The sequence below is a fragment of the Phasianus colchicus genome, chromosome 10, assembly GCF_987193195.1.
Source record: "Phasianus colchicus chromosome 10, bPhaCol1.hap1.1, whole genome shotgun sequence".
In the NCBI taxonomy this organism is placed as follows: Eukaryota; Metazoa; Chordata; class Aves; order Galliformes; family Phasianidae; genus Phasianus; species Phasianus colchicus.
Window position 1 is genome coordinate 5,130,668 of NC_143445.1, and position 277,429 is coordinate 5,408,096.

Here is a 277,429-nt window from a genome sequence, read left to right on the forward strand (position 1 = left end):
GGAGTGCTGCTGCAGACCCAGCAGCCTTCACCTTCCCCAACCATCACAACTGGAAACAGGCCCCACCATTCAGCCTGGGGAAGCCTGTGGCAGGTAGACATAGAATTACAGAATTGTTGTGGTTGGAAGAGACTCCTGAGATCCCAAGTCCAACCCCAGCCCACCCCACCATGCCCACTGCCCACGTCCCTCAGTGCCACATCTCCACAGCTCTGGAATGCCTCCAGGCACGGTGACCCCACACATCCCTGTGCAGCTGTGCAGAGCCTCACTGCTCCTTCTGGAAGGCTGGGCCAGTAGGGGAGAGCTCAAAGGAGGTAAAAAATGCTCCAAGAACCACGCTATAGATTGCCCAGGAAAGCTCAATGCCATCAATACAGCACTTCAGGATCAGGAATTTACATGCTGGGAGGGCTGTGACCATTTTTCCCCACCCATGGACTTCTGTGGCAGAAGATATTTCTGCCAGGATGCCCTTATGTGCAGCTGAAGCCACTGGCATATCACAAAGCAATCTCGTGCAACATGGCTCACTCAGTCTGTAAGAGCAGCTGAGGACTCAACAGCTCCAAACCATGCTCAGGAATACCTGGGGATGTACTGAAAGTCTTAAAGCAGGAAAAAAATCCTGCAAAGCAACCCCCGGGAGATGACTGTAATCTGGGCCACTTGTTATCCTATTCCCACTTTGCATGATGCTGCAATATGTAAATCAAACAAAAAATGACCCTGGTTTCCAGGCACTCTTTAAATTTAGCATCTCAGAAGCATTGCATTTAGGCTTAATAAAAGTTATGATTTGTTGATTAAATACCAGCTGAAAGCTGAAAGAGTGCTTCCTAAGCTTTATAGGGCCGCAGGCAATAAATTGTGTTGCCACCTAATTATTCTGTCTGACTGCGATCTCCAAAAGAGAACACGATGCGTATTTGTCACAATGCTGGGGGAGGAGGAATTTAAACTGGGCATTCTGAACTTTATCATCGCTGTGTTTGTGAGGGAGGCAGGGGAAACTGAGCACAATCCCACACATCGGTCTGCAGAGCCTTAGCATACAATCAGCAGAGCCATCTCATCCTGCCTCTGACCTCCCCAGGAGCTTCGTGCAATTCGTGAATTTCTCACCCCACACCAGAAAGCCCCCAGTGGGTCAAACACGAACCCCAAGTGTGATGCAACTCTATGAGGTATCTGTGCCATCCCAGCAGTTTCCTGAAAGTTAACAACAAGCCTTCACTACTGCAAAGCCAAGGACACCCAGAAGCATATTCTCTATTCTCTCTAATCTATATAGATCATTAACTATGCCTGTCACAGTGATTTCACCTTGTCTCTCAGGTCGAAGGAAGAGAAGGTTGGCTTGAACTCAAGGTTGACTTGCTCAGCATGGCCACTTGCCATGGTGGATTCAAGGCAGCTCTCAGCTCCTGCCCAGGGGCCAGCAGTTCCTTCATGGTCAATTACATCTGTGCATCGTGGGTCTCACACTGCAAAGGACATATGGAGCAATTTCTCCCAAAGCCCTGACTAAAGATAGAATCATTAAGATTGGAAAAGACCCCTCAGATCCCCAAGTCCAACCCCAGCCCACCCCACCATGCCCACTGCCCACATCCCTCAGTGCCACATCTCCACAGCTCTCAACACCTCCAGGGATGCTGATTCCCCACCTCCCTGTGCAGCTGTGCCAATGCATCACCACTCCTTCTGGGAAGATTTTCATCATATCCAATCTGACAGAGAAGGGTTAACACCCTCACACACTGCCACCACAACTGTAACTCAACCAGAGGCTCTCATGAAAAAAACAAGCTGTTGTAATAGGAAAAAAACCACCTTATTACTATTCCCATAATCAGTCATGGTTACCAAAACTGTACCCTGAGGTCATCATAGTCCAAACTCATCTACTTCAGAACCTGGTGGGAACACTGCATTAAGAGAGGGATCACACACTCAGCAGGGGAAGAAACACATCTCAAGGAAAATGCTCAAGGAAAATGTCCACTGAGGAACCCATTGCAATTTTGAAATACATTCATGGGGTACATATGTGTTGTTACTGTTCTTCTCCATGCATAAAGCCTCAAGAATAGTGTGGACTCAATCTGTTATTTCTGTCATCTGACAAATAAATAAATAAATAAATAAATTATCCTGGTCATGCAAGATAATAGAAAGAGAGGTTTTTAAAAAGAAAGGATACAAAAGACTGATTCATCCTGAATTAGCCAATCTTTTCTTTATTTTAAGCAGATGTAATCCACTCATTGTTTCAAGTGAGAAATCTGCTGCACAGCAGCAAGTGCCAACCTGAGCTCTCAGAAAGTATCCCAGTTCCCATTCACCCACCCACAGGCAATGCACCCCCAGGCACAGGCATGCAGCCTCACTGCTGGTGGGTGCTGAGCACTCCCATCAGAGCAGAGCTCACAGCACCCTGCTAGGGAAGCCTTCAGGATCAGCCCATGAAGAATGAACCAGAGCAAAGATGCTTGTTTTTCCCATCTTTTTTTTTTTTTTTTTTTTTTTTCTTTTTTTAGAGCAGCAAGAAGGAAGAAAGTCATCAGTTTGGGGTTTTTACCACCCTGCAATAGCTGCCACGTCTCACATGTCGTTTCCTGGTTCAGGTTGGTGGGAGTTTTTAATCCATCAACTGCCAATCCATTCAGTCCCCCCCAAACGCCCAATTAAAACAATGGCACAAAATGCCACCCTACGATCACACAAGAGGCTATCCTGAATTGGCAAGCGCCCTTTAACAAGGGGGTCCCTCAGGTGAAAAGTGTAAAGTGATCCGGAGCTGGGTGTTAAGCTCTCCCACAATAGAACTCAAAATAATTGTGCTGCTTGACAGGTAGTAAAATTCATGGCAGACTATTAAATCAATGGCAATATAATGTGGAACACTGCAGATTAAAAAAAAAGCCAGAGGGTTCACAAAGAGAGGCCATTGGCAGGAGTCCCTCTGGAGCTCCTAATAGGTTTGATTTGTGGCAAGAAAGGCCGACACACACAGGCAGAGAGATAGCAGGGAAGACAAGAAGGGAAGAAAAAAAGGGAAACAAGTGTGAAGGAGACAAGTTGGTGGGGAGTGGGAATGAAAGAAATAGAGAGAAAGCACCAACCAAGTCGTTACTGTATGCACATCTTTGGTCTTCCCATCTTCTGTGCACTGTTGCACCATGTTTGTGATGTCACAGCCAGCAGTCCCTTATGTCCCTTGTAACATCTCCTCCTGGGTAGGTTTTAAGCCCACATAAAGAATCTGGGGTGCTGGTGTTCAGCCTTGGGAACAGCCAGGGATCACAGCCTTTGTGTCATGTACATTTATAACACAACATCTTTCCAGCAGGAAGAAAGGACTCTGACCAATCACCGTCAATGATTCTGCACTAATCAGTGTATTCATGAGATTAATCTGACTGGGTCCAGGGAAGCAGCTCTAAGTGACAAAGGCATTTGAGGAGGACACACTCAGTACCCATTCCAGAGCAGTGTTTGAACCTGAGCAAACCTTGCAGAGAGCCGTTTAGTTGAGAAGAAAGAGGCATACAGCCATGGCAGATTCATGCTCTTCACGAGAGGTTGCTCCAGCAGTTAATTGCTCTCACTGCCAGCATCTTATTTTCCTCTGGAATTTATCATGCTTTAGTCCAATCAAGTGCTCATCTTCTGGGCTCTCTGTTATACGAGTTCAGCAAGAAGTGCTGGGTCTGTTAGAGCAACAATCCCCATAGCACAGGATGCCTGCAGTGACATTGAGATACTGCAGTCAAATCATCCTCCAGAGCTTTCTTTTGGCAGCCTGAACCCACTGAACTCTGCATGGAGGTGTGCATGCTGAACCCTTGGCTTTCACACAACTCATGGCCTCCCTCTTAGAGGGTGGAGACCAAACCAAATGCCCTCTTCCAATAGTGGACTTGCCATTTTCACTTTTGTGGGTAATGCATCCCATGTGCTCCAAAACACATGTTGTTTGACTTATATCCAGCTTACCCTAGCTCAATACAGTAGCCCAAACAATCTGCTTGCTCTGTTACTTGACATACCATCAATCCTGATTGTCTACAATGTCTATTTGATTTTTACCATGCTACGAATTTAAAATACATATATATTTCAATGACCAAGACTCAAACACAATACACTAATACAATACTGAGCTGTGGGTTACAGCACATTGCTACTTACCCAGTTTGGAAATATCACAGAATCACTGAGGTTGGAAAAGTCCAATCCCAACCCATCCCACCATGCCCACAAATGTCCCTCAGTGTCGCATCTCCACCATTCTTCAGTGTTCTTCAAGGCTTTGTTTTTATTTAAAATTCCTACTATTTTAACAAAAGCTTTGAGGTAGGAGTCCTATTAGACCAACAGATATTCTGTTTTCACCTACCAACCTCACTATTGTAAGTATAAAGCCACCATTAGTGTATTACACCTCTATAGCAAGCAGTACGTTTATTTCCACCTCGCAGGCCTTCAGATAAAACTTCTGTCCTTTTAGCTCTGTTCAAGTTCTTCCGAAAGCTGGAAAACGTTTTCAGTGAAATTTTCACAATTTCTAAATTTTACTTTAATTCTGCCTCAGAACCAACTCCACGTTTGTAAATCTTAGACAGAAAAAAAGTTCTAAATGTTTTTCCTTAGGTATTAAAACCGATGTTTCATTTTGCCCTTAAGCCTTGAAACTCTGCTCATGGTTTTCATGCAATTTAATTGAAAAGTGCTAACACAGTCACAATTTTTCCATCACCAGAAATCTCAGTGGTCTTCCTTCTTGAATTAGCTCACAGCTCCAGAGCAGCCCATGCAATCACACCCGCTTGCCAAAGACTCTTCATTTCAAGGGTCATCATGCATTTTAGTCTAGGAGTTCATCTCCTTGACACACAATGGGCCAGCTCACACATTTTCCTCATTCAGAAAGAAAGAATTCAGCAACTCAGGTTATGAAAAGAGCCATTTTCCCAAAAGAATAACCCCCATCCCACATTACATCATGCTCTGTTGTGATCATTTCATCAACCGTAAGATAAAATATTAAAATTCCAAATCCAGGGCTTTCTTGATGTGATAATTCCTGATATTCAGCACGATACTTATACTCACAGTGCCTACAATAAGAAAATGAAAGAAGGCACCACGTGCTGGTCTGAACTCATCGGGCTAAGCACCAGGAGGTGCCCAGTTCCCCATCAATGTCCCAACCTGAACAAGTATTTATATTTGTTCAAAGATTTAGGCAGGCTTGATACTCATTCGTTGCCCTTCCTGGATGCTTGGAGGACCACTGGGCAGTGCTCACCATCCTCCATCAGGCCTGCTGGCAGGATCACCACCACCACTACAGATGGGCACTGGGAAGATGAGGGAAGCTCTTGGGGTCACCCGTGTGGAGGGAGGAAGAACTGGAGAGAGGTGCTTTTGAGATAAAGCTACCTTCTTTTTTGCTACCATTGGGCTGCCATTTACCTCCTACTCAACCCATCACAAGCCAAGATCAAATGCAGCTTCTGGGACATATCTACAGTATAAATATTAAGCAATGATCATAGAATCATAAAACACATTGAGTTGGAGAGGATGTGTAAGGATTGTTGAGTCCATCTCCTGGCTCCACACAGCACCACCCAAAAATCAGACCCCGTGTCTGAAAGCAGTGTCCAGATGTTTCCTGAAAATGATAATAAATCCCACCCAACTTTAATAAATCCTGCCAAAATGCAAATCCTTGCTACCCTCAGAGCTAACGTTATTACCGGGAGGGCTGGCGTTCAGCAACTTTCAGTAGAAATAAATAAAAGCAGCAGGACACTACTGGTCTGCCAGACTTTTCCTTTCTTTTCAATTTCTGCTGAAAGCAGCCGTCATGCTTCTAATTCTTACGACTTTTTTCCTGAATTTTCTGAACCTTAAACCTTTAAAAAAGTCACAAATGGCTTATACTTGGGGATGCTTCCAAGAATATCTCAACTCAGGAGATGCTTTGGTCTTCCACAAACCCCCCACTTCTGCCCAAACGCTATTAGGATTTGGCCTCTCATAACTCTCCTGGAGTTCTCTTCTTCACCTGTCATTTCTTCTCAGTCTGAAGCACAAACCTCAAAGCCCTCCAGCTTAGCTTTCTCATTTTCTAGTCTGCAAGACTATGGGAACAGTTATTCAAGACTTAACGCTACTCCCAATTGGGATGTTCATGGTACAGCTGGAATACTTTATTTCTCAAAAATGTCTGTCTGCTTTGATTTCCTTTTGCCATCATTGAAAACAAACGTGGACTCTCTAACTTGTCCAACAAAGTTTAAAAAACCTTCCAAAAATGTTATTTTCTTTTCAGTCAGTGCAACACAAAGATAATACAGACAGAAAGAAAAATGCTGCCAAATATGTTTAGGATATGCAAACAGAGAATGAGAATTTGCCTTAAAATCGGTGGGATAACGCACCCAAACATGCAGGAAGCACACATGGATCATTGCATTTCAGATACTTAAACAGGAGCCAAACAGCTGTAGGAATTGAGTAATATTGCAAGTGAAGAGTCATTTGGGGATTACGCATTAGGAGCATGTGCTGCTCCTGAACCAAGGCAGGAATGCAGCTATTCAAGGAATGTTGAAGAGACTTGAGAACACTGGATTATAAGCACTTCTACTTCTGTCTTTTTCCTTTTTTTTTTTGTAAATACACTTTCAGGCATGCTTAATTAGATCATGTATAAAAGTCAGCCAAGCCTTGAAGTTACATTCTGCAACAAAGGTCGGGGTTTTGCAAGTGTTTTGCAAATGAGCGTGCACGGTGTTCCTTGGATCCCACCACAAAGGATTACTTTGGCTTTAATACTGTTGTTGTCAACTGAGAATCTGTCATTTGCTGGCCGTGTCCTTTCACCACCTATAGAACACGATGTATACAATAAACCCAGGTATACAGGTGGTCATTAAAATGCAAAAGTAATTAGTACTGACAGCCTCAACAACTCATTTCCAGGAAGGTGGTGATTGAGGATGGAGGAATAAGCACAAAGCTTCCCAAGAAGTGACCCAGGAGCCAGCATTTCCATTGGTAAGGATGAGGAAGGTCTGGAAGATAGATTGACAAGACAGCCATGTAAGATCACTGCACAAAGAGGCTGGAGACAGGCAGCCAGGCTCAGCAGGAGGAAGAAAACGGAAGGATCACTGTTTGCTGTTGGCTTTCACATCGTAAATGTGAGCTGTAAACTTGGAGCAAGGGAGATGATTACAGAATCGTAGAATCATCAAGGTTGGAAAAGACCACTAAGGTCATCATGTCCAACCGCAGCCCACCCCATAATGCCCACTGACCATGTCCCTCAGTGCCACATCTCCACACTTCCTAACACAGTGACTCTACCAGCTCCCTGGGCAGCCTGTTCTTTCAACCAGCTCTTCCCTGTTACAGCCAAAACTCGATGTGAGAGGTGAACTATTCAGTGAGGTTAAGCAGGAGTGAGCCAAATGCCGCTAGCAAAACACACTGCAGTCCCACCTGCTCCTAACAGCCCTTTCTGAAGAGGTTCAAAACAGGTTGGATATGCAATGCTTGGAGGTTGGATCTGCCTGAAGAAGTGACAGCATGCATCCATGCCCAATTTTGCCATTATGGCCCCGTGTCACACCAGTACTCAGTTGTCCCATCAAATAATTTGCCTGCATCTTTTTTGCAAAGCAAACACTGCTGACAAAACCACACTGCCTACAGCTCATGGCTATAAGATGCACCAGCCATGCCTTTGACCCTTGCACTCCAGGTGTTCTCTGTCTGCCCCCTCTAATATTTTGGGAAGGCGCCCAAGCTGCCAACTGCACTTTGAGCAACAGCATCAGCATGGCAGTTCTAGGAGTGGTCTAATTTCTCAGAAGCTTTCCTGGAAGCCTGCCTCTGAGAAAACAAGCTTGTTTTCAGTACATTTCTAGACATGCTTCCTCACTTTTCCCCTCTCTGAGGACACCAGGGCCTTACAGACTCTCATAGCCCATGCTGAAGCCAACTGATTCTTTGCTCTACTTGCTATTACCCTTCTTGATGTAACTCCTTTCCAATTTCTTTCACTGTCTTCTTCTGTATGGAAGGATTTTGGACATGGAGGCCTGCCAAGCTCTGAGCAGGGCAACAGTGTAGAAACGTCCAGAAGATCCTTCAGACATGAATTATAGAATTATAGAGTCGTTTGAGTTGGAAGGGACCTTTAAAGGTCATCTGTTGCAAATCTCACGCAGTGAATGGGGACATCTACAGATGGTCGTTATAAAACATCACTCTCAATTGCACCATCCAGTGAGAAAAAACTGGAGAAGGCCTCTCTGTGAAACCTCTGTTGTCTCTTCCAGATTGTTCCAGCTGCACGCTGGAGCACTGAAGGCACAGGGAAAGCATCCCCTAATGAGAATACACTTGGCAAGGATTCCCCACATCCGAGCTAGCTGCGAGCCAGCACCACGGCTTAGCCCTGTCCAGGGGTTTATGCAGAGCCTTTGTGCTGCAAACAGCCTGCTCTGAGCCTCCAAAGGTCTTCAGAGCAAAGGCTCAGAGCACACCCAGGCTGGGCTGGGCTCTCACTGCACTACCAGCTTTCACCCCCCACGAAAGAGTTAATTGAGATCACCAGGATACAGCATGCATGCAAACACACATGAAAACTCACTGCAAGGATAGTGTGGGATCTTCTCCTTTTTTTTTCTCCCTCCGTTTCTGTTGCCTCCATCTTCCTCCACCTCCAAAACATTCATTTTCTTTTCTCATTGACGGAACAACCAGCTCAAGCAGAGAAAGGGATAAAATAAACTCAAAATAAAAAAATAATAATGAAAGAAAATAAAAATAAATCCATAACAAACCCCTTTCAAATACTCACCCTTCAAAAGGATAAAATGATTTCAATTTTGGTCTGTCTCATTCTCTTCCTTCCCCCCTCCCTTCCTGAGGTGTATATACATATCTGTATATTTGGAGAGTGGGTTTTTTTTTTTTTTAGCATTATTTAGTTAATATGAATTACAGGCCTCAAGCTGCCTCCCCTCTAAACCCAAAATGAAGCAGCTCTCTTTTTTTCTCTTTTTTTTTTTTTTTTTTTTCCCCTCTTCTTTCCCCCTCACCAACACGATTTACATTCTCAATGTAATGTATTAAAAAGTTGACAGGGCCGAAAGGATTCACATGATGTCGGCTAAGAAACCCAATTTCCATGATGAATTGCCCGGAGCCCCTGAATCACAAACCATTTTTTCCGCTGCTCAGAAGTTGATTTTTTTTTTTTTTAAATCTTCTTAAAGCTTCTCTCCTAATCTTCGGCTAGAAGAGATGGGTGAAAGGATTTTTTTTTCTAAACTAAGGAAAGTATTAGCATCTTGGTTGTTGTGCATCAAATTTGAAAATGCAAGGTTAGTAATATTTCAAATCGGCTACGGTCCAAGCCACTTGATAAGTATGCTTGCTGTCTCCCTCTCCCCCCTCTCTCCAAGTTTCTGCTGGCAGGAGCACAGTGCTATTGCAGTGACTGTGTGTGCACACGTGTGCAGGTGGGGTGGTGGGAAGGAACCTTCAGCAGCCCCCACTGCTGCTCTTCCTCCCCTCTTTCCATAGGGTGTGATTTCCAGTGGAGCACACCCAGCCATCCCCATTCATGATGGGAGATGGGCATCATCTTGGATGTCACAGCACATGATGTGAGATTGGGAAAATGAAGCAACAGCCAAATCCAAACAAATGTTTCCCATCTAGGTGCTGGCATAGGAGCCCTGTGCTCTCTAGGTTCAGAGATGTGTACATTAGCTTATAAATGAACTCCTTTCCTCCACAGAGTTCTTGGAAAAAGACATTTTGCCTTCTCTAAGATGACACCCAACCATGACAACAAAGTCTTTCACAAGATTCCCTCCCTGCTGCCCTCTTTTCCCAGTGCATGAAAACCAGAAGGAGCTCTGTGCGTTGAGGAACAGCAGTTGGATTGAGGAAGGGCTGTTTCTTCCCCTCAGAGATGCCACCTCCAAGCTGTCACATTCCCATCTCCATCATGTGTAGATTGCTCCTACCACCTACCCATAAAGGAGGAATATGCTGGCAGCTGTGTGCTAATGAGCTGCCCAAAACACCTGAGGCTTTCATGAAATGCCTTGTGACATGTATGCCAGGTCCAAATACCAGGACAATGAAGGATCACAGATGTGAAGGTCTCAAGTTGGATATTAGGAGACATTTCTTCTCAGAAAGAGCAGTGAGGCACTGCACAGCTGCACAGGGAGGTGGTTGGGTCACCGTGCCTGGAGGTGTTCAGAGCTGTGGAGATGTGGCACTGAGATGTGGGCAGTGGGCATGGTGAGGTGGGCTGGGGTTGGACCTGGGGATCTGAGGGGTCTTTTCCAAGCTGAATGATTCATGATTCCCAACAGCAAGTTCTGCATACAAATAGTAGGCTCTGAGATGGGGTTAGGATAGCAAGGCATTTTCAGGCAATGCACCACATTTTTCCCTCTTTACTCTAAGATAAAAGTTCTAGAGCAGACACGTGGTTAGGCACAGCACCATCAGCCCATGCCATGGCTGTTTATCACTTGGGTTGAATAGGACAAGAGCCTCCAGTGGTGATCACTCACTGAGGAAGGCAAGGAACCCACAATTGCCACAGAGAATGATAGTCCTCAGGGCTGGTAAGAAGTCACCAGGACAGACACAGCAATAGCATATCCAGGACAGTCACCCAGCACTGAAATATACACTGTGCAAAGAAACACATCCCTTTCTCCATTTTAAATATCTCCTTACCGGTGTCATCTCATGTCCCCAGTTCTCATACAGGAGGAGACACACGACTTATGGGAATGCAAAGTTGTAAATCAGTGATGTGTCTCACTCTAGCCAATAACAGATCTCCACGTTTGCCTTCCTTAGTGTTCTCCATCTCTTTCAGCTACTTCCTAGATTCCTAAAGGCACGGCGACAATTGTATTCATCATTCTGCATTCAAATTTCTCCCACTGATGGGGAAAAAAACTCTGCTTTGTAACCAGGAAAAGAAACCAAAGTTGCCACAAAAGCCAGTTTTTCCTTACTGGGAGTGGTTCTGTCATGGGATACTGCCTGAGATGCTGGAAGGAGTGAGTCTCTCATGATCTTGGCAGAGCTCCTGCATGAGTCTCTGCTACCTTCCCACATCCTGACCATTCTTTCTCAGCCTATCTCTGGTTGCCTCCAAGTCAGGCAGCATTTCAACTCTTCTCTCCCATACCCTAAAAAATGGCTTTTTTGGAGGTTTTTTCCTGAAGCATGCTGTCAAACTGTGGCATAACACATCCAAACATCATATCAAAGCCCCGTTTTGTTTGCTAGAGACATGTTTGTTAGCCCCATCTCATGCAAAGCTGTAGGATCTGTCTGACTGTTGTCTCAAACACTTTCCTTAATACTAACATTACTTTCAGTGCAGGGGCAAACCTGATAATTATGGACCAAAGCTAAGCCTGATGGTGTCTTCCAGTACAAGTTTTAATATACAACTGCCCAGGTGATAGATGCATCTTAAATTCAGCACACCTTGAGCAATTCTAGCCCTTGCAGGTTGAGGAAAAACACAGTACTTCAGCTTAGGAGCTGATCAAGCTGAGCTCTGCTCCTGCAGTCACATCACCAGCCTTCCCTTCCCTGGATTTAGCACCAGGAAAGTGTGCATGAAGCAGCAGCAGGAGGGGATGACCCAGTAAGCACTGCTAGGAGCTAATCCATTCTCCTCAGGCTGATGAAGGCCCCCTCCTGTGTCCTGAGCTCTCAATCCCTGCGTGGTGCTGCCTTGCAGAGTGGCTGGGGGAGCCCCAAACATCACACTGCCTTCCTCCTCCTTCCCTGCTGCTGTTGGTCAGGAACAGTGGAGATGTGGCACTGAGGGACATGGTCAGTGGGCATGGTGGGATGGGTTGGGGTTGGACTTGGGGATCTTAGAGGTCTTTTCCAACTTTAATGATTCTATGACTCTACCTGAACACTTTGGAGAAGGCAAGAAATATTGTCTGCAGCTGTTGAAATCTTCTCAGATCCCATCCTGTGAAGACATTTGGATGCAAGACATGGACTTTGTGTAATTTAAGGGATCCCATGTATCCCTAGGGCTTGATCAAATTATAACAGATGGAAGCCCAGGGAACCCAAGTTATAACTCTTGGAGAATTACAGAAGTGCTTTCCTTAGACTTAGCATGCACTGGTATCTTTCAGTGGGATTGTCCCATTCTGGCCCATTCGGAAAAGCATTAGCTCTACAGTCAAATAGAGAAAGGCAAGTTATCAGCACCTTTACAAGCTATATATTCTTCCCATGCTCTTTTGTGTCCCTGTGTCTGAAACAGTTGTTAGCTGGTATTTATGATTTTCTTGCCCTGCAATCACTGCATCCATTGAAACTCTTGAAAACCCACACATCATTCCCTTCTTACTTCTCCAGACAACAGTAGGAAACTCAGATGACTTGCATTTCCCCTGGGTACATTTTTCCAATTACAGTGGAATGACAGCCACCAAGCCTCACTACACCTTTGGTCACTGTCAAACTTTTAGGAAAACACTTTACAGAGCAGTCTGATCTCCCAAACAAAGCAGGTTTAAGACAGGAGGCCAGGGAGGTGCCAACAGAACCATCAACTCTTGCATGATGCATGCACAGAAAGCAGCTGGAGCACAGAAGCATGAATGAACTTATTTCCTTTACTGCAGGGTAACCAGCACTCTCCCTGTTGGACATCAAACTTGGAGCTCACTTCACACCTAAGTTTTAAATCAAGTGTGGTATTCAGAGTATACCTTATCTAGATTACGTTCCTTGCCAAGGAACATCAAAGCAATGAGAAGAACAAGTAGAGGGAGTTGAGGATGAGGGAAGACGGATGTTGGCTCATCACCAAGATCCTCAGCAACTTGTGTTGCTGCAGCCAAGCTGTGTTTAGTACTGCACATCGGGCAGCAAGATGCTTTACAAGGCAGGGTGAGCCAGGAGTCAAGGCAGTGCTTTCACCTGTCAAGGCATGATCCCACAGCTCCTGAACAGAGCACCCACCAGTGCCCACCAAACAGTGGGGACGAACCAAAACCAAAATCCATCTATGAGATCCCATCAGGAAATGGGGTCAGAAATAAGCTACAAAATCCAAAACCCAAGAGAGAGACCAGAAGAAAGACCAAAGACAAGCACGCATATAGCCTGATCCAAGCCTAAGGGCTTAAATGGAGCTCCTGGGCCTATGGGAAACCAGTGCATGAATGGGGGCCCCCAGTGAACCTGCTCTGAGCCTGGTAGTGCTCTGGCTCTGACATCACATCAGGGACGTCTCTAATCCTATGACCAGGAGCTTATTTATGATCTTTGATCCAGAAAGGAGGATGCTTCCTGCCCCATGAGCTGGTGGAAGAAGCCCAAGCAGCCTCCATTGCCCTCATGTCTGCACCAGGCAGAACTCAAGGTAGGTGCTCAGGGCCTGCAGGCAGCTTCCAGTGACTGCAAAGACAGCAGCAGCCTCCAGCGGCCAGCTGGTAAACGACAGCAGTGTAGTTATGCATCTTGTGTCCCATGGTGAACAACGGTGTGGTCACATGCCCAACATCCCATGGTGAAGACTAGCATGGTCTCACAGCCAACATCTCATGGTGAACTCTGATGCAGCCCTGTGTCCAGTGTCCCATGGTGAATACCAACATGGCTTCACATCTAACATGACACAGCAAAGACCAGTCTGGTCTCACATCCAGCATCACACAGTGAAGATCAGTGTGGCCTCATGGCAAACAGGTGTGGACTCAGCTCTGATATCACACAGTGAACACCAGCCTGACTTTATGTCCATGTTCCATACCAAACACAAGTATGACTTTGCACCCAGCATCCTCACATGGCATGGCAGAACCACCTTCTCTATCAGATGGGGTGTCACAGTGGGCCCGTAGTCAGCATGGCTATAGTTAGGGCTCAAGGTGTCCTTGGTGGATGCTTCATCTCGTGCATTTCCTGCATGCCCTCCATGAGCTGTTGTTCCCCAGAGAACACCCTGTGAAGGAGAAGCCCACCCAGGTGCCTGTAGAAGCTGCAAAATAGGAGTGGGCGAGCCTGTTTTCCTGTTGTCTCCTTTTTTTCAGCCCTTTGAAATAATCACAATCATAGCAATTATTGCAAAGATAAAATAGCAAGGATTATGAAATCCTCACAGGCAAAGCTCTCCATCAATTAGCTAAATCAATCCTTGCTTCAAAATATAATCCACAACAAGAAGCCACAGCAAGAGACAATTAAATAAAAAAACAAAAACAAGCACAAGAACAACAAATAAATATCTTTGTGGAAGAGAAGGGTGGGGAGGAGAGAGATTTTTATCAGAAAACAGAATTATTTCAGGCAGTTGCCTGAATATCTCAGCACACTAAGGTCGTACTGCTGAGCGTGGCTGAGGGATTCCAGGGATATCATGATTTGGAGTACACACCAAACAAATGCCTGGGTTGACATTTTGTAAAGCACTACATAAAACTGTGTTCCTATGCCTACATTTAAAGACATGCAACTAGAAGAGCTCTGCGGGACCTCAAAGCCCATCCCTCCCAGCACAGATAGTGCTGGTGTCATCACTCACCTACATCATGCATGCCACCAGTACTCTGGGCAGGGTGCTGGCTCCTTGCTCTGCCATGGGAAGGTGGTCGGTTTCTCTCCTCTCAGCCCAATTTCTTCCTGTTGCAATGTCCCCTACTGAACTGAACTAGATGCCTACTGCTCTGTTTTGAGAGCAGAGCAAGCAGTTTGCTTCTTGGAGCCCTGAGTCTCCTGCAGCAACTGCAGAGGAGGCTGAGTGCTTGATGGATGTATTACTATTTAAATTAAAGTAATACCCAGTGACTCCAGGCTGGGATCAAACCTCACCATCACACGTAGCTTTGGTGATCCCAGTCCCATGCCCTGAGTCCCCACTGTCAAACTCTCCAGCAACACAGAGATCAGGGCTTGAATTCCAGAATTGCCCAGTGAACCCCATGGCACCCCACACAAGGTGGGCAACCTTCTCCCATGGCAGGATTCCCAACAGATGGGAACGATGCCCACGTGAAGACACAGGTCCCACTGGGGCACCCCAAAACCACTGTGCACAGGAACAGCATGGGTCCATAAGCACCACAGAAGGCCATGGAGATGCATCCCCCAGAAGCTGTAGGTCCCCATGACACTCAGTTTTGACACTGTGAGATGGAAGCAACTTGACGGACAACTAGCTGTAGAGCTTTAGCACTGGGCTGGTGCCTTGAATAAGGATCTACGCCCAGTGTTTGACCAAGCAGATTTGCGTTTATGGCCCACATTACCTTTTATTTACCACTTCTCTGCCACATGAGACATGCGTGCTCCCTCTGCATGCCCACATCCAGCACCTGGCACAGAACCCACCGTGCTGAAGGAGCAGGGAGAGCCCTTGGCTTGCAAGGCAGCCAGAGCTGCATCTCCAGCCTCTCCCTCCGGCAGCTTTGTCTTCTCTCTGGAACTCAGAGCTCTTCTGCCGTGACAGAGAGAAACCATAAGGGACAATCAGAGAGGTTAATAAAAAGTTGAACACGTTCTTAAATGACAGCTCGAGCTGGAAATGTGAGTCTTCTGTTTGTGTTTCTTTGTCGCTCGGCTTGAATATCCCTGCTAATTTTTTGAATATTGCTGTAGTGTACAGAAGAATTGCTGATGACACATTTTCCTAACGCGCGCATTACACAAAAGGAGATTATATTTTAGCCTCTTTTAGAGACTATAAAATCAGATTCATCCTAATGAAACAGCAAATAAAAAGGGTTTTCCCTTTTCTTTCTCAATCTCTTGGCATTTTTTCCTCCTGTGGTTTTATTCTTCTCCTCCCTCCTCCTCTTTCTTACATTATCTGTGTTTCCTGCTCATTTCAACTTGATGACATGTTGCTGGGACAACTAAGTCTCGTAACCTTCTTAACTTTGCCATTGTTACTGCCTGGAGTGTATTTAGGAGGAGTGTTTTAATTTCTTTTCCAACGCAGAGCGCCTGCCCCGTAGAAAGATATTAGAAATGGAGGGGGGTGGGGGGAAGAAGGCTTTTCTTCTATAAATGTATGCTATTCAAATCATCTCTTTTTTTATTTCCTTTAAACCCATCATTTGTATGCTGTAGGTCGCTACTTTAAAACCCGGCTCGCTGTCGCTGAAAGGATCACCCGTATAATGATGTCATCCATATTCAGCTGAAATCTCAGCTCCACTGGAGCCCAGCGCTTCCCCCACAACCCCAGCACCATCCTCACCCCTATTCCCATCCCCAGCCCAGACTCAGGCTCTCAAGTGGTCCCTGCTCACCCAAAATCTCCCTCCGGGAGGAGCAGTCAAGGCTGATGGATAAACAGGTGGACAGGCATTAGGATGACAGCATGGGGTTTGTATGGGGAGCATCACTTGCATCGCCAGCCACGCATCAAGATGAGTTTGGAAGAAGGGACTGGCTCCTTCCCATGGGTTTTCCCATGGAGGAGAAGTGATGACTTGCACTGAGCCCCAAGGATTCACCATGCCAGGGTTCACTCTCCAGCTGTCCCAGCACCGTTATAGCATGGGGAGACCTGGGTTCTGCAGAAGGGGTTGTAGGGCTCAGCACAGCATCACCCCAAAGTGCCCCAACAACATCAGATACCCAAGTGTACCCACGCTGTTCACACGATCTCTTCGACACCAGTTAGTTGTCGCCCTGACACACTTATTGTACCTGGATCAATGCTCTTTTAACAACTAATTGATCTTTTATTAGCATATAATAACTTACTTATTAAATCTAAATTAAAGACTTAATTGAGACACTTAATCTAGAGTGGCTCAGTGTATCACTCTCATAAGCATAATGTGTAATTTAATTAATTGACGGTGCTGATAATGGCGTGTCATCTGTCACATATTCCTCCTGACCTGGGAGCCAGAGGGGCGTGCGGCAGCGGCAGGAGCACAACACCGGGCTCAATCCACTGCCAAACCAATTCACCTCCCCACTGAAACACACCGAGATAGGCTGCCTGGGCTCAGAGATCGATACTAACATGTTTTCTGTGCAGAAGGAGAAAGCGGGTGGACGCGTGCCATGAGCTGACAGCAACAGCAAGGGCACCACGCTCTGCCCCAACCTCCCTCCCGCTGGGGATTAGGGTTAGGATTTCAGTTCCAATTCCCACTGTTGCACCCAGAGCAGCAGAGGGGTTTTCCAGCGATGCCTTTTCGTTCTTCACCCCATGCATCTGCTTTGAAAACAGGGCTGGGGTGAGGAAAAACACGGCAGGGGCTGCGGTGTTCCTTCCTTCTGCTGCAGCTCAAATCTGGGTCTGCACATCGTTATCCACTTCTTCCTCCTTCGCCCCACCGCCGTCTCCCCGTGATGGAGAATTTCATTTTTTAAAACTCTATGAGATTTAATTTAAAAAAAAAAAACACACACACACACACAAAATGGCAAAGGGAGGGTTTCTGAAATAAAAAAATAAAGGTAAAGAGATGATGGTTGGAACAAAATGTTCCGGAAGAAAGCTGTTCCCTTGGGGTTTCTTTTCTTTAAGCTTTGCATATTACAATTTGAAATTTTTGTAAAGAGATCCCCATTTTATATTCACACTGGTAGCCTGAATTTAAATATCTCTCTCACCTGAGATTAATACAGGCTTCACCCTGAATTACTTCCCAGCTCTGAAGTACAGCTCTGGAGAGCTCAACTCTCCACAAATTCACTTCTCTTTTAGAGGCATAAAAGCTTAGGAAATATATGAAATATTAAAAGAGCGTGTGTGCCGGGGCAGAGAGGGGGAGAGGGAAGGCTTGGTCATGGGGGGGCTCCTTTGATATGAAAACCCACTTTCCCTCAAATGAAAGCACGGATGTGCTGGCACAGGACTCCAAAGATTTCAGCCCAAAGACGACGCCCCTTTGTTTTATTTTGTGATTGTGAAGCCCTGCACAAGGAGCAGATGCAAGCTGTGTCATGCACAAAAGACATCAGCATTTCCGTCGGCAATAGAAAATATCAAGTTTCTCCAGAGCAAAACAACAAATGAGGTTATAAACAAACTTGAAAGCACAGCTCCCTATAGTGCCAACTCAGTATTAACCAAATGCGTGTGATGGGGGAAAGCACCTTGCACGTGCTCAGGGCCCATTAGCTAATTGCTGTAGAAATCTGACATTTTATATCATGATCTAACCCTCGGGCCCCAGGGCCATTGCTCCATCTGGGCTCTCTGCATTTCCACTGCTATCACATCCATGGTTTCTCCACCCAAAGAGACTGGTGCAAACTGAAACCTTCCGTTCTCCATGTCTACGAAGCAGTGGGATGTAAGGTTTTTCCCTTGGCAGACAATCCCAGAATGGTTGGGGTCAGAAATGACAGCAGGTCCATTTGGTCCATCCAAGGACTACACAGAGCAAGGTGCTATGAGCCATCAGCAGAAGATACAGCAGACAGCCCAGGGAGCTGCAGCCACCAGCACTGCCTCTGGGCGCTCTGAATGCCCAGCTGTGATGGTTCCTCCAAGCACTGCTGGTTCCTAACTCACACCATAGCTCTTGCTGTCCCATCCCTCGTGTCCCAGACTATAATTCCTGCTCCAATGGTCAGGTTTTCATTTCATCCATCTCTCTTTAGATTCTGATTCTACCTGAGCTTTGCTTGTAGGCACTTGAGAGCTCAATGCCATGGGCACAGCATGCACTGTGATGCTTCACAGCCATCATAGAGTTTGGGCTGCACTCATGACCACCACAGCAATCTTCCCTTGAACATATGGTTCTCAAGAGACATCAGTGCTAAGAATAACACCTCCTCTTGCTCCCTGCAGTCTCCAGGGTGTACAGGACCCCGCACCATGATTACCCCAAAAGCCACCAGGTTCACAAGCCAAACTCAAAGACAAAACCAAACCCAAAAGAGTAACCCAATGAACACCAACACCAACCAAGCCCAGCTCCACTTTGGGATGCCCCAACTGGCTGTCCTCAATGCAATTATCACCACCAGCTCTAGAGCCCAATGCCTCACAAGCAGCAGCTTGCCATGGCTCCCAGACCCAAGCTGTGATGTGTCAGTGATGGCACAAGGCTTGGCTGTGTTGCTTTGCCCCCTGAAGCTGCATTCCCTGTGCACGTGGGTGTGCATGCGTGCATGGTTCTGTTCGAGAGGTGCCGGCTGCTGCAGCAGAAGGACTTCTGTGCAGCTCTCCCTTCTGTCAGCTGCAATAAATTTCTTCGCTAGTGCTTCTCCTCTGAATCGAATATAGTTTATTTCATTTTAAAAGTCCTTTTTTTTTTTTTTTTTTTTCATTTCAGGAAAATGAATGTTAGAGCCAGATAAGAAACTATAGTCTGCTTTCAAGAAGGTTACAAGAAAACTGCATCTTGCATTACTAATCCTTTATCTTTCATGTTAACAAAAAGATTACTGACATATTTTTGAATGAAAGAAAATAAAATAGCAAATGCATCTAAAGAACTGTGTAACTTTCATGCAACACACAAATCGGTTGTTAAACGTGGAGAAAAAAAAAGAGGGGAATGAAGGGAAGATTCATAATACATTTCCCTTTGTAAAGTGAGCAAACCAACTTTCTATAATAAGAGAAACTACTGGAGGATTGGATGAGGCTCCTTTCATAGATGGAGAACAACGCTGCTTTTAACTGGAGGCTGGATTTGGGGGGTGGAGGGGGAAACCTCCCCTGCTGGGGTCTCCAGAGGAGGATTGGGAGGTGCTAAGGGATGGGCTGCATGGACCTACATCCCCCAGCCCCATCCACCAGTTTTGGCTTAGAGGCGCCATTGGTATGGCAAAAATCAGGTATGGGATGAGAAATATTAGGTATGGGGTGACAAAAATCAGCTATGGGGTCACACCACATGGAACATCTCTAGATGCCCTAGGGATGTGTGCGGTGGCCCCACAGAAGGAGCTGTGCCCTGATCTCAGCCCTGATCTTCCAAGGGAAAATATCCCTGCCTTGGCACACAACACTTCATTAGGAAACCCATAATTGAATTCCCTGACCATTCAGTTCTGAAAACCTTTTGATTGAGAATTAGTTAATTACATTGGGCCCGGTATATTCCTTGTTAGAAATTTTGCCCGTGTTCCCCAGATATGCAATGGTGGGCTCCGCTTGCACTGTGCCCTTTGAAATGCATTTAGGAGCCTTTGAAGCTCTCCCCTCTTAATGATGCATTGTTCATTAATAAGTGGTCGTAACACTTCCCCATTAGGAAATAACTGTCTGCCACTTGCTTAGGCTGGAACAGGTAATAATCCCAATGTACTGGATCATGTTGCAGAATGAATGGGGATACCTGTGAGATGGGCACATTGGTGTCATTCTAATGAGATTATTTTCTAACCCCAAAAATGCCAGGTCTGGAAACCCAGGCAGGAACACTGCCCTCATTATCTTCTCCTCTCAAAGATCTCCTTCTCCCTCCAAACCTAAAGCAATCGTTTGCATTCAGATAATTGATTTAAGTCCTACCAATGGAGAACCAAGGGACGTGGTTAGTGGGGATGGTGGCAATGGGTTTGTGGTAGAACCTGATCATCTTAGAAGTCTTTTCCAACCTTCTCAATTCTATGATTCTATGAAAATACTCCTCAATTGCTCTGTTTTGCTTTGACTGCTTTCTCAAGCCCCACCTCCCCAAGCATTGTTTTACTTGCACATCTCCTCTTTGCATCCTTCCCCCTGTGCATTGCTCCATTTGCACCTTGCCCTCACTCGTACATTGCTTCCATTGCATTGAAAACTACTGGGGATTAGTGGATGGTTGGAATGGGTGATCCTGTGGGTCTTTTCCAGCCTTGGTGATTCTATGATTCTATAACTTGTTAGCCTCATTTGCACATGGCTCTGTTTGCATAAGCCTGTGCTTGCACCTACCCCTACTTGCACATCATTCCACTTGCACGTGGTTGGGCTTGCACATCACACGGCTTGCACATTATTCTACTTGCACATGGCCCTGCTTGCACATCATCCTGCCTGCATGTCACTGGCTTGCAAACTACTCCTCTTGCACATCACTTGCAAAGTCTTGTCTCTTCCATTTGCTTCTATTGCCCTCTGCTGGGGATTGTCAAAGGGACAGCTGATCCCTCGAGCACTGCCTTTCCGTCTCCATCTCCCTCTGCAATTGTAGGGGAACTCCAAGCTGGGGTGTTTAACACAGGGCATGAAGCAGCTTGGCTCTGCCTCTGAATCTACTTTGCATGGCTTGAAAGCACGCTGTCAGGCCTGCCTAGCTATGGTCCAAGGGCAGTAATGGGGGGGGGGGAGGGGGATACATAGCAGCAGGACAGACAGACAAATAGGACAGAGGAGGGGACAGATGCCCACCCTGCAGCTTCCGCTTTGAGAAGTCCTGGCGTGCCTGCTGGATTAGGGATGATAGAGGAGAGGAGCGCCTTATAGAAATTAATTCCCAAAGTGTAATTAACATCTGGGCCAGCTCGGCGCGCTCCCCAGCTGCTAATGAACCATGGCACCGCTTTAATTCCAACACCACCACACCATCTTCTTATTAAATCCAGGAGCAGGTTCCAGCACATTTCCCTTCGAGGGAAAAAGGAGAAAGAAACGGAGCAGGATTTGTCTCAATGAAATATGATAGATTAGAGTTGGCCGGATAAAGAAAGAGGGGGGGGGGGGAGAAATTTCCCATCTTGTGCACACATATCGCTGTATTCTCTTTCGCAATGACCTCCTTCTGCCCCATCCATCAGCCTGGGGTTGGCTTATTCTAACGAGCGAAGCCTTTTCTCATATGGAACAGGCCCATCAGACTCAATCTGCATGCCAATTACCGGAGCAGACCCCCTGATACTGAAAAATGGAAATTAGCCGTCAAGCGGGCTGGGCTGGATGGCCTGCGCTCCTGCTGTTTGGAGTCACCCGCAACGAGGGAGCCCCCAGTGGAAAAAGTAATCAGGAATAATAATAAAATAAAATAAAACCTACACAACTAGCATATTTTACTGTTGTTCGCCTTGGTTGCCAGCATTCAGGGTACAATGTGGAATTTACCAGAGGGCAGGAAGGTGGGGAGGGGAAGAGATGGGATAATTGCATTTACGTGATGCACAGGAAGGACGCAGGGAGGTAACATGACTGTAGGGGTGAAGCAGAGCCTGGTGCCCCAACGTGGGGGTGCAGCAGGAATTGCAGTGCCCAAACTCACTAACTGCTATCCCACCTGCAGGAATCTGCCATGTAGAAATGGGAAAGGCAACAACGAAACCCAACATTCATGCCATGCTCAAGCTGGTGCCCTTTAGGTCTCCCAGAGAGGATCCCAGAGAGCTTTGCTGGAAGCTGATCAAGGTGCTGGAGGATTGCTTGTGCACCAACCCCAAATGCTAAGAGTTGGGTAATGCTGGAGTGTCTAAGGAGACAGAATTAAACCTCAGAGGAAAGGAGAGACATGACAGAGAGAGCAAAGGGGGGGGACTGGAGGAGGATGCGGACACACATCGCCCTTTGCAGGGAGCTGTGCTCCCAGGGGTTGCAGGTTGACAAACATCACTTTGCCTGCCTCCCTGCTCTGTAATAACCTCATACATCAACCAAGGAGACTAGGGAGCATGGCTGCAAGGGCTCTGCTTCCACTGCCATCATTAGCCCAGGGTCCCTCTGCTCCACATGCAAACAGGCTGGAGTCCCCACAAGGAGTGCCTTGCATCACTGCTTCCTGCATGGGCACAACCAGCCTGACATCTAGTGGCACAGGGCAAAGCAGATGTTCCAAACTGGGATGACTGGGAGCCTGGTGGCCCCTTCTGCTCAGTGCATGTCTCCAGGGCCTGGGAACTGACTCCTTCCTATCCTCTGCTGCTCTTTGGGAACATTCAGCAGCAATCTCAGGGTAATTCTGAGAGATGTTCACTATCTCTGTCCACGTGAAACCTCTTCATCCTATTCTAACTTCCCTATTTTTGGTGGCTACCCCCCTTGTCCCACACCCAGTGGCATCCTAATACAGCCAGGATGCCCAGGAACCCCCATGTTCCAGAGTCTCTGCCCACTGCAGTCCCACTGCCAGAACTGGAGGCACTGGGAGCTGGTGGAGACTGCTCTGCCCAAAGAAAGCACCTGGCCAACGGGTTCACACATGGGGAAAAAGCAGGACAGAGCTTCTGAGTGACTCAAGTGCTTTATTGGGGGCCCAGCTCCCCACCATTCACTCAGCAATGCTGCGGAAGGACTGGACAGCAGGGGTCACTGCCCCCCATTCCACTGGCTGCCGGTACTCGCCCTTGGGCAGCAGGTACTGCCTGCCCCGGTAGTTGGGGTGCTCATAAAACACCCATATGCCCTCCAGCACCCGGCAGGCATGGACCTCACGAAAGTGGCACTCCTCCAGGATGGAAGGACAGTCTTCAGTGGCTTCAAACATCTGCCCACCGAAATCCCCCTTCTCAAACACTTGGATGTGGCCCTGGGCTCCACTTGGCTGGAAGGAAGAAGGGAGAGAATTGCAGGGGGCTTGGGATGCCTCTGGGGTAGAAGCAGAGGCAAGGCATAGCCAAGCTCAGGTCAGACACCAACACCCCAACACAGTGCTGAATAGCTCACATCAGCCCCTAAACACAGTATAGGATAATTCTTGACCAAGCATCACATGCAAAGAGCACTTTCAGCCTAAACCCCCACCACAGCCCGAGTTTCAGATGAGTGTGGAGAGAGATGAGCACGTGCTGGGCTCTATCCCATGCAGGCAGCCTGCTCAAAGCCTGTAGCCACTCAGTGCAAGCATCAGGAGGGATGCACCCCTCTGCTCCCCGCTCCTCTGGGCAATGAGGAGTTTAATGAGCTGCTGACCCCAGCTGGGTTGTATTACAGGCGGACGCAGCACGGGTATTTTCCACTGTGATTTCAAGCGCTGTGTTGCCTGAAGGCACCGTGGTGGTTTTAATCTGTGGCTGTCTGGACACGGACTCCCCCCGCCTCCCCTCCGCCTTTTCTCACTACCAGCCCCAGCCAAACTCTGCAGGGTCTCACAGCTCTGTGTGTCACTGCTCCAGGGGCTCTGAACCAACATCTACGATCAGCCAGTCCCCATGCCACCTCCCCATCTATGGGAGGGGAAGCCAAGCACAGTGGACATGCAGCATCACTTCTGCTTTTCATGCTGGCAGAGAATGCTGTGCTGCTCTTACACCTCCCACGTGCTCCTGCTCCATCCCTTGTAGCAGTTCAGAGCTCTGAAGTGGCTGACAACTATCCCTAGGCTAAAGGGTTTACATACACCTCAAACCCACAACAGACAAAAGCAAAAGCCTCTTGCAGCTTTAAGACCTGCTCCATTCAATGGCAAATCATGGTAGTGCTACCCATGTCAGTGATGCACAGATCATAGAATCATTACGGTTGGAAAAGACCATTAAGATCATCTACTCCAATTATTGACCCATCAACACTGTGCCCACCAGGCATCAGCTATGCTGCTGGTATTGACACCAGGGCAGTAGCACTCAGCTCTAACACCATGCTCCCACTCTGTCAAGTTGGAGCCTGCTTCCCTCCCCCCCCCCTCCCCCCCGAAGTCATTATCCCAGCTGTGGAACTTGGTGCCACCCACCTATTGCTTTCCTCTTCTTAGATACCTCAGGAAGATGGGGACTACTAGCAAGCACCATCCCTAGAGGTGCTCCTAGCCAGGACGGGGGGGGGGCTTTGGGCAACTTAATCTCATGGGAGGAATCCCCACATGTGATGGGGGTCTGAAAGTGGATGGTCTTTGAGATTCCTTCCAATACAAGCCATTCAATGACAGTGAACCAAGCTGAAGTGGCAGGTTGGTGAACTGAGATACCCCTAGGGCAACATCACACTTACAATGTGGACAGCTTTGCAGGATCCAAGGCGGTCATTGAGGCCCATCCAGTGGTGGTAGTCAGGATATTCCCCCCGCCTCAACACATACATGTTCCCCGAATAGTTGGGCCTCTCGTAGGCCACCCAGGTGCCTCCCTCCACCCGGATGGAGTTGCAGCGGTTCAGGTAGGTGTGGAAATCAGGGCAGTCGGCGTCGCACTCGTAACGACGACCCAGGAAATTCTTGTCTTCGTAGAAGGTGACCTGAAAGACCAGCAGGGGAGGGAAGCAGGGGGTTCCTCATCCCTCTAGGAGCAGCATTGGTGTTGCCACTGGAAGGGCATAGCTACAAAGCACACAGCCATAATCTGAGCCCATCTGTAACCCCTGCTGCCTCCAACATGGAGAGAAATAGGAGAAAAAAGGCAAAAAAATGAATTTCCAAACTCAACTGTTCCAGGGAAAGGACAACTGATGTGCAAGTCAGTTGATTTGACACCGTGTAGACTCAGGCAGCATTTGCCTTTTTCAAGCTTCCTTAGAAGGGCATCAGCCCGGTGCATGCTGCCTGGGTTGTTTGGCAACACTGGAAATTGCCTCAGCCAATTCCCACAGCTACTCTGGACAGAATTTTCCCTGTCCCAGTGATTTAAACATCTAACACACAGGACTGTAATCCATTTTTCCATGCACACCAGCCTGACTTCTTCACCCTCTGTCCCCAAAGGAGACTTAGCTAGTGCTAAGGCAAAGGAGAAACACCAGCAGTCTCAGTATCCCCTGGTCATAGCTTTCCTAGTCATAGCAAACATCAACCAGCTGATTCCTTGGTTATTCCATAGGCATTAAGATACACAATCACCTCTTGATCCCAGCCAGCTGTACTTCACCTACAGCATGTTGGCCTCTTGTATTGATTTAATATCGCTGTGAAAAATACAGTCCAAGGCTGCCATCTCAGCCTTGGAACTAGACTCAAATCTGGAACAACCTCACTATTTTTTTTTATACATTCACTTTCTGTAAAAAATAACTTAGCCACAGTTATTGCTGGTCAGTCAGTGTGCCCTACCAGCCTAACCAGGCATCTGAGGGTTCATGTGCCCTATCACAGCAATCTGATTTGCCTATTAAGTTGGTCAAAGTGGCCTTCTGTTTTGTAACAGAGAGCTCATCTGATGTCCCCTTCCCACCCTGAGGAGCACAAGTGACTTTCAATTCAACACTACTCTGTTCCTTGGGGGATATTCTCCCTGCATTTTTAAAGCCACAGAAATCTGGTAGGATGTTATAGTCACTAAGCAGAGAACAACTAGAGGTGTAGTTTGCTGCTTTCTCCCTAGAGCACATACAGAGAGACTAAAGGAGACGGCTCCTGCCCACCTGTGTTGCCCTTCACACACCCTCAGTTCACTCCAGTCCCTCAGACTCAGCGCTTCTCAGCTTCCCTGTGATGCTACAGGCACAGAGGAGGCAGATGGTTTCCACCCACAGGGCAATGACAGGCAAACTGCAGATTTCAATTCCAGATCCGTCAGTTCATTTCAGTCACACATTACTCCGATGCAGATCGCCTCCCGTCAGTAAAGCCATTGAGTTGCTCTGCTCACAGTGATATCCCCTTAACTGCTCACTGTCCAAACTTTTCTTTGGGGCTTACCTGGCAGATAACAGATTTGCCCCAGCAGATCTTCCTTACGTGACTGCTAAACTCATATTGCATCGGCCACCTAACAGCAGTTATCACATTTCTTCCCAACAGCAGCTGTGTTAGAAGGAAACCCATGAGCAGCAACTGTAAGCAATACTTAGCAGTACCCACTGTGTTCTAATAAAGCAGCATAGGGGCAGTGACCCCTCTCTAGGGCAGATCACTTGCTCAGGTTGTGGGAAATACCGTTTCATTGTCTGCTTTGCCTTTTCTTTCCCTCTCTGCAATATGCCACATGAGCGTGGCACAGAGAAAAGATGAGATTTGCGCTCATTCACTGACTTAACTCATCCCAGATGTTTTGCTGCACATAATGAAACAGGCTCGTGTATATATTGTGTATAGGCTGCAAACAAGCTTACCTTTGGTCCAGTCCTGGACATTTTCCGTTCCAGCCAAACTTCCCAGTGCTGGAGGCAAGTCAGGACCTGTTATAAAACAGGCAGGACCGAGGCACCCTTTTTATAATGGGCTTGTTTGAAACCAGACAGTCGCTTTGTCATGAGAATAGGATCCAAAAATTGAGTCAGTGATTCTGAGGCTATAGCCAGTTTCTAGAAAAGCAAACAGGATTATGGAATAAAGGAACGCTTCGCCGTCCTCCTTTTGTTATCATCTGCTGAGTCAGAACACCAAAACTCTGCCAAACGCACTCAAAACACACAGCCCTCTGCCAAGTCCTGGAAGACGGGGTGTAGGGGGCTATTTTGGCTGCTCTCCTCCTTTTAAGTATGTCAAACAAGAATTGTCCCCAGTCAGCTCTAAAGAGGCCTATCCCCATCTGTAAAGAAGAAACTCAAGTACTTATTGAAGAACATTCCCAAATAATGAAGGGTGCAGCCAGGAAAGAGTGGACAAATGCACAGGGTAGAGCACAGGGTTGCAAGGAACAATTCTGCTTAAAGGATCTACTTCAAAAGCCCACAATGGAAACATCTGCGCAGCAGAGACGGTGTATTTTTATAGCATATCCTCAGCTGAGCTGACAAAATTTACCGGTGATAAATTCCACTCAAAAAAATCTTACCCCACTGCTTGCAATTCAAGCAAGGAATCGTTTCTTCTGCCCTCATCTGATCCACTAAGCAGGGAGGGAGAGGAATGCTGGCTTCTGTCCATCCACACCTCTCCCCAAGCCACTGCGTTATAACAAACACCTCTGCAGCTATTCACTGCAGCATCCCAAAAGCTTAGTGAGACAAAGGGGCATGAAGCTGGCACAGCCGTGCCTGAAACACACAGACCTTATTTCTCTGCTGTCCCACACTGCTGCAGCTTTGCTGCACCTTGTAGGAAGTTACACTCACATGTAACTGTCAGTGACAGAGGCAGAGCAGTACCTCATCCTCTTCCCATTTTAGGTGTCCTGATTCATCTAGCACTGCTGCTCACAGCTCTCAGTGCTAGCAAGCAGTGGAGACACCAACCAGAACTGAGTTCCTTCTAAAAGGCAATCCAGCAGGTTCAGCAGGACATCTCCAAGCTCCACTGCACTCTGACTAAATATGAAAAACTCCTCTTGTATTGCCTAATGCCTTAGAATTCAATCTTACAGCTTTACATAGTACTGAAAACAGAGGCGGAACTAGAACTGCCATCACTCCCAAAGAATGAAAGCTGCAGATGAATATAATTTTGCTTTCATTAAGAACTGACCCAGAGCTCAGGTGTCGACAGAAAACAAGGTCTGGTCCTCAAGTGACACTGAGCAGCCAAGATGACAGAGGACAGAGAAGGTCTGGAGGAAGACTCACCCTCAGATACTGAAAAGCTCAGCTTTACAAATGCTTTCCTAAGGCACAACTTCTGAAGATGCCGAATCTTCAGCTGGTAACGATGAGCACGCATTCACCAGACCCCACATCAGTACCCAATCCTAACTCCTCTTCCTGATTCAAATGGACTGTCTCCCTAGGAATCTAGAGAGACCTTCTGAAAAATTCTAGCAGCACGACAGCCATGAGCCCCAGGGCACTGAATTCCATTGCCTCCATCCACCCTCAGTGTGGATAACTCCTAACAAATCACACAGCTGCTGCACTCAGTCATCCATGCGATCAGTGCCTCTGCCTACTCTGCCTAGCTCACTCAGGTGCTCAGCTATGAGCACACCTCCCCAAGAGAGAGTCTATCAACACAAAATGAGAGTGGGAGTCATTCAAGCTGATAGTCCACTAAGAAATAATAAATGTAGGAGATTGTGTTTGTGTCAAAATGTTGCACTAAGACAGCCTGCAAAGACTTCAGCTCCACTGCTATTAAGAAATCAGTGCTTTTCTCTCAGCTGACCAGTACACAGTTCATTGAAGCAGTGAAGATGGTGTGTTCCCCTAACAATAATTGTATAGGTAAAACTCATTCCCTAGAGCTTGTGTCAGGCTTACCTTGAGTTTTATTGACATCTGTCAAACAAGCCAAATATACAAGAAAGGTAATTCCGCCCAAATCACGTTGCTTAAGTGCTATCTTCATATTAAAAAAATCTATAGCATTTCATTCATAAACGATCAAACATTTGTTTTTCACATTTATAAAAACAGTGCAGCTGGCCTGTACAATAAAGACACATGTGACAGCTAAGGCCCTGCATCCAGCTGTACATCAGGAAAGGCTCCTTTGCTGGACACACACACACACACCACAGATGGTAACCATGACACCAGCCTCCTTGCAGCAAGGGGCACATGTACTTCCTCATCATCCTCCAGCAGCACGCACCTTCCTTCTCATTTACCAACAGAACAGTTACAGTACATTCCTGGGAAAGCAGCAGCTATTACAAATCCTAAACCAGAGAGATGTCCAAATCCTAAACCAGAGAGATGTCCAAATCCTAAACCAGAGAGATGTCCAAATCCACACACAGGCTGGGCATCAGATCCACATCGAGCGTGTGCAGTCAGAACAGCCGCAAAGTCTTTATGGGAAATGTTTTCAGGACAACGCTGTCTGTTCCCACAACTCTACAACAAAGCAGAGGTGCAGATTTTATGCCCAACACTTATTAAAGACAAAGAAAAATGGGAAAAATAAAAGGAAATAAAAACATTTCTTAGGGTTTGAAACATGCAGTAGAAGAGAATAATGAGAGCTTGCCTCCAGCTCCTAAACCACTTCTGCTTGGGAAGAGAAAGAGACTGCAGAGTAACAGTTATGTGAAGTCTCACCCAATTCTCTTAAGCAAAAAGTGAGACAGGTAAGCACAGATATTATTACACATCTTTCAAAAGATGTCTGCTCAAGTTTTTACTTCAAGTCACACAGAACATGCCTATCTGCCTCTACAGACACACAAAGGTGTTCCCAACAAACCACCTGCAGAGAACAAAGGAGGTGCTGAGTACACACATAACAGACTCAACTAAAAAGAGGTTCTGACTGCAAAACAAATAAAACCAAACACAAGACTCTTGGGAGAATCTCCACTGAACAGCTCCCAGCCTCTTCCACCTCTACCTAGGCTGTGCACACCAGTATGGGACAATTCCTCTAGGAACAGAAGAATCAAAAGAGATGCCTTCTACTCACCCTTCCTTTCCTTTTGGTGCAGAGGAACATGATGCTATCCTGCAGCCTGCTTGGAGCCCACAGCAGGAGGGACGAGGCTATCCAGCTGCTGACGGTTCCCTGTCTGGATCAGCCATTCATAGAACTTGCTTTCCACCAGCATCTGGAACTGCTTCCTTTGATCCCTGCAACAAAAAGATGATCAGAAAAGAAGCATGCGGAAGTAACACTTTTCTGTGCTTATGAACTTCACTTCCAAAACAAGCCTCTACAAATCCAAGCTAAGAGCTGGGCTTGATTCAAGAACCGTGCCCAGAAAAGTAAGCTTCTACCAAGTGAATACGACTAAAATTAACACCAAAGACAGAACTCAGGCATGCAAGCTTCCCCACTTCACTAGCAGCCACTCTGCTCCATAAGGCCTCCTCTGCTTTACTCTCAGAGCACAGATCAGCAGCGAGTGCTCAAGCACCGAAGACATAAAATTTTGTTCTGACAGCATTTGAAGAGAGGATGGAGATCAGGAAAACAATACGTATATAAACAGCGCTCCTCAAATAATTTCCTTTGAGGGAAACAACTGTTCTGTTTTTGCTAAGAGCAGCAACAACAGGATGCATCACTTAGCTCAGGCGCTCTATCAGCAGTCACATGTCCAAGAGCAACACAGGCTCATGGCAGTATTCCTCCAGAGTAGCATCCCAGCCATCTGAGATCAGCTCAGCTCCTGAATTTCTATTCTTGAATAGCTCCTGACAGATATTCTTTTTTTTTTTTTTCCCCTATGAGCTTACACAATTCATTTCTGAACCTACATAAAACACAAATGTTTCCAATATCCTGTGGAGATTGCATGGTTTTGTTTTGACCCCATTCCTAATTTGTTTTGATGCTCCTATCATGTACTGGGAAAAAGCAGCAAACCATCCCCATACATTTCTGTGTCACTCAGCTTCAGAGGGGCCTGCTATACCCTTTTTTCAAGTTAAAGACTCTTCTTTGCACTGTCACTTCCATTGGAAACGTTCACTGACAGATCCCCCAGAAAGCAGGTTTCTAAGCTGGAAACTAACCTAAATTCCTCCCCAGTGAATATGAACACAAAGGCAGTCACTTCTTTCTTCTCTTAGAGTTTATCTTCTCCAAGTGCTTATTATATACCTCCATCTGCTACAGATCCTTAAAGGCTTTCTCTCTGATGTGCTCAGAAAATGAGCAAGCAGGATTTTACGCTTTTACAAGTTGTTCTTCAAGCTCTCTTTCTGGTCCTGTCTTATGGGGCTTTTACCTTTAGCCTGACAGGATTTACATTCTTTTTTTCCCCCCACTTTCCTCCTTCAGACAGCTTCTTCTTACTCTTTCACCTCCCTGTTCAAACACCAGCAGCTTTTCTTCTTTCTACAAGTCTGACAATCTGCCTGCTCTGGGTTGTCTCTCTGTGCCCTGTGGGCAAAGAGACAGCTAGAAAGACCTTATACTGCCAGCTGCCCAGCTTCTTTCCAGGAAGGTTCTAATTCTGGCATGTTTTTCCCATGAAATAAGCCATTCCAGTACCATGCTGTCACACCCTCTGCTGCAGAGGCTGCATCATCTATACCACCTAATATTTCTTTAATTGTTAGATTTTGGTAGGTAAAACACGTTCATAAAAACAGGGTGAGAAGCAGCAGCCTTGGCTTCTATTGCATATTCCAATGGCTGAAGTAGAAGGAGCACTGTAGATGAGACTGACAGACACAGTGGATGACTCCAGCACAGAAGCTGAAGTTAAAACTTTCTGCTGCTCTTCAAAATGCAAGGCTGAGAGGTTTGAAGGTTTTTACATCTCTGTAGTGGAGTCACCACTACTGGATCACTACTGCTCAGCCATCCTCTGCTTGCAGCAAAATCCTCATTAAGGATACTTTCTCCTTCCTACTCTGGAGCTCTTTCAAATGGCAGGTTCCTCTGCTCTTGGCACAAAGGCAGTTGGTGTTCAGAAAGGGGCAGAGAAAGCTCAGGGAGCTGCTCTGAAAACAACCAAATGGACTACAGCTCTGCAGCTTAGCGTGATGGGAAGTGCTGACTGTTTGACTCAACAAGTTTTCATGTTGTGTGCATCCCACAAACTAAACTTCTCTAAGATCACTGCTTCTCTGCACCCAGTTACATGTCCACTGTAACTCATGGACTGAGCACACAGAACAGAAAGAAAATGTGGAGAGCTCAAATATGGCTTTTTGAAAGATCAAAAGTTGTTTTCACTCTTCAATACTTTAAAACCAAGTATCTGGGTTTCTATCTCCATTCTGTATTTGCAAAGGAAGATCCTCAGATTGCTGCATCAAAATGGTTCACAAAAGATACAGCAGCAAAACTGAAGCTGACAGATTTTTACACCTGACTGCTCAACAAAGCATGCTGACAAAGAAAACAAGGTGGACTCTTTCAGAGCTCAGCAACAGGTGTTGAGAGAGCAAAAAGATGCATATCAACACATGAGACCAGCCAGGAGTGGCCCAGCTAGTACAGTAAAAGCTGGGCAGAGGATTTTAAAGGGAACTTTAAAAGCTACTGTCCATGAGGTGATATATTCTAACAGTCCACATGCACATGCTTAGCTCACCTCAACAACAGGTGGGACAGTAATTTAAAACTTCACTGTAAAGGTTGGGGTTAAGAATGATCACCAATCAGCTGCAGGCCAACAATTGGTGGAGCTGTTGTTCAGGGTACGGGCCCAGATCTCACCCATGTCAGCATGCAGCACTGGAAGCAGAACAGAGACAGCAAGGAGACAATACCCAGCATGAGGGAAGCCATAAACTCATGCCACCAGGACATCTCACCTTGGCCCTCAGCAGCATCTAGGCATGTTTTCCTTAGCTTTGCAGGTTAGGAAAATGCAGTCACAACAAAGCATTTTTTCAGATTTACAGTTGAAAACATGATTCCCTCACTATAATGCCAAAGATCAGGATCTCAAGATTGCCAACTATTAATGCTTTAGAAGTGGCAAGATGTAGCCCACACAAACCAACCCAGTACTAAAGCATTTTTCTGAACCACACTGAATGATGTACAGCTGTGCTGAGCTTCAGCACAGTTCAGATGGCTTTCAGGATACAGCACTCACTTGGTCAGGCACGCCTCCTTCACCATTTTCTGCCAGATCTGTACCTTCTGCTCTCGCTGATTCAGTGCCTTCTGATAGGCATGGGGAAGCCCCCCTGGTGTCTCTGTGGTGTCTCCTTCCATCTCAAAAGGAATCACAAAGGTGTAGAAGTCCACGGGTGGCAGGAGGCGGAAGACACTGGCATCACTGTCCTCCTTGCACAACAGCATGGGGCTGTCCCAGTAGTTGGGCACAGTGGCCAGCCCCACCTGAGCCATGTGGTCCTCCAACATGGGGTAATGGGTGTGGAAAGGGGCAAAGCTGATTGCTTGGTTTCCCGCAAGGATAAGAGGCTGGGTAGGAGTCAGAATGTGAAAAGTACAGCCAGTCGTGGAGGAAAGAGACAAGCAATGGCAAACGGTGATGACTTTGATATTGTCACAGCTGTGGACATGAACAGATGCCTCCACAGGGCCGAGCACAAACGTGCTATTCTGGCACTTCTCAATGGTCACAGAGCTGCAAAACAAAAAAGATACAGTGAGCAAGGAAGATTGCAACCAGAGCTTAACAAGAGCTTAGCACTTGAACAAATGCTGAAAAGACATTTGGCTGTGCCTCAAGAGAACAAAACCTCACCAAAGAGGAGAGAGGAGATAAATGAAGGACTCATTGCAGCGATGAATTCTGACATGAGCACCCACCAAGGTGTCCGAGCTCTTGGCCAGTGTCTGTTTGTAAACCTGGCTCATTATCACCATAGGGGACACCTCAGGCACCACACGAGTGTTACAGGCAATCTTTGCTCTCCTGGTTGTTCCTTCAACTGCAAAATAAAGTTAATCAATACATTCATATTGAAAAAGAAATAAAAAAGAAAAAAAGAAAAAAAGAAAAAAAAAGGACATACACGTCTCCCAGAGAGAAATAGACATGATGGTTCACTGTCCACATCACTCAGCAATCCCTCAAGGAAATAATTAGCCCCAAACTTCAGCAGTACAGTGACACTGTGTCACCACACACAAGTCCTACTATCCATCCTTTTAAGGGGTAGGGTGCCTCTGCTCTTCTGCAATGCCCTTGCAGGTGAAGAGCTGTGATTCAAGGCATGAGAACCTTGATCAGTTCTCAGCTTTGCCACAGACACATCACATTATCTCTTTTCCATGTCTGGCTGTATCTAAACAGTGACCAATGATGGTAGCGATAAATGATCTCACTCAGAGGGGCCTTTGAAAGCAAAGTCATTCATGTTTGCTCACAAATTAACCCGAGGCCCAGAAACTACACACAGGCATCACACAGCACACCCTCTACTCTCCCAGACTCATCCCAAAGCTATCACTTTGGGATCCCCATATTTACTAACAGCAGGAGGAAACAGGCAGTCACAGTGCCACTGTCAGATGCCTGGTCACCAAGAAGAAGCGAGACTGGAAATTTGTTTCTAAGGTAAAACCTGCAGATACCTTGCTGTGCCCACGCAAGCTTCTTCCCAGATCGTAGGCAGGCAGTCATTCCAAAAGGATTTATTATCAGGCAGGAGCGCAGCCAAGTCTCTAGTTTGGGGAAGGAGAAGGTTTTGGAGATCTTAGAGTAGCCGTTCTGCCCATGGCAGGGCTGCCAGAGGGCAAGCTCATGCAGAGGATGGATGGTCCTCGAGTTGTTCACAGTCCCTTCAATGAGGAAGCTGAGGGCACAGACAGCTTCGTAGGATACCACGCTGTTGTGGGTGGCGTGCGAGGAGGCACCGAGCTGTTCTGGCTCCAGCAGCAGCTCCAGCATCTCTGAGAGGTGTGTGAGCACAAAGGCAAGGTGGTCCTGGTCATTCCAGTTCTTAGGGGCAGAAAAATAAGAACAAGGTGAATTGTCACATAGCTGACAAGCTCCACCAACTCTGTACAACGCATTTTTGCTTATAATTGTAAGAGAATGAAAGCAAGTAAAACTCGGTCCTGCTGCTCTACTCTTTCCACACATAGAAAGGAAGCTGGATTCACTATCAAGCACACCAAAAAAAGAAACATGGTGTCATTCTAACTCCAAGTATCAAATATTTCATTTTAGAAAGCAGAAGCAGATTCTTCTACAATCCTTCCCGCACAAATTCAGCTAGCTGCTGCTAGTGTTGAAGGGAGGAAACAAATCAGTAACTGACAGCCAAGGTCTTGCTATGTGTCTGTTGGAAAGATCGCTGCATCTGCTCCAGACCTTCAGCTGTGATTGAGTGCTTCTGATGTGGAGCCAGAGGTAATAAAAAAAGCAGAGGGTCATTCCTTCACAAGCAAGCAGACCAATAAACCAACCAGCCTCTGAAAGAAGCATTAGTTCAAATTTTAAAGGGCTCCACTTGAAGAAAAGTGGGAGATTGGAGCTGTAGCTGGCACCAATAAAGACAAGCTTTGCTGGCCACCAAGGTGCAGAAGTAATACTCAGTTATGATTACACATTGTCTTCACTATGCTGGGTGCAGGAATAACACACCTACAGCAGCACTGTGATAAAGATCCTTTGGAACACAGGAACAGCTCTTGTTCCTGTTCAGAATTACATGCAATAGTTGCACCTGAAGCACAGCTGGAAGAAAACATCAACTTTTCAATTCCATTGGATGCTCCAGTGCTACTTGACCCACCACCATTTATCAGTTTCTCTTATTTTTCTCTTTGTTTTTTAAATCTTTTAGTATAAGATCACCCAGCCCATTTTTAATGGTTTCAGCTTGTTCCATTCCCAGGCCTGTGCAGCTCATAACAGCACAGCCCCAACAGAAATCTGCTGAGGCATGTGGACAATGCATTTATGACAATGCTGTCAATTTCACTGACAAATACAGACCTTCCCACAACCTGCACCCAATACATCCACCTTACTTCGCTTCTTTCAGAATGCTTTACACGAGACATTCACAATTTCATGCTCTTGATCCATAGGTGGCCAGATGTATTCCAGCCCCTCTGAAATAGGACTTTGTGTAGCTTTGCTAGGGAGCACCTTGGAATCCCCTTATTCTACAACAAAGCATAAGGCAGCAGTTTCCAGTGCAGGAAAAGCTTCCTGTTTGGCCATAAGGAAGTGCAAAGGCTGTGGCTTCTTAAAAGGAAAACCACAAAGACTAAGAGAGAAGCTTCACAACAACCAAGCCCACCCCACCATGTCCACATCCCTCAGTGCCACATCTCCACAGCTCTGAGCACCTCCAGGCACGGTGAACCCCACCTCCCTGTGCAGCTGTGCAGTGCCTCACTGCTCTTCCTGAGAAGAAATATCCACATCTAACCCTACCTTGTGAAACTTGAGGCCATCAGCTCTCATCTATCGCTGTTACCTGTGAGACTAAACCTAAAGTTGCTATGCTCTCCTTTCTGTGAGTTACAAAAAGCAACGAGGCCTCTCCCTGAGCCTCTCTCTCAACGAGGCCTCTCCTTCTCCAGGCTACACACGGCTATATAGAAATAACCACTGAAGTTTTATTAGCAACAGTTACAGGGAACGCATCAAATCTGCTATAAAGGGCGGCTCTGCCCAGGAAGGCCCAGCAGGGCAGCCTCCCCTCCCCACAGCTCCATTACCTTGCTGTGCCCCGCGGCCCTGCCCGGCAGCCCGGCAGCCCTGGCCCTGGGGCTGGGCCACTCCTCGCCGATGAGAGACGTCCGCAGGGAGGCCTTGTTCAGCTGCTGCAGGTAGAGGAAGAGCAGGAAGCGCAGCGTGTCCACGGAGAGCTGCCGAGAGGGGAGAGGCCGTTAGGTGTCGCCGGCCGCCCCGCGCCCGCCCCGGCCCCGCGCCCTGCCTTGCCGCGCTCCCGCTCCAGCTCCTCGGCGCTGCCACACGCCGCCTCGGCCTCGGCGCGCTGCAGGCGGCGGGGCGGATCGGGCGGCGGGAGGAGGTCGTGGAAGCGTTCGAAGTAGAGCCAGGCCAGGCCGCGGCCCAGCTGCAGCTTGCCGCAGGCGATGTGCCGCCAGCGCGGCCAGCTCAGCCGCGGGTAACAGCCCTCGGCCGCCCGCGCCCGCGCGTACGCCGCCATCTTGCGCAGGTAGTGGGGGCCCAAGCGAGCGGGCGGCGGCACGGGCAGCGCGCCCAGCAGCATCGGCTCCGTCCGCGGCCACAGCGACACGGCCGCCGCCATGACGGCCGCGCGAACCAACGACAGGACGCTTCCCGCCCACCCTCGGGAGCCGCTCGCCATTGGCTACCGGAGCCGGCGCGGAGGCGGGAAGAAGCGGCACGCCTCGCGATTGGTCGGCGTCCTCTCCTTCCGACTCTCTGCGATGCGATTGGGCCGCGGCCGCGAGGCGGTGGTGAAGTGTGCGCGGGCGATTGGCTGTCAGCTCGAGCCGCGCGGGGCTGGGCCGCTCCCCAATGGCCGGCGGCTACGGTTGGGTCGCTCTCTCATTGGCTGGCGGCCGCGGCCGGGCGCCGGCTTCGTGTGTGAGGGACGGGGTGCGGGCGGCGGCCTCCTCTCGGCCCGGCCATGGCCCCCGGCTGGCTCGGCCGCGTCTGCCTCCTCCTGCTCTGCCTCTGCGGGGAGGCCGCCGCCGGGTGAGTGCTCCCCAGGGGGCTGCCCTTCCCTCGTTCCCTCTCTTCATCCCGTAGGCCCGCGGCTCCCCGGCGCCTGGCCCGCTGACGGGGCCTTCCCGCTCTCTCTCTCTCCCCCCACAGGAGGGATTTCTATAAGATCCTAGGGGTGTCCCGCGGCGCCTCCGTGAAGGACATCAAGAAGGCGTACCGCAAACTGGCGCTGCAGCTGCATCCAGACAGGAACCCCGACGACCCGCGGGCCCAGGAGAAGTTCCAGGACCTGGGAGCCGCCTATGAGGTGGGGGAGGAGGGCTGGGGGTGGCAGTGAGGGCAGCGGGAGGGCACTGTGGTACAGTGCTGTGAGTGAGGCTGGGTCTGTCTGGGAGGCACCCAGCATGTGGTTATAAGGGCAATGCTGAGGTACAGAACGGCTGGGATGAGTTCTAGCAAACAGAAATGATTCTCTATAGGGCACTGCTGTCATCCCTCCTCACCTGTTAAATCTGTATTGAATTTCAGGCATGGCACCTGGTTAACAAAGCAAAGAGAGGCTGCCAGGCTGACCTGGGATATCCGCTTGTTTGAGGGCAATAAAGGGCAGCAGTTCACCTAGCTGGGGGAGCATGGAGCCTGAGCTGTTTGATCTTATTAATAGCTCTTTGAGTGTGAAATGGGCATGCATCAGCTGTGTTGATGACACAGGAACCTGTTTTTGTGTATGTGTAGAGCGTGATGTAAGTTTTGGCTGGTAGGAAATGAAAGGCTGTTGGCTTGCCTTCTAATAAATGTGGTAAGGGGTGAAAAATCATTGCTGGAGTCCCGTATGCGTAAGAAATGAGGTGCTGGATCAGGTTGCCCAGAGAGGTTGTGGATGCCCCATCCCTGGAGGTGTTCGAGGCCAGATTGGATGGGGAACTGGGCAGCCTGGTCTGGTATTAAATGTGGAGGTTGGTGGCCCTGCATGTGGCAGGGGGGTTGGAGATTCATGATCCTTGAGATCTCTTTCAACCCAGGCCATTCTGTGAATTCTGTTATATCTATCTCTATACTCCTATCACATGCTACGTAAATCACACATCAACTATTTTATTACCCAACGCTTAAGTCAAAGTCTGTTTTTTCCTCTGCTTTGCGTGGTGGGCTGTGTTTCTTTCATGTTCTCTGTCCTTTTGCTTCCCATCTCAGAACCAAAGGGGTTAGAAGGGACCTCTGGATGCCATGTAGTCCAACACACCTGCTAAAGCAGGTTCTTTACAGTTGGTTGCATAGGAAAGCATCCAGGTGGATTTTGTACATCTCCAGAGAAGGAGAGAGACCCCACAACCAATCTGAGCAGCTTGTTCCAGTGCTCTGTCACCCTCAACAGTAAAGGGATTATTCCTTGTGATTGTATGGAACTTCCTGTGTTCCAGTCTTTGCTCGATGCCCCTTGTCCTGTCACTGCACACCAATGAAAAGAGCCTGGCCCCTTCTGTTGCTGCTGCTTTCTTCCTTCTCTCCCCATGGAGCAGAGGAAGGCTCCCGAGGAAGAGAGTTTTGACCCAACAGAAATGCATGGGAGCAGCTCCACCGGGACCCTGCCCGGGCTGGCACTTTAGGTAGGAGGTTTGTGCTGGCTTTGAGGAGTCAGGCCACAGGACAATCTGGATCCCAGTGTTATCTTCAGGAGGAAAGGGGGTAACTTCCTGCCCAGGCTGATGCTGTGGCTGAACCTGTGGCTGTAGTAGGGCTCCTGCTGCTGTCCCTGATGCTGCTTCCTTCTTCTGATTTGTAAATATAAAATGAATGAGGAAATGAGGTGAGAAGCAGCTTGAATGTATTCCTCCTTGCTCAGAAGAAAAAACACATTTTCTTGTGTGTTATAGCTAGAACTCTTTTTAGTTCCAACTTCTATTATTTGAAAAGTTGGCTTAGCTCTCACAGCAAAGTTGATGAGTGTAAAGAATTCTTTGGTGGGAGTTCTAGAATTTACCATCTCTGATTTGAAGGCTGATGCATTCTGCATGCTTCAAAGCTGTGGGCTTGGAGTAGTTTATGTGAGCTGGGGTTTTGTCACACTTGACAGTGCTTAATTCATGAGGAGCATTTCTCTGTGTGTCCAGAGTCCCAGTTTATGTCTTAGCCACAGTAGCAGTTGAAAGGGTCTTTCCTACAGAAAAATACTGCTGAAGAAACAGCTGTAAAATCACAAAGCAGTAGAAGACATAGTAGTACAGGCAGCAAAAATTCTTTTGACAGTCTACTTTCCTTTCCTTTACCGAAGTGCTACCAAAATACAGAGCCCAACTTGTTCAGCATAAGATGTGGAGTTGTGTTGCTAGCACAGACAAAACAAATGCAACACACTCTCCCCTAAACTAGTGTTGTTTTTACCATAAAGCATCAGGCTCCATGCTGCTGCTCAAGATTAGTCTTGCTGACTGCCTAGAGAGAAGTCTTTGGGGGGGGGGGGGAAGGAGAGGGAAGTGTGGGGAAAGCAGGTTAATTAAACTACTCAGTGTCCTTCACTTAAATAGCCTGATTTTAACCCCTCAGCTGTGTGGTGCAAGCAGCATAGATGTTTCAGTTTCAGAAGCTCCTTCATATAGCAGCTGTTAGTCTCAGGGTAATTTTTATCTTCCAGGGCTGGAATTCATCTTTGGTTTTCAGTTTATCTGCTGAATTGCATTGCTTCTGAAGCAACCTAACATAAACAAGAACTCTCTTTACAGTATTTGGAGTGCTGTGTTCTTAAACTTCCAGAAGCCTGCTAAGGAAGCAAAGTGAATGGAAAAGCAAATATTCTGTACTCTTTATTCCTTTCTTTCTTGTTTATTCCTTTATTCCTTTCTTCTATTGTACTAACAATAACTAATATTGTTAGTAGTCTACTAATGGATTGTGGAACTTATCCCACTTTTCTCAAATGGGTGTTGTATTGCATATCCCAGGTGACAAAGGGAGAACTGAGCTCTTACATTTAGTCCTGGGAAGGTGAAGCTAGTAGTTAAAGTCACCGTTTTGTTTTTCTTCTACCTTTCTTGCTGCTGCCATTTATCATTACCTATAATTTGAGGCTGGCTTTCATCATTAAGCCAGCTTCTCCAGCTCTTTCCACTCCTTTCTGAAAGCTAATGTAGCATCTTGAGCCTTCCAAAAAATAACCAACAGGCCAGGAAAGGGAAGGAAGGCAAAATCTGACTGGAAATCTGTGAAGTGGTGAACAAAAGCAAAGATAATACCTAGGAATTAAAACTAAAGCTTTACAATCTTGTGTGCTGTCTAGTGGGATGTGTTTCTCTGCCTCAGTACTGAGACTGCTCCTGAATTTTGCTGCCCTTAGGAACTGTGTCAGTGTTGAAGTTGGTGTGGAATTATTGTACTCAGCAGGTTCAGCTTGGGAGGTAAACTTGCTATCATAGCTAATAGTTATGAAGTATTTGTCAGATAAATGTGTTCCACACGCTTCAAGAACAGAGAAACCAGGGCCCTGTTATGTGTTATGTGCTTTTTTATTTTTGTGGAGGAGCAGTTCCTGTTTTGTAAGAAATGATTTTGAGTTATTATTCCCTTCTGAGTCTCTCTCAACTCAGTCAGAGTAAACTCAATATTTTTTATATCCTCTGTGTTACATCCGTTGTTTTAATAAATTAATTCTAACTTTTATGAATTTAACCAATAAATGTTTAACTTCCCAGCACAGCAGGCAAGTTCTAGCCAATGCTTTTGTACTATAAAGCACTGCTACTTGTCCCCCAGCTAAGAGCTCTGGCAAAGCTTCTCTTTGAGTTTCGTGTAAGCATCCAGGTGCCCTGTGGGTGAACACCCTGTTCTTTTGTGTCCCTTTGCCAGGTGCTCTCAGATGAGGAGAAGAGGAAACAGTATGATGCGTATGGTGAGGAGGGGTTGAAGGATGGGCACCAGAGTTCCCATGGAGACATCTTCTCACAGTAAGGAGGTTTTGTCACTTCAAGTTATTCCACAGAGCTTTAATTCTGTGATCCTTGTGCATGTATTTGATGTGCATCAATTCAGTGTTAAAGCCTCTCACCTAGTCAGAAGGCAGTGATGCGAAGTGACAGTTAAGGATATGAAGAAATATGCAGATATTCCACATGTTGTTCTCGTTTGTCTGGTGTTGGTCATTTCTCCAAGAGCAGCAAATGGAAACCAGTGTTGTCTTCCCACACAGACAGTTTGGTTTTCTTAAGCAAAGAAATCTCTTCCAGGCACCCATTGCTCCTGCCTTAGGTGGCTGTCTTTTTGGTCAGAATTCCCTTCCTGAACTAACTGGTGTGCTTCTCTCCAGCTTTTTTGGGGACTTTGGATTCATGTTTGGAGGTAACCCTCGCCAACAGGACAGGAACATCCCTCGGGGCAGCGACATCATTGTGGACCTGGAGGTTACACTGGAGGAGGTGTATTCAGGAAACTTTGTAGAAGTAAGTTTGCTGGCCTGTTGGTCTCTCCAGTGCTACCAAGTTTCAGATGACTGGCCTTGCCTCTGCTTGGTTTGAATCTTCAAAAGAGTAGAACTGGAATAGATGCTTCTTTACATAGTATCTGATAGTAGAGGATGTCATGAAGCCATTTGTTAACTGAAGGAACAATGTGTTTATTTCTGTGCTATCTGGCAACTTGACTTAACAATGCTTCTCATGATAGTAACTTACTGACTGTCAGTGCCTAGCTAAGAAAATTCTGTTTCCTTTAGCTCTTGGTGGTATTTGAGGCCCATTCATGGACTGAAACATAGAGCTTAGTTTTCCTATTTTCAGCCAGTCTTGGCAACACTATGCTGTGCATTTTTCACTGCTGCTTTGTGGCCAAACATGTCAATGAATCTCTGGATTACATGCTCAAACATATGGTGGCGTTTTAATTTTCTTTAAGCAAGCTGTGTTTCTGGTGCTGACAATCTTTGCTATACTATGTATTAGAGTTCATGTTGCATGAGTTTGTGTTACACATGTCTGGATAAATGAGGAACTCAATTTTGGCTAGTATGTATGTAGTACAAAGAAGTTATCATAAAAGTTGTCAGTGCTACCATTCCTAGTTAAAGAGATGTACATGGATAAAGAAAGTGGCAAAAGGGATTTTCTGGTGGTTGGGTGTTTCTTGTGTGATTAGGAAGAGGTGTAAGGTGAAAACAGTGCAGAGTGTGTTTTGTTGTCTTTTTTTCTTTCAAGATCACGTGCACAAAACAACAAATTGCATTCAAATTGAGTTATCAAGAGCTGGGGTGCTGGCCTGTGTACCGGTGTCAGCTTCTTCCTCTTTGCTGCAGGTTGTCAGGAACAAGCCAGTGGCAAGACAGGCACCTGGCAAACGGAAATGCAATTGCCGGCAGGAGATGAGGACCACACAGCTGGGCCCTGGGCGTTTCCAGATGACTCAAGAAGTTGTTTGTGATGAATGTCCCAATGTCAAGTGAGTTGTGCTCTTCGGTGCTATATGCTGTTAATTCAAAAATCTGCCACTAGAGGGAGAAGAGCGTCTGTACAACCGGGAAGATCTGGGGAATTTCAGAGTGCTTAACGCAGGCTTCTCATTTCCAAGGAGACAGTCTTTAATAAATAAAGTAGAAATGGGTAGATCTATTAGATGAGGAACTTACTCAATTTGTAAATGAGTGAGAAAGGCAGCACTTGGCCTCCAGCTCTAGGTGTTAGCAAGGAATGTGTGATTTGTGGGGGTGTTCTCATTCTCCAGTAACAAAGCAGGTGGTACCACCTAATGCTGAGAACTGTGCTTGCATATTCCCCTTTGCAGGCTTGTGAATGAAGAACGAACACTAGAAGTGGAGATAGAGCCAGGTGTGAGGGATGGTATGGAATATCCCTTCATTGGTGAGGGTATGTATATGGGCAGTGCCCAGCTCGTGACTTGCTTCTTTTCTTTAATACAAGGCTGATCTTCATGGCAGTGTTAAAGTGGCTTTGCTCTGCTCTAGGTAAATGATCAGGACATGTTATGTGAAGTTTTTTTTTTTTTTCCAGAGTGTGCTGCTCAAATCCAGTAGCATAGTCTTTGCAAGTCTGGATAACACTCTTGAGATCCTCTCCCTTTCTTGCTATAAAATACACTAAAAAAAGAAAAAAGAAAAAGCCCTAAATCTTGTGTTTCAGATGATAACTTGAAAAAGAACATCTGCTTCAGACTTCAGTATGTGAAAGAATCCCTCCTGTAGAAGGAGATTACGTCCTTTAAAAAATAATGGTTGGTTATCATTGCTGTGTGGGCATGTCTTCAGAACAGCAGAGAGGGGTGAATTTTAGGTAACACCGAAAATCCTAAACTGTTTAGTAGAAGAAATACATGTAAGCAGAGTTTTAGTCACGTGAGAATCAAGTAGTTGTTTTTTCTCCCTGTGACACATGAGCTGCAAATCTCTATTGTGTTTAATATGCTGCTTGGCTTCTTTATCTGTTTCTGACTGGATAAACAGCTCTTCTTCCTCCACAGGGGAACCCCACGTGGATGGGGAGCCAGGTGATTTGCGTTTCCGAATAAAAGTTCTCAAGTAAGTGCCTGGCCTTGTTAGACCACTCTTTCTGGTTACTATCAAGCAAGCTTGCAAACAGTTTTCTGGCTAGTGTTGCTTGGCTTGTGTCTAGCTTTATCCTTCAGTGCTGGTACAGCCAAGGCTCAAGTATTCAAGGCAGTTCAGGATGCTCAACCCTGAGGATGCTCAAGAATTCACTGCTGTTAGACGATGAAAGGATATTCCACTTCTGTTTCCCTTGAATTCTGGCATAGGTTAGCTCCTGCCTGAATCACATGAGAGATCTCCTTTTTCCATAAACATACTATCTCCCTATTGTAAGAAAGTACTGGTAAGAAAAACTGAGTGAGTCACAACTTGACACTCCTTACCACTCACTGCTCTAGAAATAGAAAGGCTATTAGTAGCACTCTTTGCACACAGGAAAACAAAGCTAAATTTCATTCATTCTTGACTTCCTCTCTGATTTCTCCCAACTCTTTTCACAAATGGATGGGAGGAAGCTGAAGGATCTCCTTTTCCATGGGAAAAGGAGGAAAATTACAATCTCTTTATTTCTGCAGGCACCCAGTCTTTGAAAGAAGAGGAGATGACTTGTATACAAACGTGACAATCTCGCTGGTCGAGGCACTTACAGGCTTTGAAATGGATATAACCCACTTGGATGGGCACAAGGTGAGGAAAAGATTTGCTTTCCTTCTCTATGTAAATAAAATTTAACTGCTGGCCTTCTGTGACTGCCTTTGTTAGAAGCCTCCAGACCAATTTATCCAGAGTTAAAACAGGCCTGGCACAAAGAGTGCATGGTGAGGGTCAAGGTTCCAGCCCATCAGGGTAGCTACTGCATGTGTTGTCTTCAGTATCCTGGCAGTAATGCTGCCTGGTTCCCTTGAATATCATTGGCTTGGCAAGGAATCAATATCATTTGAAGCTTTCCAGTGGGCTGCAGAGGACATTCGAGGGACTGGGATGCATGCACAGAACAAAAGCAATGTTCTCAAATTTCTTTTGTCTCTAGGTTCATGTTGCTCGGGATAAAATTACTAAACCTGGGGCCAAACTGTGGAAGAAAGGAGAAGGTCTTCCAAATTTTGATAACAATAATATCAAAGGCTCACTAATAATAACATTTGATGTGGAGTTCCCCAAAGAGCAGTTGACAAGTGAACAGCGAGAAGGTGGGTGTTTTAAAGCTGTGTTATGGTTTGGGGCTGCACAGATATCTCACAGAAGCTGGTAAGAAGTTGATGTAACTGCACCACTGGCCTGTAGTGTTCAGGAAAGACTTTCATTACCGTTTACTCCTTTAACAGCATAAGATGGTTGGCCAAGTGCCCTGTGAATAATTTCCGTTTTCTTTTGAAGCCTGCAAGCTTGGCTGCTGCATTTGTAGGGAACAGGATTAGGTTGGGATATGCCACTACTGGGATGTTGCATTTGACACAACTAGCAGTGCTGTGTTTTGTAGCTGGCCATCTGTCTGAACTGAGGGACTTACTGAGCTTAGCCCCCATCTGGTTGGCCTTTCCTGGAATAAGATCACAAGCTGTTTCCTACTTTCTAGGAGTCAAGATCTGTGAAAATTCTTCTACAGTCAAGGGTGAGCAGTGTTGTACAGCACTGGGTAGGGTTTGTGCATCCCTACATCTCCCTCTACCATAAGTGCTTTGTGCATGTGTAGGAGAGAAGTGTGCAGTGAAGACACATACACCTGTTTGGTAGTAGAGATCAGCATCGTGCCAAAATGGAGGCTCTTGAGAGAAATGTGTAGAACTCCCAACACTGACAGGAGGCTAAATACTATGCTCCTAGCTGGAGATTGATCTCTGCTTTGTCAGCTTTTGCAGTGGGTTCTGCTGCTCTGCTCAAGGCATCAGAGTAGGTGTCAAGGAGGTCCATCCTATGTTGTGGGGCAAAGAAGTTCCTGCACATACCAGTGCAGCTCTCCTGCAGAAAACCCTGCTTCCCAACTCCTTTCTGCTGGTCAGAAGAAGGTACAATCACCCTGAATGTGCTGTTTTAGTTGATTCTGGCAGCTGTCCTGCTAGAGGGAAGCAACCATGTAGTTTTTCTACACTCCTCAAGTGTGTAGAGGACAGCCAAGCCCTGTGTGGTCTTTTCTTAGCATTTCCTGCTGTGTTGACATTGCTGTGTGAGCTACTAATTGGAGATACAGCTCCAGGGTGACCAGTCATCTGCAGCTTATCCTCCTGCAGCCTTTCTACAGCTGTCCAGGCTGGAATGTCTGTGTCTGTATCAGTTCAAGGCCTTTTCCTTCCACACTGTGATTCTCTTCTCAAAGCTGCTTATGGCAGCAGCACCTCTCAAATGAAACTGCGATTTTTCAGTCTGCTGCTCTTAGCAGTTTGAGAAAAGGTTGTGGGCTAGAAGCAATGACAGAATCCTGTGTGATTGTCAGAACTTCCAGCTAGCATGCCCAGGAGGTGGTGGTACAGACATGAGCATGTTCAAGCACAGGGCCTTCGGGTGTTTTTATATTCTGCTGAAGCAATCCCATCCTTCCTAGGGAAAGGTGACTGGGTAAGCAGTCAGACGCATTCTTGTGTGCTAAAATATCTCCAAACATGTAGGGATTTAAGGAGTTTTATGAGGGAATGGGTCTGTTCATGTTGTATGGCAGCAGTTCAGTGCATACACTCAGAGGAAGACTGCAGGCTTTGGCATTCAAAACATCCCTTTCTCTTATTGTTGGCACTGTTCCTAATTTCTTATCTCATAGCCATATGGATGGCTCCTGGTACAGTTGGAAGACACTGAGAACACAACCCTGATGCTCTAGAGTCAGAGAAACAGTAGGTGCTTCTCTGGGTATCAAGGAATTTATTGCTTGTTGATCAGTAGTGACCTTCTCTCATGTCTGTAATCCGTCGCTGCTGGGATTTGTTTTTTCTCCGTGTTCTAGCCTCAGTGCTCAGCAAGCAGGAGCAGGCAGTCAAGTGCCCAAGTTGTATTGTGACCTGTCACCAGCTAGTGATGTCATGAGGGACTTTAAGCTGGCTCCAGTAAATGTCTGAGAGCACATTAGAACCAAATACCAGAATTCCTGGTTGTGAAAACCAAGCCCCCAACACTGGGGATAAATGCTAAAATTTCCTGTGAGCTAATGAGGTTATCCTTCAGGCCAGCATGCAGCTGCTTAAGAGCCAGCCAGCAGGAAACAAGGTACAAAAGTGGTAGATATGCCATGTTTTTTGGGGTTACTGGAGCTCACCTTTCTTCAGTTATGTCCTTCCTTTTGAAAGGCTACATTGCCAAAAGACACATCTACTGACACATCAGCCAGGAAGTGTCTGTGAGCCTCCTACTTCCAATTCTTTCCAGGACTGTTTTCCAGTATTCTGATGGGGCTAAAGGCACAGTAGTTCCTGTAGTGAGAACTGTATAAGAGTAGACAAGCAGGGCAAAGGTTGCAGGGAGACACATCATCTCTTACGCTAGTTTCTGTGAATGTTAGGGGTTTTATTCCATATGAGTAAGTCAGTTGATTTTAATAACTGGTTGTGCTTCTCCCTGCATACGTGCTTTGCTTAAAGCTGATAACCACTGAGGTATTTTTCTAGGCAGCCTAATCTGATCTGTTCTACAAATGTCAGCATCCAGCCCAGGACTTTTCACCAGGACTCTGGCCTCAATCCAGCAGGTTGATCTGAGGCAGGACAAATCCTGTCTTCTGTCATGTTGAGCTGCAAGCCAGCCGCCAGGACTTGTTATTGTGAAGCTGATACTGTTTTGGGGATACCTGCTAGCAGAATTTAGTTGGGTTTAAAGCAACTTAGTAGGGCTCTATTGTTGCTGGGTTTTTTTTGCTGTTCTCTTAATTTGGAAGTTACCCATGATGTGGGGAGTTTAACCTCACAATCTCAGATCCTGCCAGCCCCTGCACAGCATGATCCTTTCTGGTGCTGATCAAAGCAGGGCTGTCCCATGATGAGGGCTGAGAGTCCTGGCTGATGTTGAAGAGGGAGTTCTCTCTGATTTTACCTCTGGAAAAAGTGCATGGCATACATTCTTGGCAACCTGCTTCCTCTGTGCAAACTTGACCCTTAAGTAGCAGTAAAGACCTGCTAGTGTTCCTCTGGCCATGCTAAGCCCAATAGATTAGCTATTGTGGTTACAGTGCTGACTCACCTTCCTGTTCTCTTATCCGGCTCTGGTAAAACTTGAGTGCTGACAGGACATCAGGTCATCATTTCTTTAAAATGTTTTATGAATGGCTTTTTAGGAGTGGGGAGGATGGCACTTTAATAAAGGCTGAATCCAACTAGTGATGCTCCTTCAGAACCCTTTGTAACACAGTGGCTTTCAAACTTGCAAATGCAGGCTTTCAGTAAGGTGCTATCAAGTTTTGTAGATGCAAGTAAGAGAAACAAGCTTACTCTCTAGGGACTACTTCTAGCAGTCAGTAGTATTCCCAGGCACTACTTACAAGTGTGAAAACCTTTCTTCTGTAGTTATTCATGTGAGTTTCTGTAGCTGACAAGTTCAGGAGGAACTAAACGTAGCTTTCCCAAACTCAGTGCTAGAGGACTTTTGTAGGGCTTTAAAGAGAGCTGAGAAGATGAGCTAAGCTACTGGAATTCAACTCTGGAAATGCTCATAAAGCTGTTTTTTGATGCAGTTGTATTTAAGATGACAAATGTGTTCTCAACTTCAATAACAAAGCAGCTCTGGGAGTCAGCTTTAACCATCTGCAGAGCTGTGAGGATCTCGAGGTGGTGTGCTGGTCTTTCAGTTTGTAGTGAAAGAGATTTTCTCCCTTTTTCCCCCTGGAGGAATTGGCTTATTGTTTGGTTCTGTTTGGTCTTATTTCTGCTGGTGGGAATGCTGAAGAAGCAGGAGTAAAGCTGCTGTGCCTCTGAATTTGGGGGAGGTTTTCTTTGTTACTGTTGAAATGATACTTGTGGTGTCAGTGTTTTTCTATTATTCAGAAATGTGTGCTCAAGCTTGAGACTAGTGCCATAGGGACTGGTTTTTTTTGATCTGTAAATGTAATAAACAGCACCAGCAGAGTCCTCCTTCTGTTTGTGTTGTATGGTAATGCTTTTGTTTCTCTTGCAGGTCTCAAACAGCTGTTGAAACAAGGATCTGTGCAGAAGGTGTACAACGGATTGCAGGGATATTGATGTTGTTGGGGGTGAAAAAGGACTTTAATCAAAAGTCAGCTCTGTTTGCAGTTCTTCCTCCTGCCCACTGTAGAATGGAAAACAGGGAGGGTGGGGTGATTAAGGTATATATAATTTTTTTTTTTGTAAATGGTGGAATAGTTCAGATGAGTTGGGGGAGGGGGGAAGACTACTCTTTCAGGACACAATGGGTGCTGCTTATCATGTTTCATGTCCTGGAACAACAAAAATTCCTTGTGCAGACAGAAAGGTGGGAAAAGGAGTTTAAAATTCCACACAGATTGGAATTCCTGGTTTTTAAATATATTTTGATGTGACTTTTCTCGACCATCTCAGCATATTTTCATAGCTTCTCCTCTTTTGTCCTTCATGTTGATCTCTGAGTTGTTTTTGGTTTTTTTTTTTTAGTTTGATTTAAATCCCAGATCTTCTTCCCCTTCCCCTCTGAGTCCTGAGTGTGGTATTGCTTCGGAGTGAGTGCTTCTTGAGGAGGTGTGCAGGTGCTGTTGGGGGTGGGCTGGCAGGAGGGCCTTTGCTGAACGTGTTAGGCCCATATGTGGCTGGGAAAGCAGGGGAAGGAAGTTTCTGAAATCTCCTGTGCGCTCTCCTACCTACAAAGTAAGTCTTTTATCCCAAAAGTCAATGCTCAGTTTTAAATTCAAAGTTGCAGCAGCTTAGCAGAGACTCCTTGGACTTTCAGCATGAAATTTTGGGAAAAATAGTGGGAGTGACTCCTCATACTCTTTGTTCTTCCTAACTCCTGAGTGTAACCAACAGTTTGTCTGCCGAAGTTTATTTCCCTCCTGCACTCTGTCCTCCGTGAGGACAGGGAAGGTAACAGTGCAGAAATAAAAATGTTTGAGTTGGAATGGCAAAAACTCCCTGCTTATGAATTTCAGTAGCTGTTACTCTGGTACAGCTGCAAGTGGTTGGACTCATGAGCATCTTGCTGCAAGCTGCCACAAAGGGTGAAGCTAATGCTGCTAACACCAGCAAAAGCTCTATAGTTGCTTTAGTTGAACCAAGGGCCCAGTAACTCATCAGGAAGGGACCTGTGCTGCTCTGGTGTCTGTTGTGAAGGCGCTGCTCCTTTAAGCATCCTTGTCAGAAATGCTTGTCTCTGCATGTTATTTGCAAGAACTTTGGGAGTGGTAGCTAAGAAAGTTCCCAGAGGTGCCTGCGTCAGTCAGCCTCGTGCTGCTTTGCTGTGACAGGGATGCAGGCAGCAAGAGAGATGAGTCAGTTGGTGTAGGATGCTGCTCTGCATCTTCATCCCGTGCTCCTGAGGGCTGCAAAATGGGATGCCTGCTGCTGCTGCTTGATTCCTCATTCCCTGAGCTGGGAAATAGATGAGATCTGTTTTTGAACAGGGAAATCTTTCTGGGGAGCAGCAGCAGGAAACTGGAAGTCGCATTTTGGCTTTTGTTGTTAAGGATTTTCCTTTGTTTTCAAGTTAAAGCAGCACAGATCTGAGCTGGGAGAGGTGGAGAGCTGAGGCATTGTGCTGCAATGGTCCAGTGTGTCCCACCCAGCAGCAGCAGGAGCTGACGCAGTGAAAGCAGCAGCACTGGGAAGTTTCCTGCTGGATCCTTTGTATATTTGCTTTGGCAGAACAAAGTGGGGGATTAGGGAACCCAGGGTGCAAAACCCTCAGTTTCAACGCTAGTCTTCCTCTAAATCCTCGTTAAAGCTTGATGTGTTAATCCTGGCTGAGAGTGCTTCCTAGAGCATCAGCCTGTTTGACCTGCTGTTTCCAGGTCTCTGTAGGCAGCTTTGTGCCCCGCCTCTCCCCTTGGCTCTGATTAAGAAACCTTAGATTTCAAAGACAGACACACCTGTTAGGGTTGCATTGGTTCTTGTGTCAGTGTGTGCTACAAGGGTCTATTTGCTGACAGCTGCATGGCCTGCCTTTCTTCCTACCCCAGCCAACATGCCCTGTGCTGCTGGTACAGAGATAAAACTGAAAACTATAGCCAGGTCTCAACTTGTGTGTGTGAGATTTTGGCTGTGGTGTAACCCTTCCTACCCCCACCCCCAGCAGCAGGCAGTGCATTTATTCTGAGCGCAGCTACTTCTTCCCGCCACTGCTTTTCCTTTTCATGCTAATTCTTTTCCTTCCTGTAGGATGTTTTTCCCTTACCATTGTGGATCAGTGTTGCTCTGAGAGGCCGGTGCTATGCCGAGCAGCAACAATAGCTGCCAAGCCACAATATTTGCCAATGTGAGAGCAAAGTAAAAGCCAGCAGAGAACAGCTGCGTTGTTTGTGGTGCAGGTAATTCACTGAGATGTGATCCAAGAAGAAAAAGAGAAAAAACCTCAAATCCTACCAGGCTTCCTTCCGCCTTCTTTTCCCTGCTGCATAGTGTACGTGTGCAGTTGTGATTTGCTGCTGTCCCTGCCTTCAGACGAGCTCCCAGGGTTTCCGTGCTGTCTTTCCAGGAAGCAGTGTGCTTTAGTGCTTGCTGGGTTATTGTTCAAATGTTCCGCTTTAGGATTTGTTCTGTTGGCAGCAGGAAAGTCCAGCACCTTCGAGGATCACAGAAGTTATATCTGTCGCCTGTGATCCCCAGGTTCTGTGGCAATTGGTGGCTGTGAGGTACTGTGTCCTCTCTCTCAGTAATGCTTAACCAGTGTGAGTGAGTCATAGCACACGTGGACTGCTTTATCTCACAGCCTTGTGCAAGGCAAGGATTAGCAGTTCAGATGCAGGGATGTTCAATTCTTTTATCAAGACACTTGTCCTCAAAATGTGTTTTTTTAGAGAAGCTCTTGCCACTTTGAGAAGGGTATATTTTAAAAAGCAAATGGTTCTTGCCTGCCAAAAACAGGATCCTGATTTACAAAGTGAACACTTCTGATCACCTCCAAGTTGTGTGTTCTTCCAGGGTCTAACCACAGGCTCCCTCAGCTCTAGTTGAAGATCCCATTGCTACCATCAGTGCTTTGTTACTACCCCCTGGCTGCATCCTGCTGTCTCTGGATAGGCTGAACACTCCACAGCCACGTCAGTCTAAGCTGTCCTGCAGGCTGCATAGGAGGGGGTGATCCAGCAGGGAGGCCAGGAGCGGGTAACTGCAGCTCTTCTTGCCAGGCAAGTGAGTACACTCTTCTGGCTTACTGTTTTTGAAGAGGTAACTGGACAAATAGTCCCTTCAGTTCCTGTGGGAGAAATATGTCTTGTAAAGCATTTGTGTAGGGAGGGAAAGGATTTCTCACTGTAAATAGTTACACAGTGAAGTCTAAGGAAGTACTAAGCAACATGATGGGAATGTATTCTGTTTGGAGATGTGTAACCTCAACTGATCAGAGGTGGATACCTGTTCTTTCTTGTTCAGCCAGCCTAGGTACTACTGCTGGTTATTTGGGCAGCTTCCCTGTCCTGCAGTGCTCATCAAAAGTAGATGATGATGAAATCATGGTATAGGATGGCTTTTCCAGAAAGCATCGTGACAACCTACATGTTCTGAGGAGAGAAACAGCTGCTGACCCAATAGTCTTGCCCAGTTCTCTTGTCTCTCTGAGACAGGTTTGGTGCTTGCAAAGCCTTGCTGCCTACCCTAGACCAGATGCTAGACTTCTGAGACCATACACAGGAACTTTTGTGTTTGGTACGTGGGTCCTTAGCAACCATGTGGCCCCAAAGGGCATTTGTTCCTGATGCTCTTGGCCACCTGAGAGCAGCTGCTGCCTTATTTCTCACTAGAGCCAGTTAAACTGCTTGCAGTGTCCCCTCCTCACCAAGTACAGGCAGGGGTGAAAATGTTCCCAAACAGCAGCTTCTCTTCCATGGAAACTTTTCTGGAAGGGTTGTGTGGGCTGGCTTTTTTTTTTTTTTTTTCCCCCCATAGAGTTTGTTATTCTAAAATACTTATCTGTATCTAAACATATTTATTTTTGAGAGACAGGCAGTGGAGATAGGGGAGAGTTGACTGCTGCCAGGAGGGAACTGCTGTCCTGAAGGCGCCCAGGTTTGCAGTGTTCCCGGAATCCAACTGTTTGAACTTGTCTGGGACCTCTGGTGTGGGGCTGGACAGGAAAGGAAGGTGAAGTCGCAGTTCTTTACTGGTGTTCTTTTAAGTGATTTTTTAGGTGGTGTTTAGATAGCAGCCACTCTGCTCCAATGCCATAGAGCTGAGCTGCTCACTCAGTCTTGCAAGGCTTACTCAGACCGAAGCTTGTCCCACCCAGGGGACAGCCCAGCTGTGACTGGCGGGAGATGCAGTAACTGCCCAACAGCTTCTGTTTGCCCAGCTGCCACATCACTGTGCTTGGTGTTGACTGTGGCCAGAGCCCAGCTTTTGCCTCCTACTTCCTCCAGCTGTGCCAGGCACACTGACCTGGGAGGTGTTAGGAAAAGGAAGAGGGCAGAGATAGGAGCTGGGCATCCTCTCTGTGGGAGGGATGTGTCAGCTCTGCCTCTTCTGCCTAAGTATTTCCAAGGATCTGCCTGCTCACCCCTGGCAGCAGGAGACTGACAGGCAGAGGAGCCTCCTTCTACAGGAGAAAGCAAATGCAGAAGTAAAAGGCATAATTATGGCAGTGTGGTGGATGAAGATCTCAGTGCTTCCAAAGATCCTAAATTCGCTGGGAGTCAAAAACAACCAAAAAATACGTCCCTGTCTCTAGGAGGACTGTGCAGCACTGCCCTGAATGCAGCGTGTGCTCAGCCTGCTGCAGCAGCAGGGTTAAAATGGATGTCTGGAAACTGGAAATTCCACAGATGAAAGCATCTGGGGCTGTCACAACGTGGCGTTTGAGGACAGTTCAGAGAAACAGGGCTTGTTTAGTCCTGAGCAGCACTGATGATAGCAGCATAGGCACTGAGTGCATAGTGTGTGTTTATTATAAGGATAAACTCTTATTCTTGTCCTGGTGATGAGCTCAAATTGCTGCATTTTTTTGCTGAGGGAGGCCTAAATCTGGTGCCAGAAGGATGGAGGAACACCCTGTGTGTGGGGAGCAGGAGTGATGCTGTGGTGTGACCCCCAGAGGTGCTGTACAGCTCTCGCTCCCACCTAGCACCTCCACCTTCAGGGTGAATACTGATACTATGACCCCCAGTTCCTGGGGGATACTATGACCCCCAGTTCCTGGGGCAAATCCTGGTGCCAGGCAGCCCCTTGTCCTGTCTGTCCCCACCCCTTGGACACAGAGCCACCAGCTGGGATGTAGGGCTGATGCCAAAATGCAGTTCCTCCCCAAAGAATGAGTGTGTGTTTGCTAGGCTGTGTGTGCACACCCATGGGATGCATGTGTAGGTGAAGGGGAAACCCAGTCCTAGCCCTTGGGCATCACCTTACTCACTGCAACAACACACAGTGTTAGAGGCTGGGCTTCTTATCTCAGCTGGCAGCAATAGCAGTATGAGTGATGGAAAGTTTGGCATGCAGAGAGAAAAGCCTGGTTTGCTCTTAAGGAGATGCTGCGTGGGGGTTGGTGAAAGCCTCCAGGGGACTGCAGGGTGGATAAAGCCAGGAAGAAAGGGAAAGGGCCCTGTGGTTGATGGGATTCAGCTGAGGATTCGCACTTGTCCTGAGGGGGAACACAGGGCTTGAAGGACTGGCCCTGGCGGTGGCTACCAGCTGCTGGATGATGGTTAACACTTAAGCAACAACTGGGGCCAACCCTTCCCTGTGTGTGAGCAGGGCTGCTGGCTGGGCCCTGCATGTTGCTGCTCGTGGTGACCCTATGATGAAGCAGTTTGAGGGTGGGCAGAAGAATTTGGGGCTGGGAGGGGTGCATATGAGTGCCATAGCCCTTCCCTTTGTGTCATGCGTTGGTTGATATTGGTCACCATCAGGGAAGTGACCCAGGGCTGCTTTGGGTGTGGTGCCCAGGGAAGGCTGTAGGGCCTGGGGACTCGAGGGCACCAGCTGTTGCCCTTTTCTCTGAGCTGGCAGAGCAGGCACATCCTGGAGCACTGCCAGAGCCTACAGACAGGGAAAAAGGCTTTTCTAGAGCTGTTATGAGCAAAGACAGCCCCAGCTGTCTAAAAGCTGATGCATTGCAGAAGAAAAACAAGTCCTCTCCTTCCAGCCCCCTACGGTTTCTCCAGTCCTTGGGCTGCCACCCACCAGAGCCACCAGATCGCTTTCTGATGTCCTGTGAGTTGCAAAACCTCTTGGAACCATGATGCAAAATTTGCCCTGCAACTCTGCGTGCACATGATGGAGACGCAGTGGTGCTGCCCTGTGCCACAAACAAACCCCTCTGCTTTCTCCCCCCTTCTCCCCCCCATACACACAGCACAGCTGGCCTCCCACCCAGCTGAGTGCTGATGTTTGACTCAATTGGTGCTCTGGATCCCAGGACACTTGGCTGCTGTTTCACTCTGCTGGAGCAGCCCCCTGAAGGGTGGGGGGCTGCGTGATGGAGGGCGGCCAGGGCTGCCTGGCAGCTCCAGCAGATGAGCTGTAGTCTCTCGAGAGACCTTTGTCCCCTGTTGTGGACATTGCTATGTCATCTCCCATCCCACTTCTGTTTCTGCTTTCCCCTCCTTGCTGCCAAAGGGTAAGAATATTGTGTTTGTGACCGTGTCTGTGCTTTCAGCAGGTCTGCCTTGCACCAGTGTCAGCACCCACTCTTTTTTCCCATTCCTTCCCCCAGCTTTTGGGGAGCCCATGCCCATATGTGACAGCGATGAGCCCTTTAATCTGCCGAGGAGAAACTGTCTATAGTCAGCCTCAGTGTGCCATAGGGAGGTAAAAGAAAAATAAATGACACCAATTGGCCTCAGGGAGAAAATTGCTGCTGCAGCCAAACTGAGCACAAGCAAAGCAGCATACAGTCGGGGTGAGATCAGGCAGCACAAGCCCTGCAGCCTCTCTCAAGGCCGTGCAAGCTCAGTGCATGCTGTGTAACCTCCCCCCATGCAAGAAAGTGTGACACAAGTCTGGGGGGAGAAGGGCTTTATTGCACCAGGCCCTGGAGCAGGGCTGTTCAGCACGGAGATGGATGGCCACCGACAGGTCCTTTCCCAGATGTGACATCTGTCCTCCAGGCATCCATCCCCTTTCACCCCAGAGTGGCGATGAATCACGGTCTGAATACCAATCTCTTCACCCTTTTTGGCTTTCTTCTGGTTTTCACCCCTCTCTGCATTTCGTGCATCCAGGCCAAGCGTGGTTCCACGCCTCAATGCACTGTGAGCACCATCCCTGGGGCAGGGAAACCATCCCAGCTGGGGTCCCCATGAGATGATGCGGGTTTGGTCCCCTGTGCCCATGGAGTGACCAAGGCCAGCCATGGTTTTGCTAGCAGCTCCCTCCTGTGCACAAGAAGATGCCCACAGCCATACCCACCACTGCGGAGACCCCCAGGATCAGACCCAGCACCAGCGGGGCGTGCGAGCGGCCTCTCTGCTTCCCTGCAAGAAGCGACAATGGTAAGTAACCCCAATTCCCAAGGGATGAGAACCAGGAGCAGGGGAGGCCCCGGCACCCCTCTGTGCCTGACACACACCTGTCTGAGGGTTCTGAGCCCGCAGGATGTCCACGCAGGTGGTGTTGAGGAAGTGCTGTAGGTTATGCGTGGTCTCAGAGTACTTCATCAGCTCTCGCTGGGCAAAAGCGGCCACTGGGTCCCTGCGTGGCCAGCGGAGCTCCCAGGTGGCAGTGGGGACGTGGAAGGTGAGGAAGGCTGTTCCGTTGAGGGATACCTCATAGAAGCTGTGGGCCGTGCCATTGGGGAAGAGGCAGCAGCCCAGGCGGCAGTGCAGGATTTGGGTGTCTGTGGGATGGAGGGCATCAGGTTCCAGCTGTTACAGAGCTATAGTGTATGCACAGCCCCGGCTTGTGGGCTTGCAGCACATGGACCCTTGGTGAGCTCCCTGCAGCTTCTCATTTGGAAATTGCTCTGTGCACAGTGAGCTCCTCGTGGCTTTGACATGGGATATGGTATAGGGCAGGGACATGGGGATGGGGATAGCACTGGAGATCCAGGTCCAGGAATGAATGGGGGCAAAATGGGCTCTAGGAAGGAACACGGGTACAGGGGCTGGAGGGAGAGAGATGTCAAATGACAGCCACAGCAGCATCCCTATGCAGGGATACAGCCTCCTCATCCTCAGCATCCCACTTCCACGCAGTGACCCCAAGGTAAGCCCTCTGCCCAAGGGCTGCCCGCAGCTCCGGGGCTGCGTCCTTGTCCCCTTGCTGAGCTGTCCCCGAGCAGCCATCCCCAGCAGCACAGCACCACGTGCCCCTTCGCCCCAGCAGCACTCACAGTTGAGGGGCCTCTCCTTGCTGAAGACCTGCACTATGCCGCTGAAGTAGCTCAGGTAGTTGGCCACCATGTCCCGCTGCTGTGCCCAGACTGCGGGCGGCTCCAGGGGCAGCACCTGAGTGACGTTGTGATCCTCCAGGATGTGGCTGAGCCGCCCGCCCAGCGTGGCGTTGCCCCAAAAGACGGAGCTGCCCTTGGACACCTGCGTCCACTGCAGCATGATGAAGGTGAGCGGGGCTGCTGGGAGACACCGATGTCGTCCGTTAGCCCCCGACGTCACGCCAAACCTGACCCTCGCCCTCCAGCCCTGTGGTCGCCCAAGCATTTGCCGCCACGCGTGTCCCCGTGCCGCCCCGCGGCCCCGTGCATCCCCGCAGCCCCTTACCATCGCTCCCGGCCCCGCAGCCCAGAGCCCCGCAGAGCAGCAGCAGCCTCAGCATGGCGGGACGGGGACGGACGGGATGCGGTGGCCCCGCGGCCGCAGTTAAGCGGTGCCGGGGAGGTGGGGCCGGGAAGGAGGAGGAGGAGGAGGATGTCGGGAGTCCGGCCAGGTCTCTCCCATTTCCTTCACCCACGACGCCCGCACCCTTTCGCTGCCGGACGTGGCCGTGTCAGAGTAACGGGGACACGGTGGGCCCCGTGGCACGCAGCAGTGTGACAGCCCCGCGGATGGGATAGCGCTGTGCTTCTTTAATTAACTAATATTATTAATTAGACGGAATTATTGTGTGTGAGCATCGCACGCGGGTCCGTCTGTCCGTCCCCGCCAGGCAGAGCGGCGCGGCGCGGCACAGCGCGGGGGGCGGAGCCTCTGCTGGGCGTGGCACCACCTGGTGGGCGTGGCCTCGGGAAGGGGCGTGGTCAGCGGAGCGCGGGGCGGGACGCCGGTGCCGGGCAGCGCAGCGATGGCGGCGGCGGAGCTGGAGCGGCTGCGGATGGCGGGGGCCGGCATGGCCATCGCCGTGCTCACCAGCGGCGGCGACGCGCAAGGTGAGGCCCGTGGAGCGGCAGAAGGCGGCGGGTGTCACCACCCGGTTCTCTTGCCGGGCGGCGAGGTTGCGGCGGGTCCGGAGTCCTCGCTGCCGCGGTGGACTGTGGGACGCGCTGCGGGGACGCGGGGACGTCTGGACGCGGGGCGTAGGGCACGGGGAAATAATGGGAGTGTGGGGACGTGGGGCATCGGGATGGCCGCCCGGGGAGAGCGGTGGGTCCCCTGCTGGTGCAGCGACGTCCCCGCGGTGCCACGTGTCTCCTCCGCAGGCATGAACGCCGCTGTGCGCGCCGTCACCCGCATGGGCATCTACGTGGGAGCCAAGGTCTTCCTCATCTACGAGGTCTGCCCGCCCCGCGCCCCCGCCAGCCGCCCTGCCCCCGCGTATGGCACGCAGGGATGTCACCTCCGTGTCCCCGCAGGGCTACGAGGGGCTGGTGGAAGGCGGTGATAACATCAAGCAGGCCACCTGGCTGAGCGTCTCCAACATCATCCAGCTGGTGAGCATCGCCAGGCTCCGCCGGGGGCGCCCCGCGTGCCAAAGCGCTGTGCCACGTCCCCCCGATTGTCCCCTCTGCAGGGCGGTACGGTCATCGGCAGCGCCCGCTGCAAAGCCTTCACCACGAGGCAGGGCCGCCTGCGCGCCGCCCGCAACCTGGTGGAGCACGGCATCACCAACCTCTGCGTCATCGGCGGCGATGGCAGCCTGACGGGTGCTGATATTTTCCGCGCGGAGTGGGCAGGGCTGCTGGATGAGCTGCTGCGGGACGGTGCGTGATGTGGGATGTGGGATGCGATGGGTAGCAATGAGCCAAACCCGGAGCTCAACCCAAAGCGTTGGGCGTCGGGCGCAGGGCTGATCAGCGAGGAGGTGGCGAAGGCCAACGGGCGGCTCAACGTGGTGGGCTTGGTGGGCTCCATCGACAATGACTTCTGCGGCACCGACATGACCATCGGCACCGACTCGGCGCTGCATCGCATCATGGAGGTGATCGACGCCATCACCACCACAGCGCAGAGGTGAGATTGTTGGCCTCATCATCAGCACAGCTCCCACCCTCTGCCTGCCCACCCTCGCCCTCTTCCTAATCCTCCTCACCTTCATCCCTTGGTTATCATAGAATCATTAAGGTTGGAAGTGGCCTCTAAGTTCATCAAGTCTAACTTCCACCTACCCACCCCACCATGCCCACTCATAGAACCGTTAAGGTTGTAAATGACCTCTAAGATCATCCAACCATTGACCCGTCCCCACCGTGCCCACTCACCATGTCCCCTAAACCGTGTTCTTGCAGCCACCAGAGGACGTTCGTGCTGGAGGTGATGGGCCGCCACTGCGGGTGAGGACACCAGGTGGAGTGGGGGCTTTCTGTGGTATTTCAGGCCCTTGGGGACACCTGGGTGTCACCAACACTCCCTGCAGGTACCTGGCGCTGGTGTCTGGGCTGGCCTCGGGGGCCGACTGGCTCTTCATCCCCGAATCCCCTCCAGAGGATGGCTGGGAGGACCTGATGTGCGAGCGGCTCGGGGAGGTGAGGGACCCATCCCTACCATGGAGACACAAGGAAGATGCTTGTGGCCGGGATGCCCTTAGCTAGCACAAATTTTGGCTAAACCGCTGTGCCCTTTGCTCCCCCAGACCCGTAGCCGAGGGTCACGGCTCAACATCATCATCATTGCGGAGGGGGCCATCGACCGCAACGGCAAGCCCATCTCCTCCAACTACGTCAAAGATGTAAGGCTCACCCCGCTGCCAGCTCCCATGGCCAGGCCCTGCCTGCTCTGACAGCCTCTCTGCCCTACAGCTGGTGGTGCAGCGCCTGGGCTTTGACACGCGTGTCACCGTGCTGGGCCACGTGCAGCGCGGCGGGACGCCCTCTGCCTTCGACCGTGTGCTGGTGGGTGCCCAGGGCTGCGGGATGGGAACAGAAGGTGGGAGAAGGGCTTTGTCATCACCCAAGGGGTGCCTCCGACTCACTACAGAGCAGCAAGATGGGGATGGAGGCCGTGATGGCGCTGCTGGAGGCCACCCCGGACACCCCTGCCTGCGTGGTCAGCCTGTCAGGGAACCAGTCGGTGCGGCTGCCGCTGATGGAGTGCGTCCAGGTGGTGAGTGCATGGTGGCACTGGGGGGTGCAGGTGGTGGCATCTCCGTGGGGCTGGTGGCACCTACATGGGGTTGGTGGCACCTCTGTTGAGTGGGCATTAGGGCATCCCACTGCTGTCACCCCACATACGGGTGTCGCAGTGCTGCATCTCTTCCCCAAGACAAAGGATGTGCAGAAGGCCATGGATGAGAAGAGGTTTGATGAGGCAATCCAGCTCCGTGGAAGGTGAGCGACCGTGGGGGACCAAATGTCACCATGGGGTGACTGGGGAGGCCTGCTGGAACAGAGGTTCTCCACTAGAGCTGCTGCTGTCCTTGCAGGAGCTTTGAGAACAACTGGAACATCTATAAACTGTTGGCACACCAGAAGCCAGCGCAGGAGAAGGTAAGACAGGGTGCCAAGCTGTCCTTTCCATCATCCCCTCAATTCTAAGCAGGACAGTGCTGTTCCCCTCCTGGTGGCTGTGCCACCGTCCCCACCACACTGCTGCTGTCCCCACAGAGCCCCTTCAGCCTGGCCATCCTGAACGTGGGGGCCCCTGCTGCCGGCATGAACGCGGCCGTGCGCTCAGCTGTGCGCATCAGCATCTGCCGTGGCCACACCGTCTATGCGGTGAGCGATGGCTTCGAGGGCTTGGCCAAGGGACAGGTGAGTGTGTGGGCACCAAAAGCCCCACAGGGCTCTGATTGGGGTGGACGGGTTATACCCAGCTCCAAAATTGAGCACTGCTTCTTGCAGATCCGTGAGGTGGGCTGGCACGATGTGGCAGGCTGGCTGGGACGTGGTGGGTCCATGCTAGGCACCAAGCGGTGAGTGGCCCATGGCTGTGCCAAAAGGGACACTGCTGTATACGTGGGCTTCTCAGGGGCCTCAGTGCAGGGTCTTTCTCCCTTCCAGGACTCTGCCCAAGACTTGCATGGAAAAGATCGTGGAGAACGTGCGGAAATTCAACATCCAAGCTCTGCTGGTCATTGGTGGCTTTGAGGTACGGGGAAACACTGAATGTAGAAGCACCCTTTGGCATCACTGGATCTCCTACACCTGATGGGCCCATCCTGGTCCCAGGTGGTGGGGTGGGGTGAGGTGGGACCCTGCTGACGGCCATGCCCACGGCAGGCATACGAGGGGGTGCTGCAGCTGGTGGAAGCCCGTGGGCAGTATGAGGAGCTCTGCATCATCATGTGTGTCATCCCCGCCACCATCAGCAACAACGTGCCCGGCACCGACTTCAGCCTGGGCTCGGACACAGCCGTCAATGCAGCCATGGAGGTGAGGGGCAGCAGTGAGGTGGGAGCACCACGCTGTATGAATGTGGCCCTGTGACCAGCGTTGTCCCTGTACAGAGCTGTGACCGCATCAAGCAGTCGGCGTCAGGCACCAAGCGCCGCGTCTTCATCGTGGAGACCATGGGAGGTTATTGTGGGTATCTGTCCACCGTCACCGGCATCGCCGTGGGTGCCGATGCTGCCTACGTGTATGAAGACCCCTTCACCATCCATGACCTGAAGGTGAGCGGTCCTCAGTATCCCAGCAATACCGTTTTGGTGGAAAAAAAAGGTGGGAAATGGAATTGGGAACAGCTGCGGATGAGATCTTATGGGGGTGGGTGAACATGGGGTGGATGCTGAAGGTAGGGGACATGCTGGGGTTTGTCCTGCAGGCCAACGTGGAGCACCTGACGGACAAAATGAAGACAGACATCCAGAGAGGGCTGGTGCTGCGGTGAGTCCTAAGTCATCATTGAGGTTGGAAAAGACCTCCGAGATCCCCAGGGCCAACCCCAGCCCACCATGACCACTGACCACGTCCTTCAGTGCTGCATCTCTATGGCTCTGGAACACCTCCAGGGACAGTGACCCCCACCTCCCTGTGCAGCTGGGCAGTGCCTCACTGCTCACCCCACAAAGGAGTAACCCCATCCCTTTTCTCTGCTCCCCCAGCAACGAGAAGTGCCACGAGCACTACACCACTGAGTTCCTCTACAACCTCTACTCCTCTGAGGGCAAGGGCATCTTCGACTGCAGGATCAATGTCCTGGGCCACCTCCAGCAGGTACAGGGATGGGAGGGCCACCAGCACCGGGCCTTATCCCACAGGACTTGACCTCAGCTTTTTTCTGTCCCTAGGGGGGAGCCCCAACCCCCTTTGATCGCAACTACGGGACCAAGCTGGGTGTGAAGGCCGTGCTGTGGATGTCAGAGAAGCTGCAGGAGGCATATCGCAAGGGTGAGCCCAGGGCTGGGGGACGCTGGTTGCAGCATGGCCGCTGTGCCTGCTGCCAGCTGATGACAGTGTGTCCTCTACAGGACGTGTGTTTGCCAACTCGGCTGATTCCGCCTGTGTCATCGGGCTGAGGAAGAAGGTGGTGGCCTTCAGCCCTGTGACAGAGCTCAAGAAAGTCACTGATTTTGAGTAAGTGCCCATCTGCTGTCCATGGCTCCCCCAGACTTCCCAAAACTCAGGGGCAAGGGCCGCTGTGCCCAGAGCCATTGGAGAGCCATGTCCCACTTTGCAGGCACCGGTTGCCCCAGGAGCAGTGGTGGCTGAACCTGCGGCTGATGCTGAAGATGCTGGCCAACTACCAGATCAGCCTGACCGAGTACATCTCGGGGAAGATGGAGCACGTCACCCGGCGCACGCTCAGCATCGAGAAGGGCTTCTAGTGGCCATCCCTGATGCATCCTCCCCAGACCCTGCCTGAAATTGCTGCTCCTTGGGGCCAGTCACTGTGCAAATTTGGGAATGGGGGGCTCCCCTGTGCTTGGTTGCGCAGCCCGGCCCCGAAATCATCCTCTTCTAGTTTATTATTTAATGATGGGGTACTCCTGATTCCTTATTTCATGGCTTGATAGCCCAAACCAATTGCTGCTTTTAGCTGACGACCCCGCGCGGGAGGGGAGTGGAGGAGGATGCCGTGCAGTGCCGGAATAGGCACAGGGCACCAGTCCTGGCAATCCCCTGTCCCTGGCCACCCTGCATGACGCTTGGCTGTCACGACCACCACCACGTGGCCCTTGGTGCCACCAGCAGGGCCGTGCCCATCATCTCACTACCGCTCCATGACCCCACCGTGTCTCACCATCGCGGCGTCGCTTGTGTCTTAGAGATAAAACCTGCTGGAGCCAACGCTGCGTCACCAGCGTGGTCATTGCGGTGCCATGAGGAGGAGGACTGGAGGCTGTGTCCCCGTGGGGTGTGCACTGGGGTGGGGGGACCATCTTACGCTGTTCTAGGGAGGGGGTGTGAGAAAGTTGAGCTGCAGACAGCTTGCCAGAGCCCAACTAATGCTGGGACGTTTCCCTGCTCTGTGCACCCCCAAGCTGGGGTCCTGGGAGAAAAGGACCACGGGCAGCCTCCCATGCATGACTCCCTCCAGAATGCACAAAGTCTGCGTCCCTCTGCGAGGAGACCTCTCAACCCTGGAGGAAAACTGCATCTCCCAGGGTTTGGTTCCCACCTTCAAGGGAAGTTCAAAGCGGATGGCTCAGGGTGATGCGCGTGGTTTTCACGCAGTTTCTCAGGGTAGCTGCCAAGCTCCTTGGCCCTGGCTCACAGTTCTGGGACTTGGCTGTGCTCAGCCGATGCCAAACAACTCATTTCCCAGGACTCCTTCCTTCCAGAGCCAGACTGACGAACATCACCATCATGGGGACGTGTCACAGCTGTGGGGTTTGGACAGAGCTGGTTTTTTTTCCATTGAGTTGTCCCCAATGTGGAGGCCCCTTTGATTTTAAGGGCAACAGTGCTATTCCCCTAGCTGGCCGCAGCACTTATTTTAGGCTCTGGACAAAGATAGTGACCACATAATCCCTGCCAGAGCTGAGTGCAGAGAAACAGCAGAGCTTGAAGGAAACATAGCGGCTTTTCCCTGTTAATACCTGCCCTGGGGACCCCAGGCACAGATCACACCACTCCTCCTGGCACTGGGGAGGCGGGAAGTGGGTTCCTCTGCTGCCCCATGCTGATTCTGGGGAGCCCATCTCACTCCTCAACAGGGCCACGGAAACATGGTGACCATCCAGCCCAGCCCCAGATCCACATGGACACCGAGCATCGCACAGGGGAAGGAAGGCCACTGACAAACATGCTGCGAGGTGGCAGAGGGGGCACTTGGCAGCTGCAGCAGCAGCACCAGCCAAGTATGACAAGCACGGCACGTAGGCGGAGAGCTCTGGCTGGGATTAACAGCCTGACTGCTGTGAGCTGAGAAAAAAGGAGCTGCGCCAGAGCAGCCCCAGGCCACGCTCAGCACTCCAGCAGCCACCGCCAGCCTTGTGACAAGCCATGATGCTTGCTCCAGACACTCCCCTCCCAGCAAAATGGGGGGCTCCAGGCCATGGGGTGTCTGCCAACACACTCCAGCAGCTGCTCACATGATCCCCAGTGCAGAAAGGTGCAAATTCTGCCACCAAGCAGCTGTTGAGGCAGCCCGGGAGAAGACTTAACCTCTACACAAGGGCAGGATGCAAACAAGATGCCGGGTAAGTCTCTGGGGCCTTGGCTGTCAGGACAAGACTAGTATATTATAAATCACACTGACCAGTTCTGTGCAGCTGGGCTTAACACAGCAGGCAAGAACTAGGTCATCTGAAGAGTTAAAGGCGTCAGCAATCCTCACTCAGAGGGACACACTGTGCCCCCTCATCCCAAGCCCACATAGTTGTGCTTGTGTGCATGGGACTGTCCACATCCCCAAGGAGCATTCCCATCAGCACAACCCAATGCAGGGGCTTGGATCCCTACACATACACAGGGAGCAGAGCCACAACCACCCCAGGCCCTGCAGAGAATCACACCAAGGGCCATGCCCCCCCTTGCAGGCTTTGCACCTCTGCACCAAGCCTTCCTCACAGTCCCTTTGCTCCCTGCAGCTCAGCTGCAGACTGGCTGCTGCAGAGAGCTGCCCCAGTAGCAAAGTACCTTTGCAAAGCAGGGAGGTGCAGCAGTTCTGATCATGAGCAGCACTGCAGTCAGATGAAGCATTTCACAGTCAGTGAAGCGGGATGGAGCAGGGGCCAACAGCTGCCCTCCGGCTTCACAGGGCTCACAATGGGAGCTGTGACCCAGAAGTAACACAGCAATGCCCAGAGTCAGTTGTTCTCACCATGGTTGCTGAGCCCCAGGCACAACTCATAGGTCCTAGAGGGAAAATGGCTTTTATTTGCAATGTCACAATGTTTCAAGTGGTATTTTAAGAGCTTTGAAAAATTTTTCTAAATTCAGCTTTTTCAGTTAAGCACCACCCTTGATACCTGTGCATTCGAACAGTAATGCTTGGCTCATTTTCTCCCAAAATGCACAGGGATATTTTGCCCCAAGGTTAAATTTCCTTAGGCTGCTCTAATGCCTGCGAGGGCATGCAGGGGCGAAACTACAGCTGAGCATTCAGGAGTTGCTGTTTCACCCAGGCTGCACCAAGGTCTTCTTTGGGCCACCTGACCACCAAGTCAGATGCTGCTTGTACTAACAAGGCCAAAAGAAATCAGGAGTTTAAGATAAATTAAGAATTTGACATTGACCTTCACCATCTGTACCAGAGAGCTCTTGAAAATCCTTTAGGCAGCGTCTTTCCAAGATTCAAACAAACCTTTGTGGGAGAAGCTGCCTTCAGAGTCTGCTCTATGCAGACCCAGAATGACAACTGGCCAAGTGCTCGGCCAACAGGGAGCAGTGGTACTTCTGGCTGCTGTCAGGCTTTGCCAACCCCTTCATTTGTAGAGCACAGCAGCACCTCTGCCCACAGCCCTGCTAGCTTTTTCTTGTTGATCCCGCTGTGGCTCCCATCGAATGACCCCAGTGACATGACATGCACACATTAACAGAGCCTGCCACGCCAGCAGGAAAGCTCCCGAGAGGCAGATCCCACCAACGTGATGCACATAGCCAGGGGCAATGTCAGGAGAACTAAAGGGGCAGTTTCTCTCAGCCAGCATCACCCCATCCACAGGGGAAGTGCAGCGGAACATGCTGAGCCAGGCATGTATGGGCAGAGTGGTGCAGCTGTGCTGGGGCAAGCTCTCTGGCTCATGGAATGCCCCAGGGAGGACACAGCACACACCGTCATTCCTCCTGCAGCTCCCTCTTCCGAAAGGCCTGCAGCCTCCTCCCCACTGTCTGCTGGACGACCTCCAGACCCTCGGCGTCCAGTTCCTTCGTGAGAAGCAGGATGGCATTCAGCACATTGTTCTGTGGGATGAGACAGACACTGCTTTATACAAGCACATTAACACCAGCCCAGAGAAGGGGAGCACTCAGTTTTCGAGTTGCTGCTCCGTCTAGGGACTTCATCACCTGCACCTACAGGGACAAACCAACCCCCCCTAAGGGGCAGAGGCTGCCTTGGAGGAGACTAACTGGAATGCAGGACAAACTCGTCCACCCAGTCCTGCAAAGACTGCCTGCACACCTCTGGCTCCTGCAGGGAAAAGGGCGCTCAACTGAGCAGCTGTCCTTTCTCTAGTGTGACTGCATGAAGGGTGAGAAAGAACCTGCCCCCACTCTGATCTGAGCAACAGCAAGATAATAGCAAAAACAGGAGCTAGACAGAACCTTTGAAGGTCCCCAGCCCAGCCTCCCACCAAAGTAGGATTTCTGCCAACACCAGAACACGGCTCTGTCAAACTATGTCGTGAAAAACTCCAGAGGGAGATTCCACAACCTCACTAGACACCTTTTAGGGGAAATCTTTTTTCCTAATGTCCAACTTGAAGCTCCACAGCTGCAGTCTGTGGCCACATCCCCTTAATTTTTATTTTGCCAGAGAAAAATAAAAAGAGGAAAAAACCCAGGGCCTGCGGTAGTACTCTTGGTACTGTAAAGGAAGCTTAAAGCATGAATGAACAAGAGAATGCAGACAACAAATTTTGGAATCAGGCAGAACACGGTCTAGATCCTCACTCTGGCCTTCCTATGCCAATTGCAGTGATGGCACTGAGCCCAGAATACGGCAGCTCCCAGCTGCACAGCCAAAATCCATGAGGTTCATCTGGGGCTACATCACCGAGGGGGCTGAAGAAGCACCTAAGCACTCAATTCAGCATCCTCCCGCTCACCAGCTGCATTTCAGCTGCTGCCCACCTTTGATGTGCTCTCAGCACAGCCCTAGTGCAGGGACACACGTGCCTGTGGGCAGACAGATGGAGAGCACAAACCTCATCAGGCTTTCTCTGCATGCGGAGGAAAATGAAAACACTGCTCAGCATCTTGAAGATGAAAAGCAACTTGGTCTCGAAAAATACTCACTCTTGTATTTTGGCTACAGTCCGTCTCTTGAGGTGAGAAGGAGGAAAATTTATCCCTTGGAACAGGCTTCATACCAAGCTGCTCTCGGATTTTGCTGAAAAAAGGGAGGAAGAGCAAATGTTACAATAACCAGATGGCAAAACCTTACTCTGCCAGGCCAAACTTCTAGTCACCAGCAGCCACCCAACAATATCTAGCCAAAGGATTCAAAGCGCATCTCCAAGCACACCTCAGCTGCCTACAAAATACAGAAGCCTGAGCAAAACCATAGTAAGAGCCTCACAGCTACAGGATGTAAGCAGGCAATGTACCACGAGGAGGCTGCTCCCAGCCGTGGGACTGGGAACTGATTGCATCACACTGCACTCCAACACGTGCATGGTGCTGATGAGCACCAAAGCATGCTGCAGGGGAGCTAAGGAGGAGCGGGCCAGACCTCACCCACCTCTGTCTGCACATGCAGCTGATAGCAAGCAACCCCCTACAGCAGAGCCTGTTTGGCAGGCAGAGAATCAGACCCACAAGTACTGTTGACCCAGCACAGCTAACTGGAACAACAGAAATCTGCAGCCACTGCAGGGCTGGCCTACGTAGGACGACGCTTGGTTAGCAGGGTCCTATCATGCTACCCATGAGTCCAGCTCAGGAGCCCTAACATCTCACTTGGTCTCCTCCAAACCGAAGCTCAGCAGCTCGCTCTCAGTCTCCATTGTGGATTCGGCAGCACTGGACTCTGTGGATGCAGAGCAGCCATTCTCCATACTCCTCCTGGCTGGTGGGGCCGTGATTTCCTCCCCGTCAACCATGGCCTGGGACAGCTCTTCCTCTGTCACGGCTGTGAAAACAAAAACAACAGCCTGGAGCCATTTGTTTGCAATGAACTCCAGCAGCCCAGAAAGACACTGCCTGTGATCAGGAATGTGCTGCTGCTGCAGAGCTACACTGGCAGAATTTCACCCAACAATCCTGCTTTGTAGAGGCCTTTTGCTTTCATTCTCCTTCACAAGAGAACAGTGGCTGTCTCTTAAAAGGAGAAAGATATCAGGTGGGGATGCAAAGATGTTCTGCAGGCTCAAAAAGCCATCAAATTACTGCTAGCAGGTAGAAAAGCTCTTTCTATAACCGCAGATCCAATTACAGAATCCTTGTTTTGCCAGAGCAAAAGAGAAAGCTCTGAAAAACCACTAATGAATGGTATGATCTCAGCTCTAATGAGCCTCTTTCAGCCCCACTAGCACTAACCCTGGCACTGCAGGACACAAAAGAGAGAAACCAGCTTGGGAGCAATGGTTCTACAGAGAGGAGACTCGACCTCCAACAGATCCTGCCTGCCTGCACACCTGTACCACGTCTCCCATCACAAAGAATCAAGGACACCCAAACAAGAGGGACATCACTAGTTTCCAGTTCACCTTGCCCAGGGCTCGGGGCTGTTCATTTCCCTGACAACACCCACCTTGATTATCGAGCTTCTGCAGGCTGGGGAGGTTGCGGAGCACCGTCATCCTGTAGCGGTGGGGGTCCGACCCACAGCAGGGATTTTCAGACAACCACAGGACCCTCAGCCGGGGCAGGTTTTTGAGGTAGAAGAGCTCATTCAGGCTTGCTATGTTGTTCTTCCTCAAGTAGAGCTCACTCAGATTCTGGCACTGGTTCAGCGGCTCGAGGTCTGAGATGCCATTCAGGCTGCAGAGAGAGCACAGGCTCAGCCCACCCCTCCTCATTGTGCCCTAAGCGGTGAGCAGGGCCCCTGCAGCACTCAGCTTTTCAGCCCCTTTTTCTGCATCAGCTTCACTGAGAAGCCTCACACCGACACAGCGAGGGCGGTGTTCAGGAGCCTACGGCTTTGCACAGAACAAAAAGATGGCATTTCATCTTTGTAAACAGAGGGAGGAATTAAAAAAGCAGGAGCTGCTCTCTGCTGAAAATGACAAACAGCTTTTGCTTCCCCCAACCATCCATCACATTGACGCCCTTTTCTCTAGCAGCTCAAGCTGAAGGAGAACCCACAGAAGATTCCCAAGCTGAAGGAGAACCTACAGAAGATTCTTAAGCTGAAAAGCTCAATTTCAAAGATAGCAGAAGCTCCACATGAGATGGCAGAAATGTGGAGCTTGGAGAGATCCAAGCATTTCAACCAGCCTTCTGCAAACTGGCTTCATGTGGAGGCCCAGAAAATCCCATTTAAATCATGGAATATGACATAAGGAATAAAAATCCTAAGACATTTTAACCCCTCTCAAAACAAATAGCAAAGGGACAGGCGCAGAGGAGCGTGCTGAAGAATAAGCATTTCCACATCTCTGCTGCTTGAGAAAAGAGGCGAGAAGAGGCTGGCAGCTTGCAGACACACTCTAAGAGGCAGCACCAAACCAAACGCCAGGACACAGCTGCATGAAACACGTGATCTCCACTCTTTCCAAGGCCAGCAGCTTGGTATTCACCTGAATGTGATCACCTCAACGTTGGGCAGATCCCGGCATATCGATATCTATGCAGGAAGAAATAGAAACATTAAACTGCAATCCCAGAGAAAAAAAAAAAAAAAAAACACAAAGCAAAACAGAACAACAAAAAACACAGCAGTTTAAGCCACACACAAATAAGATAAAAGCAAGAGCAGGAATCCAGGTTGCCTCAATCTAACCCAAGCTTAGCACCGCCTGAGGGATTTGCTGCCAGAGCCAGCACAGAATCAGCAGAGCTTCCACCCTTTGCACCCTGCCAGCATCTCGCTGCTCTTCCTTCCAGCAGCTCTGCTGTCCTTACGCTGCTTTCCAGGAAGGATCCATCCCTCTCACCCGGGACATCCCTTTCCTGCAGTGCAGATGTGTCTGTGAGCCCAAATCCTGCACTGTCAGGTGAGCACAGGGCCCCAGTACCCTCCCAGTGCCAGTTCTCTCCAGGCAGGGGATCGATGAGATGAGCAGATGGCAGCACGGTACTTACATCGGTGAGGTGGCTGCCCCTGTGGGAGAAAAGGGCTATCACTGCATTGGCTTTGGCGACAACCTCCCATCTGCTGTGCCCTCACCCCAGCAGCAGGCCTGGGCCTATCCCACACACCTCTGCCATGTCCCCACTGTCCCTTCCAGGGCTGCTGTGCACAGGCCTGCCGGGATCTCAAGGCTGCTCAGCACTCACCAGCCCTGCCCGTCCCCAAACCCTAGGCCTGCTTATCCCTTCCCAATGCCCTGCTTATCCCTGTCCCTAGGCCTGTCCCTGCCACTGCAAACCCTAGCTCCGTCCCCAAACCCCAGCCCTCCCTAGCCCTCCCCAGTGCCCTGCCTGTCCCCATCCTTAGGCCTGTCCTTTCCATTGCAAGGCCATGCCCGACCCCTGCCCTAGCACTGCTTATTCCTCCCCAATGCCCTGCCCGTCATCATCCCCAAGCCTGTCCCTTCCATTGCAAGGCCCTACCTGTCCCCAAACCCTAGGTCTGCCTCTCCCTTCCCAGTGCCCTGCCTGTCCCAATCCCTAGCCCTGTTGCCAATGCCCTGCCAGTCCCCAAACCCTAGCCCTCCCCAATGCCCTGCCTGTCCTCATCCCCAAGCCTTTCCCTTCCATTGTAAGGCCCTGCCTGTCCCTTGCCCTAGTCCTGCTTATTCCTCCTCAACTCCCTGCCTGTCCCCATCCATATGCCTGTCCCTTCCACTGCAAGGCCCTGCCTGTCCCCAAACCCTAGCCCTACCCCCAATGCCCTGCCATTCCCCAGCCCCTAGCCCTGCCTACCCCTCCGTAATGCCCTGCCTGTCCCCATCCCTAGGCCTGTCCCTTCCATTGCAAGGCTCAGCCTGTCCCCAAACCTCAGCCCTGTCCCCTGCCCTAGCCCTGCCTACCCCTCCGCAACGCCCTGCCTGCCTGCCTCCAGCCCTATCCACGTCCCACCCACCTCAAGGCCCTGCCTGTTCCCATCCCCCCGTACACCCATCCCACGGCAAGGCCCCGCCTGTCCCTATCCCCACACCCCCATCCCAGGCCCCCACCAGCAGTTCAGCCGCCGGACCCCATCGAGCGCGACGGCCTTGGCCCGGGCCAGCACGGCCGCCCGGCTCAGCCTCATGGCCGGGCCCCGCGGTCGCTAAGGGCGGGGCGGCCGCCAGCCTTGGCTCCTCCCGGCCGGGGCGGAGCGGGGCAGGCCGCAGAGCTTGGGAAATGTGAAAAGCACCGAATCTGTGGAAAAATCCACTCCCTTGAAGTAATGCGGGGCGAGGAAAACTCATTGCTTTGACCACAGTGCCACTGAGTGCGCTGTACCGGTACAAAGCGCTGAGGCAGAGCCCGTGAAAAGCAGCGCTGTTATGAGGGAACCGTCCGGCGGTGCTGTGCTGCCCTCGCGTGGCTATTTTGGAAATTGACCCATTTCCAGCACTGAAGCAGTGCTCTTAGGCTGGTTATTTCCTCAAAGAAAAGACCTTTGAGCTGAGCGCAGTGATTTTTACAGCTGTTTCCACACCGCTTGGAAACGTTCACTTCAAGAGGTGAGCTGGGGAGCCCCGAGGCAGTGCCACCTCAGGGCCCTGGAAGCACTGCGGGTGGCGAGCAGCGCCTGTCCTGGTGCGGAAATAAAGGAGCAGCGCTGGAGGATGCGGGAGCACCGTGCCCTAAGCGCGGCTGGTTTGGGAAAGGATGAGATGGCCGCCATGACTCGCGGGCGGTGAGGGGGCGGGGCTTCTCCTCAGGCGGGAGGAGTGAGGGGCGGGGCTTCTCATCAGGCGGGAAGAGTGAGGGGCGGGGCTTCAATCAGGAGGTGGGGCTTCTCCACAGGAGGGGGAGTGAGGGGCGGGGCTTATCATCAGGCGGGAAGCGTGGGGGCGTGGCTTCCCTCAGGGGGCGGGGCTTCCCTTCAAGCGGGAGGAGTGAGGGGCGGTGCCTCTCCTCAAGGCGGGAAGAGTGAGGGCGGGGCTTCTCCTCACGGCCTCGGCGCCGGGCGGGCCTTTTCGCGGCCGTCGGGCGGGGCTTGCGCTGAAGGCGGGCGGCGGGACGGACGGGGTCTGCGGCGTGCGGCACACGTCACTTCCTCTGCGGAGAGCGCTGGCGCCGGGGACGGTCGGGTCGGGTCGGCGCGGCGGTGGCGGGGAGTGGCGCGGCGGGACGATGAGCGACAGCGGGGAGCAGAACTACGGCGAGCGGGTAATACACGGAGCCTGAGCGCGCGGCCCGGCCGCCCCTCCCTTCACACGCACGCTTCCTCCGGCTCCGGGCGGGCGGAGCGGCCGCCCCCGTGTCGCCGTCGGGGCGGAGCGGGAGGGGCGGCGGCGGTGAGGAGGCCGCGGAGGAGGGCCGGGGCCGGGCTCGACGCGGGAAGATGGCGGCGGGGAAGGAGGTGGGGGCGCGCGGCGGGGCGGTGAGGCGGCCCGGCGCCATCTTGGGCTGGTGACCGGGAGCGCCGAGAGGGACAAAATGGCCGAGGGCGGGCGGCGCGGGCCGGGCCCGGCGCTGCGGGGCGGCCTTCCCCGTGCTGCGGCCGTCCGCGGGCTGCCGCTCTGGTGGAAGGCGGCCTCTCGGGGCACGGGGCGGCTCTGGGGGTTCGGGGGGGGGAAGGGGAGCGGCGGAACTGAGCAGGAACCCCGCCGCCTCTTTGTCCTTTGTTATCCTCCCCCAAAACTGCATCGCCATCCGCTTTTGGGGGGAGGTTTTCTACTGCAGTTGTTTCTGCCTTAATCTCCGAGGTCTAGCCTTTACTGCTGTGTTCTGCTTGTTTCAGCGTCAGGCTGTAGGTTTTTAACTTGTGGGGCTGGTAGGGAGCTCGGAGTTTAAACCTTCACTGCGGGGGTCGAAAGAATTGAAACGTAATAAAATTGAGGGGGGAGGGAAATTGCAATGTCTTGTTGCATCTTTCTTTGAAAATGGCCTTTTTGCTACAGCAAAGTTTGGTAGGATGTAAGTGTTACTATTTCAGGGTAGGGTAGATCAGAAAATTGTCATCCTTGGAGGCTAAAAAACGCTGGATGCAATTGGATACTGAAAACTAATGTTGAGGAAGAGATTCATTCTGCCCCCAGTGCTCTTTTCATTGTAGTTCATGCCATTCTTATTCCAGGTGTGTTTTCCATTAAGGAGCATTGCATCTCGTGTACCCAGGATAGGAATTTCTGCGTGTTAGTTTAAACAGATGTAATTGCAGTTGTGCAAGTCAGGCTCAAAACCAGTTTAAGATAGTAGCTTATCTTTAGTGAAGCTTGTCAGGCTAACCTGCATAGAGTTGTGGGGTTTTTTTGTTAGAATGGATAGGAAACTTTATTGTAGAGTCTTCTTGAAACATGATTTTGTAGAGTATGTCTTTTTCTGTATTTGTGTACTTTTATTTAAAAAAAAAAGAAAGTAATGGACAGACCATCTCCATCGTGAACAAGGCGTAAAGTAAGTTGCATCTGACTAGAGCATGTTTAAAAGAAGAATGTTATTCCTCTGTAACTGAACTTTGACTCATAGGTAAGTTGTATGCAGTTGTTTGTAAAATTAAAAGATACAAAACTAAAAGATGCAGCCATTTAGTTACAAGCTTGCTATTCTAGAGTAGGTGAGGGAGTGGCTTTTTGAGTGTTACTACCAATGTTGGTTGGTGTGTTTGAATAATCAAAGCTTCCATTTTAGTCAGTGGCGTTCTATTTCCTTATGCTGCAAGCACTGAAATTTACTTGCAGAGTAGGATCTCTGCTTGGATAAATAATCGAGGCTATGACTTTACAGCTGTCTGTTAAGCTGTTCCAAGTCCATGCTGCCAACAAGAGGTGTGTTCCTGCTTTCTCCCTTGTAGCAGTGTTTGTACAGTCAGATCTGGGAACCGGATCAGCTGAATTTGATTCCACTTCCAGCTGTATGAGGTAGCCATGAATACTCTGTCAGTTCTGCAGATGAAGAAGTGGTACTGGGTGCTTCCATAAGTAATGGCACTTGCTGTTTTGGAGGCAACAGGAACTTAAACTGTCTTATCATAGTTCTTGTTTGTTTTCTAAATGTTCCCAGTCACATTCTTTCTCAGCTTATGCTTCATGATGAAATTAAACTCTAGAAACTTTAAAGCTGAAGAAATGATAACTTATTCAGTGATATATTGCTTCAAGCACCGGAATATTGGCAGCACACCATAACCAACTATTGCTGTTACTGAAGACACTTTTGTTTTCATTCTCTGTGACTGTGCTCAGTGGAGCATGTAGGGCTGGAAAGAAGGCTGGTTGCCAGAAAGTCTTACTTCCTCTGTCCTCTGCATGTTTGCAGCCTGCAGATAGCTATTCACCCTGTGAATTAATTGATAGTCCGGGAAGGTTAGAAGTGATGTGGTAACACGATGCCACCAAGGTAGGTCATTCTTTGTGCCTCCTCCCCCAGCTTCAGGCCACACCTCCTGGTAGGCAGTGCAGTACCCTGAGCTGTCAGAAAGTAATTTGGCTTTTTTGCTGAGGGGCTGTTGTCTGGCAGCTCACAGTACTGAGTGATCAGGTGATCCTGTGCTTCAGGAGGACAAGCAGAAGCTTTTTTTGTGGGTTTTTTTTGTTTGTTTGTTTTGCTGTTGGATCCATTGCTAAATTCAGGAGTAGCATGGCTGAGCATGTGTGAAACTGGCACCCTGACACCTTGGATCAGTCTGCAGTCAGATTTGGTAATGCACGGTGGTAGGTTGTATACATTCCTTCAGGAAAGCGAGTAGAAACAGCTGAGTTGGTAAGGCTTTAGTATAAATAGTACCAGTAATACTGACTATTTAACTTGTGAAACAAATCTACAGTTCTGAGTGAGGAAAAACTGGATTGGGAAGTAGAGATCTAGCACAGTTATCGTGCATACCTTGTAGCTGCTTCTTCCTGTGGTAACTTTGTGCTTCAGTTTTTCAAGATTAGAAACAGTAGCTTTTCAGTAGGGAGTGCGAGCTTTGATTTGCTTACCAGAAGTACTTGGATATAGCAGGAGCAACAGTTTTTCTTTTTCCCCATGATGTGAGCCTGATGCATCTTTCTTTTTTTTTTTTTAAGCTTGAAATTCACAAAGGAGCAAAAAGGAAAAGAAGGCACTGTGTTAAGACTAAAACAAAGTAGTGGACATCCCAATATCAGTGAACAATGGGACAAGCTTATGTGGACCTTCAGCGGGTCACATAATGGGGCATAATGTTTGTGGCTTGCAGATGAAGACATCAGCTATTTGCTTATGCTAATAACGCTTTCCTTCTGTATTTCTTCAAAGCTTAATGACTTCCAAAAATCCTGAGAAGGGTGTGGGGAGTGCTGCTGTGTGTGGTGCTCCTTGTTGCCTCCCTCCCACAGCAGTGTGCATTTCTTGTCCTGTCACTCTGAGCCCTTCTGTCTTTATGCATTGCTCCTTCTGCCTAGCTGAAGTCTGTCAAGAGGGTTATGTTCAGCAAGTAGAAGTAGATTCCCTCAAAGGAACAACAGTCTTAGTTGTTTTTTTTGTGTAATCCTTTCTTAAAATCTTTTTCCGACTCTTTTTACATTGGCTTACGTGGGCTCATCTACGTGGGCTTTTTCTTTTGAAGGAAATAGCAGGTTTAGGGTAAACTTCTTTGTAATTCAGGTCTCAGTATTTCCACTGCCCTTCGCAGATTTGCTAATTATGGTGGCAATGGCTTAAAACACCTTGATTGTTTTGGCAAAGAAGAACGTGGCTTTGACTAACTTTGCTTTCTTTCTATTGCTCTTAGTATTAATTAATTAAAAATCTGCTTCACACTGCAAGTTCCTTTTCTCTCAACTGTTGTTATTTTACAGTAGGCAATTGTAAATAGCAAATCTCTGTTGTAAGTCACATGGAAGCAGCTTAAGTGCAATTAAAGTTGGTTTAGCAAATGATTTTCTGAATGATACACAATGCCCTCTAGGTTGAATGTTGAGATTTAAGAGATGTTAGAGATAGATCGAATGTTTTGGAACAAATCCTGTCTGATGATATAGAAAGAAGTATCATGTCTGAAAGCCCTAATTAGGTTAGGTCTTTACCAAAGCAGAGTGCAAGTAAATAATAGAGCAGATGGGATATTCTTCCAGGGCAGCATGTGAGTGTTTTGCACAGAAGTCTGTTTTCACTCTGGAAAACTCCCATTTGGAGGTGTGAGTCCTGCACGTGTAACCAGGCTGGTGCAGGCAGAGCGGGCACAGCGTGCTGGGGAGCACTCTCAGCAGGCTTGCTGGTCTGTAAGCACATCCCAGAAAGCAACGAGGTTGTGGAAGGAAGTGGCTGAAAGAGGAACCGCGCTGCTTTCTTCATTCTTCTACTTTGAGGCATCTCTGGCTGCAGCAGGGACTTAACTTGACTTCAGGCACTTCTTTAAGTATGTGGTTCATAAAGTACCAAGTATGCGAGTTTCCTCATGCTGGCATTGATCAGTAGGTCGTTAGTTGATCTGTTGTGCATTTGCTGTTAAATATAGGCATAAATAGTGAATTTAGTTACGTAGCACTAAGCTTAAACTGAATCTGTCTATAAAATAATAGGGAAGTGGTAGATACGATTCTGCATATGTAGTAAAAGTCCAGAACATTTTTTTTTCTAGTTTCAGTTTTGGCACTAGATTTTATCCTGGAGTTTTTAAATATTCTTCATCCTGTTCTTTTTCTATTAAGGTTAATGTTGAAGAAGGAAAATGCGGAAGTCGCCATTTGACAAGTTTTATAAATGAGAATTATTTGAAGCTCAGGAATAAGTGAAGCTGAAATTTGAAAAAAAAGAAAGTGAATGCATGCTAATTATCAGACCAGAAGTCCCACTTGTAGAATATTGAGCAATTTGTGTGAAGTGGGGAAGATGAAAGAAGTCAGAATTTGAAACGGAAGAATGAAGAAAAGGAATAAAAATGAAGTTAAGATAAGAAGTAATCTGGAATCTGAAAGCACTACGCTAAGTAATTACTAGTCTGTTTATGTGTCCCTGTATATTTTGCTAAACATGCATGCATTATCTGTTTAATAGCAAAAGTATATGCAGGGTAAAGAAGTGTCTACCAGGGAAGAACTTCTTAAAAATCTAGGCAGTTCTAATGCCAACTGCCCGGACACATAGATATGAATTTTTACCATTTATTTCACTGGAGCTTGTTTACAGACCGTAGGTAAACCAGAAATTGTATACAAATTAGGCTTTCAATATCTGCGTGCAGGAATCCCGTTCTGCTTCCAGAAGCGGAAGTGCTCATGGGTCTGGCAAGTCGGGGAGACACACCCCTGCAAGATCTCGATCTAAGGAGGATTCAAGGCGTTCCAGGTCAAAATCTAGATCCAGGTCTGAATCCAGGTGAGTTCCTTTTTACCTCTTCCTCTTGGCGAGTCAGATGTCTTTGGATTATTATGTCAGAGGTGAACTGAAGTGCATTACGGCCCAGTTCTGTTACCAGAGGTCATTGGTGATCTGTGCATATGCAAAGGGGCATGTGTGGTTTCAGAATTTGGAAAGCTGAATGATCAAGTTAGATCTTGTTGCAGCCCTTTTTGAGAGGCATTCTTCTTTGTAGGCGTGTATCTCTGCTGATCTGGTTTGTAGTTGGCTTGCCTCTGAAGTTTCTCTTGGAGTAATGGCTGGCTTCTGAACCTGAAGCTCTAGGAGCTCTGGGTTGTTTTATTTTTCCTCTGCACTGAAAGAAATTGGCATGTCACCAATGTTTTAGGTGACACTGTCCTTTTCTTCACTGGAAGCACTGATGTTTTAGAATAACTGCTGATGTGTTCTGTGAGAGAAGCAGATAAGTATAATAAAAAACAGAACTGACACCTATCTTAGCATTTAAACATGTATTAATTGAATTTGAAATAAATTGTCTGAAGAGCTCTAAAGTTTGGGCAGCTTCCTAAGCTTCCAGAAAAGTTGTGGAGAAAGTAACTTTGTTATTTGTTCTAGAATTGAACACATGAAAATGCTCACAGGGCTGTGTTACCAATCCTTTGACTTATCTGCTAAACAGGCTGCAGGCAGTGACAGCGTTCCTCTTGAAACCACTAACAGACTTCTTACTGAGACACAAAATATGCCCATAGTCTAAAAATAAGGCAGTAAACGTCAGGACTACCCACTTGGCATTGGGCTTACCATGGGTGTTGTGCAAAGGGTACATAATTAAAAAGCAATGAAGAGGCAACAAAGCCTGCAGAAGGGTGAATGACATCATTTTCTGAAGAGTCTAGAGAATTCAGTGCCGAGTGCGGGATGAATGTATTGATGGTACCTTTAGTCATTTGTAAGCATTCAGAGGAGAAACAAACAAAAGCTTGGGTTTCAGTGGTAGCGTTTCCAGCTGAGCTGTTCACAATATGTTTTTGTGTGTAAGCTCTGAATTAGGTTTACCAGAGCCTCAGGGTCAGGGTGTGGGAGGGATAACATTTCTGGAAGACATCATGCAGTCACCCCTAATGGAAAATGATGTTGTATACTGTGCTTAGGCTGGATTGTAAGGCCAGAGTGAGCAGTCTGAAAAACTTTAGTGGCAAGGTAAATACCTTCTCAAGAATTCTGATAGTAGAGGAATGAGATTGTTTTTACTGTATATTTCAGTCAGACACAATTGTCAAATCATACATTAACCTGTAGTGCAAGAGCAGAAATGTGAAGTTGAAGGAATAAATACTTAGTGTTGCTAGTAGTGATGGGATTGTAGGATGGTTCAGGAGAGGTCCTGTCTGAACTTCTATTTGAGACAGACTACTCTGGGTTCAGGTGGTGTTCTTGGAACTGTATACAGTTGGGATTTTAAAGGCTTTGTGGGTAGAAACCACATGTGCTCCTTGAGGAACCTTTTAGGGTGTCTAGCAAGTCAAGACCCAGCCCAGCGTGTTCTTTTGCACCGAAGTAACCCTTTGGGCTTCCATAGTCTTTGAAGCACTGCTTTTTGCTTGCAGAATAACCTCAATGCCATGTAGGAATGCAGCCTCACATAGTTTGAAATGCTGCTAGAGGCAAACACAAGAACTAGGCCTTCCAAGTCTTGCTGCTGTTATACAGTTTTTAAAGTAACCGTGCAAATATTTCCATTTGCAAGGAACCTTTCAAATTGTACCGTGGCATTTGACTTCTTTTTGATGAACAACAGTAGATGCTTATGACTGCCACAGCTTCCTGAGCATTTAACAGCTGTCCTGAAAATAACTGGAAATAACAGAAGGATCTTGCAAGCTTAAGAGATGGTTCGTTAGCAGAATTGTGAATTGTATGCAGAACCAGTATCCTCAAATCTTGAAGTGCCATCACATGTTTGGATGTGGTCATGAGCTCTGGCTCTCACCAGAGATAGCATTGTGAAGTCTTTCATAGTGTGTGGTTGTTTCTGTTGCAAATATATTGTCGAGCCACTAGCTTTATAAATGTGAACTTCTCTTAGGATCAAATCTGTGTATTTGCATATTTGTCATTTGGGCTGTGGACACTTTTGATTTGAAAAATCCAAAGCTGTCTTTCTTGAAGTTTTCATCAGCGAAACAACAGATATTCTGCACAGGCTTGTTGTCTTTAACTGGTTCTTTGTAATGCCTAAGAATCCTTGATGAAGGAATATGGCTTTCAGCTGTTTTGCAGCAGAGGAGAAAAATGGCAGTAATGTTTAGCATTTAAGACAGCAATATGACCAGTGCCTATTTAAAATAAGCCTTGTTCTCTCAGTGGTTTATCTAGCTTAAGAAGGGTCTAGTTTTTGTTCATTGTAGTGGGTGCATTCTGGAATGTGGAACATCAATTCTGTGTTTGTCTTCAGGCTTCCTGTACCAGAGGCTGAGATGTAGCTTTGTGCACATGCTGAGTTTCTCGTTTTATTATTTCATTGTCTTTTTATGCGATCTTCCCTGTCTCCGGAAAGTTCCCTCTTCTGTTTCTTTTAGTCTTTTGTTCTTATACTCCACCCACCTTCCCAATTACTTGTTCTCTGTGCATATCTAAGTGTTGTAATGGGATGTGCTGAAGTCATTTCTTCTGGATGTGTATGTATTCTTCAAGCTGGGGAAGGCAAGACTTGCTGGGCTCACTTCTGAACAGGTCAAAGACAGAGATGTTTAACTAGTGACAAAACTTGATAGTGGATGAAGCTGTTAAATGCTCAGGAGGGGGGTGAAAAACTGGCTTGGATCAAGAGCATCATCTGTCCTAGGGCAGTGGTTGGGCTACTGTGTGAAACCTAGTTCTGCAGCAGGGGCTTCTAGGCTCAGTCAGTTTCCACAAAAGGAGAAGGGTGTTCACAGCACAAATAAGAGCATGAAGATGAGTAACTTATGGCTAAGGGCCTTTGGATATTAAACTGTTCAGTGCACTTCTTAGTCTTGCAGCCATTTTCTTTGTAGCTGCATGGAATGCAGATCATTCAGTGACTGCAGACAGCACACCACGCTTTGGCTGTAGCTGGTCCAGCGCCTGCCTAGCTTTTCAGGAAGGGCTGTCTGCACTGGGAGAGCTGAGGGCTTAATTGAAGGAATTGGAGTGTTTATTGGCATCACGGAGCTGGTGCTGTCAGTAAATACTTCCAAGTAGAAGCAGGCTGAAATTAGTGATCAGTTGCACCTCTGCCTAAATACACTTGAAAGGTGAACATGTAAACATGTATGAACAGCTAATGTTAAATAACTATTAAAACAGTAAAAGGTAAATAAGTGTACTATCACTTAACTACTTCAATCCTGTTAAACTCTGTTTTGGGGGCGTATTGCAGATTCCTTTGTTTGTCATTATGAACTCTTAAAGAGAAATATTTGTCTATCTGTGTCATTGAAGTTAGTGCTATTCTGAGTGCTAGAGTGAATGGAAGTGTGCACCTGTCCAGTTGTGCATGTGACAGTGACGTTTGCTGTTAATTCCTGTTCCCTCTTTCTAATAAATCTTCTGGACAGAATTCTCAACTATTTTATTTTTCCTTAAGTACTGCTGTAAGTGCTGTGAATGTTCTGGCAAAGCAAGTTTGAAGCTTTTTGAGGAACTGAAAGCCAACCAAAATGTTGAAGCCCCAGTTTTGCAGTAATATGTTAAGACTGAGAGGTCGGTCCTTGAGATTAGTAACTGAATTGATTGTAGCTTAATTATGTGCCACCACAGGTTCTTAAAATATATTTGTTTAGACTTTTGCTTATGAATATCTGAGGTACTTCTGAAAGGTTCTGGAAGAAAAACACTGTCCCTCTTTTTTCCTCAGATCTAGATCACGGAGGAGTTCCCGCAGGCACTACACCAGGTCACGTTCTCGTTCCCGCTCTCACAGGAGATCCAGAAGTAGGTCGTACAGTCGGGATTACCGGCGGCGACACAGCCACAGCCATTCCCCCATGTCTACTCGCAGGCGCCACATTGGGAACAGGGTACGTGTGCTCTACAAGTAGATCACTACTGCGTAGTTTTCAGCATATCTTCAAATCAGTACATTTGTTCATCCTTCTTTGCCATGAAAATGCATCCTGCTTAGGTGTGTTTGAAAGACAAGTGCTACCAGTGCAGGCTGATGTTGGTATGCCTGCTGTAGTAAACAAGCAGATGTATGCAGTGAGGGCAGAGGTAAGATTAGGAGGGAGAGGCACTTGTCTTCCCTAGATCTAGGAAGTCTGGAAAATTAAAACATTTAATTTAAAGCTGTCTTAGTGGTTCATTAAGTAAGAGCTTGTAGAGCAGCTTTTTTCTAGCTATTGAGTTTCAGGTGCCTGAGAGCAGTAGGATTCATGCTAAAGCTGGGGAGGAAGCAGTAGCTAAAATGTATAATGTTATTCAGGCCTCTCTGTATCCACATTCAGCAGTCACCAGCATGTCTCTGGAGCGAAGACAGTATTTTTTTTTTCTGTGCTGCCTCTATGGTTGGTACAGGGCTTTCAGTAATACAAAGTATTTCTATGAGAGAAAGATTTAAGTCTGTAGGATTGATTAGAGTGGAAGTGTTTATTTCAAATTAACCCAGCTTTGGTCTCAGTAGTGTGTTTTTGTTGAAGCTTTGACAAATTCAAACTTGTGCAATAGCTGGTGTAGCAAACACAGGTTTTTATTCTGATACCTCTCTTCCTTTAGGCAAATCCTGATCCAAATTGTTGTCTTGGTGTGTTTGGGTTGAGCTTGTACACCACAGAACGAGATCTGAGGGAAGTTTTCTCCAAGTATGGTCCAATTGCTGATGTTTCCATTGTGTACGATCAGCAGTCTCGACGTTCAAGGGGATTTGCATTTGTGTACTTCGAAAATGTTGAGGATGCTAAGGAAGTAAGTTGCTGTGGCATGGACTGTGTGGGATGTTTGCTGTGTTTTTGGTTGCTGGAATGTATGTTTTATACCAGGATGTAGCCTAGGGAACTCACTGCTTGACCTTTAAATGTGACACAGTAACCTCTTGTGTTAATTCTTTCACTAGATGAAATAAGCATACGTTGCAAGCTAGTGCAACGATATCTTCCCTGCATTCTCAGAGCCTAAAATGTACTTCAGACTTCGTGATAAAATGTCAGTCTTTGTTCAAAAGAGACATTCTTTGTATTAGAGGAAATAGTGGAAAGGTATGATTCTGGTCTCTGTGTGGATTGACTTGTGTAATTCACAAAAGCAAACACCAACCTACTGTAGTGTGAACTGTGCCAACAAGAAAAGGAAAAATAGAAACACATGTGCTCTCTTTTCTATTAATTAGGTGTGTTCTTTCCAAACTCCACATGTGATCTTCTGTTTAATATTAATGTTAAGAGTACCCTAGACTGGTATTTCAGTGTTCTCGAATGCTCAGGTGCCCTATGGAAGCATCAACATGCATTTGCTTGATTCTAGTGCTTCAATTGTAAAGGGGGGAGAAAATTTCATCTAACAGCAAAAGGCCAGACAGGTGTTATATTGAAATGATGTCCCTACTGGGCATCAAACTACAGAATATATGCTTACAATTGCTACAGAATGACCAGGGAGAGGAGCTTGCTAAGTGTGTAATTCTGCACTCAGGCCAGCCCTGATTAGTGCTGTGAATAGACTCATCTTCTGCATAAATTCTGCTTTGTACCATCTGAGTAGCTTTTTCCTTCCCCCCTTAAATTTGGCATAAGACTTCCATGGTAAACTGAAGCTTTGAATGTTAGCTGTCCTACATGGCAGGAAAAAGAAAAACTATTTCAGATGTTTTGCTTAATATTTGCTTATGACTCAATTATTATTATATTCAAGGTTAGGGTAGGGTTTGAGAATGTCTTTTGGAGCCGTAGGGGGGCTTCTATGTTTGAAGTTCTGTGTTGGAGCAGCTAAGATTCCTCCTAGAAGCATTTTCAAAGGCTGCTCTTAATCATATCAGAAACAGTGAAACAACTGGTAAATTATGTTCCTCACGGATATTTCACACAATATAAGTCATGTTTAAATAATTACTGAAGCTTATACCCAGATAGCCTAGGATGCCTTAGATTTTAGGTTCAGAGATAAAATATGAGGCATAAGTGAAATTTAGAACTGCCTTAGCTGAGATCTTTTAGGGCTTTTCTTAATATTCCAAGAAAATATTAGGTTAGGAATTTGTGTAGGTAGTGAAGTTCATACCTCCAGCTAACTGTATTTTATCTGTGCTTAGGCTAAGGAACGTGCCAATGGAATGGAGTTGGATGGAAGGAGAATCCGGGTAGACTTTTCCATAACAAAAAGACCTCACACACCTACCCCTGGAATCTACATGGGAAGACCCACTTAGTAAGTTACTACTGTGGCTTTTTTTCCCCTGGAAGTGTAAGGGTCAGGATACATTGTGTCCTGTATTTAAAAAAAAAAAAAAGGCAACAAAACAATTTGTCAGTGGCTGATCTGAGGTCAGTCTAGATTACAGTAAGCAGAAACTTGTGTCCATTAGTTATGTAGTCCAAACATAAGCTGTCTACACATTTAAGTCTGCAGTAAGAATTTTGGAGAATTTCTAAATTACTTCAAGTTGTTTCTGATTAGTGGATGTTCCCCTGTGTGCTCTCAAACACCAGTGGCTTTGCAAGCTCTAGTTTTCAAGTGTCCCTCAACAAATACTACTGTGCAGCTTTGCAGTTTGCCCTATCCATAGTGTAAACATTTGACAAAGTTACCAAGAATGTGAGTTGTTTTCCCAAGTCATTTTTCAGTTGTTTTCCCAAGATTTTCAGCTTAGTGTGCTGTTGGCTGTGTATTGGTGTTGTATTGAGGCTCTAAGTTTATTTTTTTAATAGAGAAATTCTTCCAAAGGCTTTCTGGGAGTTAAAAGTGAATGAGGAGTTGGTACAGGCACAATAGAGTTCCTTGTGTGCCTGCCTTAAAATGTTAAGAGGTTTCAGAACAAAGAGGAAAGTAGCTGCTTTAAAGATCAAGCATTTTAAACAGTGTTAAGTAGTTCTGTTTCCATCTGGGAAACACTCATACCACCACTTTAACTGTGAGAATGGGAGCCAGTAACTTAAATCAGTTAAAATGGCATATGCTTGACTGACTGCATTGCAGACAGTATTCATTGAATCACTATTAAATGAAATTCTCTTGTTACTTGTAGTGGCAGCTCACGGCGACGGGATTACTATGACAGAGGATATGATAGAGGGTACGATGATCGTGACTATTACAGCAGATCATACAGGTGAGGCAACGTTTGTAGTGCTGAACTACTTCAACTTCATTCTAAAGTGTGTGCCACAATATTTCTGTGCTCATTCTAATTGTGGATTCTTGGTATACCTCTACAAAAATGGCTGGTCAGTACAAATGAGGTTGTTCAGATATGAGAAATACTTTGTGCTGTTTAACTTGAGCGTGGTTTATTCTGTATTGCTTTTTTTAATTTAGGAAAAACAAAGTAGCATTCTTTGTACTCACATTTTTTAAAAAAAAAAATCTGTTTTGTTCCTCTCCCAGCATTAAAATGATGGGAATACAGATGCTGATCTTATATTTGAGTTTGCATTTTAATGCTAAATTAAATCAGTTTTTGAATGTAATAGACAACAGGTAGGATGCTCCAGTGGTCACCATTATCCCCTATTAACAATTATGGCATCTCAAATGTTGCCAAAGCAAAGAATCAGATCTTAGAGGATTACTTGTTCTGTACTGGAAGTTTGGCAAGGCTTTTTTAGCATACTCTTATCAGCTCGGATGAAGATGTTCTACTGCAGGCACCTGTGCTTCTTAATTCTGTCTGCAGTCTTAAGTTTTCAATAGTACAGTGGTTAGCTTCCCTGAAAGTGCTGAATATCCAGATGGCAACGTAGATTGTTGGGGGCTAGTAAAGTTGATAGAAAATCTGTTGAAAACTTGGTTGGCACTTAATTGGTTTTGGTGACATAGCTAGCTTTATATTCTGTGTTCTCTATTATGACTGCCCGGAGGAGTTGTGTCATGTGAAATTCCCAGAATTTGACTCAAACACGTTAAATTGGACACAAAGATGACACACTTCATTTTTTTTATCTAATTGCCCAATGTACCTTTGCTTGCAGAATCATAGAGCCGTTCTGAGTTGTTTGCTGTGCTTTAATGCATCAGCACTGGGTACATCTATGACGGTTGCTTGATGACAGTGTTTGGAGAAGCATGAGTTTGAATTATGTTCTCTTATAGCTCACAGACAATGAACAATCTAAATCCTGCAATCTGAGCTTGCAGTGTGCTCTTCTGGATGTAGAAGAAAATGTTCTGTGTTTACATTTGTATGGTCCTGAGGACATTTGTGTGTCACTGAGGACAACTGTCTCCTCTTTCCTCTCCTACTGCTCACAAACACTTGTTTTTCCCAGCCTGTCATTGTGGATTTGGTCTGTTTCTTTCTTCCTTGCCTAGTTGTGCTTCAGCACTGCAGGGGACGGGGGAGGATCAAGGTGCCTCTGCATCATGACAACGAATGCTGGAGACACAAGTGCTTTTCTCATAGTTCTGGGAAAGAGTATTTTCTGCCTCTTACAATCCATTTCCGTGCTACGTCAGTGGCTTTGAACATCTTGGAGAAATGCATGCCCCTTATCAGGGTTAAGCTGCTACAAGGACAAGATGTATTGGTTTTCATCTTGCCAGCAATTGTACATAGGCTTCCACATGAAGTAGATGAGATCCAAAAGTAGCTCTTTGACCAAGCTTTCTGCACAAGGTACAAAAGCTTGCTCAGAATATTGACAATTATCCTCGTCTTGCTTAATGTCCTGAAGATAATGAAGTGAAAGCTAGCAGGCAAAACAACTGAAGCAGCTCCCAGAAGTGGAGAAACAGACTTCTCTGTTCCCCAACCATTTTCTTTATTCTTCCCTCCTGGGAGGGATCGTGATAAACTTATAAAAATGGCAAAAGCATACAGAGACCAGCAAAAAAACATAGGGCTATGGAATGTTTGATAAGTTTTATATTGTCAATTTTTCTTTTTGAACTTGTTCATGGTACAGATCTTCTTTTACAAAGGGTTTATCAAGATTTTCTGGCTATCCTTTTTTGCTTTTAAGTTGTTAATTATTCCTCATTTTAGATTATGGTATGACATGTCTTTACTTTTTGTTGTTCTTGATGGTGAACTGTGGCTCAGATCTTTAAGTAAAACATTATCAGAAGTTTGAATTTTTTCACTTCCAAGTGCATGTTACTGAGAATAGATGCAGAGACTGATATTGACTGTGTACAGAGAAGAATACGTGAGTTAGAGGAGAAAAAGCAGGCCAGCAAGAAGTGAACTGCTTCAGTTAGTGTGCTGGTTTTAGTGTTAGCAGAATTCAGAGCCATGTTTCGGTTCAGCTCTTGCAGGCAGTTGTGCTCCCGGCGATGTTCTGACCTTCCTGTGTGCTCTCCCATTCTGTGTCTGTCATGTGATATTTAGGGCTTTGGGGTGGAAATACTAAGAGTATTGACAGTTCCAGCAAGAATGATTTCCATTCCCTAAAATAACAAATCTTTGTGAAGCTCACTGCAGAACCTTTCTAATGTCTTCTCAGATACTGATATAACAGGGAAAAATAGCAGGTAAAGCAGATACAAAAAGATTGAAAGTAAGCCACAGGTGTCTGCACACGTCTGCTTTACAAATACCATGGTCTTTACTAGTTATACTTAGTAATTATCCTGCAGGTATTGCTTGTTTGAGGGAGAACAGATTAGTGTTGTGTATGATGTTGGTTCTTCCTTGAATAAGGGAAATGGGATATATAAATTCTAAATCCTGAGTTGCCAGTGTTACACACTAGTACTTGACCCTAGAAAGTCAGTGAGTAATAATTACTTTGCATTTTCTTCCTTATTTGCTTTCTGTGCAGTGAAACCTGAAGGGAAATACAATGCAGGATGGAGTTGTCATACTAACATTTTTCTCATGTTGCTGTGGAATATTCAGCCTGCAAAATAGGGATGCAAAATATGCATACTGCCTAATCTAACAAATGGAGAAGACTTTTCTTTGGGGGGTGAGGGGGAAGTGAAATAGGAGACCTGTTGGTTAAAAATGTAGTGGATTTTTTTGACTGTCTTATGATTACTGCCTTTTTGAGCTGTGAGAGATCTGTGATAGTCACACCTGTATCATAATCCAAACATGATTCAATAGTGCTTTGCTATATCTAAATCCGTGGAAGTAGCAGATCAGCCACTGAATATTGTTTAAGTATTATCTATTGCTTCAGTTCTAGGTGACTTCTGTATAAGAAGTTGTACCATTGTTCTGAAGATGCCTTTGTTTAAGCATGATGAAGTGTTTAGGGTGTCTACCTCAGCTGTGGTATCACCTTAGTCATCTTTCCTTAGGACAGCAATCTGGTCTCACTGCTTAAAAAATAAATAAAATTGCATGCTTTGAATGGATAAGCATCTGAGAATAGAAATACCCTTAAAAGCAGAGGCTTCATACTGCTCTGAAATCACTGCATGTTGAAGAGTATGATGTAAAACACAATATTGGCTGGCTGTGTGCAAGACCTCTTCAGCTGCACCTTGCCACTGTATTCAGCTAACATCTGGGAATCAGAGATGAAGGCAGTAGGGAAGTAACAAAGTGTTAATCTAGTTAAGCTACCAAATGTTTTCTCGTCTTCACTTTATCATATGCTTGAGCATGTTTTTTACTTGTATGGTGAGCTTCTTTCTTAAATTTTCAAAACTGTTCTGCTTCTGTCTTCACAGAGGAGGAGGTGGAGGAGGAGGAGGAGGATGGAGAGCTGTTCAAGACAGAGATCAGTTTTACAGGTATGCCAGGAAAGCTTTTGGTGTCTGCTTAAAAAAAAAAAAAAGAAACATTCTTCCACATGACATCTTTGGGATGTTTGAATCAAGTTTGAGGATATCTTCAAATGCAGTAAGAGCAACTGGGCAACTGCTGAATGCTTGAGAATCTTGGATGAGCACTGGAATTTATTTCAAAGGCTTCCTCATTATGTGAAGGGGTGAGGTTAGTATGGAGGCAGGTTAGTGCAGCTTTACACAAGAAAAACTTGTGATCTGTGCCAAGAAGTTAATGTCCTGAATAGTTTTTGTGAATGACTATTAAAGGGGTTAGAGAAACTAGGTAAGGAACTGAAAAACTTGTGGTTGGATTGAAAAGATATCCCAGAATTTTGAGGGTGGGATTTGATGGCAGAAGTGACTGCTGTTCAGATTGATTCTTCATCCAGACAAGTGTTTCAAATTCAGAGTTAAAGTGTGATCGGGCTTTTGCTGGGTGTTTGAGATGCTTTTGGCTTGAAACAGAAAACTCATACATGTGAAATGCGAATGTGCATGTAGTAGAGCTTATTGCCTTCATTAGTCCATTGTAATATCAATCTGGCCCTTTATTCATAAAAAGACTATTTGAGTTTTATTAAAGGTTTGCTTTGTTCTCCAGTAGAAACATTGATCAGGTCTCAGTACTCTTGTTAGCTTTCCTGAGTACACTATTGATTGAGGTAACGGTATCTACATAGAGCTGCTGCCACTCATCACCCACGGGGATTGTTTCTGTTGCCTTGTTTTGCAGGAGGAGATCACCGTCCCCATATTACAGCCGAGGGGGCTACAGATCTCGATCCAGATCTCGATCCTATTCACCTCGTAAGTGATATTAGAGTTCTCGTGTTAAAAGCTGATTTCCACTTCGCCTGAACTTCCTTTGTGCTTTCCCATCCCTAATGACTTCAGTGTGGCTGTATTTATGTTATTATGAATCACAGTTCCCTTTAAAGTTACATTGAGCAAGTGGCAACCTTGAGGGTAGAGCAAATATTTAGTTTGCAACAAAATAAACTAGGTAATACTGCTTTTTTTTTTTCTTTCTTGGTAGCACTTCTTTCTTGGGAACTCAGATTGGACAGCAGTTTATAGCATGTTGAGGGTTTGGTTAAGTGTAGAACAGCAAAGCTGAACTCACAGGTTTTGATACTGGGACTAAATTTCCTGACACAACATGGAAAAGAGGAGGCCAATTTAATCCAGGATTTAAATGGTGCTTTTGTCAAAACAGCTTATTTGCATGACAGATAAAGCTGTATTTTGGCAGAAAGTTAATAAGATGCAATAGCATTCCTAGCATATTCCCCTTGTAATGGATACACTTAGAATGAATGTGCTGTGTTCTCAGTGTTCTCATATTTATCGTTTGTGTCCAAAGGAAGACAGGTAGAACTGTGCTTTTACTGATAGACAGGGAAACTGGCTTCAGCCCCAGTTACAGTGCACGTACCTGATGTGTGCTGAAATGTCAGCCCTGTGTCTGTCTGACATGATTGGAACTTACTGACAGAATAGTGTTGATGTTAAGCTTTAACAGATCATTGGGCACTTAGGAAACTCGATGCAGACTTGAGGTGTGCAAGTGAAATCAGAACTTTGAAGATCTGCTAGTGTTTGGAAGTCTAATTCTGTGTATTTTTTTTCTTTCAGGTCGCTATTAAAGCATGACATGTAGAGGAATTTCTAGCTACAGCCTTTGAGTTGAAATTGCGAGTTTGTGGACAATATTTTTATTGTCTCTTCTGTTTAAACAAGTGAACAGTGCCTAGTGAATAGGTGACTTTTACACCTTTTATGAAGAATACTTCTGTGATGCTGTTTCATTCTGCATATTTGTGTAGTTTGGTGCTTTGTTCCAAGTTGTGTTTTGAAAGGAGTATGTTTTGCATGTATTTTTTTAGTCTCAATTTTGACTCCTGAAAGGTTTCTATTGTAAAAACAAACTGTTCAGTTAGTTTTTTTCTACTGATTCCAAGGTATTCTGAAGATCAAAACCTGTGTAAAGTGCTTTCAAAAAGTGAAAAATAAAATAAAAAAGTTTGATTTTTTTTTTCCGTGCTTTTGACAAGTATAAGTTACGGGTTGAAAAGGGGCTCCCACATGTACACAATATTCCATAACCTATGACACAAGGTTCATAAGTAAAGTTCACACTAAGATTGTGTTGTTGGGTAATTGTTTTCTAATTGTAATACCTTCAGGTATATAAATCCAGTGCGTAGAGAAGTCCATATGTAACGTGCACAGTAGCAGGAGGAAGGAACAGCACTCAGTGATGGTGTACACATGGAGCAGCACATCTTAGAAACTCACGGTAATGCTGCTGAGCTTTGGTTGAGGGGGGGTGAGCTGTTAGCAGATGCTTTATCCCACGTAAGATGTAATCCTTTAAGGAGAGCTCAAAAGGGGGAGAGGGTTTCCTGGGAAATAAATATCCACATGCTTACGAAAGGCAATGTAGTAACACAGTGTGTGTTGATTTCACTTTTTTTGAAAGTACATCTTTACCTGCATATGTGGGTAAAATGATGCAGGCAGTATGACTCAAATAATGCTTTCCTTTACACTTTCTACTCAAAACAGTCAGAAGTGCCATTTTTGCCTACTTGGATTCATGAATATCATACACTTAGAGGGAAATTACTTGCAAGATTTGGGAACAATGTGGAACTATGTCTAACTAGAGCAGCCCCCAGCCCAGTAGCATAGGTGACCTGTATCTTGCAGTAGGCCTGGAGTAAGTGCAATTTAGTGCTAGTAAGTCAGAGGTTTCTGTAGAGTGTCTTCCATGAGGTTGCACCAGAGGGAAAGGATCGATGATTGGGAACTTGTTAGTGCATTCTTACTTTGAGAATACAAATCATGGTTGTATGATGTACTGTGCTGACTGTCAGCAGTAGAGAGTGCCACCAAGGCCATCACATGTTGGGATTTAAGTGGTAAGACATTGGTGTGAGCTTGCTTCCATTCCCCTCTCCAAATGCTTTAATTTAGCAAGTGGTTACATAGCTATGCAGCATCTGAGCTACACCCCATTTCTTTTTAGGGACATTGGTTTGTCCTTAATCTGTTAGATTTTTAGAAGACTGGGCACATACCATCTTACTTGCTTTTCCCTTTTGCTCTCTAAAGCAAATTTCAGCACATTCTGTGCCACCGCGTGAGGGGAGAGATGGTATTCTAGGGCCTGAAGAAATGAGCCCTACCTGTGACATCTTTGCAGAGGTCAGGAATGCTGACACCAATGTGCTGAACATCTCACAAAGGGAAGTTCCTACAGCTATGAGGTATACTATTTTTTATTTCAGTTTTTACTGTATCTATGAGAATTGTCAACAAGTTTTCAGCACTGATTATTTTTAATGTAAGTTAGTAATGATCTCCCCAACCCAGCCTACATCTCTATTCAAACCTGTAGCAGCGTTCTGTGCTGGAAGATGGCGTGCAGTCATTTACCCATTGCAGCTTGAATCCCTCTGCATTGTTCCTGATCAGTGCAATCTCTAGGACTGTGGTTATGGACACAAGAATGGGCTTTCCACCTCAAGGTGGAGTTGCTGCGTGGTGTGACCTTTCTGCTTTGCGGAGCAGGGAAGCTGTTTGTTCTTTGGACCACATTTTATTAGTCACTATCTTGTACATCCTTTGACTCATGGAACTGGGCTTGACGAATGCAGAGTTAGGAATGTATGTCCTATGGTAAGCTTTTTCATATTTTAAAATGAGGATTTCACTATCTACAGTGTATTTCCTGGCAGCTGAATTTGTCTGATGGCCTGTTGCTGCCAGAAGGACATCTTCCCACTCCTACCCCACACTCTTTAACACCTGGTAGTTCTCAGAAGTCCTAAATCCATGCTAGTAGGATCAACTGCATCCAGAGCTGGTCAAGATGCATCTGCCCTGCTATCAGAAGAGCCTCTTATCTGGGTCTTTCCTGCTGCTGAATCACTTGAGCTGCTTTTCAAGCCCAGAAACAGCCCCTGGTGAGATGCTCCCCCGCGTGCGCAATGCTGCCCTGTTGGGCAGGAGTGAGAGATTGCTGTGGTATGCGATGCACTTCTGAAACATGCCTGAATCGCTGCGGGATGTCCCCATGCTCTGCTAGCATTGGGCACCAATTCATCAAGCAGGGAGAAGCCTATCCTGAACTTCTGGAGAAGCTGGATGGTGGCAATGCATTTGTGCACCAGACACTGCAGGAAAGGATGGAAATGCAGCACGGAAAGGCTGCATGGAATAGCCCTGACCTCTACCATAGTGGGGGCTGCAAAATGCAAACTCTTCTCTGTGCAGTCTGCTGAGAAGAGGCCTTCAAGCCCTGCTCAGGAGATGCTGCTAGTGACATTGAGACACACCGCTGTAGCACAATCAAAGCAACATCTGTTGGTGGATGCAAAGCGCCCTGCATTGACCTTTCCTGCAGACACTGCAGCAAACAAAGTCTTAAGTGCGTGGAAAACAAAACAAGGGGGAGGTTACAGGAAAAACTGATAGGCAGCTGTGATTTATGTGGATCAAGGTCTACACTGGGGGTGGATGGAAGAGCTGCAGTGCCAAGGTGTCGGCTGGGTGAGGAGCTGTCAGGTTTTTGGGTTCTAAGGAAACCAGTAATGTTTGTAAACCTGTGAAGATGAGGCAGAATCACAGTATGGTTCCGGTTGGAAGGGATCTTTAGAGAGACAACCTTCTATTGTGACAGGGGTATCAGTGCTAAGGGGGGTTGCAACATACCTGGTTCTCCCTTGGGTGTGAGGAGGGGCTGGGAGCCCTGTGTTGGCCTGGCTGTTCAAGCCACACCTCCACACATGGGGTGTTACATCACAGCTCCCTACTTTGGCTTTGGGTAATTCTGCCATTCGTATATTGGTTCCAGTAACTCTAGCATAAAAACTAGAGGTCTGTGTGGCTGTGCTGTGTCTGCATCTTTGGGACATGGCTTTTGTTTCAGAGATTTGGTCCTAGATGCTCATACCTTTAAGGTCATGTTAGGACAGCCACTGAAACCCTTTGGCCTGTTGTGAAAGAACTGTTAGTGCATCCCTACTGAATCTCTGCTATGTCTTGGTCATGCTCAGCCCTGGAGAAGATGTAATTCCTGAAGACCCTCATATCCACCTCTAGGATTTCTCCATGTCGTTTTGTTACAGCCAGGAAAGCAACTTGGTAAATCTTCACTCATGTCCTTGCAAACTGTGGGCAAAAGTATTATATGTATTTTCCAACCAAACTGTTCACTATCTTCTCAAAACAGGACTAATAACACTCTCTTGATGCTGTAGTACTTGGTGCTGGTGACTGCAGCTCTTCCCCCTCCCCCTTTCCACAGTAGCTGCTCATTTTCTTGCTAGGAGATTTCTAAAAGCCCAAAGGATGGTTTCAGGGAAGTTCACTGATGTGATCTGAGAGTTTGCAGGCTGCTCCCTTTGCAGCAGAGTGCCAATATTACCATCACCATTCTGATCCTTGACACTGTGTAATTCGACTAGGAGTGGATACACAGAGATTTGGGAAAAGGAGATGTTCGAATCACGGTTCCTGAAAATCCATCCCTAGTTAGGAGCTCTGGCAGGACCAGCAACAGTTTATTCTGTGAAACTGATGCTGTATTTCTCAGACTCTCCGTGGTTGTGCTGGATTTGCTCTACCTTGAGCCTGTGGGTCCTTGACATATGTCTTGGGCTCTTTCTGGGGATAAATACCTGTAATAAACCACGTCCAGACCTGATGTACTTCTGTGGCTTCTTGAGAAGGTTGCAGCTCCCTGCAGCATATTGTGGCACATGGAGTCGCTGCTGCTGCTTGATCAGAAAGAGAAAATAAGTCAGTGTGCAAAGGAACCGAGTTGGTTTGGGGGATGCAAGGGTTATTTGGGGGCTATTTGAAGCCTTTTGTTTGGTCCTGCTCCTCTGGCAGATGTTTGTCTGTCCACTCCCAGCATCTCCAGCCAAGGAATGGCCCCAGCTCCTCCTCTCCTGATTCCGATCAACCACAAGCTCCCTTCTCCCCCGAATTTTCCCTGGTTTTTCAAAGCAGCACTTTCACACACAACACAAGCCTGCTATCTTCTCCTCCTCCAGACTAAACAATCCCTCCTTCGACCTTCCCTTTGCTTTCACCTTTTTTTTCCCTCCTTTTTACCTCTCTGCTGCCTCCCAGACATGTTACGCAACCTACGTCTTCTTAGAGAGGCACAATCTTATTGCATCCCCACCTGCACTGCTCTTAGAAGAAAACCTGGATCCTGCACCTCCTCATAAGGTCCATCACAACACTGGGAAGGCATCAGAAGATAGCAAGCTCTTTCTGCAAAGCCCAAAATCTGGGCAGGGGGATGAGCTCGTGTGGGAGCTCTGCGTGAAGTATTTGGGCAGGATGAGCTGAATATAGGCATACAGCATCGTTATTTTTCAGTTTACTGAAGGCACGAAGCCGGCAGCTGCCACGTGCCCATGGGATGAGAAGCACCAGCTCCTACCACCTTCCCTCCCTACGAGGCTCCTCCTAGCCCTGTGAGCACCCCCAAAACGCTGCTCTCGATGCTGAGCCCGGCAGGAGCTGCGCCGGGAGCAAAGAAGAAGAAATCGGAGGAGAAAGGATTCTTCTGGCTTTGCATCATCGCAGTCTGACCACATCTATTTTTGCTGTACGCATGGCATCAAGCACCCGTCACCGCTATTCCTACCATCGCACCGCCGCATGACACGGCCACGAGCAGGGAAGGGGCTTTGCTCTCCTTGGCCCTGCTGCACACCCAGGGAATCCGCTCGCCAGCCACAGGCAGAGGACAGCTGGCAGCAGGCACAGTGCTGCCCTCCAAGGACACTTGTTCCCTCCCGCCAGACTGGGCTCAACCGCCTTAATTTAGGCTCCGCTCACAGCCACTTTCATAGAGATACGGCCTTGTGGTCGCAGGAGCAGTGGGAGCTCGCTGAACACAAGGCAGCAGTACCTCCTGGTTCCTTGGGGTGCCCATGGCATCAGGCTGGGGATAGGCACTGCTTGTTGCAGGGGTGGCCGGCCTGGGGGCTTTGCCAGCAGAGACGTGCTGGGCTCCTGGAGCCCCTCGGCCAGAGATGTGCATTGGCAGCAGTATCCACAGCAGCACACTGACTGTGGGCTTCCTTGAGTGTCCTTCCTTTATTTATTTCCTCCCTTTCATTTATTTCTTTAGTTTTCTATTCCTTCTCTTTTACCCATTTTCATTTCTTTTGTTTTTCTTTTTTTTCCCATTTTTTTCATTTTTTCCTTTTTCATCATTCTTTTTTTCCTCTTCTTCTATGTTTTACCTTCACTTTTCTTTAATTTCCCTTTACTTTTCCTTGTTATTTACCTTTTTTTCTTTTCCTTCTTTTCATTTTCTTTTTTCCTTTTAGATTCATTTTTTCCATCCCTTTTTCTGTCCCCTTTCCTTTTTTTTTTCTTTTCAATCTCCCTTCCTTCCTTCCTTCCCCTTCCTTTTCCTCTTCCCTCCCTTTTCCTTTACTTTTGTTCCCTTCCCTTTTCAATTAGGCTTTTTCCTTTTTCCTTGCCTTTTCCATCTTTTTTTTTTTCTTCTTCTTTTCCTTCCCTTTCCCTTTTTTAATCTCCCTTTTCTTTCCTTCTTCTGACTTTGAATTTCCCTTTTCCTTCTTCCACCCCTTCTCCCTTTCCCTCTCCTCATTTTTTATACTTTCTTCCCTTTCCTTTTCCTCTCTTTCCCTTCCCTTTCCCCTTCTTTCTTTCCCCCTTTTCAATGTCTTTCCCTTCTTTCTTTTTATCATTTTTCGTTCTGTTCTTTTTTCCACCTTTCTCTTTCCTCTTCTTTTCTTCCACTTTTTTCCCTTTTCTTCTCCTTCTCATTTCCCATTTTTCTGTCCCTCTTCCGTTTTTCTTTCCCTTTTCAATTTATTTTCCTCCCCTCTTTATTTTTCCCTCTTCGCTTTCACCTTTTTCTTTCCTTTCTTCCTTCTCCTTTCCTTTTTGTTGTCCCTTTCCCCTTATTTCTTTCTAATTTTTCTTTTCCTATTTTCCCCTTTTTTTTTTCCTTCCTTTTTTTCCCCCTCTTTCGCCTCTTTCTTCCCCCTCCCTTTCTTTCCACTTTCTTCCCTCTCTCCCACCTCCCCACTTTCCCCCCATCTCCCCCCGCTCCCCATCCCCGCACTCACCCCCTGCCCGCTCCCTCCCCGAGGCGGGGACAGCACAGCCCATCCCCGCCGGGGGGGCCGCGGCTCCACGTGCGGCGGTGGGCCGGGGGGCGGCGGGGCAGCGTTGGGGGTTCGGCGCGCTGCTGGGGAGGCGGCTCGGGCCGGGCTCGGCTCGGCTCGGCTCGGCGCGGCTCCGCCCGCTGCCCGGCGGCGGGGCGCTGTTGCAGGGCTGCCGCGGGCTCGGCCGGGCGGGTGGCGCAGCGCCGTGCCGTGCCCGACGCTCATCTCCGGCCGCCGGGGCGGGAGGAGCCGCGGGGCTCCCCATGAAGCGCCGGAGGATGAACAAGCTCTACATCGGTAACCTCAGCCCCGCCGCCACCGCCGACGACCTCCGGCAGCTCTTCGGCGACAGGAAGCTGCCCCTGGCCGGCCAGGTCCTGCTCAAGTCCGGCTACGCCTTCGTGGATTACCCGGACCAGAACTGGGCCATCCGCGCCATCGAGACCCTCTCGGGTGAGCGGCCCCGCGCGGCCCCCCCCGCGCCCCCCGTTCCCCGTTAGAGCTCCGGGTCCCCCCCCGGGCCGCCCCTCTCCTTCCCGCTCCCCCCCTCCCGGTTTCTCCGGCCCCTACGAATTTTTCGCTGATTTTTTTCTCCGATTTTATTGAGGGGCGACCGAACGGCGGAGCCCGGAGCCGGCCGCCCCCCCGGCACCCCCCCGGCCCCGAGCACCATTTTACGAGGTGCGCTGCCCCAACTCGCCGGGGGCGCGGAGCGGGAGGCGGCCGAAGGGGCGGCAGGGGGGGGCGGCGCGGCGCGGCGGCCGCGGGCGGAGGAGGGGGGGAGCAGCGCCGTGGGGCCGCGTTCTGCGGAGTGGGGGTGATGAAGTGGGGATGGGGGATACGCAGCGGGGGGCGCCCAGGGAAAGGCTTCGCCTGGAGGGCGGCCCGGGGAGTGGGGAGGGGGGAGGGGGGGTGGCGAGGTGCTGAGCGCGTTTTCCCCGCAGGTAAAGCGGAGCTGCACGGCAAAGTGCTGGAGGTGGATTACTCCGTGCCCAAAAAGCTCAGGTGAGCGGGGAGCTGCGGGGAGAGGGGGCACGGGGCCGTGCATATGCACACACGCGCACACGCGTGGGGGGGGGCACGCGGGAGCGGCGCCCGCTTTTACTTTCGCTCCGCGAAGCGCCGCGCGGGGAGGAGGGAGCGGTGGGGGGGGTCGGACGGCGGCAGCACGGGCGCGAGGAGGGGGTGTCCCCGTCACTCTCCCCACGTTCCACCCGCGAGATACACCTCTCCTGCCCCGGGTGGGCCGCATCGCTGCGTTTCCCAACGAGCTCGGAGCGAGCGCCGTGTGTCCCGAAGCGCGGCGCGGCCGGGGGCAGCGCGGCATCGCGGCTCCGACCCACGTTTTCCCCACCCGACGTGTGAAACGACGGCTGCGGGCTGAGCTTCGCGTGTGCCTGCGTGGTTTATGCCGTGGGTTCGGAGGCAGCGGCGCTCCGGGGGCGAGCCATAGTGATGGGTGCTCGCTGTCGCATCCGCACCTCATTATACCTCAATTCGTGGTTTGCGAGTTGAAAATCGGTGATTGCGCCGTCGGGATGGGTTTGTGTGTGTCCGTGCTGAGTGTCGGTGGTTAAATAATGTGTTACGAAAGTTTTTTTTTTCATTCTGGAGGAGTATTTGGGAACGCGGGTTGCCATTTGGTTGCAGCAGGGAAAGGGAGCTCTGCTTAGGGGCACCGGGGGGGTGCGCTGTTGGTGTTGCCCCTAAGGATGGGCTGAGCATCCCACCGGTGGGGGGAGATGGGAAATAATAGTAAAATAGCGACAGCGATAATAATCATGATATTAATAGTAATAATAGCAACGATGATAATGTTGACAGTAGTGGAACACCCGAAGCCCAGCCTGGGCACCGCAGCACAGCCCGTGTCCCAGTGCTCCGGGTGGGGGAACAGCCCCACTGCAGCTCCCACTTCTTAGGGGAGGGTTGGGGGAACCTTTTCTGCTTCCACCAACACAGAATCGTTTTCAAAGGGTTCTTTCAGGAAAGAATTGATTCCAAACGGGTTTGTGGCTTCCAGCAGGAATTACTCCTCCGGGTGTTAAAGCCGAAAGTCTGTGGGGATGGGGAGACTCTGTGCTGGGGGTCGCTGGGAACCCCTGAGTGCCCTTGATTTTTCATTCCATTTTATTCCATTTTATTCTATTTTATTTTGCTTTATTTTTCCATCCTTTCTGCGCTGCAGCACCTTCTGGAGTGTGGATTATTTTTCCCACTGGTGCAGGGCACAACTCGGGCTCCATGCCCCTGGCCCCATATTGACACTGTCACAGCTTGGAGGTGGCTGCAGTGCTCCTTTTGGGCAGAGCTCTGTGGGCAGAGCCTCGAGCAGCACTACACACGTGCTGAGAGCAGGCCAGTGTGCTACCAGCCATAAAACCAGGGCAGGAAAAAAACTGGATTTTCAGTTCATTTGGACACGAATAGCTTTGCTCCGGGTTCAAAATGGAATTCGGAGCAAATCAGAGGGTGGTGATGCTGCAGTGGGGACTCACACACTGATCCTGATGTGTTGCTCTCATGTGATATTCCGTGGTTTTGATGATGCAGGACTTAGACTGCAGAGCCCCCTGTTATGCCGGTGGGTTCTGCTTCCAGTGCCACTGTCCCTCCTCAGGGCACAGAGTGTGGCCATGGCCACCTCTGGGGTTGGGGCTGGGAAAAACATCATGGAGGAAAGGGATAACATGGAGGGTGTGTGTTTGTTTTCTTTTTCCTTCCCCCCCTCCAACCCTCCCCTTAATCTGGAAAAACCGTGGCAGATGGACACCGCAGCGCTCAGCCCTGCGCTTATGCGTCCCCACGGCTGTGCTATCACGTGTGTGGGGGGACCTTAATGCCTTCAGAGCATCAGGAGCAGCTCTGGGCACTGTGCTGGTGGATGTGGGGCAGTGCAGTGATGCCCCTCCCCATGCAAACCCCATATCCGAATGGGAAACCCCAAACAGGAGGGGGGGAACCAGCAGAGCTCGGTAATTGGGGGCAGTGCAGGTGGGTGTCTCCCTTACTGCCTGGAGCTTTAGCTCCTGATGTCTGCACTTAGTTGGTTGTTTTTTATTTCTCCTCATGTGTTTGTGATTTGTTTGAGCAAAGCTGTGGGAAACAAGCAGGCTTTGCTGGTGTTCTCATGCAAAGGATTTACCCATTTCCCCCAAGCTGAGGGTAGCTCGCTGCTGTGGGGCTGGCAGTGCTTGTCAGGTGCTTGTCCGTAAACAGTCATTAGTGATGATGGGTATTATTCTAATTGATTCCTCCCAGCCTGCTGCACAGCAGGAGGGGTGCAGGTGTACTCATCATGGGGTCTGCCGTTGGAGTTTGAGGGGGCTTAAATTAGCCTGAGGTGCTCCCAGAGATGGGAAGTAATAAAAATAATGATGACCATTAATTAATTAACCCTCAGATCTGTAGCGGTGGCTATCGTGATCCAGCACTGCTTCAAGCAGGGGTCTGATGTACAAACTCTCTGTGGAAGTAATAGTGGGATGGGATGGGGTGTAACTTAATGTAGGGATCCTGTTTTAGCCGGGGGTTGCGTTATATGTTCTCCAGAGGTCCCTTCCAACCTCTACAAGTCTGTGATTCTGTGGGTGGGATGAATGAAGATGAGATGTGTTGAGGTGTGATGGGGCGGGTGGGATGCTGTGGGACAGAATGAGTACAGTGGGATGGGATGCAGAATGATGGGTGGATTGAGACAGGATGGGTGGGGTGAGATGGAACGTGAGCTAAAATGGGATGGGTGGGATGCTGTGGGACAAGATGAGTTGATGAGATGAGGTAGAGTGGGATGAAGCAGGATGGGAGTAGGGATGGGTGGATTGGAAAGGGTAGGATGGGTGGGATGCAGTAAAGTTGATGAAATGGGATAGGATGGGATGAAGAGGATGGGATGGGATGAATCTTTTTCCTTGCCATGCAAGGATCTTGCAGCTGTGCACCCAGTCCTGAAATCCCCCTGGTGACAGCTGGGACAGGAATCTATGGCCACTGGAGGGATCAGGGTTTGGTAATGCCGCAGCAGACGGTGTGTTCTTTGGGTCTGGCTTCCCCATATCTCTCAGTGCTCCATTTCTGTTATTGGCAGAGCCCCCTTTGGAGAGACCTGCAGCATAGAGAGGGTCACAAAGAGGGGCTGTGTAGTGGTGTTAGTAGTGTTTTGCAAAAGTATTTTGGGAACAGTGACCCAAAGCATCACATCCCCAGCATGTCTCCACCTGGAGCTTGTCCCAAGCAAGGGTAAAGCTTTGCAAAACCTCTGGCCGTGGTGGGTCCCCAGAGCAGGCTGCAGATTCCCTGCACCGGGCTGAGCACTCGTGCAGCTGTAGGGAAAGGCAGCTCTGTGAGATGCTCTGGGCTGAAAACAGCAGCAAAAAAGGGAAAAATAACGTCTGTTAAAACACAGCAGTGAGGTGCAGGTGACCCAGAGGAAGAAGTGCAGGGATGCAGAGCTGTGTGGCAGCGGCACCTGGGTTGCAGGGCAGGTGTGTGCCTGCATCTTGCACTGCTGTGGTGCGTGGAGGCTGTGCCGAGAGGTTTCCTTGGAAACACATCAGCACTATGGGGATGGAGCTTTCCTGAGATGGCTTCAGGCTCAGCAGGAGGTGGCCGGGGCTGGACTTGGGGCTGTCCCCTGGGGCTCTCTGGGCAGCGGGGTGCTTTGGTGGGGTCTTGCTGTCTCCTTCCCAGAAAGCCCCTGGTATGGCTGCCCACCCGCCACCACAACTCGGGGCTTTCTCTTTGCAGGAGCAGAAAGATCCAGATCCGAAACATCCCCCCGCACCTGCAGTGGGAGGTGAGAAGCACCACGCTTGCTCTGTGCCCCCTCAAAGCACCCATGTGGTCCTCTTTTTACCTTCCAGTAATCCCAGCTGGGAGGTGGGGAGGGCTGATCTCCTTCCTGTTGCTCTCCTCTGGTCTCTCTGGAGTGATGGGGTGAGGGTGGGTGAAGGTGATAGAGCTTTTGGGTAGAGGTGGCTTGGAAATGGCCCTGAGGAGCAGAGGAGTCCTCCTGGAAATGGCTCATCCCAAAACTGACTTTGGGAGGAGGTCAGGGGTGGAGCAGGATCTGAGCCTGGATGGCTCCTGCCCCACACTTCCCACTTGCTGCTCTCTCCCTAGGTGCTGGATGGCCTCTTGGCTCAGTATGGGACAGTGGAGAATGTAGAGCAAGGTAAGGTGGTTTGCTGTTTCTGTCCTCAGGCTTAGGGTTTGGATTTTGGGTGTCCTGTGTGGAGCCAGGAGCTGGACTCATTGACCCCTTGGGTCCCTTCCCACTCAGGGTACTCCATGATTCCATGGTTTTCTTCTCAGCGTGGTCCCCATCTGTGCAAAAGCCCATTGCTCATCCCAAGCACAGCCTATGCTGGAAGAGCCAATCCTATCAAATGTAAATGTGGTTTTCACAGTGATTAGGAAATGGCTTGCCTTCTGTTGCAAAGATGGGGTACCAAGGGATGGAGTGGTAGTGCTGGCCATCTCCTGCTGTGCACTGACACTCATTGTCTTGCTTTTCCCCCAGTTAACACAGACACAGAAACTGCAGTTGTCAACGTTACATATGCAACAAAAGAAGAAGCAAAAGTGTAAGTGGCTTTTTTTTTTCTTTTTTTTTAATTTCCTTTTGTTTGTGTTTTCTTTTTGTTCTGGGAACTTGGTGAAGCACTGTGCATGGGCAGGGGTTTGCACCATCAGCCACATTTGCTTCTTTCCATGAGCCAAAGAACTGGTGGAGGCTGGTGCATCTCCATGTGATGAGGATAGGTTTTGTCCACATTGCTATGCCACTTCCCATGGAGAGCTGTTGCCCTGCAGCATCTAAGGGAGAGAAGACCTGAGATAGTACCAGCCCCATTGACCTCACTGTGGACCTTCCAGGCAAGACAAATCTCCAGCCAACCACGTGAATTCTCACAGCAAAGCCCGCTTACATTTCCCAAGCCCTCAGGCTCCTTGGGTTGTTATTAATCTCATAGATCTTCATATACATTCAGGGCTGTCCTATGGCCTTGTGCTTGTTCCTTTTGTGCCTTCTCCTGTCCCCAGGCAGCACTCAGCTGTGTCCGCTTGCAGTGCCCTGCACACCCCATCTTTCTTACAAGCCTGCAGATCCCTGTCGGTATCAGGTTATATGAGGGAGTTGTCTTCTAGACTTGAACTGGGAATGCGCTGTGTTACCACCAGTACAACCAGCCTGAGCTGCTGGGAAAGAGGAATACAAATGCAGAGAGGAAGGTGGGAGAGATGCTGAAGAACCACTGCGGTGGTGGGAGTCCTACATGTACCTCTTGGCATCTGGGGACAAGCCAAGTTGGAGACCCAAATTGGCAAAAACTCCACTTCTGCTCCCTGGAGCCATGAGAAGCATCTGACTGACTTCTAGAAGGCATCCCTTCACCATCCCCTTCTCTCCCTGCCTTGCAGAGCAATTGAGAAGCTCAGCGGCCATCAGCTTGAGAGCTATTCCTTCAAGGTTTCCTACATCCCGGATGAAGAGGTGAGCTCCCCTCCACCCCCCCAGCGATCCCGCCGCGGGGGCCACGCTTCCAGGGAGCAGGGCACCTCCCCGGGGGGCTCCTCACAGCCCAAACAGCTCGATTTCCCACTGCGGATGCTGGTGCCCACGCAGTTTGTTGGTGCGATCATAGGAAAGGAGGGCTTGACCATAAAGAACCTAACTAAGCAAACCCAGTCCAAGTAAGTACCTCAAATGGTTTTCTTTCCTTCCGCAGGACTCTGTAGGTTCCCTTGCTTTTGACTGTTGGCAAACGTTGTATTTTTGGGGTGTAGCTTCCTCAGAGGGCAGTGAGCCTGTCCCGTTGTCATGGAGTCCCATGGGGTCGGCCAGATCAACCCCACATCCCAGATGCGTCTTTGCTGGCCTGGGGGGAGTCTGCTTCCAGCAGGGCTCTCAGAGGGGAACTTGTACTATAAATAGACAGAAATGGAGATTTTAAAGCTTCGTGCTTTACAAAGCAGGAGAGCACTGCCAGCTCCAGTGCAGCCCCAATATGGATGCGCTCTCTGCAGTCAGCCAGCCAGCATCACTTGGGTCACAGAACTCTCACCCTGAGAACATGGCTTGGGCTGAGCACTGGGAGAAAATGGGGAAATTTGGGGATAAAATGGGGATCCAAGAGATGGTGACTGTCTTTGCCCATGGGATTTGCTCCTTATTGGTGCTCTATAATGATTAGAGATGTCAGATAGGGTTAAATGGGGTGCCGCACAAGTGTTGCATGAAGGTTGGGCTTTTTGTAGCAATTTGAAGCCTTTTTTTCCCCACAGTCTGATGTTTTTACTTTTGAAGAAAAAGGAAAAGCAAGAGAAAGACTATCTTGTTGAAGTTTCCCATGTTTTTCATGTCGATGTTTACATTGATTGCATGGTTTTCCTGCACGCTTTGTTTCTGCCCAGATTTGTTTGTGTTTAACCCAAAGCTGTCTTCTCCCATGTTCATCATCCTGAACCCGCTGATCCCACAGGACATGAGCCTCCTGTACCAGAACATCCTCCAGGGTGTCCTATTTCTCAGAGAAGCTTTTAGAGGAAATTATTTGAACCTTAATAGTGCATCCGCTTGAGCCGAATTCCTTCTGGCCCCAGCTGGTGCTCAGCTGTCTCTGAAGCACGCTGACCACTGCAGATCTCTGGATTATGGTCTCCAGTGTTTGTGCCCTATGGTCTGCAGAGCAGAGTGGTGTAGTGCTTGGCATAGCTCAGGAGGATGCTCTCTTTGCTGATGCTTGCTCCTGCCAGCAGTAAGCAAAGACTGGTGCCCATCCTTGTATGAAAAGTTCTTGTATGAAAAGTTAACCTCCAGCCTGGGTAAGAGAAATGTTTGAAGATTTATGTGCATGCGTCCCTTGGGCTGAACTTGGAGCTCGAGCTCTGCTCATCTTCTTTGCCACCATCCCCTGCTCCCAGAGATCATGGACGCTGGGTTTTAGAGGTGGCCTGGTTGACAAAAAGAGGTTTGTATGGAGAGGGGACAGCCCTGTAAGGAGGGGAGCGTGGCCACCTCGTAGCTGTGAAGGCACCTGCTGCCCTCCCAGCTGCAACGTGTGCTGCATTTTGGCTCATGGCAGCCCTTCTTCTCCAGGTGAGTCCCTGAGAGTGTTTGGCAGTGGGTGTGCCCTCACCCTTGCCACCTGAGACTGGAAAGTTTTCCTCTGCAAGCTCTGATTTCTGCCCCAAAACGTTTGCTGCTATATGGGCAGTTTCTGCTGCAGAGGTGTAGGCTTCCCATGCCTGCTTTCATGCTTAGCAGTGGCCAGAGATGCTTCCCAAGCTCTGAGGACAAAACCAACCCTAGGCTGAGCCATCCTATTCCATGGCCATCCCCTTCTCCATCCTCCCACTGAACTGGACCTGTGCACTATCAGCACTGGGATGTGCTGGGATGCCTGGAGCCCTCTGGCTCTGTGGGGAGGACGTACCTGGATACAGCAGCCTGTTCTTGGTGTCCCATCTCCTGTCGTCAGACTGAGCTCATCCTCACACATCCACATTTGGGATGGATTGAAAGCCAGCAGGAAACCTGGCCCATCTTTCTCTTGGATTCTCATTGTTTTGGAGTCTCCATTCAGCTCATTCGTGGCTCTCAGCTCCACTTTGATACCAGGGCACAGCCACGTGCCCCATCTCCACCAAACTCAGCTGCCTGTGGGGTCAAGAAGGTGCCCAGCTCCATTCTCTTTGCAGTGGCCACAGGTTCCTCCTTGTACCTCCCAACAGTCACACCAAGCTGGTGTAAAATGGCACCACCACGCTGAAGCACGGACCTGTTGTCCCTTCTGCGGGCACTTTGTGATCCTTTTGCCAACCCATCTGTGTCACAGGGTGGCAGGGGATGTCCCCATGCTTGCTGAGCACTGCCTCGGGCCTCTGAAGAAACAAGTCCTCCAAGTCAACCTGATGGAGCTCCACAGCCTGTGGCAGCTTGGAAGGTGTCATATGTGAGTGACAGCAAGCAGCTTGGTCACTGTGTGCCATAGACACAACTGAAGCAGAGATGAAATCAACCAGTGCTTCTTAGTACAGTCCAAGGAGGATCTGTGTCCTACCTGAGCAGTTCTAGCCAGAGCTGTAGGAGATCTGCTGGAGCGACGCAGCCCTCCAAGCCACCAGACTCTGCTTTTCCTCTTCAGTGCTTGGCTGAGACCACCCCCAGGTTCGTTTCAAAGCTGCTGTAGTTCAGGCCTTTAGCTCAGGGAAGGCTTGCCCAGCTGCTCCCCTTCGTTGTAGATGAAGCCTTTGTGGTCCTGTGTGCTGTCTGGTGGGCTCCTGGAGGAGATGACCCACGTGAACCTGCCGTGACCCCCCATCACCCTTCACACTGCAACACTTGGCCTTGCTTGCCCTGCAGCATCCACAAACAGTCCTGGTTGGGACGCGGACCTCATAGAAAAGCAAGAACTTGGCTGTTACCAGCCAGTGCCACGATGGAGCTGAACCGGTGATGCTGGTGATGTTTGCTTAACAGCAAGTATGGCACCTTCCAAGGAGGTCGAGGCTGGCTGCAAGATGGTGGCCACACAGCCAACAAGATGGCTGCACCGAGTTGCCCTCTAGGGGGACAACGATGCGGTGGAAAAGGAGGAAAGCTGTTCTTCAAGATGTGTGGTTCGTGCCCAGGAATCTCCTACCCTGCTTTCCTCTCTCCTCTCTCTCAGGGCCCTTGCCAGGCACGGTGAGGCCCGTGCCTCCTTCCTGCCACCTGCCGAGGGAGGAGCGAGGAGATAGAGCACGGGCTCGGCCAGTGCACAGGGGAAAGCTTTCTGGTCTCACATGGAAGGGCGTGAGTACAAGAGCTGTTGTTAACGTGCACGTGTGACTCCAGGCTGTGGAAACCATGGGTAAGTCGTCCCTCTGTCCTGGAGGACGTGGTGGTACTGCACAGCCTCAGGTATTGTGCAGAGAGATTGAAGTTGGCCAGAAGGCTCTGAGCCAATCCCTGCTCCAGCAGGATGAGCCACAGGGACAGAGCTGGCTGCTGAGGGTTCTGTCCAGCAGAGATCTGTTCAACCCCATCTCGGCGTGTTGTTGGATGGGGGTTGACATCCCGCTGTTCCCAGGCAGATGGCAGAGGCACATGCAGGCCAGATGCGATCTAATCAGCGGAAGCAAAACACTGCTTCCAAGGGGCAGTAGATGTTACATCAGCTTTGCCCAAAGACGGATCAGATGTTGAAATGAGCCTGTTTGTGTTTAGTAAGCTGAATGCTATACACTCAGGTAGCTTCTTGCAACACCAGCCTCGTCTCAGGGTCTTCTCTTTGCTGGTTGTTTTGCCATAGGGTTGACATCCATCGGAAGGAGAATGCTGGCGCTGCCGAGAAGCCCATCACCATCCATGCCACACCAGAGGGCTGCTCCGAGGCGTGCCGCATGATTCTTGATATCATGCAGAAGGAAGCTGATGAAACTAAATCGTAAGTGCACCTGGCTGAGTCATGTCATGTCAGTGGGTTTGCTGGGCGGTGCCATGGGGTCCAGAAAATCAGGTGGCTCTAGAGGGTGTGAACTTTGAGAGCAAAACTCTTCCAATTGAAACGATTCTATGATTCTAAACCACGTGAAACACAGGAGTGCCATCAGGTTTGAGAAGTTCCCAAGCTCCTGTTCCCCAAAAGCTGAGGACATGCAGTGAGATGCAGTGGTGTTCTGTTCCTTCCGCAAGTTGCTGCTGCCCTTTGCTGGAGAACAGTCTCTGGGCCAACTGGGCCTTTGAGATTTTGGGTTTTTTTCTGTATTTTAGAGCAGAAGAGATCCCCTTGAAAATCCTAGCACATAACAGCCTGGTGGGGAGGCTGATAGGCAAGGAGGGCCGCAACCTCAAGAAGATCGAGCAGGACACCGGCACGAAGATCACCATTTCACCGTAAGTGCTGGGTAGTGCTGGAAGTTCCCCACCATCCAGCACACCATTGAGCCATGCAGCCACGTCCTCCCTTATACATTCCTCATCAAGAATGGGTGGTGGCCCCAGGGAAGAGCATCACATCTAGTCCTGTGCTGTCCAGAGGGCGATCCCTATTCTCTGCTTTGATAGTTCTCCTTTCTTTTTGTTGTGAAATATAACAGCATCTCCTGTTCTGTCTGAATGTGGGCTAGTTTGCAGGATTTAACTATTTATAACCCTGAGAGGACCATCACGGTGAAGGGCAGCACAGAGGCATGCTCCAATGCTGAAGTGGAGATCATGAAGAAGCTGCGAGAGGCCTATGAGAACGACATTGTGGCTGTCAATGTAAGTTTCCAGCCCACCCCTCTGACATATCACTGCTTCAGAGCCACTGCTGAGGCAACCAGAAAAAAATGGAGCTGTGGGGGACAATCTGTTGTGGACAGGGCTGTGCTATTTGGTAAAAAAGAAAACCTCAAAAACCCACTCAACCATCTCTGTGTGTCTTTACATTTCTAGCAACAGGCCAACCTGATCCCAGGACTGAACCTTAGCGCTTTGGGGATCTTCTCAACAGGGCTGTCCATGCTCCCATCCTCAGTGGGGGCTCGAGGCGCTGCCGCAGCCGCCCCTTACCACCCTTTTGCAGTAAGTGCATGAGAATTTGGGGTGCGGGTGTTAATCTGTGGGAGCCTTCGTAGCTCTTGGAGTTGGGTTGGTGCAGTAGCTGTGGGAGGAATGGCATGGGAAGCCTTGAGCAAGAGACCAACTCTTGGCTGGTTTGGGAAGATGCTCATTCCCAGATGGAGAGGAGGTGAATGCCTTTGGCTTGTCCCACTTTGGGTTTCGCTCCCTGGGTAGACGAGCTGCATACTGGTGTTGCGCTGAGCTCAGTCTCACCTCTGCCTAGGACTTGCCACGTCTTGAAGGTGGTTCTCTGCTTTTTACCCACACTATCCACATCCCGTGCATCATGGCCAGGTGGTGCCCTGCAGATGTGGGCACACAACCTCCTCAGAAGGGCTGAACTGTGGCAGGACCTGTGGGCATTGCTGCCAGCATGTTGAGCGTGGCTGGGATGGGGAGGAGCAGCGGCTCCCCCTGCTCGCTGACACTCAGAGGGTTGTGCTTACTGAAGGCGTATTTTCAGAGAGAAACACCTCTGGAAACTCTTCTTGTTGACATTACACAGGTCCTTCTGATTTTTCCAGAAGTCTTGTAACTGGTAAATGCAGGTACAGCCTTAGGAAGGAGATGTATGTAGGTGTATTCGGGTATCTGGGCTGTGTTGCCTATTGTAGTGGAAATGCTAAGTCATGGCCTGAAGTAGTGATTGAGCACCTGGTTGGAAGGCAGGTCCAATCCAGGGGAGCTCAGGTGCATGCATTGTACCTGAGTGACCAGAAGGCTGGAGCCAAGATCTGCCTCTTCCCAGACCTTGTTTAAGGGTTGGCAGTTGAGGCAAGGGTATCTCACCAGAGATCCCTGCCTACCTGAGGAATTCCAAAGGTAAGCAGCTTCTTCCTTTCATTTCTGCATCCATGGCTGCTGCATCTGGGCTTGTCCTCATCTGCTGCAGCCAAAGATTTTGCCATCCTGCTATTATTGCTGTGCTTTCCATCACATTATAGCGTTATGCCTACATGTGTCCATGTTGAGCTGCACAGACACACACCAGGACACATGCAAGCCAAAAACCCATGAGGACGGTGGGCAGGGAGGACATCAGGCCCCTGTAGTGGTGGTGAACATCCTCTTGTCCCCCAGCATCTGTAGGGCACTCTTAGGGCGACCAAGAGATAGAGTGCAAACCTGCGAAGCCAGTCCAGCTCCCTGTCCATATCTCTCTCTGTGTATTTACTCAGATGCTTTAAATGCAGGGAGAATGCCTCACTGCATGTTAATTTACTTTTGTACTGTTTTCTTTTTCTGGCAACGCCAACAGCAGAGTGGCAGGAGGAGAACGGTGAGTGCTGAGCCCATGCTGGGCTTGTGGTGCAGAGAGGCGGCTGAGTGTGACCCTGGGGCTTGTGGCCATGTGTGGTGATACCCAGATGAGTCCCTATCCCCTGGGCATTGCTAAATTCAGGGCGGAAGAGCATTGGAGCAGGTTGAAAGCAAAGGGAGCCCCTTCGTTCCTTTCCCGCTTTCAGCCTCTGGAGCAGCAGGGGAGTGTCTCAGCATACTTCATGTCTATGGGGTGTTTGATCAGTCTTTCTGTCCGTATGTCCCTGAGAGAAGATGGGAAGTACAGGTTGGTGCCTTTGGGAAATGCAGGTTGGAACATCTAATTTGGCAGCAGCATTTCTTGCTTCGTGGACTGGAGCAGCTTTCAATTCTTCCAGGCAGGCTCCTCGGCTCCTTTACCCAAAACCGTGTATTTCCCAGAGCAAAACAAGGAGCAAGCCAATGCTAAACGAGAAATTGGCTGCCAGGCAGTTCCTTGCCCCCAAGGAACTGGGGCTTGTGTTTCACATGAAATCCTAGAAGTCATTACAGTTGGAAAAGATATCCAAGATCCCTAGATCCAACCCCAGCTTGCTTCCCACTGTGCCTACTGACCACATCCCTCAGTGCCACATCACAGCTCTGGAACACCTCCAGGGATGGTGAGTTCCCCATCACCCTGGGCAGCTGTGCTGGTGCCTCACCACTCTTTCTAAGAAGAAATTGTTCCTAATATTACATCCATGTCACTGTCAGAGTGGTGATCAAGGTGGCTGGAGCTCAAATCCTGAGCTTTGGAGAAGTGTGTGGAGCATGAGGAAAGAGGCTCATGATGTGAGGAGGAATAGGGAAGTACTGAGCTCCCCATGCCCCTGGGGCTGGGTAGGGTGCTGGGGTGCAGGAGATGATGCCTGTGGCTGGAGCACAAGCTTAGTGCAACCTTTATCTCCTCTGGCACTGAGAATCATGTCATGAATCCATGACATGAAATAGTCACAGATTCAGTTGTAACCCAGTCTTCACTGAGTACCACTGTTGGTCACAGCATTGTTTTGGTGTTGGTTTGCAGACTGAGGGACATCCCCATGTCCCTGTCACGGGTTTTGGGGACATCCCTGACTCTGCTCCCTGTCCCCCTGCAGAGCTCCTCGGCGTACCTCTCAGGGCTGTATGGAGCCTCCCCAGTTGGTGCCTTCCCACATCAGCACCCCGTAAGTGCCCCTGTATCCCCACAGGTCCCCCTCTGCTGTCCCCAGGGCAGGGATGCAGCTTGGGGCAGCACCTGTCCCCACAGAGCACCATGCTCCTGCTTGGCAGGCTCTGGTTGGGACAGTTTTGGAGGGAGGTCATATGCCAACCACCTTCAAAATCTGGAGTGGCAAATGGAAAAATGCAGGAGCTAAGTTTAAACCTTTTCTCTCCCTGGCAGCTCCCTGAGCAGGAGGTTGTGAACCTGTTCATCCCGACGCAGGCAGTGGGAGCCATCATTGGGAAGAAGGGGCAGCACATCAAGCAGCTGGCACGCTTCGCAGGGGCCTCCATCAAGGTGAGCAGCAGCCTCACATCTGGCTTTCTCCTCCAAGGGGGTGGGAAGGGGCTTTCCCAAAGAGGTGGTGCCCACCATGGGGTGGTGGTCCTATCCCTGCAGCTCTCTGTGTGGATCCCTGTGTCTGGAGGATGCCGCAGCACCCTGATGTTCTCCAGGCATGTGGGTGGCAATGGCTGAGTGTGCACCAGAAGTGCCAAGGAGCTGGATCACCCTCTCCTTGGAGGGAAAGGGGGGGTTTAGGTAGTGTCTACGAGCCCAGGTGTCCCCATAGAGCACTGGGGACAGCACCTCCCAGGTGGGTCTTGCCAAAGCAGAGCCTGCTCACACACTCCTGCCCCCCCACCCCATCCTATTTTGCAGATTGCCCCAGCAGAAGGTCCTGATGCCACTGAGCGGATGGTCATCATCACAGGGCCACCCGAGGCGCAGTTCAAGGTGGGCTCAGTGCTGGGAATGGGAGCACAACTCGGTATCCTTTGGGTCTCTGGTATGCTGGGGCTGGGGGACACTGCTTGTTGGTGCTGGGGTGCAGGCTGCTGTTTTCCTACATTTCACATCACCCTCCTGCAGGCCCAGGGGCGAATATTTGGGAAGCTGAAGGAAGAGAACTTCTTCAACCCAAAAGAAGAGGTGAAGCTTGAAGCCCACATCAAGGTGCCTTCCTTTGCAGCTGGCCGTGTGATAGGCAAAGGTGGCAAAACGGTACGGCAGGCACAGCAGCAGGGCTGGGTCCTCCTGGGTATGGCTACCCCGGCAACACAGGCTCTGCCTTCTGCTGCAGGTGAACGAGCTGCAAAACTTAACGAGCGCAGAGGTCATCGTGCCCCGAGACCAAACCCCAGATGAGAATGAGGAGGTCATCGTTAAGATCATTGGGCATTTCTTTGCCAGCCAGGTGAGGCTTTTGCTGCGTCTTCTCTCCCCTCTCCAGGTTTCAGCCTTTGAGATGCCCACCCTACACGAGCATCCTTTTCCTGGTGGCTCTAGGAGGCACTATTGGTGTCTCAGCAGCTCTCCCCAGTGGTGGCAGTGCTGAAATTAAAGATAGGCTCCGTCTGGGTAAAGCACATATTTGGGCACCCTGGGCTCCCCTGACCGCAGCCTCTCACTTTCTCTCCAGACTGCACAGCGCAAGATCAGGGAAATCGTCCAGCAGGTGAAGCAGCAGGAGCAGAAACATGCTCAGGGAGCCCCTGCCTCGCAGCACAGCAAGTGAGGCTCCCTCCCAGCGCGCCGATGAATGTACCCCTGCCAGCATGGGCAGGGAGCAACCAAAGAGCACCCCGGGGCACAGGGATGATGTGGGGACGGCCCCCTGCACCCCGCAGCGCCCGGCCTCTCCATCCCACAGCCTCCGCCTGACTCGATTCCTGACGCTATCCCTTTAGTTGGACTAACATAGGCAGAGGGGTTTGGGATTTTGTTGTTTTGTTTGTTTGTTTTTCTAATCGTTTCTATTGTTTCCCCCAAATGCCCCGTTTTGCAACCATTCCCTGGCCAGGTGTGGCTGGAGGATCCCATCCGGCATCCGTGCCGGTCATATATTTTAGAATTAATATATCAATAACAAAACTAATGCTGGTTTTTAATTTTTATAATTTTTAAATTTTTTTTTTCTTTTTCTGTTTTTTTTTCTTTTTTTTTTTTTTTTTAATATCACAGGGGTGGGATGTTTGTTTTTAGTCAAAGCAGGCTTTTCTAGGCTTAAGGAAAGGAACTAGTCCAGTGGTTCTCTAATGCACAGTAGCACAGAGTTGTAGGATTGCCAGCAGGAACAACAATTAAAGAAGTGTTAACGAGCAGTTTCTTCAGGGCTGTGAAAGCAGTGCCATGGGGATTGCCTGTATGAGCCAACAGAAGGGATACCGTCTCCTACCAGAGAAAACTCTCCCTTTCACACGCCCTTTCCTCTTTGCTTCACAGAGTCCAAAACTGGGTTTTGCATCTGTTCTGCCCCATGCCCTGTCCATCTGTCCATCTCTTTGTCTCCATCACTGCCAGACAAAGCTGTGCTCAATGTTAGCACCCCAAAACCAGTCTGCCCCTTGGTCAGCCCGCAAAGAACAACCCCCCCCCTCCCAGGGCTCTTTTGGAGGATAAATTGCTTTTTGGGAGCTTTTTTTTTCATATTGGAGGGAGAAATAAGAGAAAAAAATATTTTCAAAACGTTGTTGGCCCAGGGCTTGAAGAAAGAAAAGACCTTGCAAAAGTTTTTACAAGAACACAACACGCATACACACACACATACACACACACACACAAAGAACTACCTCAGGTTTTCGTACCTCAGCACCTTGCGCTTGTGTTTCCCTTTTAGAGATTTTTTGTATGCCTTGTAAAACTGATAGTTGGAGCATTTTTTTATTTTTGTAATAAAAACAAAAGTTGGAAAACTATCTCGACCAAGTCAGCTGCGAGGCGGGAGGAGGAAACCAGCCCACGTGTCCGAGAGCTCTTCTGTAATCTCCAGCTAGCCCAGGGCCAGTGGCCATTCCTTTGGAGAAACGTTAAAAAGATGAGAGGAAAAAAAAAAAGCACAAAAAAAAAAAAAAAAAAAAGGTAAAAAGGAAAAAAAAAAATAGCAAAAGGTGATGAAAGCCAACCAGCAAAAGAAAGGACCAGGGCTGACCGCCCGGCGAGGTGCTGAAGGCTGAGCCCGTGCCAGCGATGTACCGACAGACTGCAATGCCAGTTTTTGTCTGCTGCAAAGTGTTCTGTGAAAAAAGCCAACGACGACAACAACAACAAAAAAAACCAAAATATATCCAGCTAACAAGAGCCTGAGCTTGCTCTGCGTTGCTTTTCTTTCCTGTGCCCTTTGGTGACTGTGGCCAGGCTGAGCATAGGGTGGGCGCACAGGCCCTGGGTGGGAAAAGGGTGGGTGGACAGTAGGGCTGCGGTTGGGGATTTGGGGGTTTTGTTGTAAATCCAGCAACATGGAGGCCCTGATGGCCAAAGGAAGAGATGTGCTGTCCCTGTCAGCCTCCAGCGTGCCGTGTCTTCGCTGCTGACCTTGGGGTTGGATGTTGACCCAATGGACTCAGGTTGAAGCCCAACCTCCCCCATCCCACCCCCTCAGGCTGCAGCAGCCTCACCACAGCCAAATTTCACCTCCCACATGGGCTCTTTATCTAGTTTTTTGAGGAGGGGTTGCAGGCATTGGCAGCAGTTGTATAAACTTCCAGAGATGTCACCATCGTTAAAGCCACCTCTCTGCACTGAAATCACCACGACTCTCCAGCTGGCAAAGCCAAAACAAGGTCACATCGTGTTTTCTGATGGACCACCAGTTGTGCTTATGCAGCCCTAGAGCTCAAGCATCCCTGCTGGCTCCCATGGCCATGTCTCTTGCTAAGCAAAAGCATCATCTCCCAAAAGCAGGGAGCAGACCATTGGTATGTGGCCAACGAGGAATGGCCTAAATGGGGCTCAAACTGCACCCCTCTATGAGAACGGGGTGCAAACACAGCAGTGGGAGCTCCCTGCACCTGTGATTTACTGCTACTGGGAGATGTGTGCCTGGGCAGCAAGGCTGGTGCCAAAAAAACCCAACTCACAGTCTTGGATTGGGCTCCTTCCCTCTGGTGCACCCATCACCAGCAGCTCCAAACAGCAAAGCAGGGTGCTTGTGCCCACGTACTTTGTAGAAGCAGCCTCCAGCCTCGTGTTGCAGCAGCAATTCCCAGGTCTGTCCTCTCACCCCCAGCCAGCCTGCAGTCAGCAATGACTTCTCCCACCCCCATGGATGACCCACACTAACCTCAGTGACGGGTTTGATCCTGACACAAGGGCTGAGCCCCCCCAAGGTCCTCCCTGCCAGTAATGACTGCGTCACCACGCAGCTGATGGCATCAGCAGAGCTCATAGCAGGATGAGAGCAGCCCCCTCTCCCTCCCCCTCCCACCCAGGGAGCACTCGTGTGACTCACACTGCATCACAGGCCCCAGGCACTCTCTCAAGGCATCACAGAAGATATAAGAGATGATTCCCCACCAGAGGATGTTCTTAGAGCATCTTACAGGGACCTAAGGGTAACGATCCACAAGCAAACTGGAAAAGGATACTTCAAGCAGTCAGCTACCAGGTCCTAACTAATCAACAGCTAAAATCCCTCACGTCCTCAGGGAATCCACAGAAGATTAAGTATCTCATGTAAGGACAAATCGTGGCAGATTGCCTTTGTAATAGTTACCTCTTTGGGGAACCTCCTCTGATTTGTGATGGATTAAGCTAATCAGTTTGGAAGCAAAGACTGATCCAGCTCCTGGCCACAGCACAGATAAACCCACTCAGCAGCTCCCCTAGGAAAGCAGATCATTCACATGAGCACAGAGGGGGCATCCCCAGAAATCATTATCTTTACCTCAAAGCTGAGGGAATGCCTTGTCACTGGTCAGGAACCACCTCACAGAAACAATCTGATGTGGTTCTTAATACCACCATTCCAACAGGCAGCCTATATGCCAAGTATGCAACAGCCTCCCTTCTGCAGTAGTACACAGGGAACACAAAGACCCCAAACTTATTCCAGTTAAAGAGCATGAACTCAGCAGGATGCAGACAACAGACCAAATACAACTGGACTCAATAAAACATTCTCGCTGCCCCTTCAGGATTTCACCAGCATTGCTGAGAGGCTTCTGTGCTCTGATACTCACCCTAGCTAAAGTCTTCTTCCTCACATAAGCAAGCAAAAACCACTCTGATACCTATTTTTTTTTTTTTTCATTTAGAAAAAACACTCTATTTCATCACCAGGTAGAATTTCTTTCCAGTAAAGCTCTTTGTATAAATTACATATTTACTTTAAAAAAGAAACAAAATAAATACTTCTCTTTTCACATTAGATAATTCCCTGCAGACAAAACACAAACAAAACCACCCCAACTAAAGGGGTTTCACTACAGATTTGTTACAAATCAAAAAGACCGTAAATACTTTTTTTTCCCCTTTCTATGGTCATCACAAATCCAGTTTTAGGAATCAAGTAGATCATAGATATTCCAGAAACAGAAGAAAACTCTCCTTGAAGAAACAGCAGCTAAGCACATTGTCCTTGGGGAGATCAGTTTGGCTACCACGACTGTTACCACCAGACTTGAGAGTCCCATTTGTCCATAAATGTGGCCACGTGTGCTGTGAGGTGGGAGCCCTCCATCCCAACGACAGAAGTTCACACCATTTCTTCTCAATCACTCCCCTGGTGAAGTCACAGCAAACTTTCAGACTTTCACTCAAGGCGCACCAGCTCATTTCAAAGAGAGGCACTGTCTCCGAAATTGAGGAAAAAAAATTAACCATTACTTTATAGCCTAAAAGAGAAACATTTAAGTGCCTGCTTCCTGTTCAATAAGGCATTGTAAAAGTAAATAAAATAATAAGATAGGAGTTAGTGACTGCGAGGTGATCCACAGTGTTACTCTAACGGTTCATGTCTCACAGCAGCTGCTGATGGATTATTTCCCATACCATCTTCTTGCGGAAATAAGGCATGTCTTTCTGTAAAGAAAAGAAAAGAAAAACCCATTCAATACATAGCAGGAAGAGACAGCAAACACACATCGTGTTCTTTCACATCAAGTTCATTTTAAGCACTGCCAAGGCAGCCACTGTGAGTACAACATGGTCTGCTGTGTCTCACACCCACTTTGGTGCTGCATGGATGAAACCCAACAAAACCAGATTTATTTGACTATTAACAACAGCTTAAAACAAGCTCTGATTAATGGCCACTGCATCAGAAGATAACTCATATTTTAACCAGTCCAAGGGTTAAACCTAATTCTCCAAAAGATACAAAAACCATACCTTGCACAAGGGGAAGTTTGAGGTTTGCCTGAGACCTAAGGATGATGAATACAGCTCTACTCTGCTGAGGCCACTTTGAGTTCCAGCCCTTGCACTACACACCACAAATGGAAGTACAAAACTTCCACCCCAGGCAGAACAAACAGCTGCATAACTTCCCCAGCCCCTTCATGTGTGCATTCATCTGAAACTGTTAGTAACTTTGGCTCACCTCAGTGAAGGTAATGGGTTTGTCTCTGCAGACATAATCTGCATATTTGCACATAAAAACTCCGCAGTCACTTCCATTCAATTGCTGAGGAATTTCCTAATGAATGGAAAGAAGGTGGAGAATTTTTTCTATCTTAAAAGAAAAGCAACTTGGAGGTAGCACCACCCACCACTACCAATACTCTGACTTGCAAACCTACATGCACAACCCATCCCACACACCAGGAGTACACCCAGGAGTGAACCACATCTTCACAGCCCTCTGTTTCCTTTGCTTGGATCTTATAATTCAAATTCTTGCAGGGGTAGCAGCAATCCACCCTGCAAGGTGTCTTGAAGTTTGCATTGTGAGCAGTGCAACAGTGCCACGTCTGCTGAGTTTGCAGATGCTGCTTATTGCTATTAATTTGTTGAAAGACATCAGCTCAACCCTTTTCTTCATCACCTGCCAGAATTCACACTCCGAAGAAGAATCATCTCTACCTGCTTTTGGAAGCCTCCTCTCTCAGACAACAGCTAAACAGATTCTTAAATTCAACTTGTAAAAAAGGTGCAAAGCCAGATTCACCCTAACATGGCAGACTAATAGAAAAATAAAGTATTCAGCCAGCAAGGAAAGGCACCGCCTCGCATCCCTGCACGGCTTCCTAATCCACTTGCAGCCTGAGATGGTACCTGATAAAAATGTTTATGGATGTTTAAAGCTTAGACTTATTAAGAAAGTGTTAAGGCCTCTGTGATGAGGAGTTATGGATTTCAGATCCCAGTAGTGCTCACATACATGGGACTCCATGCTGTAAAGGGTCCACTCCGAAAATGACAGCTTCACTTTATCTTTCTCCCAGCTTTCCTCTTGCAGGTATTGGCTGTTTAAAAACAAAACAAAACAACTTTTCATCATTTAGGCCAATGAAAAAAGAGATGCTGAAAGACCACAGGAAGCCAAATGGCAGGACAATACGATGTCAGCAGATTTTTACTGTCATAAGGCATTTGGAGGAACAGTTCAAATGTTAATTTTGCATACACTTCATGGTGATGCTTTGTACATGCACATACTGGAAACCCAGACACGTATCACTTCCCTGGATGGAAGGGATGATGTGAGAGAATGGTTTCTATTCCCTAGCTACAAAAAAAGCAAACGCTTCAAGTTGTGTCACAGATACAAAAACCTAAAAACCTCCTCAGAGTTCACAGCAAAAAGCATTGACTGAGCAGTTACTTACAATATAGCTTGACAAATCTTGTCTCCTTTTTTTCCAAATGAGTCAAAGTATGTGATGGTCTTCTTTCTGATATCTACGACCTGTTATTGGAAAGTAACCATTAGACACTGCACAAGCCTATGCAGCAAACAGAACGAGAACTGATCAACGTTTCTTGCTTGCTTGCTTTCTACCCACTTAATTCTTCAATTAAAAAAAAAAAAATCCATCATGACTCACCACCAATGTCCAGTGTGATGTCAAGTGAATAGGAACTAAAATGATGTGCTGTTTGAACAGATTTACATTTCTAGTCCATCTTTTTACTGCTCTGTAGCCTTCGGAAAGAAGTCTGGTATAGAAGAAAGTACTAAAAGCATAGACTGATGGATAGTTTTCTTTTTTGCCTCTTTCCATCAGAAGATTCATGTAGAAATTAATGACCTGTATGATAAAAAGCAAACATAGGATGTAAAATAAGACACTGCTCACCAAATTAAAAAAGTAAAAAAACAGAGAAGCAACATTTCCAGAAGACTAACTTCTAGAAACTGTCTGATCCAAGAAATACAAGCGTTTCTAGAAACTCCAGACCTTTATATACCTAAAGTAAGACTCGACAGGTGTTTATAAGTTCTGCAGTGAGGGTCCTCAAATAACTGAAATCAGACATCTGAGGACATTTTAAAAGACATACAGAACAGAAACATTGCTGTGCTGCAGCAAGTTTTACCTCATCATTTAGCCACTGATGATTGTTCAGTGTATGGATGTCCTCACGGGTGAGTCTGAGTTTGAAGGCACTGCTCAGGATCTCATCCGGTTTGCCCTCGCCCAACGCAGCCTTGATCTCTCTCTCCATGGCCTGAAGCAAGCAATTGAATGGGAAAGGACCTGTGAGCACACCAACCTGCAGGCAGCTTTCAGCTGTAACAAGGTCTGCTAAATGAAGGCTCGAGTGATAAGACTAGCACCACCAAGGCATGTAAGTCGGGCACCTAAAAGAACTTACAAGTGGGGAGCTCCAAAGGGAACTGAGGTATCTACACTAGAGTCATGCATTCAGGAGTCTCAGTTGTGTGTGTAACTGTTCTTGTATGGATATTTCCATCTAAGCCTGCTTAAGGGATGCAAAGCACACTTTCTTTTTGGTTAAATCTGGGCCAGTGAAGTGAAAACAACAACTTTTTTGTCTTGTATGGAGCATCACTGTCCAGAGTTTGTAAACCCTCAATTTGCTTGCCCTTCCCAAATCAACTGTCACCAGGCCAAAAAGAAGGTGCTCAGTTACATCAGCAGGACTTCAAATCCAAGGAATCAGAGCAGCCAAATATTGCTCTGGAAAAGCAGCTGTTAAATGTGGACCAGTTTTGGTCCTACTCACATAACTCCCACAAACCCTTACATGAACACAACCAAAGGACTTTGTGGATTGTACTAAACCCTTTAATATCAGCTTTACTGCTGACCCTTGCTCTGCAGACATTCGATGAGTAGTGAATGCAAGCTCCTAACACTGCAAAATAGGCTCAAGAATCATCTGCAAAAAAAATGGAGTTATGTGGATGTTTTACAGCTTCCTAATTTGAACAAGAGACTGACAACTATGGTACCTCTGTGAGTGGAGGAAAGCGTTCTCGGGATTTTGGGAATTTCTTTTCTTCCTCATCATGGACAGATGGTCTGGGCAGAACGGGTGCCGGACGCAATTCAGAGGAGGCATCCTCTGGGACTTCATCTCCCTGCTGTCTCTGTTAGACAAAAAGAAGTCAAACTAGCAAGCAAATTTGCTAAGGGATAACACAAAGTCTTGCTCATGTATAAAATTGGAAGTGTATTTTGAATATGCATCCATATACCCATATATCCACATACATCTGAATAAGCTTACCCCTGCACTGGGTTGTCTCTCTTCTCTTCCCTTGCCTTCCTTTTCTGCTGGTGTACAGTAACTGCAATTTGAAAGAAAGAGAAGCAGGCTGTAGCAATATTATCCCATGTAACTCTTACACATCCATCTTCTGGTTGAGGAATGCACTATCACAGATCAGACTGCCATACAAAAGTCTCTCACATTGGCTTTGCTTACTGCAAATCCAAGCTTCCTTCAAAAACACACAGCCATCTGCACTCATACTGTTACTGCTCAGGTGGTTCACAAAGAAGAAATGAGAGACACAACTGGACTGCAAGCAATTCCAGAGCCACAAGCTACTCTCGTGCCAGAACACTGAGATGAGTATGATTATCAAAACCAAAGAGGAACTAAGATTCTACCTGGGCTCCTCGCGTTCTGGAGAGTGGCGTGGGCTGCTGTCACCTGCACAAAAAAGCATACAAGAAGCCAGCATTTAATGAGGATCAGGCAAAAATGACTCTCAGATTATGAAGGAAAGGACAAAAAAAAACCCTTGCTAATAATGACTACAAGGTTATGAAATTTTAACTCTGGCAAACAGGCCTCCTGGATATTATGTGAAAGCATATGAGCTCTGAAGCCCAGAATCTAAAGTCACTTTCAGTAGTTACATTCTTCAGCTTAACAGACAAGACAATCTACCAAACAAGCTAACTTGTTATAAAGAGAGGTGCTGTGCTAATCCAGGAAAGAAGTAATTTGCTGGCGTATGAAAACTGTTGAGTCCCAGCCTGAACCACTGATTGAGCACCTGGGGAAAGGACCTGGTCAGCCCTGGGAGCACAGGTGAAGGCAATTGGGGTGGAGCCTGGCTGCACCTCTCTTAGACCCCATTTAAGGGCTGACTGGAGTAGGGAAGAAGCTGTGGTTGGAGATCACTCCCTTGTGAGCCTAGATCTGCAGACAGGTAAGCACTTTTTCTTTTATAACACCATCCCGTTTCATGCTAGTTCCTTTTGCTATTTCACTTCTTACTGCCTTTCCACTGGGTTAATTTTTCAGATTGTAACAGCTGGCTTAGTGTTGAAGCTCTGATATCATGGATATAGTCATGTAAAAAAGGATTAAACAGTAATGCATTCTCACAACTGACTGACAACTTAAAGGGTACACACACACATCAGTGTGCCTCCTCCACCAGCTCAAAGGGCTGGATGTTACAGACTTCACCTGCACAGTATGCAGTTACTTCTGCAGCTAAGAACACCTCTGGTACAGTGCTAGTGTGGAGGGACAACTTTAAACAAATCTTTTCACTTACAAAGCCATTTCAGCTAACGACTATCTCTGGTTTTGCTCCTGCTCTCCTTTTTCTTTCCAGAGACAGCTCATTTTGTTCTAAGAGCCAATGTAAGCTATACCAGATCTAACATAGCACAAAATATACCTCAAATAAATGTTCTGTTTTAAAGCTAGGCTTATAAAATAGAGCAACTATGAAGCATGGGTCACTCACCAGTTTTTGGTGTCAAAAGCTTGGAGGCATCCCCTCCGCATTTTTGTTCTTCCAGGAAAGTTACAGCAGACAGTGATTCTTTGTGGTAAATCTCAACACTTTAGTGCAACAGGGAAAAAAAAAAATAAAAATCAGAATTTCAATACATACAGTACTTGTTATCTGTATGCAATCTGTGTTTTATAGGATAGGACAGGGCAGCATTCTTTGTCACAATCCCTGACTAACCCTCTTCAGCTTATTTATTGAAGATAATGCTGTCACTGTGAATACACTGTCCACACAATACACATTTCTGGGATATTTTAGTTCATCCTTCTGGACTGCTCTGAGATATGAGCCAAACCACAATAACCAACAATTGAAAGATCAGATGCCAAAAGCAGCATACTGATCCAACCTAAAATGCTAATGTTGGTGCAACTAAAGCTACACAAAATGTCATTTTCTGTATCATTTTCACACACCAGAATGTTTAAAATGTGATGTGCTATTCTGATCTGAAGCCCTGTGTTTCCATGTCTTCTAGCTGTGAGACAAAGCAGAGACTGGGATTTTAACTTCCAAGCAATCCATGTTTCACAGCATTCACATGGCATTTCCTACTGTCTTACTGTGCAGAAAGGCATGCTGCTATTTCACCATTTTGGCATCAGTATTTTCTAATTAGGCCCTTTGTATAAAGCTTTGAGGTGTAGCTATCCCACTGAGATAACAGCTTCTATTATTTTTGTGTTTTTCCTGGTGTGGTTAACTTTATGCAATCTCTTACACAGCAACAGAGATATCAAACCCACATCACTGCTACTCATGAATCAGATTTACACACAAGTTCCCTCTTGTAGGTTGCTTACAGCACAGGAGTTCTGTGCACAAGACTGAGATTTCTTCCTTTTAATCTACTGGGAGAGAAACATCCCTACAAACAAACTTTCATCTGCAGAACATACCTTCACAAAACATTCATGCTACACCTGGAAGAAATGAATGTGAGGAGGGGGAGCATCTCTTGAGCTTTCAAAATTTAGTTTATGCTAAGACCTGCCCTGGGATGCTATCAGGAGCCTTGAGAGTGCAAAAGCTGCATTTTTCCCTCCACTTCCCCATGTACAACAAAGCTTATGTTAATTTCTTCCTATAATTAATTACTTGCAGCTTGTTGGCTTTGGAGTATGGCAGTATTTAGCATATTTGTCCTTCAGTAGTTTCAAGAGTTGCTTGTATTTCTCTTTTTCTTCTCTCTGAACATCCTAGCAGAATGGAGGGACAAACAAACAAAAAAACAGATTAGAATCACTGCATATGAAGCAAATACTTGTCATCTGGATTTAGTGCCTGCACAGGTTGCTCTCTAAATACTGCAGCTCATTTTACCAGCAATTCCCACATGTTTGTTTTGTGTTAGCCCTGTGGGAAGGATTTGTGCCCACTGTAATTCTCAAAACTTCTTTTACAACCATTTTTTTTTTTTCAAATGTGGGCCTCTTATCTGCAGCTGCGGTCTGCACCTCTTGCATAATAATTCAGGCTAATATGCATTCCTGTCAGTACACATAATGACTGTTTGCTATGAGTCCCCAGGATATCTTAATCATACTCCACTGCTTGCCACAGCCTGCTTCTCCACTACTTCAGTCTGAGACTTCTTCCCAAGAAATCTAGGTTTATTACGTATAGCTGCTTCAGACATTGGAAGGACAGGGAAGGAACCCAGTGTTTTTGTAGCTGTAATTATTGAATGGTTTAACTTCAAAAAGCCTTTCTCAGCCACATACCTCCTCAACGGTGCGCCAAGGCTTCCCTGTTTTGCCTATTCCTGAAGTAGAAGGTTTTGGCTCTTCATCCTCTACGGGTGGCCTTGGTGTTAAAGTGTCATCTGCAGTAGGTTCAGTGTAGTAGTTGCTAAAAATAACAAAGGCAAAAGAAATACCATCAAGAAAACATTCAAATAAGCATCTACAATTCAGCCTGCACTGACAACTGTTTTTACATGAGATGTTGATTACTTTCAGATGAAGACCTGCTGTCTTCAACCCATTAATGAGAAAGTATGCACAGGTGAAACTAAAAGCAGAACAACTGCCTTGAATAAACACTGCTGTTTGATCTGCACAAGTGATGCAGGTAGTCTTAGGGCCCTTTCCAAGGCAGCCCAAGCCCTGAGTCAATACAGAAGCTTCTACCTAACAAAGCCCCTTCTAACAAATCTCCCATGTCTATGAAGTATCTGGATTCAAAGGGGGGAAAAAAAAAAAAGATTGCTTGGAGGGGAAAAAAAGGCAGCTAGATATCTCACTGCAGTACAGCAACTGGATCAAGTCCCAGAATAATTTGGATAACTATTACTATGTGGACAATGATCCAGCTGTTTGATAATACTCAAGAAGTTCAAGAACAAAAGTGAAAGGTGGTAAGTCTTTACAGAAAGAAATTAAAGGATTTTTACCTCAGCTGTGGAACTGTCACAGGAGAAAGGGCAAGTGTAACCCTATCGAAGTAAGCATCACTTTCAAAAGGCATATTATCTGTAACAAGAACAGAAGTTACATCAGTAACCACAAAAGGAAACCAAAGTTTTCAGTTTACAGTAAAGAGCTTCACCAGTCAAAAAGAAACAGAGCTCATATGCAATATTCCTAGATGTTACATATTGTGCCTGCAATAATCTGTATGTAAATCTGAAGTTGGGTCATGTGGTACACAAGGATGGGGGAAAAAGAAATGAGTTGGTGACCTGGTGTCAGCCTTACCAATCTGCAGCTTTTCCAGCACAGGGCTTGATGGTATTTCAGATGAAGGGTCATATGGAGCAGGTGGAGGCTTGAATAAAAACAAAGGTATCACTGTGAGTACAACTTGAATGCAAATACAAGCAAACATAATGTTCCTGAAATGTAGGCAGCTCTATTATGACTCAGGGATCATGATATGCTGGTTCAGATTGCAGCAGAATGCAAATATTTGCAGAATCTCTGACAAGTACACTTAAATTTTTTTCTTTAATACAGGAGCTCATATATGCAGTGATTAAAACTACATGAGTATAACCCTGAGTTCTCTTCATTCAGCTCCTAATCACACTGAAATGTGAGTTTGGCCCCTGAAAAATAACTCTTGTGAGAGAGAGTAGCTCTCTCAAGAACAAATAGATCATTGCAGCTTCTTATTCTTCTCTTATACCAGTGGGACAACAAGAAAACACTGCAGCTTTGAACCAAACTACAGAGATGAGCAACAGTTCACTGGTTATTTTCACAGAATCAAAGTCCTATAGGCTTTTAGACCCATCCTCTCATGGTCTGGTGGATAACGTAGCAAAGAGACCTTTATCCACAGCAATTATGCAGTTTTACTTGTAAGGTGATGCATATTGATCTCTTAACTAGTAGCTTTAGAAACAACTTGTAAACATGGTAAGACTACAGATATGACGACTATTAAGTATCTGGAAGACTGCAAACATTGAGCTCCTTAGATACAAGAGCTAGAGCACAGTGTGCAAACTTGAATAAGGCAAACCCAGCCAACAGGAGCTGCCTGCTACATATAGCAAAGAACCTACTGCTGTATGGGCTTCATTATGCAGACAAGCTCCTTCCTTTTGTCTCTCACAAATTTACCAGTTACAATTGTCTACTTTCAAAATCTGTGCTAACCTCTTCTCCCAAGGTTGTGGTTGAAGTTATATTGTCATCTGAAATTGTCCAGTATTCATCTGCTGCCCTGGGTGGCAAGTTCACCTCAGCAGAAGTGCTTGCTTCCCCTGGAGGCTCAGAGCCTTTAAAAAAAAAAAAATGACAGGTCAAATAAGAACATGACTGAAAAGGGAAACAGGGATTAAGTGATACCAGAACAGCACACTATAACAGTTCAGGTTAAATTAGGGGAAGCACAGGTGGCCAAGCAATAACTACAAAGCTCCATGTTTCCCCATAAAATTTGTGCTAGGAAATATCCTGCAGCATAAAGAGCATCAACTTCTCCCTCTTCATCTGACTGAAAAAGGGGAACTTTGATCTCAAACCATGATCCATGCAGTGAATACCGAGGTAGCAGCATAGCTGCATCACTCCTAAATCCCATTTTTTCTCTGCCTGCTATCACTTTAAAGGTGCTTCCCTTTGTACCCCAGACTCTAGGTGGTTTTTCAGAAGAAACACAGCTATTTTCTGCTGGTGGATGTGAAACACTACTAATACAGATCATGAATACAGGAGGGAACACACAGCTTTGATGTACAGTGCTCCCTCTGCTGATGTGGATGGGCTCATGGCCAGAGAGATGTGGGACATCACCTGCTGGCAGTAAAAGTACACCTTCCTGCCACGGCCAGTACACATGACACAATTCTGCCTCAGGCCATTGGCTACACAGATGATCACAATGAAAAGAATGGCTCAAAACTTCAGTCTTTATGCTGAAGAACAGAAGCCAGTTTACCAAAGTACATAAAGCCTAAAAAAAAAAAAATAATAAAAATCAGGTGTATTAATTACTTCTGTAATGTGCAATACCTGATCTTTTCCTTTTTGGTTGAGCCTGGTCAGGATCTTCTTCCAGAGGCGGCTGAACACTGTGGAAAATACGTGCAGATCAGCATTTGGAAACTGCAGATGAGCTTCTAAGAGACTCATTTCCCTTCACAGGACCCAAACTTCCCAAATTAATCCTTCTATCCCAGAGGTCTCCCCTCCAAGCACCTCTAAGATCAGTCCAGACAGAAATACATGGCAGCGTCTGCCATTGATGTCTCCCACCCAGCAGAGCACACACACAAAATTAATTCACCCACTAAAAACACATTAGGCCCCTTTTTCCAGCATTCAATATATACTTTCTATCTGTTACAAGCAACCAAAAATTCTTAATTAATATACAGGTTTGCCTCTTTCCTCAAGGAAAGAAATACGCCAGTGATTACTAAGCCATCTGAGTTCACTACAATGAGTTGCAGAGGAAAAAAAAAAAAGCCTAAGTAGGACAGGAAATATAAGATGGGAAAGCAATGCATGTACACCCACAGAAATAACTCACTGCTAAATCAGTGCTTGCGAACCATTCATTGCAATCACTCTCAGCTGCACCCCTCCTTACTAAGCAGCAGCTGAAGCACTGCGTCAGGTTGTCACAAAGATAAAGTCTAGGAATCTATTTATTAATATTGGGAATACACAGCTCATTTATATATATATATATTATTTTTTTTTCCTATTTGCTTCCAAAAACACAAAGTGGTGTTTCTGTCCTTCTCCCCACCCCACATGGCGAGGACTCTTTGGTCCTTCTTTGATCAAAATAATTCCAACTGTTACACATCCAAGCCCTGCTCATCTCACCCCTTCTGGACTGTCACCCTTTGGCATCAGAAGCACAAAAAATAGCTCCACATTTCATATAAAACAGAGGATATTTGTCATTACGATGCTACTAACTTCAGGCAGAAAATACCAAGGAATAGGTGATAAACACGAATTATTCCTAAAAAACCACATTTCTATTAATGTATTTAATATTTCAGCAGGCTAAATTAAGAAGAAAACACCACCACGTGTGTCTTTCCATCCATCTTTTAGTAACAGCTAACTTTCACTCCCAGGCCTACAGCATACGGCTCCCAGCTCAAACCTTCTGCAGAGACACAGCACCACAAGCCCTCCCCAAGGCTGCACTTAGAGATAAACACAGGTTTAACACCCAGCTACGTTACCACCAGCAGTTTTTAAAGAGAAGTGCTTCCTCCCCCAGCTTCAGCACTGCACCCAGTACCTGTTACAATGTCGTTTTTTCCGTTTACACTTAGTCGGACGCTTGGGCTGTTTAGGTTGTTTTGAGGACATGGCAGGATTAGTTTGGTCTCGACAACGCAGAAAAAGACTAAAAAAGCTCTGATGTCTCTGAGTTTTCTCACTCCAGGTAAAAGCAAGTGGTAAAAAAGCTCAGCTATGCGTCTATAGCAGAACGCACAACTGGCGAGGAGTTCAAGCTGTGCCCGTGGAGCAGAGGCTCCTCTAAGGCTCTCGGTGAAGTAAAAGCAGAGGGTGTTGAGCAGTGGTCGCAAAAAAGGTGGAAAAAGCGCTGCAGGAGGCAGATGTGCACCTGCCCTCCGCACCAAGATGGGCTCAACTCCCCCTGCGACACCGTGGCAACAGCATAACATTCTATTCCCCCCCACCAGTGAGGGAGGGGCGAAAGCAAGGTGTCACAAAACCCCCTTATTTCTGCATGCACACATCCATGTGTGGGCCTCTCTCTTCTTCCAAATCTCCTCCTGCATCACTGCTGTGAGCACCTTGTGATAGTTTTACCATGTAAAGCTGTAAAAAGTTTGACTTTTCCTCTGGAATTCACATGGTGCTGCAATGCAGCATTTAAGAGCAGATCATTTTTACCCACTTTCCCCATTACTTTCACTACCGATATCCATAATTTTTCATCTTTCTTTGCTGTGGGAAAACCCCAAGTGGCAGCTATAACAAAAAAGGCAACTTCTGTAAAACTTCACCGCGTGCTCCACCACTTTGATTGGGAATGGTGCTTGCTCAGGACATCTCTGCATCCAAAATTTCAGCCAAACCATTCACCTGCCTGTCGCATTCGTGTACATTTTGAGAAACAGCACTTGTGGAGAACTGAGGTTGTGGATGCCCCATCCCTGGAGGCATTCAAGGCCAGGCTGGATGTGGCTCTGGGCAGCCTGGGCTGCTGGTTGGTGACCTGCACATAGCAGGGGGTTGGAACTGGATGAGCATTGTGGGCCTTTGCAACCAGGGCCATCCTATGGTTTTCTTGCAGTCTCACACAGGGAGATGTTTTAGAGACAAGCAGCATTTCAGACCTAATTTCCAACAGCACTGCTGCTGAAAACACCTCCGCCATTGGTACACAGCATTTCCACCCTACTTGCTTCCCTCATTTGCAGTGATCTCCTAGCAAAGCTGAGCGCCCACAGTGTGGCAAGCAGCCCGTGTTGCTCTGCCTTTGGGAAGATGGATGTGGCAGGGATGGCTCTGCTGCACGCCATCAGCTCCTGCCTGCAAAAGCACTGCCCTGCCTTTCACTTTGCACACAGAATCACGGAGTCGTAGAGGCTGGGAGGCCTTTCTGGAGATCATCCAGTCCAACCCCCCGTAAAGCAAGTTCCCTATGGTAGAAACGTGCCCAGGGTTCGAGTATCTGCGGAGGAAACCGCACCGCCTCCGTGCGCAGCCCACTCCACGGCTCTACACCCTCACAGGAGCTTTTATTCCTCATTTTTGTACGAAACTCCCCACGTCCCAGTTCACGTCTCGCTCTGTCACACACACAGCCCCGCGCCCGGGGAAGGACCGGCTGCACACATCAGTGCAGACGTGCTGGAAAGGAGCTCTTTGGAGAAGGACACGTGCGTGTCCCGGTGGCCAAGAAAGCCTACGGGACGCCGGGCTGCGCAGCGCAGAGCGTGCCCAGCGGGCCGAGCGAGGTTATCTCGGGGCCGAGGAGCGGAACCCTCGGGCAGACCGGCACCCCGTCACGCCCGAGGGCCGGACGCAGCGCGGAGGGACACGCGGCGGAGCGCTGACCTGCGGAAGGGCCGCTTGCGCGGGGCCGGGAGTGGCGCGGAGCGGCGCGCGGCGGCGAAGAGGCTGCCGACGGCCGCCAGCAGCCATTGGTACATAGGCCCCGGCCGCCGCCGGCGGAAGTGCGTACATCTCGCGAGACTACCGCGCCGAAGCGCCGCCGGCGCGCAGGCGCAGAAACGCGGGAGGAGGTGCCTCCGTGCGCGCTCCTGGCTGGGAGGAGCGGTACGCGTGCGCAAAGCGGACGGTCGGCCAATGGGGGTGCGCATGCGCAGAGCGAACAGGCTGCCATCGGGGCCGCGCATGCGCAGGGTGGACAGGCCGCCATTAGGGGTGCGCATGCGTGGTGCTGCTTTTGGGCGTCGGGAGGGGGGAGCCGGGCGAAGTGCTACTTCGTGCGTGGCTCAGCGCCTTTCTTCCTTCTGGCGTGCCTCCCGCCCGGTTAGCGCCTATCTGCTTCTCCTAGAGCTGCTCTTTACGTCTTCTCGTCGCTGGGTTGTCCGGACGGGGCGTCGCCCCGCGGGGTTACCTCAGTTTGGGCGGGAAGCGCGGCCTCTGGAGCGCCTCAGAGCGCTGTGGGCGGGAAGCAGCGGTCTGGGGGTGGTGCTGGGCCCGCCGGGACCCTCACACCATCCCAGAGCTGTGTTTGGGACAAGCGAGCCCTCAGCTCACTGAGTCCTGCCCTGCTGAGGCACCTCGGGGCCGGTGCTGCTCCGTGTGGGTGCACTGGGCTGTGTGCAGGCAGCCTGTCCTGCTGGGTTATCTGTGTGCCAGGAAACCCACCTCACATTGGTGCTTTGTGGCTAGCTCTGGAGCTGGCCAAAGAGCTCCTGACGTGGGTTTTTGCTGTTAGATCCAACCCGAGTCCCACACGCAGCACAGTGGCTGTTACCTGTGTGGAGGCAGTGGCTGCTCTGGGGGCTGTTCCTTGTATGCTCAGCCTGTGGTGGGAGTGGGGCAGGGCTTCGGGTCGTTGGAACATTGCTCAGTGCCTCAGCAACCCAGTTTCAGGTTAATGCAAGTCTTACCTAATACTCAGCCTACTCACGGGGCCGTTGGGTTTATTTCCAGTTCTGTGCCAGATGATATGTGCAGAAACAGCTCCCTTGCCCCTCTAGTTCAGGGAGGCTGTGCTCAGTCTTTGCAAACATCAGCTAGTTACAGAGAGTTTCACCCCAAGGGCTGGTGCACTGCTGCCTGTTTATTATCAAACATCTTTTCCCAAAACACTCAATGGTTGTTCGGGGGTCAGTATTTCTGTAAGGCGAGCAAGGAAGCTGCAGAGCAAACTGTCTCAATTCAAGAGCCCAGAGCAGAGCTGGCATTTTCACGGGATGCATTTGTCACAGGAGGTCCTGCTGACTTTCTGTGCCTTCAGGGTGTCGTGATTTAATTAAGCGACCTTCCTCATTTCTTAATTGCTGCTCCTTTTCTGTTTCAGAGCTTTGGCCAGTGGAGATGGCAGGGACCTCAGACCAAGCTGGATGCGGCAGCCAAGCTGTGAGGATGCAGGCAGGTGTGCGAGCAGGGCGGTGAGGGCACAGGCAGTGTGCAGGCATGCATGGGAAGGGTGGTCTGACAGGCAGACTGGCCCGGCAGAGGGCATGGCAGCACTGCACAGAGCCTGCAGCTGAGAAATTCTGCTGTGATTACTTTCCCTTCCTCCCGGTGCTCACAGTTTAGCCAAATTCTGCAGTAGAGAGCTGGAGGGGGCGCAGGGAGTTTGTTTGCATTCCTCGAGGTTTTTGTCAGCTTAGTCCTGCAGAGCCAGGGCTCATCTGTAATACTCCTGCTGCTTCTGTGTGCTGTCAGATTTGCAGGTAGAAAGCAAGGGCTCAGAGGCCATGAGACAATGTGCTGTGAACTAGAAATTAAGGGAAGATGGAGTGGGTCCTTCCCCCAGCAGATGTAAGGCTCACACAGCTGTCCTGCACTCCTTGCAGGTATTGGATGGGGAGCAAAGATGGCACCAAGGTTTCTCTCCTGCTTTGGGACCCCACCATGTAGGTGTGAGGTCCTGTCATGGGGGAATGTCAGCAGGGAGCTGGGTCCACCTTAGGGCTGCAAGATTCCTCCAGCAGGCATGGTTATCCCTGCTGCCATTTCCTCCTCCCATTGCAGAAAAACATGGGAAATCTCAGGAATTGTTTGCTATTTTAAGCAAGTTTCTCTGTCCCTCCTGATATCACAACTTCCTTATTCTCACCAGAATAGTACAAGGATAATAATTTTAATCCTTCATGAAATGTTGGCATTAAAGGCTTTGAGCTGCTGGAAAAGTGCTGTCCTTAACAATGGGGTTAGTGTGACTGTGTGGCTCATCCAGCCTCCAAATAAACCTGCATAGATTTGTGCCATGTATAGCTGAGACTGTCCTGAGCCACAGAGTGCAGTCCCTGCCCTCACCAGCACCAGGCAGGCTGTTATTCTATGTGTTTGATAGAAGCAGGTGCCCTCTTGCAAAGTTTAATACAAGGAAAATATAATAATAGTCATACCTGCAGGAGGTTATATATTGTAACGCATCCAGTGTCTTTACAGGTCAGTTTTACAACAGTTGCATTTCTCAATCCCTGTAATTTAATCTGATGGTTAACTTCATGACTTAGTTCTTTACTATGTCTCTGAGCTTCTTCCTAAGTACACTGATGTGTAGTGACTCAAAATGACGGCATTTGGTGCACGTACATCCAGAATCCTGTTAGTGGGCATTTAAATAGACAGGGGTTACTCGTGTCCCATCTCTGATACTGGTAGTGAATGCAGTGATTCCAGAATCTGGGGTCACTGATAGTGGGTTACCCAAAGTCCCTGCCTTTAGATATGTGTCAGTGTGGAAACAATGTCATTCACTGATCTGGATGCTAAAGAATGGTGAGTAATTTTAGGTATATAAAGAATAATACATGTAATCTGTCATTAAAATCTCTTTATTTCACATGTGTTGCGGATGTCAAGGTGGCATAGCACCTCATACCCCCTACCACACCCCTGGTCTAAAGCCAACAGGGTTCCACTGAACTCAACAGCCACAATCTACGTCGTCGCTGTCCTTTGGCTGTGGACCTTGTGCCCTACAAAAACAACCTCGATAAAACCCCAGCTATCTAGCCGTCAGTGCCCGTGCTTTCACTTCACTTTGTGCAAATATTGGTTCCAAATCACAAAGAGGAGGGGCTTGGCACGTGGGCTCGGAGCACAGCGCTCCCAAACCAGCAGTACGAGTCTCAGCAACATGAGCTTGGCAGCGCTTTCACATTGCTCAGTTGCTAATCTTCCAAATTCTTTGCCTTGGGTATAATCCCACAAAATATGATTCAATTTGTCAACATAGCTACCTTATGACTAGTGTGCGTTTAGCTGGTCAGCCCATTTTGTACATTCCCTATCAAGTGGAATAGTGTGCGACAGCAGAAGCGGTTGGAAAAATGTTTTTCACCCCAGATAGCTCAGAGGCTGAAACTTACTTGCTGTTTTCCACTGCCCCAGCTTGCAAGATTACACTGTACGATATAGTGCCTGTAGTTAAGGTGCATTTATAATACTGTTTCACATTGACTGCATTTTTCATTCCCTATAATTTACATAGCTGAAGGTTAACTTCACAGCTTAATTCTGTATTATCCCTTCTAGTTTCCTGCTTGGAACAGGAATAAATCTAAGCCCATTTCTGTTTAGCAGAGTGTGTTTATAGTTCATTGTAGCAAGCTGGGTATATTTCACCAAGTGTCCCCATCTCCAGCATGTCTGGCTGAGTAATCAGTCTCATATGTGTGTGAACACCATGTGTGGCAGCATGTTGTTGGGACAGAGGTGGTTTTCCTTTGAGGACCTCATTCATAGTTTGGCCCTGTGTCCGCCCCTGAAAGAGACAGTTTGGCAGGCAGGAACAGTCTTGTGTCTTGTACCCAAGTGTCAAACTGGGCAGAGTACAAAGAAGCCATTCCTGAATAATAAATACTTTTAAAGCACCTATTTCTGTTCCTCAGGATATGGAGTTGTGGGACATTGACTCAACCCCTAGCTCAGAAAGCAGGGCAAGTGAATGCAGGCCTGTCTTTCAGGCTGCCCACTAACACCTCTCAGACATTCTTCCTTCCCTGTGGTCTCTGTGTCCTTTATCACTCAGCTCAGAAGCAGTGGTGCAGCCAGTGGTGGAGTGGCCTTAGGACCTTCTCTGCCCATCCATCCCACTTTGCCTTCAAGGAAGGGTGTCTAAGGGTAGGGCAAGGCAAGGCAAAAAGTGCCCAGAGCATCCCAGTCAGCTCTCCCTTTAGGAAGTCTCATCATCCTTAATATCCTCCCCCACCACCACCTGCACTCCCCACATCCCGAGCAAGGATGCAGGCCTGCGGGAGCAGCAGCACCAAGATGGCCAGGCAGTGTGATGATCCTGAAGAAGAGGCTCTGTGGAGCTTCTGTCAACCCAACACCACCTTCTGAGGCAGTGGGAATTGTGGCTGTCAGGCTGCAAGGAGTGATTTTGTTTACCGTTCCTAATAAGCCAGGTCTTGTTATCATGGGGTGAGCTGGATGTGTCATATTGTGACGGTCAGGGGCAAACAAAAATACTGTGGTGTGGATCTGCGCTGAGAATATCTGTGAAAACAAGGCTGGTGATGATGACTCACATCTCTGCAATGCCACGTTAGATTTGCTAAAGGCAGCTGGCTCGTGGTGTAGCACGGGAAAGGCTCCGCCCCAGCCCTGCTGTGGTGGCCTGGCCTCAGCTGGCAGCAAGAATTTTACAGAATCAAAAATCACAGTTGATCTCAGTAAGATCTGCAGGGGTGATCAAATCTACACCAGGAGCCATTTGGGGAAAGTGCACTTTTTATGGTAATTTTTCATGCCTGTAGACACAGAACTCAGTCCTGCACTGTGCAGAGCCTGCAGTGAATGGAAGCATGTGCTGCACTGTGTGGATGTGAATTACCAAGCTTACACTCTCTGTTAGGAGAGAACCCTGTTGGGAAAACTAACAAGAAGCACAGTTAAAACCACAAGCAAGGAAAGGGGTGCAGATGCATGGAAGCCAATCGCAGTTACTGGGACAAAACCCATTCTGTGAGGATGGCTTTGTGTTCAAACAGTGCATCAGCACCAAAAGGTCTCCTGAATTCCTTGGCTGGTGATGAACAGAGGCAGAAAAGACAGGAGACAAAGAATATAAGTGTTCAGACAATACGCTGAGATGCAAGCTCCTGATAATTCACCCAGATCTTGGAGAGCATCCTTGCTGTGGCTGCAGGAGGGGAGCTGTGGCCAGCTGTTGGGACAGGTGGCCCTGCTTGTGCCTATGGGTGGGTTGTGATTTGGGATAAGCACAGAGAGCAATTCATATCTGCTTTGTGAATGGAGGGTGCCTTGTTCACTGGGTAAACAAGCATTTTTCTCTAGGATGTTCTTAAGCACGTGCTTGTCTTTAACCCTCCCTTTCAGCAGATGACTTATTTCCTTAGCAGCCCCTTCCACAGCTCTTCCAGAAGCTTCCAGGATATTTCCAGCTCATGAAGATCTCAGACCCTTTTTACTTTACTGTTCTTCAGTGCTTCTCCCTCTTCTTCACTCAGAGAGATGCAGAGCCCATCAGGAAGTCCAGGCTATTGCCCAAGATGTCATCAGGACTAAGGGCATCATTGTGAATATGCTGCACAAATTTTTTGACAGGGAAGTACAAAAGAGAAAGGGAAAGCACATAATTCAGGCTGATTTTTTTTTTTTTTCTGTAAGCAAACTGAGCAACTTCAAGAGCTCTTTACCTTCTGCTTTTCTTATGTTTCTTTGCAAACCCAAACCCATGCATGCAAAAATATTGCTGTTGCTCGCTTCCTTCATCATGTGGCAGCACTTGGGAACCAGTTGGTAGTGAGGCTGGGCAAGCAACCCAGGAGACAGATTGTCCACATTTGGTGAGACCAAATTCTGCTGTCATCCAAGCTGGACAGTGTTTGAGGAATGTGTCCTTAAGCTGAGATCACCTCCCCAGGACTTTGGAGGAGGTAACGTGTTGACCTGGAGCAACAACACCTCTGCACTCCAGCTTGTGGTCTGGGCAGGCAGAGGCAGAGCAGCATCCACCTCTGTTCCATTGGCTGGGACCAGGTGTTGCACTGGTTCAGTAACCCTTGCTTGGATTGTGAAGGAGAAAAGCTGAAAGTTTCCAAAGGCAAACTCGGGTAAACTCTTGCTGCAAGGCTCTGGTGTCCACATGGAGCTGGGCATGGGGTGAGGTCAGCCCTGACCTTCATTGTAGCAGGGGCTGCCCCCCCTCCCTGTCCCTCTACAGGGGCTTCTCCCATGCAATTCAGGTTGTTCCATGCAGAGCTTAGGGGCTGCCTGCTAAATCACACCATTAAATCCCTGAGTCCGGGTTTTAGTGTTTCCATGTGCCTAGAGTGTCTTAATCTGGGCTGCTTGGGGAATTTTTATCCCGCGGATCCTTTGGTATGCCTGGAATGTTTGCTTTTCCTACTGCGTGCGTGTGTTTGAGGCACTCCTGTAAAAATAAGAACTTCCTGGCCGCCTTGTAAATCTTCCCTTGACCAGCACAGTCGCCTTGGGTGATTAATAAATGGGCGAGCTGAACCCAGCACCCGCGGGGAGCTCAACAAAGGGACCTCGAGGCTGGCCTCCCTCCAGAGCCCGCCCAAGGGACGCGCATGGTGACACCATTTTTCGGTAAGAGCCTGGGAGAGGAAGAACAAAACGGAAATTCCAGCGAGCTAAGGAAATGCACCAGTGGGCCAGAGCTTGGGAGGCGTTTTCTATTGTATCATCGAGCAGCTAAAACATACAGCTCTGCTGGAAGGTTGTTCTGCCGGCATTGGAACTTGGTGTTGGCACTGCTCTTGCCTGGAGCTGGTTATAGGACTGCTCAAAACTCAAGGTGCTGAGTTTCTTCTGGGGCCTGGTCTGCTTGAGGTCAACTGGAGTTGAGCTCAGTATTGCTCGCACTATTTTTCTTCTTATTTCCCCACTTCTCTTCTTGCATCCTCTTCTGCCCACCCTTCTCCCAGCGGCCGGTCACAGGGCTTCTGTTTCAGTGCCAGTATGGAATGAAAAAGCATTTTTAGAGCCTCCCTTCAGCACCTGCTCATATCCCAGTGCACTGCCTCTAGACTCAAGTATCACTGTGTTTCTCCTGTGGGTTTCCCACTGTTGTATCTCTCCCTGTTAGTCCCAGGCTTGTAGTAGCTCCTGTTCCCCTCCCTGCTTTACCTTGGGTGTTTCCTCCAGACATTTGCTGGACTAGAGGAAACTGTATGGAGGCAGATGCTCTTCACCTTCCCCTCTGCACACCTGCCCAGATGTTGCTCTCACAACCATCAGCACACACCACAGGAGGTCAAAAATTTGTGACAAGGGCGTCAAGGGACATTTCACGCTCTTTGTGCCCATGCAAGGTTTGCCTGGAGCTGCATCTCAGTAATGAGCCTTCTGGCAATCCACTGCTTTTGAGCAGTGACAGCCTGGTGTCACCCTCCCTGTCAAGTTGAAGAGTTCCTGCTGTGTTTGGGATCCTGCAGTGAAGAACAAGCCCTGCCCAATGCTCTCCCCCACGTTTCTTATTTCACCAAGCCAGTGCACGTGTTGGAGATGCCTGTTTGAGTCTGCTTCAAGTGTTGCCATTAGGCATGAGAGTCAACATTCCTTTTCTTTCCCTGCTAACTGCCCCTTGGACAGCCCTGATCTTTCACAGTGTTAGTTCTCACTTAAACATCCAGGAGCACAACACCAAGAGGATTTTGCCATGGCAGGTTAATCCCATGACAGGGAAAATGCAAAGCTTCCTTAGCAGTTTGGATGTGTGCAGTGATTTCCATCACAGAAGAGCAATAAGGAGGAGGGTGGCCAGCATCCTGCTGCCCCTCCCCGTGCAACCCCACTCCTTTTGCAGGTGGAGGCTGCAGATTGGGGTTCTTGCACAGAACTGCCTGTGAGAAGATGTTCTCCTGCCCCATGACCACCCTGTGGTTGAGAGGTAACAGAGGGACCACACCATCCCAGGGATGCCCTGGTACTGGAAGTGGCTTTTATTTAGGAGTTGTGTTAGCTTCTCACAATTTTCTCCTAGGCAAAAGGATCATTTTCAGCTTTCAGAGAACTGTAACCAAAAAACATTTGGGGTCTGGTTCCCCAGAATAAAACAATTTCCACCCTCCCCTCAAAAAAGGCTCAGCCTTTTTAGTCCTCTCCCACCTCCAGCCCTCCATGGAAAGGCTGTGAAGCCAATCTTCCCACAGGAGGTATCCCATAGCCCACAGGGCTGCAAATGTGACATGAGTTGTTCTTGTGTCACCCCACAGCCCTCCTCTGTCCTGGAACCCCCTCCCCGCCAGCCCTCCTGCAGGCAGGAAATCACACCCAGAAATCTGCATTTCTCAGGAAAGAGCGAAAATGCCACAAAGGTGAGAATGTGGCCAAATTATTGCTGGCGGGAGCAGAAAAGGACAAGTTAACATCCAGGAGTGGAAATTACTCATTTCAAGAATGGGGGGGGGGTGCAGGGCAGGGGGTGGGGAGAGGTAAAATGCAGAGAAGAGAAAGACACCAGTGCATTTCTGACAACCACATAATGTAATCAGAAATCTGCACTTCACACTTTGTCTTTGATGTTGGGACAGAAGATGCCTATTTGTGCTTCAGTGTGGTAGGAGCTGTGTCTTGGGGGATGGCTGCTCATGGGGACCACCCCATCACAGCCCTTGTCCTACATCGCTCCAGTTGAGCCCCAACTGAGGTGTAGAGGTAGAAAGATTTTGGGAAGATGATGGCTGAGAAGAAAGAATGGATAACGGGGCAGCAGTGATGGGTGTCACAGTCAAGGCTGCAGCACCCATCTTGCACCCCAGCAGGACATGGCATCACCCTGCGTGTCCCGGGACACAGGGTGCCAGCCAAGGTGACATGGGCTGGACGTGTCCCCAGGGACATTCTTGAGGTCTCACTGTTGGGCTGTTCACAGAGCTGTGGGGTTGACAACCCCAATGGTTCGAGCCCACATGGATCCTGGCATGAGTAAACAGTGCGGGAATGGGGAACAGGTGCTTGCGTGGTGACTTGAGCCCTGTTTTTAATTCTTGCTTTGAAGCAGGGATTTGTGAGAGGGACAGGAGGAAGCTTTTGGCATCCTAGGGCTCGGTGGACATGGCACCAGGCTGCCCATGTGCTGTCACCATCCCTCTACAACCATCTCGCTGGCCACAAACCTCTCCATCACACGCATCCTCCCCAGCTTCGGGGCTCGGGAGTGGCAGTTGGGAGCCACGAAGAAAGCCAATGTGATCTCATCCCACGAGTATTTTCTTGGCTCATTCAGCTCGCTCCAACGCCTCACCGATAAGGCTGGACGATGAGGTCAGCAGCAGGGTTTGGCATCGCCGAGCTGTGTGTCACCGAGGAGCCTGGAACTCCAGCACCTGCACTTACCCCTGCGTTTTGGGGTTGGGGCTGCAGGGAGCTGCTTCTCCCCATGGTGAAACCACTTCTGTGTCTTCTGGTCCATAAGCCTGTTTGTTCATATAAAAAATACCACCGGTTCTGCTGCCCCATTCCTAAAAGTAGAGATACCAACACATCTGATATCTAATCTCACAGCTAAGAGGATCTGAAGCTCTGGGATGGCAATTGGCAATCACAAGCATCCCAAGCATCTTGCCTTTGACCAAGACTTTGGCACATCACCATGCATCTCCATCTCCACACCAGCCCTGCATCCCTTCCCTGCAAGACTGCCAAGTCTGGGCTTTGGGGGCTGCTTCGACCTTTCCTCATCCTCTGATGAGAGGCAGAGGGTCTGTGTGGATCTGTGGATGGGAAAGGTGTGTGTGAAATAGCCAGCAGCTGGTTAGACTCCTCCAGGGGAACATGGAAAGGTGGAAGCTTCCCATATCTGCCGTGTTAGAAAGAAAAAGAAGAGCAGAGGGCTTTTCCTCTTCAGATCACTTTCCAAAGCGCTGTTATCAGCCCAGGAGGGGTTTCCTGCTGCCAAAAATAGAGCAGTCTTGAGATAGGAAGGGAAGCGGGATGACGCAGGCATAGATAAGGCTGCTGGATGAGCCAGGGGGGCAGCTGGGTGCCCCCATCCCACCGACAGACCCCCGGTGGGGTTTGGAATCTCACCCACACCTGCACTGTGCCCAGGGCTCTTGTTTCTCAGCCCCGTTATCAGTCAATGAGCGGCCAGGTGCTGAACGTAAGCCCGGTGCCTCCATCACCGGGGGCTGGCAGGGGAAGCTGGCCGGTTTTCAGGCTCTGCAATGTGCATCTGTGCCTCTCTAAAGGATGCTGCAGGCCTGCAGCGGGGTTTGGCCGAGCAGACAGCATTCCCCGCATCCTGTCCCCTTCCTTCCCCCAGACAAAGCCCCTCAAGGATGGCAAAAGGAAGAGCCCGACGGCCCGCTCGGGGCTTTGTTCGGCCTTTGGAAGGTGCCAAATTCCCTCTCTCAAGAATGAGAGCTTAATGTCCCGTATCTAATTAGCAATTTTCCCTGCACCTGCCCCTCCGCCGCCCCTCGGGCCATCTGCCGTCTCGGGGCCCCGCTGTCGGACGTGCCCGGCGCTGGGCGCTGGGGGTTCCGCGGCTCCTCCGCGGCGGCTGCACGCCGGTGAAGCGGCTCTGCTCCCCGGGGCTCCGTGCCGCCGCACCCCACAAAAGGAAGGCGCAAAGCACACGTGCAGCCCGCACGAGAGGTGGGGGCGGGAGGGCAGGGGGGGCGCGCTGGGGAAGGGGAGCAGCGCTGGCAGAGGGCAGAGCAGATGGGGCCGCGGCTTTTTGTAGGGCCGAGAGACAATGGCGCGTCTCTCGGGGCCGGGATCAGGCACGAAGATTTATGCAGGCGGGCAGCTGGCGGGCAGAGCCTCGCGGCCCCCCCGGGCGGCAGCTGCGGCCCCAACCCCTCGCCAGCCCCCAGCCCGGCGCTGACAGCGACCGTCCCGGCCCGAAATGGCGGCGGGGCGGGCGCTGCTCCCCCTGGCGGCGGAGCGAGGACGGGGAGGAGGCGGCGGCGGGGCGGGGCGGGTCCGGCCCCGCATTCCGGGCATAGCAGCGCCCGAGCCCGGCCCCCGCTACCGGCGGGGCCCGCAGTCGGCAGCGGCCTCGTTCCTCGGGCGGCAGCACGGCCGCGCCGCTCCGCCATGCCCCGGTAAGTGCCGCCCTCCCCCCGGCCCCGTCCCACCGGAGCCGCACAGCCGCGGGGAGAGCCGCGCTTCTCCGGCCCCCCGCTGACGTCCCCGTGTCCCCCCCGCAGGTGCCCGCATCGCTCGTAGAGCCCCCGGACGGACGGACGGAACGCGGCGGAGATGAGGACGGCGGAGGACTCGAGCGGGACGGTCTTGCACCGCCTGATCCAGGAGCAGCTGCGCTACGGGAACCTGACGGAGAACCGCACGCTGCTGGCCATCCAGCAACAGGCGCTGCGCGGCGGCACGGCCGGCAGCCCCCGCTCGTCGCTGGAGAGCCTGACCCAGGAGGAGAGCCAGATGGTGCCGCAGTCTGCCCGGCAGGAGCCGCAGGGCCAGGAGCACCACGCCGACCACCTGTATTCCGAGCACGGCGGTTACCGTCCGGCCCAGCCCCAGCACAAGGGCGAGGAGCTGCCCAGCTACGAGGAGGCCAAGGCGCATTCCCAGTACTACGCGGGGCAGCGGGGCGGGCAGCAGCACGGCGGCACCCGACGCCCCGACGACGCCCTCAAGGACCTGAAGCACGGCCACGTGCGGTCGCTGAGCGAGCGGCTGATGCAGATGTCGCTGGAAAGGAACGGGGCCAAAGCGCACGGCCCCATCAGCTCGTCCCACAGCTACCCGCAGCTCTCCCGGCAATACACCCTGCGAGGGCAGCGCCCCGAGGGGACGGAGCCGCGCGGGCCTCCACCGGAGTACCCCTACATCCTCCCCGGCCAGGAGGCGGCTGTCGCTTACCTGTCTCGGCCCTGCTCCCGGGACGGGGCCGGCTTCCAGCACCCCGAAGTCAGGTAACCCGCAGCCCTCGCCGCTTCTTGGGTGCAGGTTGGTCCCGGTTTGCCCCAGCTGGTTCAGAATTTCCAACCGACAGCCAAAACTCCACTGCTTTGGGAGGGATCCGGGATTAATTCAGGAGCTGGAGGCAGGTCAGGAAATGGCTAAATTCGGCATGGGCCAGTGTGGATAGAAAATGTGTTGCTTGAAGTGGAAAAAACTGCCTGGCGGTCTCTGGCTGATGGTGCCCCCGGCCCCGTGCCTTTCAGCAGTGTGGATGGGAGCATTGAGCAGTGCTCCTTCCTTCCAGCCGATTGACACCTCCAGCAAAGCCTGGCTCTGCTTTGAGATCTGTGAGTGTGGAGATCTGGGCATCTCCTGGTGCTCAGGGAAGGCTGGGAGTGTGGTGTTCTGGCATGAAATCACTATAGGCAGGAGCTCCAAGCTGACTTACCAAGGCAGGGAGTGATAGCATCTCTGGCAGGAAACGCTCTCCTTCCAGGGAACAAAGAGGGGAAGGGGAGCTGTGAGGAAGATGCATTTGTTCTTCCTCGCTCCTGGATCACCCCATAGGAATGCGGGCTCCAGCAGGGCGGCTGCATGGCTCAGGATGGCTGAGGCAGCCATGGGATGTCGAGGAACTCTGAGTGATAGAATGAGGATGTATTAACAGTGTGGTGGCAAGGCTTCGAGCCAGGAGCCCTGCCAGGAGCACTCTCTTTGCCCAGAAAAAAACGAGAAGTGGTAGTGCTGCAGACTTCCAACACTCATCCTTCACTGAGGTTTTTCCTGACTGCATCACCCAGCAGTAGGGTGGGACTGAGCCCCCCTGACCTAGCAGTCAAGTCCTGATGTTCTCAGGTGCTTAAATCCTGGATGGGGAAGTGCTCAAGCTGCAGACAGCACCATCAGATAGGGTTTCCTTCATATTTTGTGTGCTTATGGGTGAGTGCCATAGAGTGCCATAGTGCTCACAGAGCCTCTCTTATCCTTTTGAGAATGACCAGGGGGCACCCAGCACCTCTTTTGTCCAACGAGCACCCCTGGGTGCTGCACGAGCTCTGTATATTCACACAGGTCAATTGGAGGATGAGAACATGGAGGCTTGAGGTGGTCGACGTGTTCATCCCCACCAAGTGGCTGAGCATCTCTCTCTTTCCCCCCCAGCAGGCTGATGCCAGCGCCCGTCCCTGCAGCATTCCTGCCCCCTCCGAGCACGCTGGGCTCGCTCAGCCCTGCTGGTGTGGAGGCCCTGGTGAGTGCACAGGCGGCCTCAGCTGGCAGCCGGCTGGCCCAAGTGGATGCATTGCTGCGGGAGAATGAGAGGCTGCTGCTGGACAATGAGAGGCTACAACGGGAGCTGGAGAGCTGCACGGAGAAAGCCAGCCGAATCCAGAAGGTGAGCTGGCCTCTGCTCCCTGTCAGCGTGCTGGAGATGCAGGACCCCAGTCCCACTGTTTATCTGGGATGTGGGCAATGAGCGCAGATGCTTGGCTCGCTTCTGCTCCCCACACAGTGCCTCACCCACCAGCATTCATCCCTTGGGGAGGAGGGAATGGCTCAGTGATCTGCCCTGCCATGTCACAGGCAGCAGATCTGGGTTGAGAGCAGGTACACCCAGGAATGGCCTCATCTGCACAGCGTGGCTTTGTCCCTTGTTTTTGGGAGAGCTCGTGCATTTGCTTCTTTGCCGCCTGGGGCAGGATCAAGCAGCTGCTGTAAAAATTCACCCCCTTTCGTGGTTTAATCTCTGCCTCCTCCCTCCTCTGGCTGCCCCCCACAGCAAGCAGCTGTGCTTTGGTGGCAGCGCAGCTCCTTGGCCAAGTGTGGAAGCGAGGGGAAAAAGAGCCCATTCTGAGCTTCCAGTAGCACTCAGGCTGTCTCCACCCGCCCCAGGAGCGTGCCCGGCCACCACAGAAAGCCCTTTGTGCAGCTTTGCACAAGGGCAGGGCTGTTCCCTGCCGGACAGACGGACACTGGGAGGCACGGGGAGAAGCTGGGCCAGCCCTGGGGGAACCACACTCAGCCAAATCCACGCTAAGGCAAGAGAACTCCCTCTACACCCACAAGACTGAAAGCAAAACAAAAAGGGATTTTGCCCCCAAACCTGTGTTGTAGTGGGGGTTTCTTACTCTGCGGCTTCTGCCTGTCCTCTGTGGGTTTGCTAAGCCCTGCTGGCAGTGCAGGATGGGTCCTGAGCCTGGGCGATGTTTCGCCAGCATCTGCCTTTCTTTTCCTCATTCCACAAATATCTCACCCCCACCCGTCACTTCCTCCTCCCCAGCTGGAAACGGAGATCCAGCGCATCTCAGAGGATTACGAAAACCTCATGAAGGCATCCTCCAAACGGGAAGCACTGGAGAAAGCCATGAGGACCAAGAGAGATGGGGAGATGCGGCGGCTGCAGGACTTCAACCGAGACCTGAAAGGTGAGAGCAGCTGTGGTCCACAGGTCGGTTGGGTTGGCCCGGTGGCTTCTATGCCCCAGTTCCTAATTCCAGACCCTTCCTTGCCCTTACTGCTGCAGGCCCTCTCTGTCCATCAGCCTTTCCCAATATGCTTCATTTTAGCAGTTTTATTAGTCTGAGTGTTTCCACAGGTGGGAGGGGGTAGGTGGTTGGGATTCTGCTTCATCTGTCCAAAACAGTCCTTTAAATCTAATTTTTTTTTATTTGTATTTTTGAACCAGAACGCTTGGAATCAGCCAACAAGCAGCTGGCCAGCAAGACCCAGGAGAACCAAGAGAGCAACCAGGGCACAGTGGCGAAGCTTCTGGCGCAGAGTAAGTCCCCAGGGGCTTGGCTTTGCCTGACTTGCCACAGCAGGGACTCAGTGCAGAAGCCTTTATGCTAGAGGAAGAGGTGGAGTGGGGGGGTGGGAGCTTTTTGCCCTTCCCCAGGGAGAGCTGTGCTGCTCCGGGCGCTGGATGCGAGCCATTAATCCTGGCCGGCCGGCGGGGTGACCTGCATTCTCCACATTCCTGCAGCCGTGCGCCGGCTCTTCCAGCACAAAGTCCGCACTCCCTCCCTGTGCTTGCCCAGCCCTTCCCATGCTTTTCTCCTATGCAAGCTGGAATTTCTTTTCGGGGGGGAAAAATGCAGCGAAATCCATATTTCTATTTCTCCTAAATGTTATTTCATCAGAGAGCTGGTGTTGGTGTTGTGGGGGAGGAATTGTGACACCTTCCTCGCAACAACTAGGTGTAACCTAGGACAGATTTTCTCATCGCAGACCAAATTTTTGGCTGGAATTTGCCAAAAAGAGGCTTTCTGATGCTGCGAGTGTCCATGCTGGTGTCTCAGTCCATCAGTCCATGTTCTGAAATGTGTGCTGCAGGGTTGCCACCTGGCCCCAGTGCACCTCATGTGCTGGGTGAGGACTGCCGACATCACACAGCCGAGTGGAGACCCATGGGCACAGCCTCTTTTGGGAGGCCTGTGTGGGCCTTTTCATCCTCCAGCATTGTGTCTCCAAGTCTTAGCTGGGTTTTCTTTTGCAGGCTATGAGCACCAGCAGGAGAAGGAGAAGCTGGAGCGGGAAGCCTGCCTGCTGCGCAGCGCCAACGAGGACCAGCGCCGACGGGCAGAGCTGCTGGAACAGGCGCTGGGCAGTGCCCAGGCACGGGCAGCCAAGGCAGAGGCTGAGCTGCGGAAGAAGCGGGCGTATGTGGAGAAGGTGGAGCGGCTGCAGGCAGCCCTGGGTCAGCTCCAGGCCGCCTGCGAGAAGCGGGAGCAGCTCGAGCTGCGGCTGCGGACCCGCCTGGAGCAGGAGCTGAAGATGCTGCGGGCTCAGCAGGTAAGGACATCCCGGGGACTGTGAGGTGGGAGGTGCCGGCGATCTGCGTCCCAGCATCTCCTCACCTTCTCTCTGGGTCATTTCTTGGCTGCTGCAGAGGCAAGTGGGAACTGCAGGTGGAGGGACGCCCGAGTTGAGCGCCCACAGGCTGTCCGAGCAGCTGAGGGAGAAGGAGGAGAAGATCTTGGCCCTGGAGGCTGATATGACCAAGTGGGAGCAGAAGTACCTGGAGGAGTGCACCATGCGGCAGTTTGCCATGGATGCTGCTGCTACTGCCGCCGCCCAGCGGGACACCACACTCATCAGCCACTCGCCACGGCACTCACCTAACAGCAGCTTCAACGAGGACCTCCTGCTGGCCAACCACAAGCACCAGGAGATGGAGAACAGGTATCCCACCTTCCCAGTGAGCTATTTGTTGGGTGTTGCAAGCTGCGTGCATCCCCAGTGAGCCAAGTGACCCCTGTGAGGTTTTTACCCAACACCTTGGCTCCATTGCAAGGTCCTCCTTCCCATCTCAACTTCTCCCTCTTCATCTCTCCAGATTAAAAGCCCTTCATGCCCAAATCCTGGAGAAAGATGCCGTCATCAAAGTCCTGCAGCAGCGCTCACGGAGGGACCCCAGCAAAGCCCTACAAGGCTCCCTGCGGCCAGCCAAGTCTGTACCATCTGTCTTCGCTGCCTCTGCTGCAGAGGGCTCATCCCGTGGCAGCACAGGTAAATGGGGATCCCAGCCCCCTTTGCCTCCAGCAGGGAGCAGCCTAAAATTTCCCCTTGCCACTTTAGAGGTGGCTCTCAATAACTGGGGAACTTGGGAGTGTTTTGGGTGGGATTTCTCCCATGCTGACAAATTCCTAATGCTGTTTCCTCCAGCAGGCAAAACTGCTGCAGATGAGGCAGCATCAGTGCTCGCTTCTGTGCCTCTGCCCTCCCATGCCAAGCATGGCAGCAAGGATGGCAGCACACAGACAGACGGAATGGCACAGAGTCGGGGTGAGGGTGCAGAGTGCCCAGCCAGCTCAACAGGTGAGTCCTGCGGTCCCCACGGATGCTCCAAGGGTTGTGGGAGGCACAGGGAGCGGGGCTGGGCTTTGCATTGCAACTGTAAATCTGGGCACTGAAGAAGTCCAGCTCCAGGAGGACAATTGTACTCCCTTCTCCAGATCTCACATTCTCACTTCATTTCTCTGCAGAGAGCTCAACCATCCCCAGAGCCCCAGACCTGTCTGACATGGTGGAGATCTTGATTTAAGGCTCTACTGGCCTCTTGGCTTCGACTTTCCAGCTCCCGGGCCAGGAAGACCCACCATCATGACGATGGAACTGGCCAAAGAGGAGCGGTGACAGCATGGTCCTCCACGTCCCATCTCTGCCACCGTCCCCACCATGTGCCCTACGCATGGCCCCAGGGACACTGGAGTGCCTGGCCCCTGGTCACCCAGAAGATGCGACTCCCTGTAAATACACCCCTGTTTTGTAGGACAGGAGCAAACGTATTTATCACTTCAGCCTCCTTCCTCTCCTCTCCTGGGCTTTCTTCCATTCCCTCCCTCATCAGCTCCTTTCCATCTCCATCCCCATCTCAGGAGCTGCTGGGAGAGCCCTGGGCACATCCCGTGCTTCCTCACAAAGGGAGAGAATGGGGAATAATGAAACAAAAAAGGAAAAATGAATAATAGAAAGAAAGTAAGTCTGAGGATAAACCTGCAGGAGGTGAGATGCTCAGAGTGGAGCAAGCGTGTCCCACGGCGGGGTGGGACGTGCTGCCCTGTGCCCCTCTACTGGCAGCTGGCTTCTGCCCGTAGCCAATGCTGACTGCTCAGTCCTCAGAACTCAGACACTTCCCAGCCCTGCCCTTCATACATCTCTATATTTTTTTTTCTTTCTCCTTCAAACGTGTGCATTTGCTGGACAACTGCATTTTTTATTTTCTCTCTCAGACACGTAAAAAATGCGTTCTGTTCTCATGCATTGTTTACAAAGTAGAAAACAAAACAAAAAAAGAAAAGGAAAAAAAAACCCCACAAGTTAATATATTTTATATTAATATTGTTATTTCTTTTTAAGTATTTTTTTTTTGTGCTGTGAACTTTTTTATTTTCCTGCCAAAGATGACGAGTTCTTGTTTGTGCATTTTAAGTTATCTGAAGTATTTAAACATAAACCTGGCTGTTTCGTTATGCCGCCCTATACTGAGATTGCTGTAGCATTCCACTTGGTATAACAATATTTTAATAAAAAAATCAATAAAAAAAACCCACAGAGCTCGACCTTCGGTGCTCTTTTAGCACACAGTGCCAGAGGCTGAGCATGTAGGGGTTCCCATGGCTGTGGGACAGCTCTCTTGCTGTAGGGGTGGATTGGAGAGGTCAGAAGCAATGGGAAGGCTTGAAGTGCAATCCTGCTTTGCTTGTGGGCCAACACTCCGCACTGCAGCCTTCAATGGGACTCCTGCAGCCTCCCAGGGCTGTACCTGTGCTGCCTCCCCTCTCCTGCTCCCCACAGCTGCAGTGGCTGCCTGGGAAGGGCTGCAGCATTCCTGGCATTCCACAGTGCTCACACCCGCTGCTTTATTTACCCAAATCCGGATGCAGGTCTGACTGCTTGCAGGCGGCTTTTCAAGAGCTGCAAAGAAAAAACAAAACAAATGAGGAAAGGGAAGGAAAATCCCGAAGCCCACCTGTAAATGGAGCAAGATGGGGCAGGAGGCCCTGGCTTCTCCTCAGGATGCATCAGCATGGGTGAACTGTTTGTTTCCTAGGGTTGCTTCTGAGCTTGAGGAGCAGCCTGATGCAGCTCAGTGTGTGTGCCCAGGAAGGCAGGAAGAGCTGAGACCCACCAAAATCCTGCCCAGGTGCCCGCGCTGCTGCAGCAGCATCCACCAGTAAGAAATGCTTCCCAAATCCCACCGAGAGGGGAGGAGGCGGTGTGCAGACAGGCTCCAAAAACTGATGTTTCTGTCTTCGTGGTCTGGTCTGCACCCACGCTGTCTCCTCAGCGTTGTGCCATCGACAGCATCACTTGCACCTTCATCCCACACCAGGTCCTGCTCTGGTGAGGGCACGTCCCTGCCACAAGGTCACCAAGGATCCATTTGCTTTCTCAACTAAAATACTGAGAGGGAGTCAGAGCTGCTCCCATCCTTGTGCTTCTGATCCTTGTGTCCCAGTATTCCCGTGTCTCTGTGTCTTTGTATCCCTGGGTCCCCACGTCCTCAGTCTTTCATCCCTGAACTCTTGTGGCTTCAATCCCTGGGCCTCTGCATCCCTGTATCTTGTATCCATCATCACTGCGTCCCAACTGAGAATGAATCTTGGTCCTCAGAACATACCTGGGGCTGGGCCTCTTCATCCTCCTGCCTCTGTTCTCCTCTCCATTTCTGCAGCCACGTGCTATGTCTGGAAAGGGAAAGGGGAGCCTATCACAATCTCCTTGAGATGGAAAACACCACTTTAAAAATCCCCCAAATCCCCACCTCCCATCAGGATTGGGCAAAAAGGGGGATTTCCCCCAGTCTTCGTCTGATACAGGAGGACCCATGCAGGGGCGAACTGTGGGGCACAGCAAACCAGTTGGGCAGAGCATGCAGCCTCACGCCCCAGCTTGCTCTGGGTGCAGGAATGAGGCTCTGCCCGCTGTGCAGGCTCTCCCCACTGCAGGGCTGCTCCTTCCTCAGCCCCAGCCCTCCTCCTCCTCCTCCTCCTCCTCGGCTGGAGCACGCTGGGCGAATTCCTCATTCCTGTTCCCCGCGCCGCGCTGCCTGCCTGCCATCTTTGCATGCAAACAGTAAACAGGCTGTTATTATCCGGGATGCTTTGAATAACTGTGGCTATTTTTTCTCTTCCCAGTATTCTAAAAAGGCAAAAAATTCCCTGCGGTTTCTGAGTCAAGTTTTTTTTTTTTTCTTCTCTTCTCTTTCCCTCTCTCTCCCTTCCCTTTCCTTCCCACCACCTTCATGACCCTGACAAACCAACGATGAGCTCCCTGCCATGCTCCAGGGCTCTGTGAACCTGGGCAGTCCATGGGCTTTCCATCTCTGGAGAGCTACCAACTTTCCAGGCATGGCCAAGGGCACTTTTCTATTCCAATCATCCCATGACTTGTGCTTAGATCTGTTGGGATGGAGTCATTGGGATGGGGTGGCCTTAGGGTACCTCTCCCACCTGCAGGGCTCACGCTCAGCACGGAGTGATGGGGAGAGGTGAGAGAAAGGTTTTGAGGTCAATGGATGCTCTTTTAGGTGAATGTTGGGTTGTTGCTTCTTGAAGCTCTCCGTTTTCCAACATGCCTTTGGAAATACTCATGTGGAAATTGAAAGGCAGAGAAGTGACACAGCTCACCGCAGGGCTTTATGCTTGCTCACGGGTTTTGCTGCAGCAGGAAGGGTTGAGAGGTTTGGGGAGCTCAGCAGACCTATGTGCCCTATCTGGAAACCTTGGGAGAAATTGAGGAGGAAACTGGGAAATTCCAGTTTTTCTGCCTGGTTGCATCTTCCAGGCTAGAAAACAATGCAAAGCAGCCCCAAGCCAGATGTATGATGCTGTGGAAGACTCTGCTCTATCACCCATCCTTCATGGGCTGCAGAGCTCAGGCTGGGAGTCGGTGAAGCCCTTCTGCCCCGTAGTGGGGCTGCACTTCCCATAGGCTTTGCTCTGGGGAATGCTTTGTCTCCATGCAGTGTTGCCTTGCCCCTATACGATGTCACTTTCCTTTCCACTTCAGAGCTGAAACTCTCCAAAACCACAAATGTGTAAGAATTTTTGTTTGCTAATCCAAGAGAAAGTATGTATTTTTCACTGTTCTCATGCTTCAGGAATTTACAGAGATATTTTCATCAAAATTAGGGAAAACAATTGGATTCAGGCAGAGCAAAGGGGTGGGAAGTTTCAGCTACTGATGCCTCAAATGGCACAGCCGTGAGTAGATGAGGTCTCCTTGAAACTCCTTGGTGGGGGGACTGCTGCCTCAAATTTTCCAATTCTGTGATGAAGCTGCAGTCCCACATTACCCCCAGCACCTCCAGCTGTGCAGTAGGGGCTCCAAAACCCCAAAACCCAGCTGGATTTTGGCACGCTCACGTTACCAAGCAAAGAGCCGGGTCAGGTGAGCCCATAGGCAAGCACCAGCTGGAATCACAGCACGACAGAACGGTTTGGGTTGGAAGGGATCCTAAAGACCATCCAGCTGCAACCAGGTGTCCGTGGGCACCTCCACCACATCAGGCTGCTCAGAGCCCCATCCAACCTGGCCTCGAGCACCTCCAGGATGGGGCACCCACAGCCTCATGGCAAAGAGCTTGGAGGTGCAGGACCTGCACTCCCCACCCTTCTGGGGCAACCAAAGGATGTCAGTGGCCAACAGAGCTGCAGCCGTAGGGTTTTTTTTGGCACAAGCATGCTGGGTTTCCCCAGCTCGGAGGAGCTCTGTTGGCTCTCCATCAACATTACACCAAAATGGGTGGGCAGGGAGCAGGGCCTGCCCTCAGAGTGGGGCCACGGCTGCTGGGCAGCAATAGAGAGGGATGCAACATAATGGAGCTGTGGCACTGCAGTGAGAAAGCAGCTTTCAAGCACACGAACACTGAGAGCGAGTGGCAGAACGCAGCGTTTGGCCTCGGCGGAAAATGACGCGCACTGGAAAATATTCCCACCCACATTTTTACACCCTGAAAGCGCGATGATTTTTGTTTGTTTGTTTGTTTTGCATCGGGTCCAGTGTGAAGCAATGCAGAGCTGCCCTTGGGATCCTATGTGTGAGGGGGCTGTGGGGCGCAGGCAGTGGGGAGCATTGCAGAGCCCCACACAGAGCCCGGCAGCTCCTGGCGCATCCCAACGCCACCAGAAGTTTCGGAGCACGTTGCCATGGTGACCCAAATGTTGTTTTTTCCAGCTGTCCAAAAAAAAAAAAAAAAAAGTGGCATAAGGATAATAATAATAATAATAATAAAAAAGAAAACGGAACTGATGGAGGAAATTCTAAGAAAATGAAATAATCTGGAAAATTGGCCCAGCTCCCTCCTCTGGGAGGGTTTCTCCCAGCACACACAGCTCAGAGCAGTGCAGGAACCCATGGCCAGGCTCAGCAGCCACACCGTCCCCAAATAGAGTAGCACCGAGCTGCTGTCCTGGTGCTATTTCAGGTGACAGCCCCATGGCTGAGACACCCGTCTGCATATTTAGGGGAGGATCAGAGCATGGACTGCAGCCACTTTTACATCCCCAGGCATCCCCATCCAGCGTGACCCTTCCCTGAAATGTGCTTGGTTCCTTCATCAACAGGAGGGCTGGGCTGCTCTTTTCCTTGCAGGCATGATTTTGGGACAGCAGTAATTTGAGGTTCTCAAAGAACCCCATGGCCATCTCCTTTCAGGCTCTGGTGCCTGAAAGTGTGTGCACTGAGCACTGGGGACTCACTGCACCCTCCTTGCAGGGAGCTGCAGGGAGCAATGATGTCTTTCAATGTTTTGAGGCTGGGTAAGGCTGTGCTGTAAGAGTTTGACTAGAAAGTGCTGGCTCGCTGCAACGTGTCAAGGCAAGCAGCCCTGCTGCCTGCTCCAGGTCCTGCACAGCTGCCTGCTCCTTGCACAACACCCAGAGGATTGCCAGGAGCGAGGCTGGGCTGCGGAGCAATGCGAAGGGAGGACAGTGTCACCATTTCCCCTGGCACACAACTTGGTGGTGATGCCCACTGTCATCCTACCCACCTCTTCCTGAACCACAGTTTCCCAGGGGGAAGTTTCTCAAATTGCGTCTCAAGATATTGAAAGACATTGGTGCTCTGCTGTGTGTCCAGAGGGCAGCGGAGCTGTGAGGGGTCTGGGGCACAAAGTGCGATGGGGAGCAGCTGAGGGAACTGGGATGGGTTGGTCTGGAGAAGAGGCTCAGTGGAGACCTCATGGCTCTGCAGCTCACTGAGAGGAGGCGGTGGTGAGGTGGGGGTCGGCTTCTGCTCCCAGGTTAACAGTGATGGGATGAGAGCTGATGGCTTTAAGTTGTGCCAGGGGGGTCACCATCCGTGGAGGTGTTCCAAAGCCATGGAGATGTGGCACTGAGGGACATGGTGAGGTAGGCTGGGGTTGGATCTCAGGATATTAGAGGTCTTTCGAAATGTCGTGATTCTGTGATTCAAACAGCGAATTCCACACATCCTTTTGAAACTCCCCAGCTTTCCCTGCAGTCTCGGGGCTCCAGCAGCCTTTCCAAGCTGTGGGATGAGCAGCATTTCCCCGACGTCGTAGCACTGATGTAATGGGGTGGTGAATCAGTGGGGATCTTTCTGCCTTACCCGTGTCATATCACCACCATTGATGAAGCTTTGCTATTTTAAGTGCGCAACCCAGTCTTCATAAATGGTGAGTAACTGCTCCGTGTCTGATTTCAGCCCCACGAACTGGAGAGAACAGCAGGAATGCAAAACTATTCTGGTTGGTGAGACCCTGCTCCAAACAAACGGGATGCCAGGCGGTAATCCCAGCAGTGCGTGACATTATAAAGTGTGTCAATAGCAGCTGCAGCCCTCTGTTAGGTGTGCTGGAGGGGCGGGAGGGGGATTGCAGTGCCCGTGTTTGCTGCATTGGGAAGGGAGCTCCCAGCCACCGAGGTCCTGGTGTTCCCCTCACGTGGGTGAATGAACTCCAGGGCCGGAGCTTGGAGTGAACACCGTGTCCACATTCTTCAGCCTGAGCTGGGAATGTCAACTCCTGTCCCGATGCCAAGGGCCGCATTCCACCCCGATGCTGCTCCCAAAAATGCCTCCTGGTCCGGGAGGAGGTTTGGGGGTGCCTGCTGGGTCTGCTTGGGTGTTTGTGCATGCATGGCAGGGCCAGGCAGGGCTCAGCCTGTGTGTGATGCTCTGGGAGGGGGGGGTTCAGCAGGAATTCAGACCCCAGGGACAGGAGGGAGGACGCAGGGAATTCGCTCTTGCGGCCGGTTGCCATGGCTGCATATTTCAGAGAAGCAAGCAAAGGGGAAAAAAAAAGAAGAAGAAAACCAAAACATTTTATTGGGAGGGAAGAAAAATAGCGGGGCGAAAAAATGCAGAAGAGTGATGAGAAGATCTAGCGAGGCCAAGAAATGCATGAGGTCATCCTTAGAAACTGGTGTCTGAGGAGTTCTCTGTAGCTCAGGCTACTCTAATATTTATCGTGTGTTATTTAAACCATGGCTCCTGGCAGCAGCTGGGCCCCGCAGTGCTGCGTGCTGCTCCAGAGTGCTGTTAAAGCTGGAGCTGGGCTGGGGGAGCAGCCGGGAGGGGTGCAGGGGGGGAGGGTGGGGGACCTGGGGAGAAGAGAGAAGCAGTGGAAGGGTCAGTCCTTCATGGGATGTCCCCAGGGTGTCCTGGAGCAAATGCATGGGATGAGAGGTAATGGTGTGAAGTTGCATCAGGAGAGGATCAGGTTGGTTATTAGGAAAAAATTGTGCTCAGAAAGAGCAGTGAGGCACTGCACAGCTGCACAGGGAGGTGGGGGTCACCGTGCATGGAGGTGCTCGGTGCGGTGGGGATGCAGCACTGGGGGCAGTGGGCATGGTGGGCTGGGGTTGGAGCGGGGGATCTGAGGGGTCTTTTCCAACCTCAGTGATTCTGTGATTTTATGCTTCTCTCCTGCAGTCAGGTGACCACAGGAGCAGCTTCCTTGGGGGTGCTATGAGGGCAGGGGCAGAGCGCCCAGCACCAACCCACCCGGGGCGCGAGGCTCAGGGCTCAGCGCTGGGCACAGTCCTCCTTCAGCAGTGAGCCGGGTGCCGGAGGAGGCTCGTGGGGATCACACTTATCCATCAATCTCTGCGGGGAGGTGCAAGGAGGACGCAGCCAGACTCTGCTCTGCGCTTCTCAACCCCGGGGGGGGTGTTTGTATGCCGGACACCCCCGGCGCACCCACGCGCGTCCCCGCCGCGTCCCCAGCGCCTCTCCGTCCCATGCCGGGCGGGCAGTGCCACCTAGCGGCCCGCTCCGTGACATCGCTGCGCTCCGGAGCGGGGATGTTGAGGAGCGGTGATGTCTCAGCGATGTCTCACCGCGCCAGCGAGGGTTTCCACGGGGGGCTTTTGCCTGATGCAATACGGAGTGGGAGATGCTGTCTGGTTTCGTTGTGCGTAACGCGAGCTGTGAGATGCCCGTGTTACCAAAAGCAAAAGGCATGGCTGTACGGTTGTTGAGCACAACTACCTGTAGGTTCTCTGCGATGTTTGGTTGCAATACCAAGCCCAGGTTGGGATTCAGGGGTGCTGGGGAGAAGGGTGACAGCACACCTGCAGCACAATGCCCACTGCCACCCCATGGAAGGACACAGTGGGGCACAACCCACAGGACACAGAGCCCATGGGTGCGACCAGAATGAGGACTGAGCTCAAGAGATGGGAAATGCCAAGATAAGAAGCTGCTGAAGCCTCTCAGGTCAGGAGCAGGGAGGGTGCTGGCATCCGGCACAGGAACGCCCTGCTCTCCCACTGCCATTAGGTGACTCGCTGCTGGGTCAGCTGGCCTGGATAATGCCTGGCCTGGAACCAGGGGAGCTCTCAGGCAGCAAAGAAGCTTTAACCAGAGAAGGACTGAGCTGGTGATGGCACTGCCACCAGTTTGTGCAGCTCTGCAGGTGGGATCCCTGTGGGCAAGTACAGCATGGTAGGACGCTGCCATCACCCGCTTCTGTGCTTCTTGGTTCCATGTAAGGAAAATGCAACATAGGGAGGAGTGAAGGATGCTGCTCCAGGACATGTGGGACAGCAGGCAGAGCTGGGAGCACAGAAAGAGAGCACATGTAAATGGAACAGCAAATCCCCAGAGCTTGCTATAGTCGTTTTCACTTTTTCAAAGCATTAAGTTACAACTGAGCCATTCAAATGATGGGTATCCATCACTGCCCATGGTGTGAGTCACTGCAGAGTAAATGGTCCAGTAGGGACTCCAGAAACACCCAGAACAGTGGTATGGGAGGAAGAAGGCTGTTTGTCCCCAGCATTTTCCCAACCCTTCCCTCATTTTCAAGATGAGGATTTCTAAAAACACGCCATTCAAAGAATGGGATTGTCAAAAGCACAAAGCATTTTAACGAGGGGAAACATCCTGCTAAGACTTTTGGTTTATTGGTGTTGAGCATGTTCCAAGCCCTAAGAGAAGGACTCAGAACGAAGCTATTAAAATAGTTGGCTTATGGGACATGCAGTGTAAGCACAATTAAACCAATCCAGGTCTAGTTTTACCTAAAAAGCTTCTCATTGACAGGAATTTGTTTTTAAGAGGTAAAATCAGTGCTTTCAATAAAAGACATCCAGCTGAACTTATGGTGCAGCTGTATTGCCCAGTGCTAGGAAAAGAGGCAGATAATGCTTGGTCACATTACAGTATTGAGTCCAGCCAAGGGAATGGGTACCACTGCTCCCCTTCATCCCCGTGGCACCTTCTGGCCTGCTCCAAAGGCTACCAGAAGCTACAGAAAGGTTCCTGTTGCCCATAGTGGTGTTATCCAGCACTCACCGTGCCTGGGGAGGTTTGGTTTCTCCAGTCAAATGAGCACTGAGAGGAGTCTGAGAGTCATCTCTCTTGCATGCCCTGCTTTGATGGAGCCAGGACTGGGAGTCAGTGAAAGTGGCTGAGTCAGTCAGTGCTCCTGGTTAACTTTGTCCTTGTAAAAATGGGGCTCTGAATGCTATTTCAGAAAGGAAGTCAAAGCAGTGTTTTCCACTTCCTCGGTAAATGCTCCAATTGCTGCCTTTTATGAAAGAAGGATGGGCTACAATAACTCCTACGACTAATTGCCTCCATTCCTATCTCGTGTGTGGGCTCTGACAAACCCTGCTAAGCCATAAAACAGCTCAAGCTGCCAGAACAGAGGGAAAGACTTACTGAAGTGACCTGAAAGATGTGACTGCGGGATTTTATAACTGCTGCTCAGCTGACTTCCCACTGGAAAAGGGGATGGCACAGTGGGGAATGAGCTCTCTGATGATCACCCCACGTGCATTTGGAGTCATGTGCAAGGTCCATCTTTTCCACAGAGACACAGGACAGGCCCTGAAGACACATTCTGAAGGTTTATTGGTGCTGGTGAGCATCCAAACAACAAAACAGGGGGTAGAAATCCAAGGCTGCTCTGCTCAATCTGTAAATGATGTGAGCATCATTGAACTTTGGGAACAACAGTAAGACAACAGCAGCAGGGTGATTTTGTGAGATTCCTCATCACATGAATGCCTCCTCTATTTTATCATCAAGATGTTATCACTTGTCATTTCTGTGTCATCATCATTGCATTTGCTCCTGATGCCAACTCTCAGCTGAGCGTGAAGAGCTGCACACAGAACAGAATGCAACAACACATCACTGGAGCCTTGCTGTACAGCTGCTATCTGTTGGCAATCTGATGACGCACGTGCTGGCACCTCACAAGCATCCCAGTGATGGAAGAGGTGAGATGGCCGACCAAACACGAACAGTTTATTTTGTATTTAGCAATATCGCAGCACACAATGCTCCCCTTAAAAGGCAAACAAAGGAAGGCACGTCTCTTACCAACCGCAATCTGAAATCATATTCAGATGCTCTGCTCTCCTCCAGCCTCTGCTTGTTCAGCACCGTAGTAGCTCTAAGCTTGGTATTCCCAGGATGGTTTTTTTTTTTTTCCATTAAATGCTACATTTCCAGGAACTTGTATATGATGTTTCGCTCAGCAGCCACATGAGCTACATTTCCCTCTCTCTATAAATACAACAGCCTGAATGGTGGTGGGGGGGGGGGGGGGGGGAAGTGATTAAGGCAGGCAGAAAAGGAGAACTGGAAACCCTGGGACACTTGGCTCCATGGAACATAGAAGCAGCACACCCCTCAGGGAAGGGCAGTAGGCAAAGGAACACCTTTTACCCCTACCTACAAGGCCACAAGTGTCCTCAGCCATGGGAAGGGGTTCCTGCTGCCATTGCAGAGCCCTTTAGAAGTTGTTTGGAAAAACAAATACTAATTAGCTGAGGATGTCTCATGCCTATGCAGGCTCAGCTCTGACATCTTCCCCCAGCTCTTCCAACTCTGAAATCCTGTCTGCCCATTTCTAATGGCTGCCCATGGACAAAGCCAAAGCCCCAAGGTGTTTCAGTGCAGAATTGTGGCTGGAAGAGGTCTCTGTTCAGGACTGAGATGACCACAACCTCCGTAGTGCAGCTGTTTTGCTATGCTGTATGCTTCCTTCCAAGTCTGTCCCAAACTTGGACCCAACAAGGGTCATCTTATTTTAATAAAATGTTAGATTTCAAAGGCAAATCTGGATTGGGTCACGTGTGGGGTCACCGCTCCTTGGGCTGAGAAACCAAAGTGCAGCTTTGTTGGACACAAGAACCAGGTGTTCTGGTCACCTGGTTCTCTTGTGAAGAGGAGAAACCGTTTGAAGACAAAAATGGATGCCCTGGAGGCATTCAAGGCCAGGCTGGATGTGGCTCTGGGCAGCTGGGTCTGGTGGCTGGCAACCCTGCACATAGCAGGGGGGTTGAAACTAGATAATCATTGTGGTCTTTTCAACCCAGGCCATTCTAGGATTCTATGAGAAATGATGGAAGAGGCAAAGATGTCTGTATCAACATAGAGGGACCGGTTCTATCCCACAGGGTCTGCTGCATGGTCATTTACCATCATGATTTGATTCAATCATTACTGAAGTCCTCCCCTTCTTCCAGCACCCATGTATACACCACTATATTTTATAAGCTTTCCATGTCCAAATCTGTCAAGCTTTCATCAGTGCCATAACTCAACAGCTCTTTTTTTTCCAAAATTTGCTTTACTTCCAAAAATGAATACCAGCTCCTCCACGCCTCTCAGAACACAATGGGGTGAGTGCTGATAGCATCACGCTCTGAGCACAAGCAGTGCTGCCTCCCGCAGCCTGGCCAAGCAAAACTTTTCCATAAGAGTGCTGCGAATTCACAGCTATTGCTAGCAGCTTTCCATGGAGAGGCTGTATCCTCTTGCAATATATAATCTTACCCAGAATGGTTTTGAAAGACCGTGAACTTGATCCTGCCAAAAATAGTCTGCGCAGCCAAAACAAATCAACAGAAGATCTTTAGCATTTGGGCTGGCTCGTGAGTTACATTTTTCACCTTTTCCAAATGATACGTTGCTTGACATCCATGAAACCTTCATTTGACTTCTAATAACCCTAAGTATTCTTCTAAGTGTAGCAGATAGCATTTTAACGTCAGGGCTCAGTAAGCAATCAGCTTCAAGGGCATAGCAGGAAAGTCATGCGAGCAGCAACTTGAGCCCTAATAGTGCCTGTATGCAAGCTGGCAGATGTATCCTAAGAATGTGTTTATTTGCATTTGGTTTATGTGGTTTTGGTGACCTTTTGTTAAAATCAGCCAGTGACTTGCAGGCAGCGAGCTGCACACTCACTGAAAAGAAATGCAGTAAAATAATCTAGCAGGGGTCCTGCTGCTGGATATTACAGCTCTGCTGAACGTGACATCCCCCCTTTGAGGCAGGGATGGCCGAGGCTCAGGTTGAAGACACGCTGTTTGCAGGACAGCAGCCCAGAAGCAGTTATCCTACCAGATATAAAGTTTGGTAGTAGGGTACAACCTGCAGAGCTCCAGGGAGAAAAAGGGCACGGAGGTGTCCGCCCCTCACTAAGACCCACCCCATATGATTTCAGCTGTAGGCTGAGGTCGAATATTTTTCCCTTTGACGTCTTCAGAGGACTTTTTGAAGACAGTGCTTTCTACCTCAACAGGTAGATGGGGACACATGTAGGTCTCCTATGGGTCCACTCACCACCGGGGGCTGTTTTATAGCACGGAGTCTCATGGAAACTACCTGCTTACCTCCACAGGGAAGGCTGTCAGCACTGGTGCTTGGGTCCATCTCCTGTTCGTTGCTCAAACCCATGCCTGGGGAAACACAGCTGCAGGAGGTAGCTCTGCACTATGAGCAGTTGGGATGTAACAGCCAGGGTCGTTATGGCTGCTGCCAATAGATGCCTTATTTCAAGAGAGTAAATAAGGCTTGCTGCCGAAACGGCCTCAGAAAGAGCCCGCTGCACACTCGCTTTTGTGATGATTTTCACAACCCCACTTGGGAATCCTAAGCTGAGAGACGCGGCTGAGTTTTGCGGGTGGCCACCGCAGAGCCACAAGTCGCCTGTCTGCCCCCGAGTCCCTGAGCGAGCTGCGTTAGGACATTCCTGGAGCCTGAAATCCGCGTCTGAACTGCAAATAAACACCGGGTTTGGAGGGGCTATTCTGGGTACGGACACTGAGGACGTTGCCCGCGGGGAAGCCGTGGCACGGAGCGGCAACCGCTGCCGTTGTCCGGTCACCCAGCCGAGGACTCGTCTTCCAAAACTTTCCCCTGCCTTCCCCGCCTCACGGGGTGACACCGCCCGACCGAAGCCCGGCCAGCTGCTCGGGGGTCACCACAGGGAACGGGTTGGACGTTAGGAAGAACTCAATCCCAGGAAGAGCGGCGCGGGGAGGCGGGGGATCGCCGTATCAGCGCCGCGGGGACGTGGGGGTCTGAGGGCTCTTTTCCACCTCAGCGATTCGACGAGCTTTTTGCTCCGACGGCACGGGGGCGAACGGGGCAACGGCGTAACTCCCACCGAGCGCCCGCCTCGACGCCGCCGAGAGGCGGGAGCGGGGCGGCCCTGAGGCGGCGGGGCTCCCGACGGCCGCGGGGGGGGCGTGGCGCGCGTGCGCGGGGCGGGAGGCGCAGCCATGAGCGGCGGCGGGGCGGGGGGTGGCGGCCGCGGCGTGTGAGGAGGGGTCGGCGGGGCCGCCTCCCTCCCCGCGGAGATGGTGCCGGGGCGCCGGGGCCCGGAGCGCGGCGGGGGGCGGCGGCGGAAGGGAGGCCGGCCCCTCTCGGCTCCGGGGGAGGCGGGTGCGGGGCCGTGCCGGCGGGGCCCGCGCCGCCATCTCCTCCGCCTCCTGCCGCCGCTCCTCCTGCTGCTGCCGCTGCTGCCCGCCGCCGCTCGGGCCGGCTCCGCGTTCGGCTCCGGGCCTCCGGACTGGCCTCCAGCCGGCCCCGGGCCCAGTCTGAGTTTGTACCTGAGCGAGGAGGAGGTGCGGCGGCTGATCGGTGAGCGCTAGGCCCGGCGGGGGGCGGGCCGGGGGGGTGGGGGGGGGGGAGGTGTGGGGTTGGGGTCGGGATGGTGGGTCGGTGGGTGGTGGGGAGCTGTGAGAGCGGGGGCTGAGAGTGGAGCAGCTGAGCCGGGGACCCGTAAAGGAGCGTCGGTGTGGCCTCGTGCCCCGGTCGTGGGGGTTTAAGGGAGGAAAAGCAGCTTGGGGTTCCGCTGTGTGCCCTCAGCCACGGGGATGGAGGGGTGAGCCGAGGCTGGGGTTTGATGAGCGGAGGAGACCTGGCGATAATAGGGCGCGTGTGTGAAAGGAATCTTGATTTCCATCGCTGCCCCGGTTCTCGGAGGCAATTGGTGAGGTCCCCCATCTGGCCCATTGCAGGAGGCTTTCGGAGCGGTTCTGTGCTTGGAGACACTTAAACAAAGATTTGTTTTCTGCAGGCTTTGGCTCATGGAGACTCTTGTTTTGAGACTCCATCCATCAACCCTATACAAGGACATTGGTATCCCCAGCAATCAGTTTTCTGGGAGGTGCCCTATGGCTCTGTAAGCTCAAAGGCGAAATCTCTTATCAGCGTAAGGCTTCCATTGCATCAAATAGGCAAAACACCTCCACTTAACTTGCACATCGCTGATGGGAGTTGGGGACTCAGAGTGAATAGTGTTGTAAACATTTTGTTTCTGCTGTCATCATTTTTACATCACAAGTGCTTGCTGCCAGATGCTCTGTTGCAGACAGAGGATAAAGAAGTCAGCCTTGCTGTTTAGCTGAGTCTCCAAACAAGTAATTAATCTTAAAACTCTGTAAGATCTGAGCTATCCATTTCTAGAGTCTGAAATGTGTGTTAGTTGGGCTTGGCCAGGCTTCCGCTGGTCCACCAGTGTAATTATTCGTCATTAAGTATAACACGGGAAAGACTTCTTGTTGTTTTTTTTTTTTTAAGCTAAATTGCAGCCCATAATCTTCCTTGTGGGCATGCATTGCTGATGTGGCTAAAGCCACTTGCTCCTCAGGTTGTCTGTACCTGTTTTATGTTGTTTAAAGTATCTGACGCATAAGGATCTCTTCTGTGACCCCCGAGGCTTAGGTACACTGCAAACTAGTATGGAAACAACAGATTTCTAATCATCTGAAAGAAGTGGCAGCTTATAAATCTTTGAAGTTCAGTTTATTTCATGTTGTTGGCATTGAAAGATTTCATCTTAGGTGTATTCCGTTCTACAAGCTGGCTGTTGTGGATAAGGTGTAGTCTAACGAGGCATTTAGACACAGCTGGTAGGTGCCTGTCTGTATGCCTCTCAGAATAGAGTCTGAAGGGATACAGATGCACTTGATTCAGCTCTTTGCACAACTGTTCTTTTTAAAGGTTCAGATTTGTAGCATCTGAAATGTGCTTACATAAAAACCAAGTTTATTGTTAAAAAGTTGCATCAATGTGTGGACTTCTGAAGAAGAAGTTTCTGGTTTCTGTAGCTTCTTTCAGGAAAGCAGTGGACACCAGGACAGTCATTCACAGTAGGCAGGAAAATTGCACTGCTTGCGTAAGTGAACTGTTAGCTTCAATGGAGCTGCAATATAAACATACAAACTACATTGTTTTACCTTTTGCTTGTAAACAGACTCGATCTCTGCTACTGTGTTGCTGTGGTGAAAGGGAAAACTCTCTGAAGTGTTAATAAACCCGAGTGATGCTTGGTACAGCGCATTGTGTGTTGTCCAGTTTCTTAAGATTGCTCCCATGCATCCTTAGTTCACAAGTTGATTTGGAACAAATGTAAGCATGCAGCTGTGTGTCTACTGAATTGATCGTACCCAATGATGTGGTGCATCCTCTGTGCAAGGCTGGAGCATCCTTGGGGTCTGGTGTAAGATCTGCTGGGGGTCTGGTGTAAGATGTACCTGTGTGTGGCCCCACTGCCAGCCAGGTTGTAGCAGTTCAGGAAAGGACTGCGGTGCTTCTGCTCTGCACAGAAGTGGAGTTCTGTGTCCCAGTGAAACATGGTTTGTGTTTTTTATTTAGGTTGTAGCTCCTCTGCGTGAGAGGTGAAGAAATATTGGCTTCACGTTATTTGTGGCTGCTCTTTTCTGTGGAGTAGAGGCGGGGCGGATAGCATGGCTTGTAGTGAAAACTGCCTGCTACTTCCCTCTGTGTTTATGCTTATTATTTCCACTGGTAATCTGTGTGATTCTGACCATATGTCTGCCTTAGGATTAGCTGTTTTGAAATCTTTAAAACTTTACATAGAGGGGAACTGGAGAAAACTGGCTTGGCTTTTTGTGTGAGATACATTTTTATTTTGAAGAGCTGCAGCATTCGCAGGACCCAAAAGCAATGCTGGCTGTATGGCAGACAGATGGTCTCTCTGTCAGAAACATCTCTTGCCATGCCTGTGGAAAATGTTCTCAGCCATCCAAACCGTGAGTCTGTTGGTGGCACTGATGAAGATGTTACAGAGCACAGCTCCCAGTTCTGACCCCTGAGGGACACCACTTGTCACAGATCTCCATCCAGCCAACGTACAGCTCCATGTGCATGACAACACTGTGATTGGATCACTTTTCTCCAGTCTCTATCTGTGATGTTAAACGCTCAGGACAGATGGCGTTTAGTCAGTGATGAGTTATTCAGTAGAGGGTCTGTGTTTTATTTAGTGGCTTTCATTCAGATTTTCCTATGAAATTAGAATGTGATGTTCATCTATTGCAACGTCCCACCATCTGCAGTTTGCAGGATCTTGTGATCTAAAGGCACTTGGATCCCTGTTTTGCAAGTAGCCAACTAAGATGGAGAGAACAGGCTCAAAAATATTCATTAATAATAGCAATTCAGCTTTATTATGAAATTGATCTGATCTTTTAAAGTACATAGACAGCATTATTTAGTATTTAATGGGTGCATCTCTCTTGAACTTGAGTTTTGGCTGTGAGGCCTGGCAGTTCTGCAGCTCAGGCTTGCAGAGGACCTCAGTGGTGCTTCAGCTGTGAGGACACTCCTTTCTGTCCCTGTAAATTGTCATTATTGTTTTATTGGCTGCACTCTTTTCAGCATTGGTCTTGTGGGTAGTATTCCTCATCGCACAGCTTCTTAGCGTTAGTGAGATTGAAATCCTGTGGGGGAAAATACCATGTCGTCATGTAAAGCTAACTTGAGAATGTAGGAGAATCTCACAGTCCCAAGTCTTACAACACTTGCCTTGAGCTTGCAAAGTTAATATTCTTTGGCCTAGTTTCTTCTGGTTATTCATACTGAATGTAGTGTTCTGTTTCATTTTATATTTGCTCTTGCTTAATAACAGAGTTAAATTAGTGTTGGCCTTCTTTTGTGTGCTCTAAAAGTTCATTTGAATCCAGCATGCAGCTTGCTAAAGTGAGTTGTCTAGCTAAATGAAGTGCAAAACTGATGCAAGAGCTGTTGTAGCAGAAGGTTGTTTGCTCATTTCTTAGTCATGCTGCTGTGTTCCAGCCATTTTGCTTTGTTTTTCACAAACTTCAGTGGCTGAGATTGGAAGGATATTTCCTGATCCTGCCCATTGCTCAGACAGAGCTGGTGCCCAACATCATGTCCAGAAGCTTCTGACCGTCTCTAAGGAGAAGACTCCACAGCTTCTGGGTGACCTGTGCCAGTGCTGTGCCACCTGCACAATCCAGAAGTGCTTCCTGAAGTCCAGAGGGAACCTCCTGCATTTGGGTTTGTGCCTGCTGCCTTGTGTTCCATGTTGGGCACTGCTGAGCAGAGCCTGAATCTGTCCTCATTGCAGGGACTGATGGCCAGGCTGTGCTCCCAATAAGCCTCTCTCCAGGCTGAGCAGCCTCAGCTCTCTCGTCCTCTCCTTACAGGAGAGTTGCTGCAGGCCCTTCAGCATCTTCCCTTTGCTGAACTCTGTCTGGTAACTTCATTTTTTGATGCAGACAGCTTACTTGATGTTACTGTTCTGCAGAATTCATTGCCAAAGTGCTTCATGGCATTTACACTGCATTTGTAGCAAGTGGAGAACCTTTTGTCTCTGTCCATTACCTGGTTAGTTGTTGTGAAAGGGAGCTGGAAGTCAGTGTGCTATGATATACTGGATGTAAACCCCTCAATCTAATGACAGTCTGTGACTGATGCTTCTGGGATGGTTTTTTAGTGCTGTAGGTGAAACAGAGGGATTGAGGCAGGCAGGGCTTTGTGAGGATGCACGCAGCTCCATCTGGTCTCTTGCAGGCTGCAGCAGGTTGTGACAAGTTGCTTGCATCGCAAAGTTGAGCAATCTGTTTTTGGTTTGGAGTCTTTCAGTGTGCCTGGTTGCTTGTCCATCTGATTTACTGAGTACCACAGTTCATGTCAATATTGTTTTGAGGTTTATGAAAACAAGCTGCATTTTGGAGTTCCTCTGCCTTTTTCTGTTTCGTTACCTTGCTTTTAATTTACACAATTCAAATTGTGTATGGAGAGCTTCAGAGATGTGTGCAGTCATATAAACCCCTATCTGTAATGTTTACAAACCAGCAGAAGAATCTGCTTCCAGGAGCTTCCAGTAGCCTGTAGAGGCAGCCTCTGGCCTGGGTGAGGATTGCTTTGAAATCCTTCCTTTTCCGTGGGACTGCTGTGATGAAGGAGGTCCAGGAAATCCTGGAGTTCTTGTAGTTGATTTGTGCAGCAGTGCTGAGGTGGAGAGTGGATTTCTGAGGCCAATTGTATCACGCTGGCTTCCATGATGGAATGTAAAAATGCTGGGGGCTCGGTTCAGATCCTTCCCAATAGAGGATTTGCTTCTGATGGCTGCCCCGTGTGGAGGGATGCTACTGGCAGCGGGGACTTGGCTTCCCCACGCCACTACCTGTGCTCAGCCCTGGGAGGAAGCAGCCATTTTGGCTCCTGCAAGGCCAAGGTCTGCCCAGTGATAAATGTCTGACACGAAACTTACAGGAACCACACACACTTGGAAGCAGTCTGAACTCTGAGATTGAAGGCTGGCCTCCCAGGAGAACAAAATCCCAGAGCTGTGTTTCTCACTGACGTGGTTTTATGCACACGTTCTGTTTGGCAGCATCTTATTTATCATCAGGGATTGTTTGGCCTCCTTGAGCACTTGTTCTCCCTCCGGTTCGTTGGCAGAATGGGAACAAGGAGGAGGAAGTGAAGACAGAGAGCTCCCTGCATGCATGAGAAAAGCCAGCTAAAAGGGCTCACAGTGCTGGGAGCAAGGCAAGGACTGAAGCTGCAGTTAAACACCAGGTGGGAAGGGGGGAATATAGGAGGTAAGGATCATGCACACAGATGGAAAAAATCCTTGGACGGCATTGTGCTGTGACTGAGAGCTGCAGAGGTGGCTGTGCTGTGCCCTCTGGTATGTGGGTGCTGTAAAAGATCGGGTATTTAGAAAAGTGGTGAGTGAGATTTGCCATTTTATTTATTTTTCTTCCCCTTTCTGCTGCTTGCAGTTGCGTTTTGATACTGGAGAAGCTGAATTAGTGGTTGAATTTCATATATTCAGAGTTCTAGCAGGAGAGGATTTCTTGATGATTGATTCCTACCTGAACATCCTAGTGAAACATCTTGGGGGTTGCCACCATTCCTGCAGTGAAGTGCCTTTAGTTAGAGACTATTCCTTTAGTGACTTAGCGTGCACTGCTGAAGCTGTACTTCAGGTCCCAGCTGCAGAGGCTGAAGTGCTTTTAATCAGATGTGCCTCATGAATTCTGTTTCTTTTTTTTTTTCCTCCATGCTTTCCTGAATGGCTGCAGTACCAGCAGATCCCATGTAAGAATGAATGCTGACACTCTCTGCAAATGCCTTGTGGCAGTACAAAGGGTGCAATGGTAGAGGCTTCAAAAGCATTATTTCTCTTCCATCTCTGCCTTTGTCCTTCTTTCAAGCGGATAACTCACATATTTGCACTGACTGCTTTGGAGATCTGGGAGCAGAAGCAACAGCATGAAACTAATGTGATGCTTTAGAATTTCACTGCCTCTTAACTGGGTGTTGAATAGCTGTAATTAAATTAACCAGTATATTGATTTCACTGCGCTGCTTGGGAAAGATGAGGGCAGCAATGCAAGTGCTGGAGCTGCTATTAACTGGCTTGGAAAGCTGCAGCCACGCAGCACACATAATGCCAGCAGGAGTGATGGTGAGGCTGAGCAGACTGATAAGCAAAAAAAAACCCTCTGAAATCTGATTTGGCCTTTATGAAGTTAATTGATGGCCTGGTAGAGTAACTCCTAATAGAATGAAAGCAGCGTTAATGGGTAATTGTTCCTGAAGTTATCGTGCCTGTGGCTGCTGGCAGGGCCACTGCTCAGCAGGTGGCTCACACTGCTACACTGCCCTGCTTTTCCTGCAGAGGTAACTGGGTCAGTGCACGGGTTGATTGCTGTAACTGAAAATAGAAGTTGCAAGTGGCACAACTTCTGTGGGTAGAGGATGCTGAAATATTGCAGGTATACACTCTGTGAGTCCAAATGACTTCTGGCATACCTTGGCTGGGTAATTATGCTTTGGCTGGGAGTATTACAGCAATTCAGTCCAAAGAGATAGGCAGTACCAGGGAACGTTTTATTTGAAGTGGTCGTTTCAGGTGTGCTCTGTCATGCAACAGCAGTTCGTGTGGATGAGGCCTTCCTTGTTGTGCTCTAGTCTGCATTTTTACTTTTATTCTAATCCAAAAAGAGCAATTTAAACACGAGCAACTTGATGTCACAAAATGATGTCTGGGACATTTACCATTGCTCACAAGTTATTTTATTAGATAAATATACCGTACTCTACCGTGTGCTAAAAATGAAGCTGTGTATTGTTTAAAAGCTGAATGCAAACTGAAGTGAAAAGATCAGAGCTCCCTTTCTGTCACCTCCAGCTCTGTGTCTGCACATCTCCATGTCCAGCCATTCCATTTGCCCTTGCCTGCTCATTATGACACTGGCAATTAATGCCTTTTGGTGTGGACAGGGTTAAAAACTGGCAGCTTTGTTGTGAATCACAGAATGGTTGGGGTTGGAAAGGACCTTTGTAGATCACCTGCTCTCACCTCAACCTCCCCAAGGCTGATATCCCCAAGGAGGTGATATTTGCTTCCTGCCAGGTGCCTGCCCTGTGACTTCCGCAGATGCTTTGCAGTGAGAAAAGCCAGCAATGTTGAACTTGCAAATTCAGCATCATTAAAGTGAATTGCATCAGTGAGGTGAAACTGGCATAAGTAAGGTGAACCATGGGTGACAGTCAGTAAAGAGTTGTGAGGATTTAATGAGAGCTCTCAGCTGGGAGCTTCTCTTTCTGTTTGCTAGCTAGCTTCCTACTAAGATTGCCTGCTATGGAATCTTGGTTGGTTTGCAAGAATGCGGTCATTGCCTTGAAGTTATGTTGAGTATTTCCTCAAATTGAAAGCCTTGCATATTGTGTTCCATCTCCTGCTGGCAAAAAGTGAACTCTGCATAGGTGTAGCAGCCCTCAGTGTGAGTAAGCAGAGTCTGTGTGCTCTGTGGCTGCCAGAGTGGGGTGAGCTTATCAATCATGATATTGGCGGGGAGGTGTACAGCTCCAGTGGGAGAGGAGCAACAACCCCTAAGTGCTGTGTCTTAGGAGAAGGGCTGTGACAGTCAGGAAAGTTTCTTAGTGGAGGTAGAAAGTGTATTCATGAGAATTCTGCCTAGTAATTTGTCTTTCAAGCTTGCCACTGCACAGGGTCTCTTGACTTTCTTTAGCATGTGGGTGAGGAATATGAAAAGCCACTTCTACCTGATTTCCACATTACATAAGATTTTACTCTCTTCTTCTTTCTGTTGTTCATCTTTTCCAGAGACTCACGACTTGCAAGATGCTTACAAACAAATATTTTGGCCTGAATTCCCAATGGACATCCATATCTGGCAGGCTGTAACACTGTGGAGAAACACAAATGCAATAGGAGATCTTCATCTATTGCTTGCTTTAGTAAAAAAAAAAAGCCTGCTTTTGATGTTGGGTATATTGGATATGTACAAATAGGATGTAAGAAATGACTGTATTTTCAGATCCTCAGTGTTAAATTTAATGTTGTGTTTTCTAAATGAAGTTACTCATGTGGAGTTTGTATTTGATTTTCTCTTTTTTTTTTTTAAATCTCCCAGTTGTGTTTTCAGTCTTGTTTATGCTGATTGCTGAATGGATCTAATTAAATACATTCAAATTAGGAATAGCTGCTCTGGGAAAACATATTCTTTCCCTGCTAAAGAGGCATCTGTATCCAAAAGCTGATTTCAGTTCTTCAGCTGTGTTTTCTTGTGCTTATCCTGATGCCTTGAAGCATCACAAGTCTTTGAGCACCTACTTATTGAACCCCTTGCAAAGGAAGGAAATCCCTGGCAAAGCTTTGGTCATAATGTTGATATTTCATATTTCTGATACCTTTTTCATAAGGAGGAAATGGGGAGTGAGGATGGAAGCACTCATTCTTTCCTCAGTGAGGGAAACTGTTCACTGTAGGGAGAAGCCTTTGTTTTTAAGGGATTTGTTGCACAGCCCAGGGTAATGGATGGTGATGAAGGGATGTCAAAGCCTGATGGTTGTGTGCATGTGTGTCCCACAGCATCAGCCTCTGCTCTGGCCAGAGGTGTAACCCAGTGAGTGAGATGCTCCAGAACAGAGACGTCGTCCTCTGAAACCCATAAAGCTCAGAACAAATGCAGTGTTTATACAAAACTAGTAAGCTGTGGAAGCATGTATCCCTTTTCAATTAATTTATTTCAGTGGCTGTGAGTCAGTAGCAGGGGCGGCTCGCTGTGTGATGGCTGTGGAGGTTTGACATCACGCTGCAGAGATTTCTCAGCTGTTTATATACTCTTTAAAAATTACAGACTAGCACGTAAGACAACTGGCATTCATTTCAGTCACTTGTGTACACAGACAGCAATCTACCAGAGGCAGACAGGTGGGAGGGCCGATGATGTCAGCTGCTCTTACCCAGATTGCTCTTAATGAAATACTACTCGTTGCAATACGAGCGCTGATCTCACTGCAGTCTCACCTAACTCTTGCACTGCGTGCTCACTTGAAACCCCTCACGTTTTAGGCAGGACCTGTCAGAATTGCACTGTGATGTTTTAAAGTCTGTTGTTTGGGGTTTTATCCTAGAAGCTGTCGTTGTCTTTGAGAAAAGCATGCTTCTACTAGTGCATGTTGTGGGACAGCTTTGCTTTGTAAGAATAAACCCTGCTTTTTCCCATGCTGAAAGAGGCAAACTTCTTTTGTATGTTGTGCTTTAAAAAAAAGAGAGGGGGGAGACTTGAAGCCAGACTGCTTTTGCACAAGGGCACTTGAAAAGAAGTGTTTTGTTAGGCTGCTAGACTGACATGATCCAATTTTGTCAGAACACAAGGGCTGCCCAGCATCTTTTGCATTTGGGAAGGAAAATCGGCCTCTCCCCTTCCTTTCTGAGCTTCTTCAGATGTTTTGTTATGTTAAACAGTGCAAAGAATGACACTTTCTCCGTGGTGCTGCTTAAATTCACCTTTTTGTTTGTGCTTGTTGGGAAAATTTTTTCTCAAATAGGCTTGCTGGATTCCAAAAAGAGACAGAGGAGAGTCGTCAGCTTTCTTTATTCCAATAAAAGGAGCCTACGGGGGCATTTCCCTGTAGGGTTTCTCAGTTTATCCCTATCTCCTGACTGTGTTGTCCCTTCCCTTTCCTCACTGGTTGAAGCACCCGGAGGTTACAGGCATCCCAATCCACCTAACACGTGTGCAACCCCTCCACATCATGCATCACATGTGTAATTAACTCCAACTTTATGCCACCCAGACCTAATATTAATTAGCCAATTAAACCTGCACAGTGAGTCCGAAGTTCATAAGTTCAAGTTGTCCATCAGCCTTTGTAGCTGAAGCCTGATGTGGTGGGACTTTATGAAGTAAGTATGAGTGGAGAGGATTTTGCAAAGCTCTGCACAGCTTGTCTGCAAGGACACCTTGTTGGCAAGCCTCTTTTAGCTCACTCTCAATTTTAATTTATTCTTTCAAGCTTGTGGAAGATGTGGAAGTTAATAATGAGGTGTATGAGTTGCACGGCTAAAAGGGAGTCTGTTTTGCCTTGAAATCAAAGCATTGGCCTTGCAGCTCATAGGAGTTGGTGTGGGTTCATCAAGTCTGAGTAATGAGAAACTGAATCCATTGGTGTTGTGCACTCTGCAGATGGGATTGTTTAAGGATGCTTGGTGAAGCACACTGTAGCTGATGTTTTATAATTCTCATTGATTGCCAATATTCTGCTTAAACCAATAGAAGCATTTGCTCTGCAGTTTATCACATAACAGTTTTTGCTATTTCTTTAAAATTCTTTTCCTTTACGTTTTACTACTTGGACTGGAAAATCATTACTGAAGAACTTCCCAGTTTCTTCATTTCTTTGTAATGCATCTGTTTACTCCTTCTGCAGCTGCCTGTTTTCTCCATTTATCACTCTATAAAGACATTAAAATATTACATACCCATTTGGATTTGTTCCAGGAGTTTCTGGTGTATTTGTCCTACTTAGATTGCCAGGTGGAGAAAGTGTTTAACATCTTAGGAAGAACCAGACAGCTTGCAGAATAACACTTATTTTTTCCAAATGGTATCAGTCAGTGTGATTGCAGGGAGCATTATGCATTCATGAACTCTGAGATGGTTGGAAAACTGATCTTGTTTCTGCTGTTCCCCAGCATCCTGCTCCCTAGGCTGCTATGTCTTAGGCTGCTGTTGTATTTGAAAGAGATGCAACCTTTTATTTTTTTCGTTTGTACAGGCTTAGGCTCTGTATTGATTCTGACCTGCTGAATTTGATGCTGTCAGTTGAAGCTGCCTCTGTCCAAAGCGTGGTCTTGGGGGGTCAAAACCAAACCCTGTGCTATCTGGATAAGGTCACAGTACCATTTTGGCATAAGCACTAAGTTAGTGCTGCTGCAGTCTTGCCTTCCATTTAGGATTCTCCTGAGTATCTTCACTAATTCAAGGGTTAAATAGACGGAGAAGTATTCCTCTACGTTCCTTTTATTCATTTATTTATTTATTCTGCATTAGCTTTTTGCCAGCTTTACTCCATCCACTTGGCTTGCTGAAGGTTTGAATGAGTAACTTTGCAAAGCAAAAGTGAATATGAGTGTCTGAAGAAAAAGTGAAATAGTTCAGAACTGCCTTCATTCTGTAATTAGACTTTAACTGTCACGGTAATGGAGCCTGGAGTGTTTCCTGCAGACTCTGAATCAATTTAGTGTTGGCTCTGGACAGAGTTAATCAGTCTGGAAATGTAAGTAGTGAGGCCAGTGCCGTTCCTTTCTGTGGAAGAGGGTATGTAGCTAACAGGAACAAAACTCCTGATGGGGAGCAGTTCCCATTCTGTACTCAATGTGCCATGAACCTGTTTGACTCTCTGAGGCTGATCATTGTCCTCCTCATTGGAATCTGTGGGAAGAGAACCACAGAATGGCCTGGGTTGAAAAGACCCACAATGCTCAACCAGTTCCAACCCCCTGCTATGTGCAGGGTCACCAACCAGCAGACCAGGCTGCCCAGAGCCACATCCAGCCTGGCCTTGAATCCTTCAGGGATGGGGCATCCACAGCCTCCTTGGGCAACCTGTTCCAAGAGAGGTGCTGGTTGGGTGATGGGAAAGGTGTGCTACCAGACGATGTTTCAGTTGCTGGTACAGTGTGGGGGGAAAAAGCACCACAGAGTACTGAAGGACTGATGTTTCCCAAATTTGTGCCTATGGGCTTGGGAGTGCATTTATCTGTGTTCGTAGACAAAAAGTCCTGTGAGAGCTGTTGAAAGATGCTGTCTGTTATCTTAGCTGGGGAAGTTCATGATCTGCAAACACCAGAAGCTAGGAGGATCTACTGTAAAATGCCACAATGTGTTTGCTTCGGTCTTAAATTCTTTCCCAGGCATCTTCATTTAGCTCCTGATGAAGGCAGGGTGCTGAGCCAAGTAGATTTGTGTTGGTTTTCTTTTTTTTAAGAGTTAAGAGCTGTACTGGAAAACCTCTTAAATTATTTTTATGTGCCGGTATTTTAACTGAAGCATAATTTTTTAAAGCAATAAAACCTGACATTCTCATGCTGCCCTTACATAATGCTGTTCAAAATCATGTAATTAACATCCCTTGTTAGTATCTAGCTTTTTATGGAAGTACAGGCGTTAAAATACTGGTGGTCTGCGTAATCAAATTATTCAACATTGTAGCATGCTGCTTCTATTAAAGCTTAATGATTTGATTGATCTTCTCTAGGGTAATTTGTGTCTGTATGCCTTCAGATACTGCTGCACATGAAGCTGCCAAACGTAAATACCTTCAGCCTTTTGTCCTAATGGCAATTTTATTGCTGTGCACTGCTCATCTTCTCTGAATGGTTTCTCTATAAAAGTTATATTAAATCCAGGACTGTCCCCTTGAAAATCTCACGGTGTTGGAAGTTTGAACCTCTAATCACTGGCATTGATGAGACCCTTCATCAAGCAGGAGAACGTGGTTTTATTTCCAGAGTAATTTCATTGTTTCACCTGCCCATCCTTCTGTTCTGTAAGTTATTCCAATAACTTGTGCATACTGAGCTTCTTACAGACTTAGTTTTGTTGATGCCTGTACATTTTCCCATCTTGTTCAGATCTAATGGCAAGTGTCTGGTACCTGGGAGCTCTTCTGCATACACCCTTCCATGTGTCCACATCTGATGCAGATTTAGTACACGGTAATAATTAGTGTGCAGTAGTAATTGCCCACATAATAATTACCTGGGCAAGTTGTTTTGAAAGCTGTCTTTTGAGACGCTGTCAGAGTTTTTATGTTGGTTCAGTGTGTGTGTTCATTCCCCTTGCTCTGATTTCTTCCCATTCATTCTTCAGTGGAAAAATGGACAAACTGGAGAAGTGTAACCTTGATTTAGATATGTTTTTAATACCAGCTCAGTCTGACTAGAGTCTGCACTTAGGGAACCACATGCATCTTTTCCTGTTCAGGATCTTGTTTCAGTGCACGTGTCCCTGGACTTGCCCTGTTCTGTTGGTGCATTTTGTACATCCAGTCTTTAGGGTTCTCAGCCCTTCCCCCCCCCCATATTTGTGATTGTATACTCTTTATACTTTTAATGAGCCAGCAGGGAATAAAAGGAAGAAGAATATCTTGGCTGCAGCTCTATGTCTTGTGAAAGCGAGGTGGATTAAACCAAGTGTTGGAATAAGAGAGCACTCAGCACTTTGCACTGACATGCATCTAGTCATTGCACAAAGCCAAACTCTCTCAGGCTAGTTTTCTCTTCAAATGCACCATATGTATGAAGGCTTTTCCAGTTTTCTTGACTATCCAGCCATAGTAAAAACAGCTCCACTATCGATGTTCTCAATTGCACCACTGATACTTCAGTTAAACTCTTCCTGCTGTGTGGCTCATGGCTGAAGCCTGCACCTGTGTCTGGTTTGCCCAGCACTCTCCTGCTGTATCATGTATCCTGTGCTGGTTAGTGTTTAGTGAAAGCAGTGTATGAAATGAGACAAAATGGCACTGATTGCAAATACAGTATAGTTTCATCCTGAGTATATAGAGCCTAAAGTAATTTTACAGTGGCAGGGAATGGGGCTAATAAGTAGTGACTGTTTTACTACAAATTGCTGATAATACCCAGGGCAAGCTTTTGAGTCCTGTCTTGTATTCGCTGCATCCTTGTGCAGCAAACAGTAATGACAGCTTAAGTAATGATAATATTATCAAATCTTAAGCATCTTAAAGAAAATACCTCGTTACTCTTTAGTAAATGGTTCTCTGGGTCTTTCAGTTTTCTAGGAGCACTGAAAACTTCAGAAAGCAAATTATAAATACTAAATATTAGTATTAACTTGTGTACAAATGCAGTTTGTCTCATTATGTGCTTTGTGTTCTGACCTAATTACCTTGAAGTTGATTCCATAGTGCATATGTGTCTTGGCCTGAGTGGTTTGGAGGGCAATCAAGAAATGAGCTATTCCAGGAGGAACTGACTGCAGTTAAAGAGCTGATGATCCATAGCAGTTTACTTTGAGGATTACACGGCTGTAAATAAGAGAAAGTTGGATGCATGATTCCCAGTGATAGACAGGTTTGTTTGTAAGAGTCTGCAGTACCTCTTTTGGTGTGAACCCCATGAAGAGTCTTGTTTTCTTCCATGACATTCCAACTTCTATCTGTTTATTAACGTGTAAAATTGTTGCTTTCCCAGGAGCTTGGAGCACTCGTGTTAATGCTGATACGTGAGCACTGGTTTCCAAACCTGCAATAGAATTTATGGACTTGAGGAAGTATTTGCTTTAAGATTCAAATAAAAAGTGGAGCTGGTGGTGCTGAGAGTTGTTCTGGTGTGTTACTGCTGGTTCTATTTGTCTTACCTGTTCTCCTCCTGTTCTTGTTACAGGACTCGATGCGGAGTTATCTTACGTGAGGAATGATGTTGTCAATCATTATGCATTGTCTTTCAATCTCTTAATTCCCAGCGAAACCAACAATCTTCATTTCAGTTGGCATGCTAAATCCAAGGTAAGCAGGCAAAGCTTCTGTGTTGCAGTACTTAGTGCATGGTCTGTGTTGCTTAGTGATCACCTGCTGTTATAATTGGTTTTTTTTGTGGAAAATAATACATGTTAGGTGCAAAAGATATAATGCATTGTTTTAGCTACTTTTTTGTTTATTTGATTGCAGAAAATAAATTGTTATATATTGGAACTGTCCCTTTTTTGTTTCAGAAAGGTTGAAAGCTTCTTCTGAAGCACTCTATCTCTTTTGCAATAATAAATAAAGCTATTGCTTTATTTATGCTATATTATTATGTATAATCTCTTCTGGTAGTGAACTGAACACACAAAAGCAGCAGCCATGAACCAAGGCTTCAGCCTTTGGAAATCAAATGTAGAACAATTGTATTTTAGAGTTTCCTACAAACATATTCCTGGAGATGAGGAGAATCTATAAAATTAGCATCTAGTATGTTATTATTGAGCCTCAATTAAATGGAAGGGGCTTTTTATTTCAGTTAATTACTGTAGTTGGAGCATACAGCAACAGCTGTCATAAAGATCGCGTATGCTTTTACACTGTGAAGGCTTTCCAGTTACTTAATGTATTTTTGTAGGTGAAATGATCTGTTTAGTCTCTGCCAGACCTTTTTTTTTTTTTTAAACCTGAGCAATGTTTATTCTTCTGTTCTTAAACAGGAATGACTGAAATAAAAACAGTAATGTTTAATAACTTCACCAATGCAATTTCTAATGATTCCATCTGCCAGTATTCTTCTTGCTGAGGTGTAGCTTCTTACAGGATATGAATTCTGATCCACAAAAGCTATTGCATATAATGCCCTTTTGCTTCATACCACGTTCTATTTTCACAGGCAGTTCAGTCACTTGCTGTTTGAACAGGACCTTTGAGGGAGTTTCCTCATTGTTACAACTTCAGCTGGGAGCTACATGCTTTGCTGTCCCTGCCCCCAGCCTCCTTGTCACTGTCCCTGAATTTGGAATAGGATTTTTGTTTTACAGAATCGCATACTAGTTGATGTTGAAGGGAACTCTGAAGGTCCTTTGGTTCCACCTCTGCTCAGTCAGGGCCACCCAGAGCAGGATGCTCAGGACCACGTTCAGAAGCTTTTGAACATCGAGGAGGAGACCCCTCCCAGCCCCTCTGGGCAACCTGTGCCAGTGCTATATCACCATGTAGCACAGAAGTGTTTCCTGGTGTTCCAGTTTGTGCTCTGTGTTCTTTGTGTTGTCACTGGGCACTGCTGAGAGCCTAGCTCTGTTCCCATTGTATTCTACCTGCAGGTATTTATGGACGTAGATGAGATCCCCCTGAGCCTTTTCTCTGGCTGAGGAACCTCAGCTCCTCAGTCTCTGCTCTCAGGAGAGGTACTTCAGGCCCTTCAGCACCTTAGTGGCCATGCACTGGACTTTTTCCAGTATGCCCAGGTCTCTCTTGTACTGGGAGGCTCAGAATAAGACATGGTATTCCAGTTGCAGTCTCACCAGTGCTGGGCAGTGTGGAAAGATCACCTTTTTTTTTGACCTACTGGTAATACTTTGCCTAATGCAGCCAAGAATACCATCAACCTTGCTAGAACATCAGTCAGCAGTGTGTATCTTAGTGTCTACCAGGATCCTTAGGCCCTTAGGCTGCTTCCCAGCTGGGTGTCCCCAGAATGCCCTGGTGCTTGGGGTTGTTGCACTCCCCTTCCTTCCACCTCCCCAAAAATAAGATATGGGATTTTATTTATTCTTATTCTGAGGAAAAAAGCATCAAACAGTATATGGCATTTCTTCTTACTGCTTTGAAGATTTCTTACATGTCTCCAATCTCCCAACTGTTGTTACAGGTTGAGTATAAACTGGGATTTCAGGTAGATAATCCCATGGCTATGGCTATGCCCCAGGCCAACATTTCCTTACAAGGAGAAGTTCCTCGCACCCTCTCAGGTAAATGGTTAACCCCACACCTCCTGTCGAGCTAGTACTGATAGCCTTAGCTTTCTAACCCTTTCCTGTTTAAGGTTATATGCTTACAAGTCTTCTGCAACAGTTACAACATTGCTGAAAGGGTATTATACACTGACTGCTGGTGTGAGAGTAATGTCTTTCCCTTTGTTCAGTGGCAGATAGAGATCTGCTTTGAAAGGAAACATGACATTGTGTGTGTTTATAGACACATACACAAGCTTCCCATTCCCTTTCAACTATAGTAATTACCAGTTGCACGGACTTTAAAGTCCATGCCTTTGAATCTTGCTAGCCTACAGATACCTAATGTCAAGATGTATGGGAGCTATTAACATGTGAAAGTGTTTTTGCTAAATTTAAAACTGAGAAAACTGTTTGAGTATGTAGTAGGTCTTCCGTAGAGTTTTTAATAGAAAGTGTTTTGGGAGGTGTGCACTTGATCACAGTTCCTTGTTGATTCAGTGACAATTCCTCACTGCCTTGTGCTCTGTGGGAATAAAGTATTTATTTTGATGTTGGCTTTGTACCACTGCTTTGTGGAGGCAGAAACCAGGGAATCAGACTTGTTGCGTCTGCTCTGCTGGCATCAATAACTCTGGTATGTAAGCTAGAAAATAAATACTGTCAGATTAGTTCAAACTCTGATTACAGTCATATTTGCACAGACTGAAATATTCAAACTTAACTATTGTGGAAGAAGCTAACTTTCATAGTGTCTGAAAAAGCAATGAGGAAAATGGAATTTTCTGGTTTTGGGTGATGAGAGTTTTCTGTTGTGAGAGGGCTTCAGCTCTGGAGTTAGTGAATGGCTAGTGGTCACAGTGAAAACTGTAAACTGTAATATGACACATAATTAAATTTATTAAAAAATACACCCTTTAGGCTTTTGTGATTGTCACATGATGTCTGAGATGTGCTCAAATGTGATTGTACTGTCTGTTTGTTGTCTGTTTGCAGTGTTTCGTGTTGAACTCTCCTGCACTGGCAGACTCGACTCCGAGGTCACAATATTAATGCAGCTCAACTTGACAATAAACTCATCCAAAAACATCACAGTTTTAAATTTCAAACGAAGGAAAATGTGCTACAAAAGTAAGGCACTGTTTCAAATACTTAGCAGTTTTTAGTTAGATAAAGGGAATGGGCAGGACTAAGAACACGAGGTAGCAATCCACAAGAGCGCATTACAGAGGGAATAGTAATAATTTGGCTTCCAGACAAAAAATGTGGACTGTTGGAAGAAGCATAAGGTGATGAAGGAATGAATTCCACAAGTGTTGTGTTGCATTGAGTCCATCAAATGTGCAAGGATGCACTTATGCAAAATGTGCATGAAGGTGTGGCTTTTTAGCACATCATGCTGAGACTCATGTTCCTTGGCATTCATGTTGCGAGAAAATTATTCTTAATTCAGAATGTATCTCTTTATAGTGCAAGTGGAGGCCTTTCTGATCATATTTTAAGGATAGAAATGTTTCACTTTGTGATTTCTTAGGTACTTTTTCAGGTGTTCTAAGTGGGGGAAGTCTAGTCTGCTTATACGTTCCTACCTTTCTGAGCTGCTGAATGAGCTGAGGGGATTTCCATAAGCATTACATTGTTATCAGGGTGTGTGAAATAGGGCCACTTCCTAAATTACTCAGAAGTAATTCTTAAAAAGATCACGTTTCTGTGGGTTCATAATCATGTCAATAGCTTTTTTTGAAAGTTGTGTGTTGAGCGGTGTAGAGCATCTGGGGATTTCTAATTTAATTTAGTGTATAAGGTAGCACTATGTGGGAACTTGCTAGTGGTTTTGCTCAAGGCATTCCTAATAAGTGCTTGGAAGGTTCAAAAAAGAAGCAAAATTCTCAGATCTTTTTCTGGCTTTCCTTTTTTGTGAAGTTGATCAGACTGAAGTAGCTCCCTAAGGAGTCAGCAGGGGCTGTGCTGGGGAGGAGGTGGCTTTTTGCAGCTGGGAGCAGGAATGAGGATGTGGGTCTGGGTCTTTGCACTCACAGAAATCCATTACTTTGCCTCAGGTGTATGTGGAACCTCAGGGAGTTCATCTGAAGTGATCTCTGCAGCCTGCTTTCCCTTGATTTGCACTTTCAGTATTAGAGTGACTGATAATAAGCTTAATGAAGATTTATCCCTTTCCCAAAGAATCATTTTTGCACAAGTAGCCAAGCATGTCCATGTGGCTTTTGTTCTTTTTTTCAGTAAATGTTTAAATAGACATTTCCTTTGTCATCCTTCAATTTTAAAACACTCATGATTGCAGCATCAGCTGAGAAGGCAAGGTGCCCAGGGCTGCACCCCTTAACTTCTTCATAGATAAGTTGTGTTAGAATCTGAGTAATGTTCACTGAACATTCAATTAATAAAGTAATTGTTATCCCATAGGAGCTGATTTTGTAGGGTTTTTGTTTAGTGTACATACATACAGTCACTCTGTTCCTGTCTTTTCTACTCTCTGCTGCTTTGCACTTTCTTGGACAAGCAGAAGGGTAAGTAGATCCAGTGGGTTCAAACACAGCCTCAGTGGACATATATGTTAGTGGTGAAATACCTGACCCTTATGTGTGTGTTTTTTTTTTTTATTACTACTATACAGTGGTTAGGCATTTTAAAATGGAAATCTGGAGATAACTGTAGTCATTAAGTCAGCTCGTCTGTTTGGAAAAACAGATTTGTTTTTAATGAAATGAGGCAATTGATTTCCTTTGAAGGATTGCAGTAACACATGTTTACTAAGCTTAATGGCTTTCTCTCTTCTGTTTAGAGCTTGAACCAGAAGTAAAATCTCCAACATCCGACAAAAATAGCAGCAAGGCTATCTGTAAGTAATCTTGAATGTATCACTTACTCCAAGTGTAAACAAAATAAAAACTGGGGATATTCTTTGTTTTCACAACTTTCTCTATGAAAACAACCCCCCAAGTTGTTTCTACTAAACCCAGTATTTTAGTGGGATTTTTGGTAATGAGTTTACCTGGGAATATGCTCTAGTGAAGAGGAAGAAAACTACACCTACTCTCACAACAGCTTTTTTTCTAAATCATGTCCTTGGGGATCTGTTTTACTGCATATTACTCTAATCAGTCTCTTGACTTCAGGATCTGTGTGGCTTGCAGTTTTGACTTCTATTCATTCATATTTTATAATTAGTTTTCTTTACTCTCACGCCCCTCCTGCATGGAATTGTCTGACTTTGCTCATTCTATGGCACCCGAAACACAAACACTTCTGCCAAAATGCTTTGGAAAGCAGTGGAGAGTTGCTCAGTTTTCCTTTCCTGATTGTAAATTGGAAGTGGCTGGAATTACTCAGGAGCCCTACTGATAAAATTTGCCTTCTCCTGCTTCCATCCTTGTGTCCCTGCTCAGCAGGAAGGGAACCATAGTGCCCTGTAGCTGAGGGGACACCCTCGTCTGTCTCTGTGCCAGCCCCTTCACCTGCTGAACCTTGGTAGTGGTGATTCTTGGGATGAGTCTCGGAGCAGTTCTGTCATCCTGCTGTGTCAGCTTTTTGGGAACTAACAGAATATCTGTGGTTGCTTTTTTTTTTTTTTTTGAGACCAATTCAGAAGCTTTTCACCTTTGTATTTCAGTTGATCCTGTAAATGCAGCTCCCACCACTTCTACCCGTGTGTTTTACATCAGCGTAGGCGTGTGCTGTGCTGTTATATTCCTGGTAGCAATAATACTAGCTGTCTTGCATCTCCATAGTATGAAGAGGATAGAATTGGATGACAGGTACGTATTCAGAGTTTTCAAGAGCTTTTGGGGGCATGTATTTATGCAGGCTTTTGGGATTTCTGGCCTCAGATGTAAGTTTTCTGTAGTAACATGCAGTTTTGCTAAGCTGCAGCAGCAACTAGTGTGTAGTTGTGCTAAGTGCTGTACTGCAGTAAGACAGCAGTTGCAGGTGATGGTGTGGAGGGTTGTGGTTCACCTTGATCGTGGTGTAAAGTCTAGGAATTACAAGTGTTTGGTTACAAAGCTGAAAATCTCTCTTTCCCAGATGTGTTTTTTGATTCAATTAAACCAAATTGGTACATGCAAACTCAGGGACAATATAGTTGACACACACATCTCCTTTTTAATGTTTTGAGTGGGATTTTTCTGAGTGGGGAATAAACACCAAGAACTAAACTGAAGCTCTCTTGGAGGCTGTTTGAACAAGCTGCATCAGATGGAACTGTGCAGGAGCTGGGAAAAACTAAACACTTTGGAAAAGCAGTTGGGTGTGCAGGTAGTTTCCATCTTCAGGAGGGTATCTTGAATGGTTTTGGTTCCTGCATGCAGCCTCTTGGGGTAGCTGTCCTCTGCCTTGGACAGATGCCCCCCTGCTTTTCATTCAGCCTTTGCTGCTACTTTGATCCCATATCACTTGGATTTTGGAGGATTAGCTATATTAATAGAAGTAGTACCTGAAGAGTTTTTCTAGTCCTAGATCATCTAACCAAATGACCTGTCAGCTTTCCTCTATTTACTTGTTCCTAAATTGTCTACTGAAGATTTTTAAGTAATAGAGAATATTGAAAGATGCACAGCTTTGTTTGCTTCATAAAAGAAAAGCATTAAATTTAGTATATGTAAATATGTTCTTCTAAGAGGTTTTGAGAGGCTGTGCCTCATCTAGCAGCGTGATCAAATTGCCTTTTCTTCCACTGTTTAGACTTGATTTTTTGCAGTGTGAATAAGAGCCCGCAAATGCTTAGCTGAGAAACTGCTTCACTGTTTTAATTTAACCTCAGTGTTACACTCTAATAATATATATGATCAGTGACTGCCTGATGGAGCAACAAGCCCAGGAATGCATGGGAGAAGAAATAACTTTTGATTCGGTTTTGAATAAGAAGCTCAGAATGTTTCTACAAAGGGGATCTGAATCAAAGATGATTCGTTGTGAGGGTTAACAACCTCACAGGAGCAACAGAGATACAAAAAAAAAAGAAAACCAAAAACAGAAAAAAGCCAACCTGTTGCTATTGCCCTGAATTTCAAAAAGCAGAGCTAAATAAAAATGAGATTGTTAAATAAAAGTTAAAAACGGGCAGCTGAGCTTATGGGCTGCATGTGGACTGTTTAAGAACATAGTATTGAAAGTTCAGAGCAAATGCTTACATACCTTCTATCAAAGGCACTTAAAAAAGTGCCAGAGAAAGTTGGCATGGCTTAACAGCAGGATAATGGGCGTAGTTAAAAGCAAGGATTAGTCCTTAAAAAGCTGAGATTGCATGAGAGTGAGAAGACAAAGATAATAAATACAAGTTGAACCTAAAAATACAATAAAGCCGACCAAAAAAAAAGATTTTTCTCAAACTTGCCACAGGCACAAAACAATTCTTTTTTTGGACTTGCCAGCAGCAAGAAGCCAGCCAGAGAAATCTGTCTGGCTGGTCGGTGATCAGGTTACAAAAGCAGTTTTCAGGGAAGGTAAAGTAAGAGGAGAAAACAAAGCTGTATCAGCGTTGGCTGTGATGGCTGTGTCAGAACACTGCTTTCTGGGAGACTTGCTGGAGAGTGAATCACAGTGGGGAGCTTTGAAGACACAGTTCAAATGGCAACTTATTATCACTCATTTTTTTTTTTGCTAGCACCAGAGAATATTCTTTCAAAAAGTCTGAAGGAAGTTAAGGTGGAGTAGCTAGACTGTGAGCTTTGGTTTTTGACTTTGTGCAGAAAAAAATTATGCTGGAACTCTGCAGCTGGAAGACGAGTGTTAAAGTAACATAAGGGAAAAAAAAAATCCATGTCAGCTACAAGTCTCTGATCACAATAAGCCTGATATTTTCTATTGAGTATTAGTTTCTGTTAGGAAATGGGGAAAAAAAATATATTGGTACATATGTGGTTATGGTTTAAAAAAGAAAAGCCACTTCTTACCCGTTTTATCCTAGAAGAAAAAAGAAGGAAGTCCTGCTTCATGAACATAACATCCTTGAGGGCAGCAGCAAATATGTCCAGAAAATCCTACAGGAATAGCTAGCACTGCTAGCTCAGTGCTCAGTAGCATTCTCAAATGCAAATGTTAATTATTCTGCAGGAGAGGCCTTTACAGCTGCAGTAACTTCTTTGACAGTATTTTGTCCTATGGATAAGACAGGAGACATCTTACTACGTTTTAAATTGAACACTGTGTGTGTTCCATTGTCAAGAAAATTCATGGTAGGGCTTGTGGGAAGAGGAAAGAAGGACAAGCAGTGAAAAATGGCAAAGCAGACTTGACATTTTAATCTGCAAAAGAGATCTGAGGCAGATAAATTGGTGCAGGGTGAACTGCAGAACAATGTCTTGATGTTTGTTCTAACACAGGAGATAGGAAGCACCAATTAGGCTTAACTTTTTTTGCAACCTGTTATGTATCACTAGTGCCTATCTGCTGCCATGTGGATCTGTCCTTTCTGGCTCAGGGTACTCCTTGCAAACTCTTGTAAGCTAGCACTGCCTCTCAGTGAGATGTTGGCATCAAGAAGTAAAGACATATGAGTCTTCTCTGGAATGTAATGGCTTTGTTGTTTCTGGCACAAGCGAATGTCTTTTGCAATAAATGTTTTGTCAGTTTATGTATCTCCATTTATCAAAGGTGGGGAAAGCAAACCAAAAAATAGTCAGTTTACATGAAAATAAGGCAAAAGTCAAAGGACAGAAGTGCTAAGGTTTCTTTAGTTTCTCAAAATACAGTTCAGTGTGCATGAGACTTCAAAAATGCAATATTTTCAAAGTTCAATCTGGAAAATCTTCTATGTTTAACTTTGATACATTAATTTTGAATTTAATGCAGCAGCACACAATCGTGTTCACGTCCAATTTTGTTTTTATAAAACAGCATTAGTGACAGCAGTAGCTCGCAAGGTTTATCCCAGCCTTCCACGCAGACGACACAGTACTTGAGAGCTGACACACCCAACAATGCAACGCCAGTAACCAGTAAGTGTTAATCTAATTACAGACCTTTGCCACAGACTGCCTTGGATGCAGCTGGAGTGTTAGTATGGGTCACACTGATTCTGTATTAAGGAAGAGAGAAAAGCAGGAATAATCTCCTGATTCTGTCAGTTGCTCTTCAGAGTTTGCGTGATGTATGGTTTTATCCACCTTTGTCACTCATAGTCAAGATTGAAATCTGCATATGGTCTGGGATGCTGGAGTCATCTCATGAGTGTGATGGTGTAACAAGGGTGACGTGTGTGCTTTCTTTTAAATAGCTTTTCTTGATTTTATTTATTTTTTTTTAAGAAAGAGATGGGAGACAGTGAAAGTGACAGTGCATTACATGCTCTGTAATAGATCATTCTGGGAACTGATACTAGCTACATTCTGTGTTTAGTTCTGTGATTCCTGAAGGTATTTGTTATCTACAGAGAGTGTTTACTTCTGCAATTACTGTTCATCAGCCTTAGTGGAAGGATATCTTGTACAGCATAAAGCTATTGAAGGCTGACCTTTCCTGCATTCAGGGTTTGAAGATAAGACGTGATTCCCTGGCAATTCAGTCTCATTGAAGGCTGGACTGACTGTGATTTGCCTTTTCCCTTGTGCTGGCACTTAAGCAACTAGACTGCTAACCAAATCAGGGAGCAGAACCAGCCAAATGTTGATTTTCTTCCGGTGTGGTTTGGTTTTTGGTTGGCTGGGATCTCTGAATTGGTGTGCAGCCTAGCGAGATGAACACCAGTTTTGGTGCTTCAGGTGGGGTATGGATCTATGTGACTGGACACTGAAAGAAAGCAGGATTTAGCCCAGACAGAATTGGCTCAAAGTACTGCTAAAACTTGCTCTGAAAGATCTGAAGTGAGGTAAGGGTATATGTTATAAAGTGAGGGAAATATAGGGGAAATATTCCCCTGGCAGGGAAATGAACGCTTTCTTTGTTAATCTCAATCAGTTGTTTTTCTGAATAGAGTAGGAATTACCAGGCTTTTCAAGAAAGTGTCTCTGTTTATCTGCTGCCAATGATTCTTCATTCTGTAGTGCACAAAAGTTTTTTGTATAAATAACCTGAAGAGACTTTCTTTCAGCAATCTAATAAGTAAAAGCATCAACATCTATCCTTTGTACAGTGCAATATTTACTCTTTAGAGCCAGCTAAATAATGATTAATGGCTTTTTTTTTTTTAAGCAAGCAGTAAGAGCCAAAAGTTTCTTCTGTTTCCTTCTGGCTGCACTTAGTATTGATACTAACCATCCAAATCAATGGTGGTGTACTGTATGAGTATTTTAACTACTATTCAGTGCTAGTGTTTTGCCCAGTTTCCTCCCCAGGTGTGGGAACAAAGAGTTGAACTCCTGCAGCTTTGGTAAAGTCTTGGCTTTCTTCTAAATTGAATTAATATTTCCCTAAACAGAAGAGATTTTTGTCATCTAAGTTCATCTGTTTTGGAAAAAGCTGCCTGGAAACTTTTTATGGTAGAAGCATTAAGACAAATGCATCCATTAAAAATTGATTTTTCGCAGAGTTTGGAAGAGACCATAGCATGCAAATAATTTTTAAGCTGGTTTTCCTAATTACTGTTCCACCTGCCCCTCTTCTCACCCACTATCTTTTTGTGTACCACTTCTCATCCCAAAGAACAGTGTGCTGTTGATGTGCTGTCAACCTCAGGATTTTAGATTGGCTCTCTAAGCGATGTCATCTAGTTAGTGTGATCCCTGGAAACTTGTTAACGAGCCTCTTGCAAAAGACTTGCCATGAAGGTGACTGTATCCTTAGTGATAATTGAGCTCTTCACTGAGATGAACGTGGAAGCAGTGGCACTCATTGGCTTGCTGTGTTCAATATGTATTGTTTCAGAATGCCTTTTTTGGGGACGAGGGTTGGATACTACCAGTAACATGGGGAACAGTGAAACTGAGTGTAAGAAGAAAAAAATTGGATGCAAAAAATAAACAGGAAGAACACTGTTAGGCCTATCACAGTTGTATTAACCTTGTTTTTAGTGACACTTAAAATTTATCATAAAAGTGACTCTCAAACTTTCTCTAGTAATTCAAGGTCTTGCTACAAAAACACTCAGGCCTTTTTGAGTATGTTGGTGTATCTAGCTAGATGTGTCTCATGCCCAGAAGAGGGCACTGCTGATTCTGGTTGTGCTCCTGATGCAGTACCGGGTAAGGCGTTTTCCTGATCCAGCAAGTCTTCAGCAGTTTCTAACCTCAGTCTTTATTTCCCTGTTGAGAGGGAAGTGCAGTGTTACGTTAATCTGCTTCAGTATGCAAGAAGGAGCTTTATTTACTTGGTGTTAATAATGAGTCTCAGTTGTACAACATCATATAGATTTGTGTGATTGCTACGTTTGGCTTCTCTTGTGCATTTCTTTGTTGTTTAATACTGTACATAATCTTCCTAAGTACACACTGCTTGCATGTCTTTGTACCTGTAGGTGGTGCTGAGGTGAAGCAATGTGCTTGTGGTCTTATAATAAGGGTATTTATATTGGTTTGTTTGGCTCTGCTGGCTCCTCAGGTTATCCTACGTTACGGATAGAGAAGAATGATCTTAAAAGTGTCACTCTAATGGAAGCAAAAGCTAAAGTGAAGGATATAGCCATCTCCAGGGAGAGGATAACTCTAAAAGATGTGCTCCAAGAAGGTATTTACAGCCCTCGAGACACTTGTTGGTTACAGTGTGGTTTTTATATATATATGTATGGCTTATTCTTTTTGCAAGATTTTTCTGAGATTAATCATGGGTGATGTTGCTGATCTTTATAACTTTTGTGGAGGTAAAGAATGATGGATGATGTTTGCATTTGGGGTGCGGGGGGTGTGGGGAAGCGGCTTCTAAAATGCATTAGAACATGGGAGCGACTAATTATGCAGAGTAAATAATTGTCTGTGTTAATAATCTGGTCGTTTAAAAAGAAAAATAAATGAAAGGGTGAGATGGCTAGGGAGTGAGGTAATCAGCTGAGGCTGTAAGTGGTTGAGTAACTCAACTGCAAAGTTATTGCAGGAGAACTTCACTTAAGGGGGGAAAAAGTGTCTGTCATCTAAATTCAGTCAGTCTCCATTTAATAGCTAATGTGAAAATCTTATCAAATGCAAAATTAACAGTTCTGCTATGAAAAAACTAGACTACAGTTTCTTTTGTTGCTTAATTTTCATTTCAGAAGTGTTCATTTACAACAATAATTGTTTTTACTTTATATTGAATTTAGAAAATAGACTTAAATATTTAGATTTCTGTCACTAATGGTTAGTACTGCAACTTTAGGTCTGCATCCCCATAGCTTGATAAGAAACCAAATTTTTCCAAAGCTACACATTTAAGATAGTCATCTTTTAGAGGCAGAACTGCAAAGTGCTTTACATCCCCATCTGGAAAACAATGTGAGGTTGCCAAACATTCTGATTTGATGTATGGCTTTAATCTTTAAGCTGATAGCTTTGCTCTCAAGTCCAATGGTTGTGCAAAAATGTATTTACATGTGGAGGATGTTTTGGATCATAAAATGAATGGATTTGGTTGGAAGGAGCCCAACAACCCACCCACTTCCAACCCCCTGCCATGGGCAGGGGTGCTGCCCACCAGCTTATGTTGCCCAGGGCCTCCACCAACCTGGCCTTGAACTTATTCAGGGATGTGGATGCAATGAGATCTTCCCAGAGCCTTCTCTTCTTTGAGCTGAATGCCCCAAGCTTTCTCAACCATTCGTCATAGGAGTGGTGCATCCAACCTTCTGATCATCCTCATGATTTTCCTTTGGACCTGCTCTGATGGTCTGCATCCTTTCTTTAGAGGTCATCAAGCTCAGCTCCCCTGCAGTGAACAGGGACACCTACAACTATATCAGGTTGCTCAGAGCCCCATTCACTGTGAATGTCTTTAGTGATGGGACATCCACTACCTCTCTAGGCAACCTGTTCAAGTGCCTCATCACACTTATTATAAAAAAAAGTAATAAATTCTTCCTGATGTCCAATCTTAACCTCCCCTCTTTTAACCTCAAGTACTTTTCAGAAGGACTGTGCTCCATCCTTACATCTCCCAACTTGTACTAATAGGAGAAATTGCTAGAATGCAGATGCAGATCTTGCGCTTGGATTTGCTGAAACTAATGAGGTTCACCTGGGCCAACTGCTCTGCCTGTCTAGGTCTCTCTGAATGGTGTCCCATCCCTCAGGCACATTGACCACATCACTCTGGCACCATCCACATACTGCTGAGAGTGCACTTGATCCCACTGTTGATGTCATTGATGAAGATGTTAAAGAGCACCACTCCCAGTGTTGACCCCTGAGGGACACCACTTGTCCCTGATCTCCATCCAAACATTGACCACCACTCTGGGTATGATCTTGTAATCAGTCTCTTGTACATCAAACAGTCCACCCATCAATCCATATCTTTCCAGTTCAGAGAGAAGGATGTTATGGGGGACTGTGTCAAAGGCCTTATAGAAGCCCAGATAGATGGTGTCAGTGGATCTTCACGTGTCCACAGATAAAGTTACGCAATCATAACAAGCTGCAAGGTTGGTCAGGTAGGACCTATCCTTGGTGAAGCCATGATGGTTGTTCCATTTCATCTCCTCTTCCATATGTCTTAGTATAGCTTCCAGGAGGGTCTGCTTCATGACCTTCTCTGTCACTGAGGTGAGACTGATGGGTCTGTAGTTTCCTGAGTCATCCTTTCTACCCTTCTTAAAAAATGGGTGCTATATTGTTTTTTTCCTGTATCTGGGGTTGCCCCAAACCAATTGCAGCACCTTGTGCTTGGCCTTGTCCAACCTCATTAAGTTCTTGTGGGCCAAATTTTCAAGCCTGTCCAGATCCCTTTGGATGGCATCCCATCCTTTGGTTGAATAAACTGCACCACTCAGCTTGGTGTCATTAGCAAACTTGCTGACAGTGCACTCAGTCCCATTATCCAGGTCATTGATAAAGGTGAAGGCTGTGCTTCTTTGTACTGTCTCTTACCTGTAGCTGTAATGTTCAGAGCCATCTGATTCCTGCAAGTGGGATCATAGCATATCTCACGAAGTTTATATGCAGTCTCATGGTAGATGATTTAAAATATATATATATATATTGCACTCATCCTACTGAGTACTGAGGAATCAGATAAGAGTTGAACTTTATGCTGGGATATGTACAGCTGTTCAGTATAGTTCTTTTTCTTGGAATAATTTTGTTAAAATACACGAGTGGAAAAATTTTGAAGACTGGGGGGGGAAAAAAGCCAGAAAAAATAAAACCAAAATAAATCTTTGAAGAAGGAGTGTCACATTTTTATAATGTAATACTGTATTCACAAACTGTACTATGTAAGTACTGTTTTGTTGAATGCTCTACTTCTGTGTACATAAAAAAAAAAAAAAAGTATAATTGAGGAATGTTTTGCCTGGGGAATTCCTGACTTGACTGTATGCAGAAAAGATGGAGCTCCAAGTTTTAGCACAGGCTGTCAACTGCCCTACATAAATTACCTGTCAATACTTAAATTAATTAACCAGGTTCTGTTGCTGTCATTGTCTCATTTTTGCTTTTCTTTTTTATATTTTCCTCTGAAATTAGAGCTTTCAGTCTTTGCTACGTATAGCTCTGAATCCAGTTCCTGCTGATGGAGAGGTGGTTTTCTGTTGTTGGTACTCTTGTTGATCCACTTAAGCATTCAGGGCTTAAGCTTTACCTTCCATTACTCCTAACTTTCTGCTGTGGCAGATACATTTCAAGGTAGTGGGTTTTTAATGGGTGTTTAATCTGTCAGCATTGTCAGTGTGTTTTAAACATATAGTGCTTACTAATTTTATGTTCTCTTCATAGGCACATTTGGGCGCATTTTCCATGGAATACTAATAGAGGAAAAAGATCCCAGTAAAGAAAAACAAGTTTTTGTGAAAACTGTTAAAGGTATGTTTACTTGAAGACTTCACTTTGTCCAGTTGTTTGGCCTGAGTGTATCAAATCTGTCTTTAAAAGCAGTTAAGCAAAAGCCACGTAAAGGATAGTAATATCAAAAAACTGCAATCAATTTGGGTGCTGTTGTCAGCCAGCAAACAGTGATTTTGTATGAAAGAAGAATGTACTTGTTCACAACTGCCTGCGGTTACTGCATCATCACATACTTCAGCTTATTCATTTTTCTTGTACAAAATCTCATTTTCTTTTTCCCTTTTGCATGGAACACATAGAGCCTTCCCCCTGTCTCTGAAATACACAGAAATACACTGGTGAGGCACACCAGTTTCTGTCACTTACTTTAAGTTATGATAATACCTTTTGGTATTTCTCAACCAGTGGTGTATATATGTGTACGTACACATATATACATACATGATATATGCTTATATCAGTTCAGCTTGGAAGCTACTTGGAAGAATATTAACACTTGTTTAAAGGAGAGGAATTTAAGATCAACCTGTTTCGGAATAAAAGTAGCTAAAAAGCATCCCTACTTTGCACATGTCTCATGACAGTCTGAGATGGATGTTGTTGCATTCTCTAACTGCATGTAATTCTTGATGTAGGCCTAGCCAGGGTGGTGTGCTTTGCCAGTGAAGATAGGCCAGTGCCAGGTACTGTGCCTGCTGCTCCAAAATATATTGGGCCTTTTTTTTTTTTTTTTCCAGGATGCCAGTTACTCTCAAGATGCTTCTTTTTTTTTTTTTTTTTGAGTGCTTCTGAGGTGGTACACTTCCATTCTGTAGCATTTTCCTTCCCTGTTGAATCCAGAGAGGGCTTCTGTAAAAGTGGATCTGTCACCCTCTGGGAGGACCTTGGGACTTTCTGCTTGCCAGGATGGTGCTATCTGGAACTCTGAATACTGAAGTTGTCTTTGGCTTTGTTTCAGACATAGCAAAAAATGTTCACTTTGTAAAATGCTAGTATCTTGTAGGGATTTTTTTATTTTAGTAGCAAGAAGTAATCAAACATCCTCAATTAAAGACAGTTCTGCTTCTTTCCAGTATCTTGGCAAGTTTTCCTAATTTTGGCTCTTCTTTCCTTCCCTGCCAGACAGTTTGGGGTTTCATTTTCTTTATTTCACGTAGCTGGCAAAAGTTTTATCCCATGTTTTGTGAGCCTGGCACTCCTGTGTTCCACAAAGCTCTCAAAGTTGCTGCTTCATCCACCACTGTTACCTTAACTTGTGATCCCTTTTGCTGTCTTGTTTGGTTCTCTTCACTGCCGCAGAGTCAACAGACACTATTACTCCTGTAACATCTAAGATTGTTGTGAACTCGGGCACTTTGACATCTGTATGCTTACTTGATAGCATGGAAATAAGACGACATCTGCAAAAACATGTCTTAGTTGAGCTGCTTCCCAGCACTGCTTTTCTGATTTCTTTACCAGCATAAGCCTTCCAGTCTGCTCTTAAAGAAACATTTCTCCCTTGATATTGCTTAGAGACAGTCTGTCTTTGATACAGTCCATGTCCTTTCTCCTAATGTTTTGCTTTGCACTGAAAGGTTTGCTAGCTGCAGCTCCATACTGCACAATAGTCTTAACAGAGCAATGGTATTTGCATAATTGTTGTTACTAGAGAATTTCTTAGCTTTAAAAAGTATAAACTCATTGTCTGCATGGATAATAGATTCTGTTGATGTTTCTGTGAAAAAGTACGGGCTTGGGCAGCAGAACGTTGCTAGGAGAATAACTAATAAACATCCCCTCTTCTCCTTACAGCAGTATATTTGTAGAGCCAATATTAAGCAGTTTCCTCTTTGTACCTTGGCTGTGATGGCTGTGTGTGCAGCTGGGTCATGTACAAAGTTAGGAATTTGGTCTGCTTGGAAAAAAAGAGAGTGCGAAAATGCTCTTAACCTGAATTTTCCTTGATCTACTTTGTCCTGTGACCACACACACTGTCCTATTTTGGCACAAACACAGAGTAGGGTCGAACTGCAGAAGAGAAAAAGAACTATAACACTGACTTAAATATCTCTGTTGCTACAGGCAAAAAAAGGAACCAGAGGGTCATGGAAAAGAAACAAGGGAAAAAAGTCTTTGTAGCTAAGTTACCCTGGAAAAGCATATGCTGTATCTTAGTTTTTTTCCCCACAATGTGTTCTGATGTTGGTAGAGTCCAATGATACTCTCAATTACAAGAAAAATAAAAACTAGTGGAGGCATTCAGACTTTCTGAAAAAGGGGAACTGAAACTTTTTCAACAGGTGTTGTGGGGAAGAAAGAGTAAATAATCTGATAGCCTTCCTGAGAGAAAAGACCTCTTTCTTATCAGGATCAGAGCTTGAGACATTGCACTGACTGGCTCGTTGTTAGGGTAGTTGGGGTAGCTAGGGTTGCTGCAGCTTTAAATCTGGAATTGTTAATAGAAGAAACTCTTTGGAAGAGTAGTATCTGGATAGGCCAAATAGAATCAGTATGTTTCTTTCCAAACTAGAACTTCTCTCACTTATTTTCTCTGAGAACAAGGTTCCAGTAAAATAAGGCAGAAAAGATTTTATTAATGGGGCTAGATTGCTGTCTACAATATTCTTACAATATTCACCACAAGAAACAACTTCCTTCTAAAACTAATGGAGCTTTGTCTTCTCATTTTTATACTGAACTATTTGATGCTGTCAGCAAGAAAAGGCTTAAAAATTGCCTTACTGGTACATCTAATGTCTGTACAGAACTGTTAGAAACAATTAGACTGTCTAATTTACAGGAAAAGCTTTACTTTATTCAAGCTTTGGCTAGATGCATTCGTAGTTGATGTAGTTGTCAACTATGTCACTGGATATATCCTATCAGCCCCAGTATAGAGACCAGTTTACTGGCACACAAGTTGCTTTGTGACTGGGTGTTTCCAATATTAAATGTAGTAACTTTGCACAATGCAAAGTGAGAAAGTATAGTGGATAAGTGATTATCCTGTGGGTATGTCCTAAAATGTCCTGCAAACAGTATGCTGGTGCCTGGCAGGCCTCTCTGAGCCATGGGCAGCTCACGTGTTGGCTTTCAGAAGGCCTCTACTGTACTAAGGAAATCATTAAATTGGTGTTAGGACTACTGCTTCTGCTTCCTTTTGAGAGACATCACAGAATTTGTCACTGAGACTGAACTCTTCAGTGTTTTGGGACTTTTAGCTGAGCAATTAATGAAGTCACCAAAGTGCTTTTCGACCAATTCAGTGACTTCTTACTGTGTACATGGCTTGTGAGGTGGTAGCACTGCAATTTGGAAACACTTTTTTTTTTGTTGTATCCCTTGTAAGGATACAGTGTGAAGGTCGAGTTAATCCTCCAGTGCTAGAAGTTCACTCCAGATCCCTTAGAAAATGTTTTTCTCTCATCTAACTGTATTATGTTCCAAAGAAAAGTTGTAACATGCCCTAGATAGTGACAAACCTTCTACCTGCATGTTCATGAAATACAATAATTTGTCTTTTTTTCTGATGGTATATCATCTATCATTTGAGAGCATGTCTGGATGCATGAATCTTTCCTTATGTAGGAAGTGCTCTGTGCCAAAAAGAAAAAAGCTGAAGAGGAGCAACAAAAAAAAGAGGTATCGGTTGGCAAAATTAGAAGCGACTTTCTGGAAGCTTTAATAACTTTAGGGGTATGAAGGCTGCACGCCCAGGGAAAAAGATGTCTCTTTTTTTTATACCTTCTCTAGATCCTTCATTTAGGTCATGCAGTTTTCTAGTTACAGTTCAGAGTTTCACTGTGTTAATTTCCTAGTCGTCATTATGAAAGCTTCAGCTTTTTTCACATTCAGACTTATTTTTGGATAATTTGCTTCCCTTTTTTTCCCTATAATTCACTTTCATGAAGATTCATTATGGAAGTACATCATTATCAGTAAGAACAATGATACATGTACTATTTTTGGGGTGCCAGAATCCATGGATCAACATGACTTGAATAGGTTCTTTGTGAGGAACGTGAGAGACATAACTGCCACCTGATTTCTCACTGTGTTTCTTGCCATGCAATATAATTGTTTTATGTAGTTGTAATGCTTCATTTTCTTTTCTGATGGATGTTTTCCAACCACTCTAAACTTTAGGAAGTGCCTTGGGTGGGCTGTTTATTAGAGCTGGAATTACGTTTCTTGCCTGTAATTGTCAGATCTCTCCTGCCTTTACAGTGGTGTGACAGACTTTTTTGGGAATCTTTAGAGCTTTGTACTTCAGAAAAGAAGGAACACTGTTACGTATTTTGACTTAAGGAATACATTGTTTAATGTTGCTTTTCCTGCAAAGGAGAAAAATTTTGGAGAACAAATGGAATTGTATTATTCCAGGAATACATGAGGTGAATTTGAGCTATACAGAACCTGACTCATATTCTGGCCAAGGTACATTTTTAATAAAAACAACCAATCTTGCTGTTTGAGATAACCTGGCTACTTCTATTTCATTTTCTAACCACTTAACATTTTTCTTCTGTACAAAAAAGGAATTTTTGAAAACAATCCACCCATGAAAAGCCCTGGAAACAAAGACATAGTGTAGGTGAAGATTAACTCTTAGGACTCCTCTTTTTACTAACTTTAACAAAGCTTTTAGTTTTGTTCACGTCGTCATAGGTCGCTAAAGGACTCTTTTTCAGCAACATTGACTAATTACATCATTACACTGTTAGTTGACTTTTATATCTTGTCAATCTAGCTCAGAGTGGCTGCTCAAAGAACACCCCATGTGCTGAGCATAGATCACGGTGGAAGCTTTGGAGGAGCTTAGTGAATTCACCTGGTACATCTCAGGACCACAGCTGGCTTCAGAGCATTTGTACTGCACAAGACTTCTCTAGTATGAGCTAAAACAGAACATCAGTGCAAGCTTGTGCTGTGTTATAGGCATGAGGAAACCCACTAGATGTTAAGCTGTATGTTGAAGTCATTCTGACTGAACTGTCCATAGCTTATAGATCCTTTTCTGCTCTTATTCACTTGATGTCTGCTTTGGCCTACTTGTGAACTGAGTGCAAGTTGGTGGCCTTTGGGGCTTCTTCATTACATTTAGGAGACTGAAAAAGTTCCTGAGAACTTTTTAGATTGTGCAAAGTGGGAAAATGAAAGGTATAGTTGGATGAGATGTACGTTTAATAAGCTTTGCATTAATAAATAGAAGGATTTCTTATTTCTGTTATGCATACTGTGTACCACAACCTTGAGCTCACCCAGTGGTTCCCAAGGTGCCATTTTTAAACAGCGCTGACTTTACATTTAGAAGCGATTTTCATTAAAATTTGCAAGGTCATGCCTTAGACATGTTAAACACACACAATACCTTCTTAAAATAACAGCTATTTAACCTCCCACAGCAGAATGCAGGATCCTATTTTTTAGAAGACAATGTTACAACAAAAAAGTTAAGAAAAGTTCTGCTTCTACTCTGGGTTTTCTTATTTTTATTCACAATGGAAGGATGTTGAATTTAAAGGAAAATAGTGAATTCCTGTAAGTTTATATAAAATGCATTGTCTCATTCAGACCCAGTATGTTGAAAGAACTTATCTGTGTACAATCTACACTTAAAAAAGAGAAGTTTGGTAGTAGGTGATGTCTGAAGTTCTACTTCAATTTCATAATTTAAATATCTGCTGTTTTATGTTTCTACAGGAAAAAAAACAAACAAACAACTCACATTCCAGTGTATGCTTTCCTTTACAATGAGTTAAAACCACTACTCATATCTCAGTTTTGTTACCTGCTGCCTTAGCAGTTGACTGACACTGAAACATTAATTCAGTTCTCTTCCTTCTCCTGTTCTGTTTCATGTTTGTTTTTACTTTCACATTTATTTGAAGTTGAGTAGATCTCTGAGCAAAGAACTGTTGATTTGTTGCTGTTTGTTGCTGCAACTCTAGGTTCCTCTCTTGTTACATAGGAAAAAACATCATCCCTAAATCATGTTTCTCTGCTCTTTTATGTAGCTTAAAACATCTGTTTTGATATTGCTGTCAAGAGACGTGTTCATCAGAAGCCTAGATTTCCTGGCTGCAGTGATTTGTGCAGCTACTTATTGTAGCAGTGCTGACAGAAACTGCCCATAGCAGGCTGTAGAAATGCTCTGGAATAACTTGTTTGAATTTTGAAACCTTTGGCTGTGTTGCCTTTACAATTCTGCTTTACTTTCTTGCTCTTTAAAGTAATCTGTTTTAATGACCAAGCTACGATTTAAAGCCTGAAGTCATAATACGGTGTTTGCTAATTTGTGATTCTGGAGGATCTGACCTATAATGTTGTTCTTTAAGTCATCCAGCTGATCAGATAACCACTGCAGTATTCAAGTAATTGCTGCTTTTTCATCTCTGGTAGGTAATTTGAGGTGTGGAGCAACTCTTTCCTGATGTGCTACCACCCACTGAATGTAGGGTATGATGCTCAGCAATTGATAGAGCTCCTTGCTCATAATGAGCAAGTTAGTGCAATCTCAGAACTCTTGAACATGTCAGGTGTTTTGTGAGCATCATGATGATTCACGTGACTGAAGAGTGCTGGTAAATGAGGATTTAAAACACAGTTTTGTAGATGAACTTCTGTAAACAGGTAAAAATCCAATAGCTGCTCTCTGGCCTTGAACCAGGAATGGCCTCAGCAGATCTAACTAACACTTGCCAGAGATCAGCCTCATAGATAGCACTAGTTGTGTTAAGAGCCCCATTGTGCCTGGCTATCTACAAATAACATAATACAATGAGATAAACTTGCAGCCATATCAAAGCTTCCAGAAATCCAAGTCTGTTCTTGCTCTGCGCCCCAAGGTAGACTGTCAGAGTCATTGCCTTGTAAGTGAGGGTAAAAGCATCTTCCTACATCTGTCTTGAAGTTTGCAGTCTTGCTGTTAAGCACCTTCCAAAAATTGAGCTCTTTTTTCGCCCCTGGCTCTTAAATCTTTGCCCTAATTCATGTTATCTCACAGTTCTGCTCTTCAATTACTCAGCTATTGGTGTGTAACAGCTCGGAGGAAAATAGATGATGATTTGTCAGGGTTGAGCAGCAACGACCTGACTAAAGCTCACCTTATGTTCATCAGGATGCAGCTGCATGAATTGCTGAGTACTGAGGTATTCCTAATCCCAAGTAGCAGCAATATCTCAAAGGGTAGTTTAGCTTTTTTTAAGGCTTTGAAGAAGTGCAACAAGCCTTGTTCTTTTACACAGGAGCATTCAGCTTAAACCCAGTTTACTGATGGTACGTGGGAGGCTGTGGTCTCTTGTTGCAGTTTTGAGTTACTGCTCTAATTTAGGAGGTCTCTGGACCTGTGGGAAGCTTCCCTTTCTTTTCTCCAGCTCTTCTCCTGTTTGGTTCCGTGTGTGGCTATATTCAGATCAGGTAACCTTGCAGATCCCATGTGGAAATAAAACAAGCTGCAAAAGCCTGAGGGCATTCTTGTGCTTTTTGTGAGATCATTCCACAGGTCTTGTTTTTGTGGCTACGCAAACAGTAAAATACTAAAATGTGCCCATTTACACGTAATGCTTACATATATTTGAGAGATGCTTTCAGTAGAGTCTGGCCTAGGCAGGAAAAAGAGATCTGTGGAATTTGCCTTAGCAAGTCCTCCTTGCACCTCACCTAGCTGGAATTGCTTGGTCAGGGCTGTCATTGGTGCTGCCCTGGCACTGCATGTTTCCCATATCAGAGCCAGAAGTGCTGTAGGTTGTCTGAATTGTTTGTGTGGCTTTTCAGTGTGGGGTGGTCAGAGTCCCCAGACAATCAGTTCCTCTACAGCTAAATGTTTTACAGCACGTTCACCTTCATAACTTATGAAGACCTGTCTGCTGGATGTTCAGAAGTGGTGTAATCAAATAAATGAGTTTAAATGCACTTTGTGTCATGTAACACAAGAAAATGGATGTAAAACTGATTTTCATTTCTATAGGGACTGTTGGAATAGCATTACTTTGATTTTCTTTTTTTCTTTTTTTGACCCCTTTTGACTGAAACTACTTAAAGAAATGTTCAAAGTGATGATTTATGTTCTGTTTTGAATTGTTATTGTGGCTTCATTGGATATAAAATTGTGTGGTTCTTCTATATTGGCATAGATCTAAGTTAGAGAAAGATTAGTGTTCTACTGCTATTGTTTGTTCTTTGTGTGTTGGTTTGGTTGGTGTTGTGGAAGTTTTTTTCCATACAGAAAACAAGGAAATAGTATTGATAAGAAAACACAATGCTGATTCTGGGACTGTTCCATGAGATAAGATTTAGATTTCCATATGTACTTGAACTGGAGTCAGTCATCCTTTGGGTACTCAGCAGTTCTAGCGTAGTTTCTCTGAGCTGAAAAATACTGATGAAACCTAGCAATGACCTGCTGAAAAAAACACCCTGGTGATGGAAAGGGAAAGGCATCAGTAGGACAGCATTGCCTGTAACAGCATTACCATGAAGAGTTGTGTTGTCTGAACCAGATTAACTTGTTCTGTAGATTTTTCCAAGCCAGTTCTAAGTAATCTCCGATTTAGCTCTTCAAATTATTACATGGTGGATCTTGCAATTAAAAGCAAACCAGTAAAGCAAGCACAGAGTTGAAGAGCATATGAGCATGTTCATCAACCTAAACTCACACCTACTAATCTCTCTCAGCCTTTCACTGTACACTCGGATGAAGAGGCTATGTTCTTTTTGAGTGAGTGGTTCATGCACTTAAAATGGAAGCTTTATACAAGTAGTCTGCTGGCAGTTCCTCCAGGTTCTTGTAATGTGCTTGTATGCCTTTATGTTTTAGTTCTTGCCCTTTATAATGCCTGGATGGTTCAGCCATTCAAGGCTATATAAATTCATTTTAACGTAGCATCTTGCTTTTTCTCAATTGTTTACAAACCTCAGAAGTCTGTCTCCTTCATATGACATTTGTCACATATAAAACACAGATTTCAGTTGAGTTCTGTTGCTGCACAATAGGTAGGACCTTCTCTTTGTCATGCAGTTGATGGGTTTCAGGCCAGAGATATTGAAGGAATGCTCACGTGAGGCTTCCTTTATTACAAGAACCTATTCGTTCCCTACCCCTCATATATATTTATGATCAAATAGAAGGAAATCACTATTTTTGTACATCTCATAATACATTGAAGCTGGAATTGTCGTTGATGTAATGACACTTATAGTCTTATGTTTCAGAATTTTGTGTTCTTGGTCCTTTGAGGCTGATGTTTCTTAGGGATTTCAAAGCATAGCTAGAGTTCAGTGCTTCTGCCCAGGATCTGTATCTGAACTTGTAATATAAATTTCCCAATCTCTTTCTTTTTGAGCATCTAGATGCTTCTAGGAAGGCATGCCTTCTTTTTATTTCCTCCCAAGCTAACTCAGTGGAAGAGCCTATGTAGTAGTTCACCTCAAGATACCTTTTCTCTCCCTAGCTTAGGTATCTCAGTCCTGTTGATATTCTGCAACTCACATGTTACACAATTTCTCCTCTGATGAACTCTTCGTAGGTTCATCAAAAGGGCTGTGTTGTGCCCAAAGCTGCCTGCACTTCCAGCAGATCTAGAAAGTTGTTGGTTTGTTTTTTTTCTTTTTTTTATTAGTACAGTTAGAGCTCATCTAGTAGGTTGCCATCCTCTTGACAGGGAGGCCACACACTCTCTTTGGACCTTGTGCTTTTTTTTCCCTACCTTGTGCTCAATTACACTGCCTGCTTGCACCACTCGTTGTCATTCAGACAAGAATCAGGTTTTTCTTTGCAGGCTTATAGTTCGTTCACTTAGGAAAGGATCCAGCGAGGCATTGTAGCTGGTATGAGGAAGAAGGCAAGGCCATAAGGAGTAGATGAGTCCACTCTTCCTCTCTACTCTCTTTCTCAGGGCAGTAGAATGTTGGTTTGACTCATCTTGGATATGTAAATTCATCCTAATATGGCAAAGAGAGCTGATTGGCTTTCACTGGGTGAAAGCTTTGGCTTTCCTGTGCTAGCTTGCTGCCTAGGCACACGAATGCTAGTTGAAACATGAAGGAAGGACAGAAGAGTGCACCCAGATATAGGGGAGGTGGGTTTGTGAGAGCCTTCAATTGCATTACTTTAGGCTTCACTGTTGCTCCTTACCAGCAAAAAAAGAAAAATAGACCCCAGAATGTTTTTGGGAAGGGGAGTACAGCCAGTGCTGCTGTCTAGTTGATGTTCTAGTTGTTGGAGTTATCAGAGATACTTGGGTTCCAACTGGCAGCAGTGATTTTTTTTCTTCTTTTGAAAGGTCAAGAAGAGAACTGCAAACATTTCTAAGGTTACCAAGAGTCAAGTGTTTCAAGTAGAGAGCATTGAGTGTGTGACTCTAGAAATAAATGGTCTCCATCAATGTGGAAGTAAACTGCAGAAGCCCGTGTTGTGATTCAGTAGCAAATCAGTGTCTTGTGTGCTTTTGTGAAGCGCCTGGTGGGTTCCCCCTTTTCAGCAGTGTAGGCCCTGGGTGCAGGATTTCATCTATCCTGCCAATGCATGCAGCTCATGCATGCCCAAAAGCTGTCAGGAAGCAGCAAGAGTACATTCTGTCAGCACCTAGAGTGTTTTTTTCCTTTTCAGCTTCACCCCATTTGTTTAAGCAGAAATATGCCCTAGAACTTGGCTTGCTTGTGCGGGTTTTTAAACTCCACTAAAAAAAAGTAAGTAAACAAAATCTGTTTGTGCACAAATGACCTTAGCTGACTTATAAATCTGGACCGAATTTCAGATAATAGATTGGTTTGTTTCCAAAATTACATCTGTGGTTCTTTTTTTTTTTTTCATTAGATCAAGCCTCAGAGGTGCAGGTGACAATGATGCTGACTGAAAGTTGCAAACTCAGAGGACTTCATCACAGGTAAGCCAGGCTGTGTGAGCTGACAATACTTGTGTCTTGGTTTTGGTGTGCCAGACTGAGCAGTGACATGTGGTTAGATATTCCTTTCATTTTCAGTTACTGCAGAAACAAAGTGGCTTACACTGCTCTTTCTGCACAGGCTGGTTGTTAAATGTGACATTTCTGTGATAATGAGGAGAGTAAGTATATACACAGGTTGATTTTGCTAATTTACTAGTCTGTCTTGTATTACCTGCATTTTCTACATGATGCAGTAGGCTGAAATTGTTCTTGAAGATCTTCATTGCCGGCAAGGATGCAGGAAAGAAGAAGAAACCCACACTCACCATCAGGTCCTATGGCTAGTAGTAGTTTGTCCTTGTCACCGGTCATGTGAAGGAAGTGGAAATAGTTAAAAGAGAACTGTTAATGCCCCACTGGATTTAGAAGCTGCCTTTCTAAGAATTATTGTAGTTAAGACCTTGCCTAAAAGACAGAATTATATCAAAAGGAGTAGCAGTGTTTTGAGGAAACATGTTTCACCTTGTTTTCATTTTAAAATAACTCCTCTCCCATCTTCAAAATAGACAGTTATCTTTTTACAAGTAAAACTCCTCAAATATCCCTCCTTGGTAAACGTCATGGAGAAGAAAAGCTGTTAGCACCTCTTACTGAAGATGGAGTTAAATGTATATAGAGTTCATCGATGTAATGCCTGACTGTCAGACTTACGAAAATGTGAATTTTCCAAGTTCCAAACAATAACAGGCCTCACTGGGAACTTCCTACTATGTTTTCACTAGAAAATATAGTTTCTTAACAATGTTTCGTGGAAATTTTAAACCATATAAAGTTTGTTTCAAGTTTCTGTGTTTTTTTTTTACGTTGACGCTACAGAAAGGTGTTTATAAACAATGCAGGGGGAGGTTATGAAATCTGGAAGGAGGAGAGAAACACCCCTGATAGAACTCCTAAATTATTTCTGCATTAATGGTACACCCCTAAACTTCCTGCCACTGCCCCCACAATAATGTCTTCTGCTTTTTTTCCTTTTAAATCCTCCCCAGTATCTTCATTACTTGGAGTCTTTGTGCTCTGCAATCTGTAACACAAAGCTAATGATTTTACTTGATGTTGAATTACTTTCAGTTAGTATGTTTAGGAGTTGAGAAGATCTAGGTCAAATTACAGCTTTGTAAAACAAGAGATTTCTGTCCCTGTCTTCCAGGAATCTGCTGCCTATCACTCATGTCTGTATAGAAGAAGGAGAGAAACCAATGGTGCTGCTGCCATACATGAACTGGGGGAACCTTAAACTATTCTTGCGACAGTGCAAGCTGGTAGAGGCCAACAATCCTCAGGTAAGCTCTAAAATCTGTCACTTCCTGCCCATTCAGCTTTTACTCAGAAGTCCTGGTTTGTTATCTGTATATGTACCTTAAAAGGAGCAGCTGCAGTATTCATCCTGTCTTGTGACAATGAAAGAACTGACAAGCAGGTCTTTAGCATGTAGTAATTTTGATTCATACAAGGAAAACATTCTTGGCCGCCTTTATCATAGCTATTGAGAGACTGTACAGCAGAGTTAAAGTCCCATTCAGGGTAGTAGCTGGTATATCAAGACATCTAAAAAAGCAGAGGAAATGATATATGATAGTGGTTTCAAGTTGCAATACATAGGAGAAAGTTGTGTACATTAAAAGTATCAGATTAAATGAAATGTTTTTTTGCAGAATAGATGATCTCTTAATGGTAGTTCATTGTTTCATAATAAGCATAAAGCAGTTCTATTAAATGTATGACGTACTGCTGTAGATTTGCTTTACAGTAAAACGACTGTATTTATTTACCTTGATAATGGAAGTGGTTTCTGAGGATTAGTTTGTTTTCCTGTTGTTGGCGCTCATCAGCATTTGTAACTCTTTACAATGTTTTCCATAGAATTTACTGCATGTGTTTCACAAGAAGTGAAAAGGAAGAAAATTCTTAGATGAGCATAAAGTTTTAAAAATGTCCTTACAGCCAAAATGGAGTTGGTGTTAACAAATAAGAGAAAATTGGACAAATGTTCAGCCATGAATTTGTCTGTATTTTAAGACTATCCCTCTTGCTGGGATTGCCTTATCTTTCCTTCTCTTCAACTTCACCTTGTTTTGCCTCTTGTCTTCAAATTAAATTCAAAATGAATTCTGGTTTGCTGTGGTCAGCATTTGCCCCTGTTATGTGCCAAATTTGAAGCTCTCAGGGTTACCTACCTCTGTTAATTTACAAGGTCAATAAATTGTGATAAGCTGCTAGGATCTCCCAACATTGACTTATATGCTTTGCTACTTAATCTGGGTTATAAATCTCTATTCAGCACACCAACATCTCTTTCCAAGAATTCAGAAATGGCATTTGTAATCTGCATTACGTCAAACAGGAGTTGCCTCTCAGTGGTATCGCCGTGCGTCCCACTGTACCAAAAACTGGAATGTTTGGTGCTGTACTTATTTAAAGATGAGCATCAATGGAAGTACCAGAAACAAGCTTTTGAGTTCTCTGAAATGTATTGTTCTAGTTCTTATTAAAATGCTGTTAACAACCATATACTGGCTTCTTAATTTAGCTTAGTATTTGCTTTATTTTATCCCCAGTCTTGCAACTGTTGTATCTACCTACACACTGAAATACTGTAGAAATGAAAGAGAGAAACCAATATATAGATAAAATGCAAGAGTTTTATGTAACTGTGACACTGGTTTCCAAACAAAAGGAAGGGAAAGTGTGGTGAGCAGCTACATGTGACCATTTTTGCCTGCATTCATTGCTAATCCAAGAAAAAGCTGTGTAGCAGTGAGAAAATTGGAAATTGGAAATGCTTGCCCCTGACATGTCAACTAGGGGGAAAAAAAAGGCTGAAAAGTTAGAATAAAGAATCTTCATAAGTTTTCAGAAGATGGTAGTGTCTGTTCAACAGATGGTAGTGTATAATCAGCTGCTAGAAAATCATCGGCTACTCAAGGGTAAGAGAGAGGGAAAGGATGTTAGACTACAAATTAAAAATTAGCCTGCTATGTATTGATTGTTGTTCTGTGCTCTTACAGGCAATTTCCCAGCAGGATCTTGTACATATGGCTATCCAGATTGCCTGTGGAATGAGTTATTTGGCCAGACGGGAGGTCATTCACAAAGACCTGGCTGCTAGAAACTGTGTGTAAGTACCAAACAAGACAAGAGTCATTGTGCAAACAGTGTTATGTCAATAACTATGGCTAAGATGGATTTCCTTTAACCGACTTGATCTCTGCTTCAAAACATACCACTTTTTTTCCCCCTATGTTTTGTGCAAATAGTTCTGTCAGTGTAATTTTCTTCTAGGTATAAGGTAGAACAGAATGCTTGGTTTTTAAGAGTGCAGAACATCCTATTCTGAAAGATTTGTATTAGATTTTGGTTTTCCTTATTTTCTGCAAATGCTCACCTAGCCTTAATGACTTCCTTTAAGCTCTGATAGTAACCTGGAGCTTTTTTGGCAGTTTGCTAATGGACACATTTTGCACCAGGAGTTGTTGGACAGAGGAAGCAGAAGCACCTACCCTGTAGCCATCCCTTGTGCTTTTGAACTGATGCCACTTAGCCCATTTAGCAAAATCCTTTGTGCTCTTGTAGTATGTAAGGATGCTCAGTTTGATAGAGTTTCTTTAAAGGTTTTTTTTTCATCTGTTCTTATTGCTTTTTCTCTCTGGTGAATGTATTAAAGAAGTGATACCACAGAAGGCAAACATCATAAGTAGTGTTCCAGGGAAGCTGCCTTGTGACAGCCTCTCATTTCAGTGCAGCAAATTAATTTACTTGTGCCCTTCCTGTGGAAGGTTGAGCATTCTGACAACTTTACTCCCTGCCCTCATAGGGCAAAGTTCAGCTTTGTTTTAGTTGCCGTATGTGTGATCCTGAGTGATGTCAATATAACTTAACTCATAGTACATCTGGCACTCCTTCTCCATGGCAAATGCAGGCAGGAGCTGAGCTTCTGACCTGTTGTTCAGCACAAGAATATTTGGACCAACTTTAGCTTTTTACATAGAAAAAAAAAAAAGATTGCCAGCAGCCAGGATTCCATGAAGGGCTTTGGTCATCTGCCACTCCTTTCTTTCCAAGGTTTATTCCTGAGAGTACCTCCATGTGGGGGAAAAGCTGGGAGGAGTTGGTATGAAGTGTATCAGATCTGTGTGTCTGTGCTAATATTGGGAAGGGAGCCAAGACTGCAGTGCTCTTGGCAGCTTTGTGAAGGGGTGAAATACTTTCCTTCTCAAGTGTCTTGGGCCCAATTAGAATGGACGTATAGATTACACAAGTCAGAGCTTGGTAGTCACAGGAAAGGTATCCTTTGTACTTGTTTATAGGCAGATCTTCTAGGAATTTGTCTGAACTTCATCTGCACCTCTTAGGAGTGATTACATATGGAAATTTCCTAGTTTGTAAATTTTGAGGTCAACAAACAGACCTGAAAATGCATAAATAATGGGATAAATAAGAAGGTACCTGGGACACTGAAGCAGCAAACACACAAAATGAGCATTTATTTTTATTTTTTTCTTATGAAAATAATATTAGACCAAAATGGAAGGACAGCAAATGCTAGTTTAAAAGTAAAAAGTGTAATATTATTCATATTTTTGTCAAAGATGTCAGAACTAATGTCTTGCCTGTATTCTGAAGTCAAGTGTTTGAGAACACTGAGCTTTGACTTTTTTTTTTTTAAAGCCTAATTCACACTCTTAACATCCCTGAGGGGCAGAAAGGCAGTATGCAATTTTATTCCATTAAAAACCTGCTGAAGGCTCCTCTGTGCTAATTAAGACACATCTTGTTGATTACAAACAAGTCTTGCTTAGTCAGTGTTCAGCTTCTGACAACAGTCATATCTTTTGCTGAGGCAGTGTTTGTGGGAATAAATATTTTATTAGAGCAAATAATCACTTGATTAGGGACAAGACTTTAGGCTGCAAATAATTGTGGTTGCTTTAACAAGATACTGCTAGATCTTGTTTAGCCTGAGTCTTTAGTTCATCACTGGTTCAGAGGTATCATAGCTGAAATAATTTAATTCTATTGTGGATCTCCAAGGGAGCAATAATAATTAAGGGAGTTGTTTGTTTGCTTTAGTTGTACTTTTCTGCATTTGTAAATGTTTGATTTTATTTAATCTAAGACTTCTAGTGCTTACATGCTGACACAGAATAAACACTTCCTTAAGTAGTATTTGATAACCACAAAGTGTCTGAGTCTAGAACATTGCTAGGTCTGAAATGTTGAGAATGTGATCAGTATTCCTCAGTGAAATTAAGGTAGAGCACAAGTATTTTCTGTGAAACAGTAGTGCCAAGTTTGCTTAAATACTTCTGTTCTTTTAAATTAGCATTGATGATGCACTTCAGGTGAAGATCACGGACAATGCGCTATCTCGAGATTTATTTCCTATGGACTACCATTGCCTGGGAGATAATGAGAACAGACCTGTTCGATGGATGGCTCTTGAAAGCCTGGTTAACAATGAATTTTCCAGTGCTAGTGATGTGGTAAGTTTGGTTTTGTTCTATTTTTTTCTTGGGGAGGGAAAAAAGAAAATCATGTAAATTAAATGTTTACATTTATTTTGACAATTTTTCCCTGTAAAACTTTTTTCAGCAGTTGGAGGATGAGAAAAGATAGCAGTGATTTATCCAGAACAGCAGTTCTGTTCCTGTTTCCTCCATTTGCTGTGCAGGATAGATCATTTAAAGGCCAAGCAGATGCTTCTTGCATGGCGAAATTGTCTGTTGCACCCTGTCCTGTTTGGAAGTATTAGCAGAAGAGAGAATTAAATTCAATGAGAAACCTGTATTGGTTCATGTCTGCTACGATTCACAAAAGATTGAAGGGAACTTTTTCTTGAAAGCTTTCCACTGTGGGAGATTGGCTTTGAAATTATGATCAACAAATGAAATTGTCAGTGTTTTCTCTTGTACTGGGAAACGCCAAGTTGAACGAAGTACTTGGCAGGCAGGGAAAAGATGGGGAAAATAATTTCCCTTGACCTATTGACTACTCTCATGCTAACAAAACCTAGAATGTAGTTGTCTTTTTGCTTCAGGAACACGCTGCTGATACATTCAACTTATTTACTAGGACGATCTGGTCCTCTTCTACTAAGTTACTTTCCGTGTAGTCAGCCTCAGCCTGTCCTGGTGCACGTGTTCTTCCATCTCAGAAGTTGGATTTTGCATTTGCTTTTCTTGAACTTTGTGATTCAGTCAATTTCTCCAGTTCCTCGAGGTTCCTTTGCAGAAGGACTGCAGCGACTCTGCCCAGTTTGATATCATCTACAAACATCCTGAGGGTACAGCTTGTTAGTGGAGATGAAACACAAATCCTGAACAGTGATGCTTCTAACCAGCTGCTAGTTGGACTAGTACTGCTAATCACAGCAAAATGTGTCCAGAAGTCCAGTCGCATTAATGAGAACATCTCCTTAATTTATCTTTAAGATGCTATGGAAGATGGTTTCAGAGGCCTTGCTGAAGTTAAGGTGAACATGCATCTTACTCCCTCTGTTCACTGTGTTCTTAGCTGAGTAGCAGTCAGCTTAACCTAGCAGTTTACCCTTGGTAAATCCACACTGACTGTTCCCAGTCACCTTTAAGCTTCATGTGCAATTGTGTCCTGCATATTGTGCTCTCTGCCCATCACAGATACAGATGTTCGACAGCCTGGCCTGTAGGTCCCTGTGCCTTACCTCCTGAAGAAGATGCCTTTTTGTCCAGTGATCAGCTACCTTCCCCAGCTCCTGTGGCCTTTCAGCAACAATGAGACCATCTGAATCAGTGCCCTCACGTTGATGCACTTTATGAGTTTTGGTTTTCCAGGCTCCATCGCTGCATACCCAGGCATTCTCACTGTATTTCTCAGGCAGCCTTGTCTTGTATCCACCTTCTCTTTTCTTCCTTAGTGCCTGAACTTTGCCTGAACTGCATCCACGGGGGCCTTGTACTACACTTGCTCAGCATTCTGCACATCAGAACAGACAGTTCAGCTGCTCTTGAAGATTATCAGCCTTTGATTTGAGTAGTAATTATCTGAACCACTTCCCACTACTAAGGGGATGTTTCCTTTGATAAGGATGCTGTGCTTAGAGAGGCTACATCCAGACATTGTCATCTACTTAAAAGTGGCTAGGTTAGGAAACTTCTGAAAAGCTCTGGTTGTGTTCTTCCTCTTTGCCATTCTCTCTGTCCTCAAGCCTTACAAACAACAACAACAAAAAAAAAACTGAAAGAAAAAGGAGTCGGCTGTGCTCCAGAAATACTTGTGTACTCATTGTACTCATATGGAGTTTTGTTACACCAAACAAATCAGGAAATGGAAATTGCCCATAAGTGCATGTTTTTACAATACTAAATGAGATCAGTAAAAACATTGATTTCTTCTTACTCACTTCATAAAATCTGGAATGTGAAAGCATTTGCTGTTCGTGAAGAATGGGCTTGGAAATAAGTTTATATAGCACTGCCAGTACAATTTTGCTAGGAAGAAGGCATCTCAGTCTCATAACTGTTTCAGAAAAATTAGTGCAATTCAGCTTGTATTCTGCAGTATTTTAACATAAAACTCCCATTTACCTTTATCTCTGTGTAATACAAATTGGCTTCTAATATGTGGTTCTGTACTTTACATAGTGAATTTTACAGCATGTGAAGTTAGACTTTTTTTTTCTGAGCATAGATACTCTGAGCCCTAGATACTCTGAGAAGTATCCAGGTAAATTCAAAAACAGTATGCTTTTATCCTCTCACTTGGAACAGTTCTAAATATCAACTTCATGTGACTTTATTGGTGATGAAATCTGTTGCAAACAATTTTAGGTGTTGCCTGTTAAGATGCAGTTAGTGTATGTTCTGGGCTTGCTTTTTTGGATGCGTTTCTTTAAAATAGTTTTCCTGGCTTGAAACTTTTCTAATGCATTCTTCTGCCAGCAGTTGTACTAATCAGCCAAAACATATAAAATCAAAATATAATTCCTGTTGAATTTTTCCTCTCTGTAGTGAGCATGAAACTCGGTTTTTTGTTTTGTCATTCACATGTGCTTCCTTTATAGATTTAGAAGTAGCTATGTTCTCAAAATAGTTTTAGTTAGCTTTTTATTGTAGGTCCAGCGTTACTTGTTGCCTGTCAGTTTTCTTAACTGCAAATAAAGGCATCCTCCCATGCCTTCCTCCACTGCTAATAGTTCAGAGCCAGGCCAGATCTGTGCACTTGCCATTCTCTAGCTTAGTGCTTCTCATCAGCATCCACTGGCATCATCCCTCAATTTAGAAATCCCCTGACCGAAGCCTTCTTTTCATTAAAGCGAAGAAGATTTTAAGGCTGGAAGAAAAGGCAGTTCTGCCTCTTTTAAAAGAAATCATTATGCATTATGCTCTTGGCACTTGTAACCTCAGCTATGAATCTTTCAGTGTGCAGTATCAGAATATTCTGTTTTTCTTTGGTCTCTTGATACCAAGTTGTAAGCCATTTTACTTGTAGTATGTTTGTGTTTGATTGTTCAATTATTTTTATTTGTCATATTTGGTTATCTCATAAGCTCCTCTTAGTAGGAGAGGCTAAATGCTGTGTTGAATGCTGATTCAGGTGCCATGCTTACTTAGATAAAAATCTTTGTTTTCTCAGGAGTAGTACTTCTGAGCCTATGCTCAAAATATACTGATAATGTTCCTTAGATTTGTTAAGTGTTCTGTGTGCTCTCTTTTCAGTGGGCCTTTGGAGTAACACTGTGGGAACTGATGACTTTGGGACAGACTCCCTATGTCGATATCGACCCCTTTGAGATGGCTGCATATTTAAAGGATGGCTATAGAATAGCTCAGCCAATCAACTGTCCTGATGAACTGTAAGTGCACATCTTTGGAGACAGTGAAAAATGTCTCTGTTGGAACCAGCATTTTAAGCCTACCATATCAATGAAACAACCCGGTCCTCCTCCTTGCCTGTTTATCTGCCTTTATGCTGATCCTTGTGTATTTGCGTAGCTTTACAATGACCTGCCTTGAGGAATGCACACTAAAATTTTTTGTAGTTGAGTTTCACTTAATCCTCACCCAGCTCTCTTCCTTATTCTGACGCACTGATGAGATGGTGTTAATCAGCAAGATGAGAGGAGGGAGGTAAGGAGACTAGAGGCTTTCTACTTAGGTTTTTTTTTTTGGGATGCAGTAAGAAGCCACTAGTTTTTTTAGGCAGAGGAAGTTTCAGTTCTCTTGACAAGACTGAAGATAGAAATGCTCTGTGTAGTGGAGCTCAAACAGCAGCACTTGCAATGTTTAATTGTGATCTTAATGGAATGGAAGAAGGCAAGAACATAGGCATCACCTCTTGCCTCTCATTTTCTTCTAGGTCTCTCCCTTTCCTGTAAACGAATCACAGAAATGCTTTGAGCTATGTTTTTACAATACTTCAGCAATTTCCAGTGAATTATGTATTGCTTCCTCCTGAATTGCCTCTGACTTGTATCCTAAATCAAACCAACACCTCCAGTCATAGTACATTTATTGATCATTCAGGGTGTCGATCTTCTGCAGGAGTGAGTCAGCAAAGTGTATTGGAAGAGGCAGAATTCTTTTTTGCTTTCTAGTGTCAAACATCATTTTTTGTTTTCAGGCTTGGGATTATTTGTCAGAAGTACATTGTCATGTCTTCCATTTGTCTGTCTTTCAGATTTGCTGTGATGGCCTGCTGTTGGGCCCTAGATCCTGAAGAAAGACCCAAGTTTCAGCAGCTGGTGCAATGTCTAACTGAATTTCACGCAGCATTGGGAGCCTATGTCTGAAACTGCAGGAAAAGATTCAGTTCACCAATTGGGAAGAAGGCATGGCATACATTTGCAGCTCCATGCATCACTCGGACTCGCACACGTGATGTGTATAAAGCAACACTAAAGGGAGAAAGCACTTCTTCCAAAACACCGTGCCTTAGAATACTTTAGTAGTCTGAAGTTTTTTTTGTAAGACCTCTTGATGTTGAATATTTTCTAGATATCACTTTTGCTAAGTTAAATTGAGACCTTTTTATTTGCCAGCAGGATTTTTAAAGTGTAGTGATAGTGAACTTGAACACAAGGTTTGGATGAACTTTGCACTCTTACAACAGACACGTGATTTTTTTGAAGGGTATATGGAACTGGTAGAAAAGTAGGGGGATTAATGCAAAAAAAAAAAAAAGAAAAAAAGAAAAAAAGAAACACTGCAGAAAAAACTCCCTGCTTCTAAAAAATGTTGAAACTGAATCTTTTTGACCAGCTCTAGCGTTTGTACTTTGTATGTATCTGGAATAGCTTTTTAGTATCAACTACTTCTATTTTGAGACAACAGCACATTGTGGTTGGATCCACAAGCGGCATCTTTTTTTTTTTTAAACCCATTCATGAATGTTTTTTGGAAAAGCTGGTCTTCAGGATGCAATATTCCCTTTTTAAAGCAGTAAGTGATGATGTAAAAGTGATTCCAGTTTACCTCATTCAGAGAGTAGTAAAGGGGTGGGGATAGGGGTTAAAAATGGTGCCCCTCCTTTGCAGATAAAAGGCTGATGTCATTTTTAAGATGGTTTTATGTGCTAAATAGAGGCCTTCAGAGAAGTGCCAAAGCAGCCCTTGTGTTGGGAGTCTTTCACCTCAGACTTCTGGATCACAGTTTCTCTTGTTGAAAAGGTACTGGTTGTTTTTTATGGGCTTTTATGGCCTGAAATGGGCTTAAATATATAAATATATATTTGTAAAGACACTTGCAGAGTAAAGAATGTTTTTCTATTACATCTAATGTGAAAGCTTGGTCCCTCGCATTGCCCTGTGTGTTGAGCAAGCAGGTTGGTGGTTGGTGCTGGGGTAAAGTTGCTATGAAGGCAAGGTGGGTTGCCTATCTCCCTGCAGAACCACTTCCTGAGACTTTATATATCACCCTGCTGCCTTCATTAACTCAAATATCCATTCCATCCCAGTTTATTTTGATTGAATATAAAGAGGATTAACAAGATGTTCCAGGAAAATGTGTAGTGATGCACTTGACTGAGTGTCACTGACTCTCATATTCTGTAACACAAAATTTCATATGGGATAACCTTTGGTTCTCCATCATTCTCCAAATCTATTGTAGGCTGTGCCAGGAGACAGGTTGCACCTTAGTGCAATATGAAATGTGAAAAATTGCCTTTTGTGCCATCTTCTGAGAAAAGCACCCATAACCTGGGGTGTTTGTGCAACTGCCTGTTTTGAGAGCATTGCCCTGACAGGCTCCATAGTGATTGTGGCATTTTAGGAGACTCTAGTCTGCAAGTACCAGCAGCTGGATTTGGCTGAGTTGTGCATGTGTGCAGCTTTTGTTCTTTCCAGGGTTTCTGAAAACTGAACCTAGTTGAAGGCAATTAGTCCTTTCTAATTAGTATAGCACACTGTTCTCATTCTGACAGGCTTTGCCTTGTTGAACTGAAACAGGGTGTCCTTCAAAATGCAGGAGCTTTCCTATCTGGTGCTACTTGTCTGTGCCTACTGATCCAAGTCTTGCTTTATCCTGGAAGGAAATTATCCTGCTGGCTCTAATATAGCTCAAGTTTGGGCATGTTGTGAGTGGCTGTGTTTACTGGAGTGAACTGTAACTGCTTTTATTTGATTGGCTTTGGAATTATTGCCTTTGAGGGTAGCAGTAAGGGTTTGTTTTTGTGGAGTTCTGTGGTCTTTCTCCTTTCTGACCCAGGAAAACTACCCAGTGTCACAATGTCAGTACTTGCTTATGATGACTTTGTTGTTAAAGCTATCTGTTGTTTGGTTCCAGGTCTTTGATATGATGGGATCAAAAGATTACCTGAGATTAGAAAACAGCTCCAAGTGAAGATGGTATGCATTATGCAGAACAGCATGTAGTAGTCACAAGCGAGATGCGTATCTTGAAAGGTGAATTCACCTCTGATAGGTACCTGAAGTGACAGTTAACTGCTGTGGTCTTAAGATGGGTTATGGATGAGCTGCATTTCAAGCTGCTCCATCTGCTCAGCGCTAGCTGGGGGTATGGTAAACTACATCAGCAGGCAATTTCTTATCTGCTCTCAAGTGAGTGTGAACATCAGTAGAGACAAGGAAGTCTTTAGTATTATGGGGAGTTGTCAAAACAACCTCAACTTCCATCCAAACGTGCTTCATCTACAGGAGTTGAAGCTAAGGTATGCATTTTACTGACAGCAGAAGTACTTGAGTAGATGCTGTGCAGGCATTTATTGTAGCTCAGACTCCAGATAGCTTTCATGGTGACATTTTTCTTAACTGCTGCATGTGTTAAATCTTAGCTCTATGACGCTTTAGGAAAACTGAGGAGGAGGTCATTTAGGTGGAAGACTGAAAATATGGGCGTTTTGGATGGAGAATATTGTTAGTAGCTGCTGCTTCTTTAGACATGAAGTGTAAAGAAGATGTTTTGTGGGAGGGCTAGGAGATGAGAGCTGAAGGAAACAGCTGAGAAAACGCTAATCAGATTTCTGGAGAAAGGCAGGATGGGCTGTGACATTTTCTCTCTGCTCACCTCTCTGGAGCATGGCAACTGCTTGATGTGGATTTTCTGTAAAATAACATCACTGGAGACCTCTGCAAGAGCCATTTCAAATGAAGTACTAGTATTGAAACTGTATGGGAAGTGTTACACAGAGGGCTGGGGAGGCTCCTTAGGGACAAATGAGTAAACAAAGTGGGATGAATTTTGGAAGCTGTGGTGTTCCTATCTTGAAAAAAGCCAAAGGAGAGGCTTAGGAGAATTCAACTTGTCAGCAGTGATGGGTTGAGAGCTATGGAGATGATACATAAAGGATATGAAAGAGACTTTGAAAGCAGTGCCTAGGGAATGGCTGCTCCATGAGCAGTTTTTCCATGCAACTCAACCAAGAGACCTCAGAGGACTGAAGCATTCTTTTTACCTGTCTTGGCCAGCCTTCTTGTTCACGTTGTCCTCTGGTCCCACCACAACTGTTTCTGGGTTTTCAGGGAAGGGTGAGGCTGACATGGCAAACAAACAGAGCAGTGTGAAGGTGTTGCCACTTGTTTCTGCTAGATATAACCTTGTTTTATTGAAATTTAATTTTCTTCTTGAATTTGGCACTGGGCATCAGCACTCCACCCCAAAGTGTTTGTCTGTCAGCCTTTGTCCTAGGATTTGTGAATAGGTTTTCAACTCTTTTGCTGGAAAAGGCGTACATGGTGTACTCTAAACTTGCATGCATGGGAAAGGGCTTGAGTCAACTTGTGCTTTCCAGAAGAAAATAGAAAAACTGCTGGGACTGTGGAATCTATGTAAGGGCACTGAGTTTTGTGGATTTTTTTTTGCAGCAGAAGACAGATATGAATCATTTTGGAAAAAAAGCAGGATTATAAAGGGGGAGTTGGAAAAGCTCCACAGAAAGAGTGGTATGGGTGCAGCAATCTATACTGGTGCTCCTTGCAGGTAAATCTGCATGCTGGAATACTGAAGCAGGCAAGGCATGCCACACAGAAATACCATTGGTGACATTAAAACTCTCACTTGACGTGAGAACTGATGCGATTGAGGTTTAGTACAAGTAGTTCACCTGAACCACAGAGTATCTGATAAGGAATGATTTGGCAACAAAAATCTGCAGTGTGGCTGTTAAGGGAGTGAGACTTTCATACGCTTGCATGTCCAGGTAGTTAGAACCAGATAAGGACATTTCTCCGACCATTTGTGTGTTTCATGTGGTGATGCTCTTGGTAATTTCTGCCTCCTCCCTGGTAAGGATGTGGAGAACAAGTCTTTTCTCTGCCGTGCCTTCCTGCAAATAGCAGAATGAAATGGCCTCGCAGGGAGAGTATGTTCTGGGGGTGAAGGGAATGTACTTGATTTCTGATGGCTCATCTGTCTTCTATATTGTAGCTTTGTTCCTGTAGGGAGTGGACCTTTCTTATCATGACCTGTAACTGTATCTTGCCATTAAGCAATATCTTGTGTCCAGCACTGCTAAGCATTTACTAAATACTGCCTGTTGGAATGAAGGGGCTTGTGTTACCATGCAGCAGCTCTAAAGTCAGAATGCAAAGTTTAATTGGAAGACTCAGTGGGTTTTTTGGTCAGTTTTTGTCTGATTGATGTTGAGTATACAAGGTTCAGGACCTAGCAGAGCTCAGTATGTGTTCTTACAAGCTGGCTTATGCTGGTGGCATACAGTCCCACCAGGGCTGCACCAGTCGGGTGCTCTTTTGCTTGCTCTTGTTTCAGCTATCTGAGCTGGAAGTGGCAGTAATGTTAGTTCTGTCTTCTTCCTTTCATGGCAAAGAAACTGTCCCCAGTTGCATAACTAAATGAGCTCGAACTCATTAACTCTAAGTTAGGTCTCCTTCCAAGTCAGCTCCAGATAACAAGTACCCTTTTTAGGGCTGCATGGCTGCTGAAGCAATTGGTCAGGCTTATAAAAGCTCCAAAACATTTTCCACTGAGAAACCCAAGAAAAATGTGAAGTTAAACCTCATAACTACCCCAAGTATAATTCTGATTCAGCTATCTTGCTTCCATGCATTCCTGGGGTAGGAGAAGCTGGGTGCGTCAAATAACCCTGTCCTCTCCTCTCCTGCCCCCCAGCCTCCTTTTCAGCTCAGAAGGCTCATCTGTAGTCTCAGCCTCCACATTTTCCTCATGCTCAAACAAGATACCGCCTTGCAGGTGGCAATTAAAATGACTTGGACCAAAAGGAGCACACCTCGTGGCCTCCATGCTTGGTGATGCTTCTTCTACAGGCTGCATTTGAGCTGAACTGTTGTGGGCTCCATCCTGTCTGGTTAGCAAGTGGGGAGAGGCCATCAGTGCTCTTTACCTCAACTCCCCTGCACCTCAGATCCCTTCCTTAGGGTACAGTGAAAGCTGTAGATTTTGGCAGCCCCTTGGGACAGGGGCGTGCTGTGATCCAGAAGAACGGGAGGAACATTGCATGGTGAAGAGACCTGGGTCATCTGCATGGGGCTGCCCTTGGGGAGCTGTCCAACAACTGACCAAAAAAAACCAAAAAAAAGGCATTTTCAATGTTTTTATTCAGAGTGGATTTTGCGAGGTGTGTTTTTGTGTTGGCAGTGGTGGTGGGTTGTTTTTGGGGTTTTTTTTTTTTTTCAACTAAGTTTTGTGCAGATCCTGGGCTTGCTTCCTCAACAGAAGCTGATCACTAAGGATGACGGGTAGGGATTAAAGATGAGGCAGTGATTGCAGTACGTTTGTCCTGCTTCTTCCTCTGAAATACGCTCAAGGAAGGCTGGAAGCTGAAGATCTGAGTTCTGACTACTTTTTTGCAGTGAGGTTTGGATGAAAGCAAGTAGGAATCTCTTCTGTGTATGCTTGACATGCAGTCCCCTGTGCAGATGTATTGTCTAATAGCTGTCTTTGAGTTTACTTGATTCCTTGGGGCTGTCCTGCTTGCTGCACTGTTCATCTCCACCTCACATCCCTGCCCGTACACCCTCAGTCTTGTGCTTCTGTCACTGCTGTGAGCACTTTGTGATTGTCTGACCCCCTTACCCATACCTCTGCCTTCCAGGTAGCAGATTGGTTCCAGAGATGCCCTTTCCCTAAACCAAAAGGGAGCTGAGGTGGTGAGACTTAAAGGAAAACTGTCCTCCAGCTCTTGGTTTTGAGCTAAGAGAAACCCACAGATACGAGAAAGCAAAGTTGGGGATGATTCATGCTCTAGAAGGAAAACAAATTTTCTGTCCTCAGCGATGCAGATGGCACAGAAGCTGGCAACACCTTCCTAGGAAATGCTGTAAAGCAACTGAATAATAGTGTTTGGCTGAGACAGGGCTTGAAAAAACAGGGAAGTGGACTGACTAAACTTGTCCTTGCACGAATGTTAGAAGTCTCGGAGGAGGGGAGGCAGAAACCTGACTGTAAACGCGAATATTGATTTGATGGGTGTATAAGAAGGAAGATAAATGCAGCAGAAGCAGTGAGATAGGCAAATAGCAGGTGATGATGGGAATGTTGACCTGACAAGAGACTTTGATCTTCTATATTGGGCAAATGTCGTGGCAGGACACTGTCCAGAGTTATTTATTTTTTTTTTTTTTGATGCATAAGCAGCTGTTTCCATGAAACAGCTCAGCAGGACCCTGCACAAGGACAGAAAAACAGTTCTGCTCATCCTGAGCAGTGCGTAGGGCCAGCCATAAAATTGCTGAAATGCAATTTCTAAGCTGAATAGTTGCTTTGTACCAGTGACCAAACTGTGCTGCAACTGTGCAGCAGCCCATTTGTCTGCCTAGCTCTTGCAAAACGTGCTTTGTGCTCTTCATCATGCTCAGACTGGTGCCATCTGCTTTGTAGGACCGGATGAAGGGTCTTGGGTAGGTTCAGTAGTGCCTGTTCTGCTCCTGCTTGTGTTTGAAACTGTTTTGCTTTGAAGAGGAGGATTTTGAGTAAGAACAGAGTGCAGCTGATGGACAAGCTGCTGCCTGTGTTGCAGTATTGCCAATGAGCTGGGAATAGCGTAGGGGAAATAAGCGTGCGAAGAGGGATTACTGTCAGGAATGGGATGTTGAAGGGTCCAAACATGGTCACTGTCAGGCAACCCTCATCGTGGAATTAAGTTAAACCAAAGGCCACTTCAGGTCAGTCACCTTCTCTTCCCATGTTATTTTAAGTTGGGATGTCTCAGCCCTATCTGAGAAGGCTTTGTTTTGGCAGTGTCTGTGTTGGGATATAGCAGAGAATGTGAGTTCTGGGAAGAAGCTACGAGTTCCAGCTCCACTCAGTATTTGGAGAAAACAAGACTGGCTCTGACATACAATCATGTTGTGTTTCTGTAAGGAGTTCTTGTGCCTCAGGGAATCTTGCATGATGTGTGCTCCTCCTCTGTGTACCAGTGTAGCTCAGGTTGGAGTTGGCCCTTACCCAATCTCATTACTTGGTGCCAGCTTTTGCACAATGTCTGACCACGTTCATAGCTTGAGCTTTGGGTCTTCATTGCAAATTCTAAAAGTTCTCAGCCAGAAAGGAGAACAACTGGAATACTTGAGAGCAGCTTCTTTCCTAGAAGTAAGAGGACTTTGGGTCAGAACAAACCTCCCTTGTGTTAACGTCATGAATCTTCAAAGTTTGCCTGTTTATGTGAGGACCATCTCTGGAGCTGTTTGATGCACCTGCTGCACGAGGATGGGTTTCAGTCCAGCAACAGTGCTGTTGGGACTGCATGTCCTCCTCCCTTCCAGTGGCCCCCAGCTCAACTCCTCAGGTTCTGTCTTCCTTTTCTTTCGTACTTTTATTACTTTAGCCAGCAAATCATACAGCACTAGCAAGATATGAGGAGTCATAGACTCAATGAGGTAGGAAAAGACCCCTAAGATCCCTGGGTTCAATCCCAGCCCACCCCACCATGCCCACTAACCACATCCCTCAGTGCCACATCTCCATGGCTCTGAGCACCTCTAGGGATGGTGACCCCCATCATGGATGGACTATTGATTTACCCAGTAGTATAATGGCATTTCTTTTTTCCTTTCTATTTTCTCTGTTCTTAACCTGACGCTGGGTTTCCTGTTGATCTGATCTGGTGTTTCTGTGTGGTGGAAGTGCACTGAATCTGTTCCACATCAGTGGCAAATGAAAATGCTGTGTTTAATGCCTGTCTGCGTGGCTGTGTTAGGACTGCCCTTCTTGTGCAACGCTCGTCTAATGAGCAGTGCATCTCATCATCAACAATTATCCACACTGGGAGCTTAAGCATGACTCCCAAACAAGTTAAAAACACTTTAATAATAATAAAAAGAGAACTTAATGACCATAGCTGTGCATGCAAAGCTCCAAGTTTTATTACAAGAAGGGACTTGTGGATATTGTCTGAGTCTTCATAAAAATACATCACTTCCAAACCTCCTTTGTTCCTTTGGATAGTTAAAAACCATTCTGGGTGTGTTTCTCTAATCTTGAAATCTATGAGCTTTAAGGAAAAAAAAAAAAAAAGTTAATTAAAACATTTTTTTTGCACATATTCCTATTGTGGTACCAGACTGTGCAGTTGGCTACAGGACAGGGAAATTTCCATCAGATTCTCCTGGCTCCAGTCCTAGGGCAGTGACCACTGCAGAAATCTTGTGTTATTATCCTTAAATCTCTGCTTGAATGTTCATATTTAGCTTTTAGTGGATAATATCTTATTTCTCAGCATCTCTGCTCAATAGAGGCTGAGTCCCAGGGGGCAGATATGGAGCCATAGGAAGGAGAGGTGGGTGGGAGAGTGTATTAAGCTGCCTTCCCTCCCACAGCTACGTTTCCTTTCTGCAGCCCTTGATGAGTAGTCCCAGGGAGTTCAAGTGCTGCCACTTCTTTTTATCTTTTTCCTGTGTTCTGGCAAAGTTCATCTGAGATGAATTGGCACAAGGCTTGTGCCTTCCTCTAGCTCCACGGAGCACAAACGTTCCCCCTTTGCTTTGCCATTGTCAAACTGACTAATCATTACTGTAGGAGAAGACCCCTAAAGTCATTAAGTCCAACCCCATCCCACCATGCCCACTGACCATGTTCCTCAGTGCCACATCTCTGGAACACCTCCAGGAATGGTGCGTTTTAGCGTTTTTCTTCATCTGCTTGCTTAAAACACCTCACGTCTGTAATCACATCAGGATGTGAATCTTACCCAAGAACCCCCGAGGTTCTGGCCCTGGACCAGTTCACTTCAGCGGGAAGTGAGTTGGGAACAAGTGGGTGGGCAGGAACCCAGCTGTGAGCATCCCTTGGGGCAGCGCACGGCCATGCTGGGCACTGGAAACATCTCACTTCTACATCCACTTCATTTTCTGCATATAGGGAAGCCATCAACAAAAAGGACCATTCCTCTTCTTTTGGAAAACTGTTTTTCAGTTGTGCGAGGAGCAAATACCGGTAAGACATAAATCCTGCAGCAGTGCCCAGGTCGGTTGGACGGCTCAAGCACAGGAAATCAGGAAATTGTTGCTGCTCAGCACTCGGCTGCAAAAATACCATATCTTTTGAAACCATTTGGGGGAGGAAGTGGGTTTTAAGTGTTGATTAATAGCTTATATATATATATTTTTTAATTTATCTTGAGCATTTTGATTTCCCAACCTCAAGTTTTCATTCTGTCTCTGTCCCCCCACTTCACTCCATTTGGTGGCTGCAGAACTCCCCCCAGCAGCCCCTATGCTGCCCAGGGAGCATTGCTGGGGCTCTGTGCTGGCAGCTGGGTGCTTGTCCTGGGGCTGTGCCCTTGGGGGCCTCGGGGACTTTGGCAGCACAGCAAGGAGCTGCACGTGGCCTCAGGCACACAACCTGCTGGCTGGTGGAGGGGTGTGATCTCCTCAGGGCCCATGTGGACCTCCTGCAGGATTTGGCTCTGGGCAGCCCCCCGCCATCACCCCGGTGTTACCAGAGCGTCTCTTCAGGGTGAGCTCCTTTACAACTCATGGGTTCATCTCAGCTGCAGAAGACCTTCGAGATCAATTCTGGTTGAATCACACAAAGCTGACAAATGAGAAGCAAGCACTATTTTGCTTGTGTGGGCACATCTTTGATTCCCAGAATATTCCAAGTCGCCACCCAGCCCTTTGTCTGCCCTCTGGGGGAGGGTCACACATGCAGGCTGGACTTGCTTATGTCCTTGTGCTCCTTGGGACTGCATTCTGGTCCATCCACCAAGGGCTCGATGGCCCCACAAGGAGTTGCACTTGCTTAATGCCCTTTGTGTAAACAGAGAGATAGGACCTGTCACGCTTACTGTAAGGGATGGTGCCATGTGCCCTGAACACACAAAGCACAAGGCAGCCAGTATGTGGATGAGGAGGGCTTGCAGGATGAAGGCACCCAAATGGTGAGCTCCTACTGCTGTCATCAGCTTGGCTCACTGCTGGCACAGGGATGCTCCAGCCCCGCAACCCAAAGGATGGTCAGGCAGAGCTGGTAATTATCAACCACATGGCAAACCTGGGCTAAGGAGGGCCTCCCCTGTGCGTCACAGCAGCGTGGTCCCAGGCAGGTCTGTACCACGCATCGGACGCTGCGTCCCAGCTCCCTCGCAGAAGACGGGGCTCACGTCAGCAGGATGGTTTCACTCTGTGTGCAGAGATAAGGCAGAGCCGCAGAAAGTCCTCCCAGTTAAATTGTCGGGTGACTATTTTGTTTTATTTGCTGACGGAGATAAGGCTAGCATGAGCTCAGCAGTGTGGGGCGCGTGGGGCTTTTACAATTGCCCAGAGGACGTTGGTCTGTTGCACAACACCAGGGCACGTAAAAACAAACTCCGTTCTTCCCTCTTTTCTTCATTCTCATCCACACCGTTTAGGGGAAATGCTGATTTGTTTTGCTGGCTGAGATTGGTGTTACTTTTGTCTGAGCTCTTTCCAGGAAAGCTGCGCACTTGAAGGACAGAGAACACAGCAAAGGTTTGGGTTCTTTGGGGGAGGAGGAGGTGATAGGAGCAAGGGCAGGAGCTGCTCCATCTCCTGGGGCCAGCAGGCAAACTGTAGCCTTAGGGGAGGGATGGAGGAAAAGTCAATCAACAAACATTTTGTCAGTCTGTCTTTACAGGATAGAAACCTCTTGGGGAACATGCGTGGGAAGCGCAGAGCTGGGGAATGGGTGAAACCACAGCACTGAGGGCATGTCGAGGTCTGGAGAGCAGCTGACATGGCATCGGGCTTTCGGTGGCCATCTGCCACCTGCCCACGTCACACCCCAAGCTGGCAGCACTGGGATGGAGCCGTTGTGTTTGCCAAAGCACAGGATGAGACTGTCGGGATGGCTCACCCCATTCCTCCCTGCAGTCACTGCACACAGATGGCTGCAGCCAGGGACAGGTGGGGGGAGCAGGAGGTGTTCTGGGCTGCTGAGGATGTCGCAATGCCCAGAGCCCAGCTGGGAGGGCAGAGCTGGGCTTGGCATGGGGCTCTGCAGGTACAGTGGGTCCTACTTGCTGCACTGCCATGGTGATGGGTCAGCATGTGCACTGCATCTTTTTCCTTAGAAATATCTCATCCTGGGCTTCCCATGGCAGCTGCTGTTCCCTGAGCTAGAGGTGTCCTGCTCTGCTGGTACCACAATGTTTTGTCCAGTACCACTCTGGTTTCGGACCCTTACTGATGGCCCCATTGAATTTTCTCACTTCTTGTGGCCCACCCTGGAAGCTGTACGTCTCACTATACCTCTATTCATGGTGTCCCTATTCCCTGCTCTTGCAGTTGGTAAACAAGCACTTTAGAAGATGTATGGTGCTTCTTTACACCATCTCTGTTACTACGAGAAGAGCCAGCAGCTATGGCTGTGCTAGCAGCTTCATCCTCCTGCTGCTGGGGCAACCTCTTTGTGGTGGTGGTGGTGGAATTCTCCATTCTAGAAGGGCCTGGAAGCATCTCAATGAAAGAGGAGCAAAAAAACTGGGAGTCAGTGTCACTACTTCAACTTGGTTGTCTTAGCAAACGCAGTCAGGAACTTCTCAGCACAGTTTGGGAGCATCTTGAGTACAAAACCTTAGGCAAAATTTGAAACTGCCATCACTGTGCTTCAGCAGGTGAGCTGTCACTATTGGGACATTTAGCTGACTTGTTCCATCCGTGCACCACTGGTCAGATGTTTCTCCTTGAGTGGTTGCCTCCAGCACAGCCCCTCTGAATGCATGTCGTGCTGGATACCCTTCCTTGTCGAAAATAGAACAATGACCTCAAGAGTTTTCCTTTGAAAGTATCTTGAGGGAGAACAAATGGGAAGGACTCGATCGGGTCATCTGCTCCCCTCCCATCCGGCTGTGTTGGGCCAGGCCCTGCGATAAGGTTGGGTGAGGGCAGTGTGTGCCAGGAGGTTTGGCTGCTGAGAGCTGGGTTGGGGCTTTGCGAATCCCATTGGATCGTGGACTGGTCTCGGGGTGTAGGAGTCAATGAAACCTGTGGGCAGCTGCTGCCCTTCCAGCCTGCTGTCCCCGGGCAGCTTGGACTTCTGAAGCCCACCTTGGCTGGGCAGTAGCGTGGGGCTCAGCAGACACGACCAGGACCTGGTATCTCCACAGCCATTCTGATCTGGGCAGAGTGAGCCTGGGAAGGGCCCTTGCTCCTGGCTGGGTGTTTGTCTCAGAGAAGCCAGGTGCTTTCCTGCAGACATCCCTGCTGCTCAGCAGATACCTGATACTGAAAGATCTTCCCAGCTCAGCAGGGCACGAGCCCAGCAGGACTTGTAGTTTGTGCTGGAGCTGTCAAATCCTCCTGTTTTATATCTGGGCGTAGTGGATCATGTTTCTTCCATGACCTCAGGTGCCCTTGTGTTGTTTGCTTGTTTGGGTAGGAGTTAAGGTCAAAAGAGCAGAGCACCACTGTTTCTCATTTTGGGTTCAGCTTTGGTTCTATTGCTGCATGCCCTGGTGACAGAGGATGGCCAACCCTGGGTAGGAGCATGTCAAACCCAGCCTGGGAGCTGGGTGCACCTGGCTCTGGTGAGGGGAAGAGTCAGCAGAGGCTGTGCTGGGTTACCTCTGCCTCTGTGGCTTTGCTGCCTCTTTTTTGGGAAAAAAAGAGGCCCTGGCAGCAGGACACCATTAGCAGGAATGTGAAGCTTCATGTGCTCGCCCATCCTGCGGTCCCACTCTGCACGATGACCAGGAGCAGCTGCCACCTCATTTTCATGGGCTCACAGAATGGCTGAGGTTGGAGGCACCTCTGGTCCCACCTCTTCTTCAGCAATGCCACCCAGAGCAGGCTGTCCAGTGCTGTGTCCAGAAGCTTTGAAGATCCCCAAGGAGGAGGTGCGCAACCTCTCTGAGCAGCCTGCTCCAGTGCTGGGTCGCCTGCACATTAAAGATGGTTTCAAGGCCCCAGCTGCCCCACAGAGCTGGCACCAGCCCATCTGCTCTGCACACTTCTCCCCAAACACCAAAGGACACAGGACACCATGTTTTCCAGTCTTCTCTGCCCAGGGAAAAGCCCTACTGCAGACCCCAAGGTCTGAACAGCTGTGCCGTGCTTCTGCAAAAGGTAACATGTCACTGCCTCTGTCCTGCCCTGGGCAGAACAAAGAGAGATGGTGCCCTGGACTTGTTCTCAGCACCAGGGCTCTGCTCTGCCCCTACCAGCCATTGCAGGAGGCCGAGGTGCCCTCACCATGCGGAGTCTAATCCCTGGGATGTGCATGCAGGGGACCGCAGGGCCCCACTGTCTGCCCCTGGGCATGACTTGGCCGGTGCTGAGGATCAGGTTAGGTCTTGTGTCCAGGTGCAGGCGGCCCGGTTGCTGCAATGTGCCTGTTCCTGCTCAGAGGGGAATGTTGCTCACCTGCCTGGGGAGGCACAGGCACTTGCATGGTTTTGCACAGCCTGCCAAGCCTTAATCTCCATTGTTTGACAGCTGGCGTGCTGCTGACGTCAATCCCATGGCTCAGGGGGCTTTTTGGGGAGGAATGGGCAAGTCTCCGCATACGCATGCTTGCAGACGTACCAGAAAAACATAGCACCGAAACCACAGAGGGAGAGGGAGGTGAGGAAGAAGAAGACGACGACGACACAAAGAGGGGAGTGCAGCATGAGGGCTGCTTCTGTACAGCGTGGCCCTGCCCTGCGAGCTGCTGCCTGACTCACAGCCAAGCCTACCCTGCTGGGTGGCATCCCTAGTGGGGTGGAGAATGCCACCGTACACCGCCAGCTTGCTGGGAAGTGCTGCTCGGTGCCTTCTGCTTATGCCAAGGGTCAGCGTGTGTGTCCTGTGAGCATCTCACCTGCCTTTCTGCCTCCATCTCTTCCATCCAGCTGAGACTGCTGATACTGGGAGCTGGATGCTGGGTCACTGCTGCCCTCTTGTTCTCATTTGGAGGCCCAGGGTGGAGGTGCAGCTTTGTCCCTTCCTTTATTAGATATGATTAAAGAAACTGTTCTTCTCACATGGGGTTGAACCAGCCGTGTACGTCACTGTCCTGCCTCATGGGATAGTTTCAGGATGTTACCTAGAAGCCATGCCCAGATCACTGTTGGTGTTGGCCAGTGTGTGCCCAGCTCCGCTGCTTTGCTTCCATGAGCTCTGCAAGCCATGGGAGCACCACCCTGGCCATCCTGTAGGCTGACCCCTCTTCCACACGTCAAAGGATGGGAATGGCATTCTGCATTGCCAACGCCGCTCCAAAGAAAGCAGAGCATCCTTCGTGCAGGAGTGGTCCAGCTCCTGTGTCCATCTCTCAAAGCTGCACCGTTTGACTTTGGAGTCTGCAAAGGGCTCTCTGGAGACTCTCTGGCATGGAGATCACTGCTTCGAGGCTGAGCCACTGGTGCTTCTTACAAACTTGTGACCTTAAAAAACACATCCTGATGGTAATTGTTCTCCTGAGCTGGAAATCCTGTCTGCCCTGCGGTGGGACTTCAGCTCCCAAGTGGCTCGCGGTCTTTGGTGAACACAGTTGAGCTTTCCCGCAAGGGAAATGACACTCGCCCTCTGCTCGGCAGCAGCCAGACAGGGGCTGCTCGTGTCACCAGCCAGAAGGACTCCTCTGACACCATCTGCTCCACTCCCTGAGTTTGTGTTCTCGGCACAACCATCTCTAGTGGCCTTCAAAAATTCTCATTCAAAAAAAAGCAATCCTACAGGAGACGAAGGAGGAGTAATCTAGGAGCCGCCACAAGTAGCTTTGAAGGGAATTTTTTCCTTTCCTGGCTCAGCAAGATACTTGGCTTAAGCTGCCCCAAAGCCCAGCCTTTGTCAAACCTAGGAAGTGGAAACCCTTAAAGCCATTTTGGCTCCATGTGTAGAGCTGGAGCCCCACAGCCAAGAGGGTCAAAGGGCTCAGAGAAGCGGAATCACAAAATGAGTAATTTTCTTTTCTTTTGCCTCCACCCCTCGATTGTGTGAAGGAATACAAGCAGCCATTCGAGCAAATTCCTTAAAGCTTTGACTTGGGTTGCCTTTGCATTATGTTAGCACCACTGGCATGGGCCCGTGTTCCTTCCTGACCACATATTTTTGAGGTCTTGGAAATTGAAAGTTGGATGGCGTCCACTGGGGGAAGAGTTTTAGCAAAGTATTTGAGTTTTCAGCTATTTCTTGGTTTGGAGGAAGGGAAATAGGAGAGGTTGTGCCTCAGTGAGTTTTTCTGGAGGCAGCTGGATTCCTCTGTGCAATTAGTCAAAGGCCGTGCGTCAGCCCTCCCCCGACAAATGAGGCATCAAGAAGTATGCGGGGAGTTCCTCTCGCCTGAAATTCTGATCTGGAGGGTTTGAGCTGTGTAATGCCAGTTTTTGTTTGTGGATGTAGAAAATGCCATTGATCACTAATGAAATGCCTTGGTCCTTGATCAATTTTCTTCATATTACAGAAAAAAGTGTGCTAAGTCTCTAGCCCTGGGAAAGACAACATGAACCCACAGCATCCTCTTGTTGTTGCGATATCTTCTTGCTCACATGCTGACTCTCACTCCTGGGGATCAGTGGCAAAAAGCAGCATTTCTTAGCTAATATTCATCAGAATTTCACTTCTCTTATTCCCTGCCCAGAACCAACCAGTTCCAAGCCATGGCATGGCTGTCGTGGCCATGCCAGACTTCCACACGTGCTGAGGAGGATGAGTACTTGTGTGTAGGATTCACTCCAGCTGCCCAACCCCACCACCCGTTCTGACTGTTCAGAAAACATTTCATGGAATTTTTCAGCGCAATTAGCAGATTAGAGGAAATTACTGTAAGCGAGTGTGTCAGAAGCTCTCCCAAAAAGTGCAACGGAAGGATTGTTTTGGCAGTTATTCATCTTTAGCACCACGTTGGCCCGCTAATATTGGTTAAGAGATTTAGAGCAAGGGTGATGTTTTCTTCCTAAAGACTGATGAAAAACGTTCTTTTCTTCTGCAGACCTGACCTCAGCGCTGCAACGATAGCAGTGTTGGTAATTGGTGTGAGATGGCAGGAAGATGATAAATCTTGTTCTCATCTGAAGAGTCAGCAAGAGTTGGTGTGGGAAGATGAACAACTGTGTTCAAAAGATACAGCCAGCCTCGTGGCACAAAAGTAAAGTGTCAGGAAAGGGTGAGGTAGATGGGTTCAAAACCACGCAAGTGAGGAATTGGTTGGTCTGGTTCTTTGTTTGTTTGTTTTAATCTCTTTTCCTGGATTTTCAGGCCATGCTTATGATATCTGTAAATGTTGTCTTGGCACAGTGATGATGGAAAAATTCCTCTTTTCCTGACTGTACTCTCATGGGACCTCAAAGTTTCGTGCAGAGGAACCATAAAAGATCAGCCCAGGTCCTTCTGCTTGTCCTACACTCCTTTCAAATGTGCTCCTCCCAAGAATCCAGGGCCATTCCCTGTTCTCTCCCCAGCTCTAGTGCTACTCTGCTGCTCTGTTTGGTTTATTTAGAGATTGTCTTTGTTTCCTATTCTGTTAACGTGTCTCCTCTTGAAGGTCTGCCAGTTCTGTTGTCCTTCTTGATTGTTTTCTTGGCTTGTCTTTTGATACTGCCTGGAGCCTTGTAGGGTCCGAATGGCTGGGAGCTCTCCAGGACTGGGGAGATCCTGAACCATCCCCTCTCCAAAATACCCCCATGCCTGGGTTTGAGCTGAGCAGTCTTGTCTTGAAGATGGCTGCACTACTTGATCACTTCCACTATTGAGCAGCGTAATCTTAACAGAATTTGGCTTTCTCTCAGAGTTTTGCTGGCAGGCACCATCTCTCTGGTGGCCAGGGGCTGGTGGCACTGAGCCTCCTCTTTGAGGAGCTCAACGTCAGCTTAAGAACTCCCTTGCCTTTTGAGGCTATGGCCTCCCAGTAGGGCCCCATTTGGATTAGAGCCCCAGTGGTTGGCACTCCACTGTGTCTTTTCTGCATCCAGCAGTGACGTGATGGGGATTGGAGGGCACACGGTGCCTTCAAGGGGGTCCTGGCCTCATGCCTTGCGAGGAGGAGACCATCTCATCCTTCTGCTATGCGAATTGCTTCTGCCCTGGGGGGACCTTCAGTATTACCTCCAGCCCCAGTGCATGGCCGCAAGCCAACGCCAAGGCTTTGCAGAAGCTTATCCAGCAGCCAATAAGCACGGATGTTAATAAGCTGAAAGACCTGGGAGCAGTAATTAGCGAGAGGAAGAAGAGGAGGAAAGGAGGGGGCATGTTTTTGTCTTGTTCCAAGCAGCAGTTGAGAAAGATGAGGTTTTGCATGCGTACAGCTGCCATCATGGGGGAAACCATGGGGAAACAGCCTGAGGCCACGCACATCCTCATCTTCTGCGAGGAAGGTTTGTGCACTGTGTTAACCCAGACAAAGAGCTGAGCGTGTTTCATCAGTACTTTGTGTCATGCAGCATGCAAACTCTTCATTCCTCCTCCAAAAGCCCACTGCCCCCCAGTGCTCCCCTTGACAGCATTGCAAATGGCTCAGGAATAGTTCAGCTCGAACCCAAGGTCAAGAAGCAAATGGGGAAGAGAAGGATGAGCAGGATCTGCCTCCTGTTTGCTGCCCAGCCCACCGGCTTGGCCCCACTACTGGGCATAATGGGGAGACTTGGACAGTGCTGGGGACAGCAGAGGAGGAAAGTAACAAACACAAATATAGATCCATTGGAAATTGGGCTGCTTAACCCTCCTAACACCAGAACAGCTTCTTTGTTTCACAGGCAGGCAGTTTGCTTCTAAGAAATGGCCTTCCCTGTAAACTGAGATCATCTGATAAATCTTATTAATAATTCAGTCAAATGACTCCACCACGGCTTGTTTGCATGTCTGCGTGCTTTTGGATTGCTTTTTTAAATACAGGTCATCTTTTGGGGAGGAACAACCCTGTTCTTAAAATACTTCCCCAAATCCAGCAGCTTTCAGGAACAGAACAAAAGGTGAGGGCTAAGCAAGAGCGGGAAAAATGTTACAGTTCTGAGTTTTGTCTGTTTAAAGAGGATTCATTCCCATGGAAGCATTTCCTACCAGGATCTGATAACCTCTCTGGCTTTCCACTTGGCTGCCCATCCCCTGATGCTCACGTGTCGGGAAACACAGCACCACCAAAGCCCTGTGGGATGGATGGAGGCTGCACTCCTTGTTTGCCAGTGTCCTCACACTCTTTCCAAAGTCCATGAAACTTGTGGTGGGGGGAAGGGGGAAGAATTGAAGAATCAAATTGGTTAAGTAGGCTGTTTGCCATGACAAGCCTTGATGGGAAGCTGTAGAGTAACCAGTGTGAAATAAAGCCTGTTACTGTAAGAAGTACTTTCTTCCTGCCTCTTAGTAGCCAGCTACAGGGTGTTCCCTGTGGAGCACAAATATTTTCGTCAGGCTAAATTACATTTAATTAGTTTTCATTAAGGTGATGCCAACCTGCCCCTCTATTAGCTGCATGGAAACTCACTTAACTTCTGAAAAAGCTTGAAAACAATGAGGCAGGGAAAATATCCTACTGGCATCATGCTTGCTTCCATCCGCTACAGAAAAGAAAGGGACCACCAGACTGCATGGGCTGTGCGGTGACTTTCCTGTCTTGGCGTGGCAGGCTGCGGTGTGTTTAAAATAATCTGTCTCCATGATGTGTTTTAATTTTCCCTCAGTTAATAAGTAAAAGTAAAAAATAGAAGGCTGGGATTGCTTCCAGTCCTTCGCTTGCTGCGGTGGCTCTTTGGGATGCGACTGTTGCCCATGGCCACTGTGATCACTGGTGATGGTAGAGGTGAGTCCAGAGCCTGCTAAGACCACACAAGCATTTCTTGCTCCTATGTGTCCTCCTGGCCCCAACGTGCTTTGTGGATGGGGAGCTGATCCACCCACAGTGCAGAGAGCAGCCTGGTGTTAGTGGATTTTTCTTCCAGAAGCTGAAATTGGACAAACCTCAAGCCAGGAGAGAAAAGAGCAGTGGGGTGTGATTGCTTGGTGTGCGAGGCAGCCAAAATACACAGCGACATCCCTATCACTCCATCTCCCATCAGGAGTGAACGCCTCTGCTCTCCCGTGTGTTCTCCAGCCTGCGTAACGCTGACGTCGTGCTGGACCAGCCGAGTAGGGCATGGCAGGATCAGGCCAGACCGGGTCTAGAGTCACGTTCCTGGCCAGAGTCAGTGCTGGGAAGCAGGAGCAGGAAGTGCTGGTGTGGGAGGTGCCTCCACCTGCCTGGGTTCTAGGTGTCCCTTTGGGCTGTGGAAGCCATCAGGGGTTGGGGGACAAAGTGTGTGTCTGTGTCAGGCTGGCTGCACAGTCAATGTGAATGCAACCATGGTGACAAATTCTGATTCCTCGCTTGTTCTAATTCTGGGCCATTGGTTTGTGTTTCATTCTTTCCCTCGCTGAAACTAGGGCACTTCTTTCCAGACTTCAGGTTTACACTGGTTTCTGTAAGTTCTGCCTTCGTGTTTGGATTTCTGCAGTTCTCTGTTGTATTGGAGCCCAGCACATTCCTATTGAACTGGGGAATGGAAGTGTGGGCTGGGGGTACCTCTTCAGACCTGTTTTCCTCTGTGTCATGAGAAGGTGCCCCCTCCATCAGTGTTGCATCTAATGGAAGTGCTGCAGAAAACAACAGCGTGGAAGACCCAATGGGGGATGCTCTGTGCCCTGGGCCACTGGGGTGAGGAGCTGGAAAAGGACTGGGTTTGCCAGAGTACCTTTTTCAGTGAATGGGAAATTGCATTTTAAAAGGACAGTATCTCATGCAATCTTTGAGCAAATCAGACTACAGAAAGTTTCCACACCTTATACCTGCAGCGTGGCTGTGCCATCTCCAACAGTACTTGCAAGCTTGAGCTGGGAAATGATGCATGGCATCCTGCAGATACCCCAGTGATGCTGTGGCTGTGCCAAACTCTTCTCTTCTGAAGATGGGGTTCTCATGGTTGATTCCTCTGGGGAAGATGCTGGATGCAGCGTGGTGAGTGGCATAGTCTCTTATCGTGGGTGATGGAGGGCTGCACTTTGGAACGAGGTGTCCTGGGCCAACTTCCAGCTGAGTATGAAAACAGCAGGCTGTTTATGTAATGATTTCTTGTGTTTTCGATACTGCTGGACTCTCTTGTGAAATATCCTGGCTGAACCAAGCTTGTGCTCATACGACGAGGGCTGGTTTTAGGGCTGCAGGTTGGAGGAGGCAGGGAAAGGCCGTGGGGTTGGTGCTTGGGGAGCAATCTTCTTCAAGAGGGGGAAGGAGGGAGCAGGCAGCAGGAGCAGGCAGTGCTGCTCAGGGCTAATGATGGGTCTAGTGTTGCAGGGGGCAGAAGCCTTTGCGTCTTCTCTGAGTTTACCTGTCTGAAAAGGAAAGCCATTAACAGGCTGACTGATGTGGCCACCCCTGGGTCTTCCCAAAATACATCTTAGGGACAGCAGCAGTGCCAGGCCAGCATGCTGAATCCTAACCAATGATGGTTCCTAGCGCAGGTCAGGCTTTGTCCATCCGTGTCCTGCAGCTCTTTGAAGGTGGATCTGTGTCCTGGGTCCCACCAGCCCCAAAGCTCAGCTGGGCAGCACTGGGGGCTGTGCTGGGCTCAGCCATGCATGTGGAGCGTTGCAGGGCCAGACTGTGTTTGTGTGAGAGGCGTGGGGTTTGCAGCAAGCCAGCAGTGAGTCAGGGTCAGCACTGACCTTTTGGCTCAAGCATCTGACAGGCCACAGACCTGCAGGAGCTGACGTTTCTGCTGAAACAGAGAGGAGGGCATTGAGGTGACCTCATCTGTCCCTCAGCAGCCCACCTCAGCAACCTCTGCAGGAGTTGATTTTCCCTTAATTCTGAAGTGAGTTCAGAACCCCTTCCTTCCTGCTGCTTGGAGGGGCTGAGTGAGATGTGTGCTGCTGTTGTGGAAGCAGATAGGGACTGCTCAGTCCAACTTCTCATGGCATCTTCATCTTCCCCTCCTACTGCTGCTGCTCCCTTTGCCTCCAGACTGTGCTGCTCATGGAACACCAAACCTCCTAGTGGACCCAGGAAAGGAAAGGGGTTTCCCAAAGCCTTACGCCTCTGCTGGCATCTGTAAATGCCAAAAAGAGCATCTTGGGTCCTTGGAAGACCCCAAACGCAAGGGTTCTGGGGATGGGAGGAGATATCCTTCTAGTCTGAGTCATGATGGAAAGGAACTGTTATTGGGCTCCACCTAGCCCAACTATGTTAGCACTGCTCAGTGCTCTCTCTAGCAGGGGAGATGCTCGAAGCCCAGAGATACTGCCTATAAGCTGTGAGTCAGTCATTGTCCAGAGAGTCTCCAAGGGACAGACATCATAACAGCTTCTTTCCTTGGCTGCCATCTCAGAAACTGCATCCCACAGCTGGCCTGGCTGCTGCTTCCCTGCTTTGTTTGCTTCCTCCCGGCTGCGGCGCGCTGCCGCTGGATACCAAAGTGTCCATGGTGCCTTTCAGTCTATCCCACCTAAATTTAACTCGCTATTTTTGTCTTTGCAGGCTCATTGTGTCCTGTTTTAAAGTAGGAGCGAGTAGCCGCGAAGGCGGGTGAGGAAAGGTGTTGTCTGTCTGTTATGTGGTGGGTCGATGGCTTTGTCTCCTGCAGTGGTTTCCCAAAGGAGAGGGATAACACAGGAGCTGTGACCCGTTCCTCTTCCCATGTAGCTGCAGGGAGTTTTTCCAGTCAGGACACCCTCTCAGAAGAGTGCTGACTTGCAGACAACACAGATGGATGCAATTCAGGCGGCGGTTCCCAGAAGGAGCCGAACGTTTCTTATTGGTGTGACCTGAACCAAAAGCAAAGCCAGGGGTCAAACAACAGGAACAGGCACTGAGGAAATGATCCCTGGCTGAAGTTAATGCCCTTGCAAAGATAAGGATAATGTGCCATTCAGCATGAGTCAGAGCTTTTCCTGTCGTGGTGCTTAGGGTGGCACAAGGGTGTGGGGCTGCTCATCCTTTGGGTGTCCTGGAGTGGATCTGCATGGAGGTGGGCCCTCGTTGAGAGGACAGATCTCCAGAAAGGCTGGCTTGGCATCCCCCAGCGACACAATGCCTCCAGCAGTTTGTGGAGGGCTCCACTCCAGATCTTAAAAAGTTCATAATTGTCCATGCAGGTTTCCATCATCCTTACCAGGGATTTCCTGGGCACGGACCAACCCAGTCTGCTCTTCCTTAAAATCAGGTCCTTGAGGAGAGCTGAAGAAAGAAGGGAATTGCAGGAATTCACAATCCAGAATGCTGCTCAAGCCTTCTTCGTAAGAGCCTTGACTTCTGCCATCCCACCCCTGTGGCAGTGGTTCTCCATGGAAGACCAACAGCATCTCCCAAATCTTTCCTTTTGCTCTGAAGGACAACAGATAGCTTGCTCCTTGAGCAGTCAGCTTGCTCTTGACATGATTGCTCTTGGACAGTCCTCTGAGGGCCACTAATGTCCTCCAAATCACATCTTTCACATTTTGCAGCATATCCCCTTATGATTCCTCAGGCCCTTGGCTCGGTGTTGGGATGTTGGAACAGGAGTGGGCCTGCTGTGCATCCAGCCTGGCTCCTTTAGCTAACAAAAACCATGGTTGTCAGGTGCAATCTGGGAAAACAACATTCCCAATTCAAAACAGCGGATTTCTAAGGTAGGAAATTCCTGCCCCATCAAGGACAGTGTCTGTCTTCACAGAAGGATTTCTTTTTGGTTAGAGTAATCCATCGTGGCCATTAGAGCATCTTTCTTTGTTAACCTCCTAATTTTGGGGTGAAACTAATTAGCTGTGGGGCAGAGACATACTTGGAAAGATATCAGCCCGTTGTCTGATGGGATGGCTCTGAAGCACCACCAGTGAAGTGTAAAGGCAATCTGTGGATGTCATCAGAGCTGATAGCTCTTTTCAAAGGATATACTTATTTCTTGATGCCCTGCTTCCATGTTTACATGTAAATCAATCACAATTCTTCTTGGAGAAGCTATAAATAACGCCGAGAGCAAAAATATGTTTTCCAGTGGGCTCTTCTTGAGGCAGTTTAATCCATGGTATTAAGCACGGTTTTCAGGACTTAGAGTAGCCTCTTCTCAAGAGCTCCCAGAGTCATGGAATGGTTGGGTTGGAAGAAACCTCACAGCCCATCCAATCCCAACCCCTGCCATGGGCTGGGATCCTGCTGGGTTTTGCCCATCTAAAAGGGTGTTTTTGTGTTCTGTGCCCACGGTTCAGTTCCACTCCTGGCGTGACTGCAGGATAGCTGTCTTGTGCCCCATGCTGATGTCTGTGGGCTCCTCAGGTCCCCCCTGCCCAAGTGGGAGCAGCCAGGGGAGGATGGAAACAATGACAGAGCGATTCCAATGTGCTTCAGCAAAAACAAAACGTCGTTTCCATCGGAAAGTATTTCAAGGTGCTTCAGACTTCAAGATGAAACAAAATCTTCCCTTGCAAAATGTCAGTTCCAGCCATTGTTCCAGTTTGACTTGTGTGTTCCAAGGAAAACAAATAGACTTTGACTTGCGATGTCTCATGTTGAGATGGCCAACTCAAACCAAGCCCTGTCTGCTACACCTTCAGCATTAGGCAAAAATCTTGTTGTGATGGAAAACACTCTTGTTTTTATTCCAGCCCTTCTGAACAGCACTTTCTGTACCATAGGCGCTGCAGATCTCATCCTCTGTGACATCCATATCCGATTCCCAGCTTGAGAGCTGCCAGCCCTCATTGTCCAGCACTACATGTGGCTGAGCATTCCTCTTCATCTGGGGCTTTTAGCTGCAAAAGTAAGCCCTAGGTGATGCTTTGCGTGGGAATAAGAAGGGCATATGGCAGTGGTTGGTCCTAGGAAAGCCACTCTGGTGGATGGATTGAGCCACCTTATTTGGGGCAGGAGAACACTGAAGAACTTCTGTGCCAGGGAACAGGGCTGCAGGTCAACAGCAAAGCCCTGTGAGAAGGATGAGAGAGAGGGAGAAAGGGACATCTCCAGAGAAGGATGGAGAGGAGTGTAAAGTTCTGAACTCCTTTGGACACACAAAAATGAGTCTGTCAAAACCAATTCCAGCAGAGCTATGAAAAACATGTGTCAGCAGGACCGGTGACTGCCAAATCCCAAACTCTTACTCATGGCTGCTGCTTGCATCAAGCATGATGAGAACGGCCTTTCTGGCCTTGTTTTGGTTTGCTGCTTATTGGAACTCAAGCTGGTTTATTCAGTGAACCAGCCCCAGCACCATGACAGACCAATAACACATGCACACTCACTCAGTGTTGCTCTGGCAGAGGGAAATTCATAAAGTTTCGAACCAAACGAGGAGGTTTTATGAAAATTCCATGTAGCTGAAAGTATACGTTGGAAGATTATGCAACTCAGTTGACTTGGCTACCACTGCTATTGAAAAAGTCGGTATGCAGTGTAATGAAAATATTTTGCTGTGAATTAGTGGGGATTGAACCGTTTTCAATTTCTTTGATACATGACTCCATATTTAACAGTGCCCAGAGCTTCAAGACTCGCAGTGGTATGAGCATTGGTATGATGTTAGGAATGGGATGTGTGGAATTCACCCTCTTTTATCCACTTTTTATTAAATACAGCCCCTTCCAGAGCTGTGGTTTAACTGTCCTTCCCATGGCTTCAGGAGGGATCAAAGCAGAGCCCTGGCCATTGCACAGCACTTGGATGGCTCCTTTCAGGTATCGGGGTAATTTTTGTTACATCTTTCTCTTGCTGAATTTTTATTAATTTTCATTCAGATGGTGTTGGCTGTGTGAGCTCACTGAGGTCTTTTAGAGGGGGCAGAGCAGCTAATTAGAATCATTTCTAAGGTAAAAAGTCAATGTATCCAACAGCCTTTCAAGAAGGTGAAGATTTGCAGTGGGATGTGGTGGGGTGGGCACGTGGCTCTCATCAGGATGAAGGAAAATCCTCCTCTCCGAGGCCCTTGGGATGCTGTTTGTCAGTGCTTTTCCTCTACAGTCTGAAATATTCCCAGGATACAGCTGAGGGTTCCTGAGCCCATTCCTACCTGGGCATCCTGTTGCCCCTGGGTTTGTGGATAAAGCAGGGTTTAGCAAAGATATGAAAATATGAGGCTTTCTACCTTTATTAGCCTTGCTTAGGGGCACTGTTCCTGACTTTTTAGTGACTGTGAAGTTCATTGGCAGCAGGCAGAGCTAAATTACTGTCTCATCATGCTCTCTTGAAGCAGTTTCAAGGAAATACAGCCCTTCTTTGAATGGCACCATCAGATCCTTGTCTGCCTCCTCTAATTACTCTTACTACAGGATACTGATGCTTCAGATTGTGAACCCTTTGTGGCAGGGACTCTTTGTTCTGGGCTTGCAGAACACATCCTGCAGCAAAGGCTCTGGCCCAACTACAAACACCTGAGCATTTTGAGAACCACACTCCAAGAGCACCAGCAGGACATGAAGGGCATGGGGATCTTGCTGCTGCATGCTGGCCCCTGCTATTGGCAGCACCCACGTTGCTCAGAGCAATGCACATCACCTTCCTTCCATCCTTGCGTTTATTCCTGTTTATTCAAGGTGAGTTTATTCAGCCATGTCAGAATCTAGAGGGGATTTTACTTTCAGTCCCTCACCTCTCTCCTTCACCAACCATAGAATTTTTTGAGTTGGAAGGGACACTTAAAGGCCATCTGGTCCAACCCCCTGCAATGAACAGGAACACCTACAGCTCCATCAGGTGCTCAGAGCCCTGTCCCTGGATTTTTCCAGCAATGGGACATCCAACACCTCTCTGGGCAACCTGTACCAATGCCTCATATTCTTACTGTAAAAAAAAAAAACAACAAAAAACTTCTTCCTTATATCCAGTTTAAATCTCTTTTAGTTTGAAACCATTTCCGCTTATCCAATCACAACCCAACCTGTCCCTCATCAATACTACTTCTCTGAAACATGCTGAGCCAAAAGACTCTGAACATGATACCTAAAGGATGGCATCTCCAAAGGGGGAGGTGGAAGGAGGTGGCTGGCCCAGCTGGCTGAAATAATCCAATCACAGCCTTCTGATTCCTCACTGTGCCTCCAGAACATGCCTTGCTTCTGCCATTGCCCTGCAGGCATGTGGCCCCATTGGGTGGGTTTTGTACAGGATGGAGAGCAGGGGTAAGAGAGTTGCTAAACATGTGTTATTCATTCAGCTGTCCTCTGCTTTGAGTCAGCCACGGCAGGGCTGGTTTGGTGCTGACACACACTTCTGCTGGCACCTGCAGGCTCCATCACTGCTTTCACCCAGCCCTGACCTCACTCCTAATCCCCGGGTGGTGGCTGTGGGCTGAGCAGCATCACCTCCTGCACTGGGACCCAGCCATCCCTTGTCCCCAGAGCTGTCGGCATGCTGTCAGCCCCAGGGCAGGTTGGCCTGTGAATCAGCCAAGCCTGTTCACCTGGTGGGGCTGAGCATCCCTCTGACCGGTCTTTCTGCTTCAGATCAAACACAACCTGCTGGGAAATTAAACCCAGCCTCTCACAGTCTGTAATTTCCAGTGAAACCTCAGGCATGGCTGGGAGGACATGGGCTTTTCTTCGTCCTCTTTCTTGCAGAGCCTCCCAAGGGCATCCCATCACAGCGTGTCTCTCTCGGTGTCCCTGTCCTCACATCCCCTTGCACCACTGACCAGAAAAAAGAGCAGCACCTCCACTTTCAGTACAGGTTTCCCTTTGGGTCAGGATGATCTGTGAAGTTGAGTTTTGGTGGGTGCATGTTGGTGTGTGAGGGCATCGCTGTCTCCTAAAGCCCAGTGGGCAAATAGAGAAGAATGGGCTGTAGATACGTGGAGGAGCACTGGGATGTGGCCTTTAGTCCATCCTGGGTGGAACACAGGTAGAAAAGAAGAGATATTCTGGGCTTTGCATTAAAGCATCACCCCCCACTTGATAGAGGGAAATCAGGTGGCTGATGCAGGGAAAGAGTAAAGCTATGGTCAGTCTGAGAGAGTTTGACCCATTTTTTCCTGCAGAGAGGACACAGCTCTTGAGGCTCTGATGCAAGCAAGGTGACCATCCCCCCAGTGGACAATGTACATGGGGGGGGGGTGGGGTGATGAAAAGCCCCACAGTGGCATTGAGGTCTGCTCCCAGTTTATGCTTTGGCCTTGCATTCCTCTGGCCCTGGGAACCTATCCCAAAGGCCAAGGAAGAAAATTGACCCCAGTAGCTGCGTAAAATGGACTGAATCTGCCAGCACAGGGCTTCTCCTGCCAGACCCAGGACATCAGAAGCATCGCCTAATGAAGCACCAAGATGAGGATCTGCAGCCAAGCTCCCTCCCCTTCTCAGCGCCGTAAATCACAGTCCTTCTGTGCACTCATCAGCAGCCAAAGCTGTAACACTGGAAGAGATAAAACACAGTGCAGAATCCCCAAACAGAGGCACGAGCACTGTTTTCTCCTAAAAGAAAGCCAAAAGGGGATCACAGCTGGAGTTTCCCTTCCAATGGGATAGAGGCTGGGAGCCATGGTGGTGCTCTGCATTGCTGGGTGGGCTGGGCAGGGGCTGAGCACACATCCTGTGCTCTTTGGGGGCGTTGTAGGGGGATGGCCATGACAGTATCTCCCTGCTTGGAGGGGAATGTGCATGAGATGGCTGTGGCAGCTATATGCTAGTTGAGGTTGTTATAGCAAAGCGAGGGTCACACATCTGTGCAGAACAAACTGAAGTGCTGGAGCTGCTTGCCAGTAGATCAGGCGTCCCTTGGAAATTGGCCTTGGCAGTACATGGGGTGATGAGGGGGTGAGTAGAGGGCTGTGAGTGTCACAGAGCTGGGCTTTCTTTGCTGTGATGCTGAAACTTCACAGCCACTGCAACTCTTGGGGGAGGGAGGGAGAGGTGTATGAAGGGGCTGAGTTCAGGGCCAGTAAATCTGGGAATGGTGGCAGTGGGGGGAGAAAGGGAGGTGGGGAAGTAAGATGCTTGCTGTGCTGCAGACTGGGAGTACCCACGTTTTCCTTCATATAGTGCTTGCAGGGCATGGGGAAGGCAGCGCCCCAAAGAGTTATCCCATATCAATGCCAATTTCCCCACAGCTCTGCAGCTGAGGGCAGCCTGCAGGTCCCTCTCCCACGGTGTCAGGCCCCCTCTCGTGGCCAGAGGGCACCTGTGGGTGGCACTGGGTGCCTCTGGGTCTCCTCCAAGCTCCTCTTCTCTCCTCTGCCAGGAAACCCCTGATCTGGGGAACCTGTACCCATGGGGAGATGTCACACTCACCCTGGTATTTCTCTACCATTGCCACATGCTTGGGCAGGAGCTCCCACTCCTCAGGACCCACCAGCGTTGCCCCCCCAACACTGTTCTAGGGGCTGGGATTTGGGCTCTCCAGGCTCAGGACAACCCACCTGGCTCACTCTCTCCTCACTTTACATTCGAAAAATAATTCTGATGAATCGCCTGAAGCCAGCTTCCCCACCCCCACCCCCCCCCAGCCCTTCTCCCTCTGACACTTTTTCTCCTTTGTGACAATCAATCAGTGCTCCACATAAACAAAGCCCCAGAGATCTATTCCTTAAAACAGCGCCCAGGAATCACACAAATGCAATTTTTCCACGCAAGAAGGGCGGGAGGAGGTTGGGTTATTTTTCACTCTGTGACTCCTTGCCAGAGGGAGGGATCTCTCCTGCAGTCCCCATCCCCAAAACACCCGGACCTGATGGGCTCCCACCGGTTTGCCGCACGCCCGCGCTGGCTTCCTGCAGCTTTAAAGTTCCCTCTACACCCAAAGGAAAAGAGGGAGGAGAAAGGGTTTCATCATCGCTCCCGAGTGTGGACTTATAAAAACTTTGTGCTCACGCTGCCTGGCTCACTCATCAGCTCACCATTTTTGGAGCAGGACGGGCCGGAGCCCTCACACAGCATATCTGTTGGGGTGCACCATGGGGGTCCATCCCGAAGCTGCCAAGTCCCCAGTGGATGTCCCCAAAAGCTCCAGCACCTGCTCCCGTGGTATCTTCTGCAACATCAAGGTAAGGAGCGGCGATGCGGGAGGAGGAGGCTGGCACAGATGCGGTAGCAGTGCTGAAACCAAAGCTGATAAAAAAGGGGCAGAGAGCGAATCCTGGCACCCCGGCCCCAAATGAGGTTGCGGAGCACCAGGGCTCGGTGGAAGCAGCACGATGTGCTGTGTCCTGTACACGGCGTGCTGCTGCTGCTGGGGAATGATTAACCACATCCTGGTGCGAAAGCAAAATGCTGCCTCAGGACTGTGTCCATTCTTGGCGGGGAGAGGGGCAGCTTTGGGAGTGGTGGAGATGGCTGTGGGGTTCTCTCATTTTGCTTCGCAGCGCTTGAGGCAGCGGGGTGCAATGTTGGGGTCCTGGTGGGGGACCCATCCCCGGGTGTGCTTCCCCAGAAGCATCACTGAGCACACGTCTGCAGTGCGTTTTGGCTCAGAGCAGCATCGGTCAGCCAGGGCATGAGGTCTGGGGTGGGAAGGAGTTTGGTTTGCCATCAAGTGCTGATGTTTTGGGGTCACAGGCAAGCGTGCCAGCAGCGCAGAGGGAGCTGGTCCTTCCAGTCCTGCGTCCCTAAGTCCCTGCTGCTGTCTGAGCAGGTGACACAATTGCCCTTGCTGGCCAGGAAGACCCATATAACAGAATGCAGTGTGGAACTCCTGATGTGTGATGGGATGGGGTACAGAAGGTGTCCCAATATCCTTCAGGCTACTCCAGTGGGTAAAGCTGCAAAGCGTTCCCATACCATTAGTGTGCAGGGGTTTGTCACTGCACATCACCCCTCTGATGTGCAGTCTGGATGGAGCCATGCGCTGGGGAAAAGCTCCTGGTTTTAAGATCAAATGTGTATAAAGTGACAGGTGATGCCTTTCCTGAGCTGCTCGCTCTTCCTGTACTGCAAGGTTTGTTTTAAAAATACGCATGCCTTAAAAAAACAAACCCTGCTTCAAGGCAGTGAAGCAAGTGGAGGCTGTCAGTGCTCTCAGTTCCCCAAAAAGGGGTAGAAAACGAAAGCATCAGGATGGAACTTTCAGATCTGGAAAGCTGTTTTGAGATGAAGGACAAGGTGTGCAGTAAACGTCCTATCTGCACAATAAGCCCTTGGTGTGCTGTGGGGGCAATGTGTTGGGGAAAGTTTGTGTCTGGGTTATGTAGGAGGGCAGAAGCATGGAATGCCCCAGCGAGGTCCCTCCTGCTACTTCCCAGCGCTGTGGTCAGTGCAGAGGGAATGCTTCTGGTGGAAAGCAGTGGGTTTGAGCAGACTGTGGGGATTTGAAAGGCAGGATGGGGTGGCAGCTCTGTGGCTGGGATGCAGGAGGAGATGCTCTGTGGATGAGGTGTCAGCACACTGAGTGCTGCGCCCCATGGGGACACGGCTGGGGGCAGTTCCTGGGTGGCTCTGTGAAATTTACTGTGTGTTGTGCATGGGAATCAATGGCCAGACTGCAATAGCACTGGGGCTGTCTGCTCTGATATTGAGCAGCACCGCTTGGTGCAGCCCATGGGGTGTCTGCCTTGTATCCCTTCAATGGAGCAGCCTGGTTTCTGCTCCTGTTTCTCTGTGTGGAACACGGGGGTGCTTGAAGCCCTTCAGAATTTGGCTTCTCATTGCCTCAAAGAGGCAACAAGGTGCAAAATGCCTTCCGACAGCATGCCAACCACCTTGCCCTGAATTAGGGTTCTTTCTGAGGCATTACCTATTTGCCTATAGTGCCTCTTTCCAGCTACAAATAGTTCAGCCTCTTTGCCTTAATTGTTTTTTTTTGTGTGTGTGGTTTTGCACTAATCTAATTGGTAGCTAATTGTTTGTCCTGGATCCCTGGGAGCACAACAAGGAGGAGGGCTCTCTAAATATCCTGTTCTTTAATTGAGCTGTGCTGGTTTCAGCTGGGAGGCACTGGGGAGCAAGTGGCAGGAGTTACTGACCCTGTGCTGAGTGGGAGAAGAGCCATGAGGACAACAGAGGGTTATCATCACCAGTGTCAGTTGAAAGAAGATGAGGGTAGATTGATCTCCCCTCTCTATACTGTCAGGGTGTCTTCTGCAGGAGAGGAATGTCTTGGGGTCTGTGGTCCCAACAGTGGCAGCGCAAGTGTTCTGTTCTTCAAAGGAACTGAAGGAATTTGTTGAGGAGAGTGCATTTCAGAAGACTGGAGATGCAGGAGTTGTTGTGCTCCTGCATCCTGTTGGAAGAGATTAGGAGTCTCTGTTGAAATGTTAGCCAGTATAGAAGGTGCATCGAGTCATTGGCTTTTATCCTGAAGACAGCATGGCTTGATGCTGGAGGGCAAAGCATTGAGCAGTCATGGTGTGTCAGGGCCACCAGACCAATCAAGAAAATCAGGGGGTGTTTCCAGTACTGAGTGCTGTGCAAGGAGGGATGGAGAGCCTTGGAGAGATATGTGGTAAAGAAGCAGCAAGATGAAGGGCAAGTGGTGAGAAGCACCTGGAGCAAGTGGGGTCCTCAGCACTTGTGGTGGTGCTGCTGGTGATTCTGTGCTTCGGTGCATCCAAGGCTGTGTTTTACCTGGGTTTGGTGGGATTGCGTTCTAACGTGGAAGAAGTGTCTGGAAGAACATCAGCAGCAAGATGGGGAAGAGCCAGAGGGTAAAACAGGTTGGAAAGCTTAGTGGGATCAAGGTCTAGGAGACACGAAACGAGTCGATTTTATGAGGGGTGAGGTGGTTCTGTGCCCAAACACAGTCAAGGAGTGGTCAGCGGAGATAAGATTATCACAAGAAAAATAGGAGAGGAGTGTCGCTGATAGTGAGCTGTGGGTGTGTGGGAGGAGTGTTTGCACATGTCTGCGGGGCTGGGAAGACAGAATGAATCTGAAGCTGCCTCTGGGAGATCGTGGTCAGAGCCTCAGGCAGCGCACAGAGAAAGTGAAAGCGAAGACCCAACCATGCAGCTGGGCTGCCCGCAGGAGTGGGATGGCAGCTTGCAGCATGCATCAGATATTGCAAGCAGAAGTGCTTCCCAGCAGGGAAGACCCTACCTCACACCCTGAGGTCTGACCCCCACCAAAACTCCTCCTTCACTCTGCGGTGCACCTGCACTGCATGACAGCCACGTGCCTTCCCCCAGAGCCTCTCTCTGCACAGCTGAGCAAGGCAGGGCTTGCACAGAGCTCAGCATCCGGCAAATCCCACGTGTGCCTGAGCTGAGAGAAGAGCAAATATTGTCTTTGCACTTGACAATTGGTGGCTGTAAAGCTTGGATTACTTGGCAGTAGACGTTATTGCAACTAATCGCTAGGGAAGCCGCATGCTCTAGACAATCCCCGGCTGTTTTATTTGTTTATTTGTTTGGTTTTTTTTGCAAGAGAAATAAGATTTAGGAGCCATTGGACCGCACTCCTGGCTCCGGGGTGTTGTGCTGAGGAACACTGTGTGGCAGGGTATTTGGTTCCCTCTATAGAAACTGTGGGGTTTTTCTGCTCTTTTTTATTTCCACAGAGATGCAGGCACTGCATGTAGAGGACTATCTACCCTTAAGTGCCCATGTATATCCAGATGAAATGGGCAGGTTGGGGTCTCCTGCTTTGGGTGATAAATTTAGAGCTCCTCCAACCCTCCAAATGGGAGAAAGGGGTGAATCTCAGTACAGTGAGGGCAAACTCATGATCCAACATACCCAAGACTCAGCCAGATCCTGTTGGTCCCCAGTAATGGATGACCCTTTCCTGTGAAGTCAGAAGGTTTGGGTTTGGCCCTCAGAAACCCAAAATACACCTCCAAATAGCACTGTGTGGACAGAAAGAGCTCAAAGAGTGTCCTTACTCCTCGTCCTTTCCAAATATTTACTCCAGCCAGATCCATTGTGCGTCTCCCTGCTCTTGGCCGCGTCACGCCTCCGTGTCATTAATCAGCAGGGAGCAGTTTGATGGGGCTCTGCAAGGATCTCCGCTTCTTTTTACGGCTCCCCAAGCAGCTGTTGTGTCCATCTAATAAATTAGGCTCTGGCTCTTTCCATCCGAGTCGTTAGCAACCGGGCTGCTCCCACATTAGCACTGATATGAGCACAGTAGAGCCGGGGCAAGGAGGTGGCACAGACTGGAACGTGGAGCTGCTGCTTCTGGGGGCCTCTGAGGGAGACCACTGATGTCCATTTGTGTGGGGCTTCAGTCAGTTCTAGGTATCTTAAGAGCAGTAAAAGTAGCTCAGTCGGCATAGTGGGAGCAGTGGATTTCAAAACAATGTTGTTCGTTGTGTTTTTTTCTCCCCACATTATTCCATCATCTGGAAGGAAAAGCCCTTCCTTTGGCACTCGTTTGCTTCTCCAGCACACTCCCTCCAGGCAGGGCTGCCATGGTGAAGACACTGAGGAAGGAGGTGAGCAATGACTTTGGAAAGCAGTGCTGTTACCAGGGCATGAAGTTGTGGAAGCAAAGAATGGATCCTTACCTCACTGCTCCAGGCGGTAGAGAGGAAGGAGCAGTGGTCATGCTGCACTTGGCAACACCTTAAAATGAAAGGATCATGTCAGGCTGGTTATTAAGAAAAAATTCTTCTTGGAAAGAGCGGTGATGCTCTGGAATGGGCTGCCCAGCGAGATGGTGGAGTCACCATCCTGGAGGTGTTCAGAGCTGTGGGGATGTGGCACTGAGGGATGTGGTCAGTGGCACGGTGGGGTGGGCTGCAGTTGGGCCTGGGGGTCTTAGGGGCCTTTTCCTACCTCAATGATTCTATGATTCTATGAAAAAAACCTTAAAATCATCATATCCAATCATAAATTCAAAAGACTCTACCGTTCATTGAGCCACCATCTTCCTGAGCCCTGGTCCCCACAGAAATGTGCTGGGCTCCCATCCATAGAAACACTTCATTCTTTGAAATTACAAGAGATCTGAGTCTTGCAACCTTGCTTTGACTCTGACCCATGTCAGCACATGTGTGGCGGGTTCATGTTCTTTTCTCATTTCACCCAACTTCCCAAGCATTTTATTGGCTGCATTTATGCTGCCAACCCCAAAAAGCCTCTTACGAAACAGCTCGTTTTTCATTACAGCCTGTTTTAAAGTCCAGTCTCAGCACACTTTTAGTTAGCTGTCAGCTAAAACCAATGACAGTGGTGACAGTGTGTTATCTTGTGTAAGCAATAATGGAGAGAGAGCTCCAGGAAGGAGATACATGAGCACAGCTTGGCAGATACAGGAGGTGGTGTGAGGCACACCACCACTCCCAGGGGCACACGTCCAGCCCCAGGAGCCACAACCTGCTCCATTCCCCAAATGCCCACCCAAAGGATGGGCTCACCCCCTCCCTCTGACCTCTCCTCTGCCAACCCTTACACTTCTCATCCTCAGAGCAGACTGACACCGCTGAGCTGAACCCAGCCACCGTGACTCACCCTCCTCCCTCCTGAGCACTCCACTCATGCCTGTGCTGGGAGAGCTCTCCTACAGCTGCTCCACATCTCGGGCGGTCCCGGCTCTCCTCCGTTTCTCTAATGCTTCCTTATTCGAATGACTTCAGTAAGGTCTGGCCAGAGCTGCGGGAACAGAAATTAATGTTCTCTGGCAGCAAGATCCCCTCTTCATTTCTCATCCTCGGAGTCACCTCTCTGCATCAAGCCAGTTCACTTGGGTTCATTAATTTCGCACTGGCCCATGCCAAGACTTGGGAAAGTGAAGATGGCAGGTCCAGCTGTCAGCAGAAGGATGTATGATTGAAGGTGTTTTTGGGTGCAGGAGTGGATGGATGTCTGGTTTAGCTGTTTCTTTTCCATTTTGTCATCTGCTCCGCTTCCCAAGTCACATCCCACGTTATCACGGAGGCATTTTGTGTTGGTAATGTCCCAGCCTGGGACCTTGCCCTCTTCTGCTCAGCTGACACAATGCCAGCTGTGCACATGGTGTATCTGTGTATCTGCACGTGGTGTTTCTTTGTGTCTGCTCACACTCTGCCAATGGGGAGCTCGTGGTCATCGCTGTGACCCCTCATTCCTCTTCCTGTATCCATCTTCTATTTCCCTGTGGTCTCTAGGCTATTATGTCTGCTCTCATCCCCTTTTCTGTTTGTTATTCTTTTGGATGCCAAGCTCTGCCATCTGCCTGGTGCCATCTTCCCTTGTGGAAGAAGCATCCCAAGAAGCCACTTCCTTGTCCTTAAGGACAAGACATGGTCAATTTCATTCTTTCTTCATGCCAGGCTTCATGCAAGGAGCCCAGGCTGCTGGGTGCCAATGCCATTTCAAATAAATAGCCTTGAGGAGCGTTGCTATTCCTCTGTCCAGGACATAAGGAATTTGTCAGCACTTCAGTACCTTTGATCCCCCCATCCATCATGCTGGCCTTCCTGCCGTTATCTCCATGGGACACGCTTCCGGTGTTCAGCAAATATTTGATTTCCTGTGAATTTAAATAAAAAGACCTTTTCCCCTTTTTTTTTTTTTAAAAAAAAAAAGATTTTAAAATACTTCTGGCACCAGACAGGACACATTCCATTCCAAAGAAAATAAAGGAAAACTGTTCTGACTAAATATAGATCAAAAGACACTGGTGAGCTGCCTCCGCATCCCCAGCCAGGAATGCTTCCCTCTCACCGGCCACCCTGTCTTCCCACCATGCTCCTGCCCTGACCCATCAACTCCTATATTCCCTCCTCTACTCCAGGGATGCTCCGTGTCCATTTGGTTGGGTTGCTGGCCCGGCTCCGAGACAGGCGTGGGGAAAGATGCTGTTTTTAGAATACCACGGAGGTCTTCCAGCAGCAAGAAGGCAATGGGCATGTTTTGTTCTTTCCCTCTGGGGTGTTTAAGGTCTTTAAAAATGCTTTCCTCTGGCACCCCAGCCAATTTGCCTTACAGCCAAGGGAACTCAAGGGACCACTGGGAAGGAGTGGGTCTCAGGGAATGGAAAGCAGAGCTGCTCCTTTTTGGCTGCAATATGGCACCATGGCACCACCGTTGCATGCCAACAGTGCAGCTGTGTTGACCACCTCTGTCTCTGTGCATACATACCCCAAGCCCCTCACACAGGGCATGGTGCCCAACAGCAGGGACTGTTGGCAGGGCAGCCAGTGGTACTGATTGGGGTGACACTTTTTTGCCCACAGGTGTTTGTGCTGTGCCATGGCCTCCTCCAGCTGTCCCAGCTCCTCTACAGTGCCAACTTCAAGAGCAGCCTCACCACCATCGAGAAGCGCTTCGGGCTCTCCAGTCTCTCATCAGGTTTCATCTCCAGCTTACATGAGGTAATTGGGTGAGGTGGCTTGTGTGTGGCCCTAAGGGGTGTCCAGAACAGGGGGAGCTTCCCAGAATAGGGTCTTACCAGGATCCAGCCCTCCCCCTCACTCCCAGCTCTTGATGGCCCTATGGCAGAGCACTGACGTCAAGTTACTGAGCTGACCTCAATCTAAACTGTGTCCAAAGTGCAGCTCAGCTTCTTAAGAAGCTTCAGAGTGGAAACAGCCCTTGATTTAAACCTGACACTTCATGAGTGGCCACTTAATGACAAGATCATTAGGCAGTTCTGGAAGTATGGGTTGATATGCAACCCTTTGAGGTTTACGCCATTACTCACTTACTCCTCTGGAATAAATTCTCTGGATCACGTTGTCACAAATTGCATCCTTTCTGCTAGCTCTTCAAGGCTAGCTAGGAAAAGCCCTGCTGGGAGAGACTTTCTTTTGATGGCACAGCCAAAAAAAGTGCTTGTTGGATGCCCACCTTGCCTATGGCTGCTCTTCTTGCATGGGATCTTTGACCAATGGGCTCTGGGCATTGGGAATCCTCCTGGGACCATGGAGATGTAGGTGCCCAGATCTTATCCCTACCAATGCATGCATTCAAGGTTAAGAAGAAAAAAATCAGTGGAGGACTTCCCACTGATTAGAACTAGGCCAAAACCACAGAAAAGAAGACATTCATTGTAGAGAGCTGTAGCATGTCATCTGAAACTGACATAACAATGTCTTACAAAGTATTCTACTGCTCACAGCAGCAATACATCAGTAACCCTTGCGCTCCTTATCCAAATTGTTTAAACTCGTGTGACTTTATGCTTGGAGATGTAATACCAAAGAAAAATCCAGCATCCCTTGGATTGTAATCCTTGCTTATCTAATCTGCAGCAATTCCAAGAATAAAAACCACAAAGAGACAAAGAAGGGAGCCCATGTAAACATGTATAAAAAGAGTATATACATGCTAGGGTTAAAATGTATAGCTTGTCCCAAGCTGAGAAAAAGCCATGGTAATTTTTGTGTGCTCGTCCTGTTGCCTGAAAGCTACAGTTTGTATACCAGATAGGCTGCATATTTACATATCTTACAGCTGATCAAGGAAGATGAGACTTCACAGCTACAGATTATGTCTGTAGCTGCAAACATCTAGTGTCACAAACAATTGCAATGAGCTGTACTCTGTACCTTATCTTGTGTTTGCTTAATATTATGGGAATGAAGGTGATGAACTAAGCTTCTTGATGGAATTGGGGGAATCATCTGTTTTTTGCCACGTCTTATGCAGTGGGGAACAAGTGGGTGGTGAACAGAGCCCCAGCCAGATCCCAGGCAGGTTGTGAAGCAGGCTGTGATGACAAGGGATGCACACAAGGATCCAAGGCCTGCTGGCTTTTGGTAAGAAGGAAGCAGTGATTGCTACGAATCTGTGGGGTGAAGCTGAGGGTTGTCTTGTTCCGGCTCTTAGGAGGGTCAAACAACCATGAGTGACTAAACAAGCTCTCTACTCATTTGGACATGATCACGGGGGACTTGACTTCTCTGTTACAACTCCTAATGTCCTCTCTGTTTCACTTTGCTCTTTCCAGATTGGCAATGTGGTCCTCATCATTTTTGTCAGCTACTTTGGTAGCCGAGTGCACCGCCCGCGGGTGATCGGAGCTGGGGGGCTGCTGCTGGCACTGGGAGCCTTCCTGGTGACCCTGCCCCACTTCCTCTCAGACCCCTACGAATACACCACACTTAGTGCTGGTAAGTGCCCTCACCCTTCCTCAGGAGGGGATATTAGGAGAAAACAGAGCTGGAAATCTTCCCCTGGTTCTGTTGTGACCATGTGGATAGTGGCCATCCACAGGAGAAGAGCAAACCAAGGGCTAAGGGCTATAACATCACTCTTGGCTCTACAGATACGTGCATTTTGAATTCATCCTCCATGGGCACATCAGTGCTGTGCTCCACCAGGTCTTGGCGTGGGGATGAACAACCTCAATTCATCCTCTATGGACACTATGATGTCCTGGTCTCCTCCTCCTTGTGTCTTCCCAAAATACCTTATGGTGTTGTAGGACATCACACATAATTGGTTGAGGCCCAACCACCTCACAGGAGCAAAACTATGAGCACAAAGCACAAATACAGGATGTAGCAATCCATTGTACAGTTCTGGGTGGTGACAACATTTTCAACCTGTTCTTGCCTGCAGAAGTCAAAGAAAGGCCACCAGCAAAGAGGTGACCGTGCTTCCCCAGAAAGGGGAGGGCGGTTGTATCCACCCCACATAGAATTTGGAGTGCTTGGAGGGACGTAAGGCACAGATCAACTATTTGAAGCTCAACTTTGGTATAGTTTTGCAACCCCTTCTGAATGTGATAATAGCACATGGTATCCCTTCTGCTTCTTCTGGACATCTTGCTTGGGCAAAACAGTTTTGTTTTTGGAGATGATGCTTATATCCTTATAACTTTGGATGAACCCTTCCAGTTCTGTGATTTTGTTGGAGGGGAGGGCAGTGGTGCATTTAGAAGTTTTGGGTATTAGAAAAAACTCAGAAAGAGAGGAAATGCATTGTCACACACTGCCCAGGGAGGTGAAGGAGCCACCTGGAGGTGTTGCAGAGATGTGGCACTGAGGGACGTGGTCAGTGGGCACGGTGGGGTTGGAGTTAGACATCTCAGGGGTCTTTTCCAACCTTAATGATTATGTCATTCTATGATTCTAATTCCCAGGGGTAATCTCACCACAACAGTCCTGCCCACATCAGTCTTGTAGGGATGGCTGGTGTATACTCAGGATGTTTGTAGCCATGGTGTGTGTTGGCTCTCACATGCTCTGAGGGCAAAGCAGTCCATCTGGCTGATGAGAAGGCTTCAGAGAGGAGGGCTGAGGTGTTTGCCCTATCCCTGCTCTAGCCAGTAAGAGACTTAATGGCGCCTGATTTAACTGGGCAGGCTTTGGGAATCAGCCGGTGTGCATGATGCCAGCTCCTGTTTCAGAATGCAGTACTCAGCCAAGCTGCAGCCCCCATGCTGTGCCACCAAGGGGATGGCAAAGGCAGGAGCCATGGCTTTGTCAGAGAGCCGTTGGGTCGCTTTGGCTGTGAGTTTGCCACCGCAAGAGGTGTTCACGGTCCGCCTGCTCAGCACAATGGGACTCCAAGCATGGGCAGGGAGCATAGCACAGGGAAGAGATCTGCCCACAAATTCCTCCCATCCCTGCTCCCCCTGCACAGGGGAGCTCTGTTCTGCCAGGTGTGGGAAGGCTGGTGCCACCCAACCGGGGCTCCTGGTCCCACCAGTGAGCACAGACCGTTGGCATGGAAAAACCAATCCTGGGTTAGATTGTCCTTGTTTAACTTCTGTGGCTCTCACTGCTGCTGCCATAAAATCTTTATTAGCCAAAGAGGCTCCTTCTGTCTGGCGGCACAGACCCTCCTGGCCATTCAGATGCAATTGAGCTCGCATCAGGGATTTTGCGGTGACTATTAGGAACGTACTGCCACAATATGCCAGTTAAAGCCCCTAATCACCGGGCAAGCATTTGGATCTCTCATTTCTGCTTGCTCAGAGGCATAGAAAATCCACCGTTATTATACGAGTCAGGAAGATGTGATCGAAATGTTGAAAAAAATTACAAATAGCAATAATAACAAAAAAGCCAGAAGAGGAAGAGCTAACAGGAGAAGACCAGAGCTTAATTTGTTTGCTCAGTAACAGAGTCATTTTGCAGGCAAAACAGGTTTTTCCATCCATTGCTGAATATTTACACTTTCCCACCGGCTCTGACACCGGTCTGTCCAAGGGCTGCTGTCACTTGGCTGAGCCCAGAACTGCTGCAGCCACAATGAAGAGCTTTTTATTCTCCGCTGACAGCCTGAATGTGACTCAGTGGAATGGGGCTGCAGGGCTGACCTTTCTCCTCAGCAGTTGCAAAAATTACTTTGCTTCCTTCTTCTTTAATGTGATAAAACCCACAGCTGGGCTGTTCGCTACCCTGAGCCGAGTGCAGCACCCCAGGGGGGTAAAGGTGATGAGGAGTGCTAAACAAAACAAGCAATCCATCCCAACTCCAACAGCATGCACCTAGGAACAGACTTGGAAGACACCTAATCTTTGCCGATTTAATGCAGCTGTGCAGAGGGGAGGTGGGAATTGGGCTCAGCCTGAGCCAATTTAATTTATCACTACGCTCCCCAGCAGGATTGATGCAGGAGCTGGAGGAGGCAGGAGTGTGCTTAGCTTTGTAACGCTCTTTCTTTTCTATTGCAGGTAACAAGAGCCAGACCCAGTCTGAGCTCTGCTATGCAGAGAACAAGTTTGTGTGCCAGAATGCCACCCAGGACCCTCAGAAGGAGGCTAGCAGCATATGGGCAATGATGGTCATCGCTCAGCTCTTGGCTGGAATTGGGACAGTTCCCATCCAGCCCTTTGGGATCTCCTACGTGGATGACTTTGCAGAAGCAAACAATTCTCCACTGTACGTTGGTGAGTGGGAAGAGCGTTGCTTTCGTGTCCTTCAGGCATTCAAGCTGAGCTGGAGAGAGGCTCAGGGTGAGCATACAGAGGGACTCAGGTGAGGTCATCCCCATGACAGTGCCACATTCCTTGTCAGCCAGCCTTCTCCATAGGGTTTTGTTTACGGTGTGAGTGTTAGGAAGCTAAAGAACCAGAGCAAGGGGGTGAGATGGCTGAGATGGAACTTCCCACTTGTGTTAATGGCTGGGAGAACGTTCCACCATCCATGGGCAGAAGTGGTAAGGGAGCCTTCCCTGAGGCCATTGCCTGTTCTTATAGAGCAACAGTTCATTGGGCTTTAACCAGAGGTATGATGGCCTATAGGAGCTGGTTAATGCAGGTTTTGCAGCAAAGCTGACAATTTTGCCATGGAATTGGCCATCTGACCCTGCCTGGTACTTGCTCCCAGGCTCAGGAGGACTTCTGAGTCCAAAGGGATGGGAGCTGGCATCGGTCTACACTGCCCTTTTTCCATGTGAATGGCAGAGCCCAACTGGGGCTGATTTGCCTACGTGAGCTTCAAGTTTGGTTATTTGAAAACCTGATACTGGAAGTTATTTTAAAAATCTGATTCCCCCTGAGTGACAAACAATGTCTTCAAAGCAGCCAAAGGCGTCAGCGCGATTTAGGAAATAAAAGCGGATATTCCAAAATAAGATAGGCACTTAAGGAGAAGAGAAAGCCTTTGGGCTTGGGTTCCCAAGGACAGGCATTGGACAAGCCCTGAGAAGCTTGGCAGGGTCTTCAGACTCACCTGGCATCTGCTATAAAGGGCTGGTTTGTTCCTGACTGCATAGGTAGTCATTTTAGGGCCATGGGAATGTCTCTGTGCATCTAGGTTGCCTCAATACAGTCTAAATGCCATTGGTGCTTGAGTCTTGTTATGTTTTAAGAGAAAAAGGAGTTTCTTCCAGGAAGGAAAGTCAGATCCTCTCATTCCAAAGAAATCAAAAGGAAACATTTTGACCTCATGGGTTTGGTCTGAGCTATCTGCTTTTGGGGCAGGAATAGGTCAGAAGAACCAAGGGTGAATTGCTGCCCTTTCTGCTTTCCTGAGTCATCGTGTTTCACTTCCACTGATGTTTTGAACAATTTTTGCTTGTATCTAAAAGAGTGAGGCGACAACTTTGGTTTTTTTTTTGTTTGTTTGTTTGTTTGCTTTCTGTCTGAGGGTTAGAGTCTCAATCACCACAGGAGCCCCAGAGCCACATCTTTACCTTCCTGCAGCTCAACCTGCAGCTCCCTGCTTGGTCATAGAGAACCACCAGTACTGTCAGTATAGCAAATCCACAGGACAGCAGGAAAGGCAACAAGGGGGAATGGCTTTAAACTAAAAGAGGGGAAATTTAGGTTGGATGTGAGGAGAAATTTTTTACTCAGAAGGTGGTGAGGCCCTAGCATTGCTGCCGCCTAGAGAAGTGTGGGTGCCTCAAACATGGAGGTGCCCAAGGCCAGGATGGATGGGGCCCTAGGCTGGTGGGGAATAAGGATGGAGCTCAGTGATCTTTAATGTCTCTTCCAACCCAAGCCATTCTATGATCCTATGATTTTTCTCTTTTGCATATTGTAGCATCATTCTTTCTCCATGTGGGAAGACAAAAGCCATGTCTGAATGAGGCTGTGATCTACTCACACTCTGCTCCTTTTCCCAGCCATCCTCTTTGCCATCGCGGTGTTTGGTCCTGCCTTTGGGTACCTGCTGGGCTCCGTGGTGCTGCGGCTCTTTGTAGACATTGGCAGAGTTGACATGGGTGAGTATTTCCCAAGTCGGGATGGTCTTCCTAAAAGCCTCTGTGAATCAGCGGATAGCTCTGAGAAGACTGGAGGTAGAATGCACTCCTTGCTCTTATGACCCAAATAAGTGGACCTGGGATAGCATTCCAGGGTCACTTCATCATCTCCCCACGAGGAAGGCTATAGATGGATCTGAGGTCACTATGGAAGCAGTGTCCTGCAGCAGGGACATCTCAGTGTCCTGCTCAGCATGGTGGTCATTGCTGCCCACTGCTCCCATGCTGAGGAGGTGCCGTACTGCGCAGTGCCAAAGAGGATCAGGAACACCCGAAGCATCCAGCATGGAGAAGACAGCCATGGGGCAGCCATTGTCCTGCATGTCCATGGGGAGTCTTGATTTGGGTTGGATGTGAGAAAGATCTTCTCCGAGACAGTGGTCAGACACTAGAATAGGTTGCCCAGGTGGGATCACTGTCCTTGGAGGTGTTCAAGAACCGCTGAGGAATGTGGTTTAGTGAGCAATATTGGTAGTAAGGGAGCATTGGACTAGATGACTTTAGAGGTCTTTTCCAACCTCAGTGATCCTATGATTCCACTCAACCTCCTGCCCACCACCCTTCACTGCTATCTGCAGGGATGGAACCAAGCTGGCACCATCACAGGGCTTTTTTCCTCTATCCGCAGCGTGTGCTTATTATTCCTGGTAATTTAATCACTAAAGAATTCTCCCTGGCTTCATCAATAATGTGGCTTTTCCTGTGTTTCCTTTGAGAGATCAGAGCCTGCCTGACATATTTGTCCCGTGCCTGATAAGAATAATAAATGAACCCAAGACAGGAAACAGCAAAAAGCCTTGGCTCACACCCTGTGGCAGCAGACAGATATAGCATCTCCTGCCCGGTCGCTCCATGATGACGTCCACGTCCACAGTGGATCGGTGCCTTCAGGGCAGTGAGGCAATTGTTCAGTGGGGTGGGGGTCACTACTTCTGTGTCCTGGGCAGGAAGCCGACCCTGAGCCCTCCCAAAAAGTCCCTGCAATGGTGAGATGCACTACTTGTGCCAAGCCAAGCAAGCCTTCGACCTCTGATGAACAGCCGGAGGATGTCCACACTGGGATGGAGCAGTGCTTGTCTCTCCTCCTTTTTCCGGACAAAGGGTGTGAGCACCCGGAGTTTTGTCCACCTGGAAGCCATTCTCATTAGAAGTGTTCTTCTGCCAGCACGAGGCTATGTGAGTTATCAAGCCTGAAACAGTGGGAGAAGAGAACATTTCCAGGAAAATGGTTGTGCCTTTTCCCAGTCCCCGTCTCACCTGGGCAGCCAGGGAAGATAGCGTGGTCCCAGCCCAACCGTGTGCCTGGGTAGAGGAGATTGGATCCAGGACCCTGTTGTCACAATCTGGCTGCAGTGCTTGGACCCATGCCATCAGTGTGCTGTGATGTTGATTTTATGTGTCCTGTGGGTACTGGTGAGGCTCAGAGCAGTTTGGGTGGGGACTGGTGAGGAAAGCTCATCCACACCCACATATATGGGTAGAGGGACTCGCTGATACCCAAAAACTAAAGCTCATCTTGATGAGAGCTGGTGGGAGCTTTCACCTCCCTTCATTTGCCACACCAGCAGAGAAGACCCATAGGCTGTTCTCACACCACTTTGTCCATATTCACATGAAGTTTTCCCCTTTTACCACTGGACTTGTAGAGGCAGAGCTCTGATGATGGGTCTTTGTGTCTTGCAGCAACAGTGACCCTGACCTCACAGGACCAGCGGTGGATCGGAGCCTGGTGGCTGGGGCTGCTGATCTCCTCCGGCTGCTTGGTGCTCACGTCCATTCCTTACTTCTTTTTCCCTCGGTACATGGTGAAGGGAAAGGTAAGGTTTCTGTCCTCGGTGACTTCACCTTGCCAGAGTGTCCCACTCCCTGTCAATGGCAATGACCATACCTCAACACCCTACCACAATGCCTTCTGTGAGGTTATAGTCACTGTTTGAAAAATGGGCTTTTTGTTCGGAAAAAAATAGGAAAGAAACGAGGCAAGTTTCCCATTAAAACAAACAAGAAAAGACATAGAGCTATCAAAACATTCCACTTCAGTATTTTCAAAGCCAAGCTTCGTTGGTTTTGTTTCAAAAAAAATAGTGTTTGGGGGATTTTTGGTCTTGTTTAACCATTGATTCTTTAAAGGTCAAAATCAAACCCCAAATATTTCAGGATTATAAGCACCCACCAGACCGGAGCTGGCCTGTCTCCAACTTCCATTTCCCCCTTTTTTTTCAGAATTTAAGAAGCAATATCTTCCTTTTGATCAGAGTTCAAAGATTTCCAAGCTCTTATAACCTCTCTGAGTTGAGTCTTGCTGCTCTACTCAAGAGTCAAAGATGCCCATGATGGGCTCTGCTGCTCCCTGGCCTTGCTGAATCCCAGGGCTGCACCAGCCAGGCACCCACACTCCTCTCATGGCTGGATGCTCTTCTCTTCCTCTCCAGGACCCAAGCTCAAAGGATGGCATGCTGAGGAAGATGGAGAAGAGGGAATTTGAAGAAACCTCCCTGCTGGAATTTATCAAAAGTAAAGAGCTGACATTTACAGGCGAGGGTGAATGGGGGTGCAGGAGGTGGCATGGCCTGTATCCCATGTTAGCCTGGGCTGGGCAAGCACTACAACATCAGCATTGCAGGTTGGCCTCAACTGTGTTGGGTGGAGATGCCAGTCAGGCCCTTCCAAGGCCATAGCACGTGGGCACCATCCTTCCCTAAGAACTAATAGAATGAGAGAGAATGGCCTGAAGTTGTGCCAGGGGAAGATCTGGTTCAATACTAGGAAAAACTTCTCCAAAATAGTGGTGATGCACTGGAATGGGCTGCCTGGGGAAATGGTGGCATTAGTCTCTCTGGATGTGCTCCAGAACTGCAGAGATATGGTACTGAGGAACTTAGTGTGGGCAGTATTGGTGGTAGGTGGATGGTTGGACTGGATTACTTTAGTGGTCCTTTTCAGCCTTAATGATTCTATGACTGCTGAAGTAGGGATGCTGCTTCCCTCCTGCCCTTAAGTCACCAGCATTGAGGTTTGAATCATTTCTAATGGTAGTTTTGAGGTTTTTACGTCATGTGAGGCTCCATAAGGAGCCATGGGGCTGCTGGTGCCACCAGCTGCTGCCTTGAGGTTGCTGCGCCTCGGCTCACCATCTTGTTTATGAGTAGTAGCTGTTGGGATTTCACTGGTGAGAGGGACTGTGTGATGACCTTTCTTAGACTCATAATGACTTGTTTCCAGTTGAAGTCACTCCCTCTCCATCCACTGCAGTCACATCCTGTGGCCATCAGCCCCCTCTTCTCTATCTCATTGAGCTTTGATGGATGCTGGCACTCAGCTAGAAGAGGAAAGCTAATTAGAGGCCAAATAAACAGACCTGCTTCTGAGAGGCCTGGAGTCAGTCTGCCTGGGCTGCAAGACCAGGATGTCCTGGCCAGGCAAGGGAACGCAATGTCCCATCAGGAAACCACACTCTCTTCCTCAGCCACAGGAGCCATGTCGGGACCTTGTAGCTAAAATTTGTTTTTCCTGCTGTTTCCTCACAGGATTCCCGAAGATCTTCCTCAAGCTGCTCCTCAACCCCCTGTTTATCCTCCTGGTGCTTGCTCAATGCAGCTTCTCCTCTGTCATTGCGGGTCTCTCCACCTTCCTCAACAAGTTCCTGGAGAAGCAGTACGGTGCTACCTCCTCTTATGCCAACTTTCTCATCGGTGAGCAGGGAATGACCACATCTGTTCACTTGCTCTTGGGGGCCAGAGCAGCTCTTGTTGGAAATGCACATGGGTGAAGCAGGTCTGCGTAGCTCTGATGCTGAAAGAAGTGATTATGCACCAAGGCTTGCTTCTACATCTCCAAGTGAAGCTCCTGAGGCTGAGATTTCCTCATAGGTGCCAACTGTTTGGGTCTTGGTCTGTCTTGAGTAACAGTCCGTGGATTCTCCCAGCCACCATGAGGTCCCTGACCTCCAGCCAGCAGCAAGGTGCCTGGCAGGCAGGACCCCTGCCTGATGCCTTCGTTCCTCTGCAGGAGCCGTCAATCTGCCAGCAGCAGCACTTGGGATGCTCTTAGGAGGAATCATCATGAAACGCTTCGCCTTCTCCCTCCGGGCCATCCCCAGGTTCTCCGTGGTGGTACTGGTTTTCTCCATCCTCATCTGCCTGCCCATTTTCTTCATGGGCTGCTCCACAGGGCTCGTCGATGGGATCTACCCCTCCAGGTAACACAAGCACTTGGGTTGTTCCAAGCTTTGTGTTCCACCCCTCTCCAGCTCTTGATTATCCGTGGGGTCACTCCTGGAGGAGAGAGAAGCACTATACAGCACAGAAAACTTGGAAGGGTGTTTATTCCTGATTTCTCAGGGTATATTTTTCTCTCTAGGCCTGGATTTCTAGGGGGAAAGTAGTAGTGTTGGTGCCCATGCCCACGTGGAACATGCTGCTCTTGTTCTAGCTGGACATCACCTTTCTGCTCGCCTGGGTGTAAACCTTTACCTGTTACCCTATTATTATTATTTTTAATTTATTTTTTAGTTACTGAAGTGATATTTAGACTCCACCCCAGGCTTGCTGTCAAGTGCATCGTGCACAGGTCATTTGCACCGTCAGCATATCTGCAAAGCACTTCTATGCACATTTCCCTTTGCCAGCAATAAAGCTCCCATGGTACAGTGAGGGCTCTTCATGCCCAGTTAAAAAAAAAAAAAAAGACAAAACAACAAACTCATGCCTGGACAACTTTATAGTATTTTGTTCTAAGGTCTGTATGGCACGCAATATTAATTCAGGATCATACAATAGTCTGCCAAGGCATTGTTATCCCTGTTGGCATCCCCATGGGCTTTTTGCTTGAGAGGAAGACTTCATGCCTTCAGCTGAAGCTCAGATGCCACTTGCTATACTTTGGAAGGCATCTTAGCCTCACAGTGCTCATCTCTTGCTGGTAATATTAGCCCTGCTAGCACTCACTGGACTTGATGGGGGTTTGCTGCTGAAATGGGTGGACTTGCATGACAAAAAGGAGGCTGGAGAAAGGCAGAGATTGATTTCATGTTTGCAGCCATTGTCCTTAGCTCACAGAATCACAGAATTGCCAGGGTTGGAAGGGTCCTCAAGGATCATGAAGCTCACCTTCAGCTTTTTCTGCAATTCAGTGTAGCACATGAGATGGGCCACATGGAGCTGTAGGGTCTGGGGAACTTGGTAGATCTTTCAAGCTCTAGCAGCTCTGGAGCTTGCAGAGCTACTGCTGTCTGCATGCTGAGACACGAGTCCATGAGAGGCATGGGACTATTTGGGAAAGGCCCATACTGGAGTTGTCAATGCTCCCATTTGCAGCAGCTGCCTTGTGCTGGCTGGAGAGGAGCAGGAACATGACAGCATTGCCTAACCCACCCAAGGGACTGTCCCTTTGGATGTCACATCCAAGCAGACCCTTCCTTCTCATCAAAGACTTCAGCAGGGACATGCCTCCCAAAAACAGTTGCATTCTCCATTTCCCACAGTCCCAGCTCTGTCATCTTCTCCCCTCTGCCTCTCCTTCTGCAACACCTGCAAGAGTCCAGTATCCAGGCTGCTCTGACCATTCCTAGCCATTTCAGAAACATGAAAACACCATTCCCCTTGAGCTCCAGGTGCTGTGAGCCAGGTGGACCGTGCCCACCAGCTCAAGGATGGGCCTCAGGGCAGCAGGCAGAGGGTGCTGCTCCAGCAGCTGATCCCCCTTGGGTAGTGAGGCAAGACAGAACAGATCATTCAGCTTATCCTCTTGCCTTATACGCTGTCATCAGGTTTGTCTGGAACTGAGCCCATTTCCAGTTGTCTGGATGGCGTTTCCAGCTGGGGCTCCTCGCACATCTGTTTGTGCGGTTTTCGATGGAGCCCAGATAACATTTCTCCAGGCATTTGCTGATTACTTTTCAGCTGGGGGGGGGAAAAAAAAAAAAAAAAAGTGTGTGAGCACTTGTTTGCAGACATAACATAATTACGGGCTGCTAAGTTCCTTGTACACTGCAGAAGTACCTGCAGGGGATAGGGGTCTGGCACAAGGCCAGCTTGCTTCTGGCAGCATCCCAGCACACATAGGAACAGGGAAACTGGTTAGCTAGGAAGACGACTGGGGAGGGACTTTTTTTTTTTCCTGCCCTATTTCTAGTTTTTTTTAATTTTGAATTTTTTGTTTATTTTCTCTTTGGCAGAACACAGAGTTCCCAGCCACAGGTTAAGGCACCGAGTGGGTGCCACTGCTCTGAGCACATTTTTCACCCGGTGTGTGGAGAAAACAACGTGGAGTACATCTCACCCTGCTTTGCTGGCTGCACCAACAGCAGCACTGATTCCTCAGCTCCCAGACAGGTGGTGAGTAGTGGGAGAAGGATGTGGCCACCAAGCTGAGCTGTTGTGGCCGTGCCAAGATCCAAAGCATTTCCAGAAAGTTTGAGGTTTTGCATTGAGTGCACCTTGCTTGTTGGTCACAGTGGAGACTTTTGCAGTGCTGTAGGAATTTGGATGTGGCAGAGCCATTTGGATATTTGAATTATTCTTTAAGGAACTAAGAGAGACCTCTAGCTCAACTGCCCTTGTTGACTTCAACTTGCTAGGACAAGGCATAATGGCTTTAAACTAAAAGAGAGGAAATCTAGGTTGGATGTGAGGAAGTTCTTTACACGGGGAGGGGTGAAGCCCTGGCACTGCAGCCTGGAGAAGTGTGGGTGCCCCATCTCTGGAGATGCTCAGGGCTGGGCTGGATGGGGTCTCGGGCAGCCTGAGCTGCTGGGGAGCAGCCAGCCCATGGCAGGGGTGGAACAGGGTGTTAACCTTTCTACATCTGTCACTTCTGAACAGAGAAGGTCTTGAGCATGAGGTGGTGATTGATTCATTTTGGCCATAGTGACCATGAAGTAGTCAAATTTAAAATGAAGAAAGCTGCTACAAAACCTCATGGGAGAGCAGATATTATGCTGCTCAGGAAACTACGATTAGTAAGGTCTCCTAGGAAAATTGCTTTTGAGCAGGGAGGCTGGACAAGTAGGGAATGGTGGCATGTCCCCTTGCAGGAGGTCGGGACACTCAATGGGATGCCATGGCCATATCATTGGAGCTGATGCTTCCATCGCTCCTTTGTCAAATGGTGCGGTGACATCATTAAGGTTGGAAAGACCACTGAGATCATCAGGTCCAACCCCAACTTATGCCTGTGACCATTCCAGACCGTGTCCCTCAGTGTGACATCTACCCTTTTCTTGAACACTTCCAGGGACAATGACTCTACCACCCCCTTAGGAGCCTGTGCCAATGTTTCACCCCTGTCATAACATGATTAGGGGAGTTCTACATGTTTGTTTGTTTGTTTTCAAATGTTTCCAACAGATCTACAGGAACTGTTCCCAGATCTCTGTTGGTAATGGGCTGTCCTCTGCCAAGACGGGCTCCTGTCCCCTCAGCTGCTCTCACATGCTCCTCCCTGCCGTTTTCCTCATCTCCTTCGCTGCCCTGGTGGCCTGCCTGTGTCACAACCCCCTCTACATGATGGTGTTACGGTGAGCAGTGGGCAGGGGAGCTTGTGGGGCAACAAGTTTGAGCTGCATAAAGATCTGAGGAGCACAGTTGTGTGCCACTTGACCAAGTTTTGCAGGTTTCTCTTTCATCAGTAACAGGAGGGGCTCAATAAGCAGGAACCCCCTTGTTTTAATGCAAGAAGAGCAACCCCTTCCTCCACACCCCTGGCTATGAAGTATGGCAATTCCCTAAACAGTAAAATGTTTCCTATTTCAGCAATGCTCTTCCTTGCATTTTATGTCAGGGAGAATGGAGCAGAGCCTCACTTAAGAAGAAAACCCTACTCTGTAGCATCCCCACGACTTTTCACAGCAGCTATCCCTGCAGCTCTCCCTGGTGCAGACCTGAGCTCCTCCTAATCCCCCCACGGGGTCATCCAACCTCTGTTCTCCATTCCAAACTGGGGAGAAACTGGGTCCACAGCTATGAACCTGACACTGAAACCAGAAGAACACTGCTCCAGCTCTGACCTCACTTGGCTTCTCCCTTGCAGGGTGGTGAACCAGGATGAGAAGTCATTTGCCATTGGCGTCCAGTTCTTGCTGATGAGGTTGCTGGGTGAGTGACCGCCTCCTGATGAGGCTGGGGGGTGAGAGGGCCCTCTGAAGCTTGCTAGAGACACAGGAGGCATGGAACCTCCTTGGAGGCAGCAGGTGAAGCTGGCAGGAAGGGCAGAGAGCCTGACCCAGCCCTCTCTTCTCCAAAGCCTGGCTGCCAGCTCCAGCCATGTTTGGTGCCCTCATCGACTCCTCCTGCATCTACTGGCAGAAACAGTGCTCACAGCGTCGCTTCTGTGCCTACTACAACAACGACTTCCTTCGCAACAGGTACCTGTCCCCAGCTGTGGCACCTGGAGCTGCCACAGGGACAGTCCCAAAGCTGACCTCTGGAGTCACCTCTCCGGATAGAGCATCTCTCTCCTCTTCTCTTTACAGATACCTGGGGCTGCAGATGGGATACAAAATGGTGGGCACCCTTCTCCTTGCCCTCATTGGCTGGAAGGTGAAGAGGAGCAAGGAGTACAACGTGCAGGAGAAGGCGGCTGGCCTGGTGTAACTGCACAAAGACTGACTGCACTTCATTCCCCACCACCAGCACTTTGCCTTTTGGGGAATTTGGTTGATTTCTCCTTCTTTTGTAATGGAGCAACTTCAACATAGCAGCTCCTCACTCCTCTCATGACAACCCAGCCTGGGGCGAGGGCATCTCTCTGCTCCCAGCAAAGGACAATCCCCACTGGTCCCATCTTTGGATGCAGCCTTGGACACATCAGGGACCAGCTCCTCCAGGTGGGTCATCCAAGACTCACCCATTGCTTTGCACTCCCAGATGGGGGCTGTGTTCCAGCCTGGACCCACGAACACAGATGCAAGCAATGGTCCTGCTCCAGACAGGATAGGAGCAAGCAAAGTTGCTGCCAAGTCCTGGGGGCTTCCCTTCCCCTGCCAATCCCCCTTGTACAGGTCAGCATGGACATGAGAAGTTGTCACTTGTGGTTTAGTACAGAACATTTTGGAATGGGTTTGACTGTTGTGTTTGTTTGTTTTTTAATAAAGGTCAATTTTCCACGTGGTGTGTTGGTCACCCCCACCCTGTTCAGAGCTATCCCTATGGGCAGGCAAGGGGGGGTATGGGGTTTCTGCCTCAATGATGGGATGGAGCTGAGGTAGGGGAATAGAGCTGGGTCTGAGTGATGAAGCTGAGGTGGAGAGATGGAGGGAAACTGCAGCAGGACAGGGTGGGGAGGGATGGAGCCAGGCAGGGGAAGCTCAGTGTGACCCCTGTGACCCTAACGTCGCTAAGAAGAGCCAAGGCAGAGGTCAATAGAGAATGACCAAACCAGGACTTGAGAAGAAACATTTAGTCGAATGCTTTATTACAGAAATATTTTTCAAAAAGAATAACTTAAAACCAAATGGGGCCTCATGCTACTTTATCCCACCAGATGGCGATGCTCGGTCTCTGCTTTCAAAGAAGGTAGGTCTTAGCAAGCAGAACTACCACTCAAGCAAACAGCAATATTCTCCAGAAAAGGGAGCTGAAGCACAACAAACACACTTCAGCAATGCTTTGGCTGCAGCAAATATCAAAATATAACACACTCCCTAAATATAATCCTCCCCACCTCCTGTGTGGACCAGAATATCTCTCAGCTTATTTTTAGAGCTCCACTGTGAGCACAGGTCTGTGCTCAAGCCTGTTTTTATTCCTTCCATCAATACTAACATTTGGCAATACTACAAAAGGAGTCAGAGGATGCCCAGAAAGAAAGGAAAAGAACAAAGAACATAACAGATCAGACGAGCCATTAAACAAGCACTAAACCAGAGAGAAACCTACAAAGGGCAGAAAAGATCCATATCCAAGCCATAAGCTTACTCCTTGTCAAGAACTAAACAGGAAACAATAAAACAAGAGAAAAAACTTCAATGCAGTAGGACCTTGCAATTCCCAGCACTGAATCCTGGAGAGCAATCCTCCTCAGAGAGATGTGTGAAGCCAGCATCCCACCAGAGCATCACACTGCTGGGCAGGGCAACTGATAAGTGTCTTAAGGCTGCTGTTCAGAAAAGAAAAAGTGAAGCATCTCATCTCCCACCTGACTAATACAGATACTTCTGCAAGTTCTCCCTTTACACAACCAATATTCCTGGCTGCAGCAAAGAAAAAGGAAAGCAAAAGTCCTTTGGAAAGTTCAGGTCTAAGGCATTCTGAGTCAGACCCCACTCCAAGCCTCAGAGCAGCCAGCTGAGCCTCTCCAAGAGCTACAGCAACAGGCATTCCCTGAAGATCAACTGATGAAATCACACACAGCAGCAGCTTTGGCTTCAATTGCCTCAAACAAACAGGGAAAAGATCACATATTCTTCTCCACTGAGCATCTTCCTCAGAAGGAAGAATTGGGCTCACACTAATGTGCTATCAGCTCACCTTTCTCTCTTCATTTTGCTGCAACAGCTATGATGAAAAACACAAAATGGTCTCTTTATTGTAGACACTGGAGGAGACATAACAGCAAGTGTCTGGCATGACAAATCTGACTCCTAACATACATATGAATCCAAAAATATTCCACTTTCATTGAGTCAAGCTAGGACTGTTCTGTAACTGTCATTCACAGGGAGTGCGTTTACACAGTCTGTTGGAGAAGAGCCTGAAGTACAGGAAGAGGAACAGAGTGCAACAAGCTTTCAAGACATAGCCCTGACAGAAAGAAAAACTCCCAAGAACTATCCAGCAGAAGTTATCAACCAAAGACACAGGCACCACAGCCAAACACAGGCACTGCACAGTGACACGGGCAGATCAACCAGCTTGCCTTTGAAATTTAACAAGTCACTCCAGGTCCACAGAAACTGGACTACACCAGTCTGGAAAAATAAGGAGATAAAAGACAAGAGGACAACAGCTCTTTATATTCACCCCAGTGACTGCCCAATGGAGAGAATCTGTGCACTTTGTCATGGCAGCACTCCCAGGCAGCAAGAAGCTGCAGAACGAAGTCAAAATCAGGAGGTGATCAGTCACCCCACGAAGCAACAGCAATGCAATGCTAAAACAGAGCAGAAAAGGACAGACTACAGCTTCTAGACTCACCTGCCAGTGTGTTCCTTCCTAAGTTGCCTGGCAGCTGGATGATGAAAATGCAAAAGATTTCAAGGAAACACAGAAGCCACAGCAGGGTCAGCAACAGAGGATAAAAAGTGAGGAGAGAGGAAAAAATTGTGGTAGTGTGACAGAGACAGAGGAAGTCACACCAGTAATTGTTATATGCTCCCAAGCAGAGGAAGACAACGCAATGCTTTTCCAGCTTTCAGCTTCTCCTTTGGTAAGATCCGAGTACTTCAAACCATCTATTTTCTTTCACACCCCAAACATGTCCCCCACCTCCTCAGGTCTCTCCCTCTCATCCTGCCCTCCTCTATTCAGGCAATCTTAGCCAGCCATTTCTCAAGGCCCTCAAAGTCAGCATCTCCCTCCTCTCCCTTGCTGCCACGAGCACTGCACTCTACAAACTCCACCTTCATGGGCAGCTGAGAGAAGTCAAAGTCCTTGCCCTTCTTCCCCAGCTGAGCAGGGCCCCCAGTGGCTGAGGCATCCAGACTGGTGGGGGCTGCAGAGCGGGTCACTCGTAAGGTGTTACTGCAGAAAGAGAAAGGAGAAGATCAGGAACTGTGACATAGCAAAATGACACCTACAGCCTAACCAGAGATGCTTTGGTTTTAGCTGTCAGCAGGACATCAGCAACACCAGGGACAGAAGGCCCCAGAGGCATACCCATGTCTCTGCCCCATGAATCACAGGCAGGGACAAGCACTTTGTCCACTTGTAAACAGCTGCTGCAAGGCACAACTGAGAGAGGCTCAAGAGAGAAAGACAGATCATGGATTTGGTGAAAGAAGCAGAACTTCTAAATAGGCAAAGGCACTTTCCATTGGTAGTGAATGAACCCAGACTGTGAGAACTGCTTGTCTGACTGAAGACGCCTAAAACTAAAAGGATGTTTGGCCCACAGTGCTCAAATGCGCACTGTTTTGACAGGTTAACTGGGAAAACAGGCACCCATGACATAAAGGATCATGCAGATCTTCACCCCATAGCCACCCAAATGTGCCAAATATTTTTGAAGACTGAGAGGTGGATCCAGCCTCCCCAGTGCTCCAGCAAGCAGTGCCTGACCAAGGACCCCAGGCTGCAACACTGCTGTTGTTCTTGCCCTTCATCTTGTGGCAGCATCTCAGCACCCATACAGAGGAAAAACCTCACTGCTCACACTCAGACATCCTGCTCCCACGAAGTGCAAACTAGAGGCAGCACGGGGACAAACAACAGCCTGAAAAGGTGTGAGGCACTGCAGTTTGATGGCTTTTGGAACACTAGAAGCAAAGCCAGGGAAGTCCAGCTGCATCAGGCACAGATAAAACAGCAATCTCTACCCAGAACTTTGTATTGCAGAAGGGAAGGTCAGGTCCTCAGCAGTGAAAACGCAACAGTACAAATGACCCTGCTGCCACCCACTGGCCAAAGAGGCTAGCAACAAGACAGCTCCATCCCAGGAACGCTCATTGGACACCAAAGAGATACAAATGAACCATGGGGCATTGATTCTCCACACTATAGCTTCAAGGAAGCAACACACTACCTATCTTCTTTTTTGTCAAGAGATGAATGTTACTAGATCTTAGTGCTCTAGCAAGGACACTCTTCCCTCATTGTGACTACACCTCCACAAACAAAACAGACTTTTTTTATTCAGTGAACACAGATATGCTCAAAGGACTAACTAAACACAGGCAGAAGAGACAGAAAGGAGAAGACAGAAGTTCAAAGGATGATTTAAGATCCAAATTCACACTTACAGCTCTTTCTCCAGCTGCTGTTGAATCAGTTTTGCAGATTTTGCCATTGTGACATCTAGAGAGAAAACAGAAAAGGAAATAATTAGCTCTTCGGTATAATGTTAGAATCTGCTTCCTGCTCCTAAAGGTACAGCAAGGCTTGATCATATCATGCTGCCATAAGACTTAATGGGACAACAGCAGTAGTGTCAGTGCTAGGATAAGGGACAGAAAAGCTTTAGATCTGTTGGTAGGAATGAGAGCAAACCCAGGACCTGATTTAAGGCAGGAAATTAATTTCTTTTCATGGTCTGGAAATAGGGCAGTAAATCACTTCAAACAAGGCCCAGCATGCTCACCTGTCCTGGCATTACAGAGCTCAGCACAGTGCTTTCTAGAACTTGAAAGTCCCAAGACATTCCTATGATACTGCAAGAAAAAACTAGAAAAGCAAACATGGCACTAGCAGAAAGTTTCAAACTGTTCTACAGGGATCCACATCACTGCAGGAAAAGCTGTAGAGATTGGGCTCTTAAGCCTGTGTAAAGAGCTCTAGCTCTTCACGTGGTGCTTTTCTGCAAAGCTATTTGACATTCCTGACCTAAGAATTCTTCCAAACTTCCTGCTAGAAACGTTCTTGCTGAGCAGTCTTAGTCTACAGCTAATTTTCTGCCTTCATTTTGCTGAAATCCTGACCCCTAAGAAATCCACCATGCATAGTGCAACAATATAATGTGATAGAAAACACAGCAATGACAGCAGGGTAGCAGAGTCCCATGCTTCTGCAAGTGAAGATGAGCTGAAGTGCAGCAGCTGTTGATACAGAAACAAAGAAAAAAAAGCTGTTTACCTTCAGAAGGCTTCAGGTAGGCAAGGCTCGACAATGAAATACCCTCACCTCCTACTATACTAACCCTTAAATGAGGTCTGGAGGGAGTGGATCCTGGTTCCACCAGGATTACATTGCATGCACCTGAGCTCCCCTCAGGAAGGCCCTGCCTTCCACCAAGTGCTCAATCACTGCTTCAGGCCATGACTTAGCATTTCTGCCACACAGGGCATTAACCCTAATAATCACTCGAGGACTGAATCACTATTTCCACCTTCAGGGCAGCATCCAATACCTTGTTTATTGCAAGCAATCAGCAGTGCAGGTGCATTTTTGAGAACAGTGCTGTCAACCAGGACCTGGTACAGGAACTCAGCCACATCCTTCACCTCCCGCTGGAAGGCTACGCTGTCAACCACAAACACGATGGCCCTGAGAAAAAGAACACATGTAGGACATGAACCTCTGTAATACAAAAAGCAGGTTAGCACATGGGGACTGAAATACATCTTGTACTGATATCCAGGAGGAAACCTGTTCCTCTCTGTCCCAAAGACATATTACATGTCCTAAGCCTCCCAACTGCATTACCTCCATACCTTACCTCCCCTCCCCTCCCTTACTATGAAGTAGGCAATCAGAACACTATGCCCCAGCAACACAAGGCAATGCTCTGACTCCCTGAGCACACACAACAAAACCCCTACCTGGCTCACTGCAGGTCATGTGTCTCATCCCTGGTACTAACACCACCTGGCACCACCACCACCTCTGTCCATCTCCACGTTACCTGGCTGCAGCCTTGAACCTCTCCAAGAATTGAAGCCGCAAGCTTTCGTGGCCCGGGAGATCTATTAAAGTCACATTAGTGCTCTGGGAACAGAAAAGAGGGGTGTTAGCAACACTTACACCAGGAATAATGGCAATCATACCCTGCAGAAAACCAATCTGGGAGCAGATTCCAGTTAGCCTGTGCCAGGGCAGAAGCACATGAGTGAAGCCCACACTGGACAGAGGTGTGTAATCCAACCCAGGATCTCTCCACCACCCCCAGTAATTCTGACAAGCAAAAGAAATTGCTGAGGAACAACACTCATGGCCAGGACTCTAAGGACGGCCAACACCAGTAAACCATGCAGCAGAGCTGACAGAATACAGCACAATCACAGAGAAAAGAGCATGCTCAACCCACTTCTCTCTTCCCTATGACAACCAACCACATCATAGTGCGAGTAGCAAATCTTTGTGAGCTCCTTGGTCACTACACCAGATTTACTCTGTCTCTGTTAGTAAGTGTATCTCTGCACAGCAAAATCACAAACTCCTGCAAATCCCTGATGCAGAATAATACCCCCACAATCTCTGAATGTGAATTGATTTGAATTTAAGCTGCAAATCAACCTAAATACTCAAAACTTTGCTGGAAATAACATAAGAACAGCCTTGCAAGATGCTCTCTGAATCAAAAGCAGCAAATATTTCTCTTTCCATAGGCAACTAGATGACAAAACAGTGACATTGAAGAGAACAAGTGCCTCTCACAGGCTCCTAATCAAGATGTAGCCACTGAGGGCCACATCAGCTTTCTCAGGATAACACCTCCTGTTATTGAGAGGGGAGAGAATGTTTTGTAAGACCCTGACTTCTGTGCTGCTTTTATGTTTCAACAGAGATTCTCAGCCAGAAAAGCAGCAGCCTGTCACAGCATCCCAGCACCTCTCCCTCAAAATATCTCCTGTCTGCTAAGTCCCAGAGACATTAAAAAAGAACTGCAGTCCTTCTCATCATTTTAAATCTCTTTCTATTACTATTGTTAATAAAGATCTCCAGAGAAAAGGCAGAAAAGCATCCTCTACTTTCACAATTCACCAGCAGACACCATGCTGCCACCTCGTGCTTCGCTGCCACGTGTGCACCTGGCAAGACACAGGAATGCTTCTGAATCTAAAAAGATTGCCACAAACCAAAAATAAACGAAGGTCTGAAAGTAACCAACCCCCCCGGGAAGCAAATGAAGCTCTGCTGGAAGCTCTTTCCTTCACAAACCTACTTTCTACTCCATGTCAGACCCTCTCCTTGTGCACTAACAGAAAGCTGTACCACAGGGGCCGAGCAAGGGCTGCTTCCCAGCTGGGAGCCTGCAAAGCACGAGAGGCATAAGTGCAGCTCAGCGCTGGGAGCCTCAGCACAGAACGCCAGTGGCATCCAACACCTGAAGCACTGTGCACCGCTATGGCTGCCTGCTCACCTTGTCGTTGCTCACTCTGTAAACGGCAGAGCTGTCGGTTATGGAGGTCTGTGTATCTCGGTATTTGCCTGTCAACAGCTGCATAGAGAAAAACGATACCAGCAATAAAGCCAACCGTTTGCACACTGAGAGTCGTGAACCGAGCACGCGGCCGAACCCAGCGCTCACCCGGGCGAACAGCAGCGTCTTCCCCGCGTCGCAGAGGCCCAGCAGCAGCACGGCCCTGCGGCTGCTCCTTGCGCCCTGCGCGAGCCTCCAGAGCACTGCGGGAGAGAGGAGAAAACGCCTGAGCCCCCGCCGCCTCCCGCTGCCGCCTTCCCCCGGCCGGGCCCGCCCCGGGCCGCGACTCACGGAGCGTGAGGGCAACGACGAACAGCGCCAGAAGGACGGAGAGAGCGGCAGGGCCGGGCGACTGCAGTTCCCGCCGCAGCGAGTCCAGATACGGCTCCATGGCACCCGCCATCACCGCCCGCACGCACACGTCCTCACTGCGCCGCTTCCGGCCGCGCCGGATCACTTCCGGTTCCGTCACGGCACTTCCGGTCTCTCCCCGTGTCGCTGTGCCGCGGGGTCTGCTGGGAGTTGTAGTCCGTCGGGAAAAGGGGCAAGGATGGGAAGGAGGGTCCAAAAGCGCCCAGCGTTTGTTGTAGGCCCTCGGTTTGTTCGGCCCTGAGCGCGGGAGCTGAGCGGAGCCCTCACAGGGAGCCGATGGGCACGGAGCTGCGTTGGGGAGGGGCGGCTGGGGGCAGGGAGAGGTTCTGCAGCACGGGGCGGTGGGTACGGCACGGCTCCGTGGCGGAGCTCAGGGAGGGCTGGGACACCGCTGCGAGACACCGGGTTTGGGTGGTGCTCGTGGGGCCGGGGGTTGGCCTCGGTGATCCGTGTGGGTCCAACTCTGTGACTCTCCTCAACAATGCCTACTGCTTTTTAAGAGTACTGCGTGGTGGAAAGAACTGCTCCTGCTCCATTCGTATCCCGCCAGTTGAGAGATGAGGTGGAGTGACTTCCATTCACACTTTCCACTGTGTTTCTGTGGGCTTTTTGTTGTTGTTTATCTTCTCCACCCTTCAGCTTCCCTCATACCAACACCCTCCCTCTTCCCCCTGTCCCAACCGCAGTGGGCAGCTGTTGACCGCTGGGGAGACAATGGGATAATCTAGGTGAAGCCAAAGCACAGATAATACAAAACATCTCTTAATTAGGATCTAGGGCATATTTAATCCATTTTGCTTTGGAAAATATTGAACGCGATTTCACTCGTGGGCAGCAGGAACCTCAAATGGCAGTAGCCAAGTTGGTGCCTGGCACTGCCCTGCAGCAAGGGGTGCTGGGGAAGGAATGTGCTTAACAACTCTTGAAAAATCTCAGGAAACCCATTTAGATGTTGAGATTTTATTTCTTGCTGTGGCAGTAGCAAAGAAGCCACGTTCAGAGTGATGAGGATGGGCAGAGGAAGCAGCAATGGCAGAGGGCCCTCTGCACATCAGTGTTCCGTGCAGAGGACACGAGAGGAGTCATGGCACGAAGTTTCCTCCCTCTTCAAAAAGGGCCCTTCCCTCCCATTACTTGTTCTGAAGGAAGGTGCACACCTGGAGGAGATCTGAAAAGGAAAAGGACAGGGAGAAGTTCAGACCTTGTGCTGAAACAGAAGACACAACACACTTCTGTCCCACCAGCATGCACCCAACCATGCCAACATTGTCACAGCACGGGAAACATGTCCAGCATCCCACCAGAAGTGAGCCTTAACCACAGATGACACCAAGTGCACGCTAACAGGACACAGTGGGCTCTTATACTACTTCTCAGATTGCCTGTTTTCTAAAGGCAAGTAAAAACCTTTCAGTCTCGTTGATGCCAGAGTAACACATTTCCAATCTGGCTTCAGTTAGCTCAAGAAATTCTGGGAAAAGTATAAAGACAGCTTCATGAGTTATCCTCTTTTTTCTTTTAAGAAATTAAATGGGCAGCAACAGGAATAACTGTTCATATCTCTGAAACTAAACACTGCAATTGACTGACATTTTTTTGAGGCTGTTACATTTACCTGATGGGTTGCAAGTATTGAGGCTAGAAATCGTGTTATAGTATTTATCTCCGAGGAACTCCTTGTATGTAATTCCTTGGCGGAGTTTATTCAGGCACTTGGTTAAGTCTTTAAACAGAAGATCTTTGGTTTGAGACTCAAACATCACAAACTTGCTTCCCTCACTTCCACTTATTCCAAACCGTTCCTGAAATGAAGTCATGAAGAGGTAAGTGTATGTAAAGAGTAGAAACAAAGCAAGATTTGGCTTGTACAAGCCTCTCAGTAGCAGTTCTTCACTATGATGACCACTGTCATGGGGAGCTGTTCTACCTGCCTGTAGGAACAGTTCGGGAGGGATGGAGGAAGGGGAAGCTTAAGGGATGAGGCTCTGACCCTGTATCAGTAAGTCAAAATCTTCCACATTTTGCTGATGTGAAATGCAGAGCATCTCTGCTCTAAAAATATCAACACACAATGTAAAAACCATCCCAGAACATTCCTGTCAGGACCACCAACCTGCTGTCTCTCCATCAGCTCACTGATTTTGTTTGCTTTCTCTGGGCGCACGACCACAGCATGGGTAGGAACTTCAGCCAGGTTGCACTGCCTGTAATCCATAACATTTGCCCGTCTCCCATCAGTGCACAGCAACTCAAAGTCATCCATTTGCAGATCCTTGGCCCACTCAGCTTTGTTTTTGCCTATGAAGGGAATGGATTTGGAGGTTCAGAGATCTTGTGTAGCAGAAGCACAGTCACACTGACAGCAAGCAGCAAAGTGTTTGTCCCTGCACTGATGTGCACTGACCCTTGGATACCCTGTGAGTACTGAAGGGGATGCAAGTAAAACTCAGGAACAGTCAATGGGCTGAATCAGACTCTCAGAGCAGGCTGGCAGGTTGCTACAACTTTTTTTCATGTATTTTTTCCCCACAAGCTTCGAAAACTTCAGCCACTACTTTCAGAAATGGGACCTGAACTTTTCCATTTCAGGCAAGCAGGGAGCTAGAATACTCTGCAATGGTGCTGAGGCAGGCGGCTGTGGTTTATAGGCCACTGGAATAAATGTATATCCAAAATGAATGTTTTGGGAACAGAAAGAATGCAGATCGGGGGAGGCAGCCCTCCAGGCCCCATGCAATAGGATAACCACGTACCGCCAGTGTTTTCCTCCACAATGGAATGCTTGATAAAGGCCACGTCACCCCTCTCAACCAGACACCTGCGGAGTACAAAGAGAGGAGGCGCACATTTCAGTAGCCATGTCAACTTGCATCACAGTGACTCCACCCCTGCAGCATCTCTCCGCTATTAGATGCAACTGAAACAAGATTAATTCCCTTTCTAAATTCATGCCCAGTCTGAATTACCTAGACATGAGCTGTTACTGTGTCAGTACAGACAGAACAGAACCAGGAGACAGAACCAGGGCTGACCTCTGGCCCCTTCTCTTTTTAGGGGCTGAGCACTACCAGAGCATCTCCCCCACCTACCGTAAAGCTCCAGTGTATCCAAAGTATTTCTCGTGGCTGTTAGCAACGCAGTTCTCCGGTGGGATTTCCCCAGAGCCCTGGCACAGCTGGCAGAGGCGAGAACCAGGAGGAGACCCAGGAGCACAGCCCGCGCTGAAGTATTCATCTGGGGGCAGGAATATGATAAATTCACTTTCTCTACTCTGAAAAATTGGGGTTTCTTTTCGCAGCACATTATGGGCTGCATTATGTTTGGCAGGAATCTGAGAGCTCAGGGGGAAAAGGGGACCATAGAAAAAACAGAAAGAAGGTTGGAGAGGCTGCATAAAACTTACTAACACCAGTAGGTCCCTGAGGTTACATTTCCCATTAATAATTATATGTTTATTTTTCCTTGGTTCATAATTTCACATTATTTTTGTTGGACTGTAATTCTCACTGATAGGAAATTGGACGTAGAAGTTGAGCTGCAGACTTTTAACCCACAGTTCTTAAGGGAGTCATATCAGACCTTTAAAGATTCTTGAACTGAAATCAGCCTCTGTCCCCTGCTCCCAGCCCTGCAGGGACTCATAAATCCATCCTTCACCCCCACCCTGCACTCTGCACAAGGAGCAGCCTGTCCTCCTACTTGGAGAATGCTTTTTGGGCTGCCAAAAGCGGGAAGGGGGGAAATGTGAAAAGAAAGCAAAGCCCCCCAAAGCAGCTGATGTGCTGCATCCTGCTTGCAAGCAGTCACCAACAGCCTGAAACTTTGCTCAGTGAAATCTTAAGTAACAGACTCATTTCATTTTCCATCTCCAAGTGAGAGTCTTCGAGGCATGAGAAGTTTTGAAAATCAGAAGATGCGTGGCAAAACACTTTTCCTCATGGATTTCCATCTCAGACAAGCAGATGCATGACCTGACTCACCGAAATTGCAGCTCCCTGTTCTGTTGTGAATCAAGCCCATGGGGATGTTCCAGCCAGCAGTCCTCCCCACAGCAGTGTGGCACGACTTCTTGCCCTTCAGATTGTTCCAGTTGACATCGCTGCCTTTCTTCACGACAGCCACAGCAAAGTATGATGCTTTTGGGAGAAAGATGGAGGAGAATTAAGGCTTGATCCCAGAGTCCCACTGCTCTCTCTTAGCAGAGCGTCGGCAGAGGGCATCTACGTGCAGCATAGCAGAAACATTTTGTGCTTATTAAGGACTAGCCATGCAGCAACAAGAGAATGGTTTGCAGATATGATACATCTACTCCCACAGCACTCCTGGGAAATCATTATCCCTGTCGCTTTTCCCCCACTAAAACTCTGGCACTTGGGTCTGCAAGAAGGCTGTAGCAAGATATGTATAATGCAAGTCTCTCAAATTCATATCCGCCCTTTAGCAAAGGATGAAATCTTCCCTCTTTTTGGCTTTTATTTCTATAAAAAGCAATTCCCTAAGGCTTCAGCCCAGATCCCTTTCCCCTTTTGCAGCCCTGGCTAAGTCATGGTGTGGCCATGCTCCAGAGAGCCACCACACAAATCTCTGCAGCTACTGGATGCTTTGCTTTGATCAGCAGACCCAGAATTTCCATGTGTGTGTTAAATTTACCACCCAGATTTTTAACATCAACACTGCACACAGTGGTTCTTACAAGACTCTATACAGAGACTTGGCCATGTATTCTCAACCTGTGACTGCAGGTGTATTTTTCTACTTTTATCCAAAAGGACTATTTCCTGCTCCTCTGTTGGGAATAATTACCTGGTTGTACTTCTGCTCTGCCACATTGGCTTCCATCTGTGGGAAGGAAAAAGATGATATTAGACAAAAGAAACATAAAATCCCAAACTGAATCAAGCTCACTAATTGCTCAGCTGGCTTTCAAGGTAGTATCAAGTGCATCAACAGAACGAAGAGCAGCTGGGATACAACACCAAGGCTGCTTTCTGGATTTCAGAATAAAAGCAGTGCTTTTGCATCAGCCCTGTCTCCCCTGCAGGGCTGCACTCACCGTCGTATCGTTCTGACATCACTGGCACCAGGCCACAGACACCAGCAGTGTAGACCAGACCTCCATCAAGGGTAACAGCATCTGCTTCACCTTTCTGCAATAAAAATTGCACAGTGATGAAATGACACTGTATTTCCCCAAACTGGATCATAAAAGAAGCACTGGGTGGGAGGACGACAAGCTGGGGGCAAGGGACTCGAGAAGCCATTCTTTGCATACAGACAGATGAGTTCTGTAAGATGTGACAACGGGGAAAATTTTGGAGACTTGTTAGGTCCGACTCATCAGACCATATCTTCACTTGGCAGAGACAAGGCATTAGAGCCCTGCTGGGCAGCATCAACTGGGAAGGGGACATGCTAACTGCAGGAGATTTCCCTCTTGGGATCCTGCAGCCCTATTTGTTCTTCTGTCAAGGCACAACTGATCCAAGCCAGTCAGTCTAAATAACTTTTCTCAACTAATTATCATTCAAAAACCTTGGCCAATACAACCACTTCATTTTTATGTGAATTTAATATCTCTTTCTCGCTTTCTTCTTTTTATATTTTACTATAGTTATTTTCCTTTTCCAAGTAAAATGTTGCTTCTTACCAGAAAATTACTTTTTAATGCAGAGAAACCAAAATAGAACACCTTCAGAAATGTAAATCCCTGAAAAGCTCATCGAGCCCTTTCCCCATGATCAGGTTGGTTTCTGCCTGCTAGTATTTCTCAGAAAATCTCCTACATTCGTAGACTCCAGCCCCACATCTATTCCCAGGCTGAAAAGGGCAATGCCACTCTCTATCTGAAAGGAACTCAGGCTGAAGGAAAGGAAAAAAAGCCATACCATGATCTTAATGATGCAGTCCTTTGTCTCATCTACCACGGTGCATTCCACATCCCCGTTGCTCACCACACTCCAGCGGTCACACTTGCTCTTCTCATCCTTGCCTACTGCACACCACTGGATCCTGTTTTCTCTGGGGCTGGGAGTCAGCTGATCTATAAGGTCAATAAGGAAGAAATAATTAGTCTAGAGCTCTGTGGAACCACAGATTGATCAGGTGGGCTTGGGGGTGAGAAGGGCTGTGCCATGAAACCCTTTGTGCACATGAATGAGAAGATCTGACCTAAGAGTCTCAAGATGGGGGCTAGAGATGGAGAAGCACAGCCTACATTTCTGTGAAGCAGCACTTGAATAACCTCTTCTGATGCTACATGAAGTCCATGCATCTCCTTCCACAAACACCAAAGTGGCTGATCTTATAACAGCAATCTCTGCCAAACTATGAATTTTAAGTGGCTTTTGGAGGTCCTTTGCAGGACCTTTGACTCAGAAAACCAGCTTGGAAATGTGTGATGAGTCTAGATGGAAGCAAAGCGCCCTGCTGCTCTCATATGGTCAATTCTGGGCTTGATGTCTTGGGATGTTCCTTCTGATCCTGTACCCTTACATACCAGAGACAGCTATTCTGAGCAGCAGTTCTGAGCATACCAATTCCCTTCCACCCACACAAACCAATACCTTTCACAGGAAATACTTCATGCAGAATACTCTCCAGACTTGAAAAAGGCCATTCCCACCTTTCCGCATGCTCTGGATGGCAGTGTAGTACTCAAAGCCCAGGTAGAGCTGAGAATCCATCAGCGAGGGGACACGCTTCAGCATTATGGCAGAGTCTTTGAAAAGCAAGTCTTTGAAGACTGGGTCCTTCTTTCCAGGTGGGCCAAAGAGGTGGAAGTCACTCTTGGTGTCCACGCCAAAGTCCGTCTGCCAGGGGAGAAAATGAATCAGCCATTATCATTCCAGAGCACTTGGAAAGTGGGAAAAGAGCAAGCAAAACCATGGGGCAAAGGAAGGGGTGGCAGGGGAAGGATAGCTGAGCTGGAAGATACCTGTGCTTTTGAGAGGAAGTTCCAGATATCTTCAACCTTGCTGTCATCCCGAGCCACAACAGCGTGAGCAGCCACTCTGGCCCAGTTACAGGTCTTGTAGCTGTCCACAGGCTGCCGGCTGCCATCCAGGCACAGCAGCTCGTACTCATCCTTCTGATCCGGGGCGTTTTCTGGAGGAAGGGAAGAACCACGACTTGCATCTCCACCAAAATACACAAATACACACACAAAAGCCCAGCCTGGGGCAGCATCATAATGAATTTATTCTTGCCGAAGGCAGGAGAGACAAGCTGCACACTGCTCTTTGCAATGGCAATAAGCCTCCAAGGATGGAGGCTGCACAGACTTCTCCAGACTGAAGGAACTCAGAGCATTTGCTGTGGCAATGCTATAGTTCCCTCTATAATATGGCACCAATAGTACCTTTTGAATTTAAATCCAGCAGGTTTTCCTTCTGCAAAGAAGAATCCCAAAGAAGAAATGGACCCCACCTCAATCATGTTTTTTAGTAACTAGGATGAGTTCATCCAGTAACACATCCAATGGGTCAAATATGAACAGACTGCAGGTTTTGGACAAATTAAGGTTTGCACAATGCAGACTAATGCCAGGATGGAAGGGGAGCAAGAGGTCAGAGAGGAAAGAAGAGAAGTCAGTGATTCACAGGCTTACCTTCAACAGTTGTGTGCTTCACAAAAGCTACGTCTCCTTTTCCATCTTTCAGACAACTGTGGGTGGAGGAACCAGAAGAGATGTTAAAAAAAACCAACAACGAACAGACATTGTGGCTTCCTAGCTCCTATTTCAGCAAATTGCTTTGGCTAGAGCTGCAATCATAGAGCAGTAAGCAGTCTTTCCAAAAAAGTTATGCTGGCAGAGAAGTAAATATAATGGCAGAGAAGTGTTCCCCAAGAAATCCAGTTAGGCTTAGCACAGTGCTAGTGCTGCATATTCCTAAGTCTGTGCAAAATAGAACTGCTGAGCTCCCACTCTCATCTTAATGCCTGCCAGTCATTACTAATTGGACTGCTAATTACCAGCAGTCCCAGCTGTTGTCAGCCCCTGGTTCCAACACAGCATTGCTTGTCATAATGGAAAAAAAACGTTC

The 277,429-nt window shown here is 47.7% G+C and overlaps 14 protein-coding genes and 1 long non-coding RNA gene across 28 annotated transcripts in view; 8 read left to right on the forward strand and 7 right to left on the reverse strand.

Annotated features, from left to right (window-relative positions):
- Nucleotides 1-2,317: 2,317 nt before the first annotated feature.
- Nucleotides 2,318-30,212, reverse strand: CRYGS (crystallin gamma S). Its single transcript, XM_031596557.2, has 4 exons — nt 30,132-30,212; nt 26,966-27,031; nt 24,914-25,156; nt 2,318-23,528 (listed from the first exon to the last, which is right to left on the reverse strand). Exons 1-4 carry the CDS (start codon nt 30,159-30,161, stop codon nt 23,256-23,258), a joined length of 612 nt encoding a protein of 203 aa, XP_031452417.2. The 5' UTR covers nt 30,162-30,212; the 3' UTR covers nt 2,318-23,255.
- TBCCD1 (TBCC domain containing 1) lies at nt 28,973-37,505 on the reverse strand. 2 transcript variants are annotated; one of them, XM_031596552.2, is made up of 7 exons: nt 36,998-37,497; nt 36,780-36,929; nt 34,677-35,043; nt 33,844-34,030; nt 33,226-33,723; nt 30,132-30,295; nt 28,973-29,566 (listed from the first exon to the last, which is right to left on the reverse strand). In XM_031596552.2, the coding sequence occupies exons 1-6, from the start codon at nt 37,391-37,393 to the stop codon at nt 30,166-30,168; spliced, it is 1,728 nt and encodes a 575-aa protein (XP_031452412.2). In that variant the 5' UTR covers nt 37,394-37,497; the 3' UTR covers nt 28,973-29,566; nt 30,132-30,165. The 2 variants fall into 2 exon arrangements, 1 of the variants encoding a protein (XP_031452412.2); XR_016469549.1 differs by lacking the exon at nt 28,973-29,566 and adding an exon at nt 32,716-32,858 and having other exon boundaries at nt 30,162-30,295; nt 36,998-37,505.
- An 84-nt stretch (nt 37,506-37,589) lies between these two features.
- On the forward strand, nt 37,590-50,234 carry DNAJB11 (DnaJ heat shock protein family (Hsp40) member B11). Its single transcript, XM_031596556.2, has 10 exons — nt 37,590-37,746; nt 37,867-38,023; nt 41,557-41,654; nt 42,014-42,146; nt 42,995-43,137; nt 43,480-43,562; nt 44,173-44,230; nt 44,776-44,887; nt 45,231-45,390; nt 49,292-50,234. The coding sequence occupies exons 1-10, from the start codon at nt 37,679-37,681 to the stop codon at nt 49,354-49,356; spliced, it is 1,077 nt and encodes a 358-aa protein (XP_031452416.2). The 5' UTR covers nt 37,590-37,678; the 3' UTR covers nt 49,357-50,234.
- Nucleotides 50,235-56,257: 6,023 nt separating this feature from the next.
- PROCR (protein C receptor) lies at nt 56,258-58,362 on the reverse strand. 2 transcript variants are annotated; one of them, XM_031596550.2, is made up of 4 exons: nt 57,966-58,362; nt 57,581-57,817; nt 56,819-57,085; nt 56,258-56,723 (listed from the first exon to the last, which is right to left on the reverse strand). In XM_031596550.2, exons 1-4 carry the CDS (start codon nt 58,018-58,020, stop codon nt 56,611-56,613), a joined length of 672 nt encoding a protein of 223 aa, XP_031452410.1. In that variant the 5' UTR covers nt 58,021-58,362; the 3' UTR covers nt 56,258-56,610. The 2 variants fall into 2 exon arrangements, with proteins under 2 accessions (XP_031452410.1, XP_031452409.1); XM_031596549.2 differs by having other exon boundaries at nt 57,581-57,820; nt 57,966-58,361.
- A 51-nt stretch (nt 58,363-58,413) lies between these two features.
- Nucleotides 58,414-63,805, forward strand: PFKL (phosphofructokinase, liver type). Its single transcript, XM_031596547.2, has 22 exons — nt 58,414-58,570; nt 58,841-58,914; nt 58,994-59,071; nt 59,152-59,341; nt 59,426-59,591; nt 59,867-59,911; nt 59,995-60,103; nt 60,211-60,306; nt 60,377-60,469; nt 60,555-60,680; nt 60,840-60,904; nt 61,000-61,063; nt 61,181-61,327; nt 61,418-61,488; nt 61,577-61,664; nt 61,796-61,948; nt 62,023-62,187; nt 62,340-62,401; nt 62,620-62,731; nt 62,806-62,905; nt 62,986-63,091; nt 63,195-63,805. The coding sequence occupies exons 1-22, from the start codon at nt 58,486-58,488 to the stop codon at nt 63,340-63,342; spliced, it is 2,343 nt and encodes a 780-aa protein (XP_031452407.1). The 5' UTR covers nt 58,414-58,485; the 3' UTR covers nt 63,343-63,805.
- A 1,369-nt stretch (nt 63,806-65,174) lies between these two features.
- Nucleotides 65,175-72,044, reverse strand: CFAP410 (cilia and flagella associated protein 410). 5 transcript variants are annotated; one of them, XM_090147056.1, is made up of 7 exons: nt 71,761-71,867; nt 70,691-70,889; nt 70,366-70,412; nt 69,378-69,607; nt 68,585-68,756; nt 67,922-68,015; nt 65,175-66,865 (listed from the first exon to the last, which is right to left on the reverse strand). In XM_090147056.1, exons 1-7 carry the CDS (start codon nt 71,850-71,852, stop codon nt 66,740-66,742), a joined length of 960 nt encoding a protein of 319 aa, XP_090003182.1. In that variant the 5' UTR covers nt 71,853-71,867; the 3' UTR covers nt 65,175-66,739. The 5 variants fall into 5 exon arrangements, with proteins under 5 accessions (XP_090003182.1, XP_090003183.1, XP_090003184.1 ...); XM_090147057.1 differs by lacking the exon at nt 71,761-71,867 and adding an exon at nt 71,908-72,044 and having other exon boundaries at nt 65,176-66,865; XM_090147058.1 differs by having other exon boundaries at nt 65,178-66,865; nt 70,871-70,889.
- Nucleotides 72,045-72,862: 818 nt separating this feature from the next.
- TRA2B (transformer 2 beta homolog) lies at nt 72,863-91,077 on the forward strand. The gene is made up of 9 exons (XM_031596544.2): nt 72,863-73,054; nt 78,036-78,169; nt 82,035-82,197; nt 82,892-83,080; nt 84,420-84,535; nt 85,353-85,436; nt 88,946-89,008; nt 89,778-89,851; nt 90,680-91,077. Exons 1-9 carry the CDS (start codon nt 73,019-73,021, stop codon nt 90,688-90,690), a joined length of 870 nt encoding a protein of 289 aa, XP_031452404.1. The 5' UTR covers nt 72,863-73,018; the 3' UTR covers nt 90,691-91,077.
- A 6,291-nt stretch (nt 91,078-97,368) lies between these two features.
- Nucleotides 97,369-113,232, forward strand: IGF2BP2 (insulin like growth factor 2 mRNA binding protein 2). Of its 3 annotated transcripts, XM_031596541.2 has the most exons (17): nt 97,369-97,668; nt 98,160-98,220; nt 101,962-102,010; nt 102,337-102,388; nt 102,737-102,800; nt 103,639-103,911; nt 107,514-107,648; nt 107,975-108,097; nt 108,331-108,466; nt 108,641-108,769; nt 110,067-110,087; nt 111,211-111,279; nt 111,498-111,614; nt 111,978-112,052; nt 112,188-112,319; nt 112,399-112,512; nt 112,738-113,232. In XM_031596541.2, exons 1-17 carry the CDS (start codon nt 97,479-97,481, stop codon nt 112,831-112,833), a joined length of 1,836 nt encoding a protein of 611 aa, XP_031452401.1. In that variant the 5' UTR covers nt 97,369-97,478; the 3' UTR covers nt 112,834-113,232. The 3 variants fall into 3 exon arrangements, with proteins under 3 accessions (XP_031452401.1, XP_090003186.1, XP_031452402.1); XM_031596542.2 differs by lacking the exon at nt 110,067-110,087 and having other exon boundaries at nt 97,370-97,668; XM_090147060.1 differs by lacking the exons at nt 110,067-110,087; nt 111,211-111,279.
- Nucleotides 113,233-116,341: 3,109 nt separating this feature from the next.
- SENP2 (SUMO specific peptidase 2) lies at nt 116,342-129,905 on the reverse strand. Of its 2 annotated transcripts, none has more exons than XM_031596539.2 (17): nt 129,777-129,905; nt 126,732-126,790; nt 125,874-125,995; nt 124,968-125,037; nt 124,664-124,742; nt 123,993-124,119; nt 123,367-123,467; nt 122,218-122,315; nt 121,121-121,163; nt 120,735-120,795; nt 120,457-120,594; nt 119,577-119,708; nt 119,084-119,287; nt 118,865-118,944; nt 118,417-118,501; nt 117,637-117,732; nt 116,342-117,116 (listed from the first exon to the last, which is right to left on the reverse strand). In XM_031596539.2, the coding sequence occupies exons 1-17, from the start codon at nt 129,869-129,871 to the stop codon at nt 117,054-117,056; spliced, it is 1,653 nt and encodes a 550-aa protein (XP_031452399.2). In that variant the 5' UTR covers nt 129,872-129,905; the 3' UTR covers nt 116,342-117,053. The 2 variants fall into 2 exon arrangements, with proteins under 2 accessions (XP_031452399.2, XP_031452400.2); XM_031596540.2 differs by lacking the exon at nt 129,777-129,905 and adding an exon at nt 127,984-129,739 and having other exon boundaries at nt 116,343-117,116.
- A 211-nt stretch (nt 129,906-130,116) lies between these two features.
- On the forward strand, nt 130,117-149,335 carry AMOTL2 (angiomotin like 2). Of its 4 annotated transcripts, XM_031596536.2 has the most exons (11): nt 130,117-130,214; nt 131,215-131,289; nt 141,026-141,751; nt 142,902-143,133; nt 144,019-144,163; nt 144,424-144,516; nt 145,234-145,529; nt 145,627-145,919; nt 146,074-146,246; nt 146,403-146,555; nt 146,723-149,334. In XM_031596536.2, the coding sequence occupies exons 3-11, from the start codon at nt 141,078-141,080 to the stop codon at nt 146,779-146,781; spliced, it is 2,118 nt and encodes a 705-aa protein (XP_031452396.2). In that variant the 5' UTR covers nt 130,117-130,214; nt 131,215-131,289; nt 141,026-141,077; the 3' UTR covers nt 146,782-149,334. The 4 variants fall into 4 exon arrangements, with proteins under 4 accessions (XP_031452396.2, XP_031452398.2, XP_031452397.2 ...); XM_031596538.2 differs by lacking the exons at nt 130,117-130,214; nt 131,215-131,289 and adding an exon at nt 140,797-140,920 and having other exon boundaries at nt 146,406-146,555; nt 146,723-149,335; XM_031596537.2 differs by lacking the exons at nt 130,117-130,214; nt 131,215-131,289 and adding an exon at nt 140,797-140,920 and having other exon boundaries at nt 142,905-143,133.
- A 10,925-nt stretch (nt 149,336-160,260) lies between these two features.
- Nucleotides 160,261-211,524, forward strand: RYK (receptor like tyrosine kinase). 2 transcript variants are annotated; one of them, XM_031596533.2, is made up of 15 exons: nt 160,261-160,589; nt 174,961-175,082; nt 176,911-177,010; nt 177,989-178,123; nt 179,796-179,852; nt 180,624-180,768; nt 183,848-183,948; nt 186,476-186,610; nt 189,787-189,873; nt 200,654-200,723; nt 201,931-202,063; nt 203,789-203,898; nt 206,104-206,263; nt 209,474-209,610; nt 210,435-211,524. In XM_031596533.2, exons 1-15 carry the CDS (start codon nt 160,307-160,309, stop codon nt 210,544-210,546), a joined length of 1,887 nt encoding a protein of 628 aa, XP_031452393.1. In that variant the 5' UTR covers nt 160,261-160,306; the 3' UTR covers nt 210,547-211,524. The 2 variants fall into 2 exon arrangements, with proteins under 2 accessions (XP_031452393.1, XP_031452394.1); XM_031596534.2 differs by having other exon boundaries at nt 160,263-160,589; nt 186,485-186,610.
- Nucleotides 211,525-221,203: 9,679 nt separating this feature from the next.
- On the forward strand, nt 221,204-228,909 carry LOC149916571 (uncharacterized). The gene is made up of 3 exons (XR_016469552.1): nt 221,204-221,650; nt 221,935-222,263; nt 226,562-228,909. It is a non-coding gene; the product is annotated as an uncharacterized LOC149916571 (long non-coding RNA).
- Nucleotides 228,910-239,067: 10,158 nt separating this feature from the next.
- SLCO2A1 (solute carrier organic anion transporter family member 2A1) lies at nt 239,068-262,084 on the forward strand. Its single transcript, XM_031596532.2, has 14 exons — nt 239,068-239,531; nt 246,578-246,715; nt 248,293-248,455; nt 250,969-251,184; nt 252,867-252,965; nt 254,688-254,821; nt 255,437-255,518; nt 256,532-256,696; nt 257,013-257,202; nt 259,180-259,339; nt 260,351-260,520; nt 261,033-261,097; nt 261,246-261,366; nt 261,475-262,084. The coding sequence occupies exons 1-14, from the start codon at nt 239,442-239,444 to the stop codon at nt 261,593-261,595; spliced, it is 1,914 nt and encodes a 637-aa protein (XP_031452392.1). The 5' UTR covers nt 239,068-239,441; the 3' UTR covers nt 261,596-262,084.
- A 301-nt stretch (nt 262,085-262,385) lies between these two features.
- On the reverse strand, nt 262,386-269,465 carry SRPRB (SRP receptor subunit beta). Its single transcript, XM_090147065.1, has 7 exons — nt 269,307-269,465; nt 269,124-269,218; nt 268,956-269,033; nt 267,498-267,580; nt 267,003-267,139; nt 265,900-265,954; nt 262,386-264,682 (listed from the first exon to the last, which is right to left on the reverse strand). The coding sequence occupies exons 1-7, from the start codon at nt 269,416-269,418 to the stop codon at nt 264,466-264,468; spliced, it is 777 nt and encodes a 258-aa protein (XP_090003191.1). The 5' UTR covers nt 269,419-269,465; the 3' UTR covers nt 262,386-264,465.
- An 866-nt stretch (nt 269,466-270,331) lies between these two features.
- TF (transferrin) overlaps nt 270,332-277,429 on the reverse strand; it is a 10,685-nt gene continuing 3,587 nt past the window's right edge. The window contains exons 6-17 of the mRNA XM_090147061.1: nt 276,994-277,049; nt 276,322-276,491; nt 276,010-276,196; nt 275,273-275,427; nt 274,441-274,534; nt 274,191-274,226; nt 273,368-273,523; nt 272,477-272,621; nt 272,141-272,205; nt 271,501-271,685; nt 271,003-271,189; nt 270,332-270,555 (exon numbers count right to left, since the gene is read on the reverse strand). Of these exons, the coding sequence (XP_090003187.1) occupies nt 270,518-270,555; nt 271,003-271,189; nt 271,501-271,685; nt 272,141-272,205; nt 272,477-272,621; nt 273,368-273,523; nt 274,191-274,226; nt 274,441-274,534; nt 275,273-275,427; nt 276,010-276,196; nt 276,322-276,491; nt 276,994-277,049 (1,474 nt within the window). The 3' untranslated portion in view covers nt 270,332-270,517. The remainder of the gene's footprint in view (nt 270,556-271,002; nt 271,190-271,500; nt 271,686-272,140; nt 272,206-272,476; nt 272,622-273,367; nt 273,524-274,190; nt 274,227-274,440; nt 274,535-275,272; nt 275,428-276,009; nt 276,197-276,321; nt 276,492-276,993; nt 277,050-277,429) is intronic.

Excerpts from the sequence above, each read along its gene's own strand:
- PFKL (XM_031596547.2), top strand. The coding sequence starts at position 58,486 with ATGGCGGCGGCGGAGCTGGAGCGGCTGCGGATGGCGGGGGCCGGCATG. Across the intron at positions 62,732-62,805 it reads TCCTGGGCCACCTCCAGCAG|GGGGGAGCCCCAACCCCCTT; the intron begins GTACAGGGATGG and ends TTCTGTCCCTAG. Across the intron at positions 63,092-63,194 it reads AAGAAAGTCACTGATTTTGA|GCACCGGTTGCCCCAGGAGC; the intron begins GTAAGTGCCCAT and ends CCCACTTTGCAG.
- IGF2BP2 (XM_031596541.2), top strand. The coding sequence starts at position 97,479 with ATGAAGCGCCGGAGGATGAACAAGCTCTACATCGGTAACCTCAGCCCC. Across the intron at positions 102,801-103,638 it reads ACAAAAGAAGAAGCAAAAGT|AGCAATTGAGAAGCTCAGCG; the intron begins GTAAGTGGCTTT and ends CCTGCCTTGCAG. Across the intron at positions 112,320-112,398 it reads TAGGCAAAGGTGGCAAAACG|GTGAACGAGCTGCAAAACTT; the intron begins GTACGGCAGGCA and ends CTTCTGCTGCAG.
- DNAJB11 (XM_031596556.2), top strand. The coding sequence starts at position 37,679 with ATGGCCCCCGGCTGGCTCGGCCGCGTCTGCCTCCTCCTGCTCTGCCTC. Across the intron at positions 41,655-42,013 it reads CATGGAGACATCTTCTCACA|CTTTTTTGGGGACTTTGGAT; the intron begins GTAAGGAGGTTT and ends GCTTCTCTCCAG. Across the intron at positions 43,563-44,172 it reads ATATCCCTTCATTGGTGAGG|GGGAACCCCACGTGGATGGG; the intron begins GTATGTATATGG and ends CTTCCTCCACAG.
- SENP2 (XM_031596539.2), bottom strand. The coding sequence starts at position 129,871 with ATGTACCAATGGCTGCTGGCGGCCGTCGGCAGCCTCTTCGCCGCCGCG. Across the intron at positions 122,316-123,366 it reads CCAAAGCCAACAAGCTGCAA|TGTTGAGATTTACCACAAAG; the intron begins GTAATTAATTAT and ends GTTGCACTAAAG. Across the intron at positions 120,595-120,734 it reads AGAGACAACCCAGTGCAGGG|AGACAGCAGGGAGATGAAGT; the intron begins GTAAGCTTATTC and ends TTTGTCTAACAG.
- PROCR (XM_031596549.2), bottom strand. The coding sequence starts at position 58,020 with ATGCTGAGGCTGCTGCTGCTCTGCGGGGCTCTGGGCTGCGGGGCCGGG. Across the intron at positions 57,821-57,965 it reads CTGCGGGGCCGGGAGCGATG|CAGCCCCGCTCACCTTCATC; the intron begins GTAAGGGGCTGC and ends GGTGTCTCCCAG. Across the intron at positions 57,086-57,580 it reads CAAGGAGAGGCCCCTCAACT|ACACCCAAATCCTGCACTGC; the intron begins GTGAGTGCTGCT and ends TCCATCCCACAG.
- TRA2B (XM_031596544.2), top strand. The coding sequence starts at position 73,019 with ATGAGCGACAGCGGGGAGCAGAACTACGGCGAGCGG. Across the intron at positions 73,055-78,035 it reads AGCAGAACTACGGCGAGCGG|GAATCCCGTTCTGCTTCCAG; the intron begins GTAATACACGGA and ends ATCTGCGTGCAG. Across the intron at positions 85,437-88,945 it reads TATTACAGCAGATCATACAG|AGGAGGAGGTGGAGGAGGAG; the intron begins GTGAGGCAACGT and ends CTGTCTTCACAG.
- AMOTL2 (XM_031596536.2), top strand. The coding sequence starts at position 141,078 with ATGAGGACGGCGGAGGACTCGAGCGGGACGGTCTTGCACCGCCTGATC. Across the intron at positions 143,134-144,018 it reads AAGCCAGCCGAATCCAGAAG|CTGGAAACGGAGATCCAGCG; the intron begins GTGAGCTGGCCT and ends CCTCCTCCCCAG. Across the intron at positions 144,164-144,423 it reads CTTCAACCGAGACCTGAAAG|AACGCTTGGAATCAGCCAAC; the intron begins GTGAGAGCAGCT and ends TTTTTGAACCAG.
- SRPRB (XM_090147065.1), bottom strand. The coding sequence starts at position 269,418 with ATGGCGGGTGCCATGGAGCCGTATCTGGACTCGCTGCGGCGGGAACTG. Across the intron at positions 269,034-269,123 it reads AGACGCTGCTGTTCGCCCGG|CTGTTGACAGGCAAATACCG; the intron begins GTGAGCGCTGGG and ends TTCTCTATGCAG. Across the intron at positions 264,683-265,899 it reads CAGCAGCTGGAGAAAGAGCT|TAACACCTTACGAGTGACCC; the intron begins GTAAGTGTGAAT and ends CTCTTTCTGCAG.
- SLCO2A1 (XM_031596532.2), top strand. The coding sequence starts at position 239,442 with ATGGGGGTCCATCCCGAAGCTGCCAAGTCCCCAGTGGATGTCCCCAAA. Across the intron at positions 239,532-246,577 it reads GTATCTTCTGCAACATCAAG|GTGTTTGTGCTGTGCCATGG; the intron begins GTAAGGAGCGGC and ends TTTTGCCCACAG. Across the intron at positions 261,367-261,474 it reads AACGACTTCCTTCGCAACAG|ATACCTGGGGCTGCAGATGG; the intron begins GTACCTGTCCCC and ends TTCTCTTTACAG.
- RYK (XM_031596533.2), top strand. The coding sequence starts at position 160,307 with ATGGTGCCGGGGCGCCGGGGCCCGGAGCGCGGCGGGGGGCGGCGGCGG. Across the intron at positions 177,011-177,988 it reads AGTTCCTCGCACCCTCTCAG|TGTTTCGTGTTGAACTCTCC; the intron begins GTAAATGGTTAA and ends GTCTGTTTGCAG. Across the intron at positions 206,264-209,473 it reads TTTCCAGTGCTAGTGATGTG|TGGGCCTTTGGAGTAACACT; the intron begins GTAAGTTTGGTT and ends CTCTCTTTTCAG.
- CFAP410 (XM_090147056.1), bottom strand. The coding sequence starts at position 71,852 with ATGGGTGTACGGGGGGATGGGAACAGGCAGGGCCTTGAGGTGGGTGGG. Across the intron at positions 70,890-71,760 it reads AGGCAGGGCGTTGCGGAGGG|GGGCAGCCACCTCACCGATG; the intron begins GTAGGCAGGGCT and ends TTTCTCCCACAG. Across the intron at positions 66,866-67,921 it reads ACTGTAGCCAAAATACAAGA|AACAATGTGCTGAATGCCAT; the intron begins GTGAGTATTTTT and ends CTCATCCCACAG.
- TBCCD1 (XM_031596552.2), bottom strand. The coding sequence starts at position 37,393 with ATGGCGAGCGGCTCCCGAGGGTGGGCGGGAAGCGTCCTGTCGTTGGTT. Across the intron at positions 35,044-36,779 it reads GGGCCGCGGGGCACAGCAAG|AACTGGAATGACCAGGACCA; the intron begins GTAATGGAGCTG and ends TCTGCCCCTAAG. Across the intron at positions 33,724-33,843 it reads TATCTCCTCTCTCCTCTTTG|CTCTGTGACCATTGAGAAGT; the intron begins GTGAGGTTTTGT and ends TTTGTTTTGCAG.
- CRYGS (XM_031596557.2), bottom strand. The coding sequence starts at position 30,161 with ATGTTCCTCTGCACCAAAAGGAAAGGAAGG. Across the intron at positions 27,032-30,131 it reads GCACCAAAAGGAAAGGAAGG|GTCCTGACTTGCCTCCAGCA; the intron begins GTGAGTAGAAGG and ends GTTTTATAACAG. Across the intron at positions 23,529-24,913 it reads CCTGCAAAGCTGTCCACATT|CCAAGTGGAGCCCAGGGCCA; the intron begins GTAAGTGTGATG and ends TCTTCCTTCCAG.